The sequence below is a fragment of the Pantherophis guttatus genome, chromosome 1 (assembly GCF_059756535.1).
Source record: "Pantherophis guttatus breed Tessera chromosome 1, ASM5975653v1, whole genome shotgun sequence".
Classification (NCBI taxonomy): domain Eukaryota; kingdom Metazoa; phylum Chordata; class Lepidosauria; order Squamata; family Colubridae; genus Pantherophis; species Pantherophis guttatus.
In genome coordinates, this window is record NC_142063.1 from 68,144,723 (window position 1) to 68,372,565 (window position 227,843).

Here is a 227,843-nt window from a genome sequence, read left to right on the forward strand (position 1 = left end):
AGGGCGGGGTCGGGCGCTGCCCACTCCATAATAATATCTCGATCGAGGGCGCGCGGAAAGCCTGCAAAGCGACAGGTGAAAGGAAATCCTATCCGCGGGACCCCGCTTGCAGGTTGGAAGGAGGTCTGGCCGAGTCGCCCGCGCAAGGAGCTCTGGCTGTAACCTACATTAGCCCGAGAGAATAGAGCGAGTCCATATGGTAGATGCTGCCTGTGGATCTGCGGCGCCCGGGCGATGCCCTGCTCCTGTATGCCGCCCAGCTTGTGCCAGATGGCGCCTGGGCCAAGTGGCCGCGCGAGGTGGCTCTGGTTAGTCTAATAAACCTCCGAGACAAGTCAAAAATCAAAACACACACATACTAACATCTGTTCGAGCCCATCGTGCCCAGCTAGCCTTTCAATCATGAATTAAAGAGCCCCACCGCCCTTCTGTTCCCCCTAGGCTAGAAACTCATTACCATTTATCAGCACTGATGCTATCTGGCCTCTCGTCTTATTTAGTGCCGGAGCTCTTCGCATCAGTTTTGACAGTTGAGGAACAAGGGGGAGGGAGACTAAGCAAAGCAACAGCGGTTCTTCGCCTGCCTTACGCCGGACGACCCCCCACTTCCACAAGCCTTTACTCCTTTCGCAGCTACTTCTGCTCTAGAAGAAGGCTCCGATATTGTCGATGGCGCTGGTTTTCCTCCGAGGATCTTGGCAAAGGCTTTCTAAGCAGCCCCCAGGTGTTTTTTTTTTTAACCCGGGATCAGATCAAGTGCGTGTGCCGCATTTTTCGCATCTTTCCCCTCCCACTTCCCTCTCCCCACCTCCCCCCCCCCAGCTCCACGCCTTTGCTCTTCCGTCCCAAAGGCAGGGTCGCTTGGAATTCTCAAACATAACTGGAAGGAACAGAGAGGGGGGGGAGGAGGTGTTAGATAAAGTGGTTGCCCCAGGCGTTTAAGGATAAAGGAGAACATGTATTCAGTGGACAGGGGGGAAATCCCTGCCTTACAGGAAAAACCTTGCAAAATGTGGTGCTGCCTGCCTTGGATTATAATGTTTTATGTCGTTTATTAAATTTATCTGCCGCCCATCTCATTCTGCAAAGCGACTCATTTGGCAGACGTTCAGCAGTTCATAGACAAGGCTTTTTTTTTTTTTAAAAATACCATTTAGAGTCGCTTAAGATCCGGCAGAAAAGTGACAACATTTCAGGGGAGTGATTCCGCCTCCTACCAGCAGCCATCTGGCTTGCCCAAATTTTACCCTTCCCGGGTGTCCACATCTCCAGTATTTTGCCCTTGGTTCTCCCGGGGGTTGCGGTGCGATCATTCCGTACCAAAGTTGCCAGGCTCCGCTTTTAAGACTGGGGTCTCCCGGCTGAAGGCAGGCGTCCAACCTCCTCCTCGAAATAGAAAAGGGTATTCTCTCAAGGTTGTTTGCCAATCAGCTTATACAAGCTAAAGAAAGAACGCGCCAACTGGTTATTTCACTTATTTTTAACTAGGAAGGGCCCGATGAACCTTCTGAACTGGGGCTGGCAGAAAGGTGACAAAACCTCATTATCATACAGCTGAAGGCTTATCTTCTCTGTTTCCCCCACCCCCTCCCTATTTAACAACAAGCTGAAATAAAAGCCACATGAAAGGCCTTCTCTGTGCTTGGCTTTAATGAGGGACACGCGACTCAACAATAAGCACACATTGCAGGCAGACCAAGGGGCTTTACTGGCAGACAGCAGCCTGCAGCCAGGAGACGGACTGAGCCTCCCAGGTCGGTTTCGCACGAGCCAGAGGGAGGGCTCCGGGCTCAGCCCCATCCTGTTGTTTTCACCCAGGAGAGCGGTGGCGGTGGCAGGGATGCTGCCGCCTCCTAGGGCGGGCGCCCATCCATGGCTTCTTCGCTCCCCAGGAAGCCAAGCCATCGGATTTCACCTGTTCTTCCCCCCCACCTCAATTGTTGCGGATTGTGAGAAATGAGCTTCCCACGCCAGGGAAGGTGGCTTTGAAAGCGGCAGTGAATTCCCCCGCCCGCTCCTCCCGCAAACGCTTCAGAAGGGCAGTCAAGCGCTTGCAGGACAAGCCTCGCTTCGTTTGCCAATTCCCATCCGGAGAGGAGAACGCGCAGTTGTAGAGCTCCTTTCGCGCCCAGCAGCGTCGAGCTGCTAAGAGTAGGAAGCCCCGCAGGAGTTGGGCAGGTAGGGGCGTCTTCCTCGCACAATTGTCGAGGGAGCGAAAGCCGTCAATAAACCGTCCTTTCAGTTTCTCAGGAACCACTTGATTAGTTTCTCCTAGCAGGGGGTGTAGGCGCGGGCGCCGAAGCTACAGGTAGAGAGACGCACAGATCTCCTGGAACTGCACTATCGTTCCAAATGTATCCACTTTCGCGGGAAACGGAACGGGAAGAGGCATTAATTAACCCTCATTAACTCATGCTTTTTTAATTCCCCTTCCCCACCTCTGTCCTTGGCCGGTCTTCCCTCCCTCCCTCCCTCCGTAGCCAGCCTGGAGAGGAGCGAGCCCACGAAGGCTGGGCTGGCGACCGATCCAGCTGGGTTCCTCCGGGGGGGCGACTTTACCGGCCACCCCCCCCCCCCCGGGCATTCTGGATCCGCGGGCTCGAGAGGCCACACTTGACTTCAATTCCAGAAAGATGAAAAGTGGGTGGGATCTCCGGAGTCTGACTGGCAGTTTACATAATGAGCTTGCACAGCTATATATGCAGCTGAAAGGAAGCGAGTTGCCTACTTGCTGAGCGAGCGCGGCGAGGCCGGGAAAAGAGGAGCTACCGGTACCAGCACGCCGCGGCCCCCGGGGACCCCCACCGCCTCGCCTCTAGTCTTGCACGCCTCTGGAGTGTATCGAAAGGCGGCCGTCGCGGATCTTTCCCCCCCCACCCCACCCCACACACACACGGCTGGCTTCAAGAGCTGGATTATACCCGACTGCCCTCCTCTGCGAAGTTTGGGGCGTGTTCGGAAGGGAGAGCCGCTGCTGCACGGGGTGAACCTGCGGGCGACGACTTTGGGGCCGAGGCCAGAGGCGCATCACTGCAACCGCCCCCCCCCAAAGGAATACAACGCCAAGCCCGGCCCAAGCGGCGCAGCAGCAGAAGGTGGACGTGGTCGGCTCCCGCGAGCACCCGAGAAGGATGGCCGCCCTGCGTCTCTTGGGCTTTGCGCTGGCTCTGGCGCTCCCGCTGCAGGTAATGGCCCAGCCGGCGGCGAGGCCGAGGGGCGCGAAGGCTCGGCCGGCTGGGGGAAAAGCTCTGACCGGGCTCTTTTGTGTCTCTCTCTCCTCTTTGTGCAGCGGGTCTGCGGCTCCGGCGTCTTCCAGCTGGAGCTGCGCGAGTTCGTCAACGGGCAGGGTTTCCTGGCCAGCGGAGAGCCGTGCGGGGTCGGCTGCAGGACCTTCTTTCGCGTTTGCTTGAAACACTTTCAGGCGGTGATCTCCCCGGGCGCCTGTACCTTCGGGAGCCTCACCACCCCGGTGCTGGGAACCAACTCTTTCGCCATCAAAGAGACGGAGGGCTTCGGCACTCCCATCAAGTTGCCATTTAACTTCACCTGGCCGGTGAGAGCTCACCTCCAAGAGACCTGGAACGGGGGTGGAGGGGAGGAGGCAGCAGCTAAAGGGGAGGGCGCTGCTCGGCTGGCCGAGAGGCAAAGGCGCTTAGCTGCGGTTCTTGCCTTCGCTCCGCGTCCTGCAAAAAACTGCTAATTGCAAAAGCAGTTAGACATGCGTGGGTTGCTTAAGTCGAGCGAAATGTAAAAACGGGAATGGCATTCGCAGCGCGCATCCCGGGGCTGTGGAGGGATAGCGAGCGAAAAATGACCTGCCGTTAGAGAACCTGCAAATAGTTAGCGATGGTTGAGTTCCCGAAGCCCTACAGCCCCTTTCCGATCCCCTCCATTCGCCGCTTTCTCTCACTGCTTCTTTTCGTCCAACAGGGAACTTTCTCGCTGATTATTGAAGCCTGGCATGCCCCTGAAGGTTATTATCCAACAGGTGAATTACCTTATGTCTCTTGGCGGTCGCTAGGGGGAAGCCGTGTGTTGCCTTACTTTACTGTATATTTAAAATAACTCCTAGAAAATAGTTAATTTTTCTGGTATTGCTCCAAAACAGCTGTCGCCAAAGCTAAATAAACACATCTGAGTGCACATAAATTTTTAGGATATCGTTTTGGTGCTTGCTTTAATTTGCAAGCCAGAGCTGTGTTCCCTACATCTTGATCGGTTTTGCTTTGATTTTTGTCCTCGACTTAATCTCCACACAATTGTGTTTCCTCCCGTTTATTTTTGGCGTGGGAAAGAAAGGAGCTCTTTGGTGAGAAAACGACAAGGCTGCCAAGAAGTCCTGACTGCCTTTTCCTGTATTTTACACCTTTTTCAAATTCCGCCCTTTGGAAAAGGAATAATGGCTTTGGGATGTTTTTCTGACATAAAGGAAAAGGATATTTCAACAGCAGCACAACTCTTATTTTGAAAGCGTCTCCGAGAAAAGTGGATACTGAAGGCAATTTAAAATACTGGCTTTATTTTTTAAAAAAAAACAGGGACTCTTTATTCCTTTCTCTAACTGCAACCAAGTAGCCGAGTCCTACATATTCCAGGAATTTTATACATTTCTGTGTGAACAAGAAATGTTATTTTACAGACTGTTATTGCTTGAACTATAAAGAGTTTCCCCCATCTTTGGAATTTAATCACAATGGTAGCATTTCCCCACAACTGCCAGGGATAAACTGGTTGATTCTTTTTATTTGGAAATCACATGGATTTGGATTACCAGGATTTCAGACTCTTCATTTTAAATTATATTAGATGTTCCATTTGGAAAACTTTTTTAAAAAAACAAAACAAAACCCCAAAGCCATCAACTAATGGAGCATGTTGCATAAAATCTGGGCAGACACTAGGGAGGTGTTACAGATGACCCTGGAGAAGGCATAGAAAAGGCGAAGTATAATTGGGAAATAGTTTTAATAAATTAAAACAATGTGTTAGCAGAGAGCATTGTTGGAATGATGTAATATGACTAAGGCTGTGCCACCATATGTTATTCATCAAGGAAAAGGACAAAAGGAACTGTAGCCAACATGGGTTGGCATTGGCATTGCTAATGGTGGTTCATTGTCTTCTATTGGAAGGATGCAGGGCAAGCTAGATTTCAGCACTGCTTCACACACACCCTTTCCCAGCTCTTGAAGCATGCACTCTGTTTAAAGGCAGAGCAACTCTGCTATACTAGTAAAGCAGCTCCGGAACTTTATGGGGGAATTCTGAGGGGAATGGTCACTTGTTACTTACTGGAAGAGATGCTTCAACTAACTTCGACAGGGAGAAGTTAAGCAAGCGAGAGAAGCAACTCAGCGTGGATAACGTAGGGATAATTTCCTCTTGTACTGCTGCCTGTGATGCAGCTGGTAAAGATACTCCTGGTCGGATGTCCTTCTAGGGATCAGTGTGGGAGAAATGCCCGAGGAGTTTGGAATAATTGTGGAAAATTGATGGAAAGCGGCGTCTCCTGGAAGGGAGAGTTGCACTATGGTTGCCTATAGATGACAAATGTATAAAGGCCTAACCCCGCAGTATCGTTCGCAGGCTCCGAGACCCCAGCTCGGAAATGGCTCATCAGCCAAATGGCGATCCAGCGCTCGCTGGCGGTGGGCGAGGACTGGTCCCAAGACGAGCAGAGCAACCAGCGCGCCAAGCTCAGCTACTCCTACCGAGTCATCTGCAACGAGCACTACTACGGGGATAACTGCTCTCGTATCTGCAGGAGTCGGGACGACCACTTCGGACACTACCTTTGCCAACCTGACGGCAGCTTCGTCTGCATGGCGGGCTGGACTGGAAACTACTGTACGGAGGGTGAGTAACTTTCCGCTCCCCAGTTCGCGGGCGAGTAGCAGGCGGGAAGCGCCAGGCGAGGAGAAAGAGCGCCCCCTGGTGCTCGCGCGCGCCTATAGCGCCGCCGCCGGCGCGTGCGGAGGGCGGAGGGCGCGCGCCTTGCGGGAGGGCGAAGGCGGGGTGGGAGAGGAGAAAGCGCGGGACACCTGCTGTCGGTCGCGAGGGAAGCGCGCGCGGGAGGGACTTTCGCTCTGACCGTTATGGAGGTTGGGAGGATGGCTGTGGAGATTCTCAGCCATTCCAGGTCATAGTTGTCTCAAAGGTGCTTTTTCAAAAGGCAACTGGACTGGGCTATTTTCCCTGAAGAAAAAGCAGCCATCTGTCAGAAATGGTGTATGGTCTCCCGCTTGGGGAGGGAGGGGTTGGACTAGATGACCCACAAATTCCCTTTCAACTCTGTTAATCTGTTTAAAGGAAACATTTGGCTTCTCATCCAAAAAGCTCCATCAACTGTGATGGTGGAGGATGGAAGGATAGTTACTGACTTGCCCTTAGGTACTGGAAGGACTGTACCTATCCTTCCATCTATTGCCTAAGTGCCGAGTCCATATAAATCTACAGGTAGTCCTCAACTTATGACCACAATTGAGCCCAGAATTTCTATTGTTAGGTGAGACATTGGTTAAGTGAATTTTGCCCCATTTTACGGCCTTTCTTGCCACAGTTTTAAGCGAATCACTGCAATTCTTAACTTAGTAACACGGTTGTTAAGTGAATCTGGCTCCCCATTGATTTTGCTTGTCAGAAGGTCGCAAAAGTTTATCACATGCCTTTTGGGACACAGCAATAGTCATAAATATGAACCAGTTGCCAACTGTATGAATTTTGATCACATGACCATGGGGATGCTGCAAAGGTAACTGGAAAATTGTCATAAGTCACATTTTTCAGTGCTGTTGTAACTGAGTCACTAAACAAACTGTTGTAAGTCAAGGACCACCTGTATAGTCTAAGTGCTAAGTCCATATAAGTCTAGGTGCTATTGCTATTGCTATCCCCCACCATCACAACTGATGAAGCTTCTTGGATGAAAAGCGAAACGGTTTTTTCTTTCTCAATGAAAAAACAGTCCAGTTGCCTTTTGAAAAAGCACCTTTGCGAGGCTTGAAGGAGTTTCATTGGGGATAAGGAGGTATTTGGATTCAGCCATGTAGGATGTCTTATTATGTTGCAGTTAACACTGTTGATACTTGCTACAGAAAGATATGTAGGCTGTTTCTAAATATTCCCAACCAAGAAAACAGCTTTACAATAGGAAAAGACTAGCAGTTGTACTTTGGGCATTTTCGCTTTGATTGCTAAAAACATTTAGATTTAGAGCTAAAGTCTAAGTGGGCAGTCCTGTTCTCATCAGTCCTCTAAAGCTAGTGGCTGTGTTGCTGTTGCTGAAATTTTACACTTTACAGGTTCTACTTAGCTGGGTTGAGGAAATCAAGTCTATGTTTGTTGTGAAAACAATATGGTCTCAGGGCTAAAGGAAATCTATATTTACTAGCAATACAGGTGCTGTGTTTTTTGAAGATATCTTTACAGAAAAATCAAATGCAGTGTAGGATTGACAATCTACATTTAAATGTGCAGTTTTATGTAGAAAAAATCTGTTTGGGAGCTCTGTGGTCATGGACATAATTTTGAGCACAGCGTAGTAATATTCCAGGAACAAAGAAGCTTCTTGGATAAAAAGTGAACCATTTTCAAGGAAAAAAACACAAGAAAATCCAGCTGCCTTTTGAGAAGCACCTTTGAGAAGCACCACCATTTTAGGGCAAAACACAGCAACACCCCCCCACATTTTCCCCAGAGATAAAACTACAGATCAAACCCTTACTTAGCTACTGACTTGTCAGAGTTTTTATAAAAATGAAAAGTGGGGAAGGACAAATGCTATTGTGTTCACAGGGAAAGTAACAGAATACAGATTAAATATATCTTGAACTGCATTAAAGTCATCCTTGAATGAAGTTTTGAATCTTATTCTTTTTTTTTCTTTTTTTTTTCTTTTCCTTTTTTTGCAGCCATCTGTTTAGCTGGGTGTTCAGAAAAAAGTGGATTTTGCAGAAATCCAGGAGAATGCATGTAAGTATTAAACTTGAGAGCCAAAATTCAAGTATAAATTCCAATCTTTTTTTCTCCCTTCCACTTGTCATCATTCATAAAACTTTTGTCTTTCTTGGGACTAAATCTTGTTGAAGGAATCTTAAAACTTCTCAATTTCTTTCCAGTTGTCGTAGTGGTTGGCGGGGCCGCTATTGTGATGAATGCATTCCTCATGTGGGATGTCGTCATGGTACATGTACAAAACCAGGGAAATGCTTATGTGATGAAGGCTGGGGTGGCCTCTTCTGTGATCAAGGTTAGTGGATAAGAACTATGACAAGGGTTCCTTCTTTCATTTTCTCTATTAACAATATGCCTTCTAAAAATATTTTTGATGGGACCTAAATAAGGGATGGGATGGGAGCCTAGAGTTTTCCTTGCCTCCCAGCTATGCCCAGGAAGTGGGAGTCCTGTGAAGCAGATGTGGAGTTGCTGCTATCTGAAGGGAGGCGAGGAAGGAAAAGTTCCATTATTTGAACAGTTGACCAAAGCTGTATATAATCCCTTTTCTTTAAAATAGAGATGTTGAGCTTTCAGCCTTCTCCCACAACAAAAATTCTATTTGAGCTGTATTTAAATAACACCCTTAGCCAAGTGAGTAAAGATTGAATTGGCTGCATTCATACAACATGTTCATCTTGGTTAGTGTTAACAAGGATTTTTTTTGCAGTTTAATGTGTGATATGAATGTAGCCCACAATTTATATCCAAATTAGGAGAACCCAGAGCAGTAGTTAATTCTGTAAGCAAATTAATATGTATTTATAGGTACAGTTTTTGAACTTAACTGAGTTGTCAACATTTCTGCCAAAAACTTACATCAAAAGAAACAGACTCAGGATCTATGTTATATAAGAGGAAATAACTTTATACAACAAATGCTAAGGTTGTATTTTATTAAATGAACTATTAAGATTCTTTTTAAAAGGACACTTTTGGCACGATTATGTGACCTGTTATGTCCTTAGCTAAAAAAAGATACATTTTTCAAGAGGATTGATATGTGCTTCCATTTACAATCAAAGTTATTTTTCTATCATTGGATAATTTCTTAAAATTTATTTTCATAGTCATGGCTTAATTAGCAATTGCAATTTTCTACCAAAGTCTACTTCAAAGCTGAACTGTATTCTTCTAAAACGGTGTTTCCCAACCCTGACAACTTTAAGATATGTGGACCAACTCCTAGAATTTCCTAGCCAACATGCTGGCAAGGGTAATTCTGGAAGTTGAAGTCCATGCATCTTAAAGTTGCCAGATCTGGGAAACATTGTTCTAAAGCATATACAAGCTGCCCCTTGAAGTGTTCCTATCCCATGCTGATGCATGGGATTCTAAGCCATCTTAAATATTAATTAACCATTTGGGAACTGGGTGGAAAAACCATTTGGGAACTGGGTGGAAAAAAAGAAGCACATTACAGTATTACAGTGGTGCATTGTTTAACATAGCCCACAGAAAAATAGTCCCTCAGAAGAGAGAGAGAGAGAGAGAGAGACAGACAGACAGACATGTATACATGCTAGAATTTGAAACAATAATCCAGGATTCTTCAGCTAACAGGAGTCTTTAGCCGAGGTTAGAGAGCTGCACGGCACTGACCATAAACCCAGATGAAGGGGATATTCCTGCCACTACATGCAATAATCAAAGAGTGAGGGATTGCCTAGAAGGAAGTGAAGTGTAGCAGACAAAATGCTTTTGAGCTGGCAAAAGATGGAGAACAGTACTTTTTAACATGGAACAGGAAAACACACTGGAAGGAGTTGAGGATGATGTCATCCTCCAAAAATGATTGGAGGGCATTTCTATTCATGATGGAACAATTTAATAGTGCAGAGATGCCTCTAATCTTCATTCAAGTTAGAATACTCATTCTGACAAATTCTAAAGCAAATTTGGTGATCCAGATTTTTTTTTCTCTCAGAAAAACCACTGTTGTAGGTCCCAGAAATTTCCTCCCTTTCTCACAGCTGGGATTGAATTCCACTGCTTTTTCTTCTAAGTATTTGGGTTGAGTTCTCTCTGATAGACTTCCTTTAATTTCAGAGCTCATTCTTCCAATTGTTCTGATACTGACAAGGTCAATTTCAGTTCCTTGGCTTTCAATTTTTTTTTTCAATGATCAATCTGTACTGGTCTCAGATATTCTCTGTCACCCTCTTTAATTCAGTTTGCCCTCTGAATCAGGTTGACTGGTACAGTGATGCTGTTTATTACTCCTTGTATCTGACTATTATATCTATAGCAAACAATTAAGATTCATATAACACTAATTTTCTTCAACACAGGTTGTGCTTGTATGACCACCTAGAACAGATAATTTAGAGATGTAAAAGGTTGCCTGAACTCTGAATTTGAGAGAAAATAAAGTGAATTGACCAAGCTATTATTTGTACTAAAGATTTATTTGAGAGCAATTTATAGTATGATTTGCAGGGATGAGCAACATATCATCAAACATCATTTGTAGTTTGCTTGTTCTAAAGACAAGGCTTGGTCCTTGTCCAATCTTTTTGAATTACCCGGAAATATATCCGGAAACATTATCAAGGAAAGTTTGTTCTGTTGAAGTATATATGACCTTGTAGGATGATTTTTATGAGTCAGATATTGTTGGAATTTGGAGCCAGGGGGGTGGTATAGCTAAGGTGCTGGAGTAGAAATTAGGGAAATCCAGGTTCTAACTCTCCTTCAGGCATGGAAACCAAGGGGGTCCTCTCAGTCCAGTAGTTCTTTCTTGGTCCTAATCAAGATCAGATTTATGTGAGAAGTGACTATCATGAACTGATAGTTTCATTATATGACTTAAGTGACTTACATTATGAAAAATAAGCACCCAATCAGACAACACTAAGAAGAAAATACAATGTTTTTTTAAAAATAAATCTTTAAATTCTGTTATTGCAAATCAGTCAAGACATACAGAAGTAAAGGATGGCTCTTGGTATGTTTATAATGTTTATATAGTTTTTCCGGTTTAGGTTAGGTTAGTTTTCAGAATTAAATCATCCTTGGAGCTATACAAACATTTATTCCTGATATGTTGGCTTTGACTGTCCCCTTCTATTGTTAAGATTTGCTCCAGCAGATGGAATGCTGCTTGTCTGCTTTCATTATTAAAGGCACCATCCAGATACCATTTCACCTTGGATATGCTAATTTCACTAAATGCTCTTTGTCTATTTCCTTGTCTTTTTATCTATTGGGATTAGGGTAAAAATGAAGACTTCAAACTAAGCTGTTCCGCTTGCTTGCTTGCTTGCTTGCTTGCTTGCTTGCTTGCTTGCTTGCTTGCTTGCTTGCTTGCTTTATTACTTACTTACTTAATCTACACCTGGAAAATGTTTACATTTCTCTTGTTGTCAAGGTCAAGAGTAAAAGAGTAAAAAAACCTGAAGTAATAACCTTGGACAAGTTTGTTTATTTTAGGCATTATCTGTAGTCCCAGTAAACAGTAGTGAAGGCATCTACAGCTAAGTAACAAACTTTCAGGCAAATATATTTTGGTCCAACTCATTATGTCTTGCTGTGTTTTTCATGTTTCTTCTTTGGAATGTCTGATCTGTCTCATTGACTGATAGTTTTCTTCTGTGCTTTGTTTCTTGTTAGATCTGAATTATTGTACCCATCATAAACCTTGTCAAAATGGAGCCACTTGCATGAACACCGGTCAAGGAAGCTACACCTGCTCTTGCAAAGAGGGGTTCACTGGCAAGGACTGCGAAAGGAATATTAGTGAATGTGATAGCAGCCCCTGCAAAAATGGTGGTAGTTGCACAGTAAGGACAAATTATATGCTAATAGTTAATTTATGAAAGTAAAAATGGCATTATTATTATTTTATCCAGTTCTTTTTTCAAGGATAGCAGGCTTGCACACATGAAGTTATATTAATATATATTCATAACAATATACTGTCAAATTGACATATCCCCCACAGCCACTGTGCTTGCCCTCAAGCCTACCCAATCCACTCATACATCCCCATTAATGTCTTCATCTTCTGGCTGCCAAGGACCTTCCAAAGCTGTATGGAATATTCTACATTTTGCAGAATTGTGCAGTGGCAGAGCACAGTTGTCACTTTTGCTAATGCTTTCCACATTTTCTTCATTTCCTCACTCGTTTTGTTTTGCAACAAGGGAAAAAAATACAAATTGCCATTGTGCAGATAGTTCCAAGATGACTTATGGAGAGAGGCCAGAAGCCAGGAGATAGGATGAAATAAGAGTCCCTCCAACAGCCATTGCTTACCCCAAAGCTTCAGGCCAGAGACTTAGTGATGTGAACCATCTTGGGAGTTTCTTCCTAATTACTGGGGAAGGAAAACGGCAAAGAAATACTGTGGCCTGCAAAAAGTATTGCAAATATAAATGATGCAAAAATGGGGGCATTTCTTTCCTACAGTTTATATTGATAGGAATTTAGTGTTATGTACTTTTATGTAACATTAAGGTATCAATTTTTCTGATTTACAGAACCTTAGAATTTTTACCTTTACATTCACGGCAGAGGGCTTGCACACAATATAATGGACCCTTCATTGAATCACAATCAAATCTTAATATAAATAAAATACAATGAATTATTTTTCATATGTGTGAATCGATGGAGTCATTAATAACTGATCTCTGGATCTCCATCAGTATATCATTGTTAGGCAGTTATTTGTATATTATTTTAAACTGTTATATGTGCCTATGCAATCTAGCTTCATCTATCTGGGTTCTGACTTAAATGCAAAAATAGCTGTAGTCTGAAACAACTGCTATTTCAGGGAACTAAATTTTATATATATTGTTTGCTTGCTTCTATAGGATTTAGGAAACGAATACAAATGTACATGTCTCCCGGGATATGATGGCATTAACTGTGAGCATACTACCTTGACTTGTCTTGAATCTCCGTGTTTTAATGGTGGAACGTGCCTGGAAAAAGAAAAAGGAACTAGCTATGCATGCCTTTGCCCCATGGGATTTACTGGATCCAATTGTGAGAAAAAAGTAGATAGGTGCACCAATAATCCCTGCGCTAATGGTAAGCCATAAGAAGAGGACTTTAGTTTTTGAGAATGGTCATGAAAGAAACTTTAATTTGCTAGCATGCCAGTTTCATTTTCCTATTTTCACTCCTTATGAATTTTCTAGGTTGACAAAATGCTAATCCTTACCTTCCATGGATGTTTTTCAGATATTTTTAATTAACAGATAATTAACAGGGTAAAAGAGTGTTTTGTAACTTTGCGTGCATATATACATACTGTATATATTCTCATTTCATTAGGCTATAGTAGCCATGTCAAGAAACAACTAAAACATATGTACAGTTTTGTTGAATTTGGACAAGTGGATTTTTTAAAATAAGCATGTCTTTAAATGAATCAGGTTGTTCATTCCTAATTCTATCCTCACTGAAGAACTTAAGAAAAAGACATTTAGAATAAAACATCCCTCAACTTTGTATTCTATCATAGATCTGCCACGTATTCTACTTTCCCCTAAACTAAGTTTAACTCTCCAAAAGGTCCTTAGGCAATATAGTTACATCTTGTGAGAGCCTTTGTTCACTTTAATTGTGTAGGATAAGAAGCAGGTTCAGTAACAGATTAATGAAACCAAGACAATATATACAAGACACCCAGAAGCATCATAGAAGCGAATCTGTAGAACAGAATTATATGCGCACTCATCTTTTGAAGGTTTTGTTTAAAAATGCAAAGAGGGGAGAAGATTTAAGACCATGGAATAGGAAGGGGATTCTGGTTTGTTTTAAATAAGTTATTTCCAAAGTTGAGTATTTTAGCTTGGTGTTAGTTTGTAGCTGGACATTCCTACTTTTTGCACTATTGTAATCATTGCAATGCTTTGTGAGCACTAAAAAGGCTTTTTCCCCTTCTGTAGGTGGGCAGTGTTTTGTAATGGGCCAACAGCATGTATGTCGCTGCCGTCCAGGCTTCTCTGGTCAGACGTGTGAGATATACATCAGCAGATGTTTAAGAAATCCCTGTTCCCATGGAGGATCATGTCAAGATCTTGATGCTACTCATGATTATAAATGTACTTGCTTGCCAGGCTTCACTGGCAGAAATTGTGAAATTAGAACTAGAGATGGTTGTTCTTCTGGACCATGCCAAAATGGGGGGACATGCTACATTGGGCTTTACACTAAAAGCTTTGCTTGCCACTGTCCCTCTGGCTTCCTGGGCACCCACTGTGAATTTGCAGTGGCAAATCCTGCGACGAGCATCATTCCACCACTTCCTAAGCCACTTCCCTGGGTGGCTATATCCATGGGAGTTGGGTTAGTAGCTCTTCTCATCCTGTGCTGCATGATAGCCATAGTTATCCGACAGATGCAGAGACACCCAGAGCAAAATTCAGAAACTATGAACAACGTGTCTGACTTCCAGAAGGAAAATCTCATCCCAGCTTCTCAGCTTAAAAACACCAATAAAAATAAAGATCTTGAAATTGATTGTGTACTGGAGAAATCAAACTACAAACTTAAAAACCATACATTGGATTATAACCTAGTGAAGGAACTGACAAATAGAGGAACTCAGGAAGATAAATACCATAAAAGTGAAAAGTGTATAGGAGAGAAATCACCCTTCTGGTTATGCAGGTATGAAAATTTCCTTTAAAAGATGAATTTATTTGCATTGTTAAAACGAAGAATAAAGGTTGTGTTTTAGTGTAAAAGTCTCAGAAAGGAGCAAATGAGTCTGAAAATATAGCTGAAAATGTCTCTCTCTGATATTTTTAAATTTTTGTATACTAATTAGTATACTAATTCTTCATTATTACAAGAAAACTAATTGGCCATGTTTTGAAAATACTTTATTTTTCTAATTAGAACAAGAAATGCTTTCAACATGAGAAAATATTCTATGTAAGCTTGAATCCTATATATTGGTTTTTAAATACCATTTTATTGTTATTTCTTTCTCTATATCCTCCTATCTTTGTTTAAGCTAGCATGGCATTACTGTACTGTAGCCTATCTTAGGAAATAATACTGTTGTGAACAGGAATTCACTAATTCCCTGGATCATAGCAGAACTAGAATAAAAATAAGGGATGATGTATTCAATTCACAAAAACCACTCCCCTCCCTGTCCTTCATTGCAGATAAGTGGTTGGACTTGATTTTATGATTGTTTTTATGATCATAAAATCACTGTGGTCCTTCAATAAATCATGTGATCATTAAGCGAATCATGTCATTAAGCAAATCCAGTATATCCACTGGGCAATTTTGCTGTTTTCTGCTGAAAAACAGCAAAAACATTGCAAATCAAAGTTACATGACTATGGATCTTGCAATTGTTCATAAATATGACCTGAGTGCCAAGCACCCAAAATGTGAGTATAGTGATCACAAGGTTAGGCACATCAATTGTAACTTTAAGGATGGGGTGTAAATAGTTTTTCTGAAGTCTATTATAACTTCAAACAGTCATTAAGCCAACTGCCATAAGGCAAAGACTACCTGTAAATTAAATACTGAAAACAAATTTAGTGAAATTATATCCTCTTTTTAACACTGAAGTGAGGTTATCATTTTTCAGTGTAATATGAACAATCTGAACTGTTATCTCTAGTTTTTCTTACTATTGTACTAGTCTCATCATTTTGATGTGTAGGTTTAAACAGAACCTGTTCCATATTACAAGAGTTCCTGAAATCTACATTCTATGACATTACTCCTTCATGAAATTCCTGTAATTTGAGCCAAGCTACAATATATCACATGTTTAGACAGTCTTTTTGTTTTTAAAAAAAAATGTTTTCCTTTCAATTAGTCCTTTGCAGTCACTTGTTTTGTGTATGAAAGGTAAACTCAAGGACATTCAATGATGAGTACAGTTTCTCCTTATTCTAATTAAACTTGTGTTTTGAAAAGAGAAACAAGTTTTAGTCTTAAGTGTATCCAAGTTCAAGCTGTTGCTTTGTCAAATATAATGTGACGGAGAGGGGTATTGATAGAAACCATAAGTGCCATTAGAATAAATCTAGAATGTGCAAGGAACTGGTTGCTCTTATTATCTGCTGTCTCTGATGCCAGTGCCTTTTTTCTTTCAATCACAACTTTCCTACAATATCCTTTTTCCACGTCTTGCAATATAAAGCTTTGACATTGGTTCTGAATTTTCACCATGTATTTTATCTTATTTTTCAACAGTGAAAAGCCAGAATGTAGAATATCAGCAATATGCTCTCCAAGGGATTCAATGTACCAGTCTGTTTTTGTAATAACAGAAGAGCGGAATGAATGTATTATAGCTACAGAGGTATGTACATTGCCTACAGAAATGTGATCTTTGCTCTGAATAATGTTCAGAAATGTGACATTCAGAAAGAAAAGTGAACAATGCAACTTGGTGTTTTCAACATAGACAGGCTTATTAAATATTGCTATGATCACCCCAAAAAATGATTCAACAAAATATTAAATTCAAATTCTGTGATCATGGAATAATTTTTTTCATGCTCCTGTGTGGGATCCTGTAACCCATGAAACGTTGGGGATGGTAATTGGGGGTATCTTCAGAATGGCAAGGAACTTGACCGAAGAGGGCCAGAGCAGAAAGAGGAAATTGGGGGAAAACAGGAAACCTTGTGTGATCAGAAATAACTCGGTTATACAACACCATCTTTGAATCTAAGGTTCTAAATGAGAGCATAGGTAGTACAAGAATTCAACAAATTAAAGCATTGACTATATAAGACTTAACTTAAAGAGTTAAACTGGTGAAGGTTGAACTTATAAATCATAAAGAGCCTTCCCCTGCTACTAAAATAGTACATTCAAACTATTTAGGTCAACAATTGTATATCTGTTATATTTAATTTTATTTTTGTATTGGATTAATTGAAATGTCTGTTCTATGTTTATGGCAGGTATAAGAGTGAAAGCTGCTCTGTTTGCACCTCAGTTCTAGAGATGCCACGAAGTGGACATTCCTACTACATTGTTTACAATTCAAAATTGGATTGGACTTGGTTTTTTTTTTTTTAATTATATGCAATTTGCTGCTCTCAGGAGGAGGAGTGGATGAAAGTGGGTGAACTGGACAGACTGTGAATTTAAAAGATGCAATATACCTTTTTGCCCCCTGTTTCCTTATTTTGAAGTCTAATAGGAGGAATGTAACTGACTACTAGCAGGGGAGAGACGAAGATATCTCTTAGTAACCTTTGAAACAACATGCCAGTTGCTCATGGACAGTTGTATGATTTTCCAGAACTTAAGTCTTGAAAGGTGCCTGTCAGCATAAAGGCCCTTGAGGTTATCACAGAGTTAATCGTCACTGTGAGAAGAATGAAGAAACGTATTTTTCTATGCAGAAAAAGGATACAGAATAAATATCACCGTGTTTTTTTTTTCTGGATTTGGAAGTGCCTAAAAGTGTGTCTGAGAATCTAGAGAGCCCAAATCAAGACCCATCAGCCTTTTTCCCCTCCAGCACCCAAGCAGTATTGTCCAGGAGTGGCTGTTAGCCACTCCTGTTGCTCCTGTATTTAAGCCCTCCTTTCCCCCTTCCCCATTTATTATTCACAGACAACTTAAGGCTACTGAATTGGCATTTTGCCTCCTTGGATACTGCTTTGGTGAACTGAGCAGTAACTGGGTTTGTTCTTTTTGTGAATCACAGCAACCTCCCCAGACATAATCTGACCCGAGAGAGACTGATGACTTTTCTCTTTCATAAGAGGAGGAGACTGAAGCCCAGGGCTCCCTGAAAGCCTTATAAGTGCGTTTAAAATCAATCAGCTGTTTTCATGACCTTTGCACTACTAGTCACCATAAACAGAAGTGTTTTTTTCTGTGTTACATGTATAAGGAGAGGATTTTTCTCTTGGAGATCTCGTCTTTTCCACTGCAGATAATCTGGAAGATTGCACCATTATGTTTTTTTACAGCCAGGCAAGTGTTTATGATCCTGCCTTTCTATTACTTGCTGCAGAAACTCCCATGCTGATTAAGTTGATTTTTTTTTCTAAACACCTGACAAAGACTAAGCTACAAAGGGGACTTTAGTGGTGGTGGTGGTGGGGAAATCCATTATGTGGCAAGGGGAAACTATAAAGCCCTTAGTTTGCTCTGTTTGTTTCTTTCTTCACTTTGCTACAAAGAAAAGAATATCCTTAAGTTTTTGAATCCAAAGGAGCAGTTCTGAACTGGAAATTCAGAATTGACATAGACTCTCTTGTACATTTACAGCAATAATAATAGACATCTCAGATAGGAAGTGCTGTTCATAGCGATAAACAAGTACTGTGGGAAAGAGAATATGGCGGAAGCAGAGAGAGGAAGCAAATTTTCATTCAAGGAAGTTGGGATCGTGTTTTCTGTGATGGAAGAGCAATGTTCCTGACCTTGAAAATCCCAGGCTGGATTAATCCATCTCCAGCCTTGAACTGTGCAATCAAATTCTTGCTTGGCATGTTCACTACTGACACTTTGGTCTGACCACACAAGGCCATTGTGAAGAGGAGCTTCAGAAATCAATAATATGGTTTATATTAATGTCCGTCTGTAGTTTATTTTGAAGCCTAGCATTTCAATAATTTAAAGTAAAAATCAGAAGCACTGAACTTTCTACATTTTGTAACATTATTTTGTATATAATGTATATTTATAATCAGAAACAGAAGTGTAAATATGTTTATTACATATGTCATGTTTTTATGTGATGACAAAGTTTGAATTTTATTTTTTTTTCAAATAATGAAGATACCTTCTTGCTACTGCAAACTTTTAGTGTGGTTTCTTGTGTTATAATTTGGATTCATTACCTTGCAGTGTTTACAGGATCACTCATAGCAAAGCTTGTAAGATAATAGAAATTTATTATTGCTAATAATAGTATTTCAGTAAATGAACTCAATATGTGATTTGAGTTATGGAATGTCCCATTTGATATAAAATTTAATAATAGATTAAAAAAAACAATGTCTTAAATATGAATAAAATCTTCCCATATATAGTTTTTGCTAGAAATAGGAACAGGAAAAGTCTCCAAGTCATTAATAAAAATACACCTCAAATTTATATTCTATTAACAAATGCAAGTTAACTGATTTTCTTGCTTTTCTCTACTGTAATTGGAATTCATGGTGTACGTGTGTTAACATCTATTCTGAAATAGATTTAATATAGGGAAGCAAGTAACAGTCATTTGTATAAGAATAAGAAACAACATAATTACTTTTTACATTGTTTTCTGCATTGATTCTATACATCTGGTTGCTGTTTATCTGAGACTGTTTTCAGACACACTCAGATTTATGTTTCCACCAACACAAATAGCATATTGGCAGAAATTACAATTCCAGAAGAGTAGCCATATTTGTCTCTGACAGCAACAAGATAAAATCTACAACAATTTATGGCATCTGATTGGTTTTTAAAAAGAGTTACCAGACTCCTGTTTGCCATTGGACATAGTAAAGGAGGCTAGAAGTTTTGGTGTTGCCATTACTAGGTTTAATCTCTTGTATCCATGCTACAATATTGGGGCATTTATTGACAGCAGCAAAGCAACCAACAGAAAACTTTTGATCAGTTTGTCATGGCAAAGTTCTTTCAAGCTAAAATGTTCAAATATCAATCTAAAAATGTGACTTAGATTTGCTAAGCTTGTTACAATATTCAATTTTAAAATTATGGAAGTGAAAGAGAGTAAACATGTTCTAAGTGCTATCAGCTTGAACTGCAGATCAGTATCAGGAATACTGTATATAGATTTAAGCCCATGGAATTAGTGTTACTAATTTATAAACTATTTTAAGGCAATAATGCAAATTTTCTTGCTTTATCTTTTAATGGCAGCTGTAATAACAAAATTGCAAAGGATCTTTTTAGCTTGCTCTTGTTTTAATTATATGCAATTTTGTTTACCTTTTAAAACATTACGCATGTGTGCTTTCCTGTTTAATTCTTTTCTTAAGAAAATCAGTTGAAAATCCTAATCAGTCTCCTTGACAACCATTTGAGGCAAACAATCATCAAGATGGAACTCAGAAATAAATAGAACCCTCCTGTCTCTAAACATTTGTCTTGTAGAACAAATTATGAAAAACCATTGACAAAAAAGCAGAGCAGATGCCCCTGATTTGCAGCTTTTTCTTGGCAATGAGAAATAAACTCAACAGATGCTTCTCTTAATTGAACTCATGGATTATACACATGTACAAGCATATAAATGCAGAGTTGTTCTTCAAACAAAAAAACAAAACAAACAGGAAAAGAGTCAGGGAAATCTTCCCACAGCTTCAAAAAGACAATAGTGGGATTTAAACAGGGCTTTGGGGGTTCAAGAGAAAGAATGGTAGGAAACACGAACTCTAAAATGTACATGCGCCAAAGCCTACAAAAATTATTTGTGGGTAGTTATTATATTAAACATGTTTTCATGCATGGTTCTATAGGAAAAATTGAAAAGAAAGGCATGCATACACATTAAGAACTATATATGGTACATAATTCAAGATTACTTAAATCTGGGATCAAGGTGTCTCCTTTCCTCGAAGTAGATTCTCACTGGCTTATTCCATCAATTTGAGAGGAGATGTAATTGGTACTTTGGCCTTGGAGGTGAGGTAGTGGATCCTGCAAAGCAGTTTCTCTGTGGCACTCCTGACCCTCATGATTAAGCAATTCCCCTGAGATATAGATGTACTTATACTTACCATCCTCAGAGAAAGCCTCACTTGACTTTTCCAGCCATCTTTCAGAAATTGGATATCCTATCCTTTTCATCAGCAATTTAAGCCTGCTGTATTCCTAAATTTAATCTATTTTTATTTTTTTATATTAAAGGATTTGAATGTTTTCTTTTATTAACATCTGTGAACCATCCACAGATTTCATAATATTGTAGTACAGTATTTAAAAGGGGGAAATAAATATACAAGCTCCAAAAATAGCATTGGTTTCCAACAGGATCACGTGGGAATTGGAACTTGCATGTACAAATCTGATTGTGAAATATATTCAGTCTCGGCTCCCAAAGTGCTGAGGAAGTAAAATCTTAAATGACACACAGTTCGGAGGATTTTATACTAATCCTTTAAGGGTGAAAAAGGTAATTTCTGAATTATTTGATATAGTACCAGTATTCAGCTGAGTGATATATAGTCACAACTTTTTAGAAATGAGAATCATATATAGAAAATATAATTTATTTTTAATTGTATAAGAGAAAGATTTGGATAAAGCCTACCTGAATATCACACACATGGACCTTATTATTTCTGAACTCATGAATAAAGCCCTTAATTATGAAACTTTTATTATATAGTTCCTGTGAGATAACTTGTATGATAAAATACATTTGGGTTTCCTGACTAGACCATTAAAATATTTAAAACAATGTCAATAATATAAGTTTCTATAAGAAACTATCTCTGACCCAAAATATATTCTTATATTTTCTTAGTTTATTAAGCCACAACCATTTGTAAAGAAGGATGGTAAAAATTGTGTGTTTGCTGACTCTTTTTTCATGATGAAGACTGTGTATCTTCACCCTTCAATTTACTCCAAACTGACTTGCTTTGCAATATGGCTCATTGCTTCACTTCTTCCTGATCTGGTATTTTTGTTCTTGGCTATATAGTGTAAAGTTCAGGGTAGGGAGGATCAGAGTTTGTTTTCTAAAACATTGATTTATTTCTGCTTCTGGCTACCATAACTGTATATAGCTATAAACATAATTCAAAATTGATCTGTAGACTTTCATGAGTCATTCTTGTATTGGGTGAAAAGTATATCCAAATGGCCACATTTCACTTTAATCTAGAAACATTTAAGTGATCTTCATTTATCTATTGGCAGCTTTTCGTTGTTGTTAAAGGTTTGGGGGCAGGGACAGGAATATTCCTCAAAGACAATTCCCAAAAGGAAAAAGTCAATTTACTATACGACAGAGATGGCTAACCTTTTCTGGACCAAGTGCCCAATGCGCATGCGCAAAAGTGCACAAATGTGTGAGCGCCCAAACCCCCAAAATGCAATGTGTGTGTGGCTCCTGCACATGCCCTAGCCCCCCATGCATGCACACACGCCCCCCACATGCGTCCTGCCCCAGCACATGCACACGTGCCCCCCGCAAGCATCCCGTTCTTGCGCATGCGCAGCAGGGGCCTGAAGACCAGCTGGCCAGAGGGAACCCCGTGTGCATGCGCGGCGGTGTTGAACTGGGGCAACAGCTTGCGTGCCCATAGAGAGGGCACTGCGTGTTACCCCTGGCATGCGTGCCATAGGTTCGCCATCTCAGCTATAGGAGAAAATGGGTATAAATTTAAAGATGTAAAAGGTGAAGAGGTGAATGAAGAATGAGAACAATTGCAGTGAACAAAATAGTGACTGGTTTGTTTTAATCAGGGTTGTTGAACATGTTGGTTTTCATAGAATGCAAAACTATAAACCATGGCTTTCAAGCAAAATTTTTAGACATAATACTAAACCTTGACCAAACAGAGTATGTGAATCAAATTTGTTTGTTATACAACTGATCAAGGATTCATTCATTCATTCCCCTATAGGGAGTCCAAATGTCACAATAGCACTCACAATAACGATGTTAAAGCCATGCCCTCTTTTTTGCATGTATTAGGTACAATTGCATCTGCCATCTTGACTTTTTTGACCTCCCCCTTGGATGCCGCTGCTTTCTGCTGTCTAGAAATCCTGACTACATTTTAATCTTTCCATCCTTTTGCATATTGGCACTGCACTGCAGGTGGATTTACTACTCATTTTCATCAGTGATAAACTTTTAGTATAATGATTAGCAAGCAATAGCAAGCAAACACTACATGTTCAAAATTTTCCAACTAAACACATATACCCAGTGATATTGTAGACCAGTGATGGCTAACCTTTTTGCCATCACATGCCAGGAGGGGGGCCCACACCCATAATTCTATGCGCCCCACCCCCACCTGGCACGTGATAGCCCTGTAGGCCTGTTTTTCTTTCTCACCTGGCTCCAGATCCTCTCTATGCGTCTAGGAAGGGCAAAAACAGCCTTCCCCACCCCCTCGGAGGCCCTCCGGAGGCCAGAAACAGCCCATTTCCCAACTTCCGGTTGGACAGGAAGTGACTTTTTTGCTGTCCCCAGCCTCCAGAGCCTCTCTAGGAGTCTCTCTAAGAGCTTCTCTAGGAGTCTCTGGAGGCTGGGGACAGCAAAAAAGTCACTTCCTGTCCAACCGGAAGTTGGGAAGTGGGCCGATTCTGGCCTCTGGAGGGCCTCCAAGGGGCTGGGGAAGACTGTTTTCGCCCTCCCTAGACTCATAGAGAGGATCTGGAGCCAGGTGAGAAAGAAAAACGGGCCTTCCCCACCTACCCCCAGGCCCTCTGGAGGCAGGAAACAGCCTGTTTCCCTGCTTCTGGTAGGCCCAGAAGGCCCGAAAATCAGCTGGCTGGCGCGCATATGCACACCGGAGCTGAGCTCACGTGCCCACTGATATGGCTACGCATGCCACCTGTGGCACGCGTGCCATAGGTTCGCCATCACGGTTGTAGACTGATATGTTACAGCAATTTGCCAGTCTCTATCCATCAACTGAGAAGCCTTCCTACAGCCTAAAAAAAAGTTTTTAGTTACCTGTGGAGATATAAAATCTGTCCTGCTATGCCCATCTATAGTTAAAAAAAGGTAAAAGTTTCCATGTCAGTAGTGTCTGATTCTAGGGCAGTGCTCATCTCCATTTCTTGGCCAGGGGAGCCATCATTGTCTGAAGACAATTTCTGTGGTCATGTGGGCAACACGGCCAAAGAGGTTGTAAAAAAAATGGTTTTAAAAGTTAAAAAAATAGTTGGCCACGCTCACTCAGTCACATTACCCACCACCACCAAGCCACGCTCACAGAACCAGTAGTAGCAAATTTTACATTTCACCACTGGTCCATACATAGGAGGTTGGCCTTCTAAAGGCTAACTTCCAGTTCTGGCTGTATGGTGCTGGCAAGCTGGCAAAAACAAGCGACTTCACCATTACCCTATTCTTTGGCTGCTCCTCCAAGACTTTTAGGCTAACTGTGGGTCTAATTTTGGTGCACTTCCGTCATTGTGCCTGGAAGAGGCACAATGTCCAGACTCCAGATGTTTCCAGGACTATGTCCAGATGCTGTCTCTCTTGCCATTTCACTTTTTCATCACTCCCCACTTTTCCCTTCGTGAGTCAAGGGCATGGAGTGAATGAAACAGAAGGGAGATTTCCTGGCGCTGCTTGCTCCCTTCCTCGTGCCTCCGATTTGTCACTTAGGCAGCTCAAAAAGTATTTTTCCCCTACCACTATTCCCCAGGCTGCATTGACTCCCAGTAGACTTCCGGGTTCCATTCAATGTTCTGGTTATCATCTACAAAGGCTTTATGGCTTCAGGTCAGGTGATTTGTAAGACCACCTGTCTCCAATTATTTCTGCCCATCCCACCAAATCTGACTGAGTGGGCATGCTCCAACTCCCATTTATTAGGCAATGCCATCTGGCAGGACCCAGAAAGCGTATGTTCTCTGCCTTCTGGAATTAGCACCCTCCCCTTTCCCCCCAAGTTTTGCATGTCCCCCACCCTTCCTTGCTGTTTCGCAAAGCATTCAAGACTTGGATGTTCCTCTGGGCATTTATTTTATTTATTAATCAAATTTATTTAGCTCCTCTGGCATTGAGGTCAGGATTTGTTTTTGCCATCTTGAACCTTGTTCAATAAACTGTGATTTATACTTTTTTTTTTTTTACTGTTCATTTAGTGATTACTATATTTTCTTTTTCTAGCCCTGTGTTAGCTGGCCAGAATCACAAATCTGAGTTGGGCAGCCATATGCATTGATTAAATAAACAAACAGTGATCTTTTGCCAAGGTTTGTTACTTTGTTTGTATCATTCTTTTAAGAATAATTTTCATAATAAGGCAAAGGAACTTAACTGTATAATTTTTGGTACAGTTTTTGTACAGGTAGTCCTCAACATATGACCACAATTGAGCCCAAAATTTATGTTGTTAAGTAAGAAATTTGTTAAGTGAGTTTTGCCCCATTTTACAACTTTTCTTGCTACCTTTGTTAAGTGAATCACTAAAGTTGTTAAATTAGTAACATGGTGGTTAAGTGAATCTGGCTTCCCCATTGACTTTGCTTTGTCAGAAGGTTGCAGGAGGTGATCACATGACCCTGGGACACTGCAGCCATCATAAATATGAACCTGCTGCCAAACATCCAAATGTAAAGCACCTGACCTGCAATGGTCATAACTGTGAAAAAATAAATCACTTTTTCAGTGCCATCGTAATATTAAATGATCACTAAATGAACTGTTGTAAATTGAGGACTACCTGTATAAATCTTGGAATCTGGGAATTTTAGGAAAACTATAAAAATTCTTTGCAAAACTGCACCACAATATCATCATTTTCAGATTCATAATACTGTAGAATGTGAATGTGCAGGTGCAATAAATTATTGAAAAAATGCCATTATGCATGAACTATCCCCTACAAATAAACTTTCCTCCTCTCCTCTGTCCTCCCTAGTAACCCCAAATCCTGATGACTACAGCGATAACCCTTGCAGTGCTCCTGGCAATATTAGAAGAGCTGTGGTGGCGCAATGGTTAGAATGCAGTACTGCAGGCTACTTTTGCTGACTGCCAGCTGCAGAAGTTTGATTCCCACCAGCTCAAGGTTGACACAGCCCTCCATCCTTCTGTGGTCGATAAACTGAGGACCCAGATTTCTGGGGGCAATATGCTGACTCTGTAAACTGCTTAGAGAGGCGTGTAAAGCACTGTGAAGCTACATATAAGTCTATATATAAGTCTAAGTGCTATTGCTACCGTGTTTCCCTGAAAATAAGACCCTGTCTTATATTTTTTTGAACCCTGAAATAAGCACTTGGCCTTATTGCCATGCACTCAAAAGCCCGATTGGGCTTATTATCAGAGCATGTCTTATTTTGGGGGGAAACAGGGTATTTGCAGAAATGGCTTTGGCAGTTCCTTGTTCCAGGGCTTGGAGGACTGGTCTGAAGTCACTCATTGGGCTTCCAAACTTAAGTCAGGAACAGAATTTAGTCTCTAAAAGTTTAATCTAGCACCTTAACTACTAGACCAAACTGGCTCATACCTGTGCTATGCCGTGCCATGCCACGTCGTGCCACGCTTGTTCATATTCTGTAACAAGCCTATGTTATACACTTTAATTAGGTATACCACTGAAATCTGTTTTCCAGAAAGCAACAAATATTGCTCCTCTTTCTGTATTTATGGTAGGGAATAATTTTTTTCCCTTTAAGTTCCAACTGAAAGCAAAGAGATCTCATTGTGTTATAATCATTGTTTCCTGTTTGTTACCTAATGACATCATTTCCTGTTTCCTGTCTGATTAAATCCTTGCCAACTGTTTTTCTCAAGCATTAACCAACTTCCCACTCTCCCTCCCCCTTACTTGTTAAACAAAAATACTATAATAAATATATTTGTAGCCGGAGGCTCTGACAAAAGAAAAACACAATTTTGAGTAGTTAATTTCTCAATTAACTACTCAATTGCCAACATTAATTCAATATTGTTACAATATTTCCTATCCATTACAAGTTTTAGTGAACATAACTTGCTATAAAACATATTTTAATTAAAATTCTGAATAGGAAAACAAAATTTAATATTTTTTTAAAAATATGGCTTCTTTAATTTGGAAATTTGGTTTATAGATATATTACTACAATAAGATATTTCTTAAATGTCTCTCCAGTTGAGGATGTAACTAGAAAGGATACTGTGAGCAAGATTTATGTCAAAAGCATGCAACTTAAGACTTTTAAGGCAGACCCCAGGTTTTTCTATGCAGCCCTCAGCCTAGGAAGGACTATAAAACTACCCACTGTAGTCTTTAAAATTCTGTTCTACAGCTACAGCACAAGTCTTGCTGTGAACATGATCTAGGATACCTTTATCAATGATGTCACTGATAACATTTCCTGGCTTCTGCAACCACACCTACCTGTATAAGGTGTGACTGGTATTTTCTGAAAAAAATTAGTCAATCTTTAAACAAGCTGTGCACCTACATGGATTCAACATAGTTTTGAAAAAACAACAACAACAATAGAACATTTTTTAAAAAAGATGGCTTTAGCTTTTATGAAAGAGCAGTGGCCCTGTGATACACAGAGGATCAATTTCAAATGACCTCTCTGGTAGGGTTGCCAGGTCTGCTTCCAAAAAATAGCGGACAAGCGGAGGGGGGGGGGGTTAAGTAGTAAAAAAATAAAAAAAAATTACAATTAAATTATATATTTTCTTACAAACATTTTAACACGTATTAAAATAACCACTTCAAAACTTTACTTAAAATTCAAAACATCAAATAATATGTAAAATATTAAATTACATTTTACTTTGCTGTCGTGTGTATTTTTTATTTGACTGCACAGCTTTGATCAATTCTTTGTGTTTAAGGAATAATTCTTTAATTTCAGTACAACGTTGAGAAATATTAAAAAATATACAAAGTTCACTTCAAACTGATGGTACAAGTAGTCGGTTACGTTCGTCAGTCCACAAATTTCCCATGACGCTGAAAATTCGTTCAACGTTTGCATTTGATACTGGAATTGATGCACAATACTGGAACAGTTTCAGTAAACTCGGAGCTGGCTCTTTCTTGAAAAAGTATGTCCACTTATCAAGGGATGAATCGCCCTGCAGATGAACATAAACTTCTAAGGCAGAAATTTCATCGAAGAGAGTGTTGGGTGGAAGTTCTTCTCGCCATGGTGATAATAGCCAGATGTTCGTCATTTCTTCTAAAGTTGGAGGATTATTGCGATCAATTAGATTGAAACAATTTAGCGTCTCATATACTGAATCGGTGAAATTATACCACTTTTCTAGGTACGCAATGGCTCTTTGATACACGTTGATCGCTTCTTTCTTGAACTTTTGCACGGCACTCTCAGGCAAATGTTTTTTACGAAAGGCAAATAAAACTTTCATTCCAAAAAACTGCTCATCGTATTTTTTTTTTGCAAAGAATCACGCAGCTTACACATGATAATGTGAAGATCACATGCAAGAATTTTCTTGCTTTCCAGCTTCGGTAGGGTGTCTTGCATTATTGACATGAAGAAGTGTGTGAAATATAAATACAATTCTGAAATTGTTGGTTCATCGTCCTTTGCAAGTTCATTTTCCTGATCCGAAATAAGGTTCCAGATAACCTTATGGCACTCATCAGATCCAAGAGAAATAAAATACAATTTTAGAGGTATCCACTTTAAAAGAAGTCTTTCGACTGCTTTAAACAAACTTAACCAACGTGTTGGAACATGGCGCAAAACTTCATGGAATTCTGACTCGCAAAACTTACGTACCATTTCATCATAAAGCTTTTGAATAAAAAAAAATGTCCACTATTTTGTGAAAAAAAATAGTGAACATAATGTGAAAAAAGTGGACTGTCCGCTCAAATGGTGGACACCTGGCAATCCTACTCTCTGGAGATATGGTGAACTGAAGGAGGCTCCATGAAAGCGATTCAGGAAAGACCAAGGAACCAATAAGTATGCTGATTACTCAGAATCTCTCCAGATAAGGAGAGGATGGGTGATCACCCACCTGGGCTCCGGATGACTGTTTCTCACAAGGAGGCAACAGGGCAGCAGTTTTTCATGGATTTGAGCACTAGAAGACAAAGGGACCAATTATCTTGCTTGCAGCCATGGCAAAGCCTTTTAAAAGACACAAGCCTCACTTTCTCATCACTTTTGGAAATTGCTTACTATATTAACCATCTTATAGCTATTAGAAAGCTTTGGAACAACAGTTTGAAACAGTTGGGTGAGTTTATCTTCAACTCTGAAAAAAAGAAAATAAAGAGTTGAGCTGTAATTCCTACAAAGGTGATATGGGATTGACAAGAGAATCAACAGAATAAATGAGCAAGGCTGAAGGAAAAACAAATGTAGGCATACTGAGATTTTGCTTTGATGATGCCTGCTTTCCATATGTATTCTGAATGCACATCTGTATGCAGAACAACTAAAAAAAAGGTTCATGTTCCACATTTTTCTAGAATTATAACAAGTATCGAAAAGAGGGCTAGAATTGTTGTGAGGTAGAGGCAGTTGTGGGTTGCCCCCGGTTCGCACCAGTTCTATAGAACTGGTAGTAAAACCATTGGGAGGCTCCACCCACCGACTCTGACATCATCAAAATGCTTCTGCACATGTGCAGAAGAATGCGCGCACAGTCCCGCTGCGAACCAGTAGTAAAGGTAAGTAGAACCCATCCCTGGGTGGAAGGACCCCTTCTCCATGCTATTTTCCTGGCTGAAATTGATATCCTAAATCTATTATTTTTTGTGGGATGAGGCACATGAGGCCACCTGGGGACCTGCATATTTCCCCCCACCCCTTAAAATGGGGGAAAAAAATATCTGCTTAAATGTTGTGGTATGCATCCAGTTTGAAAAGCGTACTCGGTTCTATTTTGGAAAGAAATAAATGGAAAAAACATTTGGCTCTTGCATACCACAGCTAGTTGGACTCCAATAAAAATCTTCACTGCAGCTATTGATTGCATTTCTATATTAATAAATAATCCTATATATTTGAGGGCAAGCAACATTATGCAGAGCACAGAAAATATTTATTTGTATTGTTGCATTTACTGTCTGGTAGCATTTACCATCTGATATGTTTAGTTGTGCTATTCCAGTTTTCATAAATATCCAGGAATGTGGATCTGTGGTTAGAAGGATATAGGATTTCAAGCTGGACTCCAGATTGATTTGATTTCTGATACACAAACATCTAGATTGACTTTACAGTCTCTAGGCCCAAGGAGCAACTTGTACTGCAACCCTGATCCAGTAGAGGGCACTCCAGACCCACTTGTGGCACTCATGAAGCACTAATGACAATTGCTTGAAATTTCCAGTTTGGGCAAGGGGAAGCCTTCTCTGTCTTATCCTATAACACAATCCTCAGCGTTTTTATCACACCCCCATTTTTGGTTCAAATACAGTTAATTCTTATAGGCTGGAATCTCTTAGGTTACCTTGATGTCTATGGAGAGTCTCAGTCATCCAGGTTATGGTTGTCCCAAAGGTTACCTTGACATACTATGAAACAGGGAGGTGAGAGAAAACGGATGGAAAAAGGCAAAAAAGTGCATTTTTACTGTACTGTACTGGCCCAAAGTGGAAACCATGTCCTTCCCTCCCTTTCTGTCTCCATCATTCTAAATGTGTAAGCCTACGGCTGCAGGTTACCCTCAAACTAGGTTGCCCTCAAACTGCAAGAGATCAGTTCAGATTCCTGGTAAAAGTGAACTATTATTTTCTCCGTGCTGGTGGCTTGGGGCATTGAGAAGACATGTTGGAAGAGAACATGAAGGGAACTCAGAGAACTGACAAGTGTCCCCATTCACATTCGGATGGTGGCCCTTCCCATTCCTTTGCTTCGGGCGCATCCAGGGGTGGGCTGCTGGGGGTTCACAGGGGTTCGGGAGAACCTCTAGCTAAGATTCTGTGCAGTTCGGAGAACCCCCAAATCTCACTATTGGCTGGCCCCTCCCCTCCCAGGAGTCTCCACGCAGCCTGTTTTGGATGCAGGCAAGTGCAGGGTGCGCGCACGGATGCTCAGGGAGGGCAAAAAATGGGCCGACCTGAAGTTCCAGCCTCCAGAGGGCCTCCGGAGCCTGAGGAGGCCATTTTTGCCCTCCTTGAAGAAAGCCTCCAGAGCCCGGGGAGGGCAAAAATGCCCCCCCCCACTGTGGTGCAGGAGGTCGAGTAGGCCACACCCACCATGGCCACGCCCACCCAGCAACCAGGCAGAGGACCCCTTGCTAAAATTTTTGAAGCCCATTCCTGGTGCATCCATCATGAGGTACTCTGATTGGGCCTTTGAGAGGAAGGGAGCCTTTGAGAGATAACTAATCCAGACAAATCTGCTGAGTAGCCTCCCTCTTTCTTCATTACCATGAACTACTCTGCAACTAGCAGAGTAGTTCATATTTGTGTCCTTATTTTTAGAAAGAGAAGGCGCTCCTCTAGCCCTCAAAGCAGAATTGTGTCGGCTTCCACAGCATGCTTCTTCAACACATTCCGTCACAAACAAAGGGCAATCAAGCCTCAGAATCAAAAAGGTTTGTGGGTATGGTTTTCAGCGATTGGAGGTGAAGCATTAGTGATGAGACAACTCAGTATTACTTGACCTAATTTTGTCAGCTTCCTATTGTCCCTGTCCTCCAGGCTTTATCCTTCCCTCAGTATTGCTTTAGCTCTAATTGCAGGTTGTTATAAATTGCTGGACTACTGCCAGATACATCTGAAAGGACAGAAGGAACTGAGCCAGTTTTTCCCAATCTGGTGGCTTACAGATATGTTTGGACTACAATTCCCCAGTAAACATGGACAAAGGTTGGGGAGGGCTGATTTAGGCAAGGAGCCATAAAGTTATTTTACTGACTCTTTTGCAAATAGTAGAAATACTGTCAGTGGTGGGATTGAACCTGTTGCAATATTTTCAGAATCAGACTCAATAAAGATAATAGGAGTTAGAGCTTTAGATATATTTCTTTTTAATTATGATAGGCATTCTATATTCACTGAATATTCAAGGTAGAAGCAACGAGAATGGTGAGGGTGGCTCCTTATATATACAAGGGGTGGAGCTAGGAATGGGAGTGGTAAGTTATGAATACATTAAAGTCCAAAGAATAAGTTAACCTCTGATGTTCCATATATACATTATTTACACATTGGAGAATAAGGCATTTACATCTGACAAATCCCCCTCTAAATGCCGGTTCGTTACACAACACCAATTACATTCTGATTCAGGACAATATGATACATATAATTTAGAAGTTAAATATTTGTGTTGTTTAGAAGGTAAGGGTTTTGTTAATATGTCAGCTAATTGTTCAGAAGTATCGCAATGTATTGCTTTAATGAATCCGTCTTGAGACAGTTGTCTCACATGCTTAAACTTTATATCAATATGCCTGGACCTTTGTCCAATTGCGTCGGATCTGGATATTTCAATGGCCGCTTTATTGTCTTCATGCATAATAAATGGTAAAGTGGGTTTCTTCCAAACATCAGTGATCAGATCATTGAACCATACAAGGTTATTTGCAGCCTTGGACAAACAAACATATTCCGCTTCTGTAGTAGAAGTGGCTACTAGTTCTTGTTTACCAGTATACCAGTAAACTGGACAATCATTCAATAGAAAAACATAACCAGAAGTACTCTTTCTGCATGATGTATCACCAGCCCAATCTGCATCAGCATAACAAGTAATTTCTGGTTCTCTGTCATTATTGGGTTCCAGCATTAAACAAAAATCTAATGTACCCTTCAGATATCTTAGAATTCTTTTGACAGCTTCCCAATGATACAAGGTTGGTTTACTAACATATCTTGACAATAGATTGAGAGGTAATGCAATATCTGGCCTAGTCCAATTAGATATATAAAGGAGTGAACCTATAACTGATCTGTAAAATGTGTTGTCTTTAAACTCAGGGGAAGATTCATCAGTGTTTCTAAGAAAATCAGTTTGCATAGGGGTGTCACAGGTTTTGGCATTATTTAAGTTACATTTGTTTAGGAGTTCGATGATTTTATCTTTCTGTGTAAGTTTGAATCCCCTTTTAGTTTTGTTAATTTGCACACCAAGGTATTTATTCACTTTACCCAGAGATTTCAGTGAGAAGTGTTCATTCAACTTATTTACAAAGATTTCCCTGCTCTCTTTATGCTTTCCAATGTATAAAATATCGTCCACGTAAATTAATACAAATTCAATATGATCATTACTCTTTTTTACAAAGAAACAATTATCAGCAGTGGTGGCGTTGAAATCCATGGTCTTAAGTACTTTTACCAAGCAATCGTACCATCTTTTGCCGGATTGCTTTAATCCGTACAGACTCTTATTTAATAACCAAATTTCGTTCTTATTAGTGTATTGACTGTGTGGTGCTCTTACATATATTTCCTTATCTAATTTTGCATGTAAGTATGCGGTCTGTATGTCATATTGGAATACGTCCAGATTGAGTGCAGATGCTACTACAAGGGCTGTTTTGACACTCTCTGTTCTCACTGTGGGTGAATATGTATCAGTATAGTCTTCTGGATATTTTTGTGCATAGCCTTGTGCAACTAGTCTAGCCTTGTATAAGGTATTGCCTCCTTCTAAGTTCTTAATTTTATAAATCCACCTGGTACCTATAATTGTTTTATCCTTAGGTGCGATCGCAGGTGTGAATACATTTAATCCTTGTAAACTTTCCATCTCTTTTTCCATAGCTAGTTCCCATTTTTCTCTTTCTTCATGTGGAAGTTTCAATACTTCTTCATATGTATTAGGTGTTATTTGTTCTCCATTCATATGCATTATGTAATCTTTGTATTTATTTGGTATTTGGTTTCTATTGTTTCTAATAGTTCTTTCAGGCTTGCTATGGTTATCATGCAAATATCTAGCTTCCTTTTTTGTTAATGTGTCTGTCTTTATTTTATGCTGACTATTAGTCCAAGTTTTGGTTTTGTTCTTACTTTTGTTAATATTTTGATTTTCTGTTGTTCCTTCCTCGCAAGATATCGTATCTTTACATTTATTAGGAAATATTTCATTAAGGTGCAATTTTGACCAATTGGCTTGTTCATGGAACACAGCTGTTCTGGATACTATAAATTTGTTATTACTATCAATAAATCTGTACCCTTTGGTTCCAGTTTCGTATCCCATGAATCTTAATCTCCTGGATACGTTTTCTCCCTTTCTCCTCAATTGTTTAGGTATGTGTACGTCTGCAGTGACTCCAAATATGTGCATGTGTGATAATTTGGGTTTTCTATTGTACATCACCTCATATGGTGTTTTATTCACAATACTGGACCAGGTTCTATTTTGAGTGTAATTCGAATAATGTAATGCCTCTGACCAAAATTGTTTGCCTAAACCAGCATCCTCTAATGTGCACCTAATCATGGTTTGTAGTGTGGAATTTTTCCTCTCTGCAACTCCATTTTGAAATGCAGAAAAAGGATTGGACGTGAAATGTAACATTCCTCTATCCTTTAACCATTGGGAGAATTCTTTAGACATGAACTCACATCCCCTATCTGTCATAATTTGCTTTATTCTGATATTATGTTGTGTTTCTATACGTTTGTAGAATTCCTTAAATTTCTGAAATGTTTCATCCTTGTGCTTTAATGTGTAAACAAAACCATATCGGCTGTAGTCATCCACTATTGTTAGGAAGTAACGTTTTCTATAGGTAATTGAGGGACTTAATGGACCAACTAAGTCCATATGTACCAAATCAAAAATATTGTTAGTTGATCTGTTAGATTTTTTTGGTCTGGGACTGGTTTTTAGTTTGGTGGATTTACATACTGAGCATTCCAAATAATTTTCACAATTTTTTATTTTGACACCTTCTGCGTGTTCAGTCATTTTTTGTACTACAGGAAAGCTTGCATGTCCTAACTTCCTGTGTAAGATGTGAGCACACTCATCATGAATTGGTTTACCTATTTTTGGTTTCTTTTCCTTGTATGTATTTTTGTGATCATGAGTTATTCTACACTCATCATTGTCACTGTTACTGACATTTTCATCATCTGCTTCAATATAATCTTCCATATTTGAATCAATGTTATGTAAACATCTTTCTTTAGTTATCAGATAGGGTAGACCTCCTTTTATCATTACAGTACCTACATTTGTTTTGTTCTTTTCTATAGTTGCTTTCCCTTTTGAGAAAACTATATTGATATCAGATTCTCTGCTTAATTTTATGGCACTTAGTATGTTGTGAGGTATTTCTGGGATTAATAATACCCCCTCTATTTTCCCTAGACCAGGCAAGGTCACATTTCCTTTGCCTAGTACTTGAACCTTTTCTTGATTAGCTACCTTTATCACAAACTTATCTTCTATAAATGAAGATAATATACTTTTGTTGTTGGTGGTGTGATTTGTTGCACCAGAATCAATAAGCCAATTGTTATTCTCATCCTGCTGTGTTCTGGTGCTGTCTTGTTTATTTAGCCCATTCAGTGACCCAGATTTCCTCTCTTTTGAATTTTCTCTACCCCCTCTACCTTCTTTGTAATTTGGTGGACTTCTATATTTGTGTCTATCTGTGGAAGATTGTCTGTAATTATATTTGCTCCTATATTCTGGCCTATGTCTCTCTCTTGAGATTTTGGGACAGTCTCTTCTACTATGTTCCCTGGATCCACAATTGTAGCATCTAAAGGCCTCATTATGTTTATCTTGAAAGACTACTTTCCTAAAAGGTTTGTGGTCTGTTTGGTTACTGGATCGATTTTTTCTTGAATTGTCTTCTGCTATCAATTTGTTAGATAGACTTTCTATGGATAAATATCCCAAATTAATGGTATCTAAGTGTGACATAAAGCTATCCCATGATGGATCAAGTGAATTGATAATAACACTTTTCATTGTTTGATCTGAAATCACTTCCCCCCTCAATTGTAGCTCAGCTCTTATTTTGTTTAGATTTATCAAATGCTCACTTATAGAAACCCCTGGTTTTACTCTAGAGGAAAAGAAATCCTTAGACATTCTTGTGGTTGTAGCTACGCTATCGCTGTGAAATAGATTAAACATGCATTGAATTATTTCTGATACAGTTAGGTTTGGTTTGATGCTATGATACATTGCAGGAGACACGCTAGATATTATTATGAAAAATGCTCTATGATGTAAACAATCTATTTTTAAAGTCCAAGGTCTTCTTGGAGGGCTAGTTATAAAGAATAGTAAATTTTCTTTCATGAAAATAACCTGAAGCTGTTGATACCACTCTTGTAAATTAATGCCATCAATTCTAAGTTTTGGGAAGTCACTGGGTAAGTTACCTACATTATTCTGTCCATTACTTACAACCTGGGGCAGTCCGTGATCCCTCAAGTGCAGGAAATTACAGAACGGCATTGGGATGCTTGCAATGAGTCTGCGCGGTTCTCTGGCCAGTTCAAGTCCTTCTGGGTCGTCTACGTAGTTTCGCACATGCGCGTTGCTCATTTCTTCTTTGGTGGCGTCGTGGAAGGTTCTCTCCCTTTCAGCTCTCTCGATCCGCTCCTCCTCAGATGAGTCGGTCTCTGGCTCGGTTTTTGGGGTTCTGGTGGTGGCGACGGTTCTTTTCTTCTTTTTGTGTGCGTTGGTATTCGATTTTGTCTGTGGTGTAGGGCGAAATCGGCATGGCTCTCTGGGCTCGGGCGTCGTCGCTTTCGAAGTCAGGATGGGAGCGTGCAGGTCTTGAGTCGCCGGTTTGATTTCTTGCTTCTTCGTAGATGTCTTGGTAATTTTCAGTCTTGGCCCAAAAGCAGCGAAAAGCGTTTTCATTGCTGATTTTACTTGAGATTTTGTTAAATCGTCTTCACTTTCTGATTTTGGATCATCTGAAGAGTTTGAGGCTTCTTTCTCACTTTCTTCGTCTGATAGTGTTTTTCGCGCCAGAAATTTTGAACTGAGCGTTTTGATTGGCTCTGCTCCATTCTCTTTTGAAGTTTGTTGAAACCAAGATGGCTGCCATTCAAAATTTCGCGCGGGATCACATCTTTTCTTTTTAACAACTATTTTCTCAGTAGTCATCTCACTTACGGTTTTTTGATCTTTGGGTTTTTCTTTAATGACGTTTTTCTCTCTCACTGCTCCGCTGTTCTTCAGCATCTCCTGGAGGTCCGCGATGAGACTTTCATCATTCTTTTGGCTTTTTAGTATCTTTAATATCTCCGACCTGAGTTCGTTATTTTCTACTTCGATTTCTTTCTGGTCATTATTTTCACTCATTAGTTCTTCTTCTTCAGTGGTGTATTCTTCGGATTCTCTCGAAATCGCATTGGTGGATTCGTTGATCATATCTTGATCAGTTTCTATTTCTTTGCTGTAGGCCCTGGTGTTGGGCCTATTTTTCTTGGACATTTTTAATTACTTATTGAGTCAATTAACCATCCTCTGCTACCAGCTTGTTGCAATATTTTCAGAATCAGACTCAATAAAGATAATAGGAGTTAGAGCTTTAGATATATTTCTTTTTAATTATGATAGGCATTCTATATTCACTGAATATTCAAGGTAGAAGCAACGAGAATGGTGAGGGTGGCTCCTTATATATACAAGGGGTGGAGCTAGGAATGGGAGTGGTAAGTTATGAATACATTAAAGTCCAAAGAATAAGTTAACCTCTGATGTTCCATATATACATTATTTACACATTGGAGAATAAGGCATTTACATCTGACAGAACCAGTTCACACCACTTCAGCCAAACTGGTTGTCAAATTGCTGGCTGGTTCCTCCCCTCCCCATCCCATCCAGAAGTCCCCACGCACCCCATTTTGGCTCCCACGTAAGTGCAGGGAGGCCTACTAGGCCCAAAACGGTGTGTGTGTGGGTGCAGCACACACACACCCCGTGGCCCATTTCAGCTCCCAGGAGGCCAAGTGCTGCCAGTCACACCCTCTGGACACGCCCACCATGGCCATGCCCACCCAGCCGGTCATTAGGGCAGAGAACCGGTTGTTAAATTATTTGAATTCCACCACTGGATACTGTACTTGTATCTTAAAGTAGCATCTGCAGAATCCCAGATTCTTCAGATATTGTTGAACTTCAACTTCCATTGGCCCTACTCAGCATGAAAAACAATCAGGGCCAACAGAAGTTTACAAATAATATTTGAAGGATACTAGGCTCTTCATTCTCACTGGAAAACTTTCCCAAAGTATTACTGCTCTAAAGACGCAGTCTGTTTTAGTTCAGTCAGGATCATTTTTATAAGGTGAAACAATAAGGACAAACTTTAAGGATGTCTTCTCCATAACTCTTGTTTATAAACTGAGATTCACCTCAAAAGGCCTTTGTGCCCTGCACTGTTGCCATTAGATTCATAGAACTGGAGGAGCCTAATTTAATCTCTAGGAAATCTGAGACAAATTATGATTCAATCTCTGCCTGAAAACCTCAAGCAAGTAAGATCTCACACAACATGTCACCTGTCCCAGTAGTATAATCCTGTTTCATTACTCAGTTGCTCTCATTATCAAGAAATTTCTCCTAATGAAATCTACATGATAATCTTGTATCTACGTTTTTTGCACTAAGAGCTTACTTCTCAATAGTTGTGCATAGGATTGCTTTGTTACCCATTTAAGCCCTTTATATCTAATTCTGCTTTCTGTGGCTACAGTAGGCATATTTGACATTTTGACCAAACTATGGTTGCATTCACAAATTAAATGATGGGAAGGACAAAGGAGCTACTTACCTTGTGCCCTGCCTCCTCTTAGTTTTCCCCATCTTCTCTATTATTCAGTTCACCTTTGCATTTTCCTGAGCAGTTTCAGACACAAAGTCCTGAGTTCGGCTACCCACCATTTCTTTTCAAAGAACAATAAGGATAGCTATGGAATCTGTATGAACCCTGGGGCACTGCTGCAAATGGAGATTATGCTGAGGCAAAAACTTTGCTTTACAATTAGCTAGCTTCACATTTGTGCTTCAGATAGAAGAATCTGATCAATATGAATGGGAGAGTTTGATGGTCTCTAAGAAAGGTGTCAGTGGGCATAATACCAGCTCTGAGAACACCAAATACAGCTGAATGTATTCAGTGCAGGGTAGAGTCTATCAATACTGTGAAGAAAATGCATGCATTCTTGGCAATAAAACAGCATCGTTAAAAATCTGACAATGCATAAATCACACAATTAGTTAGAAGATCCTAATACACATTCAGACTTTAAGTCCTGAAATTGAAGAGGGAAGGAAAGCACCTGTAAACATCTGGGAGCTGTAATTGTAACTCAGAACTTGTAGAATATTTAGAAGAAGCAGCTGCAGGAAGATAGAAGCCTTGATTAAAATATAATCATAGCCATGAATCTTCTGAACTGCCTCACTCTCAGCTCCTGAGCTTTTCCACAGAAACAAATTTCAGAGAAACTTGGATCTCGAGTTACCAGCATAATGTGTAATTGTCCTTACTGCCTTCACTGTCCTCTGCAATTTTGTGGTGGCCAGTATTTTGTGGTGAGGAAAAGAGCAGAACAACATTGTCTAAATCGGGGTGTCAAACTCATGTTGAAGTGATTCGGGAATAACGAGAGGCACAACCAAGCAAGTGACAACAGCTCTTTAATTTACAGTGAGACTTCAGCAAAAAACTCAGAGGCTGCAGCCCTCCTTATATACAATCCTGGAGGGACTGTCAGCCAATCAGAAACGTAGGCAGGTTTGAAACTCCCGCTCAAAAGTATCAATACATAACACCCCTCCCTTCCCAGAAGGCACTGTCATTCAAAAATTTACATAAGTACACACAAAATCTCGCAGGTGCCCAGGGCGAGTTCTCGTCCTAGTTGACCTGCGCAGTTCAGTGTTTGGTGGGGCGTCGAGCTGGTCGGAGGGACTTTCTGTCTCTCCCGGCTCCGCCAATGGAACCTCTTGGATTTTGTCCGGGGCGTGGTTATCCCCGGTTGGGAGTGGCGACTCGCTGGGGCGGCGCTGGAACCAGGGCTTGTCAGCTAAGTATTCTCGCGAACCCGGGCTTGAGTTAGCTGTTTTGGGAAAGTTGTTATAGTTAGGCTCGGATATGTCTAAATTTATGTTTGCTTCGCCGACTACCCTTTTTCTCAGCTCGTCTATGTGGCGCTTCCAGAGTCTGTCTACCCCTACGTCTACCGTATAAGATTTCGGGCCCGTTATGCCCACTATGGTTCCTGCAACCCATAGAGGTCCGCTGGCATAGTTGCGAGCGAACACTGGGGACCCAACCTGAAACTGTCTTAGTCCAGAGGTCTCTCCCTTGAAGTTTTCATGCGAATAGTTGGGGTGAAGCCTATCTAACACGCACCGGAGCTTCCTGCCCATGAGGAGCTCTGCTGGGCTTCTCCCTGTGGCTGTGCATGGTGTGGCATGCTGGACAGCTAAGAATTGATCTATCCTGGCCTGCCAGTCTCCATTATCTAGTCTGGATAGGGCCTCTTTGGCCGTTCTAACAAAGCGTTCGGCCAATCCGTTAGAAGCCGGGTGGAACAGGGCCGATAGGGCATGGCGGATGCCCAGTCCGGCCAAGTATCCCTCGAACAGGGTTGCTGTGAATTGAGGGCCGTTGTCAGATACTAGGGTATCCGGTAGGCCATGTGTGGCAAACAGCTTGCGAAGGGCTTTAATAACTGCCTCGGCTGTGGTAGAGGGCATTAGAATGATTTCAAGCCATTTTGAAAAGGCATCTACTACAATTAAAAACGTTTGCCCATGGAAGGGGCCAGCAAAATCAATATGGATCCTCCCCCATGGCCCTTTTGGTTTCTCCCACTCTCGGATGGGCGCTACCGGGGGATCGGGGCGAGACTCCTGGCAGGGTCTGCACTTCCCCACCCACTCAGAGATAACTTGGTCCATGTTGGGCCACCATACGTAACTGCAGGCTAAACTTTTCATTCTGACAATGCCTGGGTGCCCTTCGTGCAACAATTCTAAGACCCTCGTTCGTAGTTTCGTTGGCACTACCACCCGGTCACCCCACAACAAACAACCACCTTGCGTAAACAGTTCATTTCGTTTGGTTACAAAACCTTGGTAGTCCCCCCCGTCCACCTTGACCGGCCACCCTTTTAGCACCCAGCCCATCACAGTACGAATGATCGGGTCCCTGGCTGAGGCTTTAGCCACTTCGGCAGAGGAAATAGGTCCCAAAGTTAATGTGTCCATTAGAAGGACGGAGGCCTCAGGTGTTGGATTGGTCAGTAAGTCAGGTAGGGGACAGCGGCTGAGGGCATCCGCGTGACCCAGGGTCCGTCCAGGTCGGTGTACAAGCTGATATGAATAGGCCGAAAGAAAAATAGCCCATCTAGTCAAGCGTGGGGACAGAGCAGCGGGGGTGGGCCTGTCGCCTGCCAAAAGTCCTAGCAAGGGCCGGTGATCAGTCACAAGTTCGAATTGTCGGCCAAAGAGATATTCGTGGAACTTTTTAACCCCCGCAATTGCAGCCAGAGCCTCTCTGTCCAATTGGCTATAGTTTCGCTCTGCGCTTGACAGGGTGCGAGAGTAAAACGCAATGGGCGCCTCTAGGCCGTTCGGAAGTCTATGGCCCAGGACGGCACCAACTCCTACGGGGGAGGTGTCACAAACCAATACAAGCGGTAGCGCTGCGTTGTATTGGATTAGGAAACTGTCTTCCGATAGAAGTCTCTTTACAGCCTCAAAAGCGGCTGCTTGTGGTTTCCCCCAGACCCATGGTACATTCTTCCCCAATAGTTTGTGTAGGGGATCTGCGACGGTAGCTTTGTCTTTCAGGAACATTGAGTAAAAATTGAGCAGTCCAAGGAAGGCTTGGAGCTCAGCTTTGGTCTTGGGGGCAGGTGCGCTCTTAATCGCTCTCACCTTGCTTTCGTTAGGGTGGATGCCTGTGCCGTCCACCCTGTACCCCAAAAATTCAACGGAGGGGACAGCGATCATACATTTATTTTTCTTTAACTTCAGTCCCGCTTCCCTAAATCTAGAAAGGACGTTCCTGACTCTGTCCCCTAACTGACATTCGTCCTGAGCGCTGACTAGAACGTCATCAAAATAGGGCACCACTCCGGGAAGTCCTTGCAGAAGGCGCTCCATGGTGCTTTGAAATAGGCCGGGTGCGACGCTCACCCCAGCCGAGGCAGTTATTAAAGCCCTTCGCAAGCTGTTTGCCACACATGGCCTACCGGATACCCTAGTATCTGACAACGGCCCTCAATTCACAGCAACCCTGTTCGAGGGATACTTGGCCGGACTGGGCATCCGCCATGCCCTATCGGCCCCGTTCCACCCGGCTTCTAACGGATTGGCCGAACGCTTTGTTAGAATGGCCAAAGAGGCCCTATCCAGACTAGATAACGGAGACTGGCAGGCCAGGATAGATCAATTCTTAGCTGTCCAGCATGCCACACCATGCACAGCCACAGGGAGAAGCCCAGCAGAGCTCCTCATGGGCAGGAAGCTCCGGTGCGTGTTAGATAGGCTTCACCCCAACTATTCGCATGAAAACTTCAAGGGAGAGACCTCTGGACTAAGACAGTTTCAGGTTGGGTCCCCAGTGTTCGCTTTGTTGTGACCTCTATCCCACCTTCGTCGCCAATGAAGTGATTCGGGAATAACGAGAGGCACAACCAAGCAAGTGACAACAGCTCTTTAATTTACAGTGAGACTTCAGCAAAAAACTCAGAGGCTGCAGCCCTCCTTATATACAATCCTGGAGGGACTGTCAGCCAATCAGAAACGTAGGCAGGTTTGAAACTCGCGCTCAAAAGTATCAATACATAACACATGTCGTCACGGTGATGGCATCACGTGATGTATCAGGACTTTTTCCCCCTTCACTAAACCAGGCGTGGCCATGGCAAGCGTGTTACTCATTCACGGCCTGGTCTAAATCATGGCATGAGGAAAGAAATGGAGTTGGGTAATACTGAAGTTAGATAAATAGAAATATTATCTTGCCCACTACCATAGCTGTCATTTTACAATAAGAATACTAATCACTTCACTGAATTGTTCTAAATTAGTTTTTCCCCATTAGTCTGATACATGAAAATTCTAGAGTTATTAATCTAAAAGCATCTCAGATTAAATAACAAGATTTCAAATATCAGCAGAACAAGCTTGGAAACTATCATTCTTTCAATATATAATTTTCCTTTAGATCATTGAAATCTCACAGACCTAATACATCTTGATTTCAGCATAGCAATGGCAAATACCTCCATAACACTGTGATTTGGATGGCTAAACAATTAAATGGATGCATAGCCAAAAATCAGGAAGAGTTTAGTACCATTTTTTTTCTGACTTATAACTCTTTTTTTAAAGGCATCCCCTTTGCAAGCTATGGTTCATTTCATCAGATGCACTGTCTACCATACACTAACATGGATGTCCTCTTACAATGCATACATAGCTGGCTCAGAATTATACTCAAAGAGTCCCTATCAGTAGTTCCTCGTCAGACTAAAATGAGGTATTGAGGATTCAGTAATTTAAGATTAAAACTGGAATAATTGAAGGTTGGAATTGTTTCCCAAACACACTGAGAGGAGGAGAATATCTATTTTTGATGACCTGCAGGTTTGAGTCTTGGAAGAACTGTGTATATATAGTAAAGCTACTTTCAAGCAAAAGGTTAACCCAGCCGGATTCAATGCTTGCCCCAGGATAAGGTTCCTTTGGGAGATTGACAAGGATCATAACATGATTCAATTCTGATTCTATTGTATCACCTGGGCCCAGCAAGCAGGACAATCATCCATATGCTCAGGCAACACATTCCAAGGTTGCTGTTATGTAATGCTATGTTTGTTGTTTTTTACGTTGTGACTGATATTCCATTATGAGCATACTCAAAGTTTACACTGTCCTGTCACTTTAAATCATTAGCTTCCAGCTATAATGTTGGTGGAGTAAAGGTAAGACTGGAAGAAATAAGGATGGACAGATGACATTTGGTTTCTCAGAGGTTCATTAACATGCAAAACCAACAAGTGATGATTTTTTTTAACAATATGGAATGAAAATTTAAGGGGACAGCTCAGAATGTTGGAGACAGGCAGGAACCCAGCTATGTTTCCATAGCACCATGCATTCCCTGGCTGTGGAATAGGGGAGGCGATCTTTTTCCCTGGGGGTGGGCAATTAATTTTCCCAAGGGGCCATGAGAAACTGGGACTATGTTGAGGGCCGAGCCAATAAGTTGAACTTAATTCTGCTCAATATTAATTTGACCACTTTATAAAAACCAGTAAATTATATGCTTTTGATTAGGTACTACTGGTAAGAATACCAATTACGATATGACTATGAAAATGTGGAATAGGTCAATCATAGCAATAAAAAAAAAAGTAAAAATGCCAATCATCATATCACTGTTTCATTTCATTTTTAATGAAGTTTTAACTTTCACAAAAACAATTCTGAAAATGTGTATGTTTTGCAGTATGCTAATGACCAGCAATTAATTAACTTTATACAAAAAGGAACAGCCTTCAGTCTGTTTATTTCATTCTGTACTTCATCAATATGTTCAACTGCTTCTTGTTGCTCTTTGTCAGAAATCTTTTCAGCCCCACCCATTATGGTTAGAATCAAGTTCCTTCTTCGTGACTTTGGCCACCAGTGCAGACATGTTGAGGGAGAAAGGAGCGTAGAGCCACTTCTACTTCCTCAGGCTGCTCCAGGCAAAAGGCGAGCACTGAACAAAAACAGAAAAGAACTTACCCTATTTTTCGGAGTATAAGACGCACCAGAGTATAAGATGCACCTTAATTTTTGGGGAGGAAAATAAGAAAAAAGCTGATTGTCAGGTGGATCTGCCTCCCTCAATACCCCCAATCAGCTGTTGCCAGAGGTGAATTTTAGCAACAGGTTCTTTGGTTGTGAGCTCTGTGCCTTGCTTTTTTTTCTGCCTCTGAAACTCCATTTCAGGAAAAAGCTTTCTTTTCTGCCTCTGAAAGCCTCCGAAACAGAGCTTCAGAAAAAAAAACTCTGAAGCTTGATTTCTGATGCTTTTTTCAGCCTCTGAAACCTCGGTTTGAGAAGCTGGGTGGGGCTACATTCGGAGTATAAGACGCACACAGATTTTCACCCTCTTTTTGGGGGGAAAAAGGTGCGTCTTATACTCCGAAAAATATGGTACTCTCCTTGCCTGCCCTAGCCACTAGTGCAGAGTTGGATCCAACTCAACTACTTCTCCCACCCCCTGCGATGTGCTTATTTACTTTTGATTTCTAATTTCCAATTGCTATGACGATCCCAGCTGAGTTCCCTGATCGGCAGGGACTTTTTAAAAAAAGCCTCTACTGATCAGGGAACTCAGCTGGAATCGTCAGAGCCTTTTGAAAACATTTTTTTACAACCTCTTAGCCGAAGAGGTTGTAGAAAAAATGGTTTTAAAAGTAAAAAAAAAAAAAATGGCCACGCCCACCCAGTCACATTACACCACCACCACCAAGCCACGCCCACAGAACCAGTAGTAACAAATTTTAGATTTCACCCCTGGGCCAATGAGTTTAAAGAAAACGAAGACCTCCACCCAGTGATGGGATTCAAATAATTTAACAACCGGTTCTCTGCCCTAATGATCTCTTCCAACAACCAGTTCACCAAACTGCTCAGAAAGTTAACAACCAGTTCTCCCAAAGTGGTGCGAACTGGCTGAATCCCATCACTGCCTCCGTCCTAGGCAATATTTCTTTTCTTTGCTAGTAAGAACCGAAAAGCTTCATGGCTTACCTTTATTCCTCACTATCCTGCCACCAAAGAAGAGCTAAATCCTTGTGTTTTGCCTGCCACTACAAGAGAAAATGCTACTGCTTACCCCCCTCCCCCACCCCCAAATTCAAAAAAGACTGCTCCAATATGTGGACCAGCTAAGTGATCTATTGTATACCTGCTTACTTGCTTCCCATATTACATTATTTTTACTATTCTGTATACAACTAAACTTCACCATCGTAGTGCATGCAAGTTAACAAAATGCTGGGGTGACAGTAGGGAATGGCAAGGATGGTCCATGATAGTCTGTGATACAAGATACTTTAATCTGTATTTTTGCAGGCCATGCATTCTACGCAGTCTTTTTACACTTTGGTACACAACTAGCTGGCATCGTGTCTACATTCTTTTTTTCTCCTGGATCAACCCTACTAAGCTTAGAAAGCCCATCATACTAACTCTGTGACCCTTGTTTTCTTCTGCACACAGCCCAGTCAGCTGAGTGCCTTGGCAAGAGGTCAGCCAAAGCTGAGGACACTGGATTTGAAGTACGATGCCCAAAATCATTTGAAGTATGATTTGAATCTTCAAAGCCAGCTCCCAAGGGCTACATGGCAAGAGATATTCAGAAAAACAAACTTCATGTATGTATATATTTTCATTAGATTTATAACTAATCCTTTTTCTGTATGCATTCGTCCAGAGATCCCTCCTATGGTAATCTGTGTAATATTGTAATACTGAATTCACTTTTGCATTAGTTTCCCTAGAAAGCAGTGGCAGTGGTTCAGCTAAGGATGAAGTTAAAATAGAAGGGAAGCCTGTATTTCAGTAAGAGGACACCCTTGTAATAGTTCTCTTACTGTCAGCAGAGTAGGTCAAAGATACATTTCAGACATTTCAGGGCTGCTGCCCAATCTTATTACATGGTGGAACAAAATAGAGGAGCATCCACCCAAGAATGAAACAGCTGAGTTATTCTTATTGCTCTAGTTGCCCCACTCAACCATTTGGAAAGAAAAGAGGAACAAACATAGCTCTGATTCAGAGGTGAGATTCAGCCGGTTCTGACCGGTTCGGGCATACCGGTAGTTCCGACAATCAGCTGAGAGCAAACCGGTTCACTCCGATGATCAGATGGGCCCGCCAACCCCTGCGCTATAAGCTACCTATATTTCTTTTGTTTTAAACCTGATAGGTGTGGCAGAGCGGATTGCCGCGTCTCAGCTGTTTTACTCACTCTGGATTCAGTAGAAGGTAACTTTTGATCATAATGTGCATGCGTGCTGTTGGAAGAAACATCCTTCTGGGTTCTGCTCCAAGTGGGGAAACAGACACTGGAAACATGGAGACTGCTTGGAAAGATGATTTAATGGTGGACAGGATCACATGGCTTGAGTTCCTGAACAGAAAAGGGGCAGATACAGTAAATTCTTGGGTTTTTATGCTCTCTCTGGCTCTGCATTTCTTGGGGCCTCAAAAGAGTATCCTGATTGGTTGTCAGACTCCCAGGGGGTGGGGGCCTTGCTGGCTGATGGTCACATGTGCTTCCCAGGTCACATGTGGTGAGTTTCTGCTGCTATTGTGTAGAGGGCTAATCCTATCTTTGGCAATTCCTACTATGGCTCTGCCTGAAGGAGGCAGATCTTTGTTATGTAGAATAGACTGGCCCAGGCCTTAATGGCCCATTGACAAAGGGTGGGGGGCAGGAAAGTGGGAGCTGCTTTGTCTGTAAAATATGCTTCTCATATTTCTCATCCAGGGAAATATAATATTCTGCCTTTTTCATATTTCCTAAAATTTCACTCTTCCAGGAAAGGGGTGGGTGCTAACTTCCTACACGTGCGAAGCGTGCACAGAGCGCACACTCAGCAAACCAGTTGTTACAACCTGTGAATCCCACCACTGCTCTGATTTAATTAAATCCAATTTTATTTATTGAGAAAAATGTAGGCAATTGGGAAACTAAGACTCCCAACACTGAGACCACCTTCTTGAACAATCCAAGAAGAAAAAGAGGGTTAATTTTCATGACATATAAGTAGCATATGGTCTCAAGTCAAACATTAACAAAACTTCAAATGGTTTGATGGATGTCAGACTTTATCTTTTGCATAGATTGAGGCTAAAGTCTAGTCTAGGTTTACTGTAGGTGTTAAATTCACACCTCACTGTAAGATTAGGCTGGGATCCTTCCACAGGTACACTGAACAGGTAAAGAGAAATTGTAATTTGACCTTTCCAATCCAGCACTTTAACTATGGCAACAATTCAGTGTATGTATATCTGTGTGCGTGTAAATGGGAAGATGGCATAGCATAGTGTCTCCCCAAAAGTTTCCTCTTTCAGTAAATAAACAAAGAAATTAGATGGCTTAGTTTTAGCTAAGAGAAGGCTCCATGATGCTAAAGCAATTGGGACTTTACTGTATATAATTCTGGAATGTGCACTGATGGTCAGAATGTATATATTTCTGGACTGTTATAGGCGAGCACAGTCAAGGATGAAGATTCCAACTCCTTGGATTGTAATAATTTTGGGCTTTCTTCTTCTTTAGCTTGACTCTATCTCCCACTCCATACCTCCACTGCCACTCAGAGATGAAACACATTTCTAATGCATCTCGTATAATTTTGAAGAAAACACTGAGAACTCAAATACCTATTCCACTTCTTTTTCTGCCTACAGCAACTTCCATAATGATAAAAGTAATACGTAGAGCACTTAGAGCAGTGATGGCTGACCTTTTCCGGACCAAGTGCCCAAAGTGCAAGCGTGATCCCAAACCCCCAAAATGCAATGTGCATGTGGCCCCCGTGCATGCGCTCTGTGTATGCATACACGGCCCAGCATACAGCCCCGCACATGTGTGCATTCCCCCCACGCATGCACAGCAGAGACCTGAAGATCAGCTGGCCAGTGGGTGGGGGGCACACACATGCACGGCGGAGCTGAACTGGAGCGACGGCTCGTGTGCCCATAGAGAGGGCGCTGTGTGCCATCTCTGGCACGCGTGCCATAGGTTTGCCATCACAGATTTAGGAATACCAACATAAACGGCATACTATTATTGTTCTCTTCATCTCATTAATTTGTGTTTTTCCCTCTTTCTTTTTAGAAGCAGAAGCAGTGGCCATTGATCCTCAGTCTAGAATTGAACACTATTCTACAAACACAGGAGAGAAGCTCAGAACACTTAGCAGAATTTAATACACCCAAAGGAGAGGTTATATTGTAATAACTTAGGCAATCTTTTCCTATTGTAGGAAGTTAGCACCCACCCCTTTCCTGGAAGAGTGAAATATTTTAGGAAATATGAAAAAGGCAGAATATTATATTTCCCTGGGATAAGCATGTTTTGAAGCAGCTCCCATCTTCCTGCCCCCACCCTTTGTCAATGGGCCATTAAGGCTTGGGCCAGTCTATTCTACATAACAAAGATCTACCTCCTTCAGGCAGAGCCGTAGTAGGAATTGCCAAAGATCCAACAAAGATAGGATTAGCCCTCTACACCACAGCAGCAGAAACTCACCACATGTGACCTGGGAAGCACATGTGACCATCAGCCAGCAAGGCTAGCTAAGACACCCACCCCCTGGGAGTCTGACAACCAATCATGATACTCTTTTGGGGCCCCAAGAAATGCAGAGCCAGAGAGAGCATAAAAACCCAAGGATTTACTGTATCTGCCCCCTTTTCTGTTCAAGAACTCAAGCCATGTGATCCTGTCCACCATTAAACCATCTTTCCAAGCAGTCTCCATGTTTCCAGTGTCTGTTTCCCCACTTGGAGCAGAACCCAGAAGGAGGTTTCTTCCAACACTATCCTCTTCTTTTAAGCAACCAAGATGCCTATAAACCCTAGTAAAAACAAATCCTCTTGCCTGTTTGGGCTGTGGATTGTGAACCACAGTATAGTCCATAATTTAAAAGGGACTCTAGCTTCAGGAATTCACTGAAGAAAGCAAAGAAGAGGACAACCAGCAGCAAGGTAGATGGACTCAGGTTGTAATAGCTATGTGCACCATTGGGAGTCCTGAAAGAGCAGGTTAGGGGTAGATCATCGTGGAGAAAATCTATATTTACTTGTTTGTTTGTATCCCACCTTTATTCTTTTTACAAATAACTCAAGGCAGCAAATATATCCAAGACATCTTCTTCCTTTTCTTTCCCCCACAAAACAATGTGATTGCTTGGGGGGGGGGGAATGACTTACTGGCACATAATCAGTCAATTAGTCAATTCAGTGATGCCATCCAGTTAGATAATTTTAGACTCTGGACTTAATAGCATTCATTTCATTTCCAGCAAAGATTTGAAAGTACAATTTACAACTTCTAATTGCTTGTGTAAGGAGGTAAGGTAAGGAGAAGCCTCTCTCCTAATAAGACAGCATTCCTAAAGTAAAAGCGAGAGCATTTTTTCGGAATTCCAACTTTCAGATGTAGTCAACTCTAAGAAAGTATAGTTAGACCAATTATAGAGAAGCCTAATATATATGTGCCTAATTCTAGCCCTCTTCTTCATTCTAGAGTTAAGGAAGGGGGTGCATGAATTAACTGCAAGATTTTTGCACTAAAGCCAAGTATATCAGTGGTGGGTTGCTCCTGATTCTGCTTATAGAACCGGTAGTAAAACTGGCGGGAGGCTCCGCCCACCCAGCACGACATCATCATTGGCGCATGCGAACTGTTAGTAAAGGTAAGTGGAACCCACCCCTGAAGTACATATCAGCCATGAGCAGTCCTTGGTGCTCTCTGAGCTTGCTTGTTTTCTTGTAGACATTTCATTACCCAAACTAGGTAATGTCATCAGTGCTGGTGCTAGTGCTACTAATGAAGCATCTGCAAGAAAACAAGCAAGCTCAAGAGAGCACCAAGGGCCCCTCATGTCAACCCTGAGCTACAGATATTCTTCTTTATTAGTACATGTAAGCCACGTTAGCTACTAGTTATCATCTCCTTGTCAATGCTGCTTCTTCCCAAAATCCTTCTTGGTGGGCAGATAGCCATTCTATGTCTCCAGTCCCCCCTCCCCTTTTGTGAGAACTATTTCCTATCAGAGTCTCTAGAGACTAACATCTACTCTCAATTTCTTATCAGGAAAACAAAGGCAACTTGATTTGTTTGGGTTTCTGCATGATGCATCAATATGTGACCAGCCAGCAGGAAGCTATGGCTGAAAGCAGGCTCATCATAAACTGAATCAATAAGAAAGAAATATGCCATAGGGCAGGGGTGGGTAAATGTGGCCCTTTTACAACCTCTGGACTTCAACTCCCAGAATTCCTGAGACAGCCAAGCTGTCTCAAGAATTCTGGGAGTTGAAGTCCAGAGGTTGTAAAAGGGCCACATTTCCCCACCCCTGCCATAAGGAATAGAACCAACATTAGTGGGCCTTAGCAAGAGCTGTTTTTTTCTTCCAATAGTGGAGTTTTTGGCGTTCTCTGAATGTGGTTGTTTGTTGCAACCCTTGTCATGAGAACATCAGAATAGCCCTGCTGGATCCAGCCAAAGGCCTACATTTGTTTACGAAGCCATCTTTTTGAGAAACTGAGGAACAGGATTGTGAGAGAAAAGTTATTTCTCAATTGCTGTGCCTATTAATGGCTTTTATTTATTTATTTATTTTTATATGCCGCCCTTCTCCGGAGACTCAGGGCGGCTTACAATGCGTTTAGCAATAGCCTTCATACTTTTGTATATTTTATACAAAGTCAGCTTATTGCCCCCACAAACTGGGTCCTCATTTTACCCACCTTAGAAAGGATGGAAGGCTGAGTCGACCTTGAGCCTGGTGAGAATTGAACTCTCAGTAATTGCAGGCAGCTGGATGTTAAATGCTGCCTTAGTAGGAGGCATTAGCCTCCTATGCCACTCAGGCTTTTGGAATGGACAAGTGGGTGAGCCAATCAGAAAGCAGCTAATGGGTTTGAATCTCCCGGGCTTTAATGTTCCCTCCCCTAACTGTCACAGTTGACAGTATAAAAGGAGATTCTTGACAGAAAACCGTTGGCAGTCCAAAGGGAAGTTCAGAAGGCAGTTCTGAGGGCAGTTGGCTATTCGGAGAGTTCTGTTCAGCTCTTCTGTTAGAAAACTGTGGGCAGTTTGGAAGTCAGTTAGAAGGGCATTTCTGATGGTTTACAAGACTTTTTCTTCTGAGGAAGAATAGCCAGAACTAACATCGCTTATAGCGATTACAGACAGACAGATAGATAGATAGATAGATAGATAGATAGATAGATAGATAGATAGATAGATAGATAGATGATAGATAGATAGAGATATAGATATATATCTGACAGGATATTTAAGCAAAGTAATGAAATACTATTTAATATTTGAATAGATATTATTTTTATTTTTATGTAAATAAAAACATTTATTGTTAACTGCTTCAGAGGCTCATTTAGTAGATCTTAATAGAGATAAAGGTTTACGGTACATTGATTTATTTCCTCCATGACAAAGATTAAGCTTAAGTTTGGTAGCACCATTAAGATTAAAACTATCACTAGCCTTCTTCCTCGGGAACTTGCTCTTTCAAAGCTATCTAAGTTGGTGGGCCATCTCTATTGTGATATCACATCCACATCGGGGAGCTTCCTAGTGGTAAGATCAAGCAGACTTTAGCAGAAGATATAGCCTCCTTCAATTAGCAATACATTCAAAACTATTTCCTCATAATGGAAGTAGTATTTCCTTGATATGTTGATCTCCTGTCTCAGAGAGGAGTATATACCAACAGAGCTTGTTCAGATGTACTTTATGTACTTTAATTTAATCCAACATCTCTCGCTATCTAAGAGCTGGGCCCATGTTTTTCAGACTGATGCAACATTTAAGCCATTCATGTTACTAGTGACATTTATGAAAATGAGCCATGAAAACGTGACAGGCCAGAACAATAACTCCCATTCGCATTATGCAATGGCTTATGCTTTTGTGCCTATGCAAGATCATCCCATTATTTTTAAAGAAAAAAAAAAGATCCAGAAATAACAATGACAACAAAATAATGGTAAAATAACAAGCCCAGTATTGTATTACATTTTTAAATTTAACAGCATAACAATACAAGCATGATAGATACATTTTTTTAAAAAAATTGAGAAGTTGCCTGGAAATTTTTATTATAAGTGCATCACAGAAATTAATCAGATCCATTTTGTAGCCCAAACTTTGATTTTAAAATGGATCCTTTCCATCAATTAGACGTCAGAGGAAAGATTCTGAATGTGTTCCAATATTTGCAGTGCTTTGCAGAAAAGTGAAATGTTTCTTATTGCAGGCTCTGTTGTGTCCAGTACTGTGGTTTAGATGCCGCAGGACTGCCTTAGAAAATATGATTCACCCTAGTAATAATCATCTGTTCAGAAAATGGTTGGCAAACTAGCAGGATACCACAAACGCCACCAAAAGGGGAAAAAAATGCAACAAGCTGTAACATTCTGGTTCTTTGAAAGGAAAATATTACTACTATATATTGTAACAAAACAAATCAATTATATTTACAATTTACAGTCTCCAAAGGCAAAAGAAAAATAATGAGTTTAATTTTTATATTTATTTATTTATTTTTATTTTATATGCTGCCCATCTCACCTACAGGCAACTCAGTTACTGTATTAAGATATCACATTAAGCTAAAGTATGGTTGCTTGCTTTTTTGCTTAGTGAACCCAGCCACTGTGAAGTATAAACCATTATTCAAACCTTAGCACAAGGTACAATTCCAGACAAATATGTTTTATTTAATAATTGATTACATTGTTGGAAGAAATTTCCCCGGTTTTCCCAGCTGGGACACACCACAGACACTGAGAAGAAATGGACGCAGAAGCCAGCTGCCAGAAAGTGGAATCCTTTTAATGTAGGAAGGCAAGAAGCAAAAAGTGACACAGCTGGAGCATTCCTGGCTTGCAAGCACCTTGGGAGTGTGAATCTAAGCCTTTTATGCTTAATTACCCTTTGAAGTTCCTGCAGCTTGATGGCTTTTGATGTTTCTGATTGCCCTGGGTTTTGTTTTCTTGTTTTCCTGGGTTAATCTTGGTCCCAGGTCTTTTGTTTTTCGTTTAATCCTGTCAGGGGCAGGAAGAAGGGAGTTTCCTTTACCTTATTTTTAGCCTGGTTCCCCTTATCTTAATGGCTCTACTTAAGTATTTCTGTGGTCAGCTTTGTTACTTTTGTAACAGCTGTTAGCAGGCTCCTCTGAGTTTTCCTTTCAGCTGGTGCTTCTTGGTTTTCTTAAAGGGGGAAGGGCTGGCTTGAGTCCCTTGGCACTGTTTTCTGAGGTTTCTGGTGCTGTGAGGTTTCTGGCACTGTCCTTTTGAAGTGTACTTTCCATAACATTATGATTAAATTATAATTGCCAGTTATAAATTATGAATAAATTTTGATTCACAATATTGTGGTTTAGCCCTACAATATTCAAAAGTTGAACCAATTGATGAAAAAGTGATGAGGAGTTTTTCTGAGTCTCAATACCTCCTTTCAGGGCAAAATTTCCCTAAAATACCTTGTCAATGACTTGTCGGCACATCAATAAATTGCTGCTGGCCAGTAGGAATCAGAAGGCATCATCTGAGATTTAGGGTAATATATGGCTGGTACTTCTTATTTTATTTGAGAGATAAACATTAGTTTCAGTGCCAGACATTGTTAACTGGCAGTTATAATTTCAAGCACCAATTGTACTGCTTTAGTGAAAGAAGTTTGTGATTTCACACCACAAAAAAGAGGCTTCACTCAGAGATTAGTGATTTGACATTGCAAAGGTTGAATTAATTGCCAGAGAGTTTTGATTTTGAAACACGGTTTCTGGTCCCAGAAATTAATCAGTCATTTGTAGTTTCCATGTAATGTAAGAGGGAGGGACAAAAGAAAATAGACGATGATGTTTGTGTATTATTGTGAAGCAATGTAGATGTGGCCTCAGGAATGGGGAAGGAATGAACAAACAAACTGTGAGAAAGAAAACTCAGTCCTAAAGGAAGAGGACTGACTTGATTTAGTGCAGTGGTTCTCAACCTGTGGGTCGCGACCCCTTTGGGGGTCGAACGACCCTTTCACAGGGGTCACCTAAGACCATCGGAAAACACATATTTTCAATGGTTTTAGGAATAATTTTATGGTTGGGGGTCACCACAACATGAGGAACTGTATTAAAGGGTCGTAGCATTAGGAAGGTTGAGAACCACTCATTTAGTGTAAGATGGGGCAGAGAGAAACTCTGATAAGCTTTCAGGATGGTAAAAATATGTAGAGATCCTCAGTCATCCAGCTCATGGTTGTCCCAAAGGTGCTTTTTCAGGAGGCAACTAGACTTTCTTGTTTTTTCTTTTGAAGACATTTTGCTTCTGATCCAGGAGGCTTCTTCAGTTCTGACAGGATGCACAGGGTCTTGGATGAGAAGCGAAACGACTTCAAAAGAAAAAACAAGAAAATCCTTCCATTCCCCAGAGCTGAAGAAGCTTCTTGGATGAGAAGCAAAACGTCTTCAAAGGAAAAAACAAGAAAGTCCAGTTGCTTCCTGAAAAAAGCACCTTTGGGACTTTCAAGATTATGTTATTTTTATCCTGCAACAATAAAGAGTATTTCCAGAATTCCCTTTGATGCCTGTTTCTTGAGATTGCCTTCCTCAAAGGGTTGGCAGCTATATATTTTCCTCCAAAGTATTGCCTTTTTTTAAAAAATGGAAAATATTATAATCTTACCATTGTCAAAGGCACAATTACCTTTTTATAAAGATTTTAGGAGTTTGCATTAATCACTCTAATTATGATGATGTTTAGTCAGGCAATAAAAAAACCTCTTTGCTTTTTCATCACAATGTACATTTGGTCATACCTGAGTTTAGGTCTACCATATTTAAGTTGTAAAACGTTAAATGACCCCTCGATGGGGGGGGGGGGGAAACCAGAGAAAGTCATACTGTGGTTATCCAGGTTTTAGTATATTATACACGTTATCATTCCAAGATGAATCTTGTTGAATTTTGCCTTTTCATCATAATCCTTTTCTTTGCCTTTTTCCAAAATATGCGATGGAATTTCTTCATTCCTGTACATGCAGATTAGTGAGCAAACAGCAAACATTTTAGTCATTCAGTTCAACAGCCAGGGAATCACTCAGATGATACAATTGAAGCAAATGTGAGGCTCTGATAGCCCTTTTTGTGTTGCTTAGTTGGTACAATGCAATGGCGGTATGAGTGTTGCTCCTGAGGAAACAGTTTTCATTCTTCATGGCAGAACCTAACACGTGTGGACAAAAACTAATGTGAGACAGGATTCAGTCCAAGAACTCTGTTTTTAATGTCAGAGGAAGATAGTAACTCTGATGAGAGATACAGCATTTTGCTCCATTGCTATGTTATCAGAGCTAGTCCCATTGAGCCTGAATGTATGAGATAATTTTCCAAATTGCAATAATTCCTTGGAGTATCCATGTTTGGTGCATGTTTTTGGCATCTTTGGAAGCCTTCCAGGAAAATGGCCTATGTGAACCTGCTATAATCCTGCCTAGTTTGCAGATATCATGTGTACACACACACACACACACACACACACACACACACAGTTCTCACAAGTGAAGTTTTATGAACACTGCTGTCATAACAACAACTTCTGAAATTATGAGGCCTCATGAGCTTAATTTAGACAGGCTCCAGAAAGTTTTATGCTATTCTCCAAACAATGCCAACCTAGAAAACTGAATTTTAGCAAACTAATTTTCAAGCCAAGTATTTATCTGGAGATTTAAAAAGAGTTAAAATCCTTAAAAAGGATTGAACAGCCCACTGAAAGCTGGCGCAAGACAAGCAAGCTATCTTGAGCTTAGTTCACATTGCACATTTTCCAGAATTCAATGTGTGGTGTGTTGTTTATTTATTTTTTAATCTCTACAGTCCTTTGGCTGCAGCATCTTCCAAGAGAGAAGAGATATTTTCCCGCTTGTATAGTTAACAGGACAGCAGAAGTTGAAATGAGATCATTGCCTTTAATACAGTCTGTTCCTATGTATCACCTTTGCTTTGCAAATGACCTTCTACCTTGACTATGACTCATCACTGAAAGAAACCATACCTGTGCATATGCTCGGGTCATCTGAGACTAAGAGACAATATATTCACCCTGGAGGGATTACTTGTTTACTAAGCAGGTGTCATGGTGTTATTTGTCCATTCAATTTCGGCCTGGAAAAAAAATCATTTTTATGCCTTCTTCCCTTCCCAGGCTCCTTATCTATCATAAATTTTATTTCAGAAACTTGTAATATAATAGTACATTTATTTAAAAAATGTCGCATTTTATAGTTTTCGTGAAAGGGAGTTGGGGAGGGTATGACTTAAGTTTGAACGTTACAAAACTGAATTCTGGGCAGGAGCACTAGGGTGGATAATCTAATTTTATTTTGCTTAAAAAACAAAAGCTAGTGACACTACAATACCGTTCCCTGATGCTGAACATCCCCACTCGTTGAGGATGCCTAGACTGTAACTGTACAGCTATTTCAATTTAAAATATTTTCCCACAGATCATGAGGGTGATCTGAAACCATAATAGCAAATGAAGGAGGCACTCCTGCCATTTGGAGTATTAAGGAAGCTTTCTGGTTTTAAAAATAGCTGTTTGGTTACAGCCTCAGCTGGCTGCCTTAATAGCACCCACTTGAATGTGTCAGCCTAAGACTAGCCATCCTCAGCCTCCTTGCTCTCTTGGTAGCGTTTGATACCATTGATCATGGTAACCTTCTGCAGCAGCTGTGGGGACTGTGAGTGCAGGCACTGTCTGGTAGTGGTTTTCCTCCCTTCTTCTCAGCTGGTTCCAGTTGGTGTTGACAAGGGGAAAGAGATCAAATCTGTACCCCCTTATTTACAAGGTACCTCACTCATGCCCTACTCACTTCAGGATGGACTTTTGTACTGCAAATATCATTTGGAAGCTATTGTTGGTCCAGAATGGAGTGGCACAACTAATGTTGGACACTATGCCCATGTGATACCACTGCTATGCATGCTGTGCTGGTTACCATTTGGCTTTCAGGTGCAATTCAAACTGCTGGTTATTACCTATCACCAGCTATTATGGTTTCTGAGAATTCTGGAAGTTGACAATTGTGTCCTCAGCAGCAGAAGTCCATTAAGGGTTACTAAAGATAGCAACACATCTACTTCAACCTCGATCAAATAAGCCTACTTTATATTGCTTTATTTTACTTTCAACAATCTTAATCTTGTCTCTCTTCAAATAATGCCCTTGATTTCCTTTCAATTTTTCTTTGCCCTTCACACAAAATTCTTCAAAGCTTTAACAAGCCTCTTTTGTAAATCCAATATATGAAAAAAAATTCAGGTCACTGTCTAGATTTGCTGTTTGTATATTCCTTTTAATTATTAACACATTGGCTGGTTTCTTTTGTATGGCCTATTTTGCATCCTTTTCCATATCATTCTTGTAGTTTGTCATTTTTAAATCCACTTTCAGATCAATTTGTCTTGTCCAGTAAAACAATTTACTTTTCCATATCATTTTTTAAATACAGCCTATCTTTAGAGGCACACACAATTAAAATTAACTTTTGTATCCATTGTTCCAAAATATTTATGTCCAATGTTAAAATATTTTGCTCCATTCCATTATTAGTAAAATCAAATTTAAGTATTATTCTCCTTTAACTGTAATATTTAGCTCCTTCCCTTTAAGTGTCTGATCTTCAATGCCCCACTCTATCATTTAAGAATTCAAAACCAAAGCACATTTCCACAGAAAGGATTCATATGATTAATTCCAGAATCTTATTTTAGTTGGGAATTTATATACAATACAACTCTTTCTTTCTTTTTAGTTCCTGGTAAAATAAATTCTTCACCTAAGTTTATATAAATCAAATATTTTGTCTCTTTTTCTAATAGGTGTTTCTTGTAAGCAAATTATATCTTGTTTTAATTTTTAATAACATTTTTTTTTCTCTTCAGGAGCGGCATTACAGATTTTGATACCAGATGTGTTTTCAAGCGATAGGCAAAAATGTCAAGATGTTGGCCATGACAGTGTGATTGAAGCATTGCCTGGTTTTCATTTGCACCACATGTGCAATGGAAATAAAAAAACAGAGGGAACTTCAATTACACCACTGGGCTTGACTTTTTTCATCATACTATGCATACCCTGGTTTGGTAGCATTTACAAGATAATGGTGAAATTGATCCAATTAATAGAAAAAAGTGAATTAAATCAGATGTAATAGGAAAGGTGGGATTGAAAAACTGCAAACATCATGTTTCTATTGTTCCAAGGCTCCCTGAGTCAGTGAAACAGAAAGAGAGGTAGAGAGATTAATATTTTAAAACCTACCAGACTGTGTAAAAAAAGACTTCTGCTTATGGAACAAGAATTTCTAGTCCTCTTTTACATCTTAACAAGCTCTCCGAGGCCTCCACATCTGTTCTGAAACTTCACTTAACTCTCCAGGACATATTTTGAGGATGGACAGAGAGATTATCTTGGAAGGGAAATGAAAAGATGTAATTCTACACACAATAAGCTGATTGAATAATTAGTTCTTCTGAAGATATGTGGAAACCCTAGTCCAGTGCGAGACCAGGGAATTTCTAACACCCTGTTTGCCCCGTGCAGTGCTTCAGATTTGGGGAAAGAATCAACAAAAGTTGAAGTGGTATAAAACCAATATGTTTTATACTACAACTATTGTAGGTTGACTGCTAAAATACATCAACGCTGACATGTCTGAGCATTTTGGACATTTCCACTATAGTTAAACCTGCAGAAGCTCTTTTCTTACAGAATCTTTTCCACTGCCATTTGTGATTCTGTCTCTGAGCCCAACTAGATCAAGAAATACAGCTCCATCTCACAACTATTTTGGCTGCCTGCTTAAGTTGGTGGAGGAGAAATAATAAACTCCCAGAATTGGCCATGGTCTTCAATTTGGGCAGAAGAGCTTGGCAGGAACCTGAAGGTGCTGCTGGTGCTCAACATACCAAATATTTGGAACATACCAGAACTGCCTACCTTGCATGATATAAACAGATGAGATACAAGAAGTCAATGTGCTGAATTCTACATCACAATCACAGCTGGTAAAAGGGAACACATGAAACTATATCTCTCCTTTAATTACCTGCCCAGGATAAAGATTTAATGTGCCTCAAAGGTTCCCTCTTTATTTAATAGGTTCAGGAACTCTACATATTCAACTTTAGTTCTCCTAAACATCTCTGAGGTAATTAAACAGAGAGAGAGAGAGAGAGAGTGGTTTCTCCCCAAACCACGCTAGAAGTGTTGGGGTATATACCAGTGATTTGAAAGTAAGTCTGCAATTTCAAATTAAACACTCAGTCCAATTTGTAATGGAAATATCACTTCTGAAATCATCTTGGTTTTAATTGTAATTAAATAATTGTTAAATGGCTCATAAATGAAGCTCATAACTTATTTTTTTTTAGAATGACGCATTTAAAAATGATTCAGAGCTCATTTGATTTAATGGACTCTAAATTATGTGAAACATATGTGACATCCTTGTTACATCTGTTTTGGTGATCAAGGCTAGCTCCTCGAGATACAATGTTTAAGGACATCATTTTGAATAATTAGATTAGGAAAGTTTAATAAAGGGGTTGGTAAACTGGTACCCTTGAGATTTTAGATTGCAACTTCTATCAAGTTTAGATAGTGTTGGAAGAAACATCCTTCTAGGTTCTGCTCCAAGTGGGGAAAACAGACACTGGAAACATGGAGGCTGCTTGGAAAGATGGTTTAATGGTGGACAGGATCACATGGCTTGAGTTCCTGAACAGAAAAAGGGCAGATACAGAAAATCCTCGGGTTTTTATGCTCTCTCTGGCTCTGCATTTCTTGGGGCCCCAAAAGAGTATCCTGATTGGTTGTCAGACTCCCAGGGGGTGGGGGCCTTGCTGGCTGATGGTCACATGTGCTTCCCAGGTCACATGTGGTGAGTTTCTGCTGCTATTGTGTAGAGGGCTATCTTTGTTGGATCTTTGCCAATTCCTACTATGGCTCTGCCTGAAGGAGGTAGATCTTTGTTATGTAGAATAGACTGGCCCAGGCCTTAATGGCCCATTGACAAAGGGTGGGGGCAGGAAGATGGGAGCTGCTTCAAAACATGCTTATCCCAGGGAAATATAATATTCTGCCTTTTTCATATTTCCTAAAATATTTCACTCTTCCAGGAGAGGGGTGGGTGCTAACTTCCTACAATAGCATGACCAGTGACAAGAGATTATGGTAGTTGTAGTCCAAATACATGTGGAAAGAAAGCTAATCTACACTATTACCTCCCTCTCAGGTAACATGTATTGGGTATGAAAATTCAGACAATGGCAATCTGAGCCATAAAGGTCTTCATAGTGATAACCAGCATCTCAACTTGGACCCAGAAGCCCATTGGAAGGTCAGCAGAGGTTATTCTACCTTCCACAGGTAGATAGTTATATTTTACATCAGATGCAGTTTTCAGATGACCTCCAAGGGCAATTTCATGTAACTAAATTCCAGTAGTCTAGCCAGGGGGCAATGACAAAAGCATGAATCACTGTTGTCAACACCTCCTGGTCCAGGAAAGGCCAAAGCTATCAAAGACTCTCTTGGCCATAGACTGTACCAGGAATGATGGAGTCCAGAAGAAGCCTCAACTGTATATGGGGAAGAGGGAAGTAGAGATAATCCTTGATTTACAATCATTCATTTACTGACCGTTCAAAGTTATAACTGCACTGAAAAAAGTGACATGATAGGTTTTCACACTTACGGTCGCTTGCAGCATCCCCATGGTCACATGGTCAAAATTCAGGTGTTTGGGAACTGGCATGTATTTATGACGGTTGCAGTATTCTGGGGTTATGTAGATCATCTTCTGTGACTTTCTGATAAATAAAGTCAATGGGGAAGCCAGATTCACTTAACAACCGTGTTACTAACTTAACAACTGCAGTGATATCGCTTAACAACTGTGGCCAGAAAGATCATAAAATGGGGGAAAACTCAATGAACAAGTGTCTTGCTTACCAACATAAATTTTGGACTCAATTGTGCTCATTAAGTCAAAGACTATCTGTACAACTTTGTCAAGAACTATGCATGAAATATCCTGGTCTTGCCATGAATTAATCTCACTGTTCCAGAAGTATAATTTTGATGAATTTGGGTGCATGGGGCCCAGCAGCTCCTTCTGTAATTTAAATGCACTCCTACACTGAATGTGTGCCAATTGGCCTATCAATTCTTTGATAGTGCAGCAGTCTGTAAGCATGGTTTATTGTAAATATTTTGTTCAATCCATCAAGCAAGTTTTACTAATCACTATCCTTCCCCCCAGGTGAGAAAAGTGTCTCTCAGTAGCAATATGCAAGAAATTCCACTACTAGCAGGACCAGAGCTTAACACTGAATTTGACTTTACTGTATAGTTCCACCACTGCAACTTTTTGTTAACATATTCAAGTCAGTTTTTGACTCCTTGCAACTGCCCTGACTAGTCCATGCAGTTTTCTTGGCAAGGTTTTTCAGAAGCGGTTGACCATCACCTTCTTCCTAGAGCTAAGAGGGAGTGATTGGTGTGAGGTAGCCCAGCTGTTATGTGCCTAAGGAGGGACTAGGACTTGGTTTCTAGCCTGGTGCCTTAACCACTAACACCAAACTAGCACCCTATTAATTGCACCTTGTAAAGATGAAATGGAAAAGTAAGAATGGTGGTACAAAGCAGAAGGCAGATGCTGCTGCTTTAGGGATAGGCTTGTTTTAAGCTAAAGGCATCTAGGCATCTATTTTTTAACCTCACCCTTCCCAAGAAGCCCTAGACACATTGCTATGCTATCCAGAGACAGAATTTATTTATTTTGTCATATTTACAGTTGCAAGAAAAAGTATGTGAACCCCTTGGGATTATGTGGAGTTTTGCATGAATTGGTCATAAAATGTGCTCTGAACTTCATCTAAGTCACAACAATAGAAAAACACAGTCTGTTTAAAATAATACTACACAAACATTAGATGTTGCCATGGTTTAATTGAACATAACATGTAAACATTCACAGTGCAGAGAGGAAAAAGTATGTGAGCCCCTAGCCTAATGACTTCTCCAAGAGCTAATTGGAGCCAGGAGTGAGCCAACCTTGACTCCAATCAGTGTGATGATATTGGATGTGTTGCTGACAGCTGTCCTGCCCTTTAAAAACACACACTTGTTTTGGGTTTACTGGTTTCAAGAAGCACTGTCTGATGTGAACCATGCCTTGCAGAAAAGAGCTCTCAGAAGACCTATGATCAAGAATTGTTGACTTGCATGAATCTGGAAAGGGTTACAAAAATATCTCCAAAAGCCTTGATGTTCATGTGTCCATGGTAAGACAGACTGTCTACAAATGGAGAAAGTTTAGCACTGTTGCTACTCTCCGTAGGCGTGGTCATCCTGTAAAAATGACTGCAAGAGCACAGCGCAGAATGCTTCATGAAGTAAAGAAGAATCCTAGAGTGTCATCTAAAGACCTACAGAAATCTCTGGCACATGCTAACATTTTTGTTGACACATCTACAATAAGGAAAACATTAAACAAGAATGGAGTACATGGGAGGACACCACGGAGGAAGCCATTGCTGTCCAAAAAAAATATTGCAGCACATTTGAAGTTTGCAAAAGAGCACCTGGATGTTTCACAGCACTACTGGCAAAATATACTGTGGACAGATGAAACCAAAATTGAGTTGTTTGGGAAGAACACACAACACTATGTGTGGAGAAAAAAAAGCACAGCACACCAACATCAAAACCTCATCCCCACTGTAAAACATGGCGGAGGAAGCATCATGGTTTGGGGCTGCTTTGCTGCCTCAGGGCCTGGACGGATTGTTGTCATTGATGGGAAAATGAATTCCAGAGTTTATCGACATTTTGCAGGAAAACGTACGACCATCTGTTCACCAACTGAAGCTCCACAGAGGATGGGTGATGCAACAGGACAATGACCCAAAGCATACAAGTAATTCAACAAAATAATGGCTTAAAGAGCACAGAATACGCTTTCTGGAGTGGCCCAGTCAGAGTCCTGACCTCAACCCGATTGAAATGCTGTGGCATGACCTTAAGAGAGTGATTCACACCAGACATCCCAAGAATATTGCTACACTGAAACAGTTTTGTGAAGAGGAGTGGACCAAAATTACTCCAGATCGTTGTGCAGGTCTGATCTGCAACTACAGGAAATGTTTGGTTGAGGTTATTGCTGCCAAAGGAGGGTCAACCAGTTATTAAGTCCAAAGGTTCACATACTTTTTCCTCCCTGCACTGTGATTGTTTACATGTTATGTTCAATTAAACCATGGCAACATCTAATGTTTGTGCAGTATTATTTTAAGCAGACTGTGTTTTTCTATTGTTGTGATTTAGATGAAGTTCAGAGCACATTTTATGACCAATTTATGCAAAACTCCACATAATCCCAAGGGCTTCACATACTTTTTCTTGCAACTGTATATGGATGTCCATTGACAGACAAAATACTCTGGGTGGTGTACAATAAAGCTAAAATTAAAAGAAAAAAATATGGGAAAGAGAAATGACAGCTGATGATGGATATGCTTCATGTCTTTCCCTCTAGTTCAAACTTCCTGACTGTATTAGTGGGCGGGCTGGAAGTAGAACCTACTTCTTCAGGATCCTTTAACGCCTTTATTGGCAGGTGGAGGCAAGGATTGGTCAAATGGGCCTGATCCTTTGCCTAAGTCTGAGAAAAGCATGTGGACAAGATGGTAGAGGGGCCATTGTCCCAAAAATGCTTTTTCAAGAGGCAACTGGACTTTCTGATTTTTCTTCGAAGGCGTTTCGCTTCTCATCCAAGAAGCTTCTTCAGCTCCAGAGGTGAAGAAGCTTCTTGGATGAGAAGCGAATCGTCTTCAAAGAAAAACCAAAGTCCAGTAGCCTCTTGAGAAAGCACTTTTGAGACAACCATGACCTGGATGACCGAGAATCTCCATAGACATAGAGGGGCCATTGCTGCCTGCACAAGCATATTATTTCTACCTTCGCAATAAGACCCATTTTCACCTCTGTGGTTTAAAATGAATATTTTGATATGAGATTGTTCCCTTTTCTAATACAGTACTGTTTTCATGATCAGGAAGGAATCCACTACAGAGTACCCATGACACATAGAGATGCACCTATATCTTACATACATGAGATGTAATGCTTATTTACATTCACACACCTTTAGGAAACCGGAGCAAACCATACCCGCGAAATGCCCGACGGAACCAATATAAATATATTTGCAGACTTTATAATCCACACCCAAAGCCCGTTTCCTCCGATCGAACCCTTCTTCCCACCAAGCTGCGCCCGAGGCGAGAGTAGCCTGACGCAATCCTCTACCTCTATTTCCCTCGAAAGCTCCTAGGCGAGTTGCATCATCTGGTTTTGAGACTGTGGAGAAGAGAAAAACCAATGAGCGGGCGCGTTTTGCTCATGTGTGACAGGCGGCTTTGACCAATCCGGTCTCCGTAAGCCGTTCTCCAGGCGGGACTATTTGCTTCTGAAAGCGGTGATTGGACAAGAGACGGCGGGAACCGAGATACCGTGACAACTGGGCGGGGGCTTACCGGCAAGCTGGTATTTAAACGCTGGAGACCTGGGGAACGGCGCAGTTCTCTTTTCTTGCTTTGTGTTAGAGTGGCCGGTCGCCGTCTCTTGTGCCAAATCCCCGGCTAGCCGAGCTTAATCCTTCGGTTCAGTCCATTCCCGGAGATCCGAGCCACCAGCGCACCTCCTCCTGCGGAGTCATGAAGGGGGATCCGCATCCTCGGCATCTTTCCAGCGGAACGGAGCATCCGTCCAGGCTTCAGAAGGACGAAGAGGAGGAGGAGGAGGAGCCCTCTGGTACAGAGGAAGGGTCGCCCAAGTCTCCGCTCTGGGTCTTCGGTTACGGTTCGCTGGTTTGGAGACCTGATTTCGAATTCACTTCCCGCAAAGTGGGCTATATCCGGGGCTACAGCCGCCGCTTCTGGCAAGGAGACACCTTCCACCGGGGTAACGAGAAAACGGTAAGGGCTCTTCTTGCCAGGTGAGACTAAATGGGTGGGAAAGGGCAGCGGCTGATCCTGAGTTTGTGTGTGTGTGTGTTTTAAAGGGATGAGTGCTTCTCCTGAGATGAGAGATCCCTTCCGTAGAGTGGAAGGGATGGTGGGATGGGCTGTGGGACTGGAAAATAAAGAGATAATCCAAGAATTGGTTGTGTTTCGGGGAGTTAGAGTTAGAAATTGTAGGTTCCACTGAGTCCACAGATGTGGAGCCTATTGATTATCCTTGGCTTAACATTGTTGTGCAGAATTTGGAGAGCCTCCCACTTTAGTTTGTAATGCTGAGGGAGTAGGGAACTTCTGGACTGCACCAATGATGCTTCGCTTGAGATGGTAGAACTTGTGCTTCTGATGTTGGTCTGCAAAAGAGTACAGTACTGCATATTAAAACTGCCTCTTTCTTTCCCTTCTCTTAGCCTGGAAGAGTGGTCACCCTTCAAGAAGATTATAATGTAAGTATTTTCTTAAACAGTTGGCATGCATATCAATAGCCTAAGCCTAATCAGAGGGAGGGGAGAAGGCTTAAAACCAAGTAATTGCAGGTAGTCCTCAACTTACGACCACAATTGAGCCAAAAATTTATGTTGCTAAGTGAGAAATTTGTTAAGTGAGTTTTGCCCCATTTTACGACTTTTCTCTCCACATTTGTTAAGCGAATCGCTGCAGTTGTTAAATTACTAATATGGTGGTTAAATGAATCTGGTTTCCCCACTGACGTGTCAGAAGGTTGCAAAAGGGGATAGCATGACCCCGGGATACTGTAACTGTAATAAATGTGAGTCAGCTGTCAAGCAGCCAAATGTAAATCATGTTATCATGGGGATGCTGCAACAGTTGTTCTGGTGTAAAAAATGGTCATAAGTCACTTTTTTCAGTGCCATAATTTTGAAAGGTCACTACGCGATGAGGACTACCTATATTTTGAGCTACCCACCTTGTTTAGCTGTAGGGGAAAGATGGAGAGTGAATTGTATCATTGCAACTAGAGGTTATGTAATTCTGTTACTTGACCTGCAGCAATTATAATTATCCAATTATAATTTGGATGAGTGATTATTTGGTCAGTAGAGTACTGCTTATTTAGGAGACCAGCCAATGTTTGTGAATATAATCTAAATGATAAAAGAAAACAGATCTTGACAATTTTGGAGATGATAAGGTAGCACTGCTGAAAAAAAATGGGCACATGGCCAAGATACTATGGGTCTTGCACAGTTTTGTTATTATTAACTTTTGCAAAGTTAATAGTATTAATTGCTTTGTGGACAACTCATTTGGAAGGAATGAGTAGCTATTTCAGAACTGTGCTTTTTCATCACAAAGCTGACTTTTAACCTAACTGACCTGATATTGTTTAAAAATGCAATGAAACATGGCAGATAATATTTATTTTTAGTTTGGTATTTGCTTATTTGTATAGGTTATGGAGATAAATAATTTTGTATTTAATGAAGCAGACATCTGTAAGTAACTTGTAATTTGATTTCTGATTGCAGGGATGCACGTGGGGTGTTGGCTATGAACTTCACGGGCTTCAAATTGCTGCTGTCCTTAAGTATTTGAACATGCGGGAAGCTGTGCTTGGGGGCTATGACACCAAGCTGGTGAAGTTTTACTCCCAGGAAGAAGAGGCAGATGAACCTGTTCTAGCTCTTGTTTATATTGCAACCCCCCAGAATCCCTCCTATCTGGGGCCAGCATCTGAAGAGGATATTGCAGCTCAAATCATAGTCTCCAGTGGCCGTGCTGGACACAACATTGAGTACCTTCTGCGGCTGGCAGACTTCATGCGCTACTGTTGCCCTCAAGTAGAAGATGAACATTTGTTCTCAATTGAGGAAGCCCTGATCTCTATCCTGCCCTGTATATATCCTGCTGAGGAGCCCTTGGTACAATAATGAAGTTGACAGTAGTCACCAAAATGAAATTGAATGAACGTTTTTAAACCAAGGACCACATGCATGAATACATGAGCTGATGCAACTGAAGTCAGGTTTTAAAACCTGTACATGTAGACCTTGGGAGAGAAGAGTAGTTGGAGGCACGGTAATATAACTACAATTTAAATAGCATTGGACTCCAGCCACATTTCTAGTCTCGAGTAGAGATTGGAGAGACCCATTGCTATTCTACTAGCTGCTGGCGATACAAAGCTGGTTGAAAAATACTTCCTAGTCTCATTTGTATACTCCAGAGAGATTAAGTCCTACTAAATTTAATAGGGCTTTTACTTTATAGAGTTCATGCAAGTGAGGCTGCTGCTGTTTTGCACTTTTAGCCAAATTAACAGTGTTCTTTGAATTGTTGAAGGGAAAGGGGGATGAAGATAAAATGTTTTTCTTTGCATGTTTTCATCCAAAACAGGGCCATGACTATAATGCTATGAGCTTTGCTCTACCTCACAAACTGATGCTGCACAGGTGAAGTTGTGAAGGTTTTCAAAAGTTCCTCCAGCCTTAGCCTTGGTCATGGTATCCTCGTGTTTGCTCATACGCTGGGCTTTTTTTTAGTGGAAAATGAACTTGATTTTAGATTTTGGTGGGGCCAAACCTCCTTAGGCAGTTAGTGCACTACTTTTTTTATAACTTGAAAATGTATTTATTGTAATGAAGATGTATATTTCATGGAGAGAAATGTCCAAATGTCCTGCAGAGCAGGGCAGATTGCTAGCTTGAAAGCTGGCAGGGGAACTTGGGTCTTCTGGTTTTAGATATATATATATATATATTCCTCTTAGAGGGGAGCTTCAGACCAGGGCAGCTGCTACAAGGTTACTCTTTTGAGACAGCTTTCGGTAAATAGAACTGTTGCACTACCTACACACAATATAGATGCTTTTACATTACAATAATCTTTTGTGTCAGTTTATGTAACTGCAAGGTGTATGTCTCTTGGCATATACCATGCTCAAATTTTGCCTGCATTTCAAATAATGAAGTGGGCACTTAATGTCTGGTTCTCCGAAAATCACAAGAAATTAAAGTTTCTGAGAATATTAAATGTGTTCATGAAAAGAAAGATCTGTGCTGAATATTGTAGCCTGAAAGACACGATTCAATAAAGACGATAAGAACAATTGCTTTCTGATGAAGCCTTTGTGAGAGACTTCACCCTGGAATTTGTTAACAGATCTTAGAACAAAATGGACAACTACTGTTAAAAGGAACTGTATATCTTTTATCTATAAATAAATGAGTCTGAAATTACATTGTTTGAACAGAATTTTTTTTCCTTTGGTTTTGCATTTAAACTATTAAAATTCTTTGTCATGGGATTTCATGTAACTGTATAGAAAAATGGAATTACCGCATTTTTCGGAGTAGAAGACACACCTTTTTCCCCCATAAAAGGGGGTGAAAATTTAGGTGTATCTTATACACCAAATGTAACCCCGCCCACCCTCTGGCCCCCACCCTTTGGCCTCTGCCTCGCAGCAAACAGCAAGAAAAAACAGCTCCTTTCAGCTTCAGCACAGCCTAATTAGCACAAGTTGATTGGATCAGCCTCCCGACTCTCAGCTGATTTGCTCTCAGCTGTTTTCCACAGAGCTCTGCTGCTTGCTGCAGAGAGGTAAATTGCTGGAGTATATATTTTTTTCCTTATGCTAATCAAGCTATACTGAAAACGAAAATGAAAGTAAAGCAGGCTGTTTGCTGAAATGAGGCAAAATCGCTCTTTTTCTTCTTTTCCAAAAAAGGTAGATACATCTTATACTCTGAAAAATACGGTAGTTTAACTACAGCTGTTGCAATTACCTTCATAGTGAATAACTCTCAAATGTTTATGAAACTGTTTCCAAACTTTGCATCTGCAGTACCCAAGCCATAGCTTTACAATCCGTTAGGTGCAACTTCTGCAATTTCCTATAGTTTTTGTGAACAGGACGTCACTGAATCACACTGAGTGATTCTAGTTTTGAAAAGCAGCATGGCCAAGCTTGCTCCTAGCTGCATCATCACGAATGTGTCTGTTAGGGCTGTGCAATGCTCTGGGGATTATTTGAAGGGTGCAAGCTTTAAGTAGCACCTTCTTGCAACTTGGTAAAGCAGCTGCATCTTTTCCCAAGAGTCGTGTAGCTCTTGTTGCAGTAGTCTGCGCTGGAGTAGCAAAAATGCATCTTGTTTATGCTGACTTCGGGCTCTCCAGATGTTTTAGACTACATCTGAACTTTCTAAATTGAAACCCAGAAGACTGAGTAGAACTAGTGACTCCCTGTACGTGCGCTATGGCCTTTGGATAAAGCAACCACATTGCTGCTGCCGTAACACCTACTGCCTCATTCAAACTTGGAGCTGTAGCTAATCCTCAGGCTCTTGGCTGTGCTGCTGCCGATTGACCACCTGCCCTTTCCCCATGTGCAAGCAGCAGAGACAAAGCTGCCTCCTTCATGTGGCTGAAGTTCCATTTGGACTTCCAATCACTATGGCATTCTTAATGGTAACTGGTGGCCATGCTGGCTGGGGATGATGGAAATTGGGGTTGAACAGTGGGGCTGAACTGAGGTTAGGCACACTGCACGATCTCAACTGAGGTCTTCCGGAAGAAAAGAGCAAACGGGTCACCTAGGGACATCTTACCCAAAGGAGCTGACACTGGCAGAAAGTGGCCCGGAGCCCTGTAAACAAAATAGAACCATCAATAACTTTTTAATTCTCTAAAAAAGGCCCCCTCCTTTGCAGGGGTGTCAAACTGGCGGCGCACGGGCTGGATGCGTCATGCACAAGCCATGCCCACCGCAGCTTTGTGAATGGGGAAATTATCACGAAACGTCACGTGATGGCAACATGACACTGTGAGTTTGACATCCGTGTTTTAGAGCATTAATAAAGAGTTTGGTTTATTTGCAATGTTTTTAGCATTTTGAATGATGGAGGCAAAAACGGGAGCTGCTCTTTTTCTAAGCATTTTGCAGGTTTAGAGTTCAGAGCTTAGAGAAGTCACTCTTCTAAGGCCCATATCACAATAATGAGGTCTGCCTCACTAGCTCATTTTGGTCCCTAAGTGCCCTATGGCAGTCCTGCTAAACAGACTGGCTTATATTAAAGGAGGTCACTGGTGTGCAATTTCATACTTCCCCCTTCAAATATTTAAAAACTATTCCCAGATTATGTTTGTGTCTATTTTAATTCAATGGAATGATCACAAGGTTGTGTTCTTTGAGCCTCTGCCCAAAGAAACTTATGTGACTTCCTGATTATTTTGTTTACTTTTTCGTACAAAATATCTCAGATGTAACCATAGGTTATTATTTTTTTACTTATGTATCATGTTTCCATCTCCCTCATAGTTGCATTCTCAACTGTCTGATGCAGGATTCCAACAAGTGCTTCAGGAGTCAGTCATTTGAGGACAGAGGTCAAGTTCAATCACTTACTTTTATCCTGACAAGGATGCCAAGGAAGGTTTGCAGGAGGGTGATGAGAAATTTCCAAGAAACAAGGGTGGGGGGAGGGAAGTGCCTTGCTGTGCATCTTCCTGCTTATGTGAAAAGTGATACATCTGTTTTCCCAAACTAAATGGTGGGCCTACAAAGAGCAACTGAAATCACTGTAGAACAAACTGCCTATACAATCATTACAGTATTTATTTTGTAGTCTATAGCAGAAAATGAGTCCTTTAAAAAGTTTTCAAAACAGTTAAAAGCGTACAATTCACAAGCTTCAGCACTGATATGAACAGCTAGTCAGCCTACTAAGGAATATTTACCATACAGATTCTGGAGCAGAAAAAAAGCTGCCAGACTGGGAAATGGAATAACACACACACAACACACACACACACACACACACACACACACACACACACACAGATAATAGAAATGTGTTGAAGTCAAACTTCTTTCTCTTCTTCAGCTGTTTTGTACAAATAAGAGGTGCATACACAACTACAAAACTCTGCCCAACAATTATGCTTTTATATATATGCATATACAGTATATGTATATGTGTGTATGTAAGGGTGTGTATATATACTATAAAATATGCAAACTAAACTTAAAGAAAAGAGAACAGAAAGGAGTAAAAAGTGCAGGAAAAAAGAGAAAGAAGTAAAAGTAAGAATAGGAGAAATATATAAAGAAGTGACTTCGCCCTTATCTCAACTATAAACAAATGTAATGACTCCTCACCCCCTCTAAGGCTACAAACATTTGTCTGCTCATCCCATATCCCATCTCCTTTTTGTAAACAAATTCATACAACATCATCTTCTCAGACCTGGTATGAGCTGAAAGTGCATAGGGCTGTCAGAGGAAACAACATATCTTGTTTTAATTTTTGATCATATAAACCAACTTTATATTTCTTCTTTTTACTTCTAACAGTCACCTTTGATTCATTCACTACTGTCATAGGATTTGATTTAATTACTTCATTACATGTAACATCACAAATGTTGTGTGATAGCATGTAGAGTCCAGATCAAGAATATATAAACCACTTTTTTGAACCAGCCATTTGACTGTGGACTGTTCAAATACAATCTAATTTTTATCCTGTTTTAGAGTGCTTTTAGCCTATAAATATGTTTGTGTCTGGTTATATATAGATTGTGCTGGTATATTCTTTAATAAGAGATTCACTATTTTGTATTATTGCTCATTATTATTATTATTAAGACTTTATCAGGCTGGGCTTTGGCTGTAATAGCGCTATTTTAATTCAAGAACTCATCCACATATCCTGCTTATTCTGGTGTAAAAATGCCCCAGTATCTATTTATTGAGAATATGCACAATCTCATCTTCAACCAATCCCAGTCCACAGTGAAGGCACTTTCTGTCCATCTTTTCTTGCTCCAAAGTTTTTCAGCCTCTGCCAGCACAAATTGTCCCAAATAGTCAGTCTATAGTGAATTGTTGTGAAGTAAGCAAGCTGGAGACTCACCCTGCTCTTATTGGTTACTTGAAGCTAAGTGCCAACCCCCAACCCCCAACCCCACCCCTGGTCCATGGCCTCTAGTTTTCAAGGCCATTCACTTTTTGTTAAGGAAAGACTCGGGCTCTTCAAGAAGCCAAAAAGCAATCTCTTTTCTTGACAACCCATTTACGGTAACAAACTTGGGAAGAGAAGGAAAAGGGTTCCTTGGATAGCAGATATTTTGGCATAAGAGGTTGGAGTAGGTTTTAAAACTAATTCTCATCTGAAAATTATTATTTTTAACTAATAGAGCTGCTGCTGCTGAACAGACACTTTCCCTTCTTTGTTTATGCCAGAACTAGTTCCAAGAAAAACGTGTTATGTCTTGGAACAGGAACATTGGAGGACATTTAGTTTTAGTGCTTTCCAAGAACAATTCATTCATATTATCTCAGAATGTTATGGGTTCTTTTGTTACCACTCTTGTATGAACATTGTTTTTCAATAACTATTACTAGTATTGCATCCTTAGCTATCTATAAAATATTGCTGACAAGAGATACACTAGAAGGTAGTATCACCTGTTCTTTTGTGATATGCACATGAAGAAGAGCTTAATTTCCAAAACATAAAAAAGGACTTGTATTTATGAGTGGATTTAACTTAAAACAGAAGCTCCAAAACCCTCTCTTTGAAAGAAATTGCTAGAAAAATGAAGCTACTATATTCTTTCATTCTAAACCAAATGAATTAAAACAATATAAATCCATTTACATCTTTTGAAGATGGACAAAAAAGGAAAACAGAAGATCCACTCATGCATCTCTAATACCCAGATGACTTGAGTACAAGGATGGTGTTAAATTCATCTGTATGATTTCTGAGCTCAAAGATTGGGCAGCCTGGTTGCTGAACAATGGGCAAACACTTTTTTTCTTATCTGTCCATCCTTTTCTAAATCCAATAATATAAGTTTATTTGCAGATGTGTGTATTTCATGTTTTGCAGTATGATCATTTTTGCAAGAAATAAAAATAAGGCAGTTTGATCTCTAGTATAGATAATTCCTTGACTTACTACCACAATTGGGAATTTCCAGTTGCCAAGCATCCAAATGTCGACCACATGACAGTGTGGATGCTATGAAAGTTGTAGGTGCAAGGATTGGTTGTCATTTTTTTCAGTTCCATTGTAACTTCAAACACGGCTAAACAAATGATTGTAAGTTGAGGACTCCCTGTATTGTTGCAAAACAGCTAGGAGTTATACCAGATCACACATAAAACAAAGTATGAAATAATAGAATTAATCAATTACTACTGAATTAATTCTAACACAATCAGAAGCAAACAGCCTGAAATTAAAATTTGAATTTGCTATGAATGGAGCTTGTATTTGATATAGTCATATATTTATCTCTTTTATTCATTAAACATGAAACTCAGTCAACTGAACATTCAAGAATGCATCACAAATACCATTGATTTGTGCTAATGGTTGATACAGGTTGCTGTCAGCATCCTCGGTATCAACCAAGTATCTTATTATTGTTTTCCCTTCTCCTCCTCCTCCTCCTCCTCCTCCTCCTCCTCCTCCTCCTCCTCCTCCTCCTCCTCCTTCCTCTTCCTCTTCCTCTTCTTCTTCTTCTTCTTCTTCTTCTCCTCTCCTCTTCCTCCTCCTCCTTTCTAATTTTTCTAATTCTAGTGTTTGTCAAGAAAAGGCTTGTACCTGTCACGGCCCAATTCCTTCTGAGGTGTCATTGTCCATATGTCTCCAAGACCATATACTCAATACTCAAAGTCCTGCAGTGTCCCTCACAAACTATATAAATAACATTCCAAAAAAAGGGAGAAATCAGTGATTAATCCTAAGAGCTGGTGTATCATGACAACACCAATATTTGTTCCAAGCATCAGTGTAGGAAGGAATGTCATAAACAAAGATGGGAATATATATTCACCCCAACTAAGCAGCAAGGAGAATGTAATGAAGGAGATATATCAGGGATAACAGGAAATGCTCTAGAACCACAATCTGATTGAGTGATTAAAAGAATAAATAGCCTGGGAAACTAAGGAGCCAGGATCCTGGCAATGCTCTAAATCTAGAACTTGAGCTATATCAGGCCAGAGTTTTACAAAATTTAAATTTTCTTACGTTCTTGGCACTAGAAAAAGAAATATGCAGATATGAAGACAAATGGTTCCAAGTCTGTTTAAATCCTATTAAATATTTCTCAACACTATTATTAATAGGGAAATGGATAAGGATAAGGATAATTTTATTTCTATACCGCCCCTCTCCCGAAGGAGTGATTAAGAATTATGAAAAATAAATAAATAACTCCAGAATTTACTTAGAATCTTATTTGAAAACACTACTTTTCCATTACAGATAAATTGCAATAGTTAGTCATTATATGTTCACATTTTCCATATACTTTTGAAAATTGTGGGGGAGAGTTGTCCACTCCAGCGAAGCAATAAGGGGAGGGACACTGAAGATGTGAAGGCTGCTAGCAGCTGGTGTGGAGTCTGTTGCTGCAATGTTTATTAGCTGATCAGTGTTTGACGGGTCCGCAGTGCAGAAATTAATCAAGGAGAGAAGCAACCTGGAACTAAGGAGAAATTACCTGACAGTTAGAACAATTCATCAGTGGAACAACTTGCCTCCAGAAGCTGGGAATGCTACAACACTGGAAGTTTTAAAGAAGAGATTGGACAACCATTTGTCTGAAATGGTATAGGATTTTCTGCCTGAGCAGGGGGTTGGATTAAAAGACCTCCAAGGTCCCTTCCAACTCCTGTTCTGTTCTGTTCTGTTCTGTTCTGTTCTGTTCTGTTCTGTTCTGTTCTGTTCTGTTCTGTTCTGTTCTGTTCCGTTCCGTTCCGTTCCGTTCCGTTCCATTCTATCCCTATCCCTATCCCGATCCCGATCCCTATCCCTATCCCTATTCTAAGCTATTACTATTCTATGCTATTACTATTCTATTCTATTACTATTCTATCCTATCCCATCCCATCCCATCCCATTCCCGGAGGCCTTTTATCACAATTAACAATTGTAACAATTGTTAACAATTAAAATGAGAACAATACACAGGTACTTCCTAGTGCAACAACGGAACTAAAGCCAATGTCTTCATTAGCATGTATAGATTCCAGATATTTTAAGCCTTGGTAGCACTCCAGGGAATGCTACACAGATATTCCAAAGGACCCCTTGAGTGTCATTTAAGACGTTTCTCATAAATTGAAGGGACATAGTCTGGATATGCTCCCTTTTCATCTGTAATTCTCTTAATTTGTACTTTATAAAAAGTTTTGAAATTCACTATGTCTAAGGAACCTCTTATAGAAGGTGAGACAGTGTAAAAAAAAATGGTCTGTGACTAAAAGTAAGATTATGTCAACAGGCAATGCCAACCCAATGCAAACAGTTAAAGAAATTGAAATAGTTGAAAGCTGAAAGACAGATTTTGTCTTTCTATGCTCCAACATTTACACAGTGATATAGATATCAAATAAAGAGTTGTTGCTATTTGGGAGAAAGTTTATGAGAGACGCATACAAGCTATTAAAATACGAAGAGAACCCACTAACAACAAATATATGAATTGTCAATGACATAGTTTTGCCAACTATAACATATGGCTTTGAAAGCTGGAACACTAGAAAGATTGAATGAAGAAAAAATACTATCTTTGAATTATGGTGCTGAAGAAAACTTCTGACAATAACTTAGATCAAAAGAAGAACAAATAATTCAATATTAGATGAAATAAAACTGAAAATGTGCTCATTGGAAGCACTAATAAAGAAGCTAAAGCTTAAATATTTTGTACACATAATGCAGAGTCATTGGGGAAGATTGTGATCCCTGGAAAAACAAGGGCAATTTTGAAAAAGATTAACAGAGAAAATACCTAAAGTATTAGATAAATGGCACAAGCATGAGCTTTTAATAACTCAAAGAAGTGGTAATGACAGACAATTCTAATGAAATAATATCCCACTGGATCATTAAGATTTGGAAGCAAGTTAATGACTGAACAACAACAACAATATAACCTATTTGTTTTAGGTTTAATTTCAGCCTGTTTTTCATCGTCCAGCTCATTATTTAGCAACGTTTATAGGTACTAATTGCTTCCTTGCGGTTAGAGGGTATGGAACATCAGCATACTGATGGCATTCCATTTCAGATCTCTGAATGACCTCCCCCAGCAGGTTCAGGTAGACTTAAACACTATTGAGGATTAGATTCTTGTGGGACACCCTAGATGAACAACCTAAATATTAAACAGTAGTTCTTCAGCATCACCTTCTGGATACATCCCAACTGAAAGAAGTGGACGCACAGCAAAACAGTGCACCTATGGTCATCTCTGATAGACAACCAGAAGAATACCATGGCTGATAAAAGGCCACCATGGTTGATAGTACTGAAAGCCAGCATGAGGTTTAGAAGAAGTAACAGGGTTAATTTTAGATCATTCTCTAAAGCAAGGGCTTCCATAGCATCATGAATCGATGAACCAGGAAATTCTTGAAATGCTGTAGAATTCAGACCCATCAGGCACATGGGTTTGATCATTAATTAGCCCTACAGAGGTTAATAGCAGATGCCAGTCCAAGACTAAGTGGAGAATAATGTTTATGATACCAGAGTTAAAGAGAGCTCCCCCTCATTCAGAACACTAGCTTTAGCTAAACAGAATACCTAATTCAGTGTATGCACCTTACTGTGTGTGGGACAAAATACCAGTCAGTGCAAGTCCATGATTCTCATGAGAAATGTGGCCAAGTTCAGAATGGGCTTTTAAGTCCAGAAGGACAAGATTGGATAGTCTACCTATCACCATTCTGACTAGCTCAGGAAGACAGAAAATTGTGTAATGAGTGAATTGTACACTAAGGGAATCTTTATATTGTCCCAGCCACAGTAGTATTTAAAATCGGTACATCATTAATTCAAACTTTTGATTAGTGAAATGACATTGAGCGACAGTGGCACAGTGGTTAGAGTGCAGGACTGCAGGCTATTTCTGCTGACTGCCGGATGCCTGCAATTTGGGAGTTCAAATCTCAGCTGGCTCAAGGTTGACTCAGCCTTCCATCCTTCCGAGGTGGGTAAAATGGGGACCCAAATTGTTGGAGGCAATATGCTGACTCTGTAAACTGCTTAGAGAAGACTGTAAAGCACTGTAAAGCAGTATATAAATCTAAGTGCTATTGCTATCCCTAAAGACTACAGCATGCCATTTTTCCACCTGCCAGTCCTAGCTTGCTGTGAACAAAGCACATCTACGTACTCTCCTCTCAGTAAGATCTCTGTAATGCATACCAAGTCAGCACTTTCATCCAGGAATAAACTTTGTATGTAACAGATGTTTTTCACCAGCAACTGATCTGACACTGAAAAACCAAACTTTCGTGCTATATGACTCACTTCCACTGTCACCTTGATTTTCCTGACAACCAGCAGTCAGATTGCAGAGAGTTCGTGTGGAAGTGTCATCAGCTAAGCATTCTTCTTCAAAACAGTTGACACATATTAAAATAAATGAATGTTTGTGTAAAACAGCAAGCCCTTAAATTATATTAAAAAAAAAAAAATCCTTGGCCTTAAGGAAGAGCTCTCTCTCGCTGTCTGAGGAAAGAGCAGATGCAGTTTTAGATGAGTGACAAATGCCTAAAATAGATGATCTCTTTTTGTATTTAGCTTGGGTAGGCAATATTTCATATAATACCCTACAAAAGAATGTAATATCAAAGCAAAAGAAGAATTAAATGCCTCTAAACCTAGAATAGATATCTTCCTTCAATGGCTACCATGAATTCTTTTACAGTAAAGGATCTGGAGGCCTGCATCACTGCATTGTGTTGCAAGAGAAAGCGTGGCCAAATATTTACATTTGCTGCAGCAAAAGAAATGCTGGGTCTGCTTTTGGCAATGGCAAAAGCCATATAAGAAATCAAGATTTCAGGAGCATTTTCCTGCGCGCGCGCGCACACACACACACACACACACACACACACACACACACACACACACAATGTTCCCCAAATTTGGAATTGAGGTTGGGAGGGGGTAATTTCTTTCACTCCCTTGTCATCTCTCCAGTTGCTCATCCATTCTGCCAGCTGAATGGCTGGGGTGTATGTTTATGCTCTGCAGTTCCTAAATTGTACTGCCAGTACCTTGAACTTTGGAGAACTAAAATAAAAGGTCAGACAAACTCGGTGACGGGGAGATGTTTACTGAGCATCTGAGACTTTCACCCTCTCCTGGGGACACCAAAACAAGGCATTTCTCCCCTTCTTCTTCGATTTAGCTATCTGTTCTTGTTTAAAGGGATTCAGTGCTTTCCATGAACACAGTGAATTCATCTATTTGTTGATCAATGTTATACTTGCAAAACAACAAAGGAAATAAACAATAAACAGATTTTACAAGTGCTATTGATAAAGACAGTTGCTACAGAGGATGGGTTGGAGCCCTATCAATAGAATTATATCAGTACTGTTGGGAGAAACAGATCTTTTAAACATCAGTATTTTAAAGTGAGCATCAGGCAGAACCAGTATGGGGTTAAAGAGATTTTACCAAGCCACTAAAAGTAACAGTGCAATCTTAAAGCATGTCTATTCAGTGTCCTAATTAAATCAAGTTTACATTCCAGGAAGTATGCTGAGAGTTGCAGCCTATATTTCATTAAATCATATTAGAATAAACTAAACATCTCTTTGTCCTCTTAAGCTAATTTTTAATCTTCAGGAATTAATTTCTGAGCATAAATACAGTGCATCCAAGGCTAAAGCACCTTTCCTTGAACCCTCCCTTCCCTCTGGGTAAGAAAAGCAGAAGAACTTGAGTAAGCTCATCTTCTAGCAACTCCAACCAAAATAGTCAACAGAATAAGATACTTGGAATTATGAGTTGGTGACTACAGATAACCAGCTTGTCCTTTCTATGCCTATATGAGAGCCAGTACAGTATAGTATAGTGTCTCTCTCTATAAGGAGAGAGGCCCAAAGCCCCCCAATCCTGCAGTAATGCCTAGTACAATTTTCCTGAATCCTGACATCACTGTAATTTGCCTCTCCTTGCTTTTTTCGGAAGTGATTAATGATATGGAATAGAAGCCAAGGAGTGCACATTGTCAGGATAATGAAAAGTTGAATAAATCATAAGAGGAAGAGAATAAGGTTATCTTTTAAATGATATTGCCAGGTTTCGATGCTATCTCAAAATAAATGAATTTCCAAACTGCCGATCTTTGAGGAAATTTTCTCTTTATTGAGCATAGTGATCTGTCCCTGGCTCTTTCGCGGTCAGCACTGACCCTTGCCCCCCAAGCCCTCCCTTTCCGATCCCCAATTCTCTGCATCTCATTGGCTATCTTCCAAGCCACTCTCCTCATCCCATCTCCGTCAGATCACAGGAATGTCCCCCCTCCTCCCATCTCCGAGGAAACAGAATCTTCAAAGGAATTAAGTAGGCAAAAGTTCAAGCTTCTCCTCTCCTTTCATATGTCAGTGCTGGAAGGCTGACAGATATTATAATTCTATATAATAGAAGCCAGGGAACCAAGAATTTTAGTCTTGCCTTAAGTCACAAAGCTGGTTGATCTTTGGGTCAATCACTTTCTCTCAGTCCCAGGAAGGAGACAATGGCAAACCACTTCTGACAACCTTGAAAATTGAAAGGACTTGTCCAGGCTGTCTCTAAGAATCAGACATGAGTGAATAAAAGAAAAAAAAAGTATAGTAAACAGATATCTGTACAGGCAGAGGAGGACCTGGATAACGGGAAAGGAGAGCAAATGGGAGAACACACTAACTGTTTAACTTTCTTGGCATCTGCAACAAACGTTAGTCAGAAATACTTTTTTCAATTGCAATATTTTTCCAACAAATGTTTATTTTCAAGAACACATGCTAGTCATACAGAATCAATAAAGGCACTCTGTCAAATGTCACCATAGAAGCATATGACAAGTCATGTGATCTATGGATGTCAGTGATGATAAATATGGAGTGGTGGCATTGAAGCTGACAGCTAGAATGAGGAAATAAATAATGCAAATCTAGGCTGTTGAAGGATGAAAGAAAAAAGCAGACAATGTACAAGGTAACAATACACAAACATTTTAATGACTTGTTTTTGATAAGAATGCAAATATAGTGGAATATTCTGTAAAGGCAGTTTTAGGATAACTTGCGTCATTAGATGCTAACGTAAAGATTTCAGGGAAGCTTATGATGCAGGCATAATTAAATAGTATTAATAAGTGATGCAAGATCTGTGATAACTTATTTGAATATTATTCCATAACAATGTTTGACTTCAAAATTCGTTCCATACTTATGTTCTATGTTTTTATACTTGGGAGATACACATAATGTTTCTTTTTCCAAATAATCCCCACAAAAACCTTGTGATATAGGTTGTGCTGAGTAATAATGACTGGTTCTAAGTCACCCAATGAATTTCTGTGGTTGAAGGTAGACATGAATTTGGGGCTGTCTTTTTCTAAATTAGCATTCTAGCCGTTAGATTACTATGGCTAAATTGATTCTTCTCAGTATTTTATAATCATTAAAAATTAACTTCCATCCAATTTTTCTAAGTTGAATAAAAATTAATTCATAAGAACTGTGGTTTAAATAATTCAGATTAATAACATATACTTCCAGGATTGTTTGTTTTCTCAATTTCACTTTGATCCCAGTTTGAAGATTTATTATTCTTAGGGGCTTTTTGTATTATTTCACTGCACTCCCAGAAAATAATTTCTTGTTAATTGTTTTAATGTTTGCATAGACATTCCTAAATTCTATCCAACAGAGTTTTCAAATATGATGGAATTAAAGTTGAGATCATATCAAAGGCAGTTTCAGTCAGGCAGGGAGTGTTTTTACCGAGGATCAAGGATAGACATGTTTTCAGGTCACTGAAACATAAAACTTCATGTATTAGCACTTGGATGATTGATGCAAAACTCTACTTCTCTAATAGCTAATAACACATAGTTAGTCAGAATAAATATGGTTTTGCCATTAACTTCCCAACCACTTTATTTATGTCGTAAGACTAATCAACCTCCTGTGTGCCTTTTCAACACCTTCTCATTTTACAGAGGGCCTCTTCCTTAGAATAATGAAACTGGCCTTTATCAGGCTGGAAGACAACACCTTGTTGCATTAAAAAAATTTGAGAACAGGAAAGATGAGATACAAATCTCTTTAATTTCTGAAATCTAGAACTAGGAACAGTAGAAGCCTAAAGGTCTGAACCTAAGTATATCCAATATTGCATGCATCTTTCATTTTCTCCTAATGAACATTTAATTTTCTGATCATGAATAATAGTTATATTTTTAAAGACACAAATTTATGGCTTATATGTTTTTCATTTTTCTATTGGCATGCCCTTGGATGCATTATGCAAAGAACTAGCTCCCTGAAGAATCCTTTACTGTTGGGAAAGGGAGGGAGAAAGAGAAGAGAAGGAGAACCAGCAACAAGGGCTCAGTTACAATAGTTATCCCCAATACTAATTCCTATCCTATTTCTGTAGTGCAATTCCTGATGGCTGCTGAGTGGTATTTTCCTGTGTTACAAAGTGATTGTTTAATCCTTTTGCCTTTGTAATTCTTTTTCAGTCATTAGCCAATATAGGATACATCCACAAATCAGAGATGGATTACCGTATTTTTCGGTGTATAAGATGCACTCCCCCTCCAAAGTGGGTGGAAATGTCTGTGCTTCTAATACAGCGAATGTTGCTGAAGCCCCGCCCACCCACCATCCCCCACCCTTCATACTCTGCCTCCCAACAATTTGCCTCTTTGCAGCAAACAGCCTGGTCAGCTTCAGCACAGCCCGATTTATCACAAGTAGCTGATTGACGGTTGAATCTGCCTCCTGGAATACGGCTGATCAGCTGTGGGGATTGCCAATGCCCATCGCCACTCTTGCCTCTGTTGCCTATTGTCACCTCCAGGCGTCCCATTTTCGGCCTCTGTGTGCCCCATTTTCGGCCTCTGTGTGCCCCATTTTCGGCCTGTCCCAGGTGGCAGGGATTCCCACTGCCACCTATCCCCGCTGCCTGGAACGGGCCAAAAATGGGACACACAGAGGCCGAAAATGGGGCGCGCAGAGGTAGCAATAGGCAACGGTGGCGATGGGCGGCAACAGGCAGTGGCGATCCCCACAGCCTGGAACAGCTGATAGGCGGTATTCCGGGAGGCAGATCCAACCGCCAATCAGCTGCTTGTGCTAAATATTAAGTACTGAAGCTGACCAGGGTATTTGCTGCAAGGAGGCAAATTGCTGGGAGGCAGAGGCAGATTTTTTTCTTGTTTTCCTCCCCAAAAACTATGTGTGTCTTATAGTCTGGAGCATTTTATAGTCCAAAAAATACAGTATGTATCTCTTCAGGTCTCTGTAATGTTTTCCCTAGGCCAGCTGTGAATCCTGCCTCACATTCCCTGTTGCATGGCCTAAATTAAGAAGCAGTGAAAGCCTGATTTATCAGACCTTAGTGCAACAGTCTTTCATGGGACAGTCCAAATTCCCCTGTAATTTATTCCATTTAAATAATAATGTTAAGCAAATAATGCAAATTACTGTATATCAACTGCATCATCTAAATGATGATATCATGCAAATGATACTAACTTGCTACAATGACAAACAATTCAATTTACTGGGCACCTCATCTATCAGTTAGTCCATTATAAATGGAGATTTTACTAGACAGTAATGCGAAATAAATCCACAGGAAAACAAATAGGGTAGCAATAGCCCAAGAGGAGGAGGCAGGAGCTGCAAAGATTACACAACCAAATATGTTATGTAAAGTGGCTGACTAAGTTGCAGAGGAACCCCTTTCTTACTTCATAGAGGGAAGGGGAGAATAATAGAAATGGTAAAGAAGCAGAGAGGTTCCTACATTGTTTCCTCAGAGCAAACAATGAGAGGCTTGTTGTTCTCTGCTTTAAGGTATTAAAGTTGAGAATAACCTGGTGTCATGTGATGAAGACAACTTGATAGGAACAAGACAGAAAATGTATGTTGACAGGGAGGGCATTTACCATTTTGATTTGAGGAATCTCTTATTTTAAGAATCAAGCAATGTGGATGATTATACAGTTACCATAACTCGGTGGAAGAGCTGGTAGAATAAGTGGCCTGTGTTGACTACTTAGCCCTAGGTGAGGAGGATCAGACATGAATGGAACCTAGACCTAGAAGCAGGAGTGGGTTCTACTTGCCTTTACCACTGGTTTACAACAGGACCATGCGTGCGTACTTGCTTCACGCTTCTGCGCATGCGCAGAAGCGTTCTGATGATGTCGGGGTCGGTGGGCGGACCCTCCCTCCGGTTTTATTACCAGTTCTATGGAACCGGTCCGAATCGGGGGCAACCCACCACTGCCTAGAAGGGTATTATATTTTTCCCAGGCTTGACTCTAGGGATGGAAAATAGCAAACTTCAGCAGCAGCAAGGGAATGGGCCTTTTCAATGATGCCTCCAATCTCCTCTGGCATGCCCTCTCCAGTGAAATACGTCAAATACCTACTTTACCTTTTTATTCTTTCACTGCATGCAAATATTAATATGCAAATGTTCATAGAAGTGTGTGCATGGATATTTATTTACACAAGCACACCTGCACACGTGCACAAACACTATGGTTGAGTCCAAAAGATGAACTGCTACAAAGAAATTCTGATGCCTCCCTGTGGCTCCACTCTGGAATCATATCACGTCTGCATGACAAAAGGCTTTCATCTTATCACAATGATCATCCCATGGAAGTGATCAGGAGAAATCCTCACCCTTTGTTTAAATCAGTGGTGAAATCTGAACTGGTTTGCTACTGGTTTGCTGACTGCGCATGCACATTGCACGTCAAGCGCATGCTCATGCATGTGCGCACCAAACACACATGCACAGTGTGCACCAAACGCATGCTTCGCACATGCATGCGCAGTATATGCCAAAAGGAGGCTTGGGAAGGTAAGTAGAGCAGCGAGGGGGGGGATCAGATGTGCCGCGTGATTTAGATTCACTAGAAAGTATTTCCTGCTTTCTAGCGATTTTAAATCACGCGGCACAGTTGATCATTGGAAATACCGGTTCAGAAGAACCGGTAGCTTTTTTTAATTACCGGTTCATTCGAACTGGTAATTTTTATCACTACTGGTTTGCCCGAACCTGTGCGAACCAGTAGCATTTCACCACTGGTTTAAACCCATTTATACTACAATCATCTGAAAAGTTAGGATAGTTCTTTTAGAGTTTTATAACGTATGAGCCAACCCTCTTACCTATTTTATTTTCTTCCCTCTACATTTCTGCATGAGAAATTTTCTCTAACTTATCTCACTTCTGACACTGAAATTCAACCAAGGAGGAAAGCATAATGGAGAATAATGAAACCACATGCAACCAACAGGGTTTCATAAAATTGCTCTCCATCCCAGTTTTTATTTTATGTGTGGGTTATGACATGGATTTATTGTCATGTTCTTAGTTTGGCCTTCATATACTGGTTAGGTTAATGCTTATTTGCCAAAGGGACACCATTTCCTTCATTCGTCTGTATTTCTGATCACTGGTATTTATTTGCTTGGCAGAATTGCCCATGGTTTAAAATTTGTCCTGCCAATACAAAACCAGAACCATTCTTAGAGAAAAATGGTTCAACTTTGCAAACTCAGTAAACTGTAATGCAAGCAAGGTTTCAAAAGGAAGCAGAAAATAACAACAACAGTAACAACAACAGTAAACAACAATATAAGAGGATAAAATAATTAAAACATTTAGACTAGATACTGAATAATTATAGTTACATTAAATACTGTACCTGCAACTTGTCAACACCAAAAGTAACATAGATTTAAAGCTGTCTCAAGAAGTCAATACATTATTTATAGATTGAATATATCAGACTCCCAGCAACCCATGTAATGTGTAATTCAATTACATGGGTAGCTGGGAGTCTGACCTACTGCTGGCAAATAGTTCAGAGACAAAGCTGTTTCTGCTACAAGTGCCAACTAGAAAAGGTATTACAAGTTCACAGAATATACTGAGTCAGGAAAAACAAGTATTGCAATAACACTATTTCTAAAATTAGAGAGCAGCGATCCAAGGGAAAGGAATGAAATAAAACAACAGCTTGAAAATGCCTATACTATATTTATCCTATACTATGTTTATTTAGTTATTTGGTTTAAAATGGGATTTTATTGTACTTGTTTCTTAACTTGTGTTCGCCGCCCTAAGTCCTTTGGGAGAATGGCGGCATATAAATACACGTAATAAATAAATAAATAAATAATCCTGTGTGTACTTGGGATGAGCAGAAGTACAAGTTTGTCAATGGCAATTTGTAAAGGCTGAATCTGCCAAGGTGGCAATAAGTAGCTTCCGGGTTAGAACGGACTATGGTCTGGTTTGGTTTAAAAGTCTTCTTCTGAGTAATCCAATTTCTAAATAAGATTTTAAGTATATGCAGTGTCTTGATGTAAAACTTGATACAACCAGTAAAAAAAACAAGGATTGAGAAAAAGCTATTTCTAACTTGCTTTTGAAAGGTTCTCCAAGAATCCATGAACTCTTTACAGCACAAATAATAAATTATCATTATGCTTATAGTCTAAGCAATGTACAAGAGCCTTAACAACCTTATATGCAAATTAGCTTTCCCTAAATTGCACCCTCTAGGTCTATAAAGATTATACTTTCAAAAATTATCAGTCTAACCATTTTGTGTAGAGATTTAATCTCAACGTATCTCAAAGGCAATAATATTGGGAATGGCTGCTAAGGGTGGAGTAAGGTGGGCCAGTGAAGTAAGAAGGACTGAGGTTTCCTCAAAATGGGCAATGGTCAGGCCCAAATGCTTTTTCTGCAGTTCCTGCATATTTCATCAAATTTTGGTGATGTGATTGCTAAAAATCAGTAGAGAATCAAAATGTAGATGGTGAACTTTTATCATAGGCTAAATAATGAAAGAACAAATATCTGTAGTCACCAAACCCCAAACAATCATCCTTGACTGTTTTGTGACATTACCAATTTTTGCATCTTCGATACATGTTAAATGTGACCCCCATGGCTGCCTTGCCCATTCCACCTCAGCTTAGAATATTTTCACTTGGAAGCCCAGCTTTCTGTGACAGTTCACTGAGCTGTTTATCTTAGGAGCTTTGCCTTGATGTCACAAGTACCTGCGTGAGAAATGGAAGGTGTGCGTCTCCAGGCATTCCATTTAATGTATTAATCCATGCCAGTCATCGACGTATGAGGAATAATTGCAGTCACATGAGAGGCTTTGTATCATTTTAAAGCAATTACAAACACAGAGATCTGAACAGTCACAGCATTGACACTCAATGGTTCCTTTTAAAGTAATAATTCAAAGGAATTCCAAGAGTCACCAAAGTGACAACTGCTAATTTAAGTGTTAATTGGACACCAGGAGAAGATCTCTTAGGCAGAAATGTGATAATATACATAAAAAGAGGTGCATGTGATACCAGCATCTGATTTGTACTAAATAAGTACAATGTCACTCATGTTTTAGCCAGTAGTAAACATCTGAAATTAATCAGTAAGGAATACAAATCCTATCACTGCTTCCATCTTCAACAAAAGCTTTACAGAACAGGAAACTATAATAGTGTTTTATTTTTTTCTACATATTATATCAAACACACACACACACATATTGGACATCAGACCCAGTGGCTTTTACTATTTTGCAATAGTCAAAATTTGCTGTTTCTGTAATGAGTAGTATCCTGTATATAATCAGAAGCATTTGTTTTTACATAGAGCTTACTTCCTATTAAGTGTAAGACTACACTTTTCTGAGGTTATTTGGAAGCAGCAAGTTTCAAATAGGCAAGCTTATGACTAGGCTGTGAGCCATACATCAGTCAACCTTTTCTGAAAAAAAAAATCAACATATTAATATTTCCTTTGACTGTTTTAGAAGTACAATCCTAGATACATCTATTTAAAAATAATTCCCACTAGTTCAATAAAACTTAATTCTTAAGAGTGTTTTATTTTACTTTGTATCTTGCCTTTTTATCCTGGCTAACGATTAAATCGTTAATTTAATTTAATTCAATTTTAACTTTAATGTTTAAAACCGTTAAATTTTTTTTTCTAAAAACCAATACTAATGGGCAGTAAAACAGTTAAGTACATAAAAGCCTGATGAAAAAGATGCAGCATTACAAATTTTCTAAATGCTAAAGTGAGGACCAAATATAGTTCCCAACACCTGAATAATTTAGGAGTAACACTGAAGTGTCAGAAAAATAGACCTGTGCAGATAGGCAATCTTCAAAAGGGTCTTTATAATATTCCCAATGGAAGTACTGTAAATAGTTAAGTCCCAAGCAATTTAGGGCTCTATAACATTGTGCTTGAAAAGTAATGCAGATTTTTCAAGACAGGTATTAATATTGTACATTACAATAAACACATTAACACTGTACTATTACCCCTTAAATCTTGCATGGTTAGCAGACAGTCTCTTGTAATTTGCATCAACTGCAGCTTTTAGGATTATCCCACAAAACAGGTATAGTATGTGATATTCAAGGTGGAATACAATCAAGATGTCACCAGTATGGTCACAACTCACACAGCAGATGTAATTGTGCAAAAGATAACTAGGTATAGGATTGCAAAATGACTGGAGTGTCTAAGCATTCAATTGCTATAATGGTCATCATACATTCTTCTCAAGCCCACCACCTACATGTTCTTAGGGCAGGCACATGGATGCGACACTCAGCATATCAAACTTGGATCTGCTTGGCGAATTAAGTTTATTATAGCTGTAAGCCAATTTTCTGTAATATATTGTATCTAGAGAACTCTGCCTATCGCATCTGTTGTGGTACTAACCAAGGTATATGCTCTATTTATTCATTTTTTAGCACACTGGCTAAGATTAAAATAGAGATGTTGGATTTCAGGTTTGATAATTTTTCTTGGGATATTATTGCCTTACAATTATTGTTAGTTTCCCTGAAAGTTTTAGTCTTACTGCACATAAACAATCAGATTATTTAAATTGCAATCAAATACAACTGAAAGGCAATCATTTGGGAAAGGCAGCTGCAGACTCAGAAAAGAGTAAAAAAAAACAGTAAATTAAAGGTGGGTTCTTAGTTCCTGAAATACTGCACAATTTTGTTTGCTGCAGATATCACCAGTTATGTTCAAACCAAAAAAGCAGTCAGGCATATACTCAAGGGTCTACAAAAGAACGAAAACATTTGTAACTATTTCAAATGATTAGTATGAATCTTTTCCTAGCTATACCATTACCTAGCTATTTCCATTAGCTAACTTGGTTTATTCAAGATTAAAATAATGGTAAATTTCACAGGCTCATATATCATATAATCTTACAATGATAAGAAAATAAATTTAAGAAGCTAAATTAACACAGCAAATACAAATTTTGGATTATACACATAGAAGCCATGAAAGGCAACAATGATACTGAACAAATGTTTTTATGGGTGGAGGAAATGGAAAAGTTTTGCTAGAAGTGAAATGCTACTGGACCAAACAAAAGAGCACTGAAACCTCAACAGAATTTTACTAGTAGGAATTGTTTCTCCTGACCAAACCAAAGTTGACTAAATTCAACTTATTTGATTCAAAAATCAAATAAATTCAAGCTTATTTCTTGTCCTATCTCCTATAAAAGTCTATATAATTCTACCCGATCTTCAGTTTGACAAATCTTCAAAAATACTGTTGGCTTAAATTCAACTTGTGATCCACCAGGACACCCAAATTATTTCTGCATGTCCAGCTATCCAGTATGGTCCCTCCATTCTACAATTATATCTTTAACTTTTCTATCCAGTTTAGGACATTGCATTTCTCCCAAATTGAAATTCTTGCTGATGATTTCTGCCTTGTTCCAGCATGCCAAGATACTTCTCAATTTTAAGACTGTCATGTAAGCTGTTTGCTATCTCTCCCCCCTTTTCTGTTGGCTGCAAATTTAGTATTTTCTAACAATTCCAAATCATTTATAAATACTCAGGGAGAGGAACCTTATGGTATGATATTACACTAGACATCTCCTTCTAGTTTGATGTAGAGTTATTGACATTCATTGTGAATGAATGTCTAACCAAGTTCTATCCCTATTCCATGAAGTTGTAGTGGTATATATGGATGGGAATCAGATAGATTAGAATGAGAGTTAGGGATTGTCTCAAGAAAATTTAATGCATTTCACTGACTTTTCTGTAGTCGAAGGGGGTCTCCCCAGATATAGTTTTATTTTATCATGAAGCTGCATCAAAATTAATGAGACATAGTACACTGGATGTAATGTTATTAAATTAACTTCTTATAGGAGTGTGTGAATATATCAAGAGCATAAAAACACACTTGCATAAAGTTAAATACTGGGATAAAAGGCCTTCAAGAAAATTATATTTATAATAGAGATCTAAACCAAGTACATTTATCCAAGTAAAAAGACACAATTATTTGAAGAAAAAAAAAGACAGGGACAACCCTAATTCTCTAATGTGACAGTTAGCTATTTGGGGTAATATATTAGCATAGCCAGTCATTTTATTATGTTCAGCAAAACCATTTTTTTAAACAAAAGCATTTTACCCATCTTTAGGGAGTTCCAAAATAATGTTATTTTGAAAGTCAAACATCACTCCTAGCAAATCGCTTGAAACTTCTTTCACCCTTTAAATATTTCATTGTTGTAACCTTAGTATTCTCAAGTAATAAGAGTTAGCTCCTGTACAAGCTGTTCCGTATAATTTAATCCATAATGGCCAGGAAACAGTGGTCTGTAATTTGTGTGACTATGTCCTAGTGGTTTAGATTGAAAATGCTAAAGTTAAAAGTATTTTTTTTTCATGGAATTGCTTTCTTTCTCAGAAGCTGTATACAAGTAGTCCTTGACTTATAACCATAACTGAGCCCAAAATTTATATTGCCAAGTGAGAAATTTGCTAAGTAAATTTTGCCCCATTTTACGAGTTTTCTTGCCATATTTGTGAAGTGAATCACTGCAGTTGTTAAATTAGTAATACAGTTGTTAAGTGAATCTGGCTTCCCCATTGACTTTGCTTATCAGAAAGCCACAAAAACGAATCACATGACCCCAGGACACTGCAACTGTCATAAATATGAACCAATTGTGAAGCATCTGAATGTAAATCACATGACCATGGGGATATTGCAATGGTCATGTGTGAAAAATGGTCATAAGTCACTTTTTTCAATGCCGTTGTAACTTCAAATGGTCACTAAGTCGAGGACTACCTGTAGTACTGATAGAAACTGGATTTAAAATTCTTTTGATCAAATGTGATTTCTATCACCTCAGAAAATCTGCCCTTCTTCCTCTTTGATTTACTCTTGTTGAAGACACTTTCCTTGAATTTGGACAAAGTTTAAGTGTTTCTGCTATAACACTAGTGATTGTCTTCCATTTATTACAAATTTGTAACATTGTAGAAACTTGAAATCCTGCAGTCACATGCCAGAATGTTATGATAACATAAAATAATTAGCTAGTCAGATATATATCTTTCTAACAAACGATTTAAGTTTGTTAATGCTTTTGGAATTAAGCATGAGAAGAAGAAAGGGGAAAAGAAACTTAAAAATGACTAGTTCTTCCAGTTTTTGTTCCTCTTTCTGTAAAGAGAAAAGCAAATCCTCTTTCTCTTTTTGTAAATGACTAATGTACAATAACCAAAAACTAACAGGCTTTACAACTTTCCAATTTTGCTTGTGTGAATGTCCTTTTTAATATAACCTATATTTATCTAAATATTCACACAAACATCTCTTTTTTTGAAAGATATAACTATCAAACAAATATGTTTAATATACTCTCATGCTTATAAAAAAAATCTCTGTTCTCAATTTTAACATCTGCTTTTGGGGGCAACCATTAGAATATATATTTAGGAAAAAATAGAGAAAATATCTGCAGAAGCAGAAAACACATTCTACAAAAGAACTTCTCTTTACAGGATTCAGATAGGTAAGTTGCAGCCATTTAGTGGCCTCTAGCACTACACTTTAGTTTCCCAGAGCAAGCCAGAAATGGATGGAAGCAAGAATTGGCTCTTTTTTGTAATTTATGGGGTTGGAAAAATGAACATTCAAGTGAGTTAAATAACTATGTTTGCTCCTTAATTCACTTTCCTTCTGAAAGATTAACAAATTGGCTCTGCTTTCTATAACAGTATCACTATACCACTAGTTAGACCCCCTACAAACTTCAGACAGCCAAAAGATTATCTAGCCAGTCTGCTATGAAAGTTGCCTATTCCTAGAAATAGAACACTAGCAGCAACACTTAATGAAATCACTAGGCAGTCAGTCAAAGAGGGGAAGGTTAACTGAATGTAGGTTACATTAGAAGGTTACAGAGACCTCAAGGGTATTATGTTCCAAAACAGTTGCCAACTTAAGATTCAGAGATTTACAAACAAAATTCATGTTTAAACCTTGATTGCTTGGTGCAGAAATAATAAACTTTAAACATTTGAACAGTTTACAAAGAAGGACAATAACCTAAATGTTTGAAATGGCTGAAGAGGAGTGAAAAGTCCAATTCCCTGATGTGAAGTTTCCCTTTAGTTTGAAGGAATGCAGCAATAGGTTAAACCTTCCATTGTCCAATAATTTTGCACTAGTATTCCTTTCTCTGGGTATATTACATAGATCATAACATATATTAAAATGAACTGAGGAACCTAAGGCTGTAACACATTTATCTCAACTGTATCGTTGTTGTCGAATTGTTTGTTGTCTAATTAGAGAAAAGACAATATTTACATTTGTTATTGTTGGGAAACTTGTGACAGCTAGTCCTCAACTTATGACTGAAATTATGGTGGTGCTGAATTTACGACTGACCCCAAAGTTAGGGTTATTGCACTGCCCCCATGGCCACATGATCAAAATTCTTATGAGTGCCCTCTACATTTATGACCACAGGGGCATTTCAACTCCCCCCCACACACAACTGGCCTCATCTATGTCCTGCACTCCCTGCACTTTGTCACTCCTGCTCTGGCTGACCTTTTTCTGTTCCCACTGATGAATAAGCATGCCATGCCCGACCCATCACGAGGCATTTGCTGAGGCAGTCGAGATTTTCCGGGGTGCTGTGACTTTGTGCCATGCTGGTAAGGCTTTCCAGAGCACTGAACTTTGCACTTTGCTTTGGGGACTTCTGAGGGCACTGACGTTCTGCACTTAGCTCAGGGGCTTCTTGAGCCGTTTAGCTGTGGTGTTGGAAACAGCCTCCCAAAATATGAAATTCTGGGCTGTTTATTGCGCCACAAGGCAAAGTGCACGACAGTGCAAAGGGCTTTGATGGCGGGGGATGGGGGAGAGATGGATGAATGGGGGGAGTTGAAGAGGAAGCACTCCCTGAGCTTTCTGAGGGTTGGGGATGGGAGGGACCAAACCCAGAATGGTTTCAATTCAGGTGGATCCTTGGCCAACGATTGGTGGGATTCAGTTAACAAAGATGGGAAGTGCCATTGCTAAACAGTGTAGTCACCTAAAGTCACCTTTATGACCTCACCGTTTAGTGATAGGCATTCCAGTTCCAATTGTGGTTATAAGTCGAGACTACCTGTATAGACTTTAGTATGAAACAGAAAATATGAACTTTTGATTTGTGGCTTTGATGATTAGAAAACGTTTGATAATAGAAAAAGGCAGCTACTTTTTGTAACTAGAGAGTAAGAGATTCCAATTTCCAAAAGAAATTGGAAACTTGTATTTTTTATCTTTTCTTGTTGCACTTTTTCCTTTCTTCAAGCTAGTTTTGCTATTCTTAATAATATTCTTTAATAAAATTTATACAAAAATCTGATCTAATGAATCAGTATTTTTATTTTTTCATGTACAATGATGAATTAAAGGACATTGAGAGGAATAAATTTAAAAAAATTGATCTAAATATTACATGTGAACTATTTATTTTGTTCCACCCTTATTATTCAAAGAAACATATTATTAAAACTATAAAAGAGAAAATCGTGATGTGATATTAACGATATCACAATATCATGATATTCAGTGATATGTTTTACTTTTTTGGCCCTATATTTGATGTTTCTAATGATACTTTTTAAATAGTGTATCCTACTTTTTCAAAATGAAGCTCATTTATAATGGTAATGTTGAAATCTAATAAAGATGCTGCTGAATGTGTAAGTTATTGCCTATTTTGTTAAATACTGGTTCAAAAATTCTGAGAACTGCCTTGGGTTTGTAGATTACAAACATCATCATCTGAAATGTTTGTTTTGTGCAATCTGGCTTTATAAAATGCGTCAAACATTGGGCAATATTAAACCACTAAATAGTATTATGGGCATATGTTTAAAAAGATCTCCAACTGGCATTGGATTTAGAAAAGGCAGGGTACAGTGGAAACATCTGGAGCAAGTTTTTGTTAAACATGGATTTCTTTATTCACTGGACTTAAAAGCTGCGCTCTTATTCTTCAGTCAGAATTATTACCAATAAAATTATTTCTTTACTTCTCAAGATGTGTCATGAAACATCTGTCAAGATTGGGACAAAGGCCACATGGGTCATATATATGTTGATATAATGAAGATATTGACCAAAATTATTTTGTATAGCCAAGATTTAATTCTTTCTGAACAATTTACTGTTTTTCTAATATGTATTATTAATGCATTGATTGTATTTTCTTGGAGAGTTTCTGATATTCTTTTAAAATTTATGCTTTATGTTTTAAAGCAATAAAATAATAAGACCAATGGTTAGCTTTGAGAAAAAGATAGCACTCTTCAAGGGGGTATCTGAAGGGGTGTAATTGTTGAATATTAATTAGAAATATTACGACCAAAAGCAATAAAATAGCGGAACCAATTAACTAAGAGAGAGGGGAAAACTCTTTTTTGCTGGATGCGTTTAAGCAGAGATCTGAGAGCAATTTTTCAGAGATTTAAATTGGGTTTTATGAGAATACTTTTGTAAAGAAAATGCACATAATCACATTAAAAGGTCTGATAATGAACGCTAGTATTTCTAGTACTTCTCTAACCACTATAAACCTCCTAAAGCTTCATAATGGGGGAACCCTCATACTGAATATCATCTACCCAAGATGAGCAGAGAAGAAAGTCACCATAGGCTTGGAGCCACAGGTCACTCAATTTCACCAATAGTAATAAATAGTCTATGGTCTCTTATACTTGGCCAAAATATTCTTCCGCACATGGTCATTTATGTAGATATATAAAAGGCAAATAGTAAGTAATGAAAAACATTTTTTTTTTCTAACAGAGAATATTGCTACATTTATAACCAGCAAAGTATCTGAGGCAGTCCACACACAGTATCTTAGGTACATTTAAGAGAGCAGCAGTCAACAGATATCCTCTTATATCCATCCCTGGATCATTTTCTCCTCAGAAACAAATAAACCACAGAAGCAGAATTTACATAAAATTATCTTGCTCCATTTTATTTAAGATTCTTTTCTCCAGTTAGTAAAAGAAAGATGTGTCTCTTTTTATACATATATACAAGTTCAGTTATAAAAATAGACAGCACATTCAAAGAGGAAAAAAAAGGCTTGGCATTTTTTTGATTCCCTCTAAACACTGTATATACACATGTGAATCTGAGGGGGGCGGGGTAAAATCTTCATGATTTAACTTAAATATCCCTCCCCACCCAATTAATCCCTCCATTTTTTTTTCTGAAATCAATCTAACTGAACTCATTTCTGCTATTTTCAGGTGTGCAAATCAGAAGCAAAGTCAACAGGAAGCACTTGCTCTACACTGAGGGATGCCAGGCAAGGTGCATGAGACTGAAAAATCCTTTGCTGACTTAGCTAAGATCTTCACCTCGTAACCTGGTTCTCCCTTGAAAGGTGAAATGCCCAGAAAAAAACAACAACCACTTACTGTCAATATGAAGGCAAGAGAACTGCCCCCCCCTTTCATCTCAGTGCAATGAGGACCGTATACATATCATGCTAAAGCAGAGGGTTCTTGTGCATTCAGAATGGAGTACCAGAGCAGAGTTGCACAAATGGCACCATTAATCTCTCACAACTTCACTAGTTTTACAGAGCATTCAACCAGTGCCAGATCACCACAGTGGAACTATCCAACCCAACCCTACTGAAGGATATGGACACTGCTGACAAATAAGACCAGCTGTGTGCGCATACACACATATTGAATCGGAATGAATGACGTTTTACTTTAACTAGGACCAGAATGGAAACAAAACAGCATTATTCATCTTGTGTAATACAGTGAACAGTGGTACCTAAATCATCATCCAAAAGCTTTTCTATGGCACAATGAGAGGAGAAATAGTGATGTTTTCTCTCTCTCAGATTTATTCTTATTTAGAGTCATTCACAAATTGTCATTCCATTTTAAAACCTTTAAACTCATATAAACACATTCGGGGAGGGTGGAGGGGTGAGGGAGCTTAAAAGATGTTGATGAATCTGACTCCTGCATATTATGACCTTAAAAGGTTTTTTCCCCACTCTATGATTACAGAGCTGGCAATGCTATTAACGAAGAGCTCTAACCTGTTTTACTGTTGGGCTGACTAATAAAACAGTAGTCTAGTAATCCAGATGCATGATATTGACAAAAGATCCTTTTTAGGACACAGTGCAAAACTCTCCTTTTACCTGAATTCTATTCTTTATGGTATCTCACTATTCATCACATTAGAACCATCCAATTATTTCTCCACAGCTTCTTCCAAAAGACGCAGAGCAGAAGGTTCCTCTGAATCTACAGAGCACCTCCAAAGTTTATATGCTGATCTCTTTATTTTAAAACCAAGCTGAATTCCATGAAACCTGAAAGATGAGGGCAGAGGGTGCTGGTATGAGTAGGAATGAAGGGGGAGATCTTGCAGCCAGTCCCATATGGAAGTTGGATTCTTTCCCTGCATGATTTGTAGGATGCTACAAAAAAAAAATCCTCAATGGAAAAGTTAAGCCCAAGCATCCCCGTGTCTCAGACCCTCTTCCTCACAATTCTGCAAAGGGTAGTAAATCTGGACTATGCATGAAAGTGCACATAAAACACCTCTTGACAAGTAGTGCAGTAATCTTCACACCCACATGGGATGAAAACAAGGCATCATCTATATACCCTTTTGCTGGTAGGCGTGGGCTACTTTGAAAGCCAATATGAACACGTATAGGTTCCAGGGATTCAAAATTACTACCGCCCACCTGAAATATGGGCTCCTTTATATTGTTTTCGAATAGGGGTTTCTGGTGCCAAGGAACTGGCTAAGCTTAAGTTCTTAGAGGATCCACAAACACTGTTTCCTTTGCTCAAGGAGGAAGAGGCGCTTGATAATCCAAAATCTGAAAGTCCAGCAGGTCGTATAAGTGGAGTCTGGAGAGGGCTACCTGAAGGCATACCTAGCCGGAAAAAAAAAAAGAGCACCACAAAGTAGTAGTAGCTATAGTAAACACTTCCTCAACAGCAACAGATTAGACCTGAAACATAACTGTTTAAGTCAGGGGTGTCAAACTCATGACGACACATCGTCACATGACATATCACAACTTCCCCCCCCCTTTGCTAAAATGGGTGGGCATGGCCAGTGCGTGACGCATCTGGCCCATGGGCCACGAGTTTGACACCCCTGCTTTAAGTGAACACAGTACTAAACCTGCAGGCATGATAATTGACTATGACTTTCAGTGAAAAGAAAGACAACTTCTAACTTTTTAATAAACCCAAACAGGTTTAAGAATAGTTAAGTGTGAGGCATCTGAGCCCATTCATTTTAATGCAATTAAAAACAACCTACAAATCAGTGGTGAAATGTAAAATTTGTTACTACCGGTTCTGTGGGTGTGGCTTGGTGGAAGGGGGGTGTCATGTGACTGGGTGGGCGTGGCCAACTTTTTTTCCTTCTTTTTCTTTTAAAACCATTTTTTCTATAACCTCTTCGGACGATCCTAGCTGAGTTGCCTCAGCCGAAGAGGTTGTAGAAAAAATGCTTTTTAAAAGCCTCTGACAATCCCAGCTGAGCCGCGCGATCATCAGAGGCTTTTTTTTAACTTTTAAAAGCATTTTTTCAGCGGAAGGAAATGCTTTTAAAAAAAAAGCCTCTGATGAATGCGCGGCTCAGCTGGCCATGGGGGGGGGGCAGGGATTTTTGCTATCAGTTCTCCGAACCACTTGCCGCCATCACTACTGGATCGGGCGATCCGGTCTGAATCAGGAGGATTTCACCCGTTACAAATGTTGTCTGCTCAACCATCATCTACTTCGGTGACAGAAAATGTTATTAGTGCAAGATGATTCCACTATGGGGTGCTTTTCAATTAAAAAATATGGTAATAAAAACAATGATATGGATTGGAAGACTAGGCAGTTGTATCCAACTGCATTTTTCTCTGGAATCAAATATGAATTTTATATGGATATCAGGGATTCCTTCAGGAAGGCATGAATTGGGTCTCCTCTGATAACTCCCCAAGTGCAGAGCCTACCTTTAGACACGTTGTACCCATAGGCTGCATAGGCTGCAGCTGAGGCAGCAGCTGCTCCTGCTTTAGCCCCCGCCATGGCAGCTGCACTTCCTGCAGTTGATTTTCGGCTCCGACTTTTTGTTGTGCTTTTGGATCCACTGTTTGTACCTTTGGGCCGACCACGACTTCTACCTGAATGACCTCTTCCTGTGACTGGCAAATCTTGTACTGAAATTCCTTAACAAAACAAAGAAAGAAAGAAAGAAAATGTGTAAACATCTAGCATTGTATCAGAACAGTGTTTAACAAGCATAATTAGATCTTCCTTTATGGATAAACAATGTATAATTTATTAAAGATATGTCATTTTCCAAACTTGCTTGTTTGCAGATATACCACGTTTTGTGACCCTCCACTCTCTATTTTCATTATGAATTGTTATTAAATTTATAAGGACAGTGAACAAATCTCTTGTTTGCCTGAGTTATCATTGTAATAAAATATTCCATAAATATTTTGTATCAGTTCAGCAGCCATCCCACCTTTCCTTGAAGTTATGAGGATTTGTATTCAAAATTAATTAGTTTTGTGCATAAAAGCTTAGCTCACTCTGCTTAATAAATGTATTCCTTAAAAATCCAAAAATATTCCTTTCAAAAGAACAGGTTCAATAAAAATATTTTTACTAACTTATCTATACTAATGAAGTCTCAGCTTTATAAGTCCCCCCCCCCCAAAAAAAACCTTAGGGTCATGTCATATGGCCCAATAAAGCTACTGACCCAGATGCCCAAGGTTTCAAAAAAGGGCAAATGCCATATTAGGAATCATTTGGAAAAGGACTGAAAATAAAATTACCAACACTCTCATGCTCTTATACAAATCTCCAAATCTATATGCACAGTTCTGGTTGTTTATTTGAAAAAGGAACTAATAGAAGTGGCTGGAGTACAGAAGAGGGGAACCAAGCATGATCCAAAGAATTGACATTCCTTCCTGGTGAGAAAAGACTACCATGGTTAAGCACTTCAGCTTAGATGAAAAGTTGGCTGTGCATATGATTGAGGTGCATAAAATCATACACAGCATGAGAAACAGGATAGGAAGTAGTTTTTTTAAACTCCTCCCATCTAAAACATTAGATGTTCTTCAAGGAACAGCCCATATCTTCACTCATATATGCTCTGCTAGGACACTATTATTCTTCTCATTAGTGTATATGGCATTGAGGTTGAAGAAAAAGTGATCTGGCAGAAGGCATTAATAATGTCCTTGCCAAGTTGAGGAATTAATCCAATCACAGCTCCCACTTGTAATGTGGGAGATGCTTGTATCAACTTCTGAATTTAACTTAAAAGTAAACATCTCAAGCATATAGAGAATTGGTTAGGACATACCATTTTACTGACCTAACATATCTGAATAGGACATTCTTTTCTGGATTGCCTCTTGTCTAATGTTTTGCAAATCTCATAGTATTATGCAATCTATAGAATTCCCAGCATGTATTCCTAGCCCAAGATTACAGATAAAAACTAACCATTCATGTTGTCAGAGACAGAGCCAGTGACGGAAGCTGGGGAGTTGGTAGCTCTTGACTGAGGTGCAGAAGATGCTGGATCATCTACAATCACAAGCATGTCATTGCTGCTCTCATCAGGGGGGATGGAACCCATGTGCAACTCACTGTTGATGGAAATCTAAATCATACACAAACAAAATCATGTATGTTAGTTTAAATTACACCACTAAATGAAACATGCTTTTTGACAACACATGACTCAAAAGTTTCTTGCTACAACTGGCAATACCTCTGTGCCAAACACAACCCTCTGAGAACCAATGTTTTAGCCTCGTTTACCTACTTTCAAAGAACACAGATTAGCTATTTTTGTAAGTTAATTCTGGATGCTCTGTCTTTGAAACTCACTATATTTGACATGGGCAGCTTTATAAATGAGAAAAATAAACAAATTCACTTCTGGAATTCCTCAGATTCTGCTTAATGTCAGGTATGCTTCCTTCAAAGTCCAAGAAAGAATGGCCCAAACTCCATTGTTTATAGAAGCAGGTACTTTTACTGGAAAATGAAGTGATCGCAACCAAGGAAAAGCAGAATCTGAGGCAAGAGCGCGAAAATTACAGATAGAAAGCATCCCCTCCCACTGTCCAATGTAAATCATCCAATCCAAAGGTCTCCCTGGGGTCAGGTGAAAGCACATGTCTGGCGGTGTCATCAATCAGGAATGCCATGGCCATTGACCCGATAGCAGCTTCAAAGATGCAGCACTATATCTTAGGATTCACTTTCGTTTCTCTCTCCAGCATGCTTATAACTCAATGCTAGCTCCCCACTCCCCCTGTTACCATGGCAGCCAAAGCAGGAAAAAGCGGAGGCTGACATAAGCCATAGCAACAGCGTTTAAATTTATATACTGCTTCATATTGCTTTACAGCCTCCTCTAGGTGGTTTAGAGAGTCAGGATATTGCCTCCAACAATCTGGGTCCTCATTTACCGACCTTGGAAGGATGGAAGGCTGAATCAACCTAGAGCTGATCAGGATCGAACTCCAGGCTGTGGGCAAGAGTTAGTCTGCAATAATGCATTCTAACCACTGCACAACCACAGCTATGATAGTGCTTTCACAATGATTCTCATGGGATGAGGGGGCTCACCATAGTGATTTATGTAAATCACACAATAGGCATTCATCAGAAGACAAGCTAGTAGGGGCTTGCTTCCCATCACCTCTTCTATTACTCTTGTTTACCTTTGCTTTTGTTTATTTTCTGTTTGTTCCTAAACCAGTCGTATAAATGTTTATGTCAAATATGTGTATTTTCTAATACATTTATAAATTTATTTATTTATTAATAAATTATAATAACTTTATTTATAAAATGGCCAAGTTGTTTCCTAAAGAGATCCTTACCTCACTGAAAGGGCTGGGCATGGCAGACTCCACACTAACAAAAGACTCATCACCATCAGCTGAAAGATTTGAATTATCTGCAGATGGAACAAACGGGACCACAAGATTGATGCCTTCTTTCCTTTTTCTCCCATCTAACTCATCTTCCTTCTTTTTCTGCAATTAAATTATAAAAAGAAATTATGAGGCTTGGAAATATACCAAAGCCTTAGAAATTAAGCTAACAATATGCCTGTTCACCAACACAATACAAAGTAATAGGATAAAAACAATATTGCCTGGTCTGTAACTTCTATATTAATTTAGGACTCCTGGCAGATCAGACCAAATAATCCACCATGTCCCACATCCCATGCTGGGATGACGTACTACTAGAAAACTAACCAATAGTCCATGAAAAAACAGACCTCAAACTTTATTCCTAGCAACCATCCTTCTAGGGATATAACCTCTAAGTGTGAAAAAAGATGTACCATGATTATTGGCAGATAGTCCTCACTTAAATACCATTTGTTCAGCGACTGTTCAATGTTAAAAATAGTGCTGAACAAATGGTATTTATGCCTGGTCCTCAAGGTTACGGCTGTTGCAGCACGCCCTGAGTCAAAGGAAAGCGAGCATGGAAGAGCAGGAGAAGCATGAGGTCCTGGCCTAACAACTACAACTGGAACTATCAAAATTGCCATTGCTAAGTGGCACAGCCACATTATTTTTCACCTAAGGATCACATCGCTTAGTGATGGAAACTCTGATCCCAATTAAAACTGTTAAGCAAAGATTTTGCCAGTCCCATATTTCATTATATGATGATATAATTTACTATTACAATTAAATCACATTATCTAACAACATTTTTATTAAAATATTTGCATGAAAATAGCTACACTTTTATAACAAGATACTTTATTTGCCAATGTAAAAATCTTTAAGTTAACTATAAAGTTGGGGCAAGCTTTAAGAAAAATTCCATTCAAACAGCAAAATTGATCTCACGGAAAATTCTTCCCTCACTCTCTCCTGCTGTCTTTAGATTGCAGCGTTACTCAAATTATAATGACCAGACTCTCACCCCTTTCTATGAAGTTTACAAATCTTGAGGTTTGAGTGCATGTGCAATACATGACAGACAATGTTTTAAAAACTATTGGTGATTTCCATCCTTTGGTGATTTTACATCAAAATATATTCCGGCTGAGTTACTGGCTATTAAGCACAAGCAAAAAATGAGCCTGAATGGAACAGACAATATAAGCTTCTGAAGACAAAACTAACATTTAATGCTATAAATATAAGCAATGGAGAAGGACTATTCAAAATACCTTTTCAGCATACTTTTCCCTTTTACGTTTACGCTCTTTGACGCGATTTGTTTCTTCCTGTTGCCGTTTCTCCTCCTGACGTTGACGCACTGTGTTAAGAAATGCAGAAAAAGATCATGAACAGCACAGATGCAAATATAATTGTAAAATATTAGAACACAGTTTAATGTTTACAAAGCAGGGCTGTATTAGTTCTGCAATTATTTATCCTAGTCCTTTAACTACATCCTTTTCAAATATAGATCATCCCTGCCTCCAAGAAAATAATGTTTTAATTAGCCGTTATAAGATGCAAACTGCCTCTGATATAAACATTTACCAACATGCAAATGATAGGATGGAGTTACAGTGTCAGTCTTTTTCTTGCTACTGTATTCTTGGTTTCATTCTAAATGAAAAACTTTTCTCTATTTTTAAATGTTCTGAAGGAGAAAAATGCCAATTTTCATTTAAGAATCATTCCGGCTGTATTACATTGTTAAGTTTTAGCTAGATAATGAGCAACAGCAGCAAATGTCCTTCTTCTGTATTTGAAATGTATGAAGTTTAGACAGTCGGGGGTGGGGTGAATCTCACATTTTGTTTCAGAATATTCAGTGCTTGAATGCATATTGTGATCAAATGCCAAAATAAGATTTAATTCTGCAGCAAATTGAAGTAAAATTAATCCACCTCAAATTCTAGTACTTGTTCAAAATACCAAGAAAAATAGCAACATTGTCACACAAATGTGTTAGATAGGAAAGAGGATTTAGCATACATTTTTTTTCAAGTTCCTCATCATCCAGAAGTAGACTAACAACTTCCTTTGGTTTCAAGGTGTCTGGTTTGAAATTGCCACCTGAAATCACCATCCTTTGAATCTAAAAACAAAAAAAAAACCCCAGGGTATTAATATTGGAGACAGCATTTGAATTTTAAGGCAGTATTTAGAGACCACAACATAACAAAGCACCTTTCAAAATGTATTGTAGACTAGACTGGGTATTTGTGAACACAGATTCTTCTTTGGGCCAGTCATTTTCTCTTAACCCAACCCACCTCACAAGGTTATTGTTGTTGTGGGGAAAATAGGAAAAAGGAGGAGGGTTGGATATGTTCACCACCTTGAGTTATTTGTAAAAATTATAAAAGCAGGATACAAACAAACAAATAAATTTGAAATAAATATTATTACTATTATGATTATCAATATGTTGAAACTTTAAAAAACCTTTTCTGTACTAAAATCAACTGCAGCTTATGTGATCCAAACCAGTCTAGCACATATTCGAATATGCATATAAACATCTATGACTAAATTCAGGTTCAAATAAAAATAAAAGGAGGCAGAGCATTGAGAAGTCAGTAACAATTGTGAGACCATTGTGACAAACCCTATAAACAAGAAGAAACAAAATATTCCGATAGTTGGTAAGATCTCCTTCTCATTACTAGAATAAATAGAGTCTGTAATTTCATTCTAGTCTTATGAAGAATCCCACTTTAAAGGAAAACAGGTGTATAACACAAAACAATGGGACATTGATGTTCTGAACAACCTATTCATCATACACATTGGATTGTAGCTATCACCATTTCCCATCAGCACATCCATTGGTTGTTCTGGCTGAAGGAAACAGAGGCTGTAGTTCAAAAGCATCAGACTGAGGTAAATCTGGAATAGTCTGAAGGGTACAATGCAACCACCTTGCTAAAATCAAACATGTTTCAAATTGATCAGTGTCAAAATTAGAATTCAATCTTAGAACGTTACATATGTATATCAACTCAACTTTTCTAACAGATTATATATATTAATAAATATAAGTAATAGAGAAAAAATTGGTCATTATTGGAGAACACACCTTGTGTTTCTCTGGTTCTGGACCTGCCTTTTTGTTACTTTACATATATATGCAAATATTACATAAATGCAAAATGACAGAGCTGTTTTTGCAGATGTATAATACATATTGTTTAAGACCTAAATAGCTTATGCAAGAGAACTAGTATGGTGTAGTTAAGAGTCAGAAACTGTGTAAGTACTAATTCTGCCTTAGGTACTAAACCAGCTGGGTAACTGCGTCAGTCACTTTCTCAGACCTAGGAAGAAGGTAGTGTCAAAACTCTCGCCAAGAAAGCTGCATGGATTTGTCCAGGCAATTGCCATGTTCATTATACAAAGCACCCATTTTGCTTCTCTTTCTTGTTTAGTCACAGCAGATCTTGTTAGATCAGTGTTGTTATAAATCTCATAGTACTGGCCATCTTATTCAGTGACTCACTCACTTAGGGTAACAGAGAGTTATCCTGCTTGTGCCACACGGCTTCTGCTGGCATCTACACTCTGCACAATTCTCTATAGAAAGGCCTCTTGGTAACGCCACTGGATACCCATATCAACCACAGATCGCTTGCTGCAATCTCCAATGAAAGGCTTGCTGGATAATACTGCCTCACACTTGCTGCTTGGAATCTATAGGTAATGTTAGCTTTAACAGCATAAATGAGAGGCTCCTTCACCAAGACTGTGAAAGAGTTATATATACCAGATGCAACATGAGTTGGTAACAAACTAGGATGACTCCCTTTATCACCAGCTGAGCAAGTCACTCTGTAAAAGCGAAGCTGCCATGAAAAAGCCATGAAGAGCCTAGGAAACCTAATAAAATCTAAAACTGAGCAAGAAGAAGGAGTAGATATACCCAGGGGCAATTGACCATTATGGGAAGAACAGCTTGTGGAAAGAAGAAAATGGCCACATGGTCCTGAGCCTAAGATCTTGTAATTTGCAGTTATCTGCTACTTTATAGAGCAAACCCTCTACTAGTACAGCAACGGCTCTACTAACTCTAATGATAACCAAATAAAGGCAACAAGATTTTGTCAAATAATAGGTTTCTACACAGCAGTTTGTGTAGTCGGAACTTTTAAATAAATGAATATACTTTTCTTCATACTGTGATTTTCCATCAGACATAAGTTCCTCTCACCAGAAACAAATGGCTTCCATCTCAATAGCAACAATTCCACTTCCCAGCTATCTCATATATAATTAATATTCTGGTCTCTTACCTCGCTTTTTTCTTTAGCCCTTTGCAAGATACGCTCCTCAATAGTGCCTTTACAAATCAGTCGATACACAGTGACTTGTTTTGTCTGACCCAACCTGTGAGCTCGATCCATAGCCTGTTGATCCACTGTTGGATTCCAGTCACTATCGTAGAAAATGACCTGTCAGGACATTTTTTAAACAAGTTACATATACAATAATTGTGAAATTATTCACAAGGATACTAGCCTATTTAGTGAGTTTTCAGGATGAAACTTCATTATTTTAAAGTAAATACATGGAAAATGCAAATTGCTGTACATCTTTTATTTCTTCTGCTATGACACATTTATCACTTCAGAAAAAATCAAGGTAGATCTGCGATTGTTGTCAGTAAAGAATTTCTATCAGTTCAAAAACATGGAGAATGGAAGAAAAAGAAGAGCATATGGCTATGTGATCTTTGGTGATCACTTACTGGAGTGAAAGATCACCAGAACATTACTTATCTCTTCACCTTGAAGAAAGTGAAGTTAGTTGGAGCAGTACAAATAAACAGAAGAAAGGGAGTTATTATAGCTGATTTTTAGATATTAATCATTTTGTTATTATATTGATTCTTCAGGTTCTGGGAGAAAATGTTGAAAAGTTGTTCCTGCTTGTTCATCACAAGCAAAAAAAATATATCTTACTTTGCTGTAATGTAACTTGTAATAATATAATAGAAATGCTGGAGAAAGAAGTGTTACTACTGAGAACTGGGTAAACTGAATGCATAGACATCCTCTGTGTGGCAGTGCTTTTATTATTAAAATTCCCATTTTTGGTGTTGGTGTAATTTGATACTATAATTCACATAAAATTATAGTAGAAATAATATGCTACTACACTAATGAGATGAATTCCAGCTCTTATCTGGAAAAAATCTAGGTCTGCACCCTTAATTATTGGGATTTCCTACTTTAATGTCAACTGAGTGCAATTATAGAAAATTATCAAACCAATCTGTTTACTTACTGTATCAGCAGCTGTAAGATTAATGCCTAAACCACCAGCTCTCGTGCTTAGTAAGAAAACAAAAATATCATTCCTATAGAAATGGAAAAGAAACAGAGCTGTAATAATCACTTTACTGCACAAGCATTACATCATGACAGTCAGGAATCAAAATATTACATATATTCTTCTAATAAAACAGTGTAGGCTAGAGTTCTACATATATATAAAAGGAAGTGAGCTCCACATCAATGTGTAAAACAAAGGTGGGTAATGATCAATTTTAAGGACAAGTGATTCCTAGATCCATTTCTGTGGCTCTTAAGAGGTCCCATATTTTAAAATCACGCTGGAGCAAAATGAGTGTTTTCAACAGTACAAATTTTTTAACTTTTGAAAAACCAATTAGGAATGAAAACACCCAACAGAGTGAATGCATTTATTCTGAGTAAACATTCTCTCCCATCTCAAGTAACAGTTTAAAATAACAGGTTTAACTCCTCCTGTGATTTTCTGTCCAATTTTACATTAGATTGAAAGCACATCCTAATACAATAACTATTGTAGTTTTCTTTCTTTCATTAATTGCTTTCTAACTTGAATTCCCATTATGAAACATCATTTTGGGGGTGGGGCTTTTAACTTTAACTTATTGCTGAGCACATTGTAAGCCGCCCTGAGTCTCCAGAGAAGGGCAGCATATAAATCAAATTTAAAAAAAAACAAAAACTGTTGCAGGCAGCATAGTGACATTGCTGTGATATCAACAGAGTAGCCAGTCTGAAATGTTGGCTCCTATGTTTCCACATTATTTGTGGTTCTGGTGGAAAATTCAAGACACAAAATATTGTAGATATGCTAAGCCAGAGCAAAACACATTTATTTTTCTTATTTTAACAGTAACAAAAATGGGGCGGGGGAAATGTACTACCCAAATGAATTGTCGTCATTTTTTTGTGGCAAGCTCAAAACAACAATCTCGAATCTTGAAAGGGGGCATTTCAAATTTACAGTAGCACTAAGTTCAAATGTTCCTCATGCCACTATTATAGTGGTTATGCAACTATCCTCACTGGATTGCTCTGTGGATCTTGGCTGCATGACATTTTTAAAAAAGAGTTATAGTTCTGCAAATCATATATTTGATAATATACTGACATTCCTCTCTTCCTTCTCAGAGGCTCTCAATAGTTACAATATTCATGTTTGCTGTTAGAATGATTGATAATATAATAAAAGTGGGAAATCAGAGAAGCCCTTTATATGTTAATGAAATAGAACAATGAGCTTTGGCCCATTCAGCAAAATAAAAAAGTCTCAACACAAGGATTTTATATAGTGGGTGGAAGCTTCTTCCTTGGGAGTTAGGTAAGCACCTGTCAACATAACATTACTATATTTAAATAGGAGGAGGGGAAACATACCTGTTCTGAAAGTCAGCTACCATATCTCTTCTTTCTGAAATTTTCGAGGAGCCATCTAACCGCATGTATGTATGCTTCCTATAAACCATATATTCCTAAACAACAACAAAACAAGAAGCTCCAGTCCATTTGCAATTTGTAGCATTTAGAGCCGTTCCTAGAGAACGGAGTTGCATGAAATATGAGTATCTGTGCTGAAGTAACACTTATTTTAAAAATGTGCAAAATGAAACCTGACTGCCAAGAACACAGTAGTTTTTATTTTGTATTTTATCTATGTTAAATTAAATCATAGAAGATGAACATGTTCTATTGATTTAAAAAATCCTTCAATGATAAAACTTATATTAATAGCGTTTAGGGTAAATTTAAAAACATTTTTTAAGGTCAAGGTTATGAAATGTTAATATTTTTTAAATTACCTACACCAAAACCAGAAACCCAAAATAAAAACAAATTCTTATTTAAAATCAAAACCACAAAATTGCGCTGAAAATAATTTTTTACTTATAAAAGTATATTTGTTTTAAAATTATCCATTTTAATACTTAACTTTGCCTACAAATAAAACAGAATACTGGATAATATACAGGATTTCACTGACACAGCCAACCCAAATTTCTGCCAATTGAAGCTGCTTTTTAACACACCAGGTACTCTTGGTGTGCTCTTTTCCTAACACTCAAATAAAAACTAGCCATCTTCTTGTAAAGGTGAAGGTATGCCTATACAAGATTTGGTTACTGGAGGACCCGAGATACTGGCTAAGTAATTATTTCAGACCTCTGCACATCACCAGCAAATATAAGTTTATAAAACTTATAGGGCTGCCTGATTACATAAAGACTCTGGACAACATACAACATTAAAAACAGAAAGAACCAATATAACAAATTAAAGAATTAAGGGGCTCCAGAACAAGGGGAAAAAACATTCAAATTTATATGTAGAATCAGATAAGCAGCTCACCATATACCCTACACCACAATCTGGTGGAAAAACCATATTTTAATTTTAAGTAGAATTGGGGCGGAGGCCAGATGGACCTCCAGGGGAATATTATTTAGAAGGTAGACACTGCATGACAATGTTTAATTTTACAGATTCCAAAAGTTTTCAGAAAATATGTTAAGCTTTCTCTGAGGAAAAGATGTATACCAGGGAATTTATCTTAAATGAGCTGAATATGGGCATGGAGTAAAGAGAAGGGATGAGGCTAATAAAGGCTTAATGTAGTATCTTGGCTCATCAGCAATATCTGGACCAATAAACACTTAGACTATTGAACTATTTTTAAAAAAACAAGCTAAGTATTCAGGATATTAACAACAAAACAATAATTACGCTGCTTCAAGAACTTTTGTCAAAATAGTAGAAAAAAGAGATACCGATAAAATATTAATAGAATATTTCTATTAAAATCACTTGAACATCTTTTCACTAAGCCTGTTAAGTGGAAGTGGTCACTGTGACATCAGAAACACTAATTTTGTAAAATAATGAAATCCATCTTAAATGGGGAAAAATTGTTTATTGAGGCAACTAAAACACTGAGTCATCCTCTTATCCACTGGGAATGACAAAGACAATAAAAATCTGTACACTACCCAAATATTCAACTCAAAGATAAATACCTGAATGTTCATCAAAGCAATTCATTTAGAATATAATCCATTGGCTCTTTAATAAAAAGAAAACAGCCAGGATTGAATATATGAAACATAGTTACGGTTACAGGTCAATTTACGACTATAATTGAGCCCAAAATTTCTGTTGCTAAGTGAGGCAGTTGTTAAATGAATTTTGCCTCATTTTGTAACCTTTGTCGCTACTATTGTTAAGTGAATCACTGTAGGAGTGAAGTTAGTAACATAGTTGTTAAGTGAAACTGTCTTCCTCATTGTCAGATTACAAAAGGTGATCACATGACCCTGAGACATTGCAACCGTCATAAATGAGTCAGTTGCCAAATGTCGAAGTTTGATCGCATGACCACAGGAGGGCTGCAACAGTTTATAAGTGTGAAAAACGGTGATAAGTCACTTTTTAAGTTGTAACTTTTAACAGTCACTAAATGAATGGTTGTAACTTGAGGACCACCTACCTATACTATTAATCCCACTGTAATAGCTACTGGTACTAATTCTGTCCCAGCAATAAAATAACTCTACTCATAAATCACTATTCTTTTCCTGAGCCATGGAGTCTAACGTTCCCACTGGAAAGTTGATATTCCTACCTCCAATAAGTCAATCATCCGTGTCATCTGAGAGTAGATAAGGACTCTGTGTCCTTGAGATTTTAGCCTTGTCAATAGAACATCAAGAGCATAAAGCTTTCCACTGTCTGTGATCAAGCTCTCTTTGTCTAAAGGAAGAAGGAAAATATAACATGATTTTTGTCTTGTTACATATAATTCAATTAGGTTTACTAATATCATGTCTTAAATCTGGAGGCAGCCTTCAACGAGTGAAAAACCTACTATCTGGGGAAGGCTTTATCCTTTTGACCCTATTTTATCTGCTTCCAGTAAAAAATGACTTCTGTGTGTAATTTTTCAGTGTAAAAATATACATTATAAATCAAAGACCTTTTGTTTTCTGTACAATACTTGTAATAGTTAACAATCCATCTGCCTTATGACACAAATTTGTATTATTAAGTAACGACTCAGTCTGTCTTCAGTTCATTCAAAGGAAGAAGAATTTTAGCTGCGTTTAATTAAACTTGATTTTGAAATTAGGGAGAATTTAGGCTGTTATTCTTTGTGCAAAAAACACCATTAAGAATAATGTAAAAATAGATAGTCAAAAATGCTAAAACTTGGCTTCCAGCAGTTGCCTTCCTCTCATAGTGGTCCGCAGGGCACAATGGGGTCAATGAGGAACTAGCTAGCTCTCATAGTAAACAGCCAGTGAAGTTGGTGCTTTTTATCGATGCAAAAAGGACTCAGACACTTCCTGCCATTTAATCTAAGACCATTTTTCTTTCAAAGAACAGGAAAAGCTTTAAGAGATTCCCACAGTGATCGTAATAGGGAACAGTGATTGAGAGAGAAGGGCAGAGTTAACTGCAACAACAGCTGTTTTGCTGCTCATTTGGATAATCCCTACAACTTTGCAGCTTGAGTTAAAAATCTAAACTGAATTACTCTTTAATTCAATTTCAACACTAAGCATAATCCCAAAGATACCTGAATTTAATTCTGTGCTATTTCTTTCTTAATAGTTCTTTACAATTCTCAATAAACGTCCATAACTTATCTTAGTATCAACTTGTTCTAGCTTAGTATTCTTGCTGTTTGTTTTCTTTACTGTGCAGTTTTACTATTTTAGTTTTGTACTACAACTATGTTTTGAAACATAATGAAAAAATATGACTGGAGAATTTTTATTAAAAGTTTGTATTTTACTCAATGAAACAGAAATAAGACCTCCCACTGTACACTATTTAGTGTTGTGTAGTGTACTAATGCCTTTTAACAGAATTTGTTAGATGGAAAAGGTGCTACCAAGTGCCTGATATTTTGCCTCAGTTAAAAAAAATACCATCCAAAACGTGCCAGCAATAAACTGGAGATAATACTGTGCACCATTTTTAAATTTTTCTTTTTTGATTTTAAGATACATTTATTCCATTTTTATTTTTACACCTATGATCATTATTCAAACCCACTTATTCCCAATGCTAAAAGTTCACCTTAATCAGCTATCATATATTTATTGGTCTGAACTGATTAAAATGCTGCAGGAGTAATTTGACACTACAAAAACATAACATAAATTTATTAACATATCAAACTTTGATTTACTAACAGTGGTATGTAAGTGAATGTGCATCAAGTAATATCTCTTTTCAAATTCATTCTATACTTGCTCAAGACAATGTTTATTCTATACACAGCTTTCAGTAGACTTTAACATGGAAGGACAGAGTACAAATGGCAAAATAAATAAAATGGAATGTAATGAGCTGCAGGCAGCTTTACTATTCATCTGCACATACTGATATATGTGTATGTTAGAAACAAAGTACACTTTTGTTTGTTCTACAGATTTATCTGCCAAAGATGAAGAAAATACTCTATACCAAAATCCTTATTAACCACAATTAAAAAAATAAAATAAAATGGCAGGGGCAATTCATCAAGAGCAAAGCTAGAAAACAGGATAAACTGGAGCACAGGAGAGTGAAAAAAAGTTTCATAATTTCATAATTCCTAGTCCCAGCCTGGACTGAGAGGGTTTTTAGAGTTTGGGGGTTTTAATATAACTTATATATGTACATTATGTATTTTATAATTTTAACTGATTGTTTTATTGTTGTGAGCCGCCCTGAGTCGTCGGAGATAAGGCGGCATATAAATTTAATAAATAAATAAATAAATAAATAAAGGTAATGTCAGAAGAGAATAACCTGTTATTTTCATATTTTCCCTAACCTTATAAAAAGCCTCTCCCTAAAAAACATAATTAATTTCCTAACTCAGTTATTGTTATGGTATAGGCCAGTGATGGCTAATCTTTTCCAGACCAAGTGCCCAAAGTGCGCGCACCCAAACCCCCTAAATGCAATGGACCCCCTCACACGCGCCCCCCTTGCATATGCGCACCAGAGACCCAATGATCAACTGGCCGGTGGGGGGAGCGCACGCGCACATGCGTGGCAGAACTGAACTGGGGCGATGGCTCGCGTGCCCAGAGAGGGCGCTGTGGCACACATGCCATAGGTTCGCCATCACGAATATAGGCAATAGTTTCTTTTCTTAGCTTTAATAGTATATACTGAATTACAAAACTGCAAACCACCTGGTATCCTGACGAAAGACCAGCCGTTTGGAGGTTTGAGCCCCAATAGTCCTCCTGGGGCTTCAGGAAACAACTGAGAGCATCGTTTTAGCCAGCTGGTTACAAGTTCAGGCGCTCCATAAAACACACATTGTTTTGCTTCAAGAGTTCCTCCTTCTTTAAGTGCTTTACGCTCATACTCTGCACTGCGATCATTGCAATAGAAATCCAATGGAACAGCTGTTACCTGTGAATCAAAAGGCTAAAGTTATTCTAGATTTTATAAAAAAAATTATCTAAGACTGGTCCTTAGAAACAGAATGCAGAAGCAAAGTAGTTATGAGATAATTGAATGGTCTCTAGATCTTTCAAGATGATTAATTCAAGTGAGAGCTCAAGCAGGAGATATTACAAAATACTAAGGCTTAATAAAGGTATTTTTTTTAATGGAATTCTTTCTTATTTGATGCTTATGAGATTTCAGCATCTAATTAAGCGAATAGAATCCAAGACTGTATATTTCTTGCTCATAGGTCTTACATTAAAAATTACAGAACAAAGAAAAGAGTTTGATGAGCAACATGTTAAATAGCAAACTAATAGCATAAAATGAGATCTAATAAAAAGAGAAGAAAATTATTTTGAACATAAAAGATGTTAGTGATGGAAATACAGAGTAAAATCACATAAAGCCTGAGAGGAAGAAAGGTTTCAAGAATGACATATATCAATACATCGTTTCCTGAGGAATATCTTGTTATTCAACAAAGATTACTTCAATGATTTAGGATCCTGAATTGCACTGGTCAGTTCTCAGTAGGGCCATAGTTTTAATAAGATACTAATTCAGCTTACAAAAACACTTTACATAACTATGATCTGAGCCGAGTATGAAACAGTCAATAAACAGCAAGAAATCTTTGTCTTGGCAGCAATGAACTTTCTAAAGCCTGACAATCTTATGAATACAAAACCTTTGTAAATAAATATTTTGTAGCAGCAACACTGCTGTTATTATTATTTATTTATTGCCAAGTGATCATACCCTATTATGGAATCTTTGGGAAGTACTGATTTATCTCCCGTAACTTTGCAAATACTGTTTTAATTGACCTGTTTGGCTCTTACCCTCATCTTCCAAGGGCACCGAAAATCTGGCTATTCTCCCAGATCCCAAGGTAGGGTGGTTACAATTTTTATGCCATTTCATTTGGGGGGACAGGGAATCATTTGTGTCCCTATTTTATTGTTTTGACTAATTATGTAAAGCACCCAAAATCATACAGAATCAGTCGTTCTTTAAAACTCTGTAATAAATAAGTTGGAACAGAAGTTTATCTTCTTGTACTTACAACTTTCTTCGCTGACAACTTCAGTGTAAATTATTTAGCTAAAGTAAATGTATTGCCAACACAGGAATCTAACTTTATATCAAGCTAACCATCTTGGACCATCTCCATCATTTTAATCTTTGGCTAACATTCTGCTTCATCCAGATAGCAGCAAACAGCGAACTCTCCAAGTGGCTGAATAGTCTCCAGATAAGGAATATGTTCCAACAGACAAGATTGCTTTTATTTAAAACACACACACACGCACACACACACACCTCTTATCTCTCTTTAACAGGCTAAACAGCAAGTCTGTGATATCATCCTGTACAACATGTTATTGTTCCCAAACACATATATTTTCAAAGCTGAAGGCCAAAACAACAACAAGATGGACATAAGATACAATGACAATGATAAAGAGAGTAGTGGAAGTTGCAATCAGGACTTAGAATCTATATTTATATATTAGCCAAGCAAAAGCAGAGTATGTTTCTTATATAAAACTCTGTTATTAATCAAAAGTTTATTAACAAAGCAGTCTCTTATTTATATGTCAGAACAGGGACATAAATACTCTATTTTAGAATGCTATTCTTTAAATTATTTAATTTTATATACAACAAAATAAAGGACACTTATGACCAAAATTAAAAGAATTTATCACATATCATTCAGTTATTTGGATAAGAAGCAGAATTTCCATACCTTCTTATAAACTCACTAAAACATATTATGAAGGGAGATAGAAGAGGCAAGAATTTATTGAAAATTAAAATAATTTTTAATTTTTTCTTCTCCTATTCCAAAAAATCTATGGCAGAGGAAATCAAAACAGAATGCAGGAGAGGGGTTCTACATGAGGGTTTCTGATTGAAAAAGTGATCCTGTCCATTAACAGAATAAATTCTTAGAGGTGTTCTAGTCCAACCCTCTGCTCAAGCAGGAAACAGTGATGGCGAACCTTTTCGGCACTGAGTGCCCAAACCGGAATGTACATGCATGTTTGTGCATGTGCATGTGCATGCGCCAGAACACCGGAAACCCGAAGACCAGCTGGCTAGTGTGCGCATGCATGTTTTTGGCGGGTTTTAGGCCATTTTTTGGGGTTGTTTTCTGGCGCTCTGGCGCCCACAAAGACCAGCTGGTCGGCAGCACCAGAAACCAAAAGAGCAGCTGGGGACAGCACGCGTGCCTAGAGAGGGCTCTGTGTGCCACCTCTGGCACGCATGCCATAGGTTCGCCATCTCAGCCCTATAACATTTCAGACAAATTATCCAATTTCTTTTTAAAACATTGAAAAAACTATTTACAACCATTACTGAAATTCATTCTACTAACAAATATTTGTTTGTTTATTAGATTTCTATTGCTACCTTTCTTAAACAACTCTGGGTGGCTCATGACATCAATATAATCAGGAAATATAAAACATAAAACAATTAAATGATAAAACGCTAAAACAAAAAACCTGTGTCTTAATCATCCCCTTAGGATGCTCTGGAGCTACCTCCAATTATCCTTATTCCATTTTTTCCTGTCCTATCCCAATGTCTCAGTAAAAAGCCAGGTCTTCTGAAAGGCTAAATCTGTGGGATCTGCCAAATGATGTGGAGGGGGGCTGTTCCACAGGGTGGGGCAACCAGGGAAAAGGCATACTCCCAAGGTCCCACTAGCTAGCAGAATTTCAGGGAAGGGATCTGGAGCATGCCTACCCTGTCTTTACCTAGACACAATACGTTTAACTGCACTGCCAGGACAACATACTACAAGAAGAAATTTTCCTTATTTTCCTGAGAAAATACAATACCATATCTACCAATGAGGTAGAGTATATAAACACATTTTCATTAAAATTGAATATAAGCTCCAAATAACTGCTATTCTCTATCAATAGCTGTCATCTGCAAGGACAGTTAGCCACGATGATGCCAAAATAATATGTATGTCATGACATCATGATGCACTCTTATATTTGCATTGTAACATTGATAACAAGCACATAAGGACAAATGTTGCATCACTACACTTCGATGTACTCTACATCTCTGGATACCAAGCAGTTTCTAATTAAAATATGTACTGTACCGCTGGGATGGGGCGGGGGTGGGGGTGGGGGGTAAAGAACACAAGAAGAGATTTCAACCAAATTAGTCTCCCAAATACAGAAGTTCAAAAAAGGTCACAGAAGAGCTAGTTTCTGGTGAAATATGTCCTGGCTAAAATATGTATGCTATGCTTTATGTTCAGGACAGAAGTGATTTTCTTTTTTTCTATTTTTTTTTGGGGGGGGGTGGAATTCAAGGCAGTCATAACAGTTAAGGGGATGAGTGACATGGTGGTTTAGTAATGAAGACATTCGCCTCTAAACCGGAAGGTTCAGAGTTCACTCCAAGGTAGCGGCAGATGTTTCTCTCCTAAGGCACAAAAAATAAATAAAAAAGCTGCTAACTCCATATAGGCATCAGGAAAGGCACTTGGCCAATAAATGCTCAAATCCATCCAGTCATCTCGACTCTATCCAGAACAGGGAATACAGAGTTGTGAAAAGGAAGCAAAATAGTTAAGGGAGTATAATACTGGGAAGACCAAAGTGGTGGTAGGAAGGTTGGGTACGTCATGCCAACAGCATCTAACACATCTAACAATATCATGGCAGCAACAGCAGCTAAGGCAGGGTTGGGTAATTAATTTTCCCAAGGGGCCAGATGAGAAATTGGGATTGTGGTGGAGGGCCAAACCAATAGAACTGTGAAGGTGGATAGGCACGCATACACATACGTAAAATTTAAAAAAGTAGCAGTCGCCTTCAAAGTAAAAGCAATGCAGTTGTATTGTGTGCATGCCGAACGCTTATTTACATTTGGTTTCTAATTTCCTATTGACCTCACATGGACCAGAAAGAGACAGCCAAAGGACCGGATGTGGCCGGGGGGGGGGGGGGGCATAAAATGCTCTCTTCAATCTAAGGGAAAATAGAGAAAGGCACGTCTGGGAAGATCATATTGATTCTTTAAGCATAGCATATCCATCTCTCTGTATTTTGTTTTGGCCAAAGCTTGGAACCACCCAGATATTCTGGGTTTTTGTTCTGCTTAACTGTGATCTGCCTAGAATAGTTCAGTAGAGCTTTCAAGTTACAATATATTTGTTTTGAGCTTGAAACAAAACACCTTCTTCTTTGTGAATACTTCTACTCTTTCTTAATACTTTGATGAAATGATACATAAAATCAATGTAAATCAGTGATATTTGAGACTCAAAAATAATCTCAGTGGGACACAGATTAAATTACTGAGACTTCAAGTCTAATTTACAGTATACTTTAGTTATAGTTACAGAATTCTTATGTTTTGGGGGGAGAAAATGTTGGGATAAGTACTCCTATTTTGATGGGAACCCCAAGGTAGTTCAAATGCATATAATATTTGCATATGAACCCAGAATTAGTTCATGAGCCCTTAGTCATCTGAATTAATTTATAATTCAGATGACTAAGGGCTCATGAACTGATGAGTCTGAATGAGCTTTGTTTTAGATCTGGAATTTAAGCCCCATCTCCTAACAGAAAAATTGTTAGGAAGCAGAATTTTATTTATTTTTATCAGCAACTAATGTTTAAAGCAGCTAAGTATAACAAAAATAAATTTAAAAATATAACTTAAACCAACACAACACAATAAAGGAATAAATAATTATGGATCCATGATATTAATATTAAAGCTAATGATTACTGTCAAATTCCCAATTCTTTACAAATATATATTATACTACGTATCTTATAGCTCCAAAAATAATTTTTTTTCTAATTTTGGAAAAATAAACATTTTAGTGTTTAGTGCAAACTACAGTGAACATATCTTACATATTAAGAAGTCAAAATCATCTATGGGTTTGATGCCCTTGTTTTAGTTTCCTGAATTTAGAAGCACAGATTAGTATTATGGATCACATTTTATTCAAGTTTCTCATTATGATGGCTTGAAAGCATTTTCTGAAGAATGTATAGATATTATGGAAATAAAAAATATCTTAAAGGAAAGTTTAATGAAAAGAATGCTGGAAAAAAATTACTTCTGACTCCAAACCCAGAAATGAAAAACTGCATAGCATCTGACAATACAATGCAATACTGCCATCTATAGCTAAGAAATTAGAACTTCAAACAGCTTTCACAAACTGCATTCAGACCACAATCAGAATAATATTTCAACATCAGTTTTTTCAATATATGTGAATGAACAGAGATTATATCTGAAACAGGAATGCTCAAATGTTTGCTCAAGACAGGATATAAAGAACAATAAATGATCACTCATCCAGTGACCATTCAAAATAACAACAGTGATGAATGAGTGATACCCATGACCAGTCCTCAAAGTTACAGCTGTCCCAGCACTCATGATTTGGGTGTTTGGCAACCCACTTGCACTTCTGATGGTTACAGCATCTTGTGGGCATGTGATAGGCATTTCAACCTTATTAAAAACATCAATGATGATTGATTGGTGATAATTAGACAGATAGACACAAGCCTTAAAAGGGATCCTTAATCTTATGGAAATTTGTGTGCACTATTTTCCTACTTTGCAGAAGTTTAAAACTTAAGATACTTAATATAAACTCTTATATTTATTTGCAGCTGTGCATAAAAACATGACCTTAGCCTTACAAATGCTAACTTTAAAGTTTGCTGCTGAAAAATGAGCAAATTATAACTGAGCTGAGTATTTCAACAAAAGTATCAAGGGTCTGTGAGTTTGTTGTGAAAAAGCTCAGCCAATTACAGAATGCCTTAAAAAAAAAAGAATGTCAATATAAGAATGACTGCAGTACCCTTAAAAAATCGCATAGTGACCTGTATATGGCCTGTCTGAATGGATATTCAGAGCAGGAAGAGGAACATAAAACGGCCAGCAAAATGATCAAAAGAATAAAGCAGCTGTCTTTTGAAGAACATTTATAAATTTATATTCTGAGATGAAAAGCGCTGAATGTAGACAATTTCTCACATAGAAATATTTCAAAATGGGTTCAAAAATGATTAACAAAGACTTACCCGTGGGCTCACAACGGACAGAAAGGACGGCAGCTCTGTGATTTGACAATACTGTTTCCATGAGGTAGCTGGCTGTTGATGAACAATGTAATCCGAGTGGCCGATTACTGCTTTACAGTGGCTTGTGAATACAAGGCCCTAAAAATGATAAAATTCAAAAAGGTTTCCAAAATTTGGACAATGTTTTACTACAGCAATTCGGTTCTAAAAAATGCCAAAAATGAGCAATGTCCAAATATCTTCATTTCGAGTATGAAACTTTTATCTTGCTCTGACATTCTAAGGCCACTGGTCTCTGTTTATGTTTTTTTTATAGCAGATGAAGAGCTCCAAAAAATGGAGCAACATTACAATACAACACTCCTAAAAAAGAACCTGATAGGAAAAATATTAAGATTCTTTGATACAACATGCAGTTTTGATTGTTGCTCATAGGGAGTTGTGGTTCTTAATGTCATTCCATGTGCCTTGGCTCTTGTGCTCCATGCTGCTAGGGAGCATGACCCCTAGAGGGTGAATACTGAATATTGAAACAAGAGTTGTTTCACCACAAGTACTACTTAGATATACGCAGTCTGTGTAATGAATAAGATGGCAAACTAAACTATCTGCTACAGCTTTTCTTTCTTTATCATGCTGAAGTTAACTTGTGTAGATCAGATTATATAATTCTGAGATTTCTGGAATGTCTTTCAGTTTATGAGTAGGGAAAAATTTAAGACTGTTTGAGGATATTCACTTATTAGCAGGAATTCCTGACAGTTTGTTCAATTAAAAGTATTTCCCTTGCACAGAGATGAAGATGTTACATACCTGCAGCAAAGTGCAGCTGTGCAAGTTGAGTGGGGAGAGTGGGAAGCTGACATCCAGCACAAAATCCTGATTCTTCAGATACCGAGACTGACGCTGGTCTTCTTTTTCTGGCTCCTTCCAGAATCGAAAGTGGTGGAGCCTGTAGGCGGCTTTCAGAGACAGGAAAAGAGCTAACCATCTGAGGGGGGAAAGTATACATTCACACTTTTTGAACAGGAATGTAATAGTCGACTTACAGTCATTTGTAGAGTTGGTTAGAAATTAAAACGACACTGGAAAAAAAAGATTTTTGACCGGTTTTCACACTTACAACCATTGGAGCATCCCCATAATCAAGTGATCAAAAGTTGGACGCTTGGCAACTGGCATGTATTTATGCCAGTTGCACCGCGTCCCATGGTCATGTAATCCCCATTTGTAACCTTCTCAAATGGCTTCCAACAAGCAAAATCAATGCGGAAGCCAGATTCAGTGAACAACTGCCTGATTCACTTAAAAACTGCAGTGATTTGCTTAAACGTGGCAAGAAAGGCCACAAAATGGGGCAAAACCCACTTAACTGCCTTGCCTTGCAACAGATATTTGGGGCTTGAGGTATACAGTAGTTTGCAGTAGTTATTGTAGTTGTTAAGTCAAGTACTAAATATATGCAAAAAGGAGGGGATTGCTTAATGAACCATTATTTTTAAAACATGAATATGAGAGAACAGCTATTTTGGTATAATGTTTAGCCATTCAATCTGCCGTTCTTTAATTCTGAAGTCCAACTCCATACACATGAAATGTTATATGCAAGTATTATAAGTAAGAAAGGTGATTTTAAAACTAGCAAATAGTGAATGATCAATATTGTTTAGCGAACATATAGTTCTATAGAGAACAGTACATCTTTGATAACAAATAGACTTAGAATGGTTTAGCCTGATGCAAGCAAAAGCCTGGAAACTTAATTATTTAAAAAGAAACTCTACAGGACAGTTTCTTGTATGTGTAAATTATTCCTTTTTTGCCAAGATCTACAGGGATATTAGTGCACAATTGCTATAATTGGCCTACTTTCACACTATACACATATTTGTTCAATTTCAAGAATTGGTCATTCAAATATTGCTTATTGCATTGTATTACAATGCAATAACGCATTGCTTAACGCATTGTAAGCCGCCCTGAGTCTCCGGAGAAGGGCGGCATATAAATCAAATTTTAAAAAAAAATACAATTTTTTAAAGTATAGGACATGAGAGTTTAAGTGGTATCCAGGTATTTGTAATAAACATTGTTCATGCAATGGATATTTCTGCACCCCAAAATTGCAATATACTGTATTTATTCATAATTTTTAAAAATTTATTCTTACAATTACTTAAACTTAAACTAAATGTGCTATTAGTTCAAGATTTCTCACCTGGCTAGGTGTCCTTTATGCATAAGGTTTGCCAATTCTGCTGGAGAAACATCAATAAACCGTAGGAAAGAGAAACAACTCCCTTTCTCAGCACCTATAACATATAAGTAACAAGATTAAAATGAGCTCCTGCAAAGAACTGGTGCCACATTGACTTTATAAAAACTGACAAGTGGAAAACACAATTTGGGCTCGTATATGAACATCTGTATCTCTCCTTTGTTTTATATTTTTTATCTTTGATTATTAAAACAATCTATTGCTTAAAAGACAAAAAAGATCTTAAGAGGGAACATTAATCACAACTTTGTCCCAGTCAATTACAGGTAATCCTCGTTTAGGGGACTATTCGCAGTTAGGACAGTGATGAGAAAGTAATTTTGCAACCAATCCTTGCATTTAGGACATTCTCAGGTCTGTAAAGCAAAAGAATGATGAAGGAAAACTACAAGCCCAGTAGTGGTTTCACTTACATTACTGCTTCACTCAACAAGTTTCTGGTCCCAATTATGGAGGTTAAACAAAGAATATCTGTATTGCACCTTCTCTCTAGAGCAGATCACATTAGCCCAATTTTTATGAAAATTTATGTTTTCTGAAAAGCAGCGATATTAGTGGCTGTGATCAGCAGGAACATTTAATACAAGAATAAAATACACAAAGCTCATTAGTAAGGAACAGAAAATGGTTAAAGAAGGAAGAAGAGTGCCACTAAGAATGAGATGCATGGAAGAATGATACATTTTTCCACCCCCAGAGACAACAAAGCCATAGGCGCATGAAGAGAAAAAACAGGATGACAATAACTGCACATCATTTCCTTTTCTCTCTCTCTATATATATACAACTAAATTTTCTAATTAAATTTTGGAAAAAGTAAGAAGAAAGGGAAAATATGTTGCCATTATACAAAATCTGAGGACCAGAGGGTTAAACCTAAGAAGGATTACACATTACCCTTAATAACCAAATGAAGAGTCAAATAATGTGAAGTTGTGCTGTTCAGAGTATAAATTCAGTTTTGGAGTAATTACAATTTGTAAAAGGATATGTAACTGATTTAAGTATTTGTTCATTATCATATTTAGTACTTCAAAAAATAATCTCAAGAACAATTTTGATAACTTGAAAGAATTTTTAAAAAACCAATGAAAGTGGTAAATAGTGAAAAGAAAATTAGCATGAGGAAAGTTTTGAAAAGGTCAGTGATAACATAAAAAACAACTTTTTAAGATTTAAGTAATCTGAGTATAAGAAATGCTAAAATAGACATCAGTTCAATTGTGAAATAAGATAATTAAGATGTTTATGACACCACTGTCTATATAATTTTAAATATAAGTTTAGAAAAAAAAAGCTACACTATTGTCATTTTAGGTAAAGTGATATGAATTAATTTCATCTTAATGTTCTCCCAGTCCTTTAACTTACCTCTTCTATGGAACAGAGACTGTTGAATGTAGTCTGGTGCAAAAGGAGAAAGTAAAAACTGCAACCACCTGGAAATTAATAAAGATTTAAAATCTTAGGATGTAAATATTAATTATATTGAGTTCAAACTTGCTTTGTCACCTATCCTTACTCTAAGAATTGGGGGACATTGTTGTCTTTAGGTTATTAGCCAAAATCATTCTCTTGAGAAGCCTGGAAGTAAATACTTCCAGCTGCTATACAGCTAAGCTATGAGCCACTTTAGCATAACATTAGAAGGGGCTGAAGGAACTACAGATCTCTCGTTAAGAGCAATAGTTGAAGAGGTTCCCCTGACTGCATATGTTGTATTGGAAAAAACTGAACAGAATATAATACTGCTTACCTGTCCCGTGAATGGTTAAACACCCTGATCTGCCCATGACGATAGAGAAACTTTGAAATCTGATATGGCTTTAGTGAAATGTGAAATGGAGACCATGTTTCTTGTCGCTCAAAGAGCTCTGGATGATTGCAGACCTGTATGGAAATGTAATAATGAATTCTTACAATAACAATAACAATAATGTAATGTTTTATAATAAAATTACATTTTGTAATAATATTACAAAAATAATAATTATTCTACATGTTTGGAAAAATACAGGAACAATTTTCAGGATTTAATCTTTTACCCTGCTTTTCCTCAAAACAGACACATTAGCACATGATTATTTCCCTTACCCTGTAAAGCACATCAGGCTAAGAGTTATTTTTTCATAGTCTATACCACTTCAGTCACAAATAACTATTAAGTGGCACACATACCTTATCAGTAAAAAGGAATAAAACAATGCAAAACATATGTAACAACAACATCTGACTTCATAAAACAATAATATAAATAACCACTTATTGTACGGGAGCCCATATTTATGTCTAGTACGAAAGGCTACAAAAACCTACAAAATCCTAATAAATTTGGGATTTTTTTTAACTCGGGGGGGGGGGGGATGTTGTTGCAGAGAAGGGGACAGTAATAAAGAAGATTCACTTTTGCGGCCCTGAAGACAGAATCCCCCAAAGTAAGATCCCAGAGAGCCCTCTATCCTGATCTTACTGGAAGAGCAGATAATGCTGAGAACAGTAAGATATCTAGGCTTTGGAGGTGACAACCAATGTCTTAAACTGCACCTCAAGCCAACTATCAACCTGTACAACTCACAGAGTAATAGTATTAACTGGTTGAAGCAAGAAGTACCTGCAAGTTCTTGAGTCTCTGCCTTCTGGGATGTATAGGGTGTTGAGGGAGGGGTAGTACCTCTGGTGTAGGGGCATGTCATGTCCTTTTAGGGCAGCTTGTGCCTTCTGGACACTATATAGCTACCGAATGATTTTCAGGAGCAGCCTCACATAGAGTAAACTGCAGTAATTGAGAGGTTGGATTACAAAACGAGCTATCAATCCAGATTGCCAATTATGAACCAGTTCTTAAACAAGCCAGTGCAATCCGTCCAGATATCGGGACACAGAGAACTTCACAACCAAATTGAAATCTAAATGAGTCTTTTCAGTCATAGTTAAACATCTAACCACTATTCTAGACTGATTGTTGTAAACAATTTGTAAACTATAATTTGCAACATATATTCTTTTAGAATAGGCACAGTTGCCTTTTCCATACTTACATATTATCTTGCCAAAATACTCAATTTTCCAACAGACTAAAAGTGGCAAGTTTACCATTGCAAATTATAAAACAAAGGAGGAAGAGCTTAAGTAAGTTAAGCAAATGTAATCTGTTAATCATGCATTACGGAATGTGGGTAAAGCTACAAATGTTTTCTTGAGACAAGCATTTCAGAACGATAGGTTTTCCTAAACTCACCTTCCTGAACTGCATGACAAGGTTCATGAGGCTACTAGTAGTGTTCTGGGCTTGCTGAGTAGTGCCCATGGAGGATTGTAAAAGGTCATCAATTGAAATCTTATTCTTCAGAGCTTGATATAATAATTTCTGTCGACTGGTCTGCTGGCAATACATAAGAATCTCGATCTAAGAGACAGGAAAATAGATTAAGCTATTGCCAACAGAATATTATATTAAATCCCACTTCACAAAAACAATCCATAAGTAATCTTGGGGAGTAAGAGATTTTCCCCAGAAATCTTCATTGTAATGTCAGGAATACAGAATTAATATTCTTAGCTACAAATATTCAGATAGGAAGAACCCTGTCAAAAATCTATTGAACATTACTATGTGACATATAGTAATATGTGGCGTAGCATGGTGGCGCAGCAGACTAAAGCACTGTTAAGTAACACCAGCTGCCTGCAATTACTGCAAGTTCAAATCTCATCAGGCTCAAGGTTGACTCAGCCTTCCATCCTTTCGAAGGTAGGTAAAATGAGGACCCGGTTTGTGGGGGCAATAAACTGACTTTGTATAAAAAAGAACACCGTTTAGGGGGCCCCCGAAAGCCCTACTAAGCAGGTATATACAAAAGTATGAAGGCTATTGCTTAACGCATTGTAAGCCGCCCTGAGTCTCCGGAAAAGGGCGGCATATAAATCGAACCAATAAATAATAAATCAAACCAATAAATATAGTAATGAGATGTAAGAGTTCTCTTTAAGGAAAAGCTGGAACGATACTTTCAAAGTTATGTCTTCACAGCTTTGTATAATTTAGCCTAGTCTACAAGTGACACATTTTTATTGCGGATTCATATTCATCAATGACTGATATATTTTCTGAAGATTAAAAAAAATGATTCAGAAAAATACAAATATTATTTGTACTATTCAGAACAAGTGCAAAAATCATACATCAAAATGCGTTCAGTTCATGGATCAAGAATTCCCTAAAGATATCATTTATGCAATAATCATCATGCATGATCAAAATGATCAAAACTGTGCATATATTGGATAATTTAAAAGTTATTTAAAAACTTATGTAAAATATTACCAAAGCACTGCAATGATAATCACTGCAAAGAAAAATCAAGTACCTAACAAACACTCAGAAGTAGTACTACCACTACTACAGTCCTGTCGGAGCGCTGAAGTGCTTCTGGGTTGAAAAGATTAGCTGGTGACATCACTGTCATTGACTTTAAGGTGTTTACTATTCTGATTTATTAATTGTATGGTGAAATATATTTATTTATGCAGATACACAAAGTCTGAAAGTAGAGAAATATTATCATTTCTCTAGAAAGGATGGATCCCGAGATGCACTTTGGTCAAATGACGTACTTTTTGCCAATTTTCTTTTCCCTATAGCAATTCCCAGAGTTCCCTGGAGCCAGTTTTCGGGGGCAACAGAGTACTATAGGGGAAATATAAAATAAATGAAATTAGCTTTCCCTTCTTCTTTTAAGACATCAGATTATTTAGCTAAAGGGATATCTTTATCTGAAGCAGATTATTTAGCTGAAGGGATGTCTAGCTCAAACCCGATAGATATTGAAAAGGCATTTTTAAGAATGCTGATTTCACATCAGTTAGAAAAATCGCACAACAACGTATAATGGGGGGAAAAACCCAAGAGAACAAGAATTTATTATTATTTTGATTGGCACCTTGTCTGACAGTTCATTTTCCACATCTTTCTTGATTCTTCTCAACATAAAAGGTTTCAGGATCATGTGCAAACGTGACAGTTGATCTGAAATTGAGAGGAAAAACAATCCATAATCATTTATCTAATGTTAAAAATGCTCTGTTATAAATGATTAGCTCAAAACTGGGAAAAGAATCTGCCATGGTTATATACTGGCACTTTATTTAACCTATGAAAAGAACAATAGTAACTAGAATTAGAGCAACTGGAATTGAAATTGATGGAAGAAACATCAATAATGTTAGCTATATTGAGATTCTACTTTGATATCTGGAAGTGAGGAAGACTTAAGAAATCTTAAGGAATCTCATGTTGAAGGTCAAAAGCTTGTCTGTTGCTCAGCAATTTTTTTAAAAGTCCCAAAATTACATTGACAGGTTATGCCAACACAATACATGTTTGTAGGGAAGACACTAAGCTACTAAGAACTTTATCTTCCTAGGATCAAGTGTTCGTAATGATTATAGCCATGAAAAAAGAAACAGTCACAACTAGGGCTGAAAATGGGAAGATCTTGTCAAAACGTATTCAGTCAAAGCATCAACGTGCGGAGATATCACACTGACAGTAAAGGTATGTATTATCAAGATCATGTTTTCCCAACTGTGAAGTGGTTGTGAAAGGTGGATGATCAAAACAGCTGAACAAAGAAAAACAAATGTCTCTGAATTGCGATATTGGAGAAAATGGTTGACAATACCATACACAACAAGAAGCAAATCATTTAAAATATTAGCTCAAGTAAAACTGGAAGACTGCTCACAGAAAGCACTAACAGTGAAGGTAAAGCTTAAGGATTCTGAACACACAAAGCAAAAGAAAGGAAAGGGACACTGGAGATGATTATATACTTTAAAAAAAAAAAACAATTGAAAGAGAGCCTGGTAATTAGTGGATAGATATTCACACTGATGGCAAAAGCATGAATCTATAAGAATTTAAAGAAGCAGCTGTAACAATCTTGATGAAATAATGTCCATTGGGTAATGAGGGGTCAAAAGTGACTGAACAACCATTAACAACTTACAACAGAGCTGTGAGTCATAATTACTAAATATTATTTTAAATATTGACCGCAGTATATTTTCAATACTAATTACTGCAGAAGGTGAATGGAACAATACTATTATATAAATGACTTGGTTATAAACTTTCCATGGGCATCTGGTTAGCTATTGAGAGATCAGAACAATGAGCTACCTGAGCCTTTAATTTGATTCAGTGCAATTCTTCTAATGTTCTAAGCAACTTATAACAACTGGTTGTTAAGACATGTGGGCAATTCTGCTCAAGTTGTAGAATTTGAATGCAAAGTATACTGAATCATGCATACTCACTCTCATCAATGGCAGATTTATTTTCCGCATGGCTTTCAATATCTTTAGAAAACCACTCATTGAACTCTTCATGGGAGTCAAACAATGTTGGCATAATGAAATGAAGCAAAGCCCAGAGCTGCAAAGCAAAGAAGAAAGTGTGATAAATACCCCATTAACTAATACATCTTAAAACTCATTTCTTACATATATTGAAAAAGTTCAAGGAAATTTCTTTCCAAAAATGTCAACATGAATCAACTGGACTGACAATTCAGAAAACCTTTCAGTAACGATGGCAGTGAAGACTATATCAAAACCTGATAATAGATTGAGAAATGTGATTTTCTGAGCACCTCTGGACACAAAGTAAACAGAAAGAGGCAGGCAAGACTATAAGAATTCACAGATTATACCTCAATCATATGTGTGAAAACATTAAATTTCTACTATTTATAGAAACCAATGAGAACAAAACATGCATACCTCAGCCATAGTGTTTTGGATGGGTGTTCCAGTCAGCAATAGTCGGTTTCGACATTGGAACTGAAGTAAAATTTTCCAACGGACGCTAAATACCAACAGATTTTGAAGAAACTGATTCAGCAAGTGGCAATAAAGGAACACGCTACTTTTGTTTTTATAATGTCAATTCGTTAAGACTTCTAGGAAAAATAAAATACTATGCAGATTTTACTTCCATTTAATCTGTCTCTAAAAGTGGTTCTACAATGTAACATGAACAATTTATAAGTAGCTCAAATATAACTATAAAAGTACAATTTATTGAAAGAGTCAAGTTTGGAAGTCTTAAGCAGCACAGCTGATGGCACTCTTTCTCTACTGACCCTCTCCTGCACATGCTACTTCCTTGGCCACCTTTGCTTGCCCAGAGAAGAGGATCTGATAGCTTTTCAAAGCCACTGCCCAGACAATGGGAAATAGGGAGAAACCTGGTTGTTGTAAATTCTTTGTTACTGGAAATAGTTCTGGCAGGGTCCATGGAACCTAAATATAGTCAATGCTTCTACTGACTTACAACCTAACTACTTACAAAAAATTAATAAATCATGGAATCTTCCTAGCTATGAATAAAACAAAAATTCATTTTAAAAAGTGACAGCATTTTAACACTACAATTAATTACTGCATCTTTAGAGTACATTCCTTTCTTCACTGGTAAATTCTTTTTACTATTACTTCACTACTTCAGTAAATTCTTTCTACTACATAAGATACCTGGAGCTACTCTTGAGTGCCTGTGCTTCATCCAACACCATATATTGCCATTTCACCCGCTGAAAATACTTGACATCTTGGACTACAAGTTGGTAACTGGTGATCACTACGTGGAAAGAAGCATCCTGAGTATACAAAGTCTTCTGCAATTAGAGGAAAAAAATGAAGTTCCATGAATAAAATTGATCCATCGAATATACACAATAATTTTAAAATCAGTTTCCAAGCTGAGTGAGCAGCTTGTTTCTAACTGAACATTTATCTAATGTATGATTAGGCAGATTTATATGCATATAATTGAAGTAGAAGGTTACAATCTTCATGGCAGTTCAATTTACAAGCATTCCAACAGTAGATACTTCCTTCAAACATGGATTTATCTTGACTGGAGTTCTGTATTATACTTATTACACCACAAGATGAGGTTAAATCACTAAGGAAAAAAAATCTATGTGCCCTCAAGTATATTTAAATAGTAAAAGCCAAACATTTTGCAAATTCTAATTTTAATCATTAGCTAGACAGAATGAAATTCTCATGTTAAGGGAAGACTTTATGTGCATGTGAAAATAAGAGCTGATACTTCCAAGTTAAGAGTTGGGGTTTTAGAACCTTAAAGATAAATATTATTATAAGAAAAAGTAGAGGCAAGTACTGAAGAGAAGACAAACATTAAGATAAAAGTAAGAAAGCTTATTTATTATTAAAAATATTCCCAAATCTATTACAGAAAGACAAGAATACATTTATTCTTTAGATAAATGAGAGGGATAATACCTGACTCCAGAATTTCCTGATCACTTTTCGGTCATTGGGATTTCCCCAATATGGTAGCACCTACAATATATAGGAAACAGTCCATATAAGTACTTATTTACAGTAGTCCTTTAGTTCTTTCAGACTTTTGTCATTCCTTGTTAACCAGATTCAGATTTCTGGTTTTTTACATCAGGCTTCTGAACTTGGCAGAAACAGAGTTAGAAGAGTAGGAAGTAATATAAATCTACAATTTATTTTAAGAACTTAGGAAAATTGAATTTATGAAATGATCATGTCTGTAGTCACCTTAAATCTTGGAACAAATCTGGCGAATTCCTGATGCCAGTTGTTTAATGTGGAAGCTGGTGAAATAATTAAAAAGGGCCCCCAGATGTTCTCTCTCTGGAAGAAAAAAACTTAAATTAAAGAATGTTTAATATAATCTTTAAATAAATATCAAATATGATGAGTAAGCAAAGTAATGCATGCAATTTATTTTGATTTATTTATTCGTAAGACAAAAAGGCCTGAATTATGTTTTTTGAACATAATTACTTTGAGGTATGGCAGTAATATGCATACCTAGCAACTTTTGTTTTTTATTTTCAGTACAAACCTATATTTATGTAACTCAAGATATCTAATGTGGTACAAGTGTGGCACAAATCCCTTTATAGGCAACCTGGGCTTGCAGTTCAAAACACCCAAAACAAAGATAAAAGAATACTGTGTACTAGAGATAAAAGTCTGGGGAGGATCAATTAGCCTCAGGAAGCACAAGAGATGTTGAGTACCAGAAAAGACTTTGAAATGAAAGAAATGAATGCCTCAATTCAATAATGCACACAGAAAGGAAATGTTGTTACATATATGCACACAGACACATTACATGGACATGGGCCTCATTTCAATCATGTAATAGGTGCTTGCTCTCAGCCAGAGGTTTAAAACACAAAGAATCTACCTACCTCAGCCAGATGCGCTAATAAGGCAATACTCTGCACAGTTTTACCCAGCCCCATTTCATCTGCTAGGATACCATTGATGCCCTGAAAGAATGAAATTGAAAACTTCAGTCTGAGTAAGGTATAAAATATAAGCATATATAGTACCTTGAAAATCAATTCAGTATTAAACTTCATCGTTTGTCTTCAAAGACCATGAAATCATAGTTCTGGAAAGTTCTGTTAATATTCTCCTTTCCATAAAAATATACCAGAAAGCATCTCTGGAAATATACGTGTATTACATTTCCACAGATGACATTTTAATTTTAGGAGTAGGAACACAATATAAGTAACCTTAGTTCAGCCCTCTTTTTGGAGTCATGCCAAGAAGTAATTTGTTTTAAAGATTTTGCTTCAAGAAAAACAAGCACACCTGCTCATAAAGGTTGGCTAGCCAATTCATGCCTTTCAATTGGTAACCTTTTAATTTGCCATTGAAAATGGTAGGCTGTGGAATGTCCTCTCCTGCCCGGATGGAAGGGTTGGCAAGGCTGTAGCTCTCTCCAAAGCCAGTGCCAGATTTATTGGCAGCTCGAAGTGCAGCTGCCCGGCTCTCCTTAGCATCTTCGTCAAAAGATCTGGTCTAAACAAAGGGAGGGGGAAAGGGTTAGAGGGATAATCTTACACAAAATTAACTAGTCCAAATCCCAAGCTTACAGCTGAATAAAAACACGTAGGACAAGATACATCTTCTTTCCTTTATTAACATGGTCTCATACATACGAGCAGAATAGAACAGAAACTAATTCTGCAATCTTCATCTTAAGTTTTACTCGATTCAATTTCTGAACTTGAAATACTTGATATACCTTATCATGACTACTCTTCATACAGTTCCATGGAATAATGTTCACTTAAAATCTATGCCGTTCTGATTAATCTTAATAAATACATTACCTAATTATGGATATCTTTATTTTTTAAGACTAAAGCTAATAATTTACAAGAAATATTGAAAAGTTATGTCAATTCCAGACATTTTAAAATTTAAAATACTTCCCAATTTATATTATACTTTATTGTACACACTTACTTGGGCCTGATGAATTCGAAAAGCATCTTCAGCATTCTTCAAAGCCTGAACCTTGTAATAGTTACTATCTGATAATAAAGCAAAATTTAAAAACAAAACAAGGGTTAAATTAAAAAACTCTACTTATAAGCTATTCACAAATTTCTGAAAATTAAGTTTGAAATGGAGCTGAACAAGATTGTTTTGATAACATGCTTCACTTACCCAGAAAAGTGCCTCTCTTCATCTTGCTATTTGTGTCTTTAATTAAGGGTTTCAGAGAGGCACTTCATTTGCAAGCACTGCCCCTCATTAAACAATCAGCCCTAGTTCACAGTTCAAGATAAGCATGCAATGTAGCAATGATAGGATTTTCCTAAATCTCACTAGAATTTAGTTTCACCCTTACCATAATCCTCTTGAGTAATGTTGACAACAACTCCTCCACCAATATCAATCTGTCTCTGGATAGAACTATCTTCAAGTTTCCTCAGAATTTCTTCCTGAATTCCATCATGTCCTGTATCTCGTTTGCGACTCATGAAGTGGGCATACAACTCCGTTTGGGTTATCAGGAAGTTAAGTTTTCTCTGCTGTCTTTTAGCCTAAAGTCATTTATAAGTAAATAAAATAAATAATTTCACATGTAAAGATTCACATAGAACAGTTTCACAACTGAGGACCTAAAACAATGATTTCTTGAATGATGGATGGCTATTGATGTACTGAGTAAAAAATGTATCTCCCAAAATATCTGACTAGCTGAAAGATCCAACCTACATGTTCTGTATAGTTCAAAATAATAATAACTTATTAAAACAAATATTATAAAATAGATCAGTCTAACTTTACAAAAATCAGACCACATTCAAAAATTACAACAATTTTAATAGGTAATAAAACATAAAACAAATCTTGTGTTTTGCGCTCTCAGAGAGGGGAAAGGAAAATCCTGTTTTTCAATTAAAGAAGAATCCTAGTGTTTTAAATGTAGGTTCAGCTTGGAAAACTATGTCATGCATGCTAAAACTGTATATAAATGTGTTAGGCAAACTTTAAAAATAATTTGGATTAATATTAAACTTACGACATGGATAATATTACCTGGAACTTTGTCGTCTAGATTTTGACTAGTCAACATGATGTTCACAGGTGTTTGCTTGCACATTCCCAGGTATATGTATTTAAAGCCCTCCGAATTCTAAAGGTGCCTACCAGCCTAAAGGATTGCCTTTCCTTCCTCTAGAAAATTGATTTCAAAATTCAGAATTAAATAAAAATTAGATTATAATCTCCAGAAGGGGGAAAAAAACAATGGATACTATTGCACTGACACTGTAGGACAAGAGCCATGTTAGTCAATGGTGGCAAAAAATAAGATGTCTTGTGAGCTGCAGGTCACTTCATCAAAGGTATGCACACCAGTTGAATCTGATGAAGTGAACTGCAGTTCAAAAGAGCTTATGCCTTTTAATAAAATACATTAGTCAGAAAAGTTCTCCCAGTCGCTGTCTGATTATTTGCTGCAATGTCTGCTGTATTAATATTTAGGTTTCATTCTCTAAATGAGCTATTCTTACTTCTCTCATCTCCTCATCCAATTTGCGCTGTTCCAATGCTTCTTTCTCTGCTCTTTTGCGGTGCTCTTTTTCCACTTTTTCATATTTTTTCCAATACAGAAGCATCTCCTTTGTAAGCCGACGTGCCCTTGGTAAAGTTTCCTTGCAATTCTTTTGGGCTTGAATAGCTGCTCGACGCACTTCTCTCATACACTGGTGAGCCAGCTAAAACAGAAAAGAAAGGGGTGGGGGAGAGAAATACAATGAGGCAAAGAGAGAAAAACCTGGATGAGAAGTTTATATTCTCTAGTCTTGCATTGGAAACAATGTTCTTGAGTATCTCCTAGTACCAGAGCTGAAATTTACAAAGGCTGCTTTAATAATAACTTGGTCTTATATATTAAATACTTTCTTTGTAAATGAAATCAGTTTAAGATTAAAAATAGAAGTTTATCCTTCTGATGGAAATGATGCTTTCTTCTTATTGGAACTAAATAGATTATGGAAGTTAAATTGGGAAAAGCCATGAGTACCTGAGTACCATAGTTATACAAATAAATAAGTACCTGAGTACCGTAGCTGTACAAATATATTATTCCTATTTAAAAAAGACAATCACAGAAATACAGATTCCCAATGAATTCATGCCTGGGTAACATAATGAACATGATGTATGTCAAAACCCCAAACTCAGTCCAGACAAGACAGTATAATTTATCTTTCACTGTTGAGGCTCCAAAGGAACAGGTCCCATTCTGTTCAATTTTCAAAGAATTGCAGATAGCCCTCACTTGTTTAGCCAACTTCACTGTCTGCTGTTCTCCTTCCTAGCCCAATTCAAAATGCTTTTTTCCTAGTGCTTTTCTTGGTAATTATTTTTCATTTTTAAGTTGATAAAAATATTTTTAATCTTTAAAATTCTGATGATTAAAAATGTTTTAATTGCATTTTTAAGATCACAATCCAATTCAAACTAACTTGATATTAGACCCTATCAATGCAGTATGTTTTCCTTCTGCCTGGAGGTATATATCACTGTACCATTACCAGTAGTACCAAAAAATAGGTAATTTACTGTAGCTGAAGGACAAGATATAAATTCTCTTAACATTAAAACAACATTTTTTTAAAAAAAGCAATGTATTTCAGTCCCAGTACTGTACAAAATGTTGCATAGTATACCTTTCTGCTATTACTCAAGAATAAATTTCGGGCAGAGACTTTTTGCTTGTATGCCTAAAAAGGGGGGGAAAGGATACAATATTATATCATACTATAACAATGAATTTTTTCATAGAACTGAAAGTACCAACTAGAAATATCAAATATAATGATAATCTTGCTTCAAAGATGCAATGATATTAATTTGAATTTGTTACATAAATCAGGGGTCCCCACTCTATTACCAGGCCGCGGCCTATTCAGAATTGGGCCATGCAAATAGCTGGTTAGAGCATGCACATGCGCAACTCAATTTGCTTGAGTGGCAGGCCAGTGGGCACTTGTGTATGTGTATGCTAGCCGCCCGTTTGTGCAAGTTGTGATGTGTGCATCAGCCTGCCACTTGCATGCGGGCCCGCCCCTTGCGTGGCCCAGTTCCCCACTGGGCTGTCTAGCTGCAAAGGTTGGGGACTGCTGACTTAAATCATAATGACACCCTGATGACACCCAGCTGTACATCTCCACCCCAGGCCACCCCAACGATGCCCTTGAAGTGATGTCTCTGTGCCTGGAGGCTGTGCGGATCTGGATGGGGAGGAACAGGCTCAAGCTCAACCCTTCCAAGACTGAGTGGCTGTGGCTCCCGGCATCCCAATATAGTCAGTTGACTCCATCACTGACTATTGGGGGCGAGTCCTTGGCCCCCACAGAAAGGGCTCGCAATCTGGGAGTCCTCCTGGATATGCAGCTGTCCTTGGAGGAACATCTGACGGCTGTAACCAGGGGGACCTTTTATCAGGTTCGCCTGATTCGCCAGTTGCGGCCCTTTCTTGATCGGGATTCCCTGTGCACAGTCACTCACGCCCTCGTCACCTCTCGCCTTGATTACTGCAATGCTCTCTACATGGGGCTCCCCTTGAGGGGCACCCGGAGGCTCCAGCTGGTCCAGAACGCAGCAGCGCGGGTAGTGATGGGAGCAGCATGGCGCTCCCATGTAACACCGCTCCTGCGCGAGCTGCACTGGCTCCTGGTGGTCTTCCGGGTGCGCTTCAAGGTGTTGGTTATCACCTTTAAAGCGCTCCATGGCATAGGGCCTAGCTATCTTCGAGACCGCCTGCTGCTACCGACGACCTCCCAGCGACCCGTGCGCTCCCACAGAGAGGGCCTCCTCAGGGTGCCATCAGCCAAACAATGTAGGCTGGTGACCCCCAGGGGGAGAGCCTTCTCTGTGGGGGCACCTACCCTCTGGAATCAGCTGCCCCCAGAGATAAGGAGAATCCAAGACCTCAGTGCCTTCCGCCGTGCCCTTAAAACCCACTTTTTCCAGCAAGCCGGGCTGGCTTAGGAAGAAATTTTTTAAAATTTTTAAATGTTTAATTGGTTTGTGGTTTTTTAAATTTTGGGCCAAATTTATATAGATTTTAATTGTTTTTAATATTTGTATTTCATGTTTTTAATTCTGGCTGTGCACCGCCCTGAGTCCTCAGGGAGAAGGGCGGTATATAAATTGAAAAATAAAATAAATAAAAATAAATAATAAAATAGCCCTCCTCTCTTTTTTCTTCTACGTTTACTAGACTTCATCCTATATATGCAGAACACGTAGACTGAAGGAAAAAAATAATTTTATATAATTGGCCACTGAATGTAATTTTACCTCATATGATTTCTGTATTCCCATTAGTAGTACATTTTAGTTTGCAGAGCCTACCTTGGGCAGCTCCTTTTTAGCAATGCTCAGCCATACTTTTCTCCGGCGTGCATTTAATTGTTCAATGGATAAATGCTTTTTCTTAGACCCTGGTGGAGGGGTATCATGAGAAAACTTGGCAAAAACTTTGATCTGGTGGTGATGACGTCGTGGTGACTCCTCAGACGAAATGTCTTCATCCCTTCTTTTCTTTTTTTTCACCTTTTTCAATTTTGCTGGAAGAGGACAGCACACAATATGATCAGTTTGCTTCCATAATCATTTGAATTCATAGCATTAACTCACAGCCTATGAATGTATTCCATCCAATAATGGAACCAATTCAAAGTAGCAACTAATTTCTCAATTTTCTATAAATCTGCAGAGGAAAAAAAGACTAAATCATTCAAAAAGGATGACTATAAGCAATATCAAAATGTCAAAAACACCGTCATTTATAGTTTCTCTTTTAAATGAAATGCTATTTAAATATTTGAGAAGATAGTTAATAAAGAAAAAGGAATAAAACTGAATTCTAATAGATGCGGATGAAATCTACAATATGGCAAAAGAGGAAGTATAAAACAGTTTCAGAGAAAGCATATCAGACTGAAAAAAGCTGTTCCAGAAAGATCACTCTTATGATTTATTTCTAAAATGCACTAAGTCACTGTATAGCAGTAACTTTCAGGTTAGTTAATACAGGCTTCCCTCACTTTATGCTAGGATTACATACTCCAAAATCTCATATAATACGAGATGCTGAACTAGAACAAGGGAGTCTTGTGGTAATGGATAAACATGCTGTTTCAGTTTTAGACCCTTATTCTTGAACACTTACTTAAGCATGTTTTATTTCTTGTCTCATGTTCTGTGTATAGTGAAAGCATTTTCTCTAACTTTTCAATAACTGGATTTCTAGTGTGTGCAATTATAATGGCAGACAAATGGGCAAACTGCACCACAGCACTCTGAATTCGTCATTATGTTCTGCATAATACATTTGCCCAGACTAGGTCTGAGGATCTTTTATCAGCTTCAGTGTGATTTAGTATGTCCAACTCAATCTCTAGCGTTAGAAAGTTCTTTTTCACTTTAGGTACAAGGTTTCAATAAGGTATTGATAACAGGTTTGAATCCCCAGTACTAGTAGTATCTACAGACAGTATGGAAGTAGGGAGACAGGAATATACAGCTAGTAAAATTTCACAGCCTGATAGTAAATAAATACATGATACAAATCAATGCTCAGAAAAGAGAGTTAGCATAAATACGAACCTTTTAATTTTTTTTCTTCTTTCAACTTCTTTTTCTTCGGCCCTATGAGATGACGCTGTTGCTCATAATAAGGATCATATGTAGACAGCAAACCTGCACTGTAATACTGATACTGCTGCAACTGAAGCAGACATAAAAATAATTATTTTTTTAAAATTAAGGCCTAATTAAGTAAGAAATATAGCTGGGTAGAAAGTTCAAGTTACTTCAAATTTAGATTGCTTTTATGTTTGGTAATTACCAAGTATATTAACATGATACGCTTAGCTCTAAAATGGTACAGTATAATACAAAATCTGAGGAAAAAAATAGAAAGGAAGTAATACCAATGCCTCTTTCTAGTGAAAAGAGTGGTTTTTGTAACAAAGGAAACCAGTTATTGTATAATATTGGGCCAGTCACCCTGTCAACCCAACCTACTACACAAGATTGCTAGGAGGATTAAAATGTGGGATAACCCCATTTATGCTACCTTGAGCATCTTAGAGAAAGTGTGGTATATAAGAATATATGTACACTACATAAGCAGAACAGCCAATTTGATCTATTCTCCATTATAGTTTGCAATTGATGAATTTCTTTCTAACTTTTTTTACCTCTTTATCTTTGCTGTATTTATTTTGATGCAGTTTTTTGTACTTGTGCAATCGCAGCATATTGTGAAGTTCTTCTCTTGAAAGAGTGAATTCTTCTCCTTCCCCATCTTCATCAGTTACTGATTCACTGTCACTGGAGTCATCACTCAGAAGAATGCTCTGCCAATGAGATAATTTCAATTCAACAACAGTGAACAAAATGACCAGAACAGGAAATAAGAATTTCTGAAAAAGGCCAATGGGATTAAAGCTTCTGAAAAAGGGGGAAAAAAAACCTAACAACATTTACACACATAGAACAGTTTCACTGTTTAGCATTTCCTACTGTTTCTTCCTCCACCACAATATTAACCATCATGAAATCTTTTGAGTCTGCTTCAGTGATTGGTGCATCCATAGCATTTCTGATTTCCTCTTTTACTGCTTTCATGTATACATTTTCTCAAAATCACTGCCAGGTGACCTCCACTTTAGCCTTAGGCATCACGTTTCTAACGTTATCAGTAGCGAGTGGGAAATTTCCTTGCAATGTTTCAACAGTGACCTGTTCTATATGCTCAGACAAAGTGGACTGTGAAGTTCACTTATTGAAATTAAATTTAGTGATAATCCACACTTCTGGTCCAATGACACATTACAAAAATATAGTCTTCTTTCTGGCCCCAATGAAAGAAGAGTAGCCCAATGTTTTTTCTACAAGTTTGCATTGACATACATTGTTGGTAAACTCTTGACAGATCTACCCTATACAGGTAGTCCTCAGCTTATAACCATTCGTTTAACGACCATAAGCTACTTTTTAGAGTGACTTGTGGACAGCCCCAACACTTATAAGCATGCCCATAGTCACATGATCAAAATTCAGATGCTTGGTAACCGGCAAATATTTACAATGATTGCCAGCGTTCTGGGTTCATGTGATCACCATTTGTGACTTTCCCAGCCAGCTTCCGACAAGCAAAGTCAATGGGGGAAGCTGGATTAGCTTAATGACTGCATGATTCATTTAGCAACTGCAGTGATTCACTTAAAAACCATGGCAAAAAAGATTGTAAAACTGGGTACAATTCACTTAATAATTGGTTTGCTTAGCAACAGAAATTCTGGTCCCAACTGTGGTCATAATTTGAGGACAACTTATGGGCAGATGTTCCCCATCCTCAAACTCGCCCACCCCCAGCCCCCATTTACTTAAACTACAAATAGAGAAGAATCTCTATTAGCTGTAGAGAATCAGCTAATAGCTATGCTTTGAGTAGTGCTGGAAGGAGCTGCTATCATCTGGACTGGAGTGGGAAAGGAACAGAAAATAAAAGGGAGCAAGTTACGTTGTTAACTTCTGCATATGGAACAAGAAAGCCGAAAGAATAACACTGCCATAGACCATCTCACTGCTGCTTGGTAAACCCGTTAGATCAGCAAAAGGGGAAGGAAAAGATGGGGATTTTTCACCTTAGGTTTATAGCATGCCTGAATACAATTAGATGGAAGAGTAAAACCAGGAAATGGACAACAGAAAACCCGGGGGCAGGGAGTTCTGAGGAAAGCTAAGATATCAAAACTTGATGCTGTGCATTTCAAACCATGAGAACATGGGAAGAATTAATTAATTAATTAATGGAGGATTAAAAACCTGTAACTTTTACCGCACGCATCAATTCTAGAAAACTAAAAAAATGTTAAGAGGAATGACATTTTTGGTTTTTTCAGAAAATGTTGCAGTTTTTATAGATTATAAGTTTATCAGATAGATCAGAATAACATAACAGAAGGATCACTAAGAACAGATCTGGATTTCAGTAATAAAAAAACTCACCTTTAGCCATTTTCTGCTTTTCTTCAATTTGGAAAAGTTATATAGACTCCCTTTTTCTGTTTTTGGCTCTGTTTAAAGAACATATCAAAACACTTATATTGTGCAAACAGTTCAACTTAAAGATACTTTCAGTAGAGAAAGCATTTACTCCAAATTGAATTACCACTGAATCATTTTGTAATCTGAACTACAAAAAAAGGAATCTTCTGATTATGTCTGTTAGCCTATAAACACATCGCATTTTTGATGAATTATTAATCAAACCCAACTGTTCCTGGATCCAAGTGATCTGCAAGACTAGCTCATATAATTATCATCAAAGGCAAACTAAAATTATTTTTAAAACACTCTTACCAGATTGTAACACTCCATTGAGTGAATGTGTGTTTAACATTCCTGAACTTCCTGCTCCAGAAGGTTCTCCAAGCAATGAGGTTACAGGCTCTTCTTTCACTTGCATCAAGGGACTCCCAGGCTGAGGAAGCAAAGGATTGTCATCCAATCCATCCTCACTTTCATCACTATAAGAAAGACAGAGATATAGATTTATCGTAATAAAAGAGAAGTAATGCTGTAAAAAATAGTTATGCTCCAGAGCAACTTTCATTTTTCTCATCTCTAACACCAGAAGGAAGTAATGTTAACTTTAATCCTGTGGATACACTGATATACTGAAGGTATTTTGGCAATAAAATGGAGTAGTTTGCCACTGACACCTTCCTGAATGTTTTTTCAACTTTAGTCTAGCCTAAAAACCCTGATATTCTCTGTGATCCCCAATACTAACTATGCCCAACTCTGTTTAGTTTCCATACTCAGACAGGATTAACCCATTTTTGTCTGAAACTTTAACCCAAGGGTCCCCAACCCCCGGTCCACACACCAGTACCGGTCTGAGGCCCATTGGGAACCTGGCCTTGCAAGTGGTGGGCAAGTGTGTGAAGCTCCATTTGTGTGTGCAAAACTACCTCCCCCCACTGCTGTCTGTCCACAGACCACTAAAGGTTAGGGACCACTGTTCTAACCCTAGATGGATATAATGTATTAGATGTCTGAATAAGATAAAATCAATTATGATTTTATAAATATATACAGTGGGGCAAAAAAGTATTTAGTCAGCCACCAATTGTACAAGTTCTCCCACTTAAAAAGATGAGAGAGGCCTGTAATTGACATTATAGGTAGACCTCAACTATGAGAGACAAAATGAGAAAACAAATCCAGACAATCACATTGTCTGATTTGGAAAGAATTTATTTGCAAATTATGGTGGAAAATAAGTATTTAGTCAATATCAAAAGTTCATCTCAATACTGTGTTATATATCCTTTGTTGGCAATGACAGAGGTCAAACGTTTTCTGTAAGTCTTTTTTCTTCTTCCATGATTTAAAATTTTCCAGTTCACATTAGAAAACAAGTAGTGACTTTGGCAAACTTAGTTTGTGTATTTTTAAATACTCTTATGCTTTCAGAACTACATGAAAAATAAACACATAAGTTCTGGTCACATCTCCCATTCTTTTAAAAGCATTAACAGCAGTACAAGGATATGCATGTGGATATTTGGGTATACATTCTGCTCCTTTCTTAATATTAAAATCTGAAGCTGACATCTGTTGATTTACCTGCAGGTCCCTATCCTTATGGAGCTCATTCACCTTCATTACTGAAACTAATGTTAGGAATTAAGATACTTGGAATATGAAATGACTAGTTTTTTAAGTCCACATCAAAATGGTTTTGATACCTGGATGCAGTCCTATTGAAGATGGCAGAAGTCTGTCGCAAAAAGTGATCCAATCGCAGAGCTTTCTCCAAATACCGCAGATAGAGAGGTGTTGCCAGCTCCGTGCAGTTGCCATCCTCTCCTGAACCCAGCTCTGAGGCCATAGAACAAGTCTCTCTTCATGCAAAGATGTCTCCTAACGCACAGCTGTTTCGAAACAAAATGTAGCAGTTTAACACATCATACCTATTTTCTGGATCTTTTTTTTTTCAGTGGCTGGAGAAAATGCATCTTTTCCTACATCACATTTCATACATGGCAAGCCCAAAGAAGAATATAGTTAAGAAATCAGAAGTTGCAGAATTGCAGTGTTATTCTACATAAAGTTAATTCCACCTGAAGAGAAAATATGGAGATGATGCTGGAATTGGCAAGTAAATTACATCCTCCCCATATGTATATTACCAAAGAAAAATTGTTACTATCCAATTATTTGTATATCCTTGTTAATACACAAATCATAATCCCATAAAATTGTTTGCCATATTGATTAAATGTATAGTGTGTTTTGTATATCACCCTATGCAGTGGCTGCATCCTGTCTATTTTAGGCTTATCTTTTGCTTCCAGTAACACAACAAACAAATCTCTGCTTTAATGGAATTGTGTTCTAATCCTGGTCCAAATAAATTTCTAAAAACTTTCCTATATTCTCACTCTTTCTTATGCCATTGACAGCATTATCTTGATATGGACCTCAAGCAAATTTCTGAATCCAGTTGCAATGGCTAATGACAAGAAGGACATATACATGAAAACGAATACCGTATTTTTCAGAGTATAGGACGCACCTTTTTCCCACCTAAAAAGAGGTGAGAATTTAGGTGCATTTTATACACCGAATGTAGCCCCGCCCACCCACTGGCCCCCACCCTTTGGCCTCTGCCTCACAGCAGTTACCTCCTTGCAAGCAAACAGCAAGAAAAAACAGCTCCTTTCAGCTTCAGCACAGCCTAATTAGCACAAGTTGATTGGATCGGCCTCCTGACTCTCAGCTGATTTGCTCTCAGCTGTTTTATGCAGGTCTCTGCTGCTTGCTCAAAGAGGTAAATTGCTGGAGCAGATTTTTTTCCCCCTTGTGCTAATCAAGCTATGCTGAAAACTAAAATGAAAGTAAAGCAGGCTGTTTGCTGTAACTAGGCAAAATTGCTCAGAGGCAGAGGGAGATTTCTTTTTCTTCTTTTTCCTCACTAAAAAAAGGTCTTATACTTCAAAAAATACAGTAGTTATAAGAGACTGAGTATATGCATAGAAAACAAATGTTAGTCTATAATATTCCACTCTGTTGGATGGTAACCAAGTAAAACTTATCTCATCATCAAACATTGAGGCAAACAGACCCAATGTGCATGTCTAAAAATATTAATTTTGGTTTTTTTTCTTAACCAACTGAATTTAGTAAAACAAAAACACAACCAGACAATTAACTGAACAGTGAACGGTATGATAGAATATAATAAATCTGTTCAAATTAAATCTTCCCTGAAAAAAATTTGGTATCTTTGGGGAATCTCAAAAATGTTTATCAGAATACAGGTAGTCCTTGACTTACAACAGTTCATTTACTGACCTTTGAAGTTATAACTGCACTGAGAACAGTGACTTATGATCATTTTTCACAGGTATGACCATTGCAGCATCCCCATAGTCACATGATTTATATTTGAATGCTTGACAACTGACTCACATTTATGACGGTTGCAGTGTTGTAGGGTGCTGTGATCCCCTTTTGCAACCTTCTGACAAGCAAAGTCAATGGGGAAACTAGAGTCACTTAACAACCATGTTACTAATTTAAATACTTCAGTGATTCAGTTAACAAATGTGACAAGAAAAATTGTAAAATAGAGCAAAACTCACTTAACAAATTTCTCACTTAGCAACATAAATTTTGGGCTCAATTGTGGTTGTTGAGGACTACCTGAAATATGTCATGCCAAAGCATGGACAGGATATGTAAAAATATTATTTTTTTAAGAAAACATTTCAGGAAATATAAAGATGGATTTTGGCATATGACAAATTTATTTCACATTTTATGATTTTTTACTGAATTGTAGGCCATTCTGTGATGACTTCTCTTAATCCAAAGAAAAGGCAAATCTGTCCATTTTGTTTTCAAAATGATTTCTTCTATTTCTTTTTTCTTCTCTCATGATATATACTGCATTTTACATGATATATATTGTATTTTTACCAACATTTTTTTCAAAGTATAGTGAATTTCTATGCATACTTTACTTTAATATGTACGTTGTATGACATTTCCTTAAATACATGTTATTGTACATATTAGTCAAATTGCAAACTACTCTAAACATGCTAACAATTTTACATATATCGAATGTAACATACAGATAGTTCTCGTTCAACAACTGTTCAAACCTATGATGAATAGTAGTTACAACCAGTCCTCGTGCTTAGAGCTGTTGCAGGACATCCACAGTCACATAACTACAACAAGTGCTTGGCTCATGATTATGTTGCAGCCTCCTCTCAGTCATGTAATCACAATTTGTGACTTTTCCTGCTGGCTTCCCATAAGCAAAATTAATAGGGAAGCTAGAAAAAAGTCACAACTCACAATCAGGTGAGATGCTCACTTAACAGCAGCAATCTGGACTGTTAGAATAGTGCAATTGCTAAGCAGTGTAGACACATTGTTTTTTGACTGAAGTCCCAATGAGCGCCATTAAGCAAGGACCACCTGTACTGGTAGCAAATAACAGAATGCGTATAAAACTATTCCTCTATCTCTCACAGTTGAACAAGGGACGTGATTTTCCAATAGAATCCTATGGAAACCAAAGGCTCTTTGGAAGTTTCTTGATGCTGTCATTAATGAAAAGAAAATGGCCTACCAACAAAGAGAGATCATCACCCCAGACTACAGATAATCAGCTTGTCCTTTCTATGCCTATATGAGAGCCAGTATAGTATAGTGAGTTTCGAAGAGGCAAAGGTTAAATTGTCAAAATTTACTAGATTATGAAGAAAACAACGGAGCTCCAGAAAAAAAATGCTAAAGCCTTTGACTTATATAGATCACAATAACTATGGCAAGTTCTTAAAGAGATGGGAGTACCAGACCACCTTACCTATCTCCTGAGGAACCAGCATGCAGGTCAAGAAGCAACAGTTAGTAGAACTGGACATGGAACAACTGATTGGTTCAAAATAGGAAAGGAATACGACAAGGCTATATATATTGTCACCCTGCTTATTTAGGTTATATACAGAGTACATAATGTGAAATGCTAGCTGAATGCTAGCTCCTGAGAATTAAGATTGCTGGGAGAAATATCAACAACCTCAGAAATGCAAACAATATCTCTTCATGAAAGTAAAAGAGAAGAATACAAAAGTTGGCTTGAAACTCGATAGTAAAGAAACTAGGATCAGGGCATCTGGTCTCGTCACTTCTTGGCAAATAGAAGAAGAAATGGAAGCAGTGACAGATTTTATTTTCTTGGGCTCCAAGCTCACTACAGATGGTGACTGCAACCACCATGAAATTAAAATTTGGTCCTTGGGGGGAAAAGTTATAGCAAACCTAGACAGCATATTAAAAAGCAGAGACATCACCTTGCTGTCAAAGATCTGTAGAGTCAAAGCTATGGTTTTCCAAGTAGTAATGTATGGATGTGAGAGTTGGATCATAAGAAAGGATGAGTGGCTAAGAACTAATGCTTTTGAAGTGTGGTGTCCCTTGGGACTACAAGGACAATCAATCCTAAAGGAAATAAACCCTGACAGTTCCTTGGAAGGATAGACACTAAAGCTGAAGCTCTAATACTATTGCCACTAATGAGAAGAGACATTGAAAAAGACCCTGATGTTGGGAAAGATTGAAGACAAAAGGAGAAGGAGACGATAAAGGATGAGACAGTTAGATAGTGCCATCGATGCACTGTACATTAATTTGGGCAAACTACAGTACAGTAGAGGCAGTCCTGGCACCCTATGAAGAAGAGTCGAACACGACTTAGTGACTGAACAACATAAAAATAGTGGTTAAGGTGCTGAAGCAGGCGCCATGTCCCCCCAGGTGCTAGTCCCTCCTTAGGCATGGAAGGGGCTAGGTGTCTTTGGACTTCCCCTAGACTGGGAAATTGAAAAACCTCTATCTAATAACCCCTAACTGGACCAGTGTGATAATTATTGTCTATAACTGTCAATAAAGAGGCGTTCATCCTGCAGAATCCAAACCTATAGATATATGCACCAAAACTTGAAGTTTCAGAGAATTGAGCAGACTTGGCCATGGCACAGCAGGAACTGAAAACTGTTCACTTTCATAATTTTGTTTCTACAACAAACTGAAATGTATGCTAAAAATGTTTTTGTAAAGAGAAATTTTGAAATACTAGGAGCTATCACTGTGCACACAGAGATGGATAATCAGAAAAATGAAGATGGTACACAATCAAAGCCCTATTAGAATATGGAAGCCATATTAGGCTGGAAGTTTCCATGCTGCCATCCCTTTTATGTGCATGTGACCTCAGTACAGATACAAAAGGGCCAGACATCAATATAGCAGTCATAATTCCCATCAGATTTTGCTGACTCTCCCCATGAATGCCCTTGCTATGGGCTGACTTGGTTATATTAGGCCATAATATAATTTGTTTGGTTTTCAGCTAACTTCTGTTTATGGAATAAATTGCATTTTGCTGAATAAATGCAGCAAAATGCAATTTATTCTGTAAATTGTATACCAATGAATCATTAGCACAATAAATAAATCCAGATACTTGCTTTCTAGTTGGGTTTGCACAGCGAATAAATCATAATTGGCACGTTAATCTAACGTAATCTAATGTTATAACTCAAAAATCAGGTTTTAGATATAAGTGAGTGGGTTTACTAACATGTTAAACCTAAGCAAAAGTAAAGAAAACAATGTTATGGCATAGGATGTGTAAACCAGAGACACAAAATTTGATCCAAAAATCTAGGTAACAGCAAAGAAATATGGAAAGCTCTGATTTTTGCTGCCTTCTCATAGGTCCATGATGGTGAACCTATGGCACGTGTGCCAGAGGTGGCATTCAGCACTCCCTCTCATGGCACGTGAGCTGTCGTGCCAGTTTAGCTCTGCTGTGCGTGTGCGTGTGCCTCCTGCCAGCCAGCTGGTCTTTGGATCTGTCACGCATGCACGGGCCCACGCACATGTGCGGGGCATGTGCGGGGGGGCACGCGCACATGTCATAGGTCATCAACATATTTGGAACAAGTCAGATAAGTGTGTCAGTCATAGCTGAATAAGATGAAGGAGACTAAGCACAATGGCAAGCAACTACAGATAAATAATGGGGTTGGAACTTAGTTAAACAAGGTTCTTCCTAAGAGTACAAGGCTTGGGTTCTAAAGGCATATTAAATTTGCTTCTTTTTTTTTCCCACTGGAAAGAATTGATAGTCAATATAGGATTTTTGCATTCTGGCAGTTAATTAACATGTTCCAAACACATAAGACAAATAAGCAATTGTTATGGGAAATATAACAACATTCATTTTCTTTGACCTAAGAAGGCAAGTAACAAAGTTGTTGTTTGAGCTTACTGTAACTTCCAATAAGCAATTCCTCTTCCCATCCCTGACAAAAAGCATCTATCTTAATATAAGCAATATCCTACAATGTACTGAAAACTACTCTTCTCCAATGCATTTCTGTCTTCTAAAGTAAGCACTAGAGATCATTATTTATTTTAATTGAAATTCTATGCTTTGCGCATCCACTTTTCAATCATTTGTATAAATGATTCATGTTTTTAATCCAAAAATATTTGAACCACCTGTAGAGAATGCTACTGTGCATGCATGCTTAACATTGTACTTGTATTAAGAACCCAACAGGATCTCTGAAGCTGCAGGTGAGAATATTATGGTGGAGGAAGGAGGAGACATAGGTGACATTACAAATACAGTCCATCATTATCTTGCATTGACTGATTTATTGCAAATTATAGCTTTGGGTAAAATATCAAGCTACAGTAACTGTTTTAAGTTGATTGTATTGCCAAGGAAATGTGTCAGTGCTGCTATTTTAATTAAAGTAGGTATGTTTATCTTTTATTGCTAGGTATATATAGCATTTTAACTACACTAATGACAACGGCCCATAGCAGCATATGGCCATTTGTATTTGTAGTTGCACTAGGATTATATACATAGAAACCTCAACCATACTTTACTCAGGGAACTCAATTTTCTACTTTCTTATGACAGGCTAAATTATAAATCATGAGTGGTGTTGGCACCACATATCAGCACAAAACATGATTGTGCAATATGCTGAATCACAAACTATCTGTACAACTTATATTTTGGATGACATCATGGCAGGCCAGTGTTACATCATGGATTACAGTCAGCACCATATCTAAAATATTCAAAAGCTTGTAATACTTTGACAGAATTTATATAAAATATTATTTGGACAATGTGACTTTCTACTTTAAGTCTAGCATAGGTTCAGGAAAGGAAAACTACAAGACTCAACAAACAGCATGCTGCAAAGCATCTAATTCCTACCCTAACTCATGATCAGAAATGCATTCAATTGTGTTCAATCATGGATTTTTAAAATTTCCAGAAATGATAATATTGCTAAAAGAATTTGGGGGAAGAACCTGAAAATTTAGGAAAAATGAAAATATATGCATGGTTGCTGAATTCTGAGTAATATGTCACCTTTCTATTTTTTGATGTTTAATAGAAGCAGGTAGGCAAAGTTAAAAATGCAAACAAAACTCCATCAATGTTATGATAAAACTCTTCATGAAATACATTAATTTTAGAACACTGAGAAAGGGAAAAAGCTTCTAAAAACACATTCTGCAACAAAGAAAAGTTGTATAATCACTCTCATTTTCTGCATATGAAATGCTGGCATTTCTACATTTTAGATTCTTTTTTTTCTTAACTTCATGAATTTCTAAAAATTGGAGCTCTATTTCTAAAAAGCCAACTTCTCTTTTATGTTAAGAGAATTTTTTATTTGATGTATTTTTAAAAACAGCTCAATTTCTTTCACATTTAACCATTTTATGAGTTCAGAATAAAATATTAATATTTAATATTTATTTTTATTAAATTTTATGATTTATAAGGGCCACCCATCTCCCTTGGTTGTGTACAAGGGTTTCTAAGAAACATTATTTTCCCTTGTGCTTTTCATACCTCTAATAACTCCGGTATTCAAAAAATTAAAAAAGGCAAAACAGCATATTTGAAAAAGGAATAACTCAACCAAAACCTTATATGTAACTGGAAAAGTAACAAGCATAATAATGAATTAATGCATTTCCTTTTCAGTATTCTCAAAAGTCATTCAGGTTTTGAGGAAAAAACACCAGTGTTTTGTTAGTTGGATAGTTAGACATAATCACAAATGTTTGGTATGCTTTCTTGGGAAAATAGGAGTAAAGTGTGTTGGCTATGTTCACTGTCTTGAATTAGTTCTAAAAATAATAAAGACAGGATATAAATAATAAAAATAAATAAATATGCATTGATATATGACCAATGTACATGTCAATCATGTAGAAGAATATCTAGTTAAGGAATAACACTCTGGTAGTAAATACATCTTACGCACAGATTTTTTTAAAATTATCATATAAAACATCACATCCCAAACAACATTTCTAATTCAACATCACTGAATAAGGTGCTTCAGTGCTTAATCAAAATAAAATTGATTTAATATTATGAAGGATTTTATTAAAGCAAATAAACATTTTATTAAATCTGTGGAAGACTTGGGAAACAATTCAGAAAATGTGCTTTGGAGAACATGGGAACAAAAACTTGAGTACCTTTCTGTAATTCTATGATGCAACCACATCTTTTTTTGAGTTCACAGTGCTGAGTTTGCACTCCAGGCATTCCGAATCACCTTTTTCCAAATAATTTCTCAAGTGCAGCTTTACTAATTGTACCTTAACATTTCACAATCTCAAATCTGTTTAAAGATCAGAAACACTCAAGCCCTACAAATCAACTTACCACAAGAATTTATCTGATATGCAGACCATGCATGCAAAGAAGGGGTTAAAAAAGTGATCACCTCTACTGAGCTGTATGTTTCACTGCAGCGTTTGGTCAACTCGTACATTTAATTAAAAAAAAAATTATACAAAGCTTAATTCCGAGAGGCAAAAATTGCTAAAGGTTTTAAAGGTCTATTAGTTTGTAGGATAACATTAAAGATCAGACCTTTGGCACAACAATCAATGCCAAAAGCCACTAAACTAAAGCATCATCTTATTGGTGTGATATATTCCATGAAGAAGCACTTTTTAAATATATCTTGGTTAAGATAGATAGATAGATAGATAGATAGATAGATAGATAGATAGATAGATAGATAGATAGATAGATAGATAGATAGATAGATAGATGTGTGTGTGTGTATGTGTGTGTGTGTGTGTATATATAAATATATATATATACATACACACACACATACACACACACACAGAGATAGATTTTTCTGATTAAGGTGACAAAGATGCACATTGACACTCCATGCTCTTGGATTTTTATCCTTGATAAACGGCCGTACCTGGATCTCAGATTCATTCAACATACCAACATGAGTTTCTCTCTCCCAAGTATTCCCACAACTAGAAATCGCGTAACTTAAGACAAGGGCACTGATCAGGCCGGGCAGCTTCCTCGTTTTCGACTGCCAGGCTTTGAGCAAGCAAGGTGCGCACGTGTGACCGTGGACTGGGTGTGACCAACACACACACACACACACACACCGCATGCTGCCCGAGGCCAGAAGGTAGCGAAGCATCGCCTGAGGAACCTCCCTCGCCGTGCGGAAGCCTTTTGGGGGAGGGGGGAGGGGGAGACCCCCGGAGTACAGCACCCTCCCCACTGGCGGGTTGTCTCCCCCCCCCCCACAAGGCAACATCCTGTCCCTTTAAGAGTAGGCCCGGCCGCCGGGGCGCCTGCCGGGGGACTGTGAAGGAGTGGTCGGACGGGGGCTGATCCCGCGGCCTGGTCTAACGGGTCCCCGCTTTGCTGCCACCTGCCCCGGGCCCGCGAATCACGGCGCCTCACCTGCGTGCGTAGCTCGGCTTAGGCCGAGAGTAGGTCTTGAGTTGTCCGCCCCGCTTTTCCCTCCCGGCCTCTCGCCCCTTGCTGCGTTGGCGCTGCCTGTGTCCTGCCGCGGCGCCTTCGACTTCTGCTTCGACAAGATGGCGGCCGCGCTATTGCTGCTGAGAAGGAGGCGGCGGCTGCGGGCGCTGGGACGGCGGCGGCGGCCACTTTCGCTCACTGAGAGGAGAGGAGCAGGGACACGGGGAGCCATGGCGGGGGGGAGGAGAGGCGCCATAGCCAGGCCAGAATAATCGAAAGCGGCACCCGCAGCTAGTGCTCTGAGCAGAGACACGCCGACATTCCCCAATGGGCTTCGCCGCAACTTTCATGAGGACCTTAAGTTCATATCCCGTGCTCGGTCCCCGTACAGAACCCAAAAGAAGTAATCCAGAAACGATTCGCGTATCACTCGATTGGTTGAGTCTGAGAGTGACGGAAATTGCCGAGTGCTTTCGGCTCCTAGAAACTAGCGTGAGTTAGCAGTTCTCGCGCGAAGCTCAAGGAAAGCGTCGCGAGACTGCTGTTCCAACGGGAGCTCCCTGGAAGTGACGTATTGTTTCTCCTAATCTTAGCTAGGCATAAAAAGTAGTTGCGGGCCCAGATAGGCCTCAACTTTGATTAGGGTAATTAAGTCCCCGTTATGTGGACAGTAGGCCTACGAACACCTTCAAAAACCTTCACCGCCCTTTCAGATACGTTAAAATCGGGCCTTTTTCCTAGCATTGTCACTTGCCAATGGCTCTAGATGGCTACTTTAGAGTTTAAATGTGTCGGAAAACACACCTTTGTGCTTTAAATTTATTTTTTCTGACTGCGTGTTCCAAGTCAGCATTAAGATTTGTTTTTTAAAGAATTGGGGAAAACTGCAATATTATTTTCATTTTAAGGATTCCAGCGGAGACTCTCTAAAGTAGTTTTGGGGATTTTTTGGGTGTGTTCAAGTCAGTCTTGACTACAGGTAGTCCTCGATTTACAACAGTTCATTTAGTGCCCGTTCAAAGTTACAATGGCACTGAAAAAAGTGACATGACTGTTTTTCACAGTTACAACCTTTGTAGCATCCCCATGGTCATGTGATCAAAATTCAGATGCTTGGCAACTGACGCAGCGTCCCAGGGTCATGTGATCACTTTTTGCAACCACCTGACAAGCGAAGTCAATGGGGAAGCCAGATTCACTTAACAACCAGGTTACTAACTTATCAACTGCAGGGATTCACTTAACAACTGCGGCAACAAAAGTTGTAAAATAGGACAAAACTCACTTAACAACATAAATTTTGGGCCCAATTGTGGTCGTTAGTCGAGGATTACCTGTATTGGCATTTGCTTGGATAAGTCCCTGCAGCTTTCTAGGTAACATTTTCAGAAGTGATTTGCTTTTGCCTTTTCTGGACAGAGACAAAGTGACTGGAGTAAAGTCACCTAGCTGGCTTCATGCCCAAGGTGCACTAATACTTCAAAGTATCCCAATTTCTAGTCTAGTACCAAATTGGCTGTCTGGTTTTGCCTTGGATGTGTCATCATTATATGCCTTGAAACTAATAAGGGGTATATCATTACAGGAAAGATGAATAAATCCCAAATTACTGATGTGCCATAAAATTGATGTCAGGAGGTAGACCCTTCTCTAAGATGCTTGGTCTGCAACTGGGGCCCTTGGGTCCCAAGTGCAACCACTGCCTTTATAATCAAATTTATCTGCCTTGATGCTGACTCTTCCTTCTATCTTTCACATTATAGATTTCTCAGAGCTAGTTTTAATGAATTACAGAAGAAGAGAATTGGAAGGGACACTGGAGGTCTCAGTCCAACCCCCTGCTTAAGCAGGAGGCTTGACTATACCATCCAGGACTAAGGGCTGTCCAATCTTTTCTTTAAAACCTTAGGATAGAGCACTGACAACTTCCACAGGCAAGTTGGTCCATTGATTAATTATTCTCACTGACAGGAAATTTCTCCTTAGTTCTAGGTTGGATCTCTCCTTAATAAGCTTCCATCTGTTACTTCTTGCCCTGCCCTCAGGTGCTTTGGAGAATAGGTTGACTCCCTGTTCTTTGTAACTGCCTCTCAAATATTAATAGACTGCTATCATGTCATCCCTAGTTCTTCTCTTTATTAGACTAGGCATACCCAATTCTTGCAACCATTCATTATATGCTTTAGCCTCCAGTTGCCTTATCATATTTATTGCTCTTTGTACTCTTTCTAGCGTCTCAACATCATTTTTTGTATTGTGATCAAAACTGGACACAGTATTCCAAGTATGAGCTTACCAAAGCAGTATAAAGCAGTAGTAACACTTCACATGATCTTGATACTATCCCTTGATGCAGCTTAAGACTGCATTAGCCTTTTTGACAGCTGGAGCACATTGCTGGCTCATACTTAAAAGTGGTCATGAGTTCCCTCTCACAGTTATTGCTGTTGAGTCAGGTGCTTTGCTTTTTCTTGCCTAAATGTAAAACTTTACTTTTCTCACCACTGAATTGCATTTTGTTGGATAGAGCCCCATGTTCAAGTGTGTCAAGATCTTTCTTGAGCCTATAACGTAAAAGGGTTGGCCATTCCCCCCAGCTTTGTCTTGTCTGCAAATTTAATGAATTCCCCTTCTAGCTTTTCATCTAAATGGTTTATGAAGATGTTTAAGAGTACTGGGCCTAAGACAGAACCTTGTGGTACCCCACTGTGTGCTTCCTTCCATGTAGTTGTGTTGAAAGCATGTTAATTTGAGCTTGGTCATTTTATTTACTGAATTTATTTAGCTGCTTATCTCACATATTTTTATTTATTTAGAGAATTTATAGGAGCCCTGGTGGCACAGTGGTTAGAATGCAGTATTGTAGGCTAACTCTGCCCACAGCCTGGTGTTCGATCCTGACAAGCTCAAGGTTGACTCAGACTTCCATCTTTCCAAGGTTGGTAAAATGAGGACCCAGATTGTTGGGGGCAATATGCTGACATTATAAACTGCCCAGAGAGTGCTGTAAAACATGGGTTGGTATATAAGTCTGAGTGCTATTGCTATTGTTACATGACTAATCACTCACTCACTCGCTTTCAGTGACTCTGGCTGGCTACAACAATAAAAAACCCAATATAAAAAGAATAAAACAATAACACACACACACACATGGTGACAAGCACTCAAGCAAGCCACTTGATGGGCTCCATCCAGTAGTGGGTTTCAATTTCGGTCGCTACTGGTTTGCTCATAGGCGCACACTGCCACCACCAGTTCACCTAGTCCAGGGCAAACCAGTAGCAACCTACAACAGGCTCGGCAAACCAGGTCTTCAGGGCCTCGCAAAAGAATTTCAAAGTGGAGGCTGGTCTAATCTCTGCGGAGATGATATTCCGAAGGGAAGGAGCCACCAAAGAAAGCCATCTGGGTCCTGCCAGATGTGTGGCTATGTGGCTTACAATAGAATATTGTGTAAGATTTTATATTTGTTCCTCAACAGAGAATAGTCATTTGATTTATTCTGAGATTCATTGGATTATTGGCTATCTTGGTATTTTTGAATCTTCTACAAATCAATATTCAAAAGTGTCAGTAATCTTTCTACCCTGCTTCTTCAAATTCCAACTTTAGCCTGCGTAGTGCAACCAAGTAAGAACTATTTTCTGCATGATTCTTTGTACAAAAGACACACTGCAGCATGCAAATATATTTTCTAATGCCATCAATGTTACTTTGCAAAGTTCTAGTGTAGTATACAGTATTGTTTGATTACTCGTTCCTTTACCATTGATAGTTGATCTTATTGTACCTGTACTTCTTTAATCTTCTTTAATCTTATCACATTTTTACTGTGCTCATTGAGTTTCATTACTAGACCTGCAAATAATTTATAGTTTCAAGCTCGATAGCTTAATCAGATTGATGTTTTTCTCATCTCTTATCAATATCAATTTGAACTTGACCATAAAACTCAATGATTTCCTTTTCTTTTGCATTAGAGGTTAGAGCAGGGGTGTCAAACTCAAGGCCCGCGGGCTGGATCTGGCCCACAGGGTACCTAAATCTGGCCTGCGGGGCTGGCCAGGAAGTAACAAAGGCCTCTGGCAGCCAAAATGGGGATGGGGGGGGCGCCCCCCCCAGCACCCTGTTTTTAGCCTGGACGGCCTCCTGCAGCACTCTGCCAGCCAAAACAGGGCACGAGGTGTGGGCTGGCAGGGTGCTGCAGAAGGTATCTGTCCCATCCTGCCGAGAACAATGCTAATCTGGCCCGCGAAGAAATCCAGTTTGACACCCCTGGGTTAGAGCATAAAGATGAATAATTGTGACATTAGAGGACTGTCTTGAAGTCTAATTGATCATTGGTCATTGATAGCATTGTAGCTAAAAACATCCTGCTACAAGTAGTCCTCATTTAGTGAACATAGTTGGGGCTGGCAATGATTAAGTGATGGGGTTGGCTAAATGAAAGCACTTCTGTGCTTATGATCTTTCTTCAGCTTTTCTTTGCTTTATAGACTTGCAGGGATTTTCAAATTTGAAGATTGGTTGCAAGTTATCACTGTATAAGCAGTTGTTAAATAAGAACAATCTATATTATTTCCTGACTATGAAAGGGATTATCTGGACCCCTTTCAATCAGGATTCAGGCCCGGTTACACTCTTGTTGTTTGGTGAAAGCGGGATGGGAGTAGTACAATCATCCTTGCTCTCCTTGACCTCTCAGCAGCCTTTGATGCCATCAACCCTGGTACTCTTTTGTGCTGGCTACAGGATCTGCAGCTGGGCAACACAGTCTGGTTTGGCTCCTTTCTCCAAGGCTAGTCCCAATAAGGAGTGAGAGATCCAGGTCTTTTAAAAGAGAGACTGCACACAATAACACATAGTCCATCCATTGCACTATCCTCCTAGAAATAAGCAATTTTATTACTATATCCATTCTACACAAAGACTTTCACAATTAATCTAAAGTTTTATTTTAAACTGAACTTTCAAATTGTTTTACTGAAGGAAAAAAATCTCATGTCATGTTTTCTGAAAATTAGACAGAATAGATTATAGAAAGAAAATTGATATGGTATCTATGGAAATTCTCAGTCATCCAGGTCATGGTTGTCCCAAAGGTGCTTTTTTCAATAGGCAACTGGACTTTCTGTTTTTTCTTTGAAGATGTTTCGCTTCTCATCCAAGAAGCTTCTCAGAGCTGAAGAAGAGCTACCTCATTTTTTTTCTGGAAAAAAATGAACTTTCTTTGTGGTTATTTTCCCCTTTGTTTTAGTCTCTTCCAATATCAGTTTACATGAAATGTCCCCTTTCCATTTTAGAGTCTATCTCATCATTGCTAACTATGGGCTTTTGGTTATCATGGTTATATATATCTTCTTTTTTATAATTGCCCCGAGTATCAGAACCGGGACAGTATGTTTTAGGATATGGTTCATTCTCTGCCTTTTTTCTTCTTATTGCCCCCATTCCTCTGATAAGGAAACCTTCCTCATTGAGCTGGAACTTTTGCACTGCAGTTTGTCTTCGGAGGTTATAAAGATCTGCCAGTTGTCGTAGCTCTTCTGGTAACTCCATAGAAGATATCTGATTAACACAGGAACACAAACAAATGAGAGCAGCACTTGATTATCATCATTTCTTTGAAGTGCTATGTTTTATTGATGAATGAGGTAAATATGAAGAATACAGCACTTTGCACTGAATTCAGAAGTTCCCTCATTTCTTCAAGGAATTTTTTAAATATTTTCTATAATGTTTGAATAATATTTATGTTTGAGGGGATTTTACTAGGGCTGTGCAAGTTATTTGACAAAGGTAATCGGCAAAGTATGTTTAAAGCCCTATTTTCAAAACATTAAATCAGCTCTGTTCTTTGAAAAACTTCACACATGATTATTGACATGTGTTTGGCCACATACAGCCAGGCTTTCTATCCCAGCATTAAAATGAGGTTTGCATGGATGCACATGTATAAGCAAAGTTCAAAGCTGCAGCTGTTTGCAGACTACCTGTTTTGAATCCTTTGTACACACTGAGTATTTACTGCATATTTTCAATATGAAATTCACTAGGATTCCCAAAAATATTAAGCCACTGATCATTAGATACATTAAAATATCACTTGTTGCTTGTATGTACGCTGAGAGCTTATGCACTGGAGACAAATTCTTTGTGTGTCCATTCATACCTGGCCAATAAAGAATTCTATTCTAAAAACAGGAGTTGTACCAGTTCCAATACTACTATTATTTTGATATTTGATTTGACTTACTTCCAGTTTTATTTGATATTTTAGATATTAACATTATTTGGCATCAATTTTTATTGATTTAACTTACTACTATTACATTTTATTTAATGTTAATGAACTTTCTCTTTTGCTAATGCCCTAAAATGATATGTAATAAAATAAGAAATATAGATAAAACAAATATTATTTTCACAATTAAATATAGTAGGAAGAATGAATAATAAAATTTTAATGTACATGTTCTGCTGAATGAAAATTCTGAATTAATATGAATACTAACATCCAACTCAATGAGCTTTGTGTCTTCTCTCGCAATAAAATGTAAAGCATGTTATGAAGTTTTGCAACTGCCATACTTCCACATAATTAAAACAGAATGATAGCAAAGGTTTTTTTTATAAAAAAAAATCTTTACTAATGCAGGGTACAGTGCCAATAAAGTACTTTAGTAGTTAGTAGATAATAGCATTAATAAATTAGATGATCCTACCCAACAGTGTATAATTGAGATTGAATTTACCTTGATGCTCCCCAGGGGATCTGCAGATCCTTGCCGAAATGAATTCAAGTAACTATCCACTAATGTTGTTAAATCAGACATAATTTCACCAAGCAGCAGCAAACGGAGAGGTAGGAGATACACCGTTTCCAGGGCTAATATATTCAACAATACAGGTGGAAGGGGTCGCAGAAACCAGACCTCAGGATCTTCCTACAAAACAGTATTTTTGGGGTATTCCTCAAAACTGCCTTGTTAGTAGAATTGCAGGTATAGTCTAATACAGGGGTGTCAAACTCATGTCGTCATGGCAGCATCATGTGACACATCAGGACTTTTTTTCCCCTTTGGGCCGGGAGTTTGACGGCCCTGGTCTAACAGCAAAGAACCATTTCATTTGGAAGGGCTACAAAATATTTCGCACATAAATTCTACCTTGTTATCTGCAACATTTAGCTCAGTACCAAATGAAAGAAAAATCATGGATTAGTATTTAGGATAAGTATTAAGTATATGCTATTTTAGACATAATTTCTATTGCAACTTTAGAAAGGTATAAAATAGATAACGGGCTACAAGCAGATCTGATTTCCTTCAACTCACACCATGATGCCATCAGAGCCATCTCACCTCCATTGCTTGCTGTTTGTATTCAAAAAAAGAAACGCATTTGTCAGGCAGCCTCAAATATCGCATTAAACACTCTTGTAAAGTGCTGACCCTATGTGGAAGGTAGCCACCTGTTTCCATTGAGAACTGTAATACATCAGCAACCTATCAGAGAAAAAGTGAAAGTCACTTCTGTAGTTTACAAAAAGAAACCTGAATATAGAATATTGATATTCTTCTGTCATTATCATTTTAATATTAATCCAACAAACAGATTTTTGTAGATTTAAGAATATTTTTCAGCAAATCGGTGATATATTATTAGGAAATAGAAAGGCAATAAAAGGCTGTTATACAGTTGTAAATATCTTGACTGAGAAACTTAAGTTGTATGGAATGTTTTATGCATTATTAAGGACAGATACATTTCAGCTAAAACATTATGGAGTAGCATATTAAGCTACTTCCCTTCAAATATGGTTACATACAAGAGTATTTGACAAGCTACCTGTGTATCAAAGACATTGGACAGCACAATTCCATACTGGTGAGAAAGACAATCTGAAAGCCAACGACAATCATGGATAACCTAAGAAATATGAAGAAAAAGCAAGATAATTTTGATCAAGGAATATAATAAAAGTAAGACATTTTTTGGCTTTTTAAAAAACACAATTTCATGTTTCCTCACTATATGTTATTGGATATCTGTTTTACATAGTGTTATGTATATAGTTTTGGTGGGAAGTTTAAATGTTAATTGGTCAATTGTGATTGGTCAGCTCCCTGGCCGGCAAGGTATATAAAGGGAGCTGTGTTACTGTAACCTTTGCTGAAGTCTCACACTGAATTAAAGAGGTGTTGTTACTGTAGACCTTGCTTCCACCTCTTCAATCGCCCAACCTAAAACATAGATACATACTTTCAAAATATTCTGGTCCTCCAGTATCATTTGTAGTCCATTCTTGAACACTTGAGCTCCCAAAACAAAAATATCAAATAAGAAAACCTGACGTTTTGTTGCAACCTAAAGTAAATACATACAGAAAAGAACATACAGTAAATACATACAGAAAAGAACAAAATTATTAATCTGCTGTAATTCAAATATTAATACTAGAATATGGTTAGAGTATATTTTTGACATCTTAAGTCTAAAGATGTCACAGTGGCAATATGTTTGTTCATTTCAATTGATGCATCTGATATGGATAGCTTCTAACTAACACCTTCCATAATATCTTGATGTTTCAAAGCAAATTACAACCCCAAATACCTAGTACTCTATAGAAACTGAGAATTCTATAAAGGGCACCAGATATAAAAACAGCAAAATATAAAATACAAAACAGCAAAAATGAGGAACTGCACTGAAAGACAAAGATATATATATATATATATTATTTTTAGACTATTTTTGCTAAAGAACTACCATAATTTTTTACATTTATATTCCAAATTGTAAGGCATATTGTTCATTCTTACTTGTAACCAAGAAAGTTTTCCATGCCGACACAAATTGACACCCTCTGCTGCTATACTACATACACTTTGATTTTTGATGTGCATCATCTAATAAGGAAACAAAAAAATATAGCAGCAGAATATGGAAGACATGTAAAACAACATGAAATTAGTTTTTGTATACAGTGTTAAACTGCATCATTAAATGTAGGAAGATAAAAAAGATTTTATAAGTACAGTGTGTAACAATGTCATCTACATACCAGATCCATATTTTGGGTTATACGTGTGAGAGTGCTATAAATTCTAGGCAGATCGGTACATAGATGACTTTCATGAAAACGAACTAGCAGTCAGAAAACATGATGAAAATCCCTTCATTTCACAACATATGGACAGTCTTAATCATAATTTCAACTGGGAAATTGTGAGCATCTTCGACCAAACCTAATCCAAAATGCTAGAGAATTTCTAAAAGCCTGGCACTCAGACAAATCATCCATCAACAGGCACATAGAAATTTTATTTTATTTTATTTTATTTTATTTTATTTTATTATTTTATTTTATTTTATTATTTTATTTTATTTTATTTTATTTTATTATTTTATTATTATTTTATTTTATTTTATTATTTTATTATTTTATTTTATTTTATTTTATTATTTTATTATTTTATTTTATTTTATTTTATTTTATTTTATTTTATTTTATTTTATTTTATTTTTATACCGCCCTTCTCCCGAAGGACTCAGGGCGGTGAACAATCAGAATAACATACATATAATGTGAAATAAAAATAATTTAAAATAATTAAACCGATTTGGCTCATCAATTAAGATCCTCAGCGTAGAATTTAGATAAACTGAAAATTTATGCCAGTCCAGCTTGGTGAAATAGAAAGGTCTTCAAGGCACGGCGGAAAGTACGGAGATCTGGGATCATTCGTATCCCTGGGGATATCCTGTTCCTTAGGGCAGGTGCCCCCACAAAGAAGGCTCTCCTGGGAACCACCAGCCGACATTGCTTTACTGATGGCACCCTGAGGAGGCCCATTCTGTGGGAGCATACTGGTTGGTGGGAGCTTATTGGTTGCAGAAGGTGATCTCGTAGGTACCCAGGTCCTAAGACATGGAGCACTTTAAAGGTAAGAACCAACACCTTGAAGCGCACTCGGAAGACCACCAGGAGCCAATGCAGCTCGCGTAGGAGAGGTGTTACATGTGAGCCCCATGTCGTTCCCATAATCACCCGCGCGGCTGCATTCTGGACCAGTTGGAGCCTCCGGGTGCACCTCAAGGATAGCCCAATGTAGAGAGCATTACAGTAGTCCAGTCGGGAAGTGACGAGGGCATGAGTGACTGTGCGTAAGGAGTCCTGATCTAGAAAGGGGCGCAACTGGCGAATCAGGCAAACCCGATAGAAAGCTCCCCTGGCCATGGCTGTCATATGTTCTTCTAAAGACAGCCGCGTGTCCAGGAGGACACCCAAGTTGCGAGCCTTCTCTGTGGGGGCCAATGACTTGCCCCCAATAGTCAACGATGGTTTCAGCTGGCTATATTGGGACACCGGCAGCCATAGCCACTCGGTCTTGGAAGGATTGAGTCGGAGCCTATTTCTCCCCATCCAGATCTGCATGGCTTCGAGGCACTGGGACATCACTGCAAGGGCATCATTGGGGTGGAGATGTACAGCTGAGTATTATCAGCGTAAAGATGACACTGTACCCCAAAACCACGGATGAGCTCACCCAGCGGCTTCACATAAGCCGCTGAGAGGTCTAACAGGACCAGAACAGAGGAACAACCCGTCCCGAGCCCTCCACAGATCATCAACCAATGCGACCAATGCCATTTCAGTGCTGTAACCAGGCCTGGAGCCGGACTGGAACGGATCTAGGTAGACAGTTTCATCCAGATACTGCGGGAGTTGTTGTGCTACCACACTCTCAACAACCTTTTCCAAAAAGCGAAGGTTGGAGACTGGACTGTAGTTTGCTAATACAGCCGGGCCCAGAGACGGCTTCTTGAGGAGGGGCCTCACCACCGCCTCTTTCAGGGCGGAAGGCAAGAAACCCTCACTCAAAGAAGCGTTTATAATTCTCTGGAGCCAGCCTTGTGTGACCTCTCGGGAAGCCAGTACTAACTAGGAGGGGCACGAGTCCAATAAACATGTGGTCGGGTTCAACTTCCCCAGTAATCTGTCCACGTCTTCAGGGGTTACAGGGTCAAACCCATCCCAAATAACATCTTCAAGACCTGCCTCCATCATCCCGTCTGAACCCACCCAGTTAGAGTCCAAACCTTCCCAAATTTGAGCGATTTTATCGTGCAGATATTGTGCAAAATCCTCAGCTCGACCTTGTAAGGGGTCTTCCCGAGCTCTCAGGTTGAGGAGGGAGCGGGTCACCCTAAACAAGGTGGCTGGGCGATTTTCTGCCGATGCAATAACAGCCGAAAAATAGTTATACTTTGCCGCTGCTATCGCCACTAAGTCGGTCTTAATATGAGACCTCACCAGTGTTTGGTCAGATTCGGAACGACTGGCTCTCCAACTACTCTCCAGGCGTCTTTTCCAGCGCTTCATTTCCCTCAGCTCCTTGGAAAACCAAGGAGCCGAGCGATTTCGACGCCGGGTCATAGGCCGCAAAGGCACAACCCGATCCAAAGCACCAGTGGCCATCCTATCCCAGGCTGCCACCAGGTCTTCAGTTGAGTTGTGAGCTAAAGTCTCAGGAAATGGCCCAAGCTCCATCTGGAATCTATCAATTTATCCATCAGATAAACAACATCTATATCTCATTCAAAAGAGAACAACAGAAAAGAAAACAAGACCAAAACACCTCACCAGCAATGAACATCTAGATTAGAGATTAACACCAAGATTAACACTAGATCAACAATCAAGAAGTAAACCATGTTCCAATCAAGAAACCACCAAATAAGAACAGTAAACAACAGCCTAATGAAGAAACCACCTAGACTGCTCCCACCAACATTGACAAGGCAAGGTATTAGTATATAAAATGAGAGCAAATTTCACTCCCTTCTAATACTGATAATGTTACCTAGTTTGGTAATAAAATGTCTGCAAGAAAACAACCAAGCTCAGAGAGCACACACTATAAGCAATTAAAAAGTGTGCCATACATAGTGCCCAGGGTCATCTTATATCCACTGGGTTTATTCTTAATTTAGCTCCACAAATATGACAACCTTTTGGAGGTGAGGGGTATGGAGAAGAAAACTTTGATCCATTGAAGGATTCTTCTGCTGGAAATGGAGAAGTTGCAATATAGGAGAATTCAATACAGATTTTGCCACTGTTCAGGAAGATTCCATGACTCTTTGAAATAGTTGTTCAGAAGAGCAGAAGAGTAATGACTAGAAGGAGAGCATGCTGATTTCACCATTTCCAATGCATGCTCCCTAAGGTAGCTCTCCACTCAAATGTGACTGACCAAAGGACAGCTGCATACCAAGCTCCAGATGAGGGCATCACTAGAACCTTAATTTAGGACTCAGAGTGCAACTACTCTTCAATTTGCCCTGCCTGGATACAGAGCTACACTTTTCACTTTAAAGCCATAAAGAGGGGTGGTGACTATGGGAGCAGGCCATGCTTTAGCTGTGATGACACTGAAGTTAGGAATTCAGCTGCTCCTTAGCCTGCCCTGCCCAGAAACAGACCTGTTTCTTCTCAGACGATGATCTATAGTGCTTGGTTAAACTGGCAAGCTGCAACCTATTTCTAGCAGTCACTTCCCCTGCTATGTGTGCACTGAGTAAGAAATTTCCTATTCTCTCTGCTGCTAGCAAGATGGCAGCTCCTTTTTTCTCTCTCCTCATCTCCATCAGATCTTAATTTTAGATCTCTGAAGGCACACTTCAGTTTTCTCTTGGTCTGCAACAAGGCAAGTCTACCAAAGCATTTTATGAACAAGGAATCAAAATTTCTATCCCAATACAATTTTCTGAGTCAGTGGATTGTTTGAATTTTGGATCCTGATTAGGTGATCTGGAGGAGAGAGAAGACTGGAATAATTTGGTTACCATATTTAGGCTCAAATATTCAAAACCATAAACAACTATGCTTCTCCATTAATTATAGTAGAAAATTCTAAATTGGATTTTTTTTGTTGTGATTTTTTCAGCATAAGAAATTTACATTTTAAAACATATAATGCTATTTTCCCTATTTTTTTAACTTAAGATTTTTATATCAACATATAAAAGGACTTCACTATTGCAGCCCTGGAACAAATCCTCTTGAGGTACTCAGGATGATTTTATTTTTTTTTTAAATTTGATTTATATGCCACCCTTCTCCGGAGACTCAGGGCGACTTACAGTGCATTAAGCAATAGCCTTCATTCTTTTGTATATTTTATACAAAGTCAGCTTATTGCCCCTACAACTGGGTCCTCATTTCACCTACCTTAGAAAGGATGGAAGGCTGAGTCAACCTTGAGCCTTGGAGAGATTCGAACCAGCAGAAATTGCAGGCAGCTGTGTTAATAACAGGGTGCACTAAACCACTGTACTATCAAGGCTCTTTGATTTGAGTTTAAGACTCCTGGGATATAGCAAAATAATAAAAATACCCTTGAGAAGAAGCAACTACTTACAGCAGAACCAAATGTCTTCTGGAATTGATTAATAACAATATATTCTATGTCTTCCCCGCTATCTTCATCTGTAATAAAAAATTAAAACAACCTCTGAAAGTGTTAACTTTACCTGTAATCACTATATAATCTCCTAAAGTACTTTCCAAATATATATGTTGCTTCTTCCTTTACAAGAATAGATATACTAAGATTAATAAATCAAACCAATCAAGATAAAGCTGGTTTAGACAGTAAATGTGCTTTTTCAAAGCATCCTCACATACGATGCCTCGAAGACCAAATTATTCAATAGGATTTTTGGTAAGCAGTATTTTGCTAGCCACTTAACAAGATAAAGAATCCCTCAAATTAAACCTCATTCCTAATATTGGTTTGCTTTATTCCACAGCTGAATATTGTGCCAGCATGTGGCTTAACAGCGCCCACACCCAAATGGTTGATGTCTAACTCCACCAGACAATGTGTATCATCTCTGGAATGTTGCATTCCACTCCTGTGCACTGACTACCAGTATTTAGCAATATCATACCGGCCCCATGTTATAAGACAACAAGCTCTCCTTCAGCTCTGGTCAAGGATGCTGAACAACAAGGCCATCCTTATTCACCAGCACAATGCAGGGTTTATCTCAAGATTGAAATCCCATAGGCCAGCATGGAAAACAGCAATTCACTTGGCATCTACCCAGTTTAACCCCCAGTTTAACTACCCAGTTTAACCCCCAGAATGCCTGGAGAAAGGAATGGTCCAAGCTAGCTTCTTGTAGCCTGATCATTGGTGATCTCTCAACCAAGCCACCTGGTTTTGACCTGCCTCACTCTTTCTGGACAAAATTGAACAGAATTAGCTGTAATACTGGAAGAAGTGCTTCTGCCCTATATCAAGAGGGATAGAAAGATTCCCCTTGTTTGTTTGTGGTGCTGATATACATACTATTAAACATATTGTGCAAGATTGCCCACAACATGCATTCTCTGGTTCCCTAGAAGACCAGCACAAAACAATGCCAGAGGCAGTCTGAATAACTGAATTGGACATTCAGTTATGAGGCCACTGCCGTATTCCCACAGAAGTTTTGAACATAATTATGTGGATTGTGTGTATATGTTTATTTCTCTTTTGTCATGTTCTCCTCATCTGCTAAATAAATTAATGCTTTCTAATATACAGTTTTTGTACACAAAGATTCCATTTGGCTCTATTATTAATCCATACATCTATGAACTATTTTAATAAATATGTTTTGTTATTTGAGTTATTATGGGTGGTTGTACAGGAACACGTTATATCTTTCTTCAGTTACAAATGGAGCTCTATGCTTATAAATAAGATTAAATATATCTTTGCTTTTTCCTGTTTTTAAAAACTACTATTTTAGGTTCCAATCCTACACTTAATAGTATACATTAGAAGCCATGGTAGTTGAAAATCAATGTCCTCTTTTGCTCAGATGGACATATGCTAATATGAAGTTAATATTTGAGATATTTACTTATATATTCAACTTATACAGTTGCCCATCTTACATTCATGACTCTAGGAAGTTTACAAATAAAACATAAACAGTACCCCCCAAAATTAAAAAGCCATACAAACAATAAAAGCATATATACTACCAAAACACTTTGTTTGTTTGTTTGCAACCTTCAATAAGCCCAAACCGAGTATCATTGTGCAAACATCTGAATCAAGGTAACTCAAATCCACTAATTTATAGAATGCATACTAAATCTGGGACTCAAGCCCATTATCTTATACTATGTGTCCAAAATCCAGGACTTATTACTTCCATGTGAAGACACAGACTGAGGATAATTAGAACTGCAGAAAAAACAATTGCTACCAACCTGCCTTCCATTGAGGACCTGTATACTGCACGAGTCAAAAAGAGGGCTGTGAAAATATTTACAGACCTCTCACATCCTGACATAAACTGTTTCAACTCCTATCCTCAAAACGACGCTATAGAGCACTGTACACCAAGACAACTAGACACAAGAACAGTTTTTTCCCGAACGCCATCACTCTGCTAAACAAATAATTCCCTCAACACTGTCAAACTATTTACTAAATCTGTATTACTATTAATCTTTTCATTGTTCCCACCACCCATCTCCTTCCACTTATGACTGTAATTTTGTTACTTGTATCCTTACAATTTATATTGTTTCCTGATTGCTTATTTGTACCCTATCATTAAATGTTGTACCTTATGATTCTTGATGTACGTATCTTTTCTTTTATATACACTGAGAGCATAGGCACCAAGAGAAATTCCTTGTGTGTCCAATAACATTTGGCCAATATTCTATTATTCTATTCTATTCTATTCTATTCTATTCTATTCTATTCTATTCTATTCTATTCTATTCTATTTTCTATCATGTAACTAAAATTTCAAGCATCTTCACATCAAGTTATTGCCACTGCAGCATCACCGCTGTCATCTGAGGTCATGTGATCATGATTTTTTGATGCTCCCTGTCAGCTTTCCCAGAAACAAAATCAATGCGGAAGCCAGTAGGAAATCAGAAGTCACCCCGTGATGATATGTTGTGGCCAGGATTCCCAGGAGGAAAGGAGTACATTCCAGAGGAAGAAGAAGCAGTTCAGTTCAGATAGTTTGTGTGAGACCAAGTGGATGAGGATAGCCCCTCCCTAAAACTTATCAGAGTTTAGGCGTGATATAGATAGTAGGGTGCTTCAGTTTTCAGTTTGCATGTTTCTGTCTATAGGTGTGGAACAGTAAAGAAAAGTAAGAAAGAATCAACATTCTTTGTTTTGGGGGCCTGACACTTCTATTCCCACTGCTTTTGTGCCTGCCCGTTGTCATTTTACTTCTTGATTTAGGTAAAAAAAAAATTCTGAAAGGATGAGCCAACAGTTCATGGGTTGTTTAGTTAAGAATTAAAAGTCTTAGAGGAAGTTACCCGAAGAACATAGATACTCAAGAACAGTATAGCCATTTTATGAGCTCTGCACCACTCTCTGATCCCTGGAGTCAGAAGACAAAACAGGTTTTCTGGCTTTCCTGGAATAATCATCAACATGACTTTGGGAGAAGTGTTGTTCCATACACAGGGTGCAGCAGCAGAATGGCCCATCTCCTGGGTCCCAGCAGATGACATTCTCAAGTGGACAAAACCTTCAACAAGCCTCTTCTGCTGCACCTGATGGGATGGAGAGATGTCATCGGGGAGAAGTGGTTCCTCAAAAACCTGGCCTCATGCCATGTTAGCTCAAGAACTGAAGATAAACAAAGAACCACTTCTGTTTCTGCCATCAAAATCCACCCTATGATAAAGCTTACAATAAAGCATTCTTTAGCACATGTATTAGTTCTGTATTATAATATTTGGACAGTCCACGGGGGATCAATTCACTCAGTGTATTCTCCCCAACAAAATGTATGAATAGTCACCAATAGAGAGATAATAAGACAGTAGAACCTCATGTCTTTTTTCTATTTTCTGTTGCAGCTCCTATGTTACAATACAGAAAGCTTTCACCTGAGGTCAATTCAGCAGCAATCTCAATAGCCTTCTAGAAGCTAGTAAAAATAAAGTTTTTCAGCAAGTATTTGAGGAATGATACATATGTATTATCAGTATTGATAAAATGTATTGTTAAGGTATTGGTGTTTTAGTTTAAATATTGGATTATTATTGTAAACTCCTGGAAATCTGAGCACATTATTGCAGCATATGTATCTATGTAAATATATTACCCTGTTTCCCTGAAAATAAGACCTCCCCAGATAATAAGCCCAATCGGGCTTTTAAGCGCATGCGTTAAAATAAGCCCCCTCCCACAATAAGATCTCCCTTAAAATAAGACCTCCCTGAAAATATTTAACTGCATGCGCAGCTGGTCCCCACCATTTCCTCTGGTCAGGGTTAGGGAGATAGAGCTGGAAATCAGGTAAGATGGCAAGAGGAGCCCCGTCTTGCTCCACATGCCCCAAAATAATAAAACCATCTTGAAAATAAGGCCAAGCACTTTTTTCAGGGTTCAAAAAAATATAAGACAGGGTCTTATTTTCGGGGAAACACAGTATTTGTGTAGATAAATAAGATATTTCAAAAAATGGAAAACCCGACATGCCTTTTAGAAATATGTGAATGCAATGTATGTCTCTTGAAGAAAAAGAAAGTTGAACTTCAAAAGGTTATATGAAAGATCATATTTGCAATATGACTAGGAAAAAAGAGGCCAAGTATGTGCTAATTGGATTCTGTACTTCTCCATTTTTCTGCTTTTTCTAGTTTCTTAGTTAAGCTTTTCTAGGCATAATAAGCCTAAAGTTAAAGGCTTCCTTGAGTTGAAATCAACATTTGATGGCTATATACTCTTTATCAATGTGATGCTTTTGGTGGCAATTCAAAAATGGTTTTCCCTTTTTCAGCTTCCCCATCCGCCCTGTAACCTTGGGATTTACTTGTGCTCTTTCATTAAATGAGACCAGATCTAAGCCAATTTAGTTGTGAGGACAAGCCAGATTCAAAGAGCCTGAGACTTCATAGACCTATTACCATAATAGTTCACAAACATCAATTGTTCCTTCAACTGAAAATCAACCAGGTCTCATTCTGGTCCATAGTAGTATTTAGGGACATAAAAAGAGATATAAAATTTTAACCTGAGGACAGACTGGAAAAAAGAAAGGGGGCCAAATGGCTTTAGGTTTATAGCTATTCATTGCTAGCTTTCTTTTCTAATGTCAACTTTTCTAATATTTAGAATTAGCTAATTATCTAATCAATTAGCTAATCAAAGAGCTGTGTCCTGGAATCTCCACAGACTAATTCTTAAGTAATGGTTGGAATAAAACCTGACAGGAACTTTTTTTCAAGATCAGACAGGGTTGGCTAGATGTTGCTACCTGTTGAGACATTTTAGTCCATCAAAAACTTAATAATTGTTTCTTCCTGACAAATGTGAGGAAAACCTAATTTTGTCATTTAGAGGTTTGCCACCAAATTTCAGTAATATGTGATCTTGGATGGTTCTAGGGGTTTCTAAACACTAAGATGATAGTAGAAGAGGTATCAGCAATCTCCTCAGTGAACCATAATAAAGCCAAATTGACAAAACAAAGGTAATATCCTCAGACAAATGCTGTCATTACATATTTCTACCCCTACATTTGCATGTCATTGTCATCACATACATTTTATCATTTGCCACCCCATTCTGTGAATGTTTATGCATTGTGCAGGACATAAATGATTTACAAATTAAGTACTAACATGAATTTTTGATAATTACCAGGAAATTAAAACTTAACATTACCCAAACAGAGTTGCTGGCTCATTGGGGAAACAACATTAGCTCTATGGGTGCTTTGATCCAGCAGTGATCCTTGGTCGATTTCAGATAACTTAGTAAGTGGAAATTCCCTGCAGAAGATATTATTTGAATTTTGTTTAATAAAAGTAAAATTGCTGGCAGGATACTGGTTACATTTTAGCCTACCCAAACAAAACTGTTTTACATACAGTAATGAGGTTTTTTTTTAATCAAATATACTTTTGGCTGCAGATGTTAACTGTTCTTTAAATATTGCTTTATAGCTAATTACTCAAATGTCATTCAAAAGGAAAAAAAAGGGTTTTAGCTTTAGCTGAATGCATTACCAAAGGCAAGCTCAATCATAAAGATTATGATAAGAAAGAACTTTAATGCATCAAATAAGGCAGCACCTGAGGCATGGCTAGCCGGTAATGGAGCAGAAAAGCTAGATCTAAGGAATTCCACCTTAACACATGTATAGACTTTGCCCAAAGACAAAGAAATGTAAAATAAATGGCCTATAATTTTCTTAGTTATATCTTACAAAATTTTGAAAAACATAACATTCGGGAAGTAAATGGCAGTTTCAATGCAACCATCAGTTGAAAGTTGCCTACAATACCAAGTTTTCACAGTCACAGTCCCTCCTTCCCTGGAACAACACTGCTACCAAGGTTAGATTGGCTCCCATCCTATTGGTTTTTTTTTAGAAAGCTATTTATTCTGCTATTTCATGAAGTCCTAGAAGTAGCATTGTGATAAGGGGAAACCCTTGTACTTTCGATCAGCTTTAGTTGGTGACCAGAAAAAATATATTAAAAATAGCTAAAAAGAAAAAGCAATAATATATAGACTTGTATCAACTGTTGCTTCATTTTCATTACAGTAAGACAAAATTTAGCTACTGTGTGTGTCATAAATAATTTCATATCTGTAAGAATTGGTTTACAGAATAATTATCCATCCTTCCTGGGTTGACCTGCCTGAGCACTGAGGGTTAAGATGTAATTATCCCAAGTATTCCTATAGAAGTTACAATATAAGAGCTTGCAACGAACTGCTTGTATCTCCACAGACCTGCATGGATGGGTAAACTTCATTTTAGGTAGTCCTTGACTTACATCCACAAGTTGGGATCAGAATTTCCACTGGTAAGCAAGGCAGTTGCTGAATGAGCTGCACTTGACTTTACAACCTTTTTTTTGCCACTGTTGTAAATGACTGCAGTTGTTAAGAGAATCATGCAGTCATTAAATGAATCTGGCTTCCCAGACTTTGCATGTTGGAAACTGGCTGGGAAGATCATAAATGGCAATCACATGACGCTGGGATGTTGCAACTGTTGTAAATAGGTGCCAACTGCCCGAATGTTGATCAGGTGACCTTGGGGATGATGCCATAGTCATAAAATGATGACTAGTCATGAGTCACTTTTTCAGTGCCATTATAACTTCAAACAGTTGCTAAAGTGATAAGTCAAGGACTACCTATGGTGAGGTTTTATAGTACTATCCTGCAAAGTGAAGATCTCCCTCTTATGGCTTGATTTTTGTCATTCATCCTTGGTGGGCGCTGACAGTAAACAACAGCCTAATCAAGGAATCATCAAAAACATTCCCAGCAATGCTGACAGGGTAAGCCACTAGTATATAAGAAGGGAGCAAATGCTACTCCTCTCTAGCACCGATGATGTTACCAAACTGGGTAATGAAATGTCTGCAAGAAAACAACAAAGCTGAGAGAGCACTGAGGACCCCATAGTAAGATGGGTGTCTTCATCCAACATTTGTGGATTCAATCATGATTAAGGCAAAACTTAGTTAAGGCTTAGTACAATATATGAATCTAGGTAGAATCTCTACTGCAGCTAATTTCATTTTAATTCATTATAACAATTTCTGACAAGATATAGAAGAGATGAGATCTAAATAGGACACTAGGAAGTTGTCTGACTTCTTAGCCAGTAATTTACATAATTTTGGGGTGAGAACCTTGAAAGCACAACAATATGCACAAACAGTCATCCTTATCTTATTGATATTAAAGTAAAGTAGGTTCATGACAAATACATATTTATAGTATGATGGTATACAACAGCATTTCTTTGGCTGGAAATAATGGTATAGAACTTGAACACTAAATTGGAGAAAGCTATATTATATATTATGGATACACATACTATATATACTCTCTATACACATACATTATTAAATAATAGTAGGCAGCCTTAATTTCTTTATGTTCCTGGTCCACTTAGGCTTGATAGATCACTAGTATACAAATAAGATTTCCCACTGAGAATAAATAGCTTTTCCTAATACTCAGGATATCTCAGTCATTTCTCACAACCAAAACCTCATGTGTACCTGGATCCAGTAGGAGTGAAATTTCTTTCTGCAGCAGGTTGTTCCAGGTCATCAAGCAATTCCACTGAAACATAGACCAACAGTTCCTATTAAGGATTTAAAGTTCAATCAGGAACTATACTTAGTAACCAGATGAGATAAGTTAAAAGTGAATAACGACATAGTAATAAGTAAACCTGCCATGATTAGGGCATGATAGAAAATCCAGTAGCAACAAACTATGAAATGTGCATGTTACATACCCCAACAGGATTACATAATTTTACATGCAAGCTTTATACAAACAGAATATAGGCTGCAATGGTTTATTCTAAATTAACTCCCCTAAAACCATTTTGGCTTTGCTGGCAAAGAAGCTCATATTACACCATTCACATATTTGCAATAGCAGCTTATTGTTTAAGATCTTCCAAGTATGGCAAGTTCAGAAGAGTAGCTTGGCACTTTTCAAGGTTTTGAGATAGATTAGAAATAGCAGAGGGAGGAACACAAGCAAACGTGGTTCAGAAAAACTACAAGCAGGTAATTTACCATTTTCAGAGCAATTTTTTGCAGCTTATACTGTATATTCAAATAATATACAGTCCCAAATATTTTTCCACATAAACTGGTTCTTACTTTATTAGCACAGATAGGATTAAAACGTGAAGAAAGAGACTTCCAATGATAACTGAGGATACTGCTCACTACTATTATTATGATCCATAATTAGAACATGGAACATATAACATAGAATACCAGGATTGGAAGGGACCTTGGAGGTCTTCTAGTCCAACCCCTTGCTCAAGCAAGCAACCATTCCAGACCAATGGCTGTCCAGTCTCTTCTTGAAATCCTACCGGCTGACCTAAACAAGAAACAAAAGTCACTCTCCCACCTCTAGCTGCTGCAGTCCAACAGCGAAGCTCTTTTCACTCCTATGCCATCTAAAAAGAAAAGATACCCCCTTCCCTACCAGCTGAGTCCTGGGGCTTTGCATGTTTGACCTACGCTACAAAATCCAAAACCAGGATTTCCTTTTCAGGATCAGAAGCCAAAAGGTGGAATGAAAGATGAGACAAGAGTTCCATGTCATGTGAGAAATAGAAGATCTTAAGCAAAAAAAAAAAAGAGCTTTATAGCAGTTTTAGAAACTATACAGGTAGTCCTTGACTTACAGCAGTTCATTTAGTGATTGTTTAAAGTGTTTTTCATACTTACCGTTTAAAGTTACAATGGTCGTAAGTACCGGTATGTTTTTCATACTTACGACTGTTGCAGCATTCCCCATGGTCACATGGTCAAAATTCAGACACTTGGCAACTGACTCATATTTATGACAGTTGCAGTGTCCTGAGAGTCATATGATTACCTTTTGTGACCTTCTGACAAGCAAAGTCAATGAAGAAGCCAGATTCACTTGACAACTGCAGTGATTCGCTTAACAACTGTGGCAAGAAAAGTTATAAAATGGGGCGAAACTCACCTAACAATTATTTTGCTTAGCAACAGAAATTTTGGGTTCAATTATGGTTGCAAGTTGAGGACTAACTGTAATGCAGTTAATTTTGAAAAAAACACATGAAGGACATATGAAAATGCCCTTAGCATGCATTGTATTAGACCTAATTGCTTTATTTGACAGGTTAGCTTTCAAATCCTGTTCATCTGTAAACATTTTGCTTTAAAGGAAATGAAGATTAACTGGCTCTCAGTAAACTTTAGAAATAATGTGTGTAAAATATTGGAATTTACCCAGCAGACCTTACTATAGTCTTACAAAGTATTTTGTGAAAACTGAATGATTGTGTCTATAGATTTCAATGGATCCAAATATTTTATATGTAATTAATTTATAAATAGAACCCAATTCAAAAAAATCAAAGCAATAGAATTGCAATAGTTCTTGATAAATAGTTTTATAGTAATTCATTTCATTGTTGTTTTCTAAGGCTTAAGATAAAATCAAAGATCTAATGAAACTATATTCAAAAATATATTTAAAACTTATTTCATACTTCAGTCAGCATCAAAGAATATATGGTAAATATCATTGTCAGCTGGAAATTTGAGATTAAAAAAGACACTCCTAATTAATATGAGGTCCTGAAAATATCAATTAACATTATATCAAATATCAAATATTTTCTGAATGTAATTGTAAAATATTCTCACCATTAACAATTTCATGGCCAAAGAACCTCTTTATTCCAGGTACATTCCTGCCATTTTCCAAATTCTTAACTGAAAGAAACAAACAGAATAAGCATTCTGTTTAGATAAACAAAACGTTCGGTTTAATACTAAAATTTAGAATCAATTCTGAATTGGTTAGAATAAACCAATTCTAAGAAGAATAAAATATCTTTGAATACTGTATTAGGATGCGAGAATACTCAGAAATAGTTATTTCCTCTATAAATAGTTATATATAGTTATATAACTTATTCAGAAATAAGACGTTCCCTTCCATGAACCTGTGCTTTAATTAAATATACACTACTTTTGATAAAGCTGTCTTCTTCGCTAGCAATCTTTTATGTACCAATCCAAAAATATTATACATATTATAACAAATAAATTATAAAGAAATATATTAGTAAGGCTTTGAAATCAATATGTAGAAAAGGATAACTAAAATTGTTAGGAGGCTAGAATAGTTACAATGTACTTTTCAGCTTAGAGCAAGGACTTGTATGGGTGAGACAGAGATGAAGAAAATGAGGTCAAAAACAAGTTTTTCTCTCTCAACTGATGAAATGGGTCATCCATTGAAATTAAATATGAGGAGATTGTAGATCAGGGCTGTCAAACTCATGGCCTGCAGCCCAGATGCATCACGTGCTGGCCACGCCCACACCTGGTTTAGCGAAGGGGGGAAAAGTTGCAATATGTCACGTGAGACCTCTGTGACAATGCAAGTTTGACACCCCTGTTCTAGATCAATAGGTAGTAGCACATCTTCACACACACCACGGTTAATCCAAAGTATTCACTGCATCAGATATGATAATGATCACCAATTTAAATTGCTTTTAAAGGAGGGCTTGATAATTCAAGAATAGCGGCCCATCAATTTATACTATCTGATAAAACCTAAGTATCATTCTGTAAATACCAGCAACAATGATAAAATGCTGTTACCATCTGTTCTGCTTGAAATATTCCCAAAGTGATCCAATTGGTTACTTTTTAATATTAGTAGGTACTTTGGCTTGATTCTGCAGGGTGAGTATATGTGTATGGGGGTCGTCAGCTTTTATTGTGTTAAAAGTATAGTAGTGAATAATTTGAACTCCACTCTTAATATTTCAAAGTTCTAAATAGCACTTGCGAGTCTTCCTGGAATTTAAAACATTGATAGATTAATCCAATACTTGTAGAAAACTGCAGAAGTGCTGTGTAATTCTTGACTTAAATGTTGGTCCATTTGTTGTATTTGCCCTTCTTGTCAGTGGAATTTAATGTGCTTGAAGCTTCAGAAAAGCAGGCTGCAATTTGCACACCACATAAATCAGAAAGTATTCCCGCTTATATGCATCAAATTAAGTTATCTGAAAGACTATCTTCTTCCATATAAAAAGTCTTCATTTGTTAGGTTTTACATTGTAAAGAATCTTCCTTGCCTCTGAGACATGACAGATGACTACTAATAAAATAGTGTCTGGTCCTAAAACTATAAAACATCTTGCTAAATTTTATTTTCAAGCACATATAATCATTATATTTGTGGTGAGAAAAACTCAGTCTGTTGTTTCAAGCTTACTATTTATTTACATATTATTCTTCCTTAAAAGCCTCAAAATACTTAAACATAAAATAATAGTAAATAAAGCCCCAAAGCCTAAAAGGCAGGAAAGATACAAACATTAAAACAAGGTTATTAATTAAAAAGCATTTAAAAATGTATTTAACATAATTATAGAATTTTCTTTTAATCTGAAAAATTAAGGCTTGTCAGGCTTTGTATATTTATTTTATGCATGTTTTAAAATAAATACAGTATTTACTATTAAGTACTTTGAACATTCAGCTATAAAGTAGGATATACATTAAAAATTGCTTGAACTCACTAACATTTTCATTGTTAAAGCAAAACCCACTCTTATTTTTAAAAAAATCAAGTTTTTATAGTACTTCTCTTTTCCAGCAAACTAAATCCTGTCATTAAAAAAAAGCTTAAGCTGGCACACAAAGCGCAGCAGGAGGAGCTTTTTATACACATATTGTATGTAATGACTCATTCCTATCAAGGTGTGAAGTTAGTACTTTGGAATTTATCAATAGATGGCCGTTATTGAGTAATTTCGATGGCACAGATATTAGCCTCTTTCTGCTATTTAAAATCTGAGTGTATTTTGCTTCTTAGGTTCTGTTGAAATTCAGTATTACACGTACATAATGATTTATTTACTTATTCCTGCACAAGATACATAGTGACTAAGGATTAATATGTGAAATATAGAAAGAAATCTCAAGCCATTTGCACTCCAATGTGCCACTAATAAATTTATCATAGTGAGTTTTAAAAGCGTAACTTGAAAAAACTGCTATGAACATTTTAAATAATTAAATGAAATCTATTATGAAGCATTAATGAGCATTAAGTAAGGAGTTATTTGAATGTATTCAGGCTGTAATACTCAAGATGCAGGGAGAAATTTTCAATGAACCTAGAGGGGTAACTATTGCTAAAGTGTTAGCATTGAGGGAGATGAATTACAATGATGGAATGTTGCTAATATAAAGAAATAAATATGACTGAAGAATTAGTGACAATACTTTGTTATTGTTGTTGTTAGTTGCGAAGTCGTGTCCAACCCATTGCAATCCCATGGACGTTCCTCCAGGCCTTCCTGTCCTCTACTATCCCTCGGAGTCCATTTAAGCTCACGCCGACTGCTTCAGTGACTCCATCCAGCCACCTCCTTCTCTGTTGTCCCGTTCTTCTTTTGCCCTCAATCGTTCCCAGCATTAGGTTGTTCTCCAGTGAGTCCTTCCTTCTCATTAGGTGGCCAAAGTATTTGAGTTAGTGACAATACTAGGAGACTGTAATAACTATTTAGCATTGAGAAGTTTCTAGAAGTTCATGAAACATATTTTGGTTGATCCTGGATGGGTTCTGCTAGAAAAGATTAACAAAGCTAAGTTTTCAGCTTGGTGGTGTTTAAGATTGTCCAATATTTTAAGTCCAACTCCTCTGTCAGGAAGAATAAGCTTGATCATAATTTATCCAATTCTTTATCCAATCCAATTTATTCAATTCTTTCATCCTATATCAAATGTTCATAAAAATTATAGCAAACAAATTATTAGGAAGAGAGGAATGTTGCTTTGCTACTATATCTGCCAAGAACTCACACTACAAGTATAAAAGCTTCGGGTACTGGAGTTATTCATTTCCTTCTCAAATTTCAGGTCTCTCTAGATTGAAGTTGTAATTCAGTCCAGCATTTTTGACTTTCACAGCCAATCCAGATTTGAAGTTTTAAACAAGTTTTAGAGAAAAATGTTTGGAGCCTGATCTCTAACGAAATAACATTAAATCAAATGTTCTGAAAAATGAGACCTAATGTTGGGAATTCAGTGATGGGGTCGGGAGATGTAATTTCAAATATATTTACATACTTCAGCTTTTTGATAATCTGTGACCAAACTATGTTTTTATTCCACAAGACAATCCAGAATACCTTATTTTTATAGAAATTAGTCATCTTGACAGAGAAAATACATCAAACCCCACTACAATTTTCAGTATAAATGCACTGAATTTAAAAAGAGCAGCAATACCTCTGTTTAGAAAGATACACTGACTGGAATCCACATGTTGCAATATCCCCTGGAATATGCCACATTTCAATGTGATGTGTACAGTTTTCCCCAAAACACGGTGAAGAAAGTGGTAATCACAGCTAGGATCCATTATGGATTTTTTCGTCCAAGGAATTGGGCATTCAGTCTAAAAAAAAACACCAAATAAATATTTTGTTATTTATAGAAGTATATAAAAATACATTAAGTAGATTATAAAATTAAAACCTATTCTCCAACCAGTGATATATAGTTTAATTACTAAGAATGAAATTATACATTGTCTGGCTTCTAATTAATCACAAGCCCACAGAATTAAACAATCATAGAAATGCAGACTAGTAAGTGACCTGTAGAATGATCTTGCATACAAAATTCATTATAAAAATAGAAAAGGCTACTCAAATAAGTCATTAACGAATAATACAACTGAAGTAAAAAATCCAAGTCCATACGATAATGTTTATAGATCAAGGACAACTGGAAAAAAAAACAATTTGATTATTTAAGAAAAGCCTATGTTTTCAATTTTTAAGAAAAAATATGAGTTCATGGGCATGTGCTTTGTCTGAGCTACAAACAAACCAATATACAGGTATTCAATTTATAGCACTAGCACTTAGATTTATATATCACTTCATAGTGCTTTACAGCCCTCTCTAAGCGGTTTACAGAGTCAGCATATTGCCCCCAACAGTCAGGGTCCTCATTTTACCCAAGATGGAAGGCTGAGTCAACCTTGAGCCTGGTGAGATTCGATCTGCCAAACTGCTGGCAGCCAGTGATCAGCAGAAGTAGCCTGCAATACTGCAGTCTAACCATTGCACCACCGTGGCTCTTATAACTGCAATTGGGACTGGAAATCTAATTGTCTTGACTTACAACCATAATAACTTACAATTGGATTTCCAGTCTCAAATTCTTTTCCTTATCCCTGTTGAAAAGATTCGTTTAAATGTTAAGAAACAACATACAGTATATCAGCAATCTACTTTTTCAAAATAAGTGTCGATAGCTGTTTAAGAATTCTTTTATGTCTCACGGTGTTGTTTTGCTTCCGGGTCCAATTCAAGGTATTGGTTATCATCTTTAAAGATCTCCATGGCATAAAACAGGTTACCTGAGGAACTGTCTTACCCCAATTATATTGACCTGTCCCACTTGGTGAGGAAGCGAGGATATATTATGGACTCCATTGATTAAAGAATTTCAATTGAGAGAGCCTATGAAGAGAGCGTTCTCTATCACTGTCCCTGCCTATGGAACATCTTGCCCCCAGAGGTGAGGCTGGACCCCACTCTTTTGTCCTTCTGGAAGAACATGAAGATCTGGCTCTGCCAATTGGCATAGGAAATGAAGAGTGGCATGCAATCCAGGTGTGGGTGGGTGGGGTGGTTAGTGGTTTGAGAATGCTCCCTCTGCGTTTTAATTCATCTTTGTAACTCTGTTTTTATTCTGTTTTTCTTTTTTTAAAAAAAATAGTTTTTATTAAACATTTTTCACCTTTAAAAACAAACAGAAAAAAGAAAAAAGAAAAAAGAGAGAAAACAAGACAAACATAACACTGTAGAGTAGTTTTACAGCCTTCCGTATCAGCATATATGTTGTTTTTATAATTCATACTTCTACATTGCCTTCCTATCGGTTATAACAACTATAATGATATAATAACAATTATAACAATACTAATTACTTTTATTGTTTTTCACTGTTTTAATTTTGCTTTTAATTATGTCTTTTTAAAATGGTTTTATGGTTTGCATTTGTAACCCACCCAGAGTCATTTGAATTATGAGATGAGCAGCGTTTAAATTTCATAAATGTGCAATACAGTAGAAATAACAGAGACATAGTGTGTATGTGAGAGAGAGAGGGAGAGAGAGGGGGGGAGAAAGAGAGGAAGAGAGAGAGAGAGAGAGAGAGAGAGAGAGAGAGAGAGAGAGAGAGAGCTCAGTCTATAAAGACACTGTGGTTTATAAATTAATCTACTCTTTCTTACTGGGGTAGAGAACTATCAGCACATGGACTAAGTCCAGTTCACTGCCCAAATTCATTTATTCATAAATATTCCTTTTATCTTGATATCCCAAGGAGAAAACTAGCCTTGACAGTGCCAAATAGCTTCTGGCAGTGTTGCCTTATTATTGGCTTTCAATATGGACAAAGTAGGCAGCAGAATCCTCCTCTTCTTTCTCAGTTAGCATCTCCCTGTTCGCTTCCCTACTGCTTTGCTTATCTTCATTTTTTACTATTCTGTGCTGCATCTAGTTTTGCATTCTGTGAATCAGAAGCAAACTTAATAGATATTGTTACTCTAGTCTAGATTATTTATAGATTGTACATACATACTGCTTATACACTATATGGTAATATACTGTACTGTGCATAGACAGACAATACACTGTAATATACTATAAGCAGTATATATATATATATATATACACATACAACTCTATTTTGTTTATAGACTTATTTTATTCTATACTGCTTATTCAGGGAAATAAAATATGGTTGTTTCTCATATCTATATAAGCTAAAATGAAGATCAGACATTCATCACCCCTGCAGCTGAAGAAATGGTGAAAAGAGATTGTCATGCAATGTCTCTCTCATTTGTTACTGAAGATATCAATTCTATTATTTACACTGCCCCGTCCCCTTTGGTTCCAGAAAAGACCTTGTGTTCTTCCTCTGGTGCCTTGTTTCTTTCTCTTCAGAGTTTTCTATATGGCAATCAGCTGCTTCATAGCTTTCTTTTCAAATTTAACACTAAATATTACAAACTGAGAATATGAATTCATATTTTCCAGAAATTCACTATTATTATATATTTAAAACCCACAGACATGGGATTTAAGAAGCAGCAGAGCAGCACAACTTCAAAGTACTTCACTTATGAAGACTCAAGTCTAAAGTTGATAAATAATATAACTGAGTATGAGTCACTTTTACAATTGTGTTTAGTTTTCTTTGTAAATTCATGGTACTTTAAAGTTCCAAGTAAACAACAACATATAAAAGTTATTATACATATTGCCTTTCTTTGGCAATCTATAATTATATAATTTGATGTTGATTAGTAAAACATGTTTTCCCCTTCATTTAAAGCCACTAATAAAATATCTAAAAGATAAAATATCTAAAAGATAAAAAGGTAAAATTATCGGAACTATGTTACCATAGAAAATTTGAGTATATCTTTAAAATGAAGAGATAAATCATCTACAGAAATTCAGACCAAGTCTCCCCACTTAATAGAATTAAACATTTAGGCAATGCTATCACATCTAACTCCATTACCATGAAAAGCAGCATCATGATTATCTCTGAATTTTGCAACATAATTAGATCTCTCCCCTAGATTTTAAAACTTACATATACATGCATAGCATCTAATTCAACCAGTGTAGCTAGTTTCTTGATCCCTCAGGCAGGCCTGAAAGATAGTTAACTTTATGGATGGTCTATTTTTTTGAAAGGTTTGCCATTCCATTTAAACCAGTTCTATAAACAATGAGAAACCGTCTTTCAAAACAAGAAGTTGTTGATTTTCTAGTGTTTTCTTTTGACTTAAAAACCTGGTCAATTTATATGGTAGTTTTTTGGGACACAACTACTGCTCTGAAACTAGAAAAACAGTAAAAAATTTAAATACACCAAAAAAAACAAAATATATGGTAGATCTTCACACAGTAAAGCTGAGCTACAAGAGTACAAGTCTCTCATCTGGACACCATTTATATATATATAAATGTATATATGTATGTATGTATACTCTGTGTGTATATTGTACATATATACTATAAAACCAAAACAAAATAATAAATAAAACAAAAAATAGGATATTTTATCAAATCAGTAATAGTTAAGTCACTACAAAAGATACATCTAACTTACTTAGATGTTTTGTATCTAACATATAAAATGAATAAAAGCAGATTCATGTAGGCAAAGTTTTCAAATGTGTATAAAAGTAAGCCATGTAGAAGGATCCCTAGATCCATACAGTACTATTGTTAAGTACATTTTGTCAGAAGACAGTCCTATTAATGGAAGTTACTACTTAATGCAGACATTTCTAAAACTTCCTGGGGAAAAAATATAGAATTTTTAAAAAGTACCATGGCTGCTATTCCATTTATTGTATTTTACATTTCATACAAGGTCAAATAGTAATGACAAGTAAATTATCTAAGAACTTAATAAAAAATAGGTATTGGTCCTAAATTCTAAAACTCATTCCACGGAACCTACAGTTCCGTCTTTCTAATAGTAGAGAACATATGTGACACAAGTTTGAATTGTTAAGTTCTTGATGTTTTTCAAGTTTGGCTGTTTTCCCATAGATGGTTCATTACTGAGCTAGGTAACATCATTAGGACATGGGGAAATAATCTTGCTGGTTGGTTATATTGTATATAGTAGTTTATCAGCAAATCTCACTTTCCCATCCCCTGATGTTACTTAACCTGCTAAAAAAATCTGCAAGAAAACAACCTAATTTAGAGAATACCAAGAACCCAACAGTTTAGCATTCATTCAAAACCTTTCCTTTCACAGATTCACCTCAACACTTAAAGTAAGCTACAGTTGATCTTTTCAGCTCATTCTCATACACATACTGAACTGAAACATCAGATTTTGGTTTTAGCATGGTAGTTCATAAAACAGGATTTATTGCTTACATGTTCAGAACTCAGTTACTTGTGGTATATTTCACAAAACATTTAAGACTTAATGTAATATATAAACCTTGCCATACATTCATATTGTCTAGCCACAGCCCAAGGAAAACAGATTTTTTTCTGATTTTCTTTATTGCTATCTTACTCATTTTTCCTCCTAAATGGTGAGGGTTTCATTTCTGATCACAATTGTTCTTTCTTCTTCTTTTCCTACCCATTATGGTAAATTGTTTTCAATCCACTCCCAACCTGTCTGCTTAGTGTTTCCACATCCTTAAATCACACAAACCGCTACCAGGCCAGAGCTCAAACTAAAACCCTTTACTTTACCAGATAAACGAATATAGTCTGCCTGCATCCTGTTTCAAAAGGAAAAAGAACATTTGATTTATGGCCACAATTGAGCCCAGAATTTCTGTTGCTAAGCAAGAGAGTTAAGTCCCAGCAAGAGAGTTTTGCCCCATTATACAACCTTTCTTGCCACAGTTAAGCGAACCACCGCAGTTGTTAAGTTAGTAACACGGTTAAGTGATTCTGGTTTCCCCATTGTTTGTCAGTAGGTCATAAAAGATGATCACATGACCCCAGACTGCAGCCATCATAAATATGAGTCAGTTGCCAAGATCATGTGACAATAGGGTGCCGCAACAATCGTAAAGTGTGAAAAATGGCCATAAAATGGTCACTTTTTTCACTGCTGTTGTAACATCGAGCGGTCACTAAACAAACTGTTGCAAGTGGAGGATTACCTGTACTAAACAGCACTTCTAAGAATACTGCTGGGACAAATGGCATCCATTGTAATAAACATATGTTAACTGCACAGACAAGTCTTCACAGTTTGCTTGGAAAGATTTCCAAAATCTTCACCTTCTTCCTAGTACAGAGAGAGAGAGGCTGGCCCAGGATGACCCAGCTGTCTTTATGCCACTGGCAGAACTAGAACTCATAGTCTCCCAGTTATTAGCCTGATGCCTTAACTACTACAACCAGCTGGCTCTCAATAAAGGTTGCCAAAGACCCATATTTATTTATTAATTTTCCCTACCATCTCTATTTGTCTAAATTAAACACATTAATCTTGATGTTGGCATTTCGGGGACCAACATCATATTATTATTATTATTTATTGGATTTATATGCTGCCCTCTCTCCGAAGGACTCAGGGCGGCTTACATCAAACGAAACAATCCCAATAAATACAAATTAAAACAGACTAAAACAGACTAAAAACCAATTTAAAACAGTAGACCCCATGAGTCCTGGCTAGGGTGTTTAAACAGCCAGGTCTTAAGCTCACGGCGGAAGGTACAAAGGTTGGGGGGCCAGCCGAAGACCTACAGGAAGTTGATTCCAAAGGGTGGGCACGGCCACAGAGAAGGCTCTACCCCTGGGGGTCGCCAGCCGACATTGTCTAGCCTGAATAGGCCCTCTCTGTGGGAACGCACCGGGCGATGGGAAGTCAATGCTGGTTGTATTGCCTACTCCCATCTTCTATTATATTTGTCACTGCTAAGATTACAGTCACCTTTCAGCGTTAAATGCTCAGTGACCCAACCTAACCAAAACAGTAAACGCTTCTATTTCCTCTACATAGGAGCTAAGGTATGGCCTCCTCACACATTCTTCTGGAACCTGGTTTGAAAGAGCTGCTCCACACCCAGATGAATCTAGAAATACCTGGGGGGTGGGGTGGGGCACTGGTTATCAAGACTAGTGTAGCCACTCTTATTAAAGCTGAAAGTAATTCCCCTTAAAGGTTTAACAGGGATTAGGAAACCCTTTGCAGGAAAACTGTCAGCCTGCTTTTTTAGAAAGCAAATTCATCTAGGACATAAATTAACACCACCAAAGCTGATTTTTTTCCTTCTTCATGCCCAGAGGACTCCTCCATCCATCAATTAATCGGATCTCAAGCCATCGTGGAGACTATGTGGACATATGTGGGCAAGCCACGGCTCTCAGGATTTCTGCGTCTCATCGGTTGAGATATACTGCATTTTTGCTGGCAGCAGACAGGCAGCCGGAGTAAAGCGAGCAACCATAAAAAGGCTTTAAGAGCCCGCAACTACAATCCTCACAATGCTATATTCTGTACTGTAAAGACACAGTATTTTTTTTAAAAAAAAAACGCATGTCACCACGTTAGGAGCCAAGGAAAACCCCTTAAAGGGATCAAAACCAACTTGACCTATAAGGGAAGTATAACCGGCGCTGTGGCTCCGCACTCCGTACTTTTCGGGGACAAGGGTGAGAGACTCGCCCGCCCGATGACGCCAGAACGGATCTCGAGGGCGAGACTGATAACGACCCGAAATGCGAGCGTCTCCCTCTGCGCAGAAGCAACGATAGAGGGGCGGGGCGGGAAGTGGGCGGGGAACTTCGGGATGATAAAAGAGGAGGGGAGGGGAGGGGGCGTCGCGCGTTCCTGTCAGTTGCATCGCCGGGAGCTCGCGCGACGTCCGCGCAGCTGATTGGTTCCGGCGCCGGCTCTAGGCCAAGCGACTGGAGCTTTCCTTTTGACGGTTCGCGAAGCGGCTGCGATGGGCTCTCGGGCGTCTACGCTTCTTAGGGACGAGGAGATCGAGGAGATCAAGAAGGAGACGGGCTGTGAGTACCGATTAGAAACGATTTAGGCGGCGGCGGCGGCGGCAACGTCGCCAGATGCAGAGCGCTGACCTTCGCCTTTGGGATTCTGGCCGGGCGAATTTCCTGAATAAGCTTTCATTGCCCCGGCACGAACGAGGCAAACGAGCCCTTCCCCGTTTTCGACTCCATCGGACGATTGAGGGGCCGGATTGAGCGAAGTGGCGCTGTGATTTCTCCCGGTCGTGACCATCACTTGGCTCGAAGCCCTTCCTCGGGTCTCCGGGTCACCTTGGGCTAAATGCGGGACCACTCAGCTGTCTCTCCCGCTCCCTAGCCTGCGCGTATTGCTCAACGAGGGCCGGTATCGGTCGTCTGAGTCGGCGCGACCCACAGCATCCCCCCCCCCCAAAAAAACCTGGGTCATGGAAGAACGAAGCGTCTTGGTATGCCTTATATCCGGTCACAGGACACCGAGAGAGCCTGGCATTTGGGGGAAACGATTCTATTTTACGACATTTGGGACAAGGCTAGATATCTGGGCGCGTTAAAATGCCTCCCCGGTCCTTGAGTCGGCAGAAAAGCTATGCCGGCAGGGAATTGGTGGCTCTGATGGTTATTTCGTAGTTTGCTTCAGGCCAGGTAAGGTAGGGCCTCCTGAATGGGACTGTCTTGTCCATTTTAATGTAGAACAAGTTAAGAAAACCAATTGGTGGATTCCTCTTGCTTCATTTCCTGTTTTATTAAGTGTCGCCTTGCCTGCCTATGGGGAAAAACAACCGTCGAGCACTTTCCTTAATAGGGAGAGGAGCAAGATGGTGCAAGTATAGGTGGGGGCTTTAAAAGGTGAGTTTTGCACCTATTACATTGCCCAACTATCAGGTCCTAGGCATGGGAATATTTTGAACCTGTGTAAAGTTTCAGTCAAATCAATTCTAAAGGTAAGACTTGAAAAGAGCACACTACACCTGTGTCCAAAAATAGCCTACGGGTCACAGGTGCGGAGGGAAAGGCTCACAGCAAAGCAGGAGGGAATTCTTCTGGTGCTCCTGGCTCAGAGCAGCCTCTCTTCTTGCCTGGGGCTTGTTTTCAGATAATTTCTAAAGATGGGCTCCTGAAAGATCAAGCCAAGAGATCAGAGACAGGGCCGAAGAATGAAAGAATTAGCCGCATAAGAAGGAATTGGAACCATTTGAGAAGGTTGTAAATGTGGGAATTGTGTGAGGAGGACCCGGAAGCCAAGGACAAATTGATATGAAAAAAGTATAATGAGAAAAGATAAATGTCCTGTATAAAGGTGCTGTGGTGATTTTCTAAATTGAGCATTTCCAGCAACTTAAAAGTGGGCAAAACAAGAAGATAGGCATGGCCAATGAGAACATGAATATCCAGCAATCTCCAAGCAATGCCTCTTTTTCCTCTCAGTAAATCCAATCTATCTGAGGTTGTTTTGGATTTTGGGGTTTAGTTCCAAGTAGTGGGGGGGGGGAAACAGGCTTCCTATCCCAGATCAAATAAGGGAAAGATCTGATGCAATAATAGTAAGCTAAAAGAATGCTGCAGCACATTTGTATCACAATGCTTCCATGTTCTTTTTGCCTTCTGATGTGAGGAGCCTGGAACTCAGAAGGGGCTGGCTGCCAGACATTTCTACTCTTTCAACCCTCCCCATACAAAAGTTGTGGCGAAAAAACAACAACAAAGTTGTGATTAAAATGACTTTGTGTGCAACACAGACATTGTGTTCTCTCAAAGGGAATGCAAGTTCTGTTTTGTAAACACAGGTCTAATTTTTTTTTAAGAGGATTACATTAGTGTATATAAGGATCTTGTGTGAGATCCCACAAATGTTTGGAAAGAATCTGTCACATGTACAGATGCCTCTACAGAAGTCAGGTGTCCAGTCTCTTTGCAAGCCAAAATAAAATTAGGAGACAGGGTAAAGGAAAGGAGGCAAGGTTACAGCAGGCTTAGGTAACTCATAAGAGCTGGGCAGATCTTAGCTTTAACAAAATTGTCCAAGCACATTTTCACTGAATTTTCCCATGTAGTGGATATGTCTAGCATGTCTAGTTTAATGAAAAGATATGTCTAGTTTAATGAAAAGAAGGACTAAGGGAGACATGATAGCAGTATTTCAATATCTCGGGCTGACACAAAGCCCAAAGATAGAACCACAGCACTTGAGGGTAGAACAAGAAGCAATGGGTGGAAACTAATCAAGGAGAGAAGCAACTTAGAACTAAGGAGAAATTTCCTGACAGTTAGAACAATCAGTGGAACAACTTGCCTTCAGAAGTTGTGAATCCTCCAACACTGGAAGTTTTAAGAAGATGTTGGATAACCATTTGTCTGAAGTGGTGTAGGGTTTCCTGCCTAAGCAGAGGGTTGGACTAGAAGACCTCCAAGATCCCTTCCAACTCTGTTATTCTATTCTATTCTATTCTATTCTATTCTATTCTATTCTATTCTATTCTATTCTATTCTATTCTATTCTATTCTATTCTATTCTATTGCCCATAGTAAAAAACTGAGTTGAGAAAAGGAAGAAAACACAACTTTAAAATTGAAATAATTATGTATGATTTTAAACTGCTTCATCTGTGATCTGGGAATGAAAGGAAGACAGCATCATGGGGACATAAATATATATTTTTTACAATATATATTCATGCTGTAGTTAAGAGGACATGAGGATGAGTCCTTTGTTGTACAGATGCCAAATTATGTTTAGATGAACACCACCACCCCCTCCTACTATGAAAAAGTACTCCCCATTGCAACCAAAGGATATGTTACTTTCTGTTTAACAAAAAAGTAGGTTTTTTTCTATTAGGTTCTATTAGTTTTATATAATGTATATATATAATATATATTAATATATTGTTGTATGACTAAATATAGCTCCCATTGCTGAATTACTGTCACTTTAAAAGCCAATCGAGCACTTTAATGTAAGAACTGCCATACTGAATTAGATGAAGGTGTTTTTAATAAAGATTTTATTCCAACTATTAGTTCTAACTTGAGACCTACAATTTGTGTTCCTCGGTAGTTTAAATCTCTTAATAATTAAATGAAATACTACCTTGGTTATTAAATATCAACGATGACAGCTAACTTACAGACACTGAGTAATATAGGGTTGCTTTGTCATAAAAATATTAGAACTCAAAACAATGATTTATAAGTCAATAGTGTCCCTGTATAATAAAGACCTCAGCCTCTGTGCTGAGGTGTATAATCAGAAAATTCTCTGTTACTGTACTTAGAATATCAAAAACAGAATCAATAAGTAACATTTTGGTGTTTGTTGAAGTGGATCAGTGGTGGGTTGCTCCTAGTTCGCCCTGGATCGGGCGAACCAGTAGTGGTGGTGGCGGGAGGCTCCGTCCACCCGCCCAGACGTCATCAAAAATGCTCTGCGCATGCGCAGAAGTGCCACGTGCTATCGATAGCAAACCGGTAGTGCCGGGATTTGAAATCCACTACTGAAGTGGATGTATCTGTTGCTTAATTGATAATAGGGTAGGTTAGGAGTTATATTTTTAGGGGTTTCCCTATGGAGTCAGTTGGTATTTGCAGCTGTTTCAGTGTTGATCTTGTTTCAGAACAGCTAATTAGACTTTACCTTTTCATTTTTTTAGTCTTAATTCCTGCTTCACCTGCTCGCAAAAACTAATTTTCATACTATTCTTCTCCTCCTTAAGACTTGTCTTCTAAACCCGCTCTCAGAGACCTATTGCAATAGGAGTCGTAGGGATAAAGAATGCTTAAATCTCATTATGGTACAAAAGTTCACAGCAGACAATTCAATTTTCTCAATTAAGATGCTGAACTTCCTGGTTGAGCAGGTGATAAAGTCTGTCAACAATTGACTGCTTGTGTACTTTGCGTCTCTTTTCTCCAGTTCTTAACTACAGCAAATGTTAGAGTAATCCTTGGAAACTATTTAGTATATTTCAGTGTAAAAAAACCTACTTTAGTTATCATAGGGATACTAAATCAGTATAGATAAATTAACAGTAGGCTAAATCAGTACAAATAAATTAACAGCAGACTAGGAAACACTGTGAACATGGATTTTTAGAATATTTTGCAAAGTCTCATCAAAAGATGTGACACATTTGGTTGTTATGCAATAAAAGATCCAACTCATGACTGATTTATTATTTCTTCATTTTAATTTTTAAATGATGCTAGCGTTTTTCACTGCAACAGAAAATGATTAAGAAACTTTAGAAGCTGGGATTGTAGTCTTTTCATTAACAGTCTGAAACTAGGGACTGGATAAGTAATACCAAGATACAGGTAAGGGATCTTGGCATAATGGTTGATCATTGATTACTTGACCAGTGTTATTACATAAAAAAACCTAATTCTATTTTCAAGGTCATGAGGAAAGAAATTTTCTACTTTATGAGATCCAAGGTTAAAGATTATGGCTCCGGACAGGAGTTCACACAGTGCTTACAGAGTCATTATTATGGTGATAAAATTGGAGGAAGGAATATCTTTTTGTTTAGTGGTTGAGGGCACCAGGCTAAAAATCAGAGATTGTGAGTTCTAATCCCATTTTAGTTATGAAGTCTGGTGAGGTGACTTTGAAGCAATCACTTTCTCTCTCAGCTCAACACAGGGTTATTGGTGTGGGGATCATAGGTGGAAGAAGGAGTATTAGTATTAAAATCAATATATAAATAAATAAAATATATTTTTTAAAATGTTGTCATTCCCTCCAAAGTGAGATTAGCCACCACCCTGGCTAGCTTTATAGAAAGCCCTTAAAATATGGGAAGCCTATGAGGTGGCTGTATTGTATTGAGGTGATTGTTATTCTCCACAATCTTCATTTTAATGTTTTTTAATATATATATCTTTTAGCTATGTTTAATTATTTTAATGATTTTTATATCATTTTCATCATTTTATGCCATTGAGAAACATATTCAATTATATATACCATATATAAATATGATAAATAAATAAATTTATTAAAAATGATACACAGGTCAGGACTACTTTTATTGTAACATAGTAAGAAAATCTTGCAAATCTGATTGTTCTTCCCCCTCCCTTTATCTTCATGTCAATTAGGGAGAGGTCTGTCTGAAACATTTACTCACACTCATTTCTTGGCATGAACCTGGAGGCCCTCTTACCTGACTGTTGCCTTTGATAGTGGCTCTTCCTTCTGTCCTTCAAGGCCATTCTCCATTCCCTCTACATATGTACATCTCTTTGATCTCCTAGATAAAAAGTGTGATATAAAACTACAACTTAATAAAAATTATTTAAGTATTTCACACAGTATATATTCAGACTGTCAACATTGAACATATACTGCTGGTTTTAAAAGATAGTTAGGAAATTCATAGAGGATAGGACTAGGTCATTATGGAAATACTGGATCAGAAACAATATCTCAGTATACGTTATTTGGGAACGGAGAAGGGTGGCATATAAATTTAATAAATAAAGTAAATAAAAGAGATGGGCAGTTAAGTATGAAATATGAATGAATGAGCAAACGAACGAACAAGTGAAAGAGGGTGGTGGTTTGTGGATTTCATGTAAGCACCCTTTCGGTTTTCTTAACATATTTAATGTTACATACATCTGGAACTGTCAGAACTTCTGCTATTTAAACTAAAAAACCTGGACAATCATTTAATAAGTACCTAAGCTGCCAGTTCTTGAAAGTCATTATTTAGTCAATGTGAGAGCTGCTCCTGTTCATTTGATTTAGCACAGGCATTCTGCAAAGATATGCACAGTAACTCTTTATTGCCATAAATCTATGGACATGGCAATAATTTTTCAAATTGGCACGTAATGGTTGCCTACTTGCTTTATATTATGCATAGATATTTTGAATTCTGCAAATTTATGTTCTGATTAGACAGAACGGAGAAGATGATGAATGGAGTATTCATGGAATGGAGATAATGCTATTCCTTTAGTAATAGAAGCCTTCCTTTGAATGTTTCTAGTATGCCAAAATAGAATATAAAAGAGTTGACTATTATTTACATAGTTTGACTTCAGTTACCTCTTACCTGATAATTTGGATTAGAGGAATATTGTCAGGGCAAAGTCTTAGATGAAGGTTCAGAGGATAGAGAACTACTGCAACTATAAATGGTTTGAAGATTATATTAATATCCAGTAGCATGATCAAGAGGCTCTCTTCTACTTAGTATGAAAGAGTCATGTAAAGTGAAAAGCCAGCATGAGCCACATGGCCCAGACAAGGTGACTTCTTCTACCTCCATCAGATGGCTTCAAATGCCAGTTGCCTAAAGGTATCCAATCAGAGACTCCAACAAGAGGGGATGAAACTGAGTAAGGGGAAGGAGGAGCAAATATATTCTGCAATTTACATTTACAATCTAAAACATATATCAATTCTGACCTTGTATACATAAACACATACAAACACATACATAACTGACAGTTTTCTTTTCCTCCATGCTACCACTATACACTGCCATAGCCAACCATAAGAAAGGATTTTGAAGATGTGCAAGAATTGCATATGAGAGGGAAGAGTCCTATGGTTTTGCTATATCGGCTTGATAGGTACCCTGTTTTCCTGAAAATAAGATCTATCCCAAAAATAAGCCCTAGTTAAGTGCCTGCATAACCAGCCGCCCACCCATTTTGTCTGTTTGCTCACAGTGCTGCCAACACAAAGTCATGTGAGGTGGGGGTGGAACTGCCCCACACGCCCTGCACAGGCTTACCTCAGGGCCCACGCAGCAAGACCATCCACACCCCGACAACTGCCTCACGGCGACAGCAGCAACCACCATGTGCAGCAGGAACCCACATGGCCACTGGTCCACTTCTGCTTGCTCGCGACTGCAACGGAGCAGGAGGCCAAGCGACATGCTGGTGCCACATCCAGGAGGCGAGGCAGGGGGGTGGAGCTGCCCCATGTGCCCTGCACCAGTTTACCTCAGGGCCCCGGCAGCTAGGCCATCCATGCCCTGACAACTGCCTCATGGCTGTGGCATGGCCTCTTCTGTTGCAGCCATGAGAAAGCAGAAGTGGGCTGGTGGCCATGCAGGATCCTGTTGGACAGGGTTGCTGGAGCTGCGGTGAGGCAGGTGTCAGGGCATTGTGGCCTGGCTGCATGGGCCCTGAGGTAAGCCGATGTGTGGGGCAGCTCCACTCCTCCACCTTGCAGCGGCAGCACTAGCATGCCACACAGCTCCCTGCCCTGCCACAAGCAAGCAGAAGTAGGCCTCCTGTACATAGAAAAAACATTAAGACATACCCAAAAAATAAGTCCAAATGCTTATTTTGGAGCCCAAAAGAAAATTAGACTCGGTCTTATTTTCGGGGAAACGGGCAGTTCCCACCCAGATTTTTTTTAGTTAATGTTCCTTCCTTTTGTAGGTTAAATACTTTCTGAAATTCTAATCACCTTCTGTTTGTTGAAGAATTGCTTCCTCATTATTATTTTATTTATCAATGTTTTTGCATAGCAAACAACAATTGTTTCTGGGCAGCAGTGATTGGTTCAAGAAAAGGCTGCAGTCCTTTTGTGTAAACTGCCTGAAAGGAAGCAGTGTGGTATCTTCAACCGAGTTCCATTGATAAGGAATAAAACTAAGACAAAGGAGCCATTTCCAAATCAATATAGCAGCTAAGGAAGGGAGAATATATTTTGAGTTCTCTGCTTTTCTGAACAGGAAGAGTGAAGAAAATATTAGGAATCATAGAATTTCCAAATTTGTCTATATAATAATGATTTCAAATGTGGATTGCAAACATGTTTTTTTAAAGTAACATCAAAAGTAAAGTAAATTCATTAGTTTTATGTTCTGTGAGAGCAATTTTAAGATTTCTTTGTTAAATTTGGAATACTACAAAATCCAAGTTTTGAACTGCTGTAAAATAACTCTTTATTGGATCAATTGTTGGTATTTATGTTTAATTTAAGCCTTATTTCTTTTTTTCCTTCAGTTTCTCATAGTCAGATTACTCGTCTATACAGTCGGTTTACTAGCCTGGACAAAGGAGAGAATGGTACCCTAAGGTAAGTACTTTTAGTTATTCTCTTAGCTTTCTAATTATACAAATGTTCTTTGCCATTTCTCCCCCAAATTCTTCTTTCTGGTTCAGATTTTCTTCATTATGATCTATCCCTAACCTGGTCTTCAGGCATTACATGTTATACATATTGCCACGATGACAGAATCCATTCACCCAGCTTGCTACTGCTGTTTTTCTCTTCCATCTTTCCCAGCATTAGAGATTTCTCCAAAGAGCGAAGCCTTTGTATAATGTGTCTAAATTATTATAAATTGAACCTGGTTATTTGTGCCTTGAGTGGTTTGTTCAGTAATCCATTTATTACGATTTATTTATTTATTTATTTATTTATTTATTTATTTATTATATTTCTATACCGCCTTTATTTATTGATTGTTGACTCAAGGCGGTATACAGTCAAGAAAAATATAGATACACAAACATCATAAAATTGCTAATTAAAATTATTATTATAACATAGTTTGGCCCAATTAAATAGAACCTAAAATTAGATAACATTTTAAAAACATTCACATGTTCATATGTTTAGCCCCGCCTGTTGGAACATCAGGGTTTTGAGGGCACGGCGGAAAGCACGGAGATCAGGGATATTTCGTATCTCAGGGGGCAGTTCATTCCAAAGGGTTGGAGCCCTCACAGAGAAGGCCCTCCCCCTGGGAGTCGCCAGTCAGCATAATTTGACTGACGGTACCCTGAGTAGTCCCTCCCTGTGAGAACGAACTGGTCGGTGGGAGGCTATTGGTGGCAAAAGACGGTTTCGTAGGTACCCAGGTCCTAAGCCATGGAGCGCTTTAAAGGTGATAACTAACACCTTGAATCGCACCCGGAAGACCACCGGGAGCCAGTGCAGCTCACGTAGGAGAGGTGTTACATGGGCGCAACGAGCTGCGCCCATAATCACCCGCGTGGCTACATTCTGGACCAGTTGGAGCCTCCGGGTGCTTTTCAAGGGGAGCCCCATGTAGAGAGCATTACAGTAGTCCATATGGGAGGTGACTAGGGCATGAGTGACCATGCGCAAGGCATCCCGATCCAGAAAGAGACGCAACTGGTGGATCAGGTGAACCTGATAAAAGGCACCCTTGGCCACGGCCGTCAAATGATCTTCTAAAGATAGCCGTGAATCCAGGAGGACACCCAAGTTGCGGGCTGTCTCTGTGGGGAGCAAGATCTCATCCCCAATTGTCAGTGATGGTACCAGCTGACTATACCGGGACGCCGGAAGCCACAGCCACTCGGTCTTGGAGGGGTTGAGTCTGAGCTTGTTTCTCCCCATCCAGATCCGCACGGCCTCCAGGCAACGGGACATCACAGCAAGGGCATCATTGGGGTGGTCTGGGGTGGAGATGTATAGCTGTGTGTCATCAGCATACTGATGAACACTCACCCCGAAACTACGGATGATCTCTATTTTGTTGGCTGTCCATGGTATTCTTAGGAGTTTTCTTCAAAAGCATTGATTCAAGTAGTCCTTGGCTTACGACAATATACAATATAGCCCAAAATGTACGTTGTAAAGTGAAAAATTTATTGTGAGTTTTGCCCCATTTTACGACTTTGTTGTTGTTGTTAAATTAGTAACATGGTTGTTAAATGAACCTGGTTTCCCCATTGACTTTGCTTGTCAGAAGTTTGCAAAAGGGAATCACATGACCCCGATACTGCAATTGTCATAAATGTGAGTCAGTTGTTAAGTATGCTAATGTAAATCACGGGACCATGGAGATGCTACAAAGGTCATAAGTGTGAAAAATGGTCATAATTCACTTTTTTCAGTGCCGTTGTAACTTTGAACAATCACTAAATGAACTGTTGTAGGTCGAGGACTACCTGTATTCTTCCCATCCTGTGTCTTTAAAGTCTAACTTTATGTGGTGAAATCTCCAGTCAGAAAGAGGGAAGATGTGAAGAGTTTGGCTATCTTAGAGTTCTTGTGTATCAGGCAGTGATACAGACCTGATCTCCCCTAGAATTCATGAAATTCTGGCTGTTCCCAAGAGAATACAGTCAGTCTGGTGAGATTCTTGTAAGTAGGTGAGCAACAATAAAGATGCAACTTTGATCAGCTCACGGTGTTGTTCTGGTTCCTTGCACTTGACACTTTCAATTCCATGAAGTGTCATAAGGAATGCTATTGCTTGCAGTATTCTAATCTTTGTAGGTACATACCAGGAGTGGGTTCTAATTTTTTTTACTACCGGTTCTGTGGGCGTGGCTTATTTTGTGAGTGTGGCTTGATGGTCATGTGACAATTCTTTAGGATGTAGCAGAGGTACTGGTCTACCAGGCTTTTAACTGCTTGCAGAGCTGTACCAGTCTACTCATTTGTTTTAGGAGGCACCAGTCTACTCGTTTGCTTTTGGAGGCACTGGTCTACCCATTTGTTTTTGGAGGCACTGGTCTACCCATTTATTTTTTGAGGTATCGGTCTACCACCACACAGCCTTTTAACACTGATCAGCTGTAGGGCGGCCCTTTGAAGCCCCACGGCAAGAGTTTAAACAGTTTTTTTCCTTCTAGCCAGCTGGGACTCAGGAGGCAGCAATAGATTGGGGGTGGGGCCAAATAAAAGGTAAGAATAACGTGGGGGGGCAGGGGGGCAGAACCGGTTCGGTGATGTCATATCATCACAGCTACCGGATCGGAGGAACCGGGAGGAACCCACCACTGGTACATACACATTACAGTACTTTCCCAGGGCTTTCATGGTTGGTCTACCAAGTGCTACTCTGCAGAATGTTTCTTGACTGCTTTTTCTTTATGTTGGTTATTTGAAAATGAAGTAGATTTTGCACAGAACTATGCTTAATATTTATTTGAAATGCTTTACTGTTGAGCAAAAGCATTTAAGATGAATCATAATAATCAAATAGCAGTTTCAAAAGAAAACTTAATCTACTGGTGGGAATAAGAAAATTCTTTTTTTTAAATGAAATGTTTTTCACCAAATCTCCAAGTGCCTCATTTTCTCATTTTTTTGGCCCCTTTCAACTAGCATTCCAAAATAGATTCAGGTCTATTAAGTCTTAATCTACTCAGGCTAGTTTAGTTTTCAAGATCATGCTAAATTGCTAATTGCTATACCTAAGTGGGATTTTTTTATATATATTACTGTACACTTGATTATTTCAGTAAATTAAAATTATGTGTAAGTGTCCCTATCATACAAATTGCTTAGTGTTTAGTTCAACAGGTTGTTCCACACTGAGCTATGGGAAGGTGTAACATAATTTATATTTTTCCTGTATAACAATAGTTTATTTATTTATTTAAATTTTTATACCGCCCCCTCTCCTGAAGGACTCGGGGCGGTGAACAGCCAAAATTAAAAACACACAATACAAACATTAAAATACTATAAAACGAAATTAAATTTATCTTTGGCTTCCCCAATTTAAAACCCCTTACCCATAAAATTCCCCAATTAAAAGATTTTTAACCCAGCCCGGCTTGCTGAAATAAAAAAGTCTTCAGCACAACCAGTTATATCTGACATGTTTCTATCCCCTTTTTTTCTTCTGCCTTCACATGCTTGTTTTACATACTGTAATAGGAAAATTTGTGGGTGACTTCATCATTGTAACTGTGCCCTTGGTGTTTACATTTGACTTACTTTGTGGTCACACTCTTTAGAAAGTGCATTATTTAGGCAAGAGAAAAGCATGGTGATATTACCAGAACAACGAATGTTTGCTTGAAATGGAAAGACATCTTTTTCTAATCGCATAGTATAGCACAGGGGTGTCAAACTCAAGGCCCACTTAGATGTGGGCCACAGGGCTGCCCTGGAAACAGCGAAGGACTGGCCCGCAGTGCCTTTGCCACTGAAAATGGATCTCAGGAGGGCCATGGCTCTACCGAGCTCCGTTTTTGCTGGCAGTGGGTTGCAGGAGGCCATCACAGCCAAAAACGGAGCTTCGGAGCCCATTTTCACTGGCAGAGCGCTCAGGCCACCACAGGAGCCACCAACATGAATGATGTTGAACTGGCTATGCCCCACCTGGCCATGTCCCCCCGTTGTGAGGTCAAACACAATCCAAATGCAGCTTCAATGAAATTGAATTTGATACCCCTGGTATAGTAGATCAGTCTGTTGATTTACACCTCTGCAAATAAAATAAAAATGAAATGCTTAACTGTAGTTTGGCAGGCTGGTTTGTTAAATATATGGTGTATGATTTGTTCTGAATGATAGCAATCAAAACTAAATATTCAAGATTGCATTGGGTAGAGGTTACCTGATAGTGTTGCTCTGGCATACAAGCGGAAGAAACGAACATTTCCTGTAAGTTCCAACCTAAACCAGTGTAAGAAGGTTTAATTAAAATGAAACTTGCATTTCAGTATTCATTTACTTTTATGACTTGTGCAGATTTTCTAGTTAACATTCCTGTTAAATAATATTCCCCTCATGGGTAAAATGGCATGTTTAAAGGTGATTGACAATGACAAAAATAGATTTTTTTTAAAAAAGTGTAGTTAACATGAGGTTAATGTTCAACTTAAAGCTCAGCTGTAAAACATACAATATACAGACAGATATCCTCTGTTTAAATTTTAAAACCTGAATCTGAACAAAAAGGAATAAAAAGTTAGTGGAGTAAGCTTATACATATTATATATAATACAATAATGTTTTGTAATATATAATATATGATAATATATAATATGTTAGATTCTAATATTGTTGTACTGTAATTTCTGGTTTTTAACTTCGTAAGTCACCAAGAATCATATGTGTGAGACAGGTGGCTGTAGAAATTGGATAACAAACCAATAAATAAATAGAGTTAAATTAGTTAATTTTACACAGGTAAATATGGTTGAGTGGGATTCAGATTGTACAATTAGATATGGTTGGATGAGTGGGATTACTAGATATGTGGTATGGGAAATGTTTACACAGGGACATTCCGATTTAAATGTCCATTTATAAATCCATTGGGAGAATATTCAAATAAAAACAAAGTCTTAATATTTTCTAGAATAGCTGCTAGCTATTTGATTTTTATTTTAAGAGTAGGATTCAGGAAGTTGTACTTTGGATTCACAAACAAAAAAGTACCTTGGAGCATATGAGAGCACTCATGTAGATATGTGGACTCTTTCTGCGACTCACGAATGAAGATAAATAATACATGTCCCAGGATAACATTTCAGGATCCAATCTGAATCCAATCTTCTGTCTGTGACTTCTTAAAAAGTGGTGTGGCTTTTCCTAACACATGATGCTTTCTCTTTGTAACTGCAGCAAGAGCCCAAGGAAAGATCGATTTGGTTGAAGGAGGGAGATGTCTAAAATATCTTATTGGCCTTATTGGATGTAAAAGTGAAAAATGGATTCTTAAAATAACATTCTTGCTTTCCTTAGCAATGGGCAAAATAGCACTCGAATTGGACTTTCAATATAAATAATTGAGTTATTAGGTTGTAATCTTTCTTTAATAAATCTTTATATAACAGTTATTGTAAAACACTGGGCTGAATACTCCAGACTTTTTTTTCCTTGTCAAGTGCATTTAGACTTGAAGGGGTAATTTTGTCATTCTAAACAATATCTTTAAAATTATATAATAAAAATAAAATATAATTGCAGAGGTATATATTATAAGAAACTAGAGTACTGTAGAGTACTATACCTTTAATGTTAACCTGTTATGTTTGAAAAACATTTTGATTAAGGGAGCTTTCTTTTTCATAGAATAGTTTTGGACAGATATAGCTAATGCAAAAACCTCGGACACAAAGGCCTGAAGCTTTTAAAAATCTTTAACAAAGTTGAAGCAAAAGTAACTGAGCATGGTGATTTATTTTTTAATGCACTCTTCGCTTTTATTGGAAGGTGTTAATGGAGATGGCTTTTGAACAAAAAAGTAAGATTAAGAGCGCAAAACAAAGATATAGATAAGAGATTGGGTATTAAATAATGTAGCAACATGAAAGTTAATTTAAAAATGACCCTCTTGCACTTCTTTAAAGATGGGCCTTCTTATAAGCTTTCGTTATAGTTTTATTATAGTGGAAATTGCTCATATTTAATGTAGATTTTCTACTTGGTAAAAATGTATTTTTAAATTGATAGTGAGCTGATAGGAAAGTTAGAAGTTTCCAAATTAAAGAAAGTATCGATAGTATTATTCACTTCAAAGCAGTGGTGAAATCTAAAATTTGTTACTACCGGTTCTGTGGGCGTGGCTTGGTGGTGGTGGGTAATGTGACTGGATGGGCGTGGCTTTTTTTTTTTTTTTTTTACTTTTAAAACCATTTTTTCTACAACCTCTTCAGTGAAGAGGTTGTATAAAAATGCTCTCAAAAGGCTTTGACGATCCCAGCTGAGTTGCTTGATCGGCAGAGGCTTTTTTTCTTTTAAATGTCTCTGACGATCAAGCAATTCAGCTTGGATCGTCAGAGGCTTTTAAAAGAAAAAAAGCCTCTGCCGATCAGGCAACTCAGCTGGGATCGTCAGAGCCTTTTGAGAGCATTTTTATACAACCTCTTCAGATTTGACGATCCCAGCTGAGCTGCACAATCATCAGAGGCTTTTTAAAAATATTTTTATAAGCATTTTTTCGGCCGAAGAGATTGTAGAAAAAATGCTTTTAAAAGTAAAAAAAAAAGCCTCTGATGATTGTGCGGCTCAGCTGGGCATGTGGGGAGAGCAGGGATTTTTGCTACTGGTTCTCTGAACCACCTGCCTCCATCGCTACCAGATCAGGCGATCTGGTCCGAACCGAGAGCATTTCACCCCTGCTTCAAAGTCACAACAGTACAAGTATATAGATATTTTGTTAAACTTGGTTCAATATTTCATGATTTCACAGCACTGATTATTAATGTATAGTGCTATAGGTACTAAACATATACAAAATTAAATGGATATTTTCAATTACATTGCTTATGAGCTAACATTCATTTAATTTATATCGTAGCCGTGAAGACTTTCAACGCATTCCAGAACTTGCTATTAACCCATTGGGGGATAGGATTATCAATGCCTTTTTTCCAGAAGGGTAAGTTTTATGTTATCTGAGTTCAATTTATTCCATGAGAATGCTAGTAGAATATATCTAGATATACTTAAATGCTAATCTGTAAAGTTTCAGATTAAAGACTTGATCTTCAATATCATCTGGGTTAAATTCAAATCAATAGTGTCTGTAATCTTCAATTGCTGCCAATTGCATATGCTTGAAAGAAGCAGCAGTTAAATATACCCTAATACTTGAGATTTCTGTTAAGATCCTAAATTGCAAAATACAAATAAGGTAGCATTTGTAAAATGTAGCATTTTGTCCCTGTTTGGTAATACATATTGTTGCACTATAAGACTTCCCTATGTACCCTCAATATCTATTCCAGAAAGTTAGGAAGATATTTTGGAACAGCTTTTGAACATCCATGTGGTAGGAGAAGGAAACATGTAACTGGATGATGAAACCTTGACTATTTGCTAATTAAGACTATCCTCCTGATTAAAAGAGAGCAAGAGATTTCCTATAGCAGTTCACTACTGTTTGGTTGAACAAGAGCTTACCTTGATTTTCTAGCCATTGAAAAAAAAATTAGAATAATACAGAATGTTACACAAGCAATAATTTATTGTTCATATTTATTTGAAGTATCGTTAAAATAATCTAACAATCAGTATTGTATACATATAGAGAAGATCAGGTGAATTTCCGTGGATTCATGAGAACTTTGGCCCACTTCCGACCCATTGAAGATAATGAAAAAAGCAAAGACCAGAATGGGCCAGAACCTCTTAACAGCCGGAGCAACAAATTGCACTGTAAGACATTTTTAATGGCAATTCACATGAACTGCATTGTTTGTATTCTACTTCATGGATTTCGTTTTAAGATTTGCCCTTCTTTCTTTAATCTACATATTACTTTAGTATAAAGCCATGATGGCAAACCTATGGCACGCGTGCCACAGGTGGCACATGGAGCCATATCTGTGGGCACGCGAACATTGCCCTAGCTCAGCTCCAGCGTGCATTCATGTGCCGGCCATCTGATTTTTGGGCCTTGCGGTCCCACCAGAAATCAGGAAATGGACCATTTCCAGCCTTTGGAGGGCCTCCAGGGGAATGGGGAATGCCGTTTTCGCCCTCCCCAGGCTCCAATAAAGCCTCTGGAGCCTGAGGAGAGGGAAAAACGGGCCTACTGGGCCCACTGGTAACCTTTTTGCCGTTGGGTGCCAAAAGCGGAGGGAAGGGGGGGGTCGCGTGTGCATGCACGGGGGGCATTGAATTATAGGTGTGGGCACATGCATGCACGACCCCCCCCACGCTCCCCCCATTTTTGGCACATGACAGCAAAAAGGTTAGCCATCACTGGTATAGAGTATAGAATACTGTACAATTTATTTACTCTATACTTTAATATTATCTACTGAAGAATATTACTGTAAAGTATTATTCAAAATATATCAAAGTATAGAGTAAATAAATTAAAAACCTTATCAAAATTGCAAAGGAAATGGCTGCTATCTATTTCATTAGAATCAACATAAATATTGGACATTAATAAACTTTTACTGTAATTCAGCAACTTAACTTATTCTGAAAGCTGAAATCTTCCTTTTGAAAATTTCATTGAAGGTTTATATAACCACCCTGTAAATGATGTTAATGACAAAAAATTATGCTGACATTTAACAATGTAAATTACATATAAATTGTCATTGGAGAAATATAGATTTATATTCATTATTGAATTTACATAGATGTAATGTCCATTAGCAACATTTTAAGATTAAAAGAATCCCTTTTTATTATGGTCCTGTCTATTGGTCTGAATCCATATTGACTACGTGATGTGGTTTGTATATGACAGATGTAGCAAAGATGCTAATCTTGTTTCATTTCATTTTCTAGTTGCTTTTCGATTATATGATTTGGATAAAGATGATAAAATTTCTCGAGATGAACTGCTTCAGGTAGAGTAAGATTGCATAATCTGTAAATTACTTTAATCTGATTGAAATTACTTTATTTTATCCTTTTAAAAAGTTTTGTATCTCTAAATCAAGGGTCCTCAAACTACGGGCCGCGGGCCGCATTTGGCCCGCTAAACCCATTAATCCAGCCCGCGCATGACTAGAAGGCTGCCCCGTCCACATCTCTCTGCCCACCTGCCAGCCCCCACCCTTCGGCCAAGCGCAGGACTTACCTTCACAAGCCCCAGAGGCTGGAACTGGAAGGCAAGGTCAACAATTTTGGCCTGCAGAGATATTCTGGAGTGGGGGGTGAAAAACAGGATGCATAGACACCTTGGGAGGCCAAAAAATGGCCCGTTTTAGCCCATTTTTGGCCTCCAGAATGCTTCTGGAGGTGGGGTGTAGGTGAAAAATGAGGCCTTTTTTCACCTCCCCCACCTCCAGAAGATAGACAGAGAGTGAAAAAGAGAGGGAGAGAGAGATATATAGAAAGAGAAAGAGAAACAGAGAGAGAGAGAGAGACATACACACACATACAGAGAGACGAGACACAGATAGAGACAGACAGAAAGAGACTTGTTGATTGTAAGCTCGTTGAGGCTGAGAAGAATTGCTGCAAAACTGAGTTTCCTGAAGTGGATCACTAGACTCCTAAACAACTGAAAAAATGATCTAGTAAAGTCAACCAAAAGAGCAACATGCAAACAAAAGCAAATAAAACACCCCCAGAACCAAAACAAATTAAAGTTTAATTTGTGTGCATTGTTTAATGGACTGTTAAATTGGCCATGCCCACCCGGTCACATGCCCACCTAGCCACACCCACCCAGCCGGTCCGGCCCCCCAACAGTCTGAGGGACCATGAATTGGCCCCCGTTTAAAAAGTTTGAGGACCCCTGCTCTAAGTGATCATTTTTAATGGATAAGATTGAATGGTAACTGAACATACAACATTTATCAGTTGGGCATTTCTATATTTATTTTTCAATAAATTCATTTAACTATGGGATGATGCACCCAATTGTAAATACTATGAGCTGGTTGCTAAACACCCAAAATGCACTCACCTGATATCTGGGGTGTGGTTACGGCAGTGTAACTTTGAGGATGGGTTGTAAGTAACTGTTTTTTAGTCCATCACAACTTCAAATGGTCATTAAGCAATCAGTAGTTGGGTTCTACCTATCTCTTGTTTCTGTAGGTATTTCTTCTCACATTTCTAGTCTGGTAAAGTCATTTTTATAATTTTGATTTTGTAATTCCCTGTGGTTTTGAATTTGTTTCTTTTTCTGAAACTGTTCTAAAGATTTTGCATAGTTATTCTTAAGTAAAAGCTTCAGCAAATTATTCTTTCTGGATAAATCTTCGGTTGAAATCCATGTCTGTATATTATGAGTAGTGTGCTACCCTCCAGATATGCTAATTCCCATCCGCTGTAGCTAGGGTGGTTTAAGTAATGAGAAATGCAAGTTGCCCACTTCATTCATTATGCCTACACTAACTACTTTTGAGAATTGTGTCCAGGCATTGGAAAATGTATAAGTATTATTTATTAGTTTGATTGAATTTTCAAGGTAACAATACCTCTTTAGATAACTTATCTTTGAAATACCGGATTCTATTGATGGTATCAAAATGGATGTGGGCTGATGTCCTTTCATCTAGAAATGAGGTTTTCATGTTCTACTTAAATTTATGTATTTAAATGGGTGGTAGGTGGCCTTCCAAGTGATGAGATTAATAGACTCTTTCTAATAGTATGAATTTAAAACAAAAGCTACTCTCATTTTCCTTGAACTTTTGTCCATTACAGGTCTTGCGGATGATGGTTGGTGTAAATATCTCTGATGAACAACTTGGTAGTATTGCTGATAGAACAATCCAGGAGGCTGATCAAGATGGTGACAGTGCAATCTCCTTTGCAGAGTTTGTAAAAGTCAGTAATAACTTTCAAATCAGTAAATCTGTTTGCTCAAGTGTTAAGAGTATATCTGCCATTCTGTTTTATAACAATCAGAAGAACATTTTCCTCTAAATGTTCTCTAGATTGTTTTTTCCCTACATACTATTGATATTTGGCCATATTTATTTTACTATTTATTTATTTATTTATTTTTGTATACTGCCTATTTCCTACAGCTCAAAGTATCAATACCAAGATATCAATAGCACAGTATCAATACCAAGATATCAATAGTACAACAAAGATATATAAACAAATCATAGCTAGCTAACTAAGGGTTTTCTATACCAAGAACATTTAGTATAACAATCTTTTTTTTGGATGATTTAGAAAGGTATTTAGATGGATATTGAAATTCTGGATCCCAAGAGAACACCATCTGCAGAGACCAAGGGCTCAGACCTTTTCAGTGGCTGGCCTGCTTCTTCAAAATAAAGTTCCCTGCTGTCAAAAAGCATTGAAGAGATTTTTTTCAGCTACTTTTTGGGATCCAGTGTAATGAACTCCCTTGTGGACAGATTGGATAAATTTGATGGGCTGATCTTTGGTTGTGTCTCTAATTGAGACTAAAAAATACATACATTTATGCAGAGCATAAAGAAGCATTCCCAGTCAGGAAAAATACAAGGATTCCTTTGTAGAATAGCAAGTTTAAACAAAATGAAGTCAAACTGGAATATTCTAACTGTTCTTTTTTTACAGGTTTTGGAAAAAGTGGATGTAGAACAAAAAATGAGTATCCGATTTCTTCACTGATGAAACAAAGGCAGTTTGTGTTATCCTAATATTTAAAAAATACAGCTTATTTTATTCACTTTACTCCTGAATGTTGCTATTGGTTTATGTGAGGTATGTCTCCAAACTTTTCCTAGTTTGTCCATCAATAAGAACATTCCTTCTGCATCAGAACAAAGGAACGTGGCTGCAGTGCAGCTTGGAAATTAAGCAGTGACATGGCCTCTTCCTCAGCTCTTGAATGATTTCCTGACCATAAATTGATTTCTCCTCTTGTACTGTGATCTGTAACATTTTACACACTTCTAATGAGAAAGAGGGCAAATTCCACTGAAGAGCTGAGAATCGTTTAAACAAAAACGCCTGGTTTAATAGTATTATATGTTGTAATAGCAGCAACTGCCTCTCCCCCCCACCCTGATTTCATTTAAATAGATGTTTGTCAGTCTCTTTAAAACTTTCAAAAAGTAAGAATAACAAGGTCAATGGCTAGAAGGCTTATAGCCTTCCAAATGTGTCAAATGTTATTAATTTGTCCACAGGAAAGTCAGACACCTGCCAAGAGTGTAATTTGCAATGTAGTTCACTAGTATAGACTATTGAATAGAAAGCTTTTCTGTTGTCTCTCTCTCTTAACTGCTTTTTGTGAATGTATTTAATCTAAAATACTCGTGATTTTTATTATTTGTTGTTAAAGAAATATTTGCAGTACATTTCTACAGTATAACTGTAATGAAAGTCATATTTGTGCTACTGTCTTTATTCATACTGATTATGCTGCATGAGCCTATTTGAATTGTTTGGCTTTCCAGCCAAAAAAATTGTGAAAGCTCAGAATTGAGAATTCAGCAAAAACAGTAATGTTTATAGGAAAATCTGTTGGGGTTTTTTTTGCACCTTTATAGACATATTAAATAACATATTTCCAAAATCTCAGTACAAAATCAGAGAATTAAAATGAATACAATACAATGAACAAAATAAATAAATAAATTCTCTAGGTAGATTGCCTTTACTATAGTAAACTAATAACATTAATTATCAAATAATTTGAGTAAAAAAAGTTATATAATTTTTACAGTGTTTGCAAAATTCTAATAAGAAGCACTGTTCAAAGGTTCCTGTCTCTTATAATGTCAAATGCATTTGTATTTAATTTACCTAAATCTTCTATAATTCAATGATCTTTCTGAAATACTATTTTACTTCTTATGTTGCGAAGAGAAATTAATGATTTTGCAGATCAATAATTTTAGTAAGGGAAACATCCAGGGAACAATAACAACAATTTCTCTCAAATAAAGTATCTTGATTCATATAACACAAACATTTTATAAAGAAAAGAATATAATACCAAGATATAAAATTTGATGGATGAAATGTACATATTTTCAAATAAGCTTTCTTCCTTTGCCTGTGTACTTGTAATCTAATGTTGTTCCTTGTAAAATCTATTGTATCCATCAACAATCAATAAATAAAACCTTAAATCTAGAGTCATTCTTTTCCAAATGTAAGTAGATTATTTTGAAGACGAAATTATATATTCTTATTTGATTTTTTAAACAGCTTTTTCTTTTTCAAAATAATTATTTAATCTTTAAAGGAACCATCTTCTAAATGTACAGAGGAAAGCTCTGATAGTCTGGTGCAGCAATAGAATATAATGCCTTTCTAACAATTTAAGATCTTCATTTAAAAAGTGTACTCAGCAGTGCATATGAATTTGAGTATCTTATTGGGCAAGAATATATTTTTGTTGAGTTATTAATCATTCTGATTAAAGCAAACATGTCTGAGTTTATCTGTGTTTCATATGGTGTCAGGAATGTCAGGGGAAGAAGGGAGAAGACTTGAAATGTTATCTTAGAAATCAAATTATTTGGTATGGTAGAAGTTTTTAAAAATGGTTAACTCTTCACAAAGACTTTTTCACTGCCATTATTGTATTCCAATTAGTGTATAGGAGTTACAATAATATGCAGCAGCAGGATGTTTTTAATTGTAAACATTTAGTCTCTAAAAATACTAAAGTATCACAACTGATTTCAAGCAGTGTTATAGAGTTGTATTCTAATTGGATGTACTATTGTCTGAAATGCCCACAATTATGTCTGCAAAGAATATGTAAAATTTCCTAGAGAGATAAAATCTGCAAGAAGGAATGTGGATAATTTCAAGTTCTCCCCCTCTACATTCCGAGCAGTCTGTTCTTGTTAGGATGGTGGAGTAATTTTTTTCAGCACTTCCTAATCTCAGAGAAATTTTACTTTTCTTTGCAATATTCCAACTTTCTATTTTAGCCGTTCAAATAAAAAAGAATTCCCAATAAAATCCCATTTCTCCAAAACATAATCATGATGAGAGAATTTCGGCTACAGTTCCTCTTCAATCAAAGCATGCACCACTGCCTATGAGCAACTTTTAGCTAGTTTAGCCAAGAACCAGTTGCACTTTGGCCAAATATTTCTTCTCCTATGCTACACCTTGCTCTGAAACCGAGCATCAAGGACATCTTTATCTGTATGGCTACAGGAAAAAGAGATATATTCTTTACTTAGGGACTACCTTGTCTCCGAAGGTACTAATTTTTTCCACAAGTTAAATGTTTAGTCCATCTGCTGTTCAGTGTTAACAAAAGCTAACATAATGTGAAGAGACTATGCCAGTAATAGAAAAAGAAGGCAAAAGTAATAACCAATTTTATCTTCCTAACCTCAAAAATGCATAGGTATAGAGAGATATGTAGCCATCAAGCAAACATCTGCTACTTGGGCTAAAAGCTCTGACAGATCTAGATGAAATCTTTTAAGTATTAAAGTGCCAAGAATCACACAACGGTAAATATTTTTCCCCACTTGTAATGTGGCTTTGAAAGCTAGACAGTCAAACATGCTAAATTAAGGGGGAGGAGGAGTACCTTTGATGCTGGAGAAAATTATTGGGAATATCTTAATCCAGAAGAAGAAGAAATCATTCAATACTTGATGAAGTGAAACTAGTATAATGCTCATTGGAAGCACTACTAATAAAGCTTTTAAATATTTTGGATAAATATGAAGGCAAGGGTCCTTGAAAAAGACCTTGATGGTTGAAAAAATTCAAAGTTTGTTTAAAGGCAGAAGGACAAAAGAATGATGACTCAAGAATAAGCTTACAAGAAATCAAAAAAGCAGTTACTGAGACAGTTTTGCAAACTGATATTTATCAGGTCATAAAGATTAAAAAGCAAATGAATGACAGAATGTTAGAAATCTTGAAGTGGAAATTTCTATCCGAAAGAATTGCGCCTTGGCAATCTGAAAGCTTTACCCTGCTCCCCAAGCTAAATTAAGTAGCCCAGTTTCTATTCCCGCCAGCCATTCAAGAAAAAGAGGGAAGATATTTTCTCACAAGATCTCTCCCGCCCCCCCCTTTTTTTTCTGATTACTGATGTGGTTTAAGCTAAACTGGTGAGAGAGTAAAAAACAATGAGACAAGTAGGAATTACAGGTAATCCTCAATTTACAACTACAATTGAGTCCAAAATTATGTTGCTATGTGAGAAATTTGTTAAGTGAATTTTGCCCCATTTTACGTAATTTTTTGTTAAATTAATCATTGCAGTTTTTAAATTAGTAACACCGTTGTTAAATGAATTTGGTTTCCCCATTTACTGCTTGTCAGAAGGTTGCAAAAGGTGATCACATGACTCTGGGACATTAGCCATCATAAATGTGTCAGTTGTTAAACATCTGAATGTAAATCGCGTGACCATGGGGATGCTGCAATGGCAATAAGTGTGAAAAATGGTCATAAGTCACTTTTTCACTGCCATTGTAACTTTGAATGGTCACTAAGCGAACTGTTGTAAGTCAAGGACTACCTGTAGTGCATCACTGGACAAATTGGCAATACCTGTATTGTTTTCAGAAATGATTTACTACCTGCAACTCATGGTTGCTATCAAAGCTTGTTGCTTACCATTTACTTTGTCCTCAATGTGTCATCCAGAACTTTTGGATTTACACTGTAAATGTGCTTATTTTAAACATTATTTTTGATTTGGAAGATAGAAACAAAGACCACCAAATGCACTTGTCATAGGTTGTTTTTGTTTTGGGGTCAGTATCAAATATATATATTATATTTATTTGTTGGAGCTACATTCTTCCTTTCCTTCCAGAGTTTAAGATAGCAAATGCCGTACTCCCTCTTCCCATTTTCCTGCAATAACAATTCTGAAAAGTAGGTTGGGATGAGAAAATGATATAAAGTCATCCAGCAAGCATCCAAAGCTGATCCTGAATGTGAGCCTGAAACTCTCCAAGGGCATTACAACACACAACCACTATATATCATACTGACACTGCCTCCTAAGGATATCAGTCTAACATATGCTATTTATGATCAAAATGCAATCTCTTGTATTATATTACTGAAAACTTTTTAAAGGGAAGCAAATATTGTAAGAGAATATATTCACATGGGGAATGTTGCACATTACTGTCCTTTACAACTGTTACCTGTGAAATTCATTTATTTTGAATTACCAGGTGTGATTGTGTCTAGGTTCATATGAGATACTAAGCCTAAAATCCTGATTAATAGATAAACCTATCTGCCAATTTCACATAATGTACTACCTATATTGGGAAGATGGTTTAGTTCCTCCAACATTCTGAATCATAAATTATTCAACCCCATTTTAATCCATGCATCAAACTTTTTGAATGACATGGACATTTTTCTGTACTAACAGATGTGCTATTTTCGGGGGGGTTTCCCTCCAGAAAATATATGAGGAAGTTATTTTGCAAAACGAACTAATCTTTTATTTTTATTTTTTGTCAGGTGAAAAAGCGTTAAGATAGTCTACATTTCAAAGTCATGTACAGTATCACAATTACTATAGTTTAATGGACAGTAGCACTTCTATCTTGTGGAGAAAAATGTTTCTTGGACCTGATCTTAACTGAAAAATTTGTTAGTATCCAAATCAGGACAGATGGTATTTTAAGCTCTGCATACCCCAGATGCAACATTGTTCTGAAGAAAACAATGTTTTCTTCAGAACAAAAAAGAAGAAAAATTCTTCTAAAAGAAGAAAAATCTGTTTTTCTGTGAAGTGACTACAGATAGCAGACTAATAGGGTGCTTTGAAAAAGGTCATATGTTTATCCAACGTTACAGTACAAGAATCATGGTTTGAAGCCTAACTCTTATAATTTCGATACACCTAATGGGACTGCTAAAACAGTTTCCCACTAGCTTCTCAAAGTTCTATAAAATATGGTTGTTACAGAAACATTTGCTGGGGTAATCCTAACAAAATACATTGAGGAACTTGGGTAAGATGAAGAGGGTAGGAATGTTTGTGTAAAGTTGAAGCATAAAAAAGCTTAAATTGGTATGTTCTACCCTCTGTATTTTTGAATAACTGGAAAATGTACATTTGATAAGGACATTGATAACAATGTTAAAAATCTAGTTTTTGTATTATTTCCTATCTCACACACACACATGCATAGACATTATGATCCTAAAACAATACTGAGAGTTCAATAAAACTGAAGATTCATCTCCCATAGTGTGACTTAGTGATTATTGGTATTTCCTGGTATCAAAGTCTAATTCAGGTGTATTAAGTGTTAAAAGTCTTTGACCCAGAACAATCTGCTTGTGCTCAATAAATTGTTTAATTATTATTTTAGTTAGCAATCCGACCAGCACATGCAGTCAATCACAGGGCTCCCATTCAAGAGTTGGAAGAGTACAATAGTACTCTTTTGGAAGTGATCAAAATAGCGATCTCCTAACTTTCAGAACAACATACCATGAAATTTGGATAGACCCAACCCTGTTGGCCTTCTATAAGGCCTTGAAAATTTGCCTCTTATCTGAGCATTGGGTCAGGTCAGAGTGTTGGATGAACTCATACTGTAATGATTGGGAATGCAGTTAGGATTGGCCTCAATTGTACTATGTTCTTGGCAGGGCCGGATTTAGATGAAAAGAGGCCCTAGGCTATTTCACTTATGAGGCCCTTTCACCTATAGTGAAAGTGTAATTTTAATTTTGCTAACAATTTGAATGTAGGCCCCTCTTGATCTTGAGGCCCTAGGCTGAAGCCTAGTTAGCCTATAGGAAAATCCGGCCCTGGTTCTTGGTTGATTTTATCTTGCTTGGTTATTCTTTTGGTTATTTTTCTCTGTTTTAACCCTATTTATTTATTTATTGCGATTTATAGGCCGCCTTTCTCCCTAGGGACTCAAGGCAGCTTACAAAATGACAACTTCAATACAAATCACAATACAATACAAAATTAAAATCAGTAACCCAATTAAAAAACAATTTAAAATTATACCAGTGTACCCCCAAACGGATCAGTTTAATTGGCGGAAGAGCCATGTCTTCAGCTCGCGACGGAAGGAAAGAAGGTCGGGGGCTGTCCTGAGCTCAGTGGGCAATCCATTCCAGAGGGTCGGGGCTCCCACAGAGAACGCCCTCCCCCTGGGGGTCGTCAGCCGACATTGTTTGGCCGACAGCACCCTGAGGAGGCCGACTCTGTAAGAGCGCACAGGACGTTGGGAGAACGGCTGGAGATGGTCCTGCAAGTACCCCAGGCCTAAGCCATGAAGAGCTTTATAGGTGAGCACTAGCACCTTGAAACGTATCCGGAGTGCCACCGGTAGCCAGTGCAGCTCACACAGGAGAGGTGTTACACGGGAGTATTTAGACGCCCCCGTAACTACCCGTGCGGCTGCATTTTGGACTAGCTGAAGCCTCCAGACACATCCCAAGGGCAGCCCCATGTAGAGGGTGTTACAGTAGTCCAACCTAGAGGTAACAAGGGCGTGAGTGACCATGGCGAGGGCATCCCGGTCTAGGAACGGGCACAACTGGCGCACAAGACGGACCTGTACGAAGGCCCCCCTGGTTACGGCCGTCAGATGGTCATCTAAAGACAGCCGAGAATCCAGGAGGACACCCAAGTTGCGGACCTATCGGAGGGAGCAAGGGTTTCACCTCCGATCATTAAGGATGGAACCTCCAGATCCTGGGATGCCGGCATCCACAGCCACTCAGTCTTGGAAGGGTTGAGTCTAAGCCTGTTCCTCCCCATCCAAACCCGCAGTGTCTGCTCAGTATCACAATCCTCATGTTGTTTGGCCATATAAGATGGTAAAATAAAGATGAATAAATAAACTGGGATGATAGGGTGGGGGAAAATTTTCAATTGAATTATCTATGTAAGCATTAGAATATTTAGCCATAAGATAGAGACCTAGAATTAACTGTAGGGAAACAATAATGATAGAATAAATAATAATAGAATATAATATACTGATATACTAGATTTAGTAGAAACTTGTTATTCTGTAACCATTAGGTTCTTGTAACACATATATAGCCTTTGTATTTGTATCACATATATTATGCCTTTATATTTGTATCTCCTGTAACAAACATATTCTGTTATTAGGCCTCTGTAAAATAACTGGTATTTGTCAAACATATGTTCCTGCCAAACATATGTTCCTTTATTTATTTATTTATTTAATTTATTTATTTTTAAATTTATATACCGCCCTTCTCCCCGAGGACTCAGGGCGGTGTACAGCCAGAATTAAAAAACATGAAATACAAATATTAAAAACAATTAAAATATATATAAATTTGGTCCAAAATTAAAAATACAAACCAATTAAAACATTTAAAATTTCTTCTTAAGCCAGCCCGGCTTGCTGGAAAAAGTGGGTTTTAAGGGCACAGCGGAAGGCACTAAGGTCTTGGATTCTCCTTATCTCTGGGGGGCAACTGATTCCAGAGGGTAGGTGCCCCCACAGAGAAGGCCCTCCCCCTGGGAGTCACCAGCCTACATTGATTGGCTGATGGCACCCTGAGGAGGCCCTCTCTGTGGGAGCGCACGGGACGATGGGAGGTCGTCGGTAGCAGCAGGCGGTCTCGAAGATAGCTAGGCCCGATGCCATGGAGCGCTTTAAAGGTGATAACCAACACCTTGAAGCGCACCCGGAAGACCACTGGGAGCCAGTGCAGCTCACGCAGGAGCGGTGTTACATGGGAGCGCCATGCTGCTCCCACCACTACCCGCGCTGCTGCATTCTGGACCAGTTGGAGCCTCCGGGTGCTCTTCAAGGGGACCCCCATGTAGAGAGCGTTGCAGTAGTCAAGGCGAGAGGTGAGGAGGGCATGAGTGACTGTGCACAGGGAATCCCGATCAAGAAAGGGCCGCAACTGGCGAATCAGGCGAACCTGACAAAAGGTCCCCCTAGTTACAGCCGTCAGATGTTCCTCCAAGGACAGCTGCATATCCAGGAGGACTCCCAGATTGCAAGCCCTTTCTGTGGGGGCCAAAGACTCGCCCCCAATAGTCAGTGATGGAGTCAACTGACTATATCGGGATGCCGGAAGCCACAGCCACTCAGTCTTGGAAGGGTTGAGCTTGAGCCTGTTCCACCCCATCCAGATCCGCACGGCCTCCAGGCACTGGGACATCACTTCAAGTGATGTCTGAACCCATATCAATTTTCTTCCTGTTTTTCTTGTGCCATCTAAGAGCATGGTATGTATCTCAGTTGGAACTGCAGACATCATCCAAGGGATAATTTACACCTCAGCCCTAATTTACATCTTTGATTTGTATAAGCTCCTTCCTTACAAAACCAGGGGGCCAAATGGCCAATTGAGAGAACAAAGGAATGCTCAAGGAAGAGATAAGACTAAGTGAGAAGCTTCTATTTCCTTGCAGGGTAACAAGGAATACACAAACCTAAATTAGGGGGCCAGAATTGGGGATTTAACTGGTGTTTTAAAGGTATAAAAAGGGGTCACATCTTCTCTGAAGTTGTTGGCCTTTCCATATACATGTTTCTTTGTATGTTTGGAACGGTTTTACTCAGCCTTTTGCTTTTGATCAAAAATCAAATGCTGATTCTTATACAAGCCTCCGTTTAAGTCCTTCTTTTTGGCTCACTGTGGGCTTAAGCGTACTGCCAGACCTTACAAACGTATGATAGTCTTTCATAACATCTAAGAAAACAAATTCAGTATCTTGTTTTTATTATCCAGTGATTATATAGCTAGTAGCATTTTCTTGCCACCTAATTTTTTAATACGTCCTGCTTCTGTTTTATGGACCCCTACCATGAAGGGCTTTATAGGTAATAATAACCAACACTTTGAAGTGGACCCAGAAGCAAAATGGCAGCCAGTTCACCTCATATTAAGAGCGGTTATTATTTCTGAGATTTAAAATGTATTACAATATTTTACTTATAACTGTAATGGAGACTGGAATTTGTAGGTCATGATGGTTGTTAGTTGAGACACCCATGTAGCCAGACTCAATTTTATAACTTTATTTTTACAGGGTTAGGGTTAGGATTTTGCCAGAAACTGGCAAAAAAGGAATTGCAGTCACTCAGCTACAGAATGCTATAACTGGTGGTAAAGGCAAGCGGGTTCCCAAGCAAAGTACAGTCATGTGACTGCAGGAGCGTTAGCACCTGTTGTTACTCCTGAACTGGATCGTAAGAGCACCATAACTTCAAAACCACTAAGTATTCTTTAAACAAGGACTACCAGTATGTTCTTCCTGCAAATTTGCTCCTTTAGTGGAATGAAGGCAATGAACCTGAATAGTAATGTCCTCATGAAGATGTTTTATATGAGTTAATTCAGCAATCCTAGAATAAATACTGGTAGTCCTCAACTTATGACAATTGAGCTCAACGTTTTTGTTGCTAAGTGAGACATTTGTTAAGTGAGTTTTGCCCCTTTTTGACACCTTTCTTGTGTGTCGTTAAGTGAATCACTGCACTGGTTAGTAACACGGTTAAGTGAGCCTGCCTTCCCCACTGATTTTGCTTGCCAAAAGGTGATCACATGACCCAGGGACACTATAAGCGTCATGAGTCAGTTACCAAGCACTTGAATTTTGATCACATGATCACGGAGCTGCATCATAAGTGTGAAAAATGGTCATGTCACTTTTTTCCAGTGCTGCTGTAAGTCTGGTCACTAAATGAACTGTTGTAAATCGAGGACTACCTGTGTGAACTTACATTTACTGTGAGCTCACAATACAGTAAAACCATTCAATGGTGTTAATTAAAAAAAACCTTTGACTTTGTATAAATATACAAAAGTATGAAGGCTATTGCTTAACGCATTGTAAGCCGCCCTGAGTCTCCGGAGAAGGGCGGCATATAAATTAAAGCAAAAAAAAAAAGAACCCTTAGGTTGTAATCTATGGTTTGAAGAACGTCTTCATCCCACATGCTGAACCGTGGACCACACTGCGATTCAGCGTTTGACGACTGTAAGGTTAGACTTGATTGCCAGTCGCCCCTGGTCCGTCCCCCCCACGCCAATCCCAGTCAGGCTTTCCCAATTCCAAAGCTGGGACCACTGGTATGAGAACGTTGTGCGCATGCGTGAGTGGCTGTTGACTGAGCGCAAAACAAGCAAGGACAGGCATCTGTACGGAAATAAGAAGCCGTGACCGGCGCAGGCCCAGTGGACTGACGTTTCTTCTCTGCTCCGAGTCGCTTCCAATATAACTCGGCTGCCAACCGTCCTGCAGGTCGTTTCTCCCTCCAGGGCGTTGGGAATGTCCCAACGCACCAACCCTCCACCTTTGCGACGCCGCGGAGCAATTCCAGGAGAAGGAAGGCGTGCCCCCCCACCCCTTCGCTTGGCCAATGGGTTTTCTGCGTTGCGGAGGCGGCGCAAAACTCGGGTTGGCCGTCCAATAAAAATCAAAAGCGGGAGGTGACCGATAAGAGCTCGGCCCAATAGAAGAGGAGAGGCGTCGGCAACGTGATCCTTTCGCGCGGGCTCCGATTGGGTGACCGGAAGCAGGGGAGGGGAAGATGGCGGAGTGAAGGGGAAGAAGTGGAGCGAGAGCCTCTGCGGGCTGCGGCCCGGGGGCCCCAGCTGGGGTAAGAGAGCGGGGAAAGCCAATCGCTGCGGCGGAGAAGGTTTGCGAACACCGGGCCTTGTTGGGCATAAGCCCGATTTTGGTGCAGGAGTTGTTTTGGCTTGGCTCATTCGCGGGGTGAAGGGGGATCTGAGCCCTGTGTGTGTGTGCCCACCACTATCGCGCGCCTCTTGATTGGAACAAGTTCCAGGATTATGGAACCGACCTTGAGCTCTTCTTCGAAACGGCTCCCTGCTGTTTTCCTCCCTGGGTTAGGGTGCCACATATAATGGGCGCCAGGGTAATAGTATCTGAAAGGCGAAGCTTTTTGCTCCTGCAGTTGCGGAGATTGGTTAAAACGTGGCGCTTTTCGGGTGCCACCGAGCTCTGCGACTGCGAAGGAAGGCACCGCGAGCCTTTCTCCCTAGAATGGCTAATGAAAGCCAGAGGTTTTTTGGGGTGTGTGGAGGGGAGAGTTTCTGTTGGGCCGTGAACAGTAGGGTTGTAATGCAAGCTTGATCCAGGTCGTCCTCGACTTACAACAGTTCCTTCAGTGACCACAAAGTTACAACGGCATTGAAACAAGTGACTTATGACCGTTTTTTCACATTTACGACCGTTGCAGTATCCCCATAGTCACGTCATCAAGATTCGGAGGCTTGGCAACCGATTTACGACGGTTGTCTCTGGGGTCTCGTGACCACCATTTGCGACCTTCTGATGAGCGAAGTCAATGAGGAAGCCAGATTCACTTCACAACCATGTTACTGACTTAACATCTGCGGTGATTCCCTTAACAACTGCGGCACAAAAGGTCGTAAAATGGGGCAAAATTCACTTAATGTTTCAGTTACCAACAAAAATGTTGGATTCGATTCTGGTCGTAAGTCGAGAACTACCTGTACTTGGTTTATTGGTATAAATACATCGTTATATGAAACCTCCAGACTTTTTCTGGCTCCCGCTTTCATGTCTACCGATTCAAGGTATAATTGAGACTTTCTCTCCTGTCCCAGAGTTTTGTTTTATGTCCATTTTTTTTCTTGCCAAATCAATACATTTTTTTTTTCATGGTATATTGTTTATTGACTCATCTCTTAGTTTAATATTGATAAGTGTGTGCTGACCCTTTATTTTATGAAACTGAATTAGTGACTATTTTGTTTTCTTTGTATTCAGAATTACACTTTGTTACAGTTCTCTGGTACTTTGTGATTTGGAATTGGAATTTAGGATGAGGATCGGTAGGAGGGCAAAATGTAGGCAGACATACAACATTGAAATATCAGTTGAAAAAATATCAATGTTTCCATTTTGAATTCCTGTTTTCTTTTCAAGGTAGTTTTTAGTGGTATATGCATATTTATAAGAGTAACAGTGTTTTCTTTATAAAATAGGAATAAAAGGGCAATGTTAGGAACAATGAGTTTATGAAGTTGGTAATGACTAGTTTTAGAAAATGCTGAGACATCTAGGGAATAGATCTTGTTGGATGTAAGAGAGACTTGTTAGAGAATTCTGCAGATGGCTGGGAATTGAATTTTGAATAGATTCATATGTACTGTATTCATTAGTGTGTACTCTGAAAGCAGCTGCATCTATTGAAGTAGATATTGCCAAATATTTTTAATGAGTACTTCTCAGTATTTATTCAGCTGCTGAAATATCATTGAATAAAGGGACAGATGCTGAGAAACAGGACTTATCAGCAAAGTTATTTTTACTAGCCTTATTAATGAAACTAAAAATTGTAATTGGGTTTTTTTCATTTCAGGGGATCAGATCAGTAGAGAATATTCTAGATTAGGCCCTTTCCTCGAAGGTATGTGTCTTTTAAGAGATTACGTTTATCTCCAAATTAGCAGCTTTTTTCCCCCCAAGATATGGCATGGAACCCAGCTGGGCATTGGTGCCTGAAAACATCTTGAATTCCTCTGAATAGTTTTGTTGGAGCCTTACTTTGGGTGACTTTTCCAAAGAACTCACAAAATAGAATGACCTGACAGAAATGCTGCCTAGTAATAAATTTTGTATTTTCTATTAGCTGAAGGGTTTTCAAATGAACCATTTGGGAAAAAAAATCATTAAAGTACAACTTACATAGCTTAAATATTTTATTCAAAGAAACCAAAAGTATGACAAATATATATATTATTGCTTTTAATATAAAAATATGAAGGGGCTGAATACTTGTATTCAGACTGTAGTTATTTTAGTGACACTCTAGGAGCATTATAAATATATTTCTTAAGCTTAATCATGGAGGGATTTAACTTTGAAACTGGTCAATATGACTTTTATGTGTATTATGGTATTTGTAATGAATAAATACATCTTTAAAAATTAAAATAGGCTTTTTGTAGAATGATACAAGTGGACAACATTCTGTTTTATGTTACTGGTTTGGGCACAAAAATCTCAAAAAGGACTATCTGGTGAACTAGTGTAGTGTAACAGGTAAGTTGTTGGACAAAGACTGGGGTGGCCCAAATTCTAATCTACTTTCAGTCAGAAAATTTATTAGATGATTTGAGGCCAGTTATATTCAGTGATTGGAGATAAAATTAAAACTGAACTTCTGAAGGAAAGACGGATATAAAATTGATAATACTATAATTATAATCTCCCACTCTGAACACTATGCTTTTGGGGGGACCTGATCCAGTAAAGCATTTAGGGAGGACTAGTCAATGGTAAATTTGTTACTAAATGTCTATAAGGCTTTGGGATGTGTATCTATTTTTTCCAAATAGATTTGGAAATTCACTATACTTTAGTGTGGGGACTTATTTGTTAGTTTTATATGCTACTGTTCTTTCAAGAGCTCACTATGACATACATAACATTTCTTTCTACAGTTTTTCCCAAATTTAAATATGGGCTTCACTGACTAAGGATGCACTTTCACTGCGAACTAGAACCCCCCCCCCCAAGTGCAGCTCCTTAATTACTTGTCCAATTTCAGAGATAAATGCAAACACTAATTGGGATTAGATACTGTTGCCTGAGATGAAGAAGGTGAAAGAAAATACAAGCCATAACTATTTATGCAGATTATGCTAAGGTTTTAATGAGCCACTATTTACCAATTGCAAATCCAAATTATAGATAAGGATATATAATTGTGTATTTCTGGTAGGATGATGGTGTTCATATCAGCTTTCAGAAATGATGGATGATGATGCTATCCATTCAGTCATATCTGATTTTCGGAGATTCTGTGGACTGGTTGTCTTCACATTATCCATCTTGTGTAGCTTCTTTCATTTCTTTTATGTTCTGGCTATTGGTAACTAACCACCATGTTTTTGGCGGCCTCGTTTCCTTTGACTCCAATGAGTTTGATCAGATGACATGGCCAAAATAAGTAAGGCGGAATTTTATGATTCATGTCTGGGTTTTTATAATTCAATACTGGCTTGTTTGTCACCTTTCTGTTTGATAAATTCTGTTCGCATTTGAAAGGTTCAGTATAAAGTCAAAACTTGTCAGTCATGATTTTAATGTATATCTGTGAAGATTTGCTCCAATATGAAGGAATGCCATAATGGTCTTTAATGGTTACCAGATAGGAAACAGCAATATGTAATGTGTCTTTTAATATTTTCTTCTTCCCCTACAGGTCCATGCCCCTCCAGGTCCAAGCAAATATCATAGTAATTGGCAGTCAACATTTGCATTAACTGAAAGCTACCGGCAAAAGTTCTTGGTGATAAAATGATCAGTGCAGCATGAAATGAAAAGTAAGTGCATTTTGTCTATGGAATAGCATGGCCTGTTCTTTTATGATTTGACAGATGTATCTATCTCAGAGTGCTAGAGGAATTTGCTGATGATATGTCAAACTTTTATGTTTTATATTTGAGAAATTCTAGAAAACTTACGAAGTGCTGGATAATTGGATAAAAGCTTTTCCTATATTCAAAGAAAGAAAAGTGGGGAAATGTCAGAATGGTCACTCTTCCGTTGTTACATGAGGAGATTCTAGAGCAGATCTGAAAGAGATATCCTGTAAACATCTTAAAAACATTGCAATAATTATCATAATAATTACTGTATTGTTTGGACTGGATGTCATGAGAAATATATGGATACATAGTTGGTTTGAAAATAAACAGTACTTATTAGTAATTCCTCATCAAGTTGGGAGTGAGGTATAAAATGGGGTGACTTGAATAAGGAAACAGAGAATGTGTATCAAATTTCCAGACGAAAATTAGATGGAAAGCATGTTCCCTCCCCTCTATTAAAAACAAAATAGGTTAGAGAAATGAGTGAAAATAACAATCAAATTTAATAGATGCAATGCAGTTATGTATTCCAAAAGAATAAACCAAATTATATGTTCTGTGAACACATTCCGCTATATCAGTGGTCCCCAGTCTTTCCAGCATGATGGACTGGCAGGTGGCGGTGACGGGGTGGTGGTGGAGGGGGAAGAGGGGATGATTTCATGCGTGCACTGCTTTCACAAATGAAGCTTCGCAGGTGCACTTGCTCACCATTTCCATGGCCTGATTCTCAAGACCCTGAGTCCCAGTGCGGACCGGCACTGGGACATGGACTGGGTGTTGGGGATCCCTGCTCTATTAACTCCTTCAGAAGTTAATCCTAGAATATCTTCATCAGGACTTTTCTATAATTTATGAAAATTCTACATTCACAGAGAAATTGTAATGGAATTGGAAGCAAGCAAATGTCCCTATCGTCCAAAAAGGAGGAAAATCCAGGAATGAACCATCACTAAAGGTAAACATTCCTTCAAACTAATCTTGCTTCCTGGTAATGTTATAGACTGGTAGCTTTTTTGGCATGATGTGGAAATTGCTTGTCAGTAGCTTCTTCCATGACATTTTTAAAACCTTCAAGTCTAATTTGGACCTCTGGTATTATCAGTAGCTTGATGCTGTGCTGATACTTATTTTATCATATTTGTTTGCTACCCATCTTGTCACGAGATGACTCTGGATGAATTACAGTGTTAAAAGCAGGAAAACCATAGTATAGATATTTATTATTATTAACAACAAAACAACAACTGGTGATGATTAAAATATGGGAGGGGAGGGAGCAGGATGCACAAGAGGGGAGATGGGATCTACTATTGATCCATCAGCTACCTCCAGCGTGATACTCCCCCATTGGGACCCCAGGCCAACTGGCAGAGTCAAGTCTTCAGCCCTTGCAGAAGGTCAAGAGAGTGGGGGCAGATCTCGCTCTGAGGGGCAAGTTGTTCCAAAGGTCCACAGCCACAATAGAAAAGGCTCTTCTTATGGACCCTGCCAGCCAGAATTACTTAACCAACAGGATCCACAGTATGCTTCTCTGCTGGCACTGATGGGGTGAGCTTGTCCCATTGGGATGAGACAGTTCCTCAAGTAACCTGGACTCATGCCATGCAGAACTTTAAAGGTAATAGCCAACACCTTGAATTGCATTGGGAAGCAAACTGGCAATCAGTGCAGCTTGTGGAACAGAAGTGTAACATGGACCACTCGAGGGACCCCAAAATCTGCCTGAACTGATGCACTCTGCACCAGTTGTAGCTTCCAAATACTTTTCAAGGGTAGAACAAATTGCATTAGTCCAGGCATGAGATGACCAGGGTTTGAATGGCTGAGCGCAGATATTCGAAAGACTCTCAGGTCTTTTTAAGAGTTGATTTCTTAGCACTGTGAAAAGGCCACTTTCCAAAATCTGTTTTAAATTAAATTCTTTTAAATTAAAAGCAAATTATACCAGACTAATGTTTATTTTTCAACAGTTAATAGTCTGATAAATGATAAAATTATACCATTGATATACTATACATTTTTTTCAGTAAAATTTCCATCTATTTCCACAATATTCTTTTTGTTGGGATGGTTAAATTTTTAGTGTTTTAAAGGCTTTTACTTTTATTTAGAAATAAACTTGATCTATATCATTGATTTAAATTGTCTGCTTTCTTTAAATCACTTAAAATGAGTCCACCCTCTTAGTTGGCAATTTGTCAGGAATTCTATTGTGGTAGATTCCCAGCATTGACAATGAATGGACAACAATCATTTAGGGAACTTCAGTTTTTATGGATGAAGCGAATGTTAAGAATCCCTGTTATTTCTTAATAACAGTTTATTTTGATACCATGTAGGCTTAAAACAATAAATGGATATAATCTTTTAGAACAACAAGTCACCCATTGAAGGTTTAACATTTCCTTTTTATGATCTTACTTTTGACTGATATGCTGACTATAATCATTAAACACTTTTTATTTTTTTTTGCTTCTACAAATACTCTTGTTTTAGTGTAAATGGAAGTAAAAAACCCCTTTACTAACAATAATTACAAAAGGGAGTGTTATTCCTTAATAGCTATTAAACTTCAACAGTACTTGAAGACCTTTGAGAGAAATAAAAAAATATGCAGGGATAGAAAATTAGTATGTGTATTTTGGAATTGGTTCAAACTGTCATTTGAAAATACATCCTTTTCTGCAAGCTTTGCTTACAATCTCACAATATAGGTTATATTGAAATGACTGAACATTCTTTGTTATTGTTAGTGACTATCATTTTCATTAAAATTTGTTTTCTGATGTTTTTTATTCTATGGCAAGCTTTCAATTAAATAGTGTTAATTCCTAAAATAAGCCTCTCCTGCATTCCAAATGATAAACGTTTTGGACCTCAACTCAGTTGTTATCAGTAATTATTTTACAGATGTTACACTACTTTATATTGTACATTTAGCACAGTACATATTTTCATGCAAATAATGCTTCTACATTGTAAAGCGCTATGGGGTGGTATATACATCTAAACGCTATTGCTATATGCAGTAAAAATGAGATTTATTTTCCATACTCAGTTGCTTTTCATGGCAACGTTTTTCAGTGATATTTATGTATCAGAAGCAGGGTTGAAATCCAGAAGGTTCTGACAGATTCTGGAGAACCGGTACCAGAAATTTTGAGTAGTTTGGAGAACTGGCAAATACCACCTCTGGATGGCCCCAGAGTGGGGTGGGAATGGGGATTTTGCAGTATCCTTCCCCTGCCACACCCACCAAGCCACGCCCACAGAACCGCTAGTTTAAAAAAAAGGGATTTCACCACTGATAGAAGGCAAACAGTCTTCAGATTCTAGGCTTATAAAGTAGTCTTGCTGTATATGGGAAATGAATGAGTCTTAAGAGTAAGCAGAATGTAACCATAATTAATGGCACAATACTCCAGTTATCATTATCTAAAATTCATCTGCAGATTATTTTCCAGTGTTACAATGCCAAGTTTCTATGAAATAAAATATTGTTTTCAGATTCACATTATGTTAATTGAGAGTCAGTTTGATCTAGTGGTTAGGGTTAGAGTTGTGTTCAAGTCCTGCCTTGGCCATGAAAGCCAGCTGGGTGATCTTAGGCCAGTCATTCTCCCTCAGCCTATCTCACCTCATAGGTTTGTTGTGGGAAAAATAGGAGGAGGAAGGTTTGTTGGAAGCATTCACTATCTTGAGTTATTTGTAAAAACAATAAAGGCGGGATATAAATAAATAATACGTGTGTGTTTGATTCCAGGTCGTTTCCTTTTGACGCAGGAGATGCTGTTTCTTTAAAGAGTTGTTATTCATGAATGCCCATCTTGAGAAGAAAACTCTTCCTTTATTTCTCTAAATGGAAATGAAGAAATGCTGCTTTGAGCCTTTTACAGCTCCTCATCATAAAAAATCATCACATGACGCAGAATTATACAGGTGGAAAATACAACCCTTGCAAAGCAACTAAAATGAATATATGGACTTCCATGTGTACCAGGCCTTTGCTTATGGTTTTTTGCCCTCTAAAAGTGATTGTGCATTACAATATGAGCAATTGTCAATTCTTGTTGACACTTTGATTCATTCAATATATTTTAGTAAAATAATTCACCACAAAATCTTTGGAGAACCTAAACAAATCGGTATGTTCTTGAAATACCGTCTCAGAAATCTTGATGAAAAATTATGGCAGAAGGACCAGAATGTACATGTGTTATAAAAAAAAAAAGAGAGAGGGAAATAGTTTGAAAGATTTTCCACTGGAAAATTTCCTTCCTAAAAGAGTCAGTTATAATTAGATTTTAATGGAATCTTGATGCAAGTAAATCTTGATGCAACTACATAAAATTGCATCAGTCAAGTTATGTATTGAATGTACATAAAAGCTGGAAAGTGGGGATATTAATAATATGTCCCACAAAATGAAGGTTGGAGACTTAAAAGTATAGAAAGCCTTGGGTAGTAGAATTTACTTGGTATCGCAATTCTTTCCTAAGGAATTCAACAATAAAAGGAACAATGATTGAACTGTCCAGGCTTTTTCCTGAAAGGAACAACAATGCCAGTATAACCTTGTATGTAAAACTCCACTGCTTAGATGAACAAAAGTTAGACATGCTCAGGAAGGGCTTCTTTATTATTTCTCAATAAGTCACCCAGAGTTAAGGTGGGAATTGTGTTCTAAACATGCTTGCAGAACATTCTTTGCATCGTGTTTGTTTCTACTGGACTGTTTCAAGCTGGGATAAAAGCTGCTTTTTGCCACAATGGGTGCAAAAGCCTATGTCTTCTTCCCTTGCTGAGCCATGGAGCACCTTATTTCAGTTTTATTAAAATATTAATGTAGGTTCGCTAATAGTTTTGACAATATCCTCAATCTTAGTTAAAGGAAGTACATTTGATAATTGTTAGTCATAGCTAAGAATGTTGAATGCTTTTGGCTGATTGTTATTTTCAAAGGTAAAGTTGTGGCTGCTAGAAGAATATTTGGGATGTTTGTATGTTTTAAATAGTTTTAATAAGGGGAATAAACCTAGCAAAGCATTTGTGTTTGCTTGTCATCGTGTTGTGTTTAGCTTATATATGATAAAAGAGTAAACATTTTTTTCTTTCTTTGAATAAAAACGAAGTAGAGGTAGTCCTCATTTAGTGACCAAACGAACTGGCATCTTGGTTGTTAAGCAAAGCAGTCAGTAAATGACATTGACCTGTCGATGAGATCTTACTTCAGCTTTCCTTTGCTTTACAGACCTGTGAATGTCATAAATGCAAGGATTGGTTGTAAAGTTACTTTTTCCTCACCATTGTAACTGTGGCATAGTTAATAAGAGCTAAATAAAGACTACCTGTACAATTGTTTTTTTTTAAGTGTTGCAAAAGAACATTTTCAGAGGGCTTAAAATATAGCTACAGAACAAAAATGAAATATTTAATAGTCAAAAGAGTTGTGAAACTTAGAAATTTACTCATACAAAAGTTTAAATTTTAAAATAATTTGGATATCTTTTGGGTTTATCAAGGTTTCAGAAGTAAAACTTAATGAAGTTGTTCTCTGCGACTCTTACTAAAAATTAGAAAGCAGCATGAATTTAATCAGTAATTTGGATGTTGTTTTAGCTATTTATACCTCAGAGATATTTTGTGGTGAAGATAATACAGTACATTGGGACAGAAGGGAAATGTAATTTAGTTTCCCAAATCATTAGAAAATGATCATATATTTAAGAAAAAAATAAATTCTTTATCTCCTTTCTCACTAAATGCCACTGTAATAATGTATCTATTTCTATTGAATACGGCTGCATTAAGAGTAAAGTTAGCATTTGAGGAAAAAAACAACACTGCTCTCTATGTCTGGGAAATCACTTTAGTTTAGTTATCCATGTCCATCTCCTTAACAGTAGTATTCACAGGCAATATTGCCTTATATTTTTTTTAAGTTTTACATACTCATTTGTTGTCCACCTTGGCAGGAAATCTTTCACATCTGAAAGATGAAGCAAATATGGGGCATGTGCAATAGTATAATATATACATATAAATATATTTTAATACTTGTGGACAAAATGTTACAAGTTGTTTGAGAACAACAAAATCACCAATGTCTTCCATTTTAAAATGTGTATAGTTCCATAAGCATTAGTGCTTTGTAGCAAAACTGTAGTGCCATGTTAGGATCGGTGCATGAGCCTAGTAGTACTTTTTTACGATTTCAGAGTGACAAATTAATGAAGCTGATGATGTAACTTATAGGAAACTGACATGGTTATGGTCATGGTCTAAAGATGCAGTGTCCTTTCTAGGCAATGGTAGAAGAAACTGCTGCATAGAATCAGTGAGATGTGAATTTCATAGTGATTGCATGAAAATAATCTTTAATCAGCCAGGTATATTTTGAGTGCACTTAAACTGCATGTAAAAACCCTAATAGAAGTAATAATCTTTAACAAAACCCCTTGTGAATCATGGAATATTTTGCTATAATGAGAAAAAAAAATAACTGATAGTGTAAATTCTTAAATTTTAGGGACTAGAATAAGCATATGACTAGTCTTTCCCATTCATGCTTTTTTCCACAAAAAGTTTTGGTATGTTTTTGAATCAGATTTGTTGGTTGTTTTTGTGCTTGCATTAAGACAGGAATGGGTAACCTTTTACAGTGTAACTGTTGCTTGTAGAAACTGAATGATTGGGGCTTGCACATATCTGCCAATGGGGCAGCTATTAATCAAGAGTAGCATCTTGCAAAATTGACAAATCTAGAAATGCTATCACTGTACAGCTAATTCTGAATGCACCTAAGTTATTAGCATTGTTCATTATTAAAATCTCATATATATTTTTTTTCTTACCTCGCTATTTTGATAAAGCATTTGTTGTTTTCTTACTAATTAAATATTTAGTCAAATTTATTTCTTGCATCCAAATATCTATATATTACAGTAATTAATCTTAGTAGGTTTTCCCCCTTTTCTGAAATTAGTTAGGTAACTCATCTAAAACTTTATTTTTGGTTTAAACAAGTCAAGACTTAAGTTATGAATCTAGTTCTTTGTAGATCTTTACGGTTTAAATGCTACTTTTAGCTTAAAGGGGATACTGCATCTTTTTTTAAAAAAAGGAACTTCTCTATAAATGACCACCTTGATGAGAGAAAAGATGTCTGTATTTCTTTATTGGCAAAACATAATATGATACTTGTACTGTAACTGTTAACCCAGAGAACTGCAGAATTACTTTTAAAGATCTCTCTCTCTCTCTATTTTCTCATGAAAGTGGCAAGGTGTGTCGTTTGGAGTTGAATTGTGAGGACCTGAGCTCTTTTGGGGCTCTCTTGTGAACAGCAGTATAATTGAATGAAATGGGGCTGATGATTGGGAGAATTGATGGAAAAATACCTCTGAAACTGGAATGCAAAATAGCACAGTACGTAGGGGGGGAAATCCCTGATGCAAATAAAGCCATAAGAAGACAATAAATAGAACTTTAGTAGCAATAACTGTTTGCATGTAATAGGACCTAACTTGCATTGGCAAGAATAGTATAGTAGAATAAATGGTATTAACCAAATAGGTTTGCTGTGCTCTGTGTTGCAGGAAGTTGAATTTCTCATTAAAAGGTTGGTAAGTTCCTCTCTACCACAAAACAATGTGCTTGAATGCTACAGGGCAAAGCCTGGCAAAAATTCCAGAATAATTTTATTTTTAAAAATTGATATAATTAGGAAAAGAGGTTTATTGTATATGAAACCGATGAAAACTTAACACAGAATATTTGTAGATAATTGATCATCATTTCTGAAGTAACGAAGAACCCTTGAGGCTGGGTTCTACCCAGGGATATAATTTAGGAGTTTGGGGATCCAAATTTTTGAACCAAATTGTGAATTTCTTTAAAAGTAGTGCTTATATAATTCTTTTATTCATTTTCTTTTATAAGCAAATCTAATGTTTCACTTTTTTTATTTTATAAAGCTACTTGTAGACATGGAAGGAGGATAGCAAGTTTTAGGTCACTGCCTGGCAAACTTTCATCATTCTAGAGAGCGCAGTTTATACCTCTTTAAAATTATATTTAAAATTCAGTTGCATTAACTTTGTATGCATGTGCAAACTGAAGACCAAGTAAACTGTAAATCTAATATAGAAATCTGCCTTAAGCAGGGTTCGATTGACCAGATTCATTTGCAAGGCTGGGACATATATTTAAAGAAAGTGGCTTTTTATTTTTGTTCTACATTCTTTGATATCTATTGTTTACCTACATGGATAAGGTGGCAGTTTTAAAATAAAATGCATATACACACACACGGGCATGTTTATACACATTCTATAGAACTTTCTGCTCTACGTATTTATACTGATCAATGAAAATTAGCACAAGTTTTCTAAAATGTTCAGAAGTTTAATCCAACATTTATGTACACAAATAGTTGATATGTTTAGGTGACTTTTGATCACATAATAGATAGGGGGTATTCATTAAACTCAGAAACAATTTTTCTAACCCTGGAAAATTATTTGCACTTACTGTGTTTGCCTACGTGATTATTTAAATACCCATTTGCAGAATCCTAAAGGTGTCTCGTATCTATATCAGTACAATTTTTACTGCTCTCATATTTTGAACAGCTAATTTACAAATCTTTTTGTTGGCTCAGCTGGTGCTAGGCTGAATATAACATTGCTCGTAGAAAATTTTACTCTCGTAATCTGAGTCATGAATGTGAGGACTCAGGATTGCATGAAAGACTTGAATGTGGTGCTATTCTGGAAGAACTAGTTAGACTGTTGTTAATTGCTTGTTAAAGCATCTGAATCGCAGCCTCATCCTAGAGTACATTACTGCCTTGATCTAAGTGATAAGGAACTATAGTATTACTGGAAATTTAATACTGAAATATAATTCTAAATGCACGAGAGAAAATTCTTAAGTGGCTCTTCATT

General features: G+C 38.3%; 5 protein-coding genes and 2 long non-coding RNA genes across 10 annotated transcripts; 4 read left to right on the forward strand and 3 right to left on the reverse strand.

The window, feature by feature from the left end:
• The first annotated feature begins 2,722 nt into the window (after positions 1-2,722).
• On the forward strand, positions 2,723-18,756 carry DLL4 (delta like canonical Notch ligand 4). The gene is made up of 11 exons (XM_034417829.3): positions 2,723-3,185; positions 3,290-3,553; positions 3,931-3,988; positions 5,587-5,856; positions 7,911-7,971; positions 8,118-8,248; positions 11,605-11,774; positions 12,813-13,032; positions 13,896-14,619; positions 16,180-16,288; positions 16,899-18,756. The coding sequence occupies exons 1-11, from the start codon at positions 3,132-3,134 to the stop codon at positions 16,902-16,904; spliced, it is 2,067 nt and encodes a 688-aa protein (XP_034273720.1). The 5' UTR covers positions 2,723-3,131; the 3' UTR covers positions 16,905-18,756.
• A 25,196-nt stretch (positions 18,757-43,952) lies between these two features.
• On the reverse strand, positions 43,953-65,038 carry LOC148116438 (uncharacterized). Of its 2 annotated transcripts, none has more exons than XR_015729407.1 (2): positions 64,941-65,038; positions 43,953-44,281 (listed from the first exon to the last, which is right to left on the reverse strand). It is a non-coding gene; the product is annotated as an uncharacterized LOC148116438 (long non-coding RNA). The 2 variants fall into 2 exon arrangements; XR_015729406.1 differs by lacking the exon at positions 64,941-65,038 and adding an exon at positions 46,544-46,700.
• Positions 64,418-68,623, forward strand: CHAC1 (ChaC glutathione specific gamma-glutamylcyclotransferase 1). Its single transcript, XM_034417827.3, has 3 exons — positions 64,418-65,381; positions 65,834-65,869; positions 66,914-68,623. The coding sequence occupies exons 1-3, from the start codon at positions 65,121-65,123 to the stop codon at positions 67,313-67,315; spliced, it is 699 nt and encodes a 232-aa protein (XP_034273718.2). The 5' UTR covers positions 64,418-65,120; the 3' UTR covers positions 67,316-68,623.
• A 26,194-nt stretch (positions 68,624-94,817) lies between these two features.
• Positions 94,818-150,843, reverse strand: INO80 (INO80 complex ATPase subunit). Its single transcript, XM_034417826.2, has 36 exons — positions 150,297-150,843; positions 141,178-141,363; positions 139,784-139,950; positions 139,430-139,497; positions 137,614-137,772; positions 137,018-137,138; positions 135,761-135,975; positions 134,071-134,124; positions 132,910-133,113; positions 131,739-131,934; positions 131,351-131,418; positions 130,691-130,900; positions 130,279-130,359; positions 129,617-129,712; positions 129,329-129,388; positions 128,552-128,694; positions 127,799-127,883; positions 127,334-127,451; positions 125,956-126,041; positions 124,254-124,421; positions 122,772-122,905; positions 122,387-122,454; positions 120,956-121,049; positions 119,551-119,728; positions 118,738-118,875; positions 112,369-112,594; positions 109,800-109,927; positions 107,561-107,655; positions 106,158-106,230; positions 105,164-105,322; positions 102,867-102,969; positions 102,107-102,195; positions 100,788-100,943; positions 99,394-99,553; positions 97,875-98,090; positions 94,818-96,791 (listed from the first exon to the last, which is right to left on the reverse strand). The coding sequence occupies exons 2-36, from the start codon at positions 141,318-141,320 to the stop codon at positions 96,586-96,588; spliced, it is 4,665 nt and encodes a 1,554-aa protein (XP_034273717.2). The 5' UTR covers positions 141,321-141,363; positions 150,297-150,843; the 3' UTR covers positions 94,818-96,585.
• A 4,358-nt stretch (positions 150,844-155,201) lies between these two features.
• Positions 155,202-184,643, reverse strand: EXD1 (exonuclease 3'-5' domain containing 1). 3 transcript variants are annotated; one of them, XM_034417820.3, is made up of 12 exons: positions 184,566-184,643; positions 177,181-177,349; positions 173,566-173,634; positions 171,412-171,475; positions 169,046-169,152; positions 163,751-163,818; positions 159,146-159,232; positions 158,583-158,687; positions 158,169-158,249; positions 157,682-157,825; positions 157,073-157,264; positions 155,202-155,885 (listed from the first exon to the last, which is right to left on the reverse strand). In XM_034417820.3, the coding sequence occupies exons 2-12, from the start codon at positions 177,311-177,313 to the stop codon at positions 155,592-155,594; spliced, it is 1,344 nt and encodes a 447-aa protein (XP_034273711.2). In that variant the 5' UTR covers positions 177,314-177,349; positions 184,566-184,643; the 3' UTR covers positions 155,202-155,591. The 3 variants fall into 3 exon arrangements, with proteins under 3 accessions (XP_034273711.2, XP_034273710.2, XP_034273712.2); XM_034417819.3 differs by lacking the exon at positions 184,566-184,643 and adding an exon at positions 184,078-184,236; XM_034417821.3 differs by lacking the exon at positions 184,566-184,643 and adding an exon at positions 182,636-182,717.
• Positions 184,256-205,677, forward strand: CHP1 (calcineurin like EF-hand protein 1). The gene is made up of 7 exons (XM_034417825.3): positions 184,256-184,496; positions 192,447-192,519; positions 199,466-199,546; positions 200,198-200,325; positions 201,418-201,479; positions 203,293-203,415; positions 204,145-205,677. The coding sequence occupies exons 1-7, from the start codon at positions 184,430-184,432 to the stop codon at positions 204,196-204,198; spliced, it is 588 nt and encodes a 195-aa protein (XP_034273716.1). The 5' UTR covers positions 184,256-184,429; the 3' UTR covers positions 204,199-205,677.
• Positions 205,678-214,962: 9,285 nt separating this feature from the next.
• Positions 214,963-224,733, forward strand: LOC117665665 (uncharacterized). Its single transcript, XR_004591427.3, has 4 exons — positions 214,963-215,123; positions 218,724-218,844; positions 219,768-219,850; positions 222,659-224,733. It is a non-coding gene; the product is annotated as an uncharacterized LOC117665665 (long non-coding RNA).
• The last annotated feature ends 3,110 nt before the right edge of the window (positions 224,734-227,843 follow it).

Coding starts and splice junctions, on each gene's coding strand:
- DLL4 (XM_034417829.3), top strand. CDS start 3,132: ATGGCCGCCCTGCGTCTCTTGGGCTTTGCGCTGGCTCTGGCGCTCCCG. Junction 3,186..3,289: donor CTCTGGCGCTCCCGCTGCAG/GTAATGGCCCAG, acceptor CTCTTTGTGCAG/CGGGTCTGCGGCTCCGGCGT. Junction 3,554..3,930: donor CATTTAACTTCACCTGGCCG/GTGAGAGCTCAC, acceptor TTCGTCCAACAG/GGAACTTTCTCGCTGATTAT.
- CHAC1 (XM_034417827.3), top strand. CDS start 65,121: ATGAAGGGGGATCCGCATCCTCGGCATCTTTCCAGCGGAACGGAGCAT. Junction 65,382..65,833: donor ACCGGGGTAACGAGAAAACG/GTAAGGGCTCTT, acceptor CCCTTCTCTTAG/CCTGGAAGAGTGGTCACCCT. Junction 65,870..66,913: donor CCCTTCAAGAAGATTATAAT/GTAAGTATTTTC, acceptor TTCTGATTGCAG/GGATGCACGTGGGGTGTTGG.
- INO80 (XM_034417826.2), bottom strand. CDS start 141,320: ATGGCCTCAGAGCTGGGTTCAGGAGAGGATGGCAACTGCACGGAGCTG. Junction 134,125..135,760: donor CTAAAAAGGAGCTGCCCAAG/GTAGGCTCTGCA, acceptor CCCCCTTTTTAG/GCATACAAGCAAAAAGTCTC. Junction 102,970..105,163: donor GGGCTAAAGAAAAAAGCGAG/GTAAGAGACCAG, acceptor TTTTGTTTTTAG/ATTCAAAGGATGGTGATTTC.
- EXD1 (XM_034417820.3), bottom strand. CDS start 177,313: ATGGATCCTAGCTGTGATTACCACTTTCTTCACCGTGTTTTGGGGAAA. Junction 169,153..171,411: donor TTCACTCCTACTGGATCCAG/GTACACATGAGG, acceptor TATCTTCTGCAG/GGAATTTCCACTTACTAAGT. Junction 158,250..158,582: donor AGGACCAGAATATTTTGAAA/GTATGTATCTAT, acceptor CATATTTCTTAG/GTTATCCATGATTGTCGTTG.
- CHP1 (XM_034417825.3), top strand. CDS start 184,430: ATGGGCTCTCGGGCGTCTACGCTTCTTAGGGACGAGGAGATCGAGGAG. Junction 200,326..201,417: donor CCGGAGCAACAAATTGCACT/GTAAGACATTTT, acceptor TTCATTTTCTAG/TTGCTTTTCGATTATATGAT. Junction 203,416..204,144: donor CCTTTGCAGAGTTTGTAAAA/GTCAGTAATAAC, acceptor CTTTTTTTACAG/GTTTTGGAAAAAGTGGATGT.